General features: G+C 38.5%; 8 protein-coding genes, 2 long non-coding RNA genes and 1 pseudogene across 14 annotated transcripts; 2 read left to right on the forward strand and 9 right to left on the reverse strand.

Annotated features, from left to right (window-relative positions):
• Positions 1-3,625: 3,625 nt before the first annotated feature.
• On the reverse strand, positions 3,626-23,561 carry Fibp (acidic fibroblast growth factor intracellular-binding protein). The gene is made up of 11 exons (XM_073092469.1): positions 23,397-23,561; positions 22,629-22,725; positions 15,067-15,168; positions 14,724-14,805; positions 10,271-10,416; positions 9,415-9,514; positions 8,064-8,191; positions 6,325-6,393; positions 5,521-5,607; positions 5,072-5,170; positions 3,626-4,313 (listed from the first exon to the last, which is right to left on the reverse strand). Exons 1-11 carry the CDS (start codon positions 23,479-23,481, stop codon positions 4,235-4,237), a joined length of 1,074 nt encoding a protein of 357 aa, XP_072948570.1. The 5' UTR covers positions 23,482-23,561; the 3' UTR covers positions 3,626-4,234.
• A 364-nt stretch (positions 23,562-23,925) lies between these two features.
• On the reverse strand, positions 23,926-28,004 carry LOC140756981 (NADH dehydrogenase [ubiquinone] 1 alpha subcomplex assembly factor 3). Its single transcript, XM_073092527.1, has 6 exons — positions 27,829-28,004; positions 27,502-27,607; positions 26,745-26,803; positions 26,128-26,221; positions 25,370-25,506; positions 23,926-24,902 (listed from the first exon to the last, which is right to left on the reverse strand). The coding sequence occupies exons 1-6, from the start codon at positions 27,885-27,887 to the stop codon at positions 24,797-24,799; spliced, it is 561 nt and encodes a 186-aa protein (XP_072948628.1). The 5' UTR covers positions 27,888-28,004; the 3' UTR covers positions 23,926-24,796.
• Positions 28,005-28,453: 449 nt separating this feature from the next.
• On the forward strand, positions 28,454-35,179 carry LOC140757026 (sodium/bile acid cotransporter 7). Its single transcript, XM_073092578.1, has 6 exons — positions 28,454-28,823; positions 30,530-30,734; positions 31,647-31,782; positions 32,944-33,157; positions 34,017-34,136; positions 34,720-35,179. The coding sequence occupies exons 1-6, from the start codon at positions 28,637-28,639 to the stop codon at positions 34,851-34,853; spliced, it is 996 nt and encodes a 331-aa protein (XP_072948679.1). The 5' UTR covers positions 28,454-28,636; the 3' UTR covers positions 34,854-35,179.
• A 7,557-nt stretch (positions 35,180-42,736) lies between these two features.
• Positions 42,737-108,087, reverse strand: LOC140756921 (multidrug resistance protein homolog 49). Its single transcript, XM_073092460.1, has 27 exons — positions 107,888-108,087; positions 66,321-66,514; positions 65,230-65,374; positions 63,212-63,312; positions 62,332-62,503; positions 61,635-61,759; positions 61,029-61,224; positions 59,882-60,106; positions 58,842-59,028; positions 57,639-57,781; positions 57,072-57,221; positions 56,760-56,818; positions 56,062-56,196; positions 55,510-55,637; positions 55,042-55,136; positions 54,120-54,281; positions 53,536-53,718; positions 52,631-52,721; positions 51,597-51,709; positions 50,076-50,205; positions 49,018-49,213; positions 47,980-48,142; positions 46,251-46,445; positions 45,460-45,669; positions 44,638-44,784; positions 43,905-44,013; positions 42,737-43,198 (listed from the first exon to the last, which is right to left on the reverse strand). The coding sequence occupies exons 1-27, from the start codon at positions 107,987-107,989 to the stop codon at positions 43,086-43,088; spliced, it is 3,969 nt and encodes a 1,322-aa protein (XP_072948561.1). The 5' UTR covers positions 107,990-108,087; the 3' UTR covers positions 42,737-43,085.
• A 14,394-nt stretch (positions 108,088-122,481) lies between these two features.
• LOC140757046 (uncharacterized) lies at positions 122,482-123,689 on the reverse strand. Its single transcript, XM_073092599.1, has 2 exons — positions 123,527-123,689; positions 122,482-122,747 (listed from the first exon to the last, which is right to left on the reverse strand). Exons 1-2 carry the CDS (start codon positions 123,600-123,602, stop codon positions 122,506-122,508), a joined length of 318 nt encoding a protein of 105 aa, XP_072948700.1. The 5' UTR covers positions 123,603-123,689; the 3' UTR covers positions 122,482-122,505.
• A 1,361-nt stretch (positions 123,690-125,050) lies between these two features.
• On the reverse strand, positions 125,051-126,454 carry LOC140757024 (uncharacterized). The gene is made up of 2 exons (XR_012103926.1): positions 125,768-126,454; positions 125,051-125,589 (listed from the first exon to the last, which is right to left on the reverse strand). It is a non-coding gene; the product is annotated as an uncharacterized LOC140757024 (long non-coding RNA).
• A 1,835-nt stretch (positions 126,455-128,289) lies between these two features.
• On the reverse strand, positions 128,290-128,900 carry LOC140757051 (uncharacterized). Its single transcript, XR_012103932.1, has 2 exons — positions 128,711-128,900; positions 128,290-128,596 (listed from the first exon to the last, which is right to left on the reverse strand). It is a non-coding gene; the product is annotated as an uncharacterized LOC140757051 (long non-coding RNA).
• Positions 128,901-132,228: 3,328 nt separating this feature from the next.
• On the reverse strand, positions 132,229-213,986 carry ATP7 (copper-transporting ATPase 1). The gene is made up of 30 exons (XM_073092603.1): positions 213,826-213,986; positions 202,443-202,605; positions 175,481-175,598; positions 172,353-172,480; positions 171,586-171,713; positions 170,035-170,175; positions 169,067-169,155; positions 168,607-168,721; positions 167,835-168,001; positions 166,839-166,939; positions 166,054-166,182; positions 164,679-164,865; positions 162,647-162,744; positions 161,190-161,325; positions 159,783-159,923; positions 159,135-159,243; positions 158,374-158,533; positions 156,898-156,997; positions 155,093-155,293; positions 154,584-154,740; positions 153,222-153,375; positions 152,170-152,302; positions 151,354-151,489; positions 144,967-145,109; positions 143,714-143,806; positions 142,963-143,073; positions 138,869-139,018; positions 138,034-138,104; positions 137,241-137,384; positions 132,229-133,235 (listed from the first exon to the last, which is right to left on the reverse strand). The coding sequence occupies exons 2-30, from the start codon at positions 202,490-202,492 to the stop codon at positions 133,118-133,120; spliced, it is 3,708 nt and encodes a 1,235-aa protein (XP_072948704.1). The 5' UTR covers positions 202,493-202,605; positions 213,826-213,986; the 3' UTR covers positions 132,229-133,117.
• Positions 213,987-214,481: 495 nt separating this feature from the next.
• On the reverse strand, positions 214,482-214,556 carry LOC140757054 (uncharacterized; annotated as a pseudogene).
• A 12,399-nt stretch (positions 214,557-226,955) lies between these two features.
• On the forward strand, positions 226,956-232,611 carry GMF (Glia maturation factor). The gene is made up of 4 exons (XM_073092458.1): positions 226,956-227,164; positions 228,127-228,236; positions 228,814-228,901; positions 229,808-232,611. The coding sequence occupies exons 1-4, from the start codon at positions 227,057-227,059 to the stop codon at positions 229,925-229,927; spliced, it is 426 nt and encodes a 141-aa protein (XP_072948559.1). The 5' UTR covers positions 226,956-227,056; the 3' UTR covers positions 229,928-232,611.
• Positions 232,612-233,623: 1,012 nt separating this feature from the next.
• On the reverse strand, positions 233,624-260,968 carry AgmNAT (Agmatine N-acetyltransferase). Of its 5 annotated transcripts, none has more exons than XM_073092457.1 (6): positions 260,867-260,968; positions 237,396-237,511; positions 236,905-237,002; positions 236,215-236,390; positions 235,185-235,351; positions 233,624-234,701 (listed from the first exon to the last, which is right to left on the reverse strand). In XM_073092457.1, exons 2-6 carry the CDS (start codon positions 237,488-237,490, stop codon positions 234,500-234,502), a joined length of 738 nt encoding a protein of 245 aa, XP_072948558.1. In that variant the 5' UTR covers positions 237,491-237,511; positions 260,867-260,968; the 3' UTR covers positions 233,624-234,499. The 5 variants fall into 5 exon arrangements, with proteins under 5 accessions (XP_072948558.1, XP_072948556.1, XP_072948555.1 ...); XM_073092455.1 differs by having other exon boundaries at positions 260,863-260,968; XM_073092454.1 differs by lacking the exon at positions 260,867-260,968 and adding an exon at positions 251,858-252,136.
• Positions 260,969-277,305: the final 16,337 nt, after the last annotated feature.

Consider the following 277,305-nt stretch of genomic DNA (forward strand, 5'->3'; position numbering starts at 1 on the left):
TAATTTTATCATAAAAGCGTGTTTTTTTAGTTTTTTGAACTATATTTATTTTATCTTTAATCTTGCTAACTGTGTTACGAACGTAGCAGTAGCACCAAAACATTTTCATATGATCGATTTTGTTTTTACCTTGCCACAATTTACATGGTGTTTTATTTATTTATTATCAGAGCTTTAGTGGGGAATATGTATATTTTTATAAATATAAGTAGGTATATGACTGTTGTAACAGCTTCACCCCAAAAGCTTTATTTAATTTCGCATTTACAACCATTTCGGTTAATATACGATTCATTTGCTCTGTTTCACCATTTTATTGTGTTTTATAAGGTAAATTTTAATGATACATAATTATCTTGCCAAAAAAAATTCCTTAAGTTCATTATTTCAGAAATATATTCTCGATCATTATCATAATGTAAATGAATAATGTTACTATAGGATACATTTTCACTTTTAGACTTTTAAAATGATACTTATTTCCCATTTAAAATACATGTAACTTATAGACAATTTTTGTCATCAAAGGAAGTCGACGTTATCGAATCGCAAACATCACAGTGAATAATAAAAAAAAAAATGTTTATTTTTTTTTACCATTAGCTGGTCAGTCTTGACTTTCAGAAATTCAAGATCACAGATTACATATAAGTATTCAAGATTGTCACATGACGGTCAATAATAAAATCTTTAAAAATATTCAAATTTCATCAACCCATTTATTGTCCCACTGCTGGGCATGAGTCTCCTATCAGAATGAGAAGGTTTAGGTCATAATTCATCGCGTTAGCCAAGTGAGTATTTGTAGACTCACATACCTTTCAGATTTTTTATTATATAAATCTTTCAGGTGTAGAAGATTTCTTCACGATGTTTTCCTTTACCTTTTAAGCATGTAATAATTAATTTCTAATACACACATAACTTTGAAAAAATTCAGAGGTGATTGCCTGGGATTTGAACCTCGGACCCTTCGTTAGACAGGTCGAGTTTCTTAACCATTAGGCTATCACTGCTATTCAAATTTAATTTCTGTTTATTCAAATGACCGTTTGTGCCATAACTAATACGATTTCTAACTTTGAATTAAGTTTATTTTATACTGTGAACTATCATTTTATGAAAAATAATGATACTATCATCCTTTATACTACATATTAGACATTTACTATTTTTATAAATATGCCCTTCATTTTTTAATAACCGGCACATACCTTTTATTATTCAATTCGATTTACTAAGAAGCTGCATAGGTACAGCTTAAGTTCCATAGAACTAAAGTTCCACAGAACTTTTGGTGAACAGTATAGAATTTTAAATTCTTTGTTTTTGACCTTTACCAAATCTTTAGCTCCTCCAATTTTAAACGTAGTCTGTCATTTGACACATATTAATCCTTTGTATTTTCAAAGTGATCAGAGTTTTCAAATCTAAAAGAAAAACAAGTGTCAGGGTTAGAATATGAACAAAAATCAAATAAATTTCATTTTTAAGACATAAAAGCGAAACTGTCCTTATTTTTATTTGCAGTGTCCAATGCATTTACAGTTATATAGCTACTACTGTCTCCATTTTGTTTCAATTAGGTACTTGATATAATGACAGTTAGCATCAGTAATAGCGACGGGTTCAGATCGCAAAAAATATAATTTTTACACCAACAGTTTCCATGATAAAAATTCATATTAGCTTGTGTATCTGCATGATGTAGTAAGTATTCTTGTAGTAGTTTACACATCTTTCTATATTAAAATTTATATTTTTACAAGCGTGTGATATTTGAAGTTTAGTTGTTTCAGGTCTCAATTTTACTTTGAATATTTTGAATGTATTCATTGAATCTAAAAGATGAGACATTGAATTATATGCATTCCGTCGATTCGTTTCATCCTTTGATCCATAATCCGTCGATCCATTTCATCCATTGATCCATTTAATCAAGTTTAGCACCAAGTTAGTGATCATATTACTCAATCATTAAAATAAGTTGTATCAGCGTTTGATATCTGGTCGCAATTCCAAATTAAGTTGTTTCTTACGCAGTCAAAATAATTGTGTAGCCAAAAAATTCTCCATTCGTAATTTTATTTAAGTCATCCATTATTGTTTTCGCCGTAGACAGTATTGGTTTAGACACTTATATATTATTGTTTGCCATCAAACATTTTTCATGTGTCTTTTTCTTCCGCGACTCCATGTTTAAAATATTACATAAATTTTATACTTAGTAGATGACTATATTTTTCAATATTTTACGATAGCGTAGCCTGGGCCCATAACCTGTTGGGAATAGGCCACAGGAGAACGAGAAAATAAACTATGAAATATAATAAAATAAAATTCACTCCAAAAAGATACTTTTTATTATATCGAATCATTGACAGAATGACAAATTAGAAGAAGTAAAAATATATGTTTTTCAGCTGCCAGCTTTATCATATATAACCTACTTGAATATTATACATTATAAGAGGCTTGAGTTTTGCTATATTCCAACATACTCGTTTATATTTGGTAAATTTTAGGCATAATTCTTCGTTTGAGGTCGCCTAATATACGTAGCGAGTACCGAGTACACCCGAGTTAGCTATTTACTCATGCTCGCGCCTATTCGTGTACTTGTAAAACTGGCATTTATTTTTTTTATAATATGAGAATAGCAGACGAGCATGCAATCCACATGATGGTAAGTGGCTACTGCCGCCCATGGACGTCTGTAATCAACCCTAGATAAGATTAGATTCCGACCGGAGGTAGGCCACAGATGCGCCGTTACCCCTGAGGACTAAGCTGGAACGCCTCGGAAAAGTATGTCTCCCTTACCACTTCAAATCGGAACACAGCAGCGCTTAACACTGCTGTTATAACAGAAATAGGTGTAGCGGTGGTGCCGCCGGAGTCAAACCAGAGGATTCTACCACTTTTAAAAACCACACTCGTTGAGTATTATTATAATTTTAGTTTAGATAACTATCTGTGTTAAGTAACTAAAAATAAAACCACAACAACATTTCACATTCTATATTAATACAATATAAAAAAACAAACTTATTTCTATATTATTATATATTATCTTAATATAAAACTATAGATATATCATAAAAACGAAAACATGATTGCTTAATAATATATAGTCTGATTCATAATTAGGTGTCCAAAATGTAAACAAAGAAATGTCACTGTCAAAATTAACAAGAAACACAAACTTTAACAAACTCAACAAAAAACGAAAATTTTACAAAGATACACAGTTTAACAAACGCATTATGTAAACGAGAAAACATTAGAGTTTCATCACAATCACGAAAATGAATAATATCAGTTACGAAACTTAAAAATGACAGCACAAGAAATGCCTTGGGTTCCGATTGTGTTACCATTATCACATTTTAATTTTCTACCATAAACTTTGTTTTTTATTATTATTACTGTATGGAATTTAATTGAGGTGATATAAATATTAAAAAATGTGAATTAACCTTAATTTATTTAGATTATTATTTTATTATTGTTGTATTACTTAAATATCGACAAAAATAAAAAACTACCATTTCTAACGTATTTTCTTGATAAGTCAACACCTTTGTTTACATTTTGGACATCTAATTATGAATCAGAGTATAGTCTACGTCACTCCCACATTAGACGAATCCAACGACACCTCATATGTTAATCCGTCAAGTCGTTTGTGCTGCAGCGTGACACAGAATGACACATACATACATACGCTCGAACATTACCCTCCGCAATGGGTAAAAATAAAACAAATATTAGACACACGAATACTTTTTTAAAACCAATTAATTTAAAGTTTTTATACATCACACTAGAATGATCAATACATTAGTTAGAAAAACACTAATAAATTATAATATTTATTTACATTATATATATTACTAGCTGACCCGGCAAGCGTTGTGTTGCCATATAAATAAAAAATGTTAAGGGTGAACAACTTATCACTTAGGGGTATGAAAAATAGATAATAGCCGATTCTCAGACCTACTGAATATGCATATAAAATTTGGTGGAAATCGGTAAAGCCGTTTCGGAGGAGTACGGTAACTAACATTGTGACACGAGAATTTTATATATAAGATATGCACAATCAATGATAGTATGTTCCGGATTCGATTCCCGGCCAGACATCTTCGAATTTAGATTTTAGTGGTTTTTGTCTGTGTCCTTGGCACCCATGTCACATGAAATCCTTTGGGGCCATGAGTATATATATCTATAGGTGATACATAGTCAGCAAACACTGACTCACAACACGCATATATCTCTCCCAGACGCTTTTCAAGTCCGCTTCCCTGAAAATACAAATAAATCAAATCAAATCAATACACTTTATTGTACCCAATAAAAGAAAATACATATAAAAATAAATAACTAATTTAACAAACAATACAAAAGGCGGTCTTATCGTTAACATGCGATCTCTCCCAGACAACCTTTGGGTTAGGAGTTATAGAATGGATGAATAGAAAAATAGGTAGTTCAAAATAACAATTTTAGGACTAAGATAGCATAAACATACCTGACCTTAGGTGGGAATATCTAATCCTATCTGGGGTTGATTACAGATGTCCATGGGCGGCAGTAGCTTACCATCAGGTGGACTGCATGCTCATCTGCTACTCCTATATTATAAAAAAAAGAACCGATGACAATACAAGATTTTAATAATTTTGTCCCAATCAGCTGGATCGTCATGATTAACGATTCTCCTTGTGCGATTTTAGCGTGGTTTCTTAGTTCTAAGATAAGATTGTTTTTTTTTGCCAACCAAAGATCGAATTTAGACATCCCTTACAGATAGAAATTTTCAAATGACAGGCATTAGTTCTTTAGGTTAACATTGTTATTAATTCAATTCAATAAAATCGAATATAATTCATAATACCTTCAAAAAGTTGTTTATGTGACCCTACTTTGAAAAAAATATTTCGAGTTTGACTTTGACTTCATCTTAAGCCGGTCAGCTCAGACCCTAATCCTATCTGGGGTTGATTGAAGAAGTGAAAATATTAAAATGATAAATAATCATGATATCAATAGTATAGTTTACCTCAAAACATCCATTTGCAATGCACATTGCTCGTAGGCACACAAAAACTGTGCTAAATCAGTACGGGGCCAGCTTCCCATTCTAAGAGGCTCTATACATCTGAAACAGATAAAATGTAGACTTTTTCATTTCATTTAGTTTTTAACTTTTTTTTCAAGGTAGTAGAACTCTCTGTGGTTCGACTCCGTCATCGCCATACCTATTTCTGTTATAACAGCAGTGTGAGGCTGCTGTGTTCCGGTTTGAGGTGTGGTAAGGGAGACATACTTATCCGAGGCATTCCAGCTTAGTCCTCAGGGGTAGCGACGCATCTGTATCAGACCTCAGGTAGGTATATCTGATTTTTCCTGGGATTGATTACAGATGTCCATAGGCAACAGTAGCTTACGATCAGGTGGACTGCATGCTCGTCTGCTACTCCTATATTATATAAAAAAGTTTGTACCTACCTTTCAAGAAGATCTATGAATAGAGAACGCAGCTCCCTCCCTCTGTGTAAATTACAGGCCACGCCCACCAATGCACGCGTATATAATCTGTGGAAAATACGTAATATGTATTGTAACATTAAAATAACAATAAAATTTATTGTATATATAATACATTTTAATTATCTAGCAAAAACTGGAATTTTTAAATGTCGTCGCACGGGTCTCCTCTCAGAATGAGAAGGATTAGGCCATAGTCTACCGCGCTGGACAAGTGCGTATTGATACTTTTTTAAATCTCTCAGGTGTGTAGATTTTCTCACGATGTTTTCTTTAGCCGTTCAGGCCACTGATGATTAATTTCCAATACATAATGAGGCTGTTCAAGTATTACGTGAGCACTATGGGGGGGCGGGGGGTCTTTGCTTTGTTTATTTTGGATGACATGGGGGGTCTAGATGATGATTACGTCATCGGTAGTTATTTACTTGTTTACACGAATGGCGACCCTCGCATTGTCTTTGCTTGAAAACGAAACGCATTTTCGGGGATTTACGCAAATAATGTTTAGGCATTTATAAAATCATAATTATAATATTAAAAAAAAACAATACATTAATTGAAAAATGTTTACGTAAGCATGGGGGAGGGGGTAAGAGGTTTGCTTACTAATGCTGACAAAGGGGATGGGGGTAAATAATTGTAATAAATCTGCTTACATAATACTTGAACGGCCCCTAAGTAAAACATCTGGGCTGCTAGGGGTTGATTATTAAAATAAACAATTAATTATGCTTTGCAATTACAGAATAAGTATATAGTTACCTGAAATTCAGTTCCAGCTCTTGGTATGACTTCTCCAGCAATTTCGGTTTTAAACGCATACATACCAAACTGAAACAGAAAACAAATATTTTCTAGAGAGTTCACATAATAATTTGTATGTATGTGTTAGTGAGCGCAAAAGTATTCGAATAACATTGCGTATGTATGTCTAGCCGGGAATCGAACGTTCATTTTGAAAAAAATACACCCTCTATATTATTCAACTATCTGATAGTGTCGCTTATAAGGATCAAATTCTGGGAAGTAATGTTATGTGACAAATGAAAGGAAAAGGATTTTTTTAAAGAAAATACATATTATTTCATACATTGGCATACTAATCCTTAAGGATTATACATAACATATGACTTTAAGACTTATGACTTAATATCCTTAAAGACTATACATAAGTCATAACATCGGAGAATTGGTTGGTTAATCAATTAATTCTTCGATGTTATGACCATAACATACGGCTTAGTATGAGAAATTAATAGGTTGAAAACTAAGTTTCCGCCGTTTTCAGGATTGATTTTTTAATAAAAATAGATAACTGATTAATTTGTTTAAAACTTTGTTTTTACGTTAAATATGATTTCTATATCTTTTTGTTTAATAATCAAAACAAAACCGAGTTTGGCTCAAAAACGTCATTCTTGCAAATTGTCAACTTTACATCTGTATTAAACGAAACTTCGCACGTAGCAAGTTGAAAATCTATTATAATGGTCCTAAAAATAACCTTAACTAAGTCGAACATAAACATATATTTTTTTGGAGAACAAAACGTTAGCTTTCGAATGATTTAAAATAATAGGCCCCAAAAAATTTTCATTAAAAATTCTCCCTGTATATGCGTGAAAGAGAGAGAGAGAATAAGATTTGGGTATTTGTGTATTTTTTTATAATCTTTTATTTAACTTGCAATATATGTATGTTACAGGATGAAATTTTCAAATGGGGCTTCAGGGCCAAATCCGACAATAGCTAAAAATTCTGAAAGGAGTTACGATTTTGATAAAAACTAAAACTGCATCATTAGATTTTTAAAAACTTTTTCCGTAGCCTGGAATCGAACGAGTTTGTTTTAAAAATAAATAATAGTTTAAAAACTGAAAACCACGCTAAAATCGCGCAAGGAAAATCGTTAATCCTAATTCCTGACGATTCTGACGAGGTGAATGTGATAAAATCATTAAAATCGTGTATTGTCATCGGTTCTTGATAATTGTTCAAAATTTTAAATTAATCAGACCGTTCAAAGTGGATAAAAATCGAGTTCAAATATTCCGTTACATACATACATACATAGATACATCCCAAGCTAATAAAATAATGGTAAAAAAGAGCTTCCTGTATTATTCCACCACCGGATATTGTCGCTATCACAAAACACTTGAAGGTGGTAGAACCCTCTGTGGTTCGACTCCGGCGGCACCACCGCCACACCTATTTCTACCTAATAACAGCAGTGTTAGGCGCTGCTGTGTTCCGGTTTGAAGGGTGTGGTAAGGGAGACAGACTTTTCCGAGGCGTTCCAGCTTAGTCCTCAGGGGTAGCGGCGCATCTGTGGCAGACCTCAGGTAGGAATATCTAATCCTATCTGGGGTTGATTACAGATGTCCATGGGCGGCAGTAGCCACTTACCATCAGGTGGACTGCATGCTCGTCTGCTACTCTTATATTATAAAATAAAAAAAAAAACACAAACACACATACAAACACGTCAAAACTCTTACTGTTTGTGCTCCTTCTCCTTGTCGAGCAAAATACGCAATTCCCGTAACTCCAGCAGGAACTCCCTATCCATCTCTGTATCGTAGTACTCTGGACCTGTACAGCTGTAGCTCCAACTCGCCATTATCGCCTGGAAAATGTACATATGTACATATATAATCATCATCATCATCATCATCATCATCATCATCAACACATCACTGTCCCACTGCTGGCCACGGGTCTCCTCTCAGAATGAGAAGGATTAGGCCATAGTCCACCGCGCTGGACAAGTGCGTGTTGGTGGACTTCACATACCTTTCTCAGGTATGCAGGTTTCCTCACGATGTTTTCCTTCACCATTTTAAGAACGTGATAATTAATTTCTAATACGCACATAACTTTGATAGATCAGAGGTGCGTGCTTGGGATTTGAACCGCGAATCCTTGACCAAGAGGCAGAGTTTCTTAACTACTAGGCTAACACATACCCAATACCTATAAACAAACGAAAGACCATAGAACCAGTCTGGGGGCGTCCATTAATTGCGTGAGGTATGTAGGGGGGGAAAGGGAGTAGATAGTCAAATTTCATCTAATCTTACTCTAGGAGAGGGGGAAAGAAAGGGAGGAGGAAAGAACGTAAAATTACGAAAAAATAATGTTAAATTAAATAAAGTTTCTTTTTTTAATTAAAATATGAGCAAATTTAAATTCTAGTCTTAACCCTAACGCATTTACACAAGAGGCACGTTTTGAAAAATAAATATAGTTCAAAAAACTAAAAAACACGCTTTTATGATCAAATCAACTAAAAAGTAGAAAAGTATTCTATTTCATTATTTCATACATGCAGGGTAAGATACGGATGTATGTTGATCTCTTTCTACTGAAAAACGGAGTTACTCACTGACAAACATACAAGTGAAGCTAATATAAAGCGTGTAATATTACGTGATATTAGGGGTGGGGGAGGGGGTTTAGCCAAATCTCACGACATCTCACCAAAGGGGGGAAGGGGGTCGAACGCTCCCTTTGGTTTAATGGTGGTTTAAGTTGAAGCACAAAAGCTTTTACTTTTGTGGTTTGACTCTGAGGTACAACCGCCACAACTATTTCTGTAATAACAAGCAGTGTAGCGCTGCTTTGTTCAGGTTTGAAGGGTGTGGTAAGGGAGACATACTTTTCCGAGGCGTTCCAGCTTAGTCCTGAGGGGTAGCGGCGCATCTGTGGCCGACCTCAGGTAGGAATATCTAATCCTATCTGGAGTCGATTACAGATGTCCATGGGCGGCAGTAGCCACTTACCATCAGGTGGACTGCATGCTCGTCTGCTACTCCTATAATATAAAAAAAAAACAAAAAGCTGACATACCTGAGCACAATGGTAGAAGTCATTGAAGGTGAGATATTGAAGTTTCCGTTTCGCAGTTTCAAATCTCATGCAAGCTATGAACACCACTGCACCATACTTTCTGTAACAAATATAACAAATTAATAATCGATATAGGATGGCAATAAATAAGAAAAGTATATAAAAAGAGTAATGAGAGAGTAAGTAACCGTACTTAGGAACACTGTGCCACCGAATTCAAGCCTTCAAGTGTGTGAGTGTGAGAGAGAAATATAGGGAGATTGACTTTCATAAAGTGTTCTATATGAATCAATTTTGAATAAATGAGATTTGAATTTGAAGAGGGAGAGAGAGACGGAATGAGATACAAGGGTAATTAAATCTGATAAGGAAAAAGGAAAAATGAGGGAAAGATAAAGAGGATGGGAGGGAGCTGGGGGAGCGAGAATGAGAGAGAAAAAGAAAAAAGTGAAAAAGAGAAAGAGGATAAAAGAAAGAGTGAGAAAGAGAACCAAAATAATCAAAAAGAAGGATACATAAAAAAAGGAAAAGACAGCTAACCGTTTATAGCGAGCAGCTGGGAGATGTCAGAAAGTTACCCGTATGTGATGAATTGTTTGTTTGTGTTTTTCTGTGTGTACGTATGTGTGTGTGTGTGTGTGTGTGTGTATGTGTGGAAGTGTGTTTGTGTGCGTGGGATTGTATGGAGGGAAAAAGAGCCTCAGTACATAGCCAGTAGTTAGAAGATTTAGAATGTCGCGCGTACGACTTGAACTGTGTGTACGTGGGGCTTGGAGTGTGTGTGACAGAGAGAGAGAGAGAGAGAGAGAGAGAGAGAGAGAGAGAGAGAGGGAGGGAGATAGAGAGCCAGTGGTACTTGGCGAGCGGCTCGGAGATGTGGAAGGTGGCGCGCACGTTGGCGACCACGTTGCCGGGCATCTCCTCCACCGCCTTGAACACGCGCCGCACGTTGTCGAACTGCCGCCGGCAGCAGCGGAGCGGGGCGCCTGAACGCTCCGCTACCTACAACAACATTAAAGCACGAATCATCATCATCATTATCAACAACCCATTACTGTCTCACTGCTGGGCACGGGTCTCCTCTCATAATGAGAAGGATTAGACCATAGTCCACCGCACTGGCCACGTGCGTATTGGTAAACTTCACATATATTTGAGATTTTTTTTTTATAAATCTCTCAGGTACGTAGGTTTCCTCACGATGTCTTCCTTCGCCGTTTAGCAAGTGATAATTAATTTCAAAGAACGAATGAGTGACAGGAATGGGTAAAACTGTATAGTCCGCGTAAAACTGCTAGTCCGCTCTGAATATATAATAAATAAATAAATATAGAAATGAATCGCATCGCCATAGCAAATTGTATGACTACACCTGCTCGCAACAACTTCAGAGCGGACTAGCAGTTTGACGCGAACTATACCTTTGCGTGGGTTCAAAAAGTGACGAACTTTTTCCAGCTAATTGTTTGTCGTAACTTCCCGCTTCTCGTCAAGAGATGGCACCACGTGTTTCTGAATCACGCTATCGAAGTTTTCTCAACATGTTGCATATATACAAGTTCCGAAAAGAGACTATCGGAGCACAGCCGTTCCCCGAGCCATGTTTTTTTTATAATATAGGAGTAGCAGACGAGCATGCAATCCACCTGATGTCAGGTGGCTACTGATGTCCGTAAACATCTGTAATCAACGCTAGATAAGATAAGATTCCTATCTGAGGTCTGCCACAGATGCGTCACTACCCCTGAGAACTAAGCTGAAACGCTTCAGAAAATTATATAACTACTTAATAACAGCAGCGCTTAACACTGCTGTTATTAAGTAGTTTGTATATATGTCAAATATCTCAATTAAATTTAACCTTCTACGACTGAGGTGACTATTTTGGTAATACTTGACTGAGGCGTATTCTGACAGACGTCAAAATAAAATACGCCTATTTTTAATATATATAACTAAAGCCAAAAAATTATATCAAAATAGACATAAACATACTTAATTAATTTACAATATCAAATATGAAGGCTTATATATAAAGCTAAATATTTATTTTGTATTTCTTACTTAAAATATGACGTTTTAACAATTTTTTACACTAGGTATATGTAACAATACGTATTTTATAAATAGCCAAAGTAAGTTAACATTTTCGTTTATTATTTTAGTTATGACATCATTTAAGACTTACAAAAGAAAATGTATTGATATCACACGGTTCATTTAGGCACAATTTATCCTAAGTTTTGCCCTTTTTAAAAAAATAAAATTTATAATCTTCGCAAACTTGCGAGGCACACTCAAGGCAGATTGGCTTTTCACATGCAGAGAAGGAGAATCTTGTTTGTCTTTGAGCCTGCAGTAGTCTGCTGGTCCAGATGCTGCATAATTTTCTTCTTGGTGGCCTCACAAGTTAAGACCGGCTAGGTGATAAATCATTTTCAGATTCCTCTATTACTTCCTGGTTTTCTCGTTTGGTTTGGTTTTCCCTTTCATCTTGAACTATTTCTCACCTTTTAACTATAGCGATTCTTCAATTTCATCGTCTCTAAGAACTTTAATATTAAACTTTCCCCTACAGTCTCATTTAGCATGTCTACAGTGATCCTTTTGGTTGAACATCTCCAAAAGAAAAAAAATTAAATAAATGTTCGACCACTTACACACAGCGCCAACTAGCCCTAAACTTAGCACGTCCAGCACGGATAAACATACTAAGGTTTTTTTTGTAAATAAAGTGTAAATGTATGTATGTTACATACGACACACTCAAAATTATAAACAAACATTGTAATTTTTTCGTATTTGTTCCTGCCATGAATTAATCCCGAATCCCTTGGAATGGTAAACAAATGTCTAAACGTGATGAAAATGACGTTACGTCTAAGATACTTAGAAAATTTTGTTCATCTACTGTGGACACGTATCATAGCCACAAGGGAATAAACATGGTCTTGCTGATATGACGTCTATTACAAGCCAGTATTTATTGCTGTTCTTACGTCTGTGAGACACTAACACCTCGTAACACGAAAAGTAAGCATGGTGTGATCGTTTAGCCGCGACTATCACGTAGCACGAACCATCTTAGGAAGGTACTGAGCGAGACACCACAACATCACGCCGCAAACCAAAATGGCAACGTTTTTTCGGTTAGCGGTGTCTGACAGACTACCACCTCAGTCGCAAAAGGTTAAAACCAGTTACAATATGATTGAGTTGAAACTTGAAATGTATTAACACAGTTTTGGATTACAATGCATGCACCCCACGATTCTGAATCACGCTATCGAAGTTTTCTCAGCAAAAAATAACAATAATAAAAAATACGTGTGGCACTCGGAGACTGCCGCGGTAAAGCTATTGCATAGCATTTTTTATGCTATGAAAACGCTCAGAAGGAATTCCAGAAATACAATATATTCTTCCATAATCATCAACATTTACATTAATACATCTTTATCCACTATTTTATCATATCTCCATTATATAAGACATTGCAAATATCAGCTGACATTTCATAACTCCAAGCAAGACTGAACATTCTAAAATATAAAATAGAAAAGTATTTAATAAGTGACATAAAGTATTAACAACCAGCAATATAAATGGATCAATGCGATGTGCCTGTGACATTTGGCCGAATGTTACAGGTACATCGCATTTTTCATTAATAAATGCACTTTGTTTATTCATATTTAAAACACTTTGTACACAAATTATTTGTACCATAAATCATAATGGCGTTTTGATTTTGTGCTGTCAAGTCTGTCAGTTGTAATTGTACGTTTAAAAATAACAAACACTCTTTTACGTTATTTTATCAATCCAGAATTCAACATAGCTTATGTTGATAAAACATATTATTTGGATAATATGGTAATATAATTTTGAATTTTATAACGGGAATGTAAAATATACTTCACGCAATTTTAAGATTTCTGCACGGATTATAAAAAAAATGTGTATTACTGCCATCTGTGTTCAAGTTGACGAATTAAGGTTATCAAATAAAATAATAAGGAATGTAAAATAATACTTTATTCAATTATATCCATATTTTTCTATTGACAGTCAACAACTCGGTTGCCTGGAGACTTGATATCCAACAGTCCTCCACCGCTATTTTCACTTACACCACCAGGGGCGCCGGCAGCATTTGGTCAAGGTGACGGCGCACCAGTATGCCATTTTCAGTTCTGACTTCATAATGGAGTCTACCTAATCTTCGGATGACGACTCCGAACTCCCATTTAACTCTTGGATTGGTGTAACTGCGGACTTGTACCTTATCACCTTGTCCGAACTCCTGCGTTGGCGGTGCATTGTAATGTAATCTGGATAGTGGGGCGGATTTCTTAAATAAGGCATGCATATAGGTTCTTACCTCTCTGCCGAACATTTACTGATAAGGTGATAACTCTTTTGTATTAGGTGTACGTCTCAAGCGTGCCTTGACAGTTAACAGTTTATCAAATAAACTTCCGCTCTTGCTGATATAAAGAACATTCAGGTATTAGCCGATTATTTTCTTTTTGTACATTCAAAAATTTAAATTTTAGCTTTGTATATATTTCTTCAAATTCGTACCTGTATTTTATTTCCTCTTCTAAATTTTCTTCTTCTGTAAGCCATTCAATTTTTTCTTGAATCGCGTAGAATTTGTTCAAATTTCTTGTAAAGAATTCAGTCGTATATTTATTTCTTCAATGTCAATTTTTTCTATTCCCGAAATGTAATTTTCGGTTCGTTTCATTAACCCACGTAATGTGGCTCGTATTTCCTTATTGTTTTTTAGTTCATTCGACATCTCGTCGCCAATATCAAATAAAATAATAAGGAATGTAAAATAATACTTTATTCAATTATATCCATATTTTTCTATTGACAGTCAACAACTCGGTTGCCTGGAGACTTGATACTTGGATATCAAGTCTCCAGGCAACCGAGTTGTTGAAAGGTGTTACTTATTTTCGTTACGGAATTTCTCGATTCGGTCGCCGCGCTCAAAGCCCGCGATAAAAGCTATGCAATAGCTTAAAAATGTAATTTATTTATTGCAAGAATTAAAGATAGTTACAGCAAGAGAAGTTCGTACATTCTACCATTACAATGGCGTGCAATCATGACAAATTGTATAATTTAGAAAAACATATTTTACATATCTATTAATGCTCCGAATTGAGATTGTATGAGCATGGTTGCTCCCTAAATGTTAGTCTACTAGATCTCCCTTTGCCTAAATAGTAATATTTATGTGACCCTTTGTCGAAAACCCAAATAGCTATGACGTTATGCTCATGAGGGCTTACCTCATCCAAATCCTTTCGGTGTCGTGATGATAATTTGCGACCGAGCAATTCTCTTATAACCGCATCATCCAAGTCATAATATCTGTAAATAAATAAACAATCTATAAAATGACATAAGGGATGCAACCCACTGTTGTAAAAAAATTAAGTGCTGCACCATTTTATGAACAGAGCAGTGTTGATGTTATAACAGAAATATGTGTGTTGTTGGCGACAAAATATTTCATCTGTTTTCGCTGTGGACTATGTCCTTATCCTCTCATTCTGTGAGGAGACTCGTGCCCAGCAGTGGGAGAGTAATGGGTTGATGATGATGATATTGTTATAAGAAGTTGAACATTACTTCTCTATTAGCATCTGCTTAGTAGGCTCATCGATTTGGAAGATCATCTGCTCTGACAGCTTCGAAGGGACTGTCAGGAGTCTTTCCAAAAGGGCAAAGGTCCTGAAAAAAAACATATACAATGTAGGTTGTATTACAAAATGTATCATAAAATTTATTGCTGATGGAAAATGGCTGCCCTGTCTGTAAAACATTAAAACCTGTAGTATTTTTTTTTTATAATATAAGAGTAGCAGACGAGCATGCAGTCCACCTGATGGTAAGTGGCTACTGCCGCCCATGGACATCTGTAATTAACTCCAGATAGGATTAGATATTCCTACCTGAGGTCGGCCACAGATGCGCCGCTACCCCTGAGGACTAAGCTGGAACGCCTCAGAAAAGTCTGTCTCCCTTACCACACCCTTCAAACTGGAACACAGCAGCGCCTAACACTGCTGTTATTAGGTAGAAATAGATGTGGCAGTGGTGCCGCCGGAGTTGAACCACAAAGGGTTCTACCACCTTCAACAAGATTTCAGTATGTAATCTTAGAGGACTTCCCTCACTAGCTAATTCAAATGATATGTTCACATTTGTATGTGATGTACTAGCTGTGCCCTTGGTTTCACCTGCATTGAATGAAATACCATGACATATCAATATGTACCTGAAATTATATACCTTAAACTCATAGTAAATAATGTTCATATGTATATTTTGTTCCTCCCAGAAGAACAGTACATTTTTACAGGATAAAAGGCCTATCACCTAATCCAACTAATGGCCCATCTGTATATAAAATTTCACAAATAGTACATTACGATACGCGTGGCCAAAGTAGCCTATTATTGCACGGCGTGAAGTTAGCGCCCGAGCGCAGCGAGGGTGCTAAACGCCGTGCAGATAATAGGCTACTTTTGTCACAAGTATCGTATACTATTTTATAGCTTGTGTGACATAAACCCGCTTATACTTGTGAAGAAATATGAAAAAATATGATAATTATTTTGAAACTTATAAATGATTGAAACTAAAAATTATGAACTAAAAAAGCAATAAAAATGTGACACAACCAAAACCATTGAAATTTAGAAAATTTAGTAATTATTCTGCTCTTGTGATAAAAACAAATCTAACACCACACGTACGTCGAAATCTATCAAGCCATTTAGGCTACATACAGGCGTCTAGACCAATGACTTATAATGGGAACTCCACCTAAACGTATTAAAGAAACATATGATAAGCAATCACATAATGTACTAATACATAACTAATACTAGTGATACAGTAGAAAATCGATTATCCGGACCTCAGTTATAAATATTCACGATTATTCGGATTGTGAAACGTGAACAAGTAACTTTGTAATAACCCTTACAGATCAGCCATATTTTGTGTGACATGTGCATTTAAATTCCGGAAAGTCGCCAAATCGCAACAAAATAGTTACTATAAAAAACAAAAACCCGATTGCTAAAAATATAACCTATGTTATCGCCACAATTAAGACGAATCCAACGACACATCATGTATCAAAATTAATGAAGTCGTTTGAGTTTGCCAAAGAATGAAAAATACATACGTAACAAACATATAGTCGAAAAACATCACCTTCCTAAATCGGTTAAAATAGCTTTTCTTCATAAACTCAATTATCCAAGTTTCCGATAATCCAAATGCCACAAATACGACAACAAATAGGTCGCTTAGTCGAGATTCTACTGGAGTATTATTATGGCTAATTTTGATAATGATTCCTAATTTAAATATCTCCTACTATGGTGTGTAGCGAAAATACACAGTCAAAACAAACAATAAAATTCGATAAAGCCCAATAGTTAGTTATGGAAACTACAGAACCCTCTGCCTTAGATTAGCTATAATTACATATGTATAAGCCTATGGCGACAGCCTAGATAAGATTAGCCAAGTCAGCGGTCTGGGCCACCGCATGAGACCACCGTGTAACGTTGCAAAGTCAGCGGTCTGGGCCACCGGATGAGCCCACCATGTAATTTTGAACTTAGTCATTAAACCAGCCTCCAAATCGGCAGTACGTCTTTTATTTTAAAGATCCCAGTAAAAATCCTGAGATAGTTATAATTAAATACGGTTTACACGCTCAAACCAAAAGTGGCGCAGCCGGTGAGATTTTCTCGTGGAAATCCTTAATAAACGTATTTTCGGACGTCAAAATTCGTAAGAAAAAGTAAGCGTTAAATGAAGGAATAGTGAGAAAATCCGACGAACCAAATAAATATTCTTTTGTGTCGTGAAGTGTAAAAACCATCGAGTATGGGATTCGGAAGCGGTCGGTGAGTACAACTTTTCGCCAATCCTTTGTTCCAACATTCCTCCTATATTTTTCAGTAATTTAAAATTAAATGTTATATTTGAGATCAAACCTTGCTCATGTAACAGTGTTTTAATAAAATAAGTCTGTATGAAATTATGATATTGTATTATCGAGATTTAATTCTTAGAATAAGACACAGAGTAGAAAATGTCAGAGAGTTTACGTTTTAAAATTTATTATCGCAATTTTTAATTGTTTAAAATAAATAATAAAAATTACTATCATATAAAACTCTATGATAATTGTAGAAGACTAATTTTAAAATATTCTTTACTCTTTTTGCAAATATTTCGTTTTTTTACTTTTATAAAACTTTTACAAAATTTTATTTTATTAATTTAGATTTTATTAATTGTGCTTCAATTGTGTGTTTTATTGTTTTATATATGTGTGTGAAATTCAATTGTTAATCCAATTTCAATTCAAGTGAAGTTGCTACCTCTAAATAGTTTACTACTCTATCATTATGACTACGACTATCGAACAAATACCAGAAGAAATTTTAGATTTAATTCCGCTATATAATGGTGATAAAAGACAGTTAAACCTTTATTTGCGAAAGTGTCAATATGTGATTGATCGGTTTAAAGGAAATGCAGAACAAAATCTTTATGTTTTTAAGCTATTGCATAGCTTTTATCGCGGGCTTTGAGCGCGGCGACCGAATCGAGAAATTCCGTAACGAAAATAAGTAACACCTTTCAACAACTCGGTTGCCTGGAGACTTGATATCCAAGTATCAAGTCTCCAGGCAACCGAGTTGTTGACTGTCAATAGAAAAATATGGATATAATTGAATAAAGTATTATTTTACATTCCTTATTATTTTATTTGATATTGGCGACGAGATGTCGAATGAACTAAAAAACAATAAGGAAATACGAGCCACATTACGTGGGTTAATGAAACGAACCGAAAATTACATTTCGGGAATAGAAAAAATTGACATTGAAGAAATAAATATACGACTGAATTCTTTACAAGAAATTTGAACAAATTCTACGCGATTCAAGAAAAAATTGAATGGCTTACAGAAGAAGAAAATTTAGAAGAGGAAATAAAATACAGGTACGAATTTGAAGAAATATATACAAAGCTAAAATTTAAATTTTTGAATGTACAAAAAGAAAATAATCGGCTAATACCTGAATGTTCTTTTATATCAGCAAGAGCGGAAGTTTATTTGATAAACTGTTAACTGTCAAGGCACGCTTGAGACGTACACCTAATACAAAAGAGTTATCACCTTATCAGTAAATGTTCGGCAGAGAGGTAAGAACCTATATGCATGCCTTATTTAAGAAATCCGCCCCACTATCCAGATTACATTACAATGCACCGCCAACGCAGGAGTTCGGACAAGGTGATAAGGTACAAGTCCGCAGTTACACCAATCCAAGAGTTAAATGGGAGTTCGGAGTCGTCATCCGAAGATTAGGTAGACTCCATTATGAAGTCAGAACTGAAAATGGCATACTGGTGCGCCGTCACCTTGACCAAATGCTGCCGGCGCCCCTGGTGGTGTAAGTGAAAATAGCGGTGGAGGACTGTTGGATATCAAGTCTCCAGGCAACCGAGTTGTTGACTGTCAATAGAAAAATATGGATATAATTGAATAAAGTATTATTTTACATTCCTTATTATTTTATTTGATAACCTTAATTCGTCAACTTGAACACAGATGGCAGTAATACACATTTTTTTTATAATCCGTGCAGAAATCTTAAAATTGCGTGAAGTATATTTTACATTCCCGTTATAAAATTCAAAATTATATTACCATATTATCCAAATAATATGTTTTATCAACATAAGCTATGTTGAATTCTGGATTGATAAAATAACGTAAAAGAGTGTTTGTTATTTTTAAACGTACAATTACAACTGACAGACTTGACAGCACAAAATCAAAACGCCATTATGATTTATGGTACAAATAATTTGTGTACAAAGTGTTTTAAATATGAATAAACAAAGTGCATTTATTAATGAAAAATGCGATGTACCTGTAACATTCGGCCAAATGTCACAGGCACATCGCATTGATCCATTTATATTGCTGGTTGTTAATACTTTATGTCACTTATTAAATACTTTTCTATTTTATATTTTAGAATGTTCAGTCTTGCTTGGAGTTATGAAATGTCAGCTGATATTTGCAATGTCTTATATAATGGAGATATGATAAAATAGTGGATAAAGATGTATTAATGTAAATGTTGATGATTATGGAAGAATATATTGTATTTCTGGAATTCCTTCTGAGCGTTTTCATAGCATAAAAAATGCTATGCAATAGCTTTACCGCGGCAGTCTCCGAGTGCCACACGTATTTTTTTAATGCTATAACGAGTAGACTAAGAGAGGATGCAGCTGCGCTTTTATCAGAACGCGAAGATATTGTTACATGGTCCGCGTTAAAAGAAGTGCTGATTCAACATTTTGGAGACCCGCGTAGTGAAGCGTGTATTAATATCGAATTAGAATCTTTAAAAATTAAATCTGGTGAAAGTTTTTTAGACTTTTCTAACAGAATTCAAGGTGTTCGTTCGTTATTAATGTCAAAAGTGAATACAATTAATGATCAGGAGTTAAAACGCGCTAAATTAGTTATTTACAACAATACGGCTTTGAATGTATTTTTATACAACCTTCCTGAAAATATGGTGCGTATCGTGAGGCTCAAATCGCCCACAACCCTAGAAGCAGCCTTAAGCATTGTCCTTGAAGAAGTTAATTTCTTAGAACAATATAATACACGTAATCGCATTCATGGTAGTAACCAAATTTTGGAATCCGGTTCAAGGTCATCGGTACGCTATCCAAATGGAAAACAACCGTTTTTACCTTTTCAGTATAAATTTAATTTTAGTAATCCCCAAGATGCACAGGTTGGTTATAAGCCACCGCAACAATTAGGGTACAAGCCACTACAACAAGTTCAATCGAATACCCCTGTGGTATTAGAACCCCAAAACCAAGATGTATCTATGAGGACGGCCCCTTCGAAGTCTAAATCACAATCAAATCATTACTGAAAAAAAATTAACAATAGTCTCTAAAATGTTTGACAGCTTTATTAATGTGTCTGAAACAATAAATCAGAATACTGTAAATCTTCATAATCGCCTAGCAAAGATTGAATTGCTTTTGAAAGATTTAAGTACTAAGCAAAACGATTGGGTTTTCTTAACCTACCTTACAGGATTATTTTCAATGTTCACGAGTAGTTTTCATACTATCTTTGCTCGGCTAAGTGAAATTGAAACAGCATTAGCATTAAGTAAAATTTCAGTATTACATCAATCGATTGTTAATTCCACAGAATTATTGTATCATCTAAAGTTAATTTCTGACTATGGGAGTTTGGTATATCCACCAGTAGAGACAAATTTACTAAATATCGAGGAAACCATTTGTGTAAAATCCTTTATTAGAGATAACCAGATTACATTTATAATGGAAATCCCACTTACTGATAAGTCAAGATATAATTATTTTAAGATATATTCCTTACCAATTTTCCATGAATCTAAGAACAAAACCTTAGCTATAATTCCTAAATTTCCTTACCTTCTGGCGAAAGGGATAAAGTACTTACCGCTGATAAAACCTTGTCGTCCATTGTCTGCTGGCGATCACTATCTCTGCACTGCAGACAATCAAGCCTTATACAACGAACTTACCTGCGTCGAGCAGCTGATGAAATATGACAAAGATCATACACCCTGTGAACAGCGTGAAATACAAATTGAGGAAGTTAGAGTCCAGGAAGTCAACGCAGATAGCTGGCTCCTTTATAGTAGATTGAGAACGACCCTTACTAAGCAATGTGGTGAAGAGATCAGTAAACAGCTTGTATTTGGTACTTACCTGGTTACACTGGATGAACCCTGTGACCTACAAGTCCACGGAATTCACCTTCGTCATCGTATTTTTGTGGAAACTCAAGTTATAGAAAGGATTCCTGTTGTAGAGTTGTCTCAGTTGCACGTCAATATGACTCTACCCGAACGAAGTGTAATTAATATGAAAGGAATTAGTCTAGACGAAGTGAAATACATGGCCTTTTCATTAAAGCATAGTGAAGTGATAGAAAGTGTTTTAAATAAAAAGGTGGACATTAGCTTCAGTGACATTTTGGGATACGTAAGTTTAGGTTTAGTTATTTGCATTTTCCTTGTATCTTCGATTTATATAATTTGGCTAAAATCGCCGAAATGTTTAAAATGTAAGAAAAATTATCGGAATGATTCTAAACTCGAAGCCTCCGATAATTTTCCTCTTAAGGTCGGAGGAGTTATGGAAACTACAGAACCCTCTGCCTTAGATTAGCTATAATTACATATGTATAAGCCTATGGCGACAGCCTAGATAAGATTAGCCAAGTCAGCGGTCTGGGCCACCGCATGAGACCACCGTGTAACGTTGCAAAGTCAGCGGTCTGGGCCACCGGATGAGCCCACCATGTAATTTTGAACTTAGTCATTAAACCAGCCTCCAAATCGGCAGTACGTCTTTTATTTTAAAGATCCCAGTAAAAATCCTGAGATAGTTATAATTAAATACGGTTTACACGCTCAAACCAAATGTAGTTAGTCTTATAGTGATGCTATTGCTTAGTATGTACACAATTGCAAAAACATTTATAAATACGTCCAAAATAAAATATTAAAATAATTATAGCTTTAAACAAAATACTCATTACTCACTTTTAATTTTTAAATGGCATTTAAAAGTATGAAACGTTCATAGCTATGTTTATTTTTTACAACTGTGAGGGTAGTGTATTAATATTCGTATGGTGTAAAAATCGGCTACTTTGGACACAGAAATGCGTAGCTAAAATGCGGGTTTAGGTCACAGAGTGCTATAAAAATCCTTTAGTAGTTGCAACGTGATTGACAAACAAGCATTCAAACACACAAACATCCAAACTTTCACATTTATAATATAAGTAGGATGCATATTCAATATGAAACAAAATGAAATATATTTATTTTGTATAGGCCAACAACGGCACTTACAAATTGGCAGGTACAATATTTTTCTTAAACTACTACCGGATCGGAACGCGACCTCTACTGAGAAGATCCAGTAAGAAACTCAGTGGGTTTGTCTTTTTTTTTAAATAATAATAATCTATCTCAGATATGGCCATATGTTTTATCCTGCATTTCTTTCATATATTTCCTACATACATTATTATTATCACACTCACCGATAATGGTCCAACACATCACTAGCAATCAGGTCTACAGTGGCACCGGTGTTTTTAGCGACAGCTCGCTGGTTTAAAGTAGACACTGCTTCACTTGCTGTAATAAATAATAAATAGGAAAGCTTATGGTGAAGGAAAACTGTGAGGAAACCTGCATACCTAAGAAATAAAAAAAACGTATAACAAGTTTTCTAAGGTATGTGAAGTCTACCAATACGCACTTGGCCAGCGCGGTGGAGTATGGCCTAATCCTCATTCTGAGAGGAGACCCATGCCCAGCAGTGGGACAGAAATGGGTTGATGATGATGGAAAGCTTACACAAGTGTGTTAGTGAGTTACTTTCGCCACTTTTCCATAACGATACACCTTGAGAAGTGATTAGGTAAGTATTAGGTACATATTGCGGCGTAAGTAATACCGCAAAACTCAAAAATTACCCATTTTGAGTTACGCATATCGTCGTGTAGCATATATCGACGCGGCCAAATACCCAAGATGTAAGATGTGAGCGGAACTTCCTCCTGAGGAATCGCTATGACACGGGCGCTTAAAAAAAGGTGCAAATAGAGCTCTCCTTCAAAGCCGGCGATGCATTGGCGACTCCTCTGGTGTTGCAAATGTCCATAGGCGACGGTGACTGCTTTCCATCAGGTAGCCCGTCAGCCTTATCGTTAGGTTTAAGTATAAAAAAGAGAGTCGTCTAAAGATTTAAATATCAGCGCTTATCATTCAGAAAAATCAACGAAACTAAATATAAATTTACTTACATGAACACCCTTCAATCCATAGCTGATATATCTCAGGATCTATTAAAGTAAAATTACTAACAAAAACATCCACTTCTGTATACATTTTTGTAATTTATTTTGATTTAAAATTGATTGATATAATATAATTTGATAAAAATAAAAACTTGAATGATTTGACAGCTGTCAGATAGCCGTAGTTTTTTGACTTTGACATTTGTTTTTTTCGTTGTTTTCGTAACGTGACAACTAATTTTTCATTCCATGATAACAGAAACTCCCAGTTATATAAAAATAGTATGCCAGTACAAATAGCATAAACGTAAGCAGATTGGCATACTTCATAATAAAACGACTTTTAAATTATTTGATTATATATCTGTATAGACTGAATTGATTTTGATAGGATTTTCACGGAAAGAAAATTTTATCACAGCAGCGCTCATGTTCATATTTGTATCATAAAGAAAATATGAGAAGATAAAGAGAATTTACTGACATTCAAAAAGTGCTCTGTAAAGAACCTATTTTGAATAAAAAAAACAACAAATATTGCGAGCATTAATTTATTTGTAATGCAACAAACATTTTATTTCTAAACTACTATATAAAAATTGTTCTAATAATATTACCACACATAAATAAAGTACCTAATGGTACATAACTGCAAAATTTGAGCTATTTTCTAGTTATTCTAGCCCTTGAGGGATTCTAGTCCAAAGCTGGACACACGCCTCTTTGCGACCTAATAAAGGCCAGAAATTCCTCCATAATGGTCAAAAGCGGCAGAAATAACAATTGTACCTTTAGATACAATTCTCTAAATGTATTTTCCAAAATCATGTGAGTCAACTTCGACCTTTTGTCCCACTGCTGAGAAAAGTCCCATCTCACTACACTAAAATCACATAATTGTTATTCGCTACAAAGAAACATATTATAAAATTGAGAAATTTCAAAATATTATTAGTGTGAGAAGTTTCTTATATAATTCAGCAGCAGTGTGTTGTGGTATTAATCCTTTCATGAACATCCAAACAAAACAAATTAAAACATGACAGATATCTCACCTGGTCATTGATTGGCGACATAGCCAATTTGGTAGTTGTGAAATATTTCCGTGTTGATTGGTCAGAAAAGGGCCTGAAAGACATATTTAGCGTGTGTCCACGCCTTAATCCTTTTAAAACCCAGCAGTGGAACAGCTAGTAAATAGGCAATATTAACATTTACAGTTAGATTTATATCTACAGACACATCACGTAACAGACACGAGCCGTGTCAGACAAAAATATTCCATACAATACGTATAACCATTCTTATATCTTCCGTAACAGACCGCAGACAGTTTTGTCTTCGTCCGACAAGTTTGTTGCGCAGACTTTTCTGTCTGACACGACACATTGAATGTCTGTTCTAACCTAATGCGTGTTCTCATAAAGATTTTGATGATGCAGTTTAGTCGCGAGCATGTCGTCTTCGTTCATTGCAATGTTCAGCGGGGGTATGAAAGCGCCGGCGACTGATCTGAAATCATAAATATATCATAGGTTTCCTTAAAAATCAACAGAAAGAAGTTCAAAATTTTTTGCATATCTTGAAGTGTCACATTTTTTTTTTTTATAATATAAGAGTAGCAGACGAGCATGCAGTCCACCTAATGGTAAGTGGCTACTGCCGCTCATGGACATCTGTAACCAACCCCAGATAGGATTAGATATACCTGAGGTCGGCCACAGATGCGCCGCTACCCCTCAGGACTAAGCTCGAATGTCTCGGAAAAGTATGTCTCTCTTACCACATTTCAAATCAGAACACAGCAGCGCTACACTGCTGTTATAACAGAAATAGGTGTGGCGGTGTCGCCGCCGGAGTCGAACCACGAAGGGTTCTACCACCTTCAAACCCATAGGACCAGTGTGTGTATAGTAAGTACACATAATCCATTTTTAATTATCAGATTTATTAAAAAATAATAATTTTTTTTCACATACCTGCCTTCAGCGTTAAGAAAGTTGAACGTTGAACAAGCACGTTCCGTCTGCAATAATTCTATGTTCAGTTGAGCTTGCTTCGCTAACCTAAACACTCTGTTTAGGGTCTTCGGTTCGTTTGACTCTAAGCCAATTATCTAGAAAATTAGAAATATATAAAGAATTATTGTTATGTTTTGAAGTTATGAAGAGGCAAAATGAGCTTACGAGACAGGTGATATGCAGATGATAGGCTGGATTTGGAGGTCTGTAGCCACGAGGTATGAAAGGGCGGAGACCTCTAATTATTATAAGGTGGTAGAACCCTCTACGGTTCGACTCTGGAGGAACCACTGCCACACCTATTTCTGCCTAATGCCTAACAGCAGTGTAGCTATGTTCTGTACTGGTTAGAACTGTGATAAGGGAGACATATTTATCCGAGGCGTTGCATTAAAGAAGCAAATGAGCATACAGTCTGCCTGATGGTAAGTAGCTACTGCCGCCCATGGATACTTGTAATCAAATCAAAATCAAAATAAAATTCTTGTGAATGGCAACAAATGCGTTGCTCCCCTGAGGACTAAGCTGGAATGCCTCGGAAAAATATAGCACAGCATAACACTGATGTTATACAGCAAAAACAGGTGTGGCGGTGTGGTGTGGTCTGATGCCGAACCACCTATGTGCTCAGTGAGGTAAACATAACCAGAGGATTCTACCAACTTCAGAAAATTTTACTTATGACATATATTACAACACCTACAAAGTAAACTCACCAATAAATCTATCTTGGGTTCCAAAATTTTGAATAATCTGAGAGCTCCTTCTGTTATGTCGTCAGAGTTGCGTACTTGCCATGATAATACAGCCCTGTAATCAAGACAAAGATTACCATTATTTTTGGAATACCAAAATACTGTATTTCGATGGAATGGAATGGGAAGATGATCATCATCATCATCATCATCATCATAAATAAATAAGAGTATCATCAACCCATTACTGTCACTGCTAGGCACGGGTCTCCTCTCAGAATGAAAAGGATTAGGCCATAGTCCACCGCACTGGCCAAGTGCGTATTCGTAGACTTCACATACCTTTGAGAACTTTTTTTTAAAGATTTCTCAGGTATGCTGGTTTTTCCACGATGTTTTCTTGTACCATTTAAGCAAGTGATAATTAATTTCTAAAATGCTTGAACTTTACCTTGAAAAATTAGAGGTGAGTGCCTGGGATTTGAACCTTGGACCCCTCGATCAAGAGGCTGAGTTTTCTTAACCACTAGGCCATCACTGCTCATTACCCTCCACGATTGGGATAAAAGATAACAATAGCAATATTAAGCAATAGCAATATTAAACAAGGTTATTTTATTTTAAGATGTCAAACTTACCTGGGAAATATTGCCATAGACCCCAAAACTGATATACCATTATTTAATCTGAATCCGTACTAGAAAAGAAAAGAAAAGAAAAGATAAGTCATTTTGAAAAAATCACATTGAACAAAACATTTTTTATTATCAAAAATCTACTTCAAATTGTCAACAATTCAATAGTCATTCATTTTCTTATTATCTCATTCTAAATAGATATATTATGTTTTATTATAGTAGATATCTGGAAATACGGTTTTAAGTCACAAAATGTGAATGATAAATAATAATTTTTAAAAAACTTTTCTTTTGAGAATTTTAGCTTTCTGGCAAAATTTGAGCTTATACATTTTACTGCAGTATTTATTTGAAAAATGCATCAAATCATAGCAAAAACTGCAAGTTATTTTTACACTATAAAACAAGTTTTTTTTATAATATAGTAGTAGCAGACGAGCATGCAGTCCACCTGAGGGTAAGTGGCTACTGCCGCCTATGGACATCTGTAATCAACCCCAGGTAGGATTAGATATTCCTACCTGAGGTCTGCCACAGATGCGCCGCTACCGCTGAGGATTAAGCTGGAACGCCTCGGAAAAGTATGTCCCCTTACCACACCCTAACACAGCAGCACTTAACAATGGTGTTAACACAGCATTGTTATTGTTGTTGTTGTGCTGCTGTGTTAGGGTGTGGTATGTGTGTAACAGAAATAGGTGTCGGTGGTGCTGACGAAGTGGAACCACTAAGGGTTCTACCATCAAGTTATACATACTGTAGCATATGTGTCTATCATCAGCCCCAGATCTGTTTCTTGGTTGATAACACGCACTGTGGTCTTCCCGTCGCCATCGTACGCCGCTCTGGCTTTGTGACGAGCACTGAAAATAACAAAAAAACAAAAAAAATCTCAGATATGTGAAGTAATGTGAGGTCTACCCACATGCATTTGGCCAGCGCGGTGGACTATGGCCTAGTTCATCTCATTTCAGACCCGTGCCCAACAGTGAAACAATAATAGATTGATGATAAATACTAAATCTAAATACTATCTTAATGTAAATACGAAAAAATGCTGAATGGTGTATTAAATATTCCTAACCTTAATATTTGAGGGCTTCTACCAACAAAGCTTATCTGTCTTATTTTATTCGCAATCATCTTCGAAAATTTAAAAATCGTAATCTCAAGATATTGTTCAAGTGTTATTATTTATTTTATATTTCTGTTCTGCGAACTTATTTTCATTTTCCGTGACTTTACACACATGACATTGACATTGACAGTTGACAATTAGACAACTAGACAACTTTACTTTTTGAAATACTTTGATTTCCTAACAGTCGTACAGCCTTATAAATCGAGATAGTAATAAATTTCGTGATTTGAAGTTCGCTTCATTTAATAATGTATTAATTTTATTATTATTTTAATAATAATTTCAAATTATTTCTTTTCCAAAGATATTTCTTAAAATTAAATATTATTGGTTTGTCTCCACTACGATTGTTCCTTTGTCACGAAGAATATTTGACTTTTTAACGTAGAATCCATGTCAATTTGATAATTATTGACTATAAAGTAATTTTATTAGAGCTTATATATCAAAATAGTTATAAATCAGATATCACAATATTCTGAAATAATGCGTAAAACAGAATTTACGTCCATTTGGAATGTCCAAATGACACAATTGACAATGACTGACCTTACCGCCATTACGGCACTGCAGATGCGCGGAATTCAAAAATAGTGTCCGTGTGATTGATTTTCCTTCCGCAACTATTAAATTACAACACGTCTTCCGAATCGCTTCCATCCGTTATTTCTTACAATAGTTCAAAACCAGTTTTTATTACTAACAATCCATTGTAAAACTCACGCTCAATTTTTACGTAATTTAAACAAAAATGTCTGTGAAAGAAAGTGAGATAAGGTCTATAGAGCCAGTTTACAGTCAAATTAGGAGTAGTAGTCGGTATAGAAGTGATTACAACGTGGATATGTGGGGCGAAGTTAAAAAACGGTGGGCTGTGTTTGGGGTGCTCCTGTGCGTCGCCGGTGCTGTTGCGGCGCCGAAGTTGGGCGCTCCCGGAGGCAACTACTCTGCATGCTCACTTGTAGATCATTCTAGAACTCATTGCACACCATCCGGCCATGTAATTGAAGTTTTTGACACTATTTTCATTGTAATTATTGTAGATAAGATCAAACAGCTCTTCTGACTGTTTCGGCTTTGATTACTAATGATGAACACTGTAAAACGCTTTGTGGACTGTGGTGTCTCTACTACACCTATTCCTGGATTATAGCACAAGTATAAAGGTTAATAATATAAGGCAGAGATACTCATTATATATTTAAGCTGGTGGAATCCTTTGAGTTACAGCCGCACCACCATCACACATATTTCTGTCTGATAAGAACGTTAAGCACTGCTGTGTTCTGGTTTGAAGGGTGTGGTACAGGAGATATAATTATGCAAGGGAATCCAGCTTAGTACAGATGTGTCGCTACAGGTAGTAGTGCTTCTGTGGTTGACCTCATGTAGGAATCTAATCTTGTATGGGGTTGATTACAGATGTCCATGGGCGGCGGTACCTACTTACAAAGGCTGCAGGTTCTTCACTATTTCTATTAAACTAAAAAGCAATGTAAATAATTTTTAATATTAGTAGAAGGTCCTTTATTGTTAGGCAGAGTTATTTTATAAAATTCTTGCTGTTGCTACATATATTAAGAAATGATAGTAAGTATAACATTGATTTTAAATAAGTTTTACCCGACTGCTGAGGGTAATGTTCGAGCGTATGTATGTGTCATTCTGTGTCATGCTGCAGCACAAACGGTATGACGGATTAACATATGAGGTGTCGTTGGATTCCTCTAATGTGGGAGTGACATAGACTATATTTTTAAGCAGTTTTATTTTTGTTTTTATAATACTTGCTAGTAAATATGTTAATTATATCACTATTTCATTGCTACTTAACCATTTCAAATTATAGATATGTTAATACTTTTTAAAGCGTAATTTTTGAAAAAACTGCACTGATTATTTATAATCAAAAAGCAGCATGAAAATAACACTAAAACAGCTTGCTTATTTTTCAATACAATTAAATTTGCAATTATAATGCAAAATCAATTTCATTTCAAATTAATTCAAAAATAATACTTATTTCAAATTAAAATAATTCAATTTATATTTATAAAAATATGTATGTATAATTGTATATTATATATTTTATAGTCAGATATTATATATCTATTTTTTAATAATATTTATTAAAAAAAACAGCATGTAACATCTTTAAATATTTTTGTCTACAAAAATTGCAATATTTTGTAAAAAAAAAATACTCAGAATGTTTCCTAAGGCCCCCTAAAGAAGTATAACTTTAAATAATAGATTATTTAAACACATTATATACAAGTAAATTATAAATAAAACATTTAAATATATGTTAACACAGGTAACATGCAATAACGGTAGGTAGGATGCAATATCTGCATTATCTTATTTATATGCGGAAAACTAATTATGTAATTAATTTAAATGTAGTCTATATAATTTAATATTAGCTATAATATCATATGCACAGCTTTTAGGCATCAAAACTTCTTTGATACAAATCTCTAACACAGATGAAATCATTAATATCAAATTAATTTATTGAAAACCAGTATCTTTAACACACAAACCGACAGTCACTCTTAAACCAACACACAGTTATAAAACTAGAATTAGTATAACCAAAGCACTAAATAAGTTAAATTCATTTATTATTTATTTTTTCTAGGACCTCTCCACTCCGAATACCTCCTCTACCTCCCACTATCCTACATATACTACACTATAGGTTGTCACTACGGCCCGTCAGTGCATACAAGATGGCGTCTATATGTGCTGACCATCTTCCACGCTCATGTCGCAGCGCCAGCGCTGTGTTTGGTCACCATATCGGCGTTGAAGGACGCGTCACTCGACTATAGGGTTATTGAAGGGTGAGTGTCGTTAGTCGTTATAATAGGGTGAGAATAGTTGTAGGCGGATGTGAGTCGTTATAAAAGGGTGAGGATGTTCGTAGACGGGTGCGTGTCGTTAACAACAAATGATAATAGTTGTAAGCAGGTGAGTGTTGAGTAAGGACGCGTCACTCGTCTATAGGGTTATTGAAGGGTGAGTGTCGTTATCGAAGGGTGAGGATAGTTGTAGACTGGGGAGCGTCCTTATAATAGGGTGAGGATAGTTGTAGATGGATGTGTGTCTTTATAAAAGGGTGAGGCTAGTTGTAGACGGGTGAGTGTCGTTATAATAGGGTGAGAATGGTTTTAGACGGGTGAGTGTCGTTAAAGAAGGGTGAGGATAGTTGTAGACGGGTGAGTGTCGTTATAATAGGGTGAGGTTGGTTGTTGACGGATGAGGATAGTTGTAAATGGGTGAAAATGGTTGAAGAAGAGGAATGTTGTTAGAGGATTGTTATAATAAATTAAAATAATGAAAGTGAGGTTGTTTACAAAAGGAAAAATTTAGATATAAAAGAGTGAATACGGTCCGTCCGTACAAATAAGATAGTGTCTATATGTGAATGTCGTTATAAAAGGGTGATGATGGTTTTAAACGGGTGAGAATGGTTATAAAAAAGTGAATACGCTTATTGAGTGAGGAAAATGACAATGGATACAAAGGGATAAGAATGGTTGCAACAAAGTGATAGTTGTAATCGATTATAGCATTGTGAAGATGGAAAAGGATGAGTACAGTTATAATGGAGTGGCTTGAGTTATAACACAATGAAAATGTTTATATTTCAAACAATAACTTGGGACTTGGAAGTTTGGCAAATAAGAGGTGATTCTCTTTAGGAAAGATTCTTGAATTCACTTTCACTTAATTAATTTAGTGGTTGATTTCAGCGCAATGCTAGCAAGCGCTGGTACTCCGTGTATCTGGTTGCCATTGTCTTTCCATCGAGAAGGTCATACGCCAGCGTTAGTGGCAGCCAACTATGTGGCGGCGTTGATCATTGTACCCCTGAGTCATTTGATACTGGTGAGTGGTTTCTATCATCATCATCATCATTACCATCATCATCAAAAACAAAGATGGTTGAATTAATTTTCTACCTTTAAACACTTTCTAACACGCTTTTATTAGCTTTTATTTTATTTTTATTCTTTTTTTTTTATTGCATTTTACTGCGGTTCATAACTATTCTCTCCATAGATAAGTATAGATATCTCACCGCCTTGTAATTGAAGGAAGCGATTAATTGGCTTAAATGGCTGACAATGTGTTAGCCATTTAATGGCTGTCATGGTTTAATTTACGCGGACCAATGCGGACATGTGCAGTAAAGTGGTGCAAAAACACGAAATCGACGAAAAAGTGCGAAGAAATATCGTTTCATTCGTAAATGCTTTAAAAACTACATTTTTTTAATATTTATCAACAGTGACAATTTCAATTGGTAAAACTGGTTACATTTTCTTGTTAGGAGTGAGTAATCTTCACTAATCTATGATTCTCTCATAGATAATTGCTTTTTACTCTGAATTGGATTATTATTGTAATAACTTAAATTTTATCTTGAGGCGATTCATTATGATTGATTGATTTATTTCCTAGTGTTTACTTCGATTAGCAATAAAAGCGTTTTTTTAGTTTTTTTTTAAACTATTATTTATTTGGACATAGTGTGGTAGTTTCTCAGTTACCTACCTCAATATTAGGCATCGTGACATCCATAATATTAACCTTAGTTTGTACTAAATCTATTTTTTTTGGTAGGTTAGTGAGTTGATACTAAAACCTTTTATTTCTTTTATAATTGTTTCACTTTTTCGTTTTGTATCTCTTTTTGTTCAAACTTTTTTGAGCCCGATTTAATAGTCATCGGCAATAAGAACGTCCTTCAGTGGACTGATGCTGAAGCCTTTCATTTTAATCATCACTGTATTACTTTTAACATTTTGTAGCTCGTTTTGTTCGGAAGTTTTTGAGCACCCGAACTCCCTTTGTCACCATGTTGATGTAACCTTTTCTTCCAAGTAATTCAGTCTTTTACTCGTATTTTAATGGGTTGACAGTAAAACCTTACTTATTTTAAGAATTATTTGTCGTCTTTTTGAACCTATGATCACCCGAAGGTCCTGCTTTGATCAATGTCTTCATGATATCTTGGTCAATATGTTGATGGTAACCTTTTCCCAGTGTGGTCGCTTCCCCGTCACCCCGATACTAGGCATCGTGACCACAATATTGTCAACCATACCGCCCTTCGCGCTGGGCACCTTGCGGCAACCGCCCCCGGCCGCGCGCAGCAAGGTGTCAGCGCTGCTGCTCCTCTACTCTGAGTGCTGTAAGCTGCTGCGGGATTCTGAAGGAATGTTGGGGGTCTGGGATGTGCTTGCTACATTGTTTTTGGGTGAGTTTAGTTATAGGAGCAAGTTAGTGACCGCGCCAATTTTCTAGTCCGCTCTGAATATAGAAACGAGTCGCGTCGCAACAGCAAATTGTAGATATTAGCGGGTCGAAGACAGCGCGGGTCCCTCTGGCACCCTCCCCTGCCAGCTTTTGCCCACGGGTGCATAGCTGCGTTAGTGTGCCCTTACAGTTGCTACGGAGTATGTGCTTGTAGTTGTGTTCGACCGCATTGGCTCTCCGACTACACCTGCGCGCAATAACTTCAGAGCGAACTAGAAGTTTGTGCGCGGACACCGACTGACTGACTTTTTTGAATGTAGGAATAGCAGACGAGCATGTAGTCCACCTGATAGTAAGTAGCTATGTTCCATGGACATCAAATAAGATTAGATTTCTACCTATGGTCAGTCACAGATGCATCGCTGAAGACAGCTGGAATTCTTCGGACGAGTATGTCTCCCTTACCACACTTCAAACCAGAACACAGCAGCGCTACACTGCTGTTATAACAGAAATAGGTGTGGCGGTGGTACCGCCGTAGTCGAACCACAAAGGGTTCTACCACCTTCAAACTTACATATGAGGGTACCTTTTTACCCCTTATTTGTTTTGCCTAACTACCTAATTTAAAGGCAATAATTAGGAAAATAATATTGAAATTTTAAGAATTTTTTAAGAATTTTTTTTTTCATCTATAGATATTACGTTTCGTAAATATAGCATAACCTTAAAACTCTTCGCACCTGTATAAATTGTTTAAAAAACTTCGATAGCGTGATTCAGAATACTACTAGCGCCATCTCTTGAAGAGTTACAAGTCAAGTTTTCTCTATCAATTTAACAATCTTCCTGGGTTCCAGAAGTGAGTTGGATTTGCACAGTGGTAGCGTCTAGCACTCTGTACCTCCGCTGTGGGTTGCTCAACGCTGCCGAGTCCAAAGCTTTGCTCCTGACGGCGTTGCCGAAGTCGACGCATGCTGGTGAGGTCATTTCTATTTTATTTTTAGGTATAGATATCTACATACATTTAAGCAGTTGAATATTGAAATATTGTAATTAAGCAATTGAAACTATGTAGCTTTAATTAATTGCAAAAACATTCAGAAATGTATAAAAAGTATTCATTTATTCATTTTTCGTTTGTTTTAAACAAATTTTATTCAATTATTCATTTATTCATCTTCGATTTATCGTTATTCATTTTTGCAACACTTGTCAAAATAATTCTTGATTTTATTGTGCTTATGATATTCATTATTTTATTGTTACGATAATTATTTAAATTATTTATTTATTTATCTTTAATTTTATTAATATCTGAATAAATTTTGCCATATTAAAATTTATTATTAATTATTTTATTTTTATGATTATGAATTTAACTGATTTATTAATTTATCGTTATTTTATTAATACCTGAATAAATAACAATTCATTATTATTTATTCGCATACTATTCAAATAATTCAATATAATTATTGAATTGTTCTAATTTATTCTATTATTCATTTATTCATTTCTCCAAAAAAGTTTCATCATCTGAACTGATTTTCAATATCCCAGGGTGGGAGTATTCCACCACCTGCAAGCCAACTGGGCTATCCCAGCTACCAGCGGTATTCCTGGCTCCAGCTCAGGCCCTGATCCTCGCTGCAGTGTACCCTGAGGAGGTCTCTAATGAAAAACTGCCTCGGTAGAACGGAACTTGATGGGTCAATCTGGTGATTCTGGTACAAGTTGCGTACGAAAATGCCAGAACTTAAAGTGCTACAATACAAAGAAGTACTACAATGCCGCGCGCCTATAGGCTTATAGACACTGGTTCAATCTGATGATACAATATGGTACAACCACATAGAAATGGATTTGGGATGAGAAATGTCCAAACGAATAGAGCTACAAAACGAAAAAGTGCTACAATGCTGTATTAAAGGAATACATAGGCATTGCTTCAATCTTCTAATACATTCTGGTACAACGAAATATATGGACCTGTGTTCAAAAACGTCAATTCTAAAAGTGCTACAATCCTGCATTGAAGAAACCAATAGACACTGATATTTTAATTTTTAGATACATTCTGGTACAACCTTTAGGGCTTGTCCTCAAAACGTCCAAACTGAAAGAGCTATAAAAGGAAAAAGACTTACAATTTAAGTTCAAAGAACAAATAGAAACTGGTTTAATCTGGTTAATTCCGGTAAAGCAAAATAAATAGGCTTGTGCTCAAAGATAATGAAACAAAACAAAAATGCTACATGCGTTAAAAACGTCCAATCTAAAAGTGCTACAATACGAAAAATATGCTACAATTACGGACCATTATTTGCCTTAGCTACTGACCAAAAAGAACCCAATCGGTAGGATTGATGTTCAATACTCAATCAATGCCCAATGGATAGATTGTCGGATTAATTGTTATTTACCAAGTTCAATTTAATCTCAGATCATCTTCGCCATTGACCTACGGAAAAGATACTCCTATGCTCAAAAACGTCTCAAACAAAAGTGCTACAAAATGAAAAAAAGTGCTACAAAATGAAAAATCCTACAAAAGTGAATCAGTTTTCATATTTCTGATAATATGGTTAGTAAAATATGGTCTAGTATCATTAACTGTGTTTCTACTCTCAAAAACGTCCCAAGCAAAAGTGCTACAATAATGAATCTGTTTGCATATTTCTGATAATATAGTCTGGTCTGGTACCATTGGCTATATATGTTCCCTCAAAAGCGTCCTTAACCAAAGTGCTATAAAATTAAAAGTGCTACAGTAGTGGATCAGTTCATATTTCTCATCATATGGTCTGGTCTGGTACCATTAAGTATGTTTCTACGCTCAAAAACGTCCCAAACAAAAGTGCTACAAGATGAAAAATGCTACAAAAGTGGATCAGTTTTCATATTTCTGATAATATGGTGTGGTCCAATAGGTACCATTAACTATATATGTTCCCTCAACGTCCCAAACAAAAGTGCTACAAAATGAAAAGTGCTACAATAGTGATCTGTTCATATTTCTGATGATATAGTCTGGTCTAGTAATACCACTAACTATGTATAACTATGTATTTATGCTCAAAAACATCCTGAAAGAAAGTGATACAAATTAGAAAAAGTGCTACAATAAATGTCTAGCTATTATTTGCCTGAGTTCAATCTGGTCTAATCTAGTACAACCATCTTGGGCATTTTAGCTGAAAAACGTCCCAAACAAAAGTGCTACAAAATGAAAAGTGCTACAATAGTAGATCAGTTATATTTATGAGTTCAATAAGGTCTAGTACCATTAACTGTGTCTACGCTCAAAAACGTCCCATCCAAAAGTGCTACAAAATTAAAAGTGCTACAATAAGTATAATAATAATACACAATAGCTACAATAGAATCAATTTTCATATTTATGAGTTCAATATGGTCTAGTATCATTAGCTATGCATCTACGCTCAAAAACGTCCCAACCAAAAGTGCTACAAAATGAAAAAAGTGCTACAATGAGATTTTTAGTCATTTGGCCTTACTGGACAAAATACGAAGACCGACTAATGTTGTGGATATGCTTTTAAGTGGGTATAATTGAAGACTAAGTCGGAACGCCTCATGTTCCATGCAAGTATAGCGTAGTGTGTTAGTCTAGAAGACATATTTTCGTAATAGAGCAGTAGTATAGCGCTTCTTGATCATGACGTTCCAACTTAGTCCTCAGGAGTAGTTTGAGGCCGACTTTCGGTAGAAAACGTAATCTTATGTGGAATACGTAATTTTCCGAGGCGTTTCAGCTTAGTCCTCAAAGGCAATGGCGCATCTGTAGTCGACCTCAAGTAGGAATATCTGATCCCATCTGGGGTTGACAGATATCCATACGACAGTAGCCACTTACCATCAGGTGGACTGCATGGTACTTTACTATCTCTGTATTATTAAACTACTTTAAGTTCCGTTTACGTAGGAATTTCTGGATATAAAGTATATAAAAACAGTCGTATATAGAAATGAAACGTTGTGTTAACATTTCAAGTTAATCCATTGACTACTTTTCGAGTTTTGGGGACACAAACACATAGTCCGCGTAAAACTGCTGGTCCGCTCTGAATATAGAAATGAATCGCGTCCCCATAGCAAATTGTATGACACCTGCTACAACTTCAGAGCGGACTGGCAGATTGGCGCGGACTATACAAAAAAGATTTACAATACCTCGTTCGTTATAACTGGTTGTGATAAAAAACGACGTAATAATTATATCTAAATTAGTAATAGTTCTATTTTTAATGTTCTTCTAAAATTATAAATGCTTGTTTGTTTGTTTCCTTGTTTGTTACACTTTAACGCCTTAACTACATAACCGATTGTCATGAAATTTTGTACACACGTTGTCAGGGGTTCAGAAAAGGACATAGGGTAACTTTTATCCCGAAAAAGTACCGTTCCCGAGGGATAGATGAAAACCTCTGACTGCGAGTGAAGCAACGGGTAAAAGCTAGTATGTAATATTTTTTATGCCGCGTCCGTGTTTGCTAAACCTCGACAAACCGTTTACAAATTCAACTGTGTGGATAGAACGTTTGAATTGATTCGTGTAGGTTTGCAAGCGCTTGTAGCCGATCCAATGGAGTGTCGCTTTTTTAGTAAATCTTAGGGTATTTGTCGCACGTTTGCGTATTTGCCACACATTTGCGTGTTTATAGCGGCTTGGAGTAAGTAACAAGAGTGGATGCGGCAAGATTGTTTAATTTTATTGTAAACTTAGACCAAAAGAATTCGCGAATAAAATATTAAATATCCCAAATTTTACCAATTTGTATACTTTTATATACACGATTTATGCCACATACAAGTATGGACATTGATAGGCGCTGTCTGTTTGTCCGCTTGCAATTTTTATGGTCTAAGGTTATATGCTATATGTATTTTATTTTAGGTTATACGTATTTTTTATAATATTTAAATATGTTTTTGCTTTTTTTATTGATTACAAATCAATAACAGTTATTAAAAATCGAAAGGTCACGTGAACTGCATACTCATTTGCTTCTTATAAATGAAATAAATACTGTTATTAGTTAATAATAATATAATATAGGTAATTAAGTAGTTTTATAAAAATAGACCAATTAATATCCTATTACGAAACAGCGGCCTTAGCGCAGCCTTCATTAGATTTAAGCTCAATCGCATAAGAAAATAGGTCCATTTTTGAATTACAACGAAATTACAACATTTATAATATACGCTTGTATTGTCCATAAAGATTTTAAACTCAATTACATATATACAAAAATACGCCATATTTGAAAGAACGAAAGAACACTTTTACATAACGAAACAGAATTACATAACGAAAGTGCAAATAATTTATTATTTAAAAAACTAAAAACTACGCATTTATAAAAAATCAAACTAAAAAGTAATAATTGTTGCAATCTAGTAACTTTGCCATGAACTTTCTCTAAGGCGCTCGAACACCGCCTCGAAAATCGCTAATCCTGATGATCCTGATAAGGACAATGGGACGAAATTATTAAAAATATATTTTCATCAATAATCATAATCATTATTATTGATTTTGTTAGAAAAAGGTTACTACAAAAGCCCTTTTACAACGCGTCTTATTCAAATTCACTTTTTTTTGAGTGCGTGCTATTTGCTCTTATGTTGTAATTCTAAAGGTGAAATATATGCCTGAGATATTAACAATTTTGCACGAAGAAAAAATATATGTAATATTAAATTGATAATAGTCGTGTAAACATTTTACAGGGAATTACAGAACACAATTGTATACAAAACCTCTTGAATAACCAAGTAATTAAAGGTGGTAGAACCGTGTGGTTCGACTCCGGCGGCACCACCGTCACACCTATTTCTGTTATAACAGCAGTGTATCGCTGCTGTGTTCTGGTTTGAAGGGTGGTAAGGGAGACTTAGGTATATCCGAGGCGTTCCAAACTAACCCTCATGGATAGCAACGCATCTGGCCGACCTTACGTAGGACTCTATCTGGGGTTGTACAGATATCCCATAGATTAGTAAAGATTACTCACTCCTAACAAGAAAATGTAACCAGTTGAAATTAAAATTGTAATTTTCGTGTTTAAACATATTAAATAAATGTAGTTTTTGGAGCAGTCACGAATGAAACGATATTTCTCCGCACTTTTTCTTCGATTTAGTGTTGATTTTGCACCACTTAACTGCACATGTTGGCATTGTTCCGCGTAAATTACACCACGACAGCCATTTTAATTATGTGTCTGACATTTGTGGCTTCCTTCAATTACAAGGCGGTGAGATATCTTTACTAATCTACGATAGCTAGCGGCCACCATACCGGACTGACGCGCAAAGGGTCCCGGGTTTGATCGCCGGCCAGACAGATATCTAAATGATGAATTTAGATTTCTGTTTCTGGGTCTGGGTGTTTGTGTATTTGTCTCTGTGTGTGTCCATGGCACCCATGACACAGGGAATCCTAGTGTGGGGCTGTGAGTGTAGAGAGCGTTTATTTATTTATTTATATCCATACGGCAGACTTACCATCAGGAGGAATGCTCTTCAGTCTCCTTAAAATTATGGTTTGGTTCAGTTTCAAGAGGTTTTGTTTATTTTTTGTCTAAGCTTAATATTATAATGTCAATTCTATGCTATTTCATATAACGCACACTGATAAAGGTACAATTATAAAAGAAAAGTAGGGATGGCGATTATTTCCAATAAATATCGATTTTGAAACGAAGTCTGAATAATCGATGCGAAAAAATGCTATTGAGAACTAGAGGATTGATTTTTCAAAAATCGATTTTTGATTTATTGTTTTACGAAAACAAAAAGTCAGAATACGCAAGCTTTATGTAATGGTAACACCAAAAAATGAATGTTAATTTTCTGGTATCTAAAATCGATTCTTAGTTTACTATCGAGTAAAAATGTTTGGTCAAAAAATCGATTATTCACTTTTTAATCGCCCTCCCAAAAGAATCATTTACACTGCCAATTAGAAAAGATTTTAAAATAACCTCTAATATTACGAATCGTTATGTAAAATAAGACGAAATAAATTAATTTAATTGTTTATTGTGTTTTATTTATATATCACAATTTAAATGAACACTAATGATAAACAACATACTCGTAAATTGGTTAGTGGCAATCTAGCAGCGATTGTGTAGCGTCGTTGCATAAATTGCGCAATGTAGCTTTGTTTTGCTACGAAAGTAGGTGTAATATGGCCGTAATAGATAAATGGGTTAGTGGCAATATATCTGCAATTGTGTAGCCGTTGCCTATATTGCGAAATGTAGCTTTGTTATACTACGATACTTCGCGCAATCTAGTCATAGTAGGTAAATGAGTTAGTGGCAATCTAGCTGTGATTGTGTAGCGTCGTCTCCTATATTGCGCAATCTAGTCATAGTAGGTAAATGAGTTAGTGGCAATCTAGCTGCGATTGTGTAGCCATTGCCTATATTGCGCAATGTAGCTATGTTATCAATGTAGTTATGTAATCTAACCGTAGTACGTAAATGGGTTAGTGGCAATCTATCTACAATTGTGTAGCGTCGTTGCCTATATTGCACAATGTAGGTACGATGCTTGTTGCAATCAAGCCATAGTAAAAGCTTTTGTAAACTTGCTAGTGGAAATCTACTTACAATTATATGTATAGTGCCGTAGCTCTATATTGCGCAATGTAGATAAGTAACGCTACAATCCTTGTTGCAATCGAGCCATAGTAAGTAAATGGGTTAGTGGCAATCTATCTACAATTGTGTAGCGTCGTTTTTTCGATTGCATACTCGTAGAAAGGGGTTCAGTAGCAATATTGGTTATTCTAGTTATATGTAGCTACTACATTTCTACCGGCTAGATAACAAGCAATACCACATTGCAGCAAGAATATCGCTAGCAATATTGCTACTCCCGGCAAGATTGCCCACAAAATGCAATTTATTACTACTTTACGAGTCTTTTACATTTTTCTACTTAAACTATATTAGAATATAGATGAGTGCAATAATCTAATCACTAATCACTTTACAATAATCATGTTTTAATTAATCTGATTAAAATTATAGCAGTAAATGATAATTGAATAATTTTAATAATGATTCAATTAATAATTTTTTTTTCAATTAATTGAATTTATTAATTTAGTTAATTTATAATTGAGTTAAATGAGAATTTTGTCGTTAATTGTGAATACATTATATTTTTTAAAATAATACAAATGCATACATTGAGGGCAAGTGATATTTTAAAAATAACTAACTAACTAACTTATTTAGTAAGTAGCACTTATTTTAACTTAGTTATTACACATAATCACAGTCATAAAATAAGAAAACTCCAGTGAGTTTTTTCCAATTTTTGGTTCTTAATAAATTATTTTTAATTTCTTAAACACAAATTATTTTATACTAGCTTAAGGCACTATAGTCATGTTTTTTAAATTCATATAATTTACCCCCATTATTAATAATCAATCTATCCAATGTTTTGCCTAGTAAAGTATGATATTTAACATTTTTCATAATAGACATTGCTTAATATCGATCCTTGATACGTAAAATTCGGATAGAGCAATTATTAATAACAGACGTTAATCGACACATACAAGCTATTATTACAGTGATTTTCCAAAAATATAGTCACAACGTTCATAATTAATAAGTATAGTAATTTTGATAAGTACTGAATAAAATTTTATTGTTAATATTTATTTTCTTATAATTTAATCATAGATTAGTAAAGATACATCGCCGTCTTGAAATTGAATGAACCCACAAACGGCTTATTAGTAAGTTATTTTTTTGATTTTTTGACAAATAAATTTGATTTCAAAATTTACGAATAAATAGCTAATACCTACTGCGTAATTTACATAATAAATAAATAATTATTTCAAAAATTTTAGGGACATTTTTGCACGGAGACGTGGCAAAACGTTTTTACGCAACTATTTCAGTTTTCAAAACAAATCTTCTTGTTAGGAGTGAGTAATCTTTACTATTCTATGAATTTAATTCAATGTCGTCAAAATCTAAATAAGTAAATACTCAAAAGTGAGGAAGTGTACTAAATAGTGCCTTTTTAACATAGTAATATCACACTTAAGAAATTCTTAAGAATTTAAAAATTTTAAATAACGTTTAAGAATCAAGATTCTCGATAAGGCACATCACTAACACAGGCCGATTCTGAATTAGTCTATTCATAAACAAATTAGTATGACACCGATTTGAAACTTTGTAATGCTGACCTTAAAATACATTAATAACTAAAGTTTTCGAACAAAATTGGCAAGAATACTGATAGTAATATATAACGTCTATTAATCTAGAGATTCTTATGCAGAGATTCGTAAATAGTTATTTCGCCATGAACTAATTTGTCAGTAAAAAATTGTCCAAATTAAAATCGTGTTCAAATAATACATTCTAACTATTAAACTTAACTGTCCTACAATAAATAGGAAACCATTAAACACTTATTCGAGACAAAAGTTTAACTGTCATACATCTGTCAAAACACTTAATAGGTACACCACTACAGAATGTATATCAAATAGAAATTCCCTCCATTTTTAGTCACCTAAATATAATTGGCTTCTTTTTTAGGTTTTAGGCGGTATAAGTAACAAATTGTTTTAAATTAAATTGTTTTTTTTTTGCTGTCTGTTTGTATGTTTCATTATTACGAACTTTGGGACATTTTAACAACATAATGTTAAGTACAAAATAATCATTTGATCTGGATCGAGATCAAAATTTATAGGCATAATATAGGTTTCAATCCAACAAATTCGATCGATTTAAAAAAAAAGAGTCTACTAGCAATTGTCAAATTTCGATCTACTGTAGGCATAAATAGGAATATTTCTCTTTGATATCTTATCTGTGGTTATTTTAAATCCTAATCAAAAATGGCGGTCACGCATCAGCTGACATCCCTTGGTGTTGTGGGCCTTGTTGTTGTAATAACTCCCAGTAGAGACCTCTTTTGCGAACTAATTCTTCATGTGAACCACTTTCTGCTACTACACCTGTAATTATAGATAATGTTTAATCTTTTTTCTTTTTTTCATCGAGTTTCTAGCTACAAAAATGTTTTCTTTTTTTTTATTATTGCCAGATATTAGTGACACATTTTATTATGACGGACAAAATGGGATAAATGTGAATTTTCTTCCTAAATTATAAATAAGACCAAATTAGTAGTTATGGTGGTAGATTCTCTATTTCTATCAAATACAGCAGTGTTAAACGCTGTTGCATTCTGGTTTGAAGGGTGTGGTATGAGAGACATACTTATCCGAGGCATTCCAGCTTAGTCCTCAAAGATAGCGGCGCATCTGTGACCGACCTCAAAAAGGAATCTATTCTTATCTGTAGTTGTTTACAGATGTTCATGAGCGGCAGTAGCCACTTACCATCAGGTGGATTGCATGCTCTTCTGTTACTCCTATATTATATAGAAAATACTCCTCCTCACCTCTTATAGGACATTTTTTTTAATCTACGTTACATCACTGCTTTTATTATCTCTCTTTTTTAGCTACGCTCATGCACTTATGAAAATAATACAAATAGATAATCTAGGTACGATATAGGTACAAATAAATCAAGCGTTGAGGACGGCCACCGGGGGGGTTTTAGTGCGGTAAGAATCCCACATAACCCGGTACCATATACCTTTTGAAGGTTTCCCCCTCGTTAAAAAAAAGGTACGATATACAAATAAACACATACCTCTATCCACAACGCAGATGATGTGAGCATGTCGTACTGTGGCCAGTCTATGCGCTATGATAACAGTCGTTCTGTCCTTGGAGGCTGCTTCTAGCGCTGCTTGCACCGTCTGCAAAAAACATCAAAATTTTAATAAATGAAATAAAAAAATCAACAAAAACATACAATTACAGAATAATTTTTCATACAAAAACTTTCACTAACTTCACACACCAACATTCAGTCCACTTGTAAGTGGCTACTGACGCCTATGGATATATGTAATCAACCCCAGATAAGATTAATTTCATACATAAGGTCGGTCAAAGATGCGCCGCTAACCCTGAGGACTAAGCTGGAATGCCTCAAAAAATATTCTTAACTCTTCCCTTCAAAACAGAACACAGCGCTTAACGCTGCTGTTATTAGGCGTGCCGGTGATGCCTACACAGTCGAGCCACAGAGAGTTCTACTGTATTTAAATACCTAAAGTTTAAAAACTAAAAACCACGCTAACATCGCACAAGAAAAATAGTTAATCCTAATTCCTGACGATCCTGATGAGGCAAATGGAATAAAATTATTAAAATCGTGTATTGTCATCGGTTCTTGATGATTGTTCAAAATGTTAAATTAATCGGACCGTTCAAAGTGGGTAAAAATCGAGTTCAAATATTCCGTTACATACATACATACATAGATACAACCCATTAGATCCAAGCTAATAAAAGCGTGTTAAAAAGCCCAAACCCACCTTCTCACTAGTAGCATCCAACGCGGAGGTAGCCTCATCCAGCAGCAAGACCCTGGGCTTCCGGAGCAACGCACGAGCGATCGCCACTCGTTGCTTCTGACCACCAGAGAGCGCTGCACTGCCCGCTTCGAGCACTGTGTCGTAACCCTGGAAGACAATATGTTTATTAAATTCTCGAAAATTTTCATTAGACCCAACCCGACCATTTTTTTCACTTTTTCCACAAAGCACTGACGGATTCACTATTATCTGAAGTTCAGTTTAGGAGGGCTTTACTCAGTCGAAATCATTACACAATTTTCCTTTTATAGCAAAAATAGAACTGTGAAAAAAGGTTTTCCTATAAAGAGAAATATACCTAAATGTGCAGTTCCCGTAACAAGTGTACCTACTCACAAAAAAATCTATTGCTAAAAATATTCTGCTTTAAAAAGTAAAAGTTACAGCTGGATTTATTATGCAACTACATGATTTGTCTTGATCATGATTATGATGTGATGGTGATTTTTTAAAAGATTAAAATAGCAACTGCAACCAACTCCATATAGAACAATTTCTACTTGAAGCCGAGCACAGACGTGTTGCCATCCCTCAAAACAAAATTGGAATCCATTATATATATGTATGTCTCCTTACCACACCCTTTAAACCAGAACACAGTAGCGCTTAACACTGCTGTTATAATAGAAATGGTGGTTCGTTCCGAGTCAAATTGCGAGGGTTCATCTTCAGAAAATAACAATAATGATGTATTTTATTGAGATGATGAAAATCATGATATCGTCCATGATGATAATACTGACACTCTAACTAAACACTTACCAACGGCAAGCTAGCCACAAAGTTATGAACATTCGCCTGTTTCGCAGCCTCAATGATTTCATCCAAGGGTACTTGTCTCGACGTGTCTCCATACGCGATATTGTCACGAATGGACCTCTCGAACAGGGCCGGCTCTTGCTGGACCAGACCTAGCTGGGAGCGGAGCTGCGGAAGTGTTAGGTCCGCCTTTATGTCCATGCCGTCTAGGAACTAAAAAGAGAAGATAAATTATGTTTAATGCCTTTTTCAGGATACTAGTTTTGTGCTCAAGATTTGTGCTGTTACTTAGTCCTAAAGCTAAAAGTGAGTATTTTTTTAATATATGGGAGTAGTAGACGAGCATGCAGGCCGCCTGATGGTAAGAGGGTACTACTGCCTATGGATATTTATAATCAAACCCAGATAGAATTGGCGTCCTACATGAGGTTGGCCACAGCGTCGCTACCCCTCAGGACTAAGCTGAAATATCTTGGATAAGTATGTCCCCCTTACCATACTTCAAACCAGAACACATCAGCGCTACACAGCTGTTATAAAAGAAACAGCTGTGGTCGTGGTACCGGAGTAGAACCACAGCATCTACCACCTTTATCATGCATGCTACAATCTTGTTCTGCTACATACTTTTCTGAGACGTTCCAGCTTAGTCCTCACGGGTAGCAGCGCATGTTGCCGACCTCAGGTAGGAATCTAATCACATCTGGGGTTGATTACAGATGTCCATACGGCAGAAGCTTACCATCAGGACTGCATGCTCGTCTGCTACTCCTATATTATAAAAAGAAACTCACCACTTTCCCACTCTCAGGGTCATAGCTCCTCAACAACAGATGCATGAGGGTCGACTTCCCACACCCTGATGCTCCTACCAGCGCCAAGGTCTTGCCGGCTGGTAGCTCCAGCTTCAGGCCTCGGAGGACTTCCACTTTTGGCCTGGTTGGATACCGGAAGTGGATGTTGTCGAAGACTAGATTGCCTGTTGCCGACTGAAACAAGATAAACACATATTAGAACCCTTTTTTTCTTTTATCTTTTCGAGGAGGAAACCTTCAAAAGGTACCCGACGATGTGCGAGCGACGCCGGGTTATGTGGGATTTTTACCGCACTAAAACCCCCCCGGTGGCCGTCCTCAGCGCTTGGTGGAGAACTCCGGGATCTCCAACGGAACACAACCGGAATACATATTGTAACCTACTTATGACTACAATCTGCTTATAGCGCTAATCTTATAGGCATGATTACAAATATTACGTGCCGCTAGCTACGACTTATTTACTATTTACTTTTACCAGGATGACTACACTATATCGTCCATTTTCAAATGTTATAACTCCTTATATCTGTCTTTTTGGCCACAACCTGTTTATCTGTACCCAGTCTTTTCGTTTTTACAAAACGGACTGTTTTGTATTTGTTTACGTATTTCCCATACTTTTCCAATCAGTTCCGATACAGTCCGCTAGGGACGCTGATTGAAAATATATGGGCGAATACGTAAACAAATACAAAAACAGTCATTTTAGTAAAAACGTAAAAACTCATACTAAGGCTACTGGTAATTAGAAACTACACTCTGCTTATACCTATGAGCTGCTTTAATTACTGTCTGCTTATAGCTACGGCTTACTTACATTTATAGCCACTATACCATATAATAGGCATGATGACAAATTTTGAAAACCCCGTCTATAACGTAGGTACATGTCTACGATTCCAAAAATCGTATTATTTTGGTAATAAATGCAGTATTAACGAAAATAATTGCATTTTTTATAGCCATTTTGAATTAAGCGCTAAAACGCTCGCGAGTGTCATGTGTCCGTTGGTGACGTCACCTTAGAACATCCCGTACAAAATTTCAACCAATTCAATGATATACCCAAAAATGACATCATTCGCGCCCCGATTAGCGTTTCAGACAAGATGGCCGACTGCAGTATTTTATACTTTTATTTAATTGAAAACATAATAAATCTTAAAGTTTTTTTCAAACAGAGTCATTTTTGAGAATCCTTTCAATATATTGTGTTTTCTTAAATCATTTATTCTCTGATTTTTTATACTGTCATCATTCCAAATTCAAATTCAAATCTCATTTATTCAAAATTGATTCATATAGAATACTTTTTGAAAGTCAACAAACTACCACCGCTTCGGAAGGGGTTTCGCAATGGAGAAGAAGCGGCGCAAGAAACTCCATACGTGTGCATATTTGCATCTTTTAAAGGGTAAATAATATACAATATTACATAGTGGAATTTGCTTATAACTGTAACCTGCCTACAACAATACATCTATAACCCCCCTTATAGTATCGTGATTTCTGCTACTCGTCAAGAGATGGCGCTACACGTTTCTGAATCACGCTATTGAAGTTTTCTCAACATCTAATACATATACAAGCTCCGAACTGAGACTTGGAGCACGGCCGCTGTCCGGTCATCATCACCTAGCCCTAGGAGATCTTTAGCCAAAGCACCATAACAAAATTCAGTCATAATCATCTCCAACCCACTCACCCAGCCAGGATCCTCAATAGCAGTCGGCTCGGTGACCACAGCTGGTTTCCTGTTCAGAGCCTGGATGATGCGGGCTCCAGACCGCCTGGCTGCCGCGAAGCTTGGTGCGAATGACAGAGCCTCAGCCAGCATCCACGCGCCGTAGATCAGGGCTTCTGATACCCTGGAACAAAGATATTATCATCAAGTTATTTCCAGACTTAGTTTTTATACCAAACGGCGGAGTGTAATGATTTTCGTGCACTTATAGCTTGACAAATGGCTTGACGGATTTTAACATATGAGGTGTCGTTTATTTTCAGACTCAGTATTTTTACAGGACGGCAGAGGGTAATGTTTTCGTACACTTATGTCTCATTTTTTTGTCACGCCATATAGCCCAAGCGGCTAGACAGATTTTAACATATGAAGTGTCGCTTATTTTCAGACTTAGTATTTTTACCGGGCGGAGGGTAATGTTTTTCGTATGTGTGTGTGTCATTCTGTGTCACGCTGCAGCACAAACGACTTGACGGATTAACATATGAGGTGTCGTTGGATTCCTCTAATCTAATCTAATTGGGGCATCATGATTTATGGGGCAAAGATCTTTTTTGGGTACGGAACCTAAGGGGTAAAAAGGCTCTATCTTCAGGGCTCTATCAGAGCTCTATCTCGAGAATCGTAGACACTTTAATTTCTTACAGAGTGTGAATAACGACGTTATACATAATATACAATTAATTATATGTATACCGACGTTAACCATATAATTAATTGTATTAATTTATTATAGTATTGTATTGTATTAATTATATGTATAACGACGTTATACATATAATTAATCGTACTTAAGAACAGTTAAAATGTATCCATTGAGCTTATTTTTTTATTAAAAACACACAACTACATTATGTCGGTAGCCCAATAAATAAATATGCAGAAATCCAACTGATAGACTGTCTCTGTTCTCTTTTATTTGCCATTATTTATACTTATAATTTAAAGGTATAAATATTTAAAAACATAAATTATAAAAAAAAACCAAACGATACTCACAATATAGCGTATTCATAATGCAAATTCTCCCTCGCAATCAGATAGCCACCGTACGCGAGCGACACAGCGTATCCGAGCGTGGGTGCACACAGACACAAGCCGTACACCGGACCCCGGACCCAGCGGGCGCCGCTCGCTTGCTTCTCAGCTTGCTGGAGAGCTTCTGAGTAGCGGGATAGCATTGTTCTTTCTATACCTGTATAAGAGAAATATAACTATTATTATTACAAGCTTGCTTGTTGGTCCATATGTTTGTATTTATGCGTATTTGTGTGTATGTTTGTGTACCAGAGCACGAGGAAATTTATTATTTATTTGCTAAAATAAGGTACAATTTTGACATTAAGATGGTTGATCCCTGCGGTTCAACTCGGCAATCACTACAACACCCATTTCTGCCTAGTTACAGTGTTAAGCGCTGCTGGTTTGAAGAGTGTGGTAAGGGAGACACACTTTTCTCAGACATTCCAGCTTAGTCCTCAGGGATAGTGACGCATCTGTGGCCGACCTCAGGTAGGATTATTTAATCCCAACTGGGATTGATTACAGATGTTCATAGGCGGTAATAACTTACCATCAGGTGGTTCTATTATAGAAAAAAAACTAGTTTTTGCCCGCGGCTTCGCCCGTGTTTAAAAGAAAATAATATAACATATCTACTAACATACATAAAACTGAAAATTCGTACCTTCAACTTTGCTAAAGATCATCACTTGATCAAATGCATAGTTTACGATTCAATCCTGACTAATATCGATTAAAATAATCGATGTTTTGGGTCCAAAAGATAGATTCTCTGATTAATCGATCATAGATCGCCATCCCTAGTTCCCGTGAGATATCCGGGATAAAAACTATCCTATGTCCTTTCTCAGGTCTCAGACTATCTTTGTACAAAATTTCATTAAAATCGGTTCAGTGGTTTGGGCGTGAAGAAGAGACAACCAGACAGACAGACAGACAGAATTACTTTCGGATTTATAATATTAGTAAGGAGTGAGGATGTGGGCCTGTTTGCAAAGCACAGATGCTCTTAAAGATTTTAAAGATCAACTTACCCAAACTATGCACAGTTCTGACATTCAACACAGCCTCTGTGGCCATTCGTGATGCTTGCTCTAACGACTTCCTCTCCTGGTTTTCTGAACGTTTTGTCACCCATCCCTCTAGACAGATACCTCCTATTACCTGTGGTAAGAAATGTGAAATAAATTAAATGTTATCTATATTTATGTGGTAAGACAGAGACTTAAAGTATACCTGTGAAGGTTTCAACGGTGTTTTCAAGGGCAGTAACGCATTTGTGGTCGACCTCAGATAGAGTTCTTGTCGAAGATTGATTTTCTAAATATCCATAGGCGGCCATGTTATCAGCTTATGTAATATACGAGTAGGTGTTTTACCAGAGGCCTTTTTTTACCGCACTAAAACCCCCCCGGTGGCCGTCCTCAGCGTTTGGTGGAGAACTCCGGGATCTCCAACGGAACACAACCGGAGTCCTCCTAACGCGATGCCCTTCTATCGGGCTCTGCCCTGTGGAGCAATTTACGCTCTTCACACATCCACTGGTGATTACAGCGATATGCGGCCGCACAAACCGCTGTCCTTCCCGGCTTGAGCCGGTTTGAGCTTTTAACCAGACTTTTTTTACTTTTTTGACGGTTTTACCAGAGGCCTACCAAAGATCGATGATAAAGATCGATTTTCTAAAATGTTAGTAACTTTGCGATATGCTTATGGCTTCGACATTACATATTACTATATATTCTTATTGTTATTTATAAACGATTAGAGATATGGAAGAGTGGAGCCTCCTGCTACAGGCATTTTTAAAATGCTTACTAGGATGACACCAATAAGATATAAAGAAATATACAAAGAAATGTACAGTATTAATTATGTTTTGTATTGTAGTGATTTGTAGTGATAAGCATTTCTTGAGCGATTTTTTTTAAATAAAGGGCAATAGTCCTCAGAAGCAACTCATCTATGGCTGAACTCAGGAATATCTAATCCTATCTCGGGTTAATTACAGATGTCCATTGGCAGCTGTAGCCTACCATCACATGGATCGCATGATCGTCTACTACTATTATATTATACTAGTTTTTGCCCGCGGCTTCGCCCGCGTTTAAAAGAAAATAATATAACTACTAACATACATAGAACTGAAAACCTTCAACTTTGCTAAAGATCATCACTTGATCAAATGCATAGTTTACGATTCAATCCTTACTAATATCGATTAAAATTACTTAAATCGATGTTTTGGGTCCAAAAGATCGAATCTCCGATTAATCGATCTTAGATCGCCATCGCTAGTTTCCGTGGGATTTCCGGGATAAAAACTATCCTATATCCTTTCTCGGGTCTCAGACTATCTTTGTACAAAATTTCATTAAAATCGGTTCAGTGGTTTAGGCGTGAAGGAAAGACAACCAGACAGACAGAGTTACTTTCGGATTTATAATATTAGTAAGGATAAGGATTTGAAAAAAAGGACAAGATGATAAGAAAACTATGATAGCGTGATTCAGAACACAAGTAGCGCCATCTCGTGTAGTGTTGCGGCAACTTACACAGGGCACGCTGAGCAAGCTGACCAGGGTCATCTTCCAGGAGTAGGCCATGGCCACGGAGACGCCGAGGACCATCGTACTGATGCCTTGCAACATCGTGCCCATACGGGTTCCTGTGGGATAAAATATATGTTAGAAAAGATAGAATATGTAGATGGAGAAAACATACCTTTGAAAATTTAATGAGGGAAGGAAATGTTTATGTGAATATTTTAATTTTTAATTGAATTATAGTTATATACATTTTTGAGGGTTTTTGTGACTTTATGCCTATTTTAGAAACTGTATACTGTGTATTTATTTACTGCAAATTAAATATAATTTTGGAGGTGCTAGAACCCTCTGCGGTTCAATTCCAGCAGTACCTCCACTACACCAATTTCTGTCTAATAATAGCATTGTTATGCGGTGCTGTGTTTTGGTTTGAAGTTTGTGGTAAGAGGCATTGTTATCCGAGGCGTTTCTAAGCCCTCTAGGGCAACACTGTGGCCGACCTCAGGTAGGAATCTAATCTTATCTGGGGTTGATTACAGATGTCCATACGGCAGTAGCCACTTACCATCAGGTGGACTGTATGCTCGTTTACTAAAGATCCAAAAGTAACATTTAGAATTCGAACTCGAATTCGAACTGTTCTTGGAAGATGATGACTTGATGACCAATTTTGGACTACAATATTATAATGATGATTTATTAGTCACAAAATTATAATAATCAATTATTAGATATTTTTATAATTGGACTTCATTTCCATCATCGCCAAGTTCCACCTTGACAAGTGGAACTTGGCGAACCTATACTTTAACTGTTATCTTATGTACCCTTGCATGTAAATATATTTGGATATACATCAAATGTAAGAAAGAAAGAAAGAAAGAAACATTTATTCGGATAATTGCAACACAAATGAGATACTATAATAGATTGAGACAAAAAATAAAAATAACATAAAACAAAAGAAAAAAATAAAAAATAAAACAACAACAAAAGGACAATAAATAGTACAATCAATTCTAAATGTGGCAGATACTAACCAGTAGCGCCTTGTACTGCGGCACAGTCAGTGGCCAGCCTGGCGCACAGAGCACCCACTGAGTTAGTGGGTATGTCGAACCAGCCTTGCTCCTGAAAAAAACATGTTTATTTATGAAATTCTGATTTTAACAAAATAAAAAAGGAGTAAATTATTTTAATTACTTATTGATTGGTTTGAAGTACCTTTTTATCACAATGTTAGTTACCGTACTCCTCCGAAACGGCTTAACCGATTTTCACAAAATTTTATATGCATTTACAGTAGGTCTGAGAATCGGCTACTATCAATTTTTCATACCCCTAAGTGATAAGGGTTGTTCACCCTTAACATTTTTTTATTTATATGGCAACACAGTGTTTGCTGGGTCAGCTAGTATTTATTTAAAATATTTTTATATTATATCATTTATCTCTTTCATATTATTTCAATTATTGTAATGTTTTTGTTTTTGTCTTGTTGTAACATAGACTATAAATAAAGAAATAGTTATGTGGCACATGTGGTATTACTCCAAAGTTATTATTTTTTTATATTATAGGAGTAGCAGACAAGCATGCAATCCACCGTTAGTGACTACTGCCGCCTATGGACCTCTGTAATCAACCTCAGACAAAACTAGATTTCCACCTGAGGTCATCCACAGATACGCCACTATACCTGAGGACTAAGCTGGTATGCCTCGGAAAAGTGTGTCTTTCTTACCACACCCAAACCAGAACACAGCAGCGCTACACTGCTGTTATAACAGAAATAGGTGTGACGGTGGTGCCGCCGGAGTCGAACCACATGGTTCTACCACCTTTAAGTAATATTTCATTTATGGATAATTTTCTATTCAGATTTAGTTTTCTTATATGAGATCTCTGAAAATCCCAAAAAATCTCTAAAAACCAATTTACCAACCTGAACAAGATAGTTACTGAAGGTCTTAACCCTGAGCCGTTCAGTCAGCTTCGTGCCAGCTAGTCCAAACAGACAGGCTTGGAGGAAGGTCACCATACCACTGACAGCGGCTACACAGGCGAACAGACCAGCGTAGAGCTGGGACTTCTCCAGGATCTCTTGAGCGTCAGGCCAGGAGAACATCTGGAAAGATTAGGTTAAGTTAGGATAGAAAATAAAAGTTTAGCACAAGTTTGATAATATTTTATTCAAAGTTTTGCCTTTTTTTTAATATAAGAGTAGTAGACAAACATGCAGTCCACCTGATGGTAAGGTTCCCTTTTACCACGCTTTTATTAGCTTGACCTGTATGTATGTATTTAACGGAATCTTTGAACTCGATTTTTACCCACTTTCAACGGTCCGATTAATCTAAAATTTTGAACAATTATCAAGAACCGATGACAATACACGATTTTAATAATTTTATCCCATTCACCTTATCAGGATCGGCAGGAATCAGGATTAACGATTTTCCTTATTCGATTTTAGCGTGGTTTTTAGTTTCTAAACTATAATTATTATTCATACGAAATGATACGTACCCCATAAAGCTTGGAGAAGAGTACAGCAAACACAGGCATAGTGGCACCGATGCACAGAGATGCACAGCCGCCACCGAGCAGCAATGGCCACTCCTCCTTGTTCAGCTTTAACAGCTGCCAACTGGAGACTGATTCCTCCTCCTCTTGTAACTCTTGATCCTCCTAGAAGACCATGAAAATAGCATGCTATTAATAGTGGAAGGCAATAAAACATTACCTTCCGCTAAAGCATCAGGTAAAGTGGAACATTGTTTTTCAATAAAATTATGTTAAAAAAATGTTTAAAAAAATAAAACAATGGTTCGAGTTTTATTTTTACCTGACTACGGAATATAATGTTTATCGAAAATTTAATGTTTAAATAATAATAATAATAATTGTAATCGAGTTTTATTTTTACCTGATTGCGGAAAGATATGTTTTTCAAAAAAATAATGTTTAAAAAATAAAACAATGATCGTTACAGTTTTATATAAAAAAATAACGCCTAACACTAGCGTTATTAGGCAGAAATAGGTGTGGCGGTAGTGCCACCGAAGTCGTACCATAAACAGTTCTACCATCTTAAATACTAGAATCATAGATAACTAATCTATGACTAGAATGTTAATCTTCTATTTTATTATGTGTTGGGAACCATGCCTCACACGGCTATTTTAGATGGTTTGTTTTATTTATAGCGATTATTGTTTTTATTCCCCTTATTTGTACCATATATATGTACATAAATATAGTTATAATATAGGTATTGTAAATATGTTTTTATCTAAATTAAGTTGTTTGTTTAGTTCTTAAAAAGTGAATTTACTTTGTAATAATATCCTGAAAATATTTTAAAAGATAATTGGATAATTAAAGAAGATCTTCTATCGTAGAGATTGTAATTCTTTTGGAAATATGTTAAATATCAAAGATTCCATACCGTTTCTTCAACAATCTCTTGTCCCATCGCTTTTCCGTTGAAACCTGACGCTAAACGCTTACTGACGCGCATAAAACTGTCTCTATTGAAAGGTTCTGAAAAAAAAATTACAATGTTAAAGGTTTATTCATAAAATATTTATGTATGTACTACATTTTGATAAAAAAAATAGGAGTAGCAGACGAGCATGCAGTCCACCCGATGGTAAGCTACTGCCGCCCATGGACTGTAATCAACCTCAGATAGGATTAGATATTTCAACCTGACGTCGTCCACAGATACGCCGCTACCCCTGAGGACTAAGCTGGAACGCCTCGGAAAAGTCTGTCTCCCTTACCACACCCTTTAAACCAGAACACAGCAGCGCTACACTGTTGTTATAACAGAAGCAGGTGTGGCGGTGGTGCTACCGGAGTCAAACCACAAAGGGTTCTACACCTTCTAACACTATCTTCATCTTCTAAATACCTTTAGAAGTGGAAATAACACTGCTGCTCCGGCGGACTGCTTCTCTTTGCTTCTCGATCCTCGCTTCCAACGGCAGGTCTTCTAGAACCACATCATCGTCAGCTTCTGCTTGGCTCTGGGCTATACTCCTGGGTTAGGAATATATTCATAAATTACTTACGAGCCACATTGTGTACAGGCTATATAATGTATGGTGTGTGTGTGTGTGAGTGTGTGTGTGTGTGTGTGTGTGTGTGTGTGTGTGTGTGTGTGTGTGAGTGTGTGTGTGTGTGTGTGTGTGTTGATAATCGGAACACGATCTTAATTGAGCAAGAAATTCAGCGGGTTTATCGATTTATTTTACACATGATACAGTTATCAAATATTTTTTTTTTGCGATGACAAAATGATGTTACTAAAAATATATTTTTAAAAATATTTTTTATACATAATTTATTTATTGTTCATTTTACCATTTTCGTCTACTTTTAACTTTTTTTGCGATTTTATTCTTTGCTACTTCTATATTTAAAAATACAAGTATACCAAAATATTTATTTTAACCATTCTTACCTATGCGTCATGTCAGTTTGCACCAGCCTCCAGTAAGCCCCCTTCTGATCCAACAGCTCCTGATGAGTCCCTTGCTCCAGAACACATCCCTGCTCGATGTAGACAATCCTGGATGCGTTCACTATCGTCGACAATCTGGAATTTAAGCAACTTTTTGTAAAATAACCTTAAATGTACTATGAAAGGTTGTTGAACCACACCCACACACCCACACATATAAACACACACACACACACACACAAACAAACACACAAATACACCACTCTCACATACCCACACACACAAACACACACGCATAAACACATATGCACACTCACACACACACACACACACACACACACACAAACACCTATTTCTGCCTAATACCAGCAGCGTTAGGCGCTGATGTGTTCTGGTTTGAAGGGTGTGGTAAAGAAGACAAACTGATCCGAGGCATTCCATTAGTTTTCAGCAGGCGCGATCGCGACGTAAGATTTGGGAGGGAAGGAGTCACAGGGAAAATTTGGTTAAAACCGACCAAGTGCAAATCGGGCTTGACGGTTTTGGACAAGGCCAATTACCCCTGTGATCTCCCCCCTCCCCCCGGGACCATGCCAAATTTTTAGGAGTAAAACGTATCTGTGACCGACCTCAAGTAAGGTTCTAATCTTATCTGGGGTTAATGCATCCATGTTTATACTGCTTCAATATAATCTTACCTGTGTGACACAACTAAAGTTGTTCGCCCCGCGCTCGCTGCATCTAACGCTGCTTGCACCTGCAAAGTTATATGAATATTAGCTTAGCTTTTCTAAGTCAGTGCAAAATGTGGAATGAACTTCCTCCTGAGGTAATCCTAGCGCTATGACATGGGGCTCTTCAAGAAGGGTGCAAAAATAACTCCTACAAAGCCGGCGATGCATTGGCAACTCCTCTGGTGTTGCAAATGTCCATAGGTGACGGTGACTGCTTTCCACCAGGTAGCCCGTCTGCTTATCGTTACGTATAAGTATAAAAAAATCTAGACGAACCTGTCGCTCTGCAGCTGGGTCTAAAGCTGATGTGGGTTCATCCAGAAGCAATATGACCGGTTTCCGTAGTAAGGCTCTCGCTATAGCCACCCTTTGTTTCTGACCCCCTGACAGCTGCGCCCCTCTCTCACCCAGCATTGTGTCGTAACCCTGGAAAGAAGTAGGTATATTATTTATTGAAATATTTATTTTATTTATAAGTGTTTGTTATACCCATACCTGTTGATCATGTAATCGCATTTTTTTGTGTTTGAAGGTAGTAGAACCCTTTGTGGTCCGATTCTGGCGGCACCACCGCCATACCTATTTCTGCCTCATAACAGCAGTGTTAACCGCTGCTGTGTTCTGGTTTGAAGGGTGTGGTAAGGGAGACATACTTATCCGAGGCGTTCCAGCTTAGTCCTCAGAGGTAGCAGCGCACCTGTAGTCGATCTCAGGTAGGAATATCTAATCCTTCCTGCGGTTAAATACAGATGTGTAGCGGAGGCAGTAGCCACTTACAGGTGGATTGCATGCTCGTCTGCTACTCCTATATTATTAAAATATTAATTCGAAATGTTTACTCACATTAACCAACTTCACGATAAACTGGTGCGCGTGCGCTGTCTTCGCGGCTTGTATGACTTCATCATCAGTCACTCCCTCCATTCCTATTGTGATGTTGTCACGAATGGAGCCGCTAAACAGCACCGGCTCTTGTCCTACTACGCCTGGAAAAAACAGAAATTTATTTTTTTAAAGTTTTGTGGCAACTTTCCGCAAGTTGTCAATAGATGGCGGCATGTGTATTCTAAATCATGCTATGAAAAAAATAATAACTAGAGTATTGGCTTTTCTCGCAAGTTGTCAACAGATGACGTTACAGGCATACTGAGTCGCGCTATGAAAAGAATAATAACTAAAGTATTGTCTCTTTCCGTATCTTGTCGATAGATGGCGCTATGATTATACTGAATCGCGATATTGAAGTTTTCTAAACATCTTGCATATATACAAGCTGTGAACGGAGACTGTCTGAGGATGGTACTCCCCAGATATGAGCAACTGACGGGAGCTCACCCTTGGATAAAGTTCATGTTCAACTGATGGTAAAGTCTTGGTCATACGGATATCTGTTATCAACCCCAGATAGGATTGGAATAAGATTCCAATTTTCCGGTTAGCCTCAGTGTTATTAACCCTCAGGACTAAGTTGGAATGCCTCCTATAACTGCCAAATCGAAATTACCGACCAATAAACATCTAATTCTGTAAATAAGCTGACATAAAATATCGTCATACTTCTTGCTGCCCCTGAGGACTGAGGGACAAATACAGACAAACTATTTAAAGTTCTACTACCCTATGACTTTGTGCCCATTATTTATATTCAATCTATTCATATTTTACCTACCTACCTACCTACCTAATTTGACAAGTTTAGTATGAAAAAAAATACAAATGTCAATTAGTTTTTTTTTGTTATAGTATAGGAGTAGCAGACGAGCATGCAGTTCACCTGATGGTAAGTGGCTACTGCCGCCCATGGACAACTGTAATCAACCCCAGATGGGATTAGATATTCCCATCTGAGGTCGGCCACAGATGCGCCGCTATCCCTGAGGACTAAGCTGGAATGTCTCGGAAAAAATTGTTTTTCTTACCACACCCTTCAAACCAGAACACAGCAGCGGTTAACACTGGTGTTATGAGACAGAATAGATGGTGGTGCCGCCGGAGTCGAACCATAAAGGGTTTTACCACCTTCAAAACCACATAAGGATTCCTTACCAATACTCTTCCTAAAGTGATGTAAATGCAGATCCTCTAAGCGGTGCCCGTCAACAGTCACATTGCCGCTGTCAGGCTCGTACGCTCGTTGCAGTAGCTGCAGCAAGGTAGACTTGCCACACCCAGACCCACCCACCAGCGCCACTGTCTCCCCAGCTTTTATTCTAAGGGTTAGGCCTCTCAGAACCTGAAAGAATATTGTTTTTACAATTCAGAACGAGCATGTAGTCCACAGTGACGCAGACTAAGGGAGGCCTATGTCCAGCAGTTTAAAGGCTGATAGATAGATATGCAGTCCACTTGATGGTAGGCTACTGAGGATAAAATAGATCTATGATCAACTCCAGATAAAATAAGAATACCATCTAAGGTCAGCCTCAGATGCGTTGCTACCGCAGGACTTAGTTTTTTTTTATAATATAGGAGTAGCAGACGAGCATGCAGTCCACCTGATGGTAGGCTACTGCCGCTTATGGACATCTATAATCAACTTCAGATAAAAGTAGAGTCCTATCAGGTCGGACACAGGTGCGTTGCCACTGAGGACTAAGCTGGAAGGACCCGGATAAATATATCTCCCTTACCACACCCTTCAAACAAGAACACAGCAGCACACTGCTGTTATAACAGAAACTGGTGTGGCGGTGGTGCCGCCGGAGTCGAACCACAAACTTGACGGATTAACATATGAGGTTTCGTCGGATTCGTCTAAATTGTATGAGTACCTCTAGTTATATGTAGTATACATCGCGCCAAACTACTAATCCGCTCTGAAGTTGTTGCAACCAGGCGTAGTCATACAATTTGCTATGGCGACGCGATTCATTTCTATATTCAGAGCGGACTAGCAGTTTTACACGGACTATACCGTCTAATTGTATGAGTAAATGGATGAGTAATATAGGCTATAATTTAAGCAGTCATTTTTGTTTCTACAATAGTTTCTTTTTCAGCTAATTATTGTTAACCAATCGAATTTTGGGTTTTTATACTTTGTTTTTTATTTTTATAATACCATTGTTACTGAAAATTGGTCTTACCTTAACATCAGGCCTTGAAGGGTAGTTGAAGTACAGATTCTCAAAAACAATATCTCCCTTGAAACCTTTAGGCTTATTCCCAACTTCTTGAAGCGCATCAATCCTTGACTTTCGTTCTAGAAGACGAAAGAGGGACTTGGCGGCGCCGCGTGCTGTCGAGAAGATCTCCAGATGTGGGTTGCACATCGCTATGTTCTGGGCTGCCATGAAGGTGCAGAATAGGACCTGAAATATAGGGTTTTATGTAAGATTGGAGGAGGATGAAGTCCACCTGATGGTTAGTGGCTACTGTCATCCATAGATATCTGTAATCAAGTCCATATAGAACAGGTGCTACTCGAAGCCGATGACAGATCCGTTGCCACTCCTGAGGACTAAGATAAGCGTCATAGGTGTGGTGGTGGAATCGAATATAGGAGTAGCAGACGAGCATGCAGTCCACCTGATGGTAAGTGGGTACAGTCGGACATCTGTAACCAAGTCCATATAGAGCCTTAGCCTGTGGACTAAGAAGGTAGGTGGAACCTCTTCCGGTAAACCATATAGGTTTTTTTTATAAAACAGGAGTAGCCGACGAGCATGCAGTCCACCTTATGGTAAATGGCTACTGCCACATAAAATTAAATTCCTCTCTGAGGTCGGTTATAGAGGATAGGTTGTAACACGTTCGATAAGTATGTCTCCCTTACCACAACCTGCAAACCAGAACACAGCAGCGGCAGTAGTTTCTGTTATACACCTATATCTCTAATATAGTAACTGTAGTATGGCGGTGGTGCCGCCGGAGTCACACAGAAGATTCTACCTTCAATATCTATGGTACCTCCGGGTATAGTCCGCGCTAGTCCGCTCTGAAGTTGTTGCGAGCAGGTGTAGTCATAAAATTTACTATGGCGACGCGATTCATTTCTATATTCAGAGCGGACTAGCAGTTTTACATGGACTATACCCATGTAATTATCGTTATTCAAATTTAAATTCAAATCTTATTGATTTAAAATTGATTTATCTAGAACACTTCTTCAAAGTCAACAAAGGTGTTTCGCTATGGAGAAGAAGTGTCAAAAGATACATACGTTATTATTATTTTCAGAAAAAAATAAAGCTAACATAGCGTTATTGTTTGGTTACATTTTAGTCTACCCACCGTGACCATGACACCAGGGCGGTACTCCCGTTCCTCAGGGGGTAGCGGCATGTCCCGTACAATTAAGGCTGTACCGTAAGCGAACACGATCGCGTTAAGGCAGTACGTGAGCAGCCAACCACCGCCCACCCCCGCGCCCGCCCACACGCTCCGCTTCCGGGCTGCCGACATGCCTGTTTGTAGGGCGGCTTGGTATCTGAAAAATTTATAATTATTAGTCAATTGTTAAGGTTGCACCCTTTGATAAGACAGTGTAAGCCTAATGATTAAGAAACTCGGCCTCTCGATCGAGGTGTCAGAGGTTCAAATCAGATTTTTTAAAACGATGTGCGTATTAGATATTAATTATCTCTTGCTTAAACGGTGAAGGAAAACATCGTGAGGAAACCTGCATAACTGAGCGATTTAGAAAAGAAAATCTCAAAGGTATGTGAAGTCTACCAATACGCACTTGGACAGCGCGGTGGACTATGGTCTAATCCTTCTCATTCTGAGAGGAGATTCTTGAGGAGGATTCGAACCTCGGAACCCTCGATCAAAAGGCCGCGTTTCTTAACCACTAGGCCATCACTGCTACTATCTATATCTCTCTATCTCTACTATTACCTTTCAACCTCCTGCTTTTCACCAGCGTACGCCCTCACAGTTCGTATCGCAGCCAACGCCTGCTCCACAATCCTCCCCGCTGTCCCATACGCCTCCACTTCCTCCGATGAATATTTTGTTTGGAACTGAAAAACAAAATTCAAATTAGATCAATTGTTTTTATAGTTACTTAAGACTTTTTTAGCGCGTTGCCCCGTCGGGCTCCGCCCAGGTGAGCATAACGTTCGTCACACCGTCTGGTGATTACGACTGTATGCAATCACACATACCGTCGTCCTCCCTGGGATCGCTGGCGGTTCGAGCTCCCACTCTTGCCGCCCGCAACCCCAGAAGTCCCTTTTTGCTTTTAGACGCCTCTTACGTCAGGCAGGAGATACCGTAATTATATTCGGCTCCCGGTGGAATCTTTAGAAGGTGGTACTACACCTATTTCTGTTATAACAGCAGTGTTAAGCGTTGCTGTGTTCTGGTTTGAAGGATGTGGTTAGGGAGACATACTTTTCCGAGACATTCCAGCATAGTCCTCAGCGGTAGCGGCACATGTGGCCGACCTTAGGTTGGAATCTAATCTTATCTGGGATTGATTGTAGACATCCATGAGCGACGGTAGTCACTTACCATCACGTGGACTGCTTCTTTTCTTCAATAGAAAATCTATAAATAAATAAATATGTCAATAGCATAATCCGTTTCTTACTTTAGCAACGGTAGCGGTCACCATCAACGCCAGCGGCACCACCGCCAGCCCAGCGAGTGTCAGTTGCCACCCATTGATCAACGCCACCGTAGACGCGAGCACAACACTACCACCGAGGTATGACGTCATCGCCACGTGCTCGCCCACCCCCTGACGCAGCTTCTCTGTGTCTCTGAAAATAAAAAAAAAGTAAGTTCGATTCCCGGCTAAAAAGATATTTTCAAAAATTAAGATGCAGTTTTAGTTTTTATCAAAATCGGCCTCGTAACTCCTTTCAGCATTTTTCGCTAATCCTTATATTTAAGAATTTGGCCCTGAAGGCCCGTTTGAAAAATTCACCCTGTATACGAGTAAGTAACAGACGACCATGTTGTCCACCGGCCATAGGCATCAGTAATCAATCCCAGATAGGATTGATTACTGAGGTCGGCCACAGATGCGCCGCTACCCCCGCTAAAGTTGGATCAACTTGAACAAAGATGTCTCCCTTACCACACCCTTCAAACCAAAACACAGCAGAACTTAACACTGCTATTATTAGACTGGAATAGGTGTGACGGTGGTGCTGTCGGAGTTGAACCTATATCTTGTATTATGAAAAAAAGGTCCTTTTAACCAAAAAAATATTAACACGGTAAATTAACGATAAATTTGCAAATAGATATGTGGCGACTTCCCGCTACTCGTCAAGAGATGGCGCCACACATTCTGAATCACGCTATCGAAGTTTTCTAAACATCTTGCATATATACAAGCTCCGAACTGAGACTGTCGGAGCACGGCCGTATATCCGGGCACGATCACCTAGCTCGGCGGGAGATTTCCCTTTACCAAGATAGAATATTACTACTATCTATATATTATATAAAAAACAACTTACTCCGTGAGTGTCGACGCAAAATTCATGGTTGTGTTTGTGTCAAAAAATGCGGTTTCCTGACTCAGCACAGACCGTAGCAGCTTCCATCTTAACCTCGCTATCTGAAAGATAAATATAAATTTATATAAATATATTTCTATCTACTAAAAGCTATAAATATACTATTAAGGAAGGCGATCGATAATTCAACTGCTTTTTATAAGCTATGAAGTATAAAAAGAAAATCATTTTTTTTTTATTTCCGTGCTACATTTTATAAAGACATATAGTCCGCGCCAAACTGCTAGTCCGCTCTGGATATAGAAGTTAATCGCGTCGCCATAGCAAATTGTATGACTACACCTGCTCGCAATAATTTCAGAGCGGACTAGCAGTTTGGCGCGGATTTTACCTACTCATACAGCTTGTAGAACTCTTTATGGTTCGACTCCGGCGGCACCACCGCCACATTCTGATTATAACAGCAGTGTAGCGCTGCTGTGTTCTGGTTTGAAGTGTGGTAAGGGAGACATACTTTTATACTTTCACCATACCGTTCTGACGTGCAAACGGTTTCAGATTCAATCCCCGGCCAGACAGACATCTGTTTTAACACACATCTGGGTGTTTGTGTATTCGTCACTGTGTGTCCATCGCACCCACGACACAAAGAATCCTAGTGTGGGGCTGTGAATATAGAAAGCGTATGTCTCTCTTACCACACCTTGAAAGTTCTGCACTTTGAAAGTGGTAGAACCCTTTGTGGTTCGACTCCGGCGGCACCACCGCCACACCTATTTCTACCTAATAACAGCAGTGTTAAGTGCTGCTGTGTTCCGGTTTGAAGGGTGTGGTAACGGAGACAGACTTTTCCGTTCCAGCTTAGTCCTTAGGGGTAGCGGCGCATCTGTGGCCGACCTCAGGTAGGAATATGTAATCCTATCTGGGGTTGATTACAGATGTCCATGGGCGGCAGTAGCCACTTACCATCAGGTGGACTGCATGCTCGTCTGCTCTTAGATTATAAAAAAAAACCCTTCACACCAGAACACAGCAGCGCTTAACACTGCTGTTATCACCTTCAAACAACATAACATGTTATAAAAGCAGTGTAGCTGTTGTGTTCCGATTGGAAGGGTGGTGTTCCAACTTAGTTCTCAAGGGTAGCAACGCATCTGTGTCCGACCTCAGGTAGGAATCTCATATTGTCATCTTATCCGGAGTTAATTACAGACGTCCATGGGCGGCATTAGCCACGACCATTAATCATCACCATTAATCATTTTTTTTAAATTCAAAATAGGTTTCGTTATGGAGAAGAAGCGGCGAAAGAAACTCCATAACACACATCTTTCAAAAAAATGTATTTTACAATGTTAAACTTAACCTAATGGTACATGTGGAGCTGGAACTACTTTAGACCACACCGTTTTGTCAGTCAAATAATCACTTACTTTATAGTACGCTTTTTTACATAGCGTTTGTTTAACGACATGTTTGAACTTTTTTTCTGTGAGATGCAAAATGTGGTCGGGTATTTTATTGTAGTAGCGAATACAGTTACCCATGAAAGATCTAGCCACCTTGCATAATCTATGTTTAGGAATTGCTAATTTATTTCTATTTCTAGTATTAAAGTTATGGTGGTTACTATTTTTTTCAAACATATCAGTGTGTTTTCTTATATACATTATATTTTCATAGATGTATTGACTATGAACCGTCAATATGTTAATAGTGGGAAACAGTTCTCTCAAGACACACGACGACGACGACAGACTCACCACGTCGCAGACTATATATGTCAGCAGCACTACCCCACAGTAGAATGCCATAAGACATAATGCTATGAAAGTAACTGAAATAGACAAGTCTGGCAGGGGGATGTCTGTTGACTGTTTAATTCTTCTGACTGCAAAAGCTGCAGTACTAAGTCTGCTGGACAAAGCAGAGATGTGAGGAACCCACTGGAGTTTAGAATCAATGGTTAGATAGATAGACTGCATGCTACTTCTGTGTAAAAAGTGACCAATACTAACCATTTTAGCTGCTGCCCAGTTAGCCAAGGTCACAGCGGCGGCTGCTGCTACTAACTGGCAGGCCATGATGGCCAGGCTGGCCCACGCAAACGCCAAAGAGTCGTCCACTAATGCGTCCATATGGTCTGTACGATTTCCACTTGATCTAGAAAAAATATTCAAAAATATGTACATTTCATTGAAAAGATTTTAGCTCTATATATTGGTAAGGCTGTTTGTCCACTGCACCGTCACCGAGCCGATACCGAGAACAAGATTATTTCGTGACGGCGATAGTTTGTCCACTGCGACCGATATCGGCGGTTTATTTTGTTCCAGCTGTCACGCGTGTCCCGGCTGTGTACGGACAAGTCCCAATGTGTTTTACATTGCCGGCACATCGGCCCGTCAAAAACTCGGAGCCGATCTAGCGGTCACGCCGATCTACTCGGAATATCGGCGGCCGGGATGACGGTGCTCGGGTGACGGGGCTGCGGTGGACAAGCTTATAGTAAATGTATGTACGCTACTTCGACGCCGTCATTAATTATCGGTATCGGCTCGGTATCGGTGGTTGGTGGACAAACAGCGGTCTATCTATTACGGATCAATAGATAAAGCGAGGAATAGCGGTTTTTTGCATGGCGACCACCATTTATTTTGAAGATTTTTTTTATTTTTAGTATTCGTTGTTATAGCGGCCATGGGTATACATATAATGTAAAAATTTCAACTGTCTATCTATTGTGGTTCGGGAGATATAACATTGAGACAGACGGACAGACGGAATCTTAGTAATATGGAGCACTTCGAAAATGGAGTAAAAAGAGCTCTCCTCCAAAGCCGGCGATGCATTGGTGACTCCTCTGGTGTTGCAAATGTCCATAGGCGATGGTGATTGCTTTCCATCAGGTAGCCCGTCTGTTTTATCCTTTAGGTATACATATTAAAAAAATAGGGTTCCGTTATTACCTTTTACGTACGGCACCTTAAAAAGGTTCTCAAAGGTATATAAAGTCTACCAATACGCACTTGAACGCTGGACTATGGCCTAACCCTTCCCATTCTGAGAGAAAACCCGTTCCTAGTGGGTCAATAATGTCTTGACTTACAAAGTTTTTCCTCCTCCAAACAAACTGAGTATGGTAAAGCGAGCAGGGGGCGGTGTCGCTGTGTGCCGGTCAACGAAGAGGGCTGTGACCTCGCCGTAGATGAGAACAGCGCCAACCAGCCCGCCAGAGCACAGCCAACCCAGCATCGAACCTAGCGCCGTTGCCAGTATTTCTGTCCATGTCGCGTATCGCCACTGTGAAAGAAAGTATTTCATTACTTCACCAAAAAATTTAAGTGTTATGCTTAGGATGCACGAAGCATTTTTATATTTCAAATTAAAAAAAAAATCGCAGTGTCTTGCGGTGACGTAACCGTGATGCTTGCGGAAATATCCGCAAAATCGAATGGAAAATAAATATCCCACTGTTTACCGGAAACCGCATACGCCGCGAAAATAAATCGCCGTGTGAACGGCAATTGTCATTTACCTAAAATTCCATTTTTTTTATAATATAGGAGTAGCAGACGAGCATGCAGTCCACCTGATGGTAAGCTACTGCCGTATGGACATCTGTACAACCCCAGATAAGATTACATTCCTACAAGTCGCACACAATGCGCCTCTACCCTTGAGGACAAAGCTGGAACGCCTCGGGAAAGTATGTCTCCCTTACTACTCATCAAACCAGAACACAGCAGCGCTACACTGTTATAACAGAAATAGGTGTGGTGGTTCCGCCGGAATCAAACCCAATATATAAAAGAAATAACAAACGAGCATGCAGTCCACTTGATGACGAGAATGTTATGTAACACTTAAGTAGATGTTTTCTTTCTTGATAATAACTTGTGTTTAAATTAATAAAATAATAATACATTAGGTTATTGTTCATACAATGACGTTTATTTTCTTCTTTTGGCGTGGCATAACGCACCACAGATAAGTAACACATATAATTCTTGGGTTTAAAGAATCTTTATTTCTCATAAGACCTACTTGGTCATTTAAAATGAGAACACCTAAATATTTTACAAATTCTTGCGACTAATATCTTAAAATTACTGCGTAGGATAAAGTTTCTAAAAAGCTTTGAAAGTCTAGTTAGAAACTCAGCCCCACAATCAAGGTTGAATCCAGGCACTAATCTCTGATTTTTCAAAATTATGTGCGTATTACAAATTAATTATCACTTGCTTAAACGGTGAAGGAAACATCGTGAGGAAACCTGCCTATCTGAGAGTTAAGAAAAGTTCTTAAAGTTGTGTGAAATCTGTTAATTAGCACTGGGCCAGCGTGGTGGACTATGGCCTAAGCCACTTACGCTATGTTCATGTACTTTTTTTTATAAAATAAGAGAAGTAAATGTGCTTGCAGTCCACCTGATGGTATAGTCCGCGTAAAACTGCTAGTCCGCTCTGAATATAGCAATGAATCGCGTCGCCATAGCAAATTGTATGACTACACCTGCTCGCAACAACTTCAGAGGGGACTAGCAGTTTGGCGCTAAGTATAAGGATACTACCGCCCATGTACATCTGTAATCAACCTCAGATAAGATAAGAATCCTATCTGAGGTCGGCTCTGAGGACTAAGTTGGAACGACTCGAAAAGGTATGTCTCTTACCACACTTCAAACCAGAGCACAGCAGCGCTACACTGCTGTTATAACAGAAATAGGTGTGACGGTGGTGCCGGAGTCGAACCACAGAGGTTTCTATCTTCAGATTACTCCGAACAGACATACAAAGTTTATTATTATTATTGATAAATTTATATTCTATAAGAAGGAAATATAAATGATAAATATATCCATTATTAATTTTAACAAGAAATTTATAATCATAAGTAGGTATTAAGCTTATAAATTGATTGGTTTCACATGAGGGGGTAATTTATTATAATAAAACATAGAATTATAAAAACATTACTTTAAATACATCTTTTTATATACCTTATTTGATTTATTTCATGTAATCTAGTAGATAAGATTAGATTCCTAATTGAGGTCAGCCAGAGATGCACCGCTACCCCTGAGGACTAAGCTGGAATGCCTTGGAAAAGTATGTCTCCCTTACCACACTTCAAACCGGAACACAGCAGCGCTTAACACTGCTGTTATAACAGACAGGTGTGGCGGTGATGCCGACGGAGTCTTTAAATAATATTCATCTTTCAATATTCAGAACCTTTGCAAGCTGTAAACCTTCTAAGTATTTCTTATTCTAAGATTAGTCACTTAGCATTGATAAGCTAAACAAATATTAATTAGTATAAAATTATAATTGGCCTGTAGTTAATTATACTTTTGTTATGAAAAATTAGATGCTTTAAATAACTCGAAATCAAAAAACGTATTAATTAGATTTCTTGTCAGAATTTTTGAATGTCAAGGTCGTACTGTTTAAACTAATGATACTTTTTGTTTTTTCATTACAATTTTAGAGCTTTTTACCTCTTTTTATTTCATAGCAGACGAGTATATCGGAGGACTACCTACTACGTTTTAATATTAAATTGCTACCGCCCATGAACATCTATAAATAACCCCAGATAGATTAAAGGAGAATCCCCCGTGGTTCGACTCTGGCGGCACCACCGCCACACCTATTTCTGTTATAACAGCAGTGTTAAGCGCTGCTGTGTTCTGGTTTGAAGTGTGGTAAGGGAGACATACTTTTCCGAGGCGTTCCAGCATAGTCCTCAGAGGTAGCGGCACATCTGTGGCCGACCTCGATAGAAATCTAATCCTATCTGGGGTTGATTACGGATGTCCATGGGCGGTAGTAGCCTACCATCAGGTGGACTGCACGCTTGTCTGCTACTCCTATATTATAAAAAAAAATGTATTATTTTGGTGTTTCTGATACATTTTGCATTTACATCTTTTTCTTTTATCTTTCAAAATCATTGATTTAATACGGAATTTAATACCGAAACCTTTTAGAAGGCTGTGAGAACTTCAACACAATACAATAAGGTTATCTGTGATTTTAACTACCACTTATCAAGTTGAAGGAAAATATAAATTGTGACAAAAAGGCGTATAACTGTAATCTTGTCTTTATTTAACATTTATTTTTAAAAGCCACTCACGACGCCCTAGGGGGTCGATTACACGATAATTGTCCCAGTGCGTCATGAAGTAGGTAACTAAAATATCTATAAATGTTAATTGATTGATGATTGTTTTTCTTATTAAGATATTATTAATAAGAAAAAAAATCAGCAATCAATAAAAAATATATATATTCTGAAACTCATCAATCAATTAAAAGATTAGCATTTGATGACATAATCGATGTAAGAATATATCTATTTTGAATACTTTATTATACTTAAATCATGCTTAATTTAAGAAAATAAATAAGAATCTTAATATATATAACTCAAAGGTGACTGACTGACATAGTGATCTATCAACGCACAGCCCAAACCACTGGACGGATCGGGCTGACATTTGGCATGCAGGTAGATGTTATGACGTAAGCATCCGCTAAGAAATGATTTTGATCAATTCTACCCCGAAGGGGATAAAATAGGGAATGAAAATATTTCTTCATAACGCGAACGAAGCCGCGGGCAAAAGCTCGTGTGTTATAAATTTCATTTGTATTTTTTGTAAAATTATGAAGTACGTTTTTTTAAAATCAGGTTGATTATTGCATCGTAGTACTGTGAAGGGATACCTGAAGGGGCACTGCGACTAAAATCATATCTATAAGTCTATGTAATTTCGCTCATGATTTTGAATATCACGGGACATACAAGAGAAAAAGCAAAATTTTAATATTCCTACTCCATTCGCTTGTGAACAATAAAGAACAAAAGCATGAATATACCGTATTTTATATACCTAGGGGTATATAAAATACGGGTTAGAAACAGCGAACGGTAGGGGGTCAAAGATTGAGAAACACTGATCTACTCTGCAGTCATAACAAGAAAGCCTGTAACACATAAACTACCTCATAAAAGAAACAATTTTTAATTAAATAAGTGCATTAATTAAAATGCAATTTGTAACAACAATGAGTCGTCTCAGATATTGTTTTAATTGGTCTTAATTATTAATTTGTGAGGACGGCGCCATCTTAGATATTATTAATTATTAAGATTGGCAGTCTGTCTGTCCTTTGATTAAACAATTGTTAGTTATTTCGCCGTTGACCCATTACTGTCCCACTGGGCACAGATCTCCTCTCAGAATGAAAGGATTAGACCATAGTCCACCGCGCTGGCCAAGTGCGTACAGACTTCACATACGTTTGAGATTTTTTTGAAAATCGCTCAGATATGCAGGTTTCCTCACAATGTTTATTTATTTTAATGAAATCATGTTATTATTTTAATTATATTATATTATTATTTTTAATTATATTATTTTAATAAATGTATTTCAATTAAATAATTTTTAGACATGAAGGTGGTTTGCATGTAACAATACCACCGCCACAACTGTCCTTCTAACAACAGTGTAGAGATGTCTTCTGATTTGAAGGGTGTGTTAAGGGAGAAACTTTTACACGGCATTCCGACGTAATCCACAGGGGCAGCAACGCATCTATAGCCTAAGACTCTAATCATCTATGGTCGAGTGTTGCTAGCATACCCGTGGTCCCGACAAAGGGCGTCCAGAGGAACACCGTGGGGTTTTAGCCGGTAGGAGTCCGGCATATCCTCTCTGCTGCCCCCGCGGCTGAGAGGAACCTATCCATGGGTTTGCCCACGTAAAGTATCTAACACTATTAGTATGACTTCAATGTCATCTGTGGTTAATAATACTTATATTTATGTCACTTATGTCGCTTTGGTTAACCCATAAAATATTTTTATTGCCATAAATTTTGTAAATAGCTCACATGTCATTGAAGTAGACTAGTCATTAATATCTTAAGTTTTATTACGTGACATTAGGACTATTTTAATATTGGCTAAGTGTGAAACGAACTTACACATGGAGGGTTCCGTACCACCCTAATTTTTGTCATCATCAACAACCCATTATTGTCGCACAGGTCTCCTCTCAGAATGAGAAGGATTAGGCCATAGTCCACCGCGCTGGACAAGTGCGTATTGGTAGACTTCACACTTTGAGATTTTTTTTTAAATCTCTCAGGTATGCAGGTTTCCTCACGATGTTTTCCTTCACCGTTTAGCAAGTAATAAGTAATTTCTAATACGCACACAACTTTGAAAAATCAGAGGTGCCTGGGATTTGAACCTCGTACCCCTCGATCGAGAGGCCGAGTTTCTTAACCACTAGGCTATAACTGCTTCTAATTTTTGAAGTAATTGTTAATTTTGTTATTATTAGATTTTATAGGAAATGAGAAATTTTAAACTGTATTCCTTATAAATTGTCACTCCCACAATTTAGACGAATTCAACGACATCTGTTTTAAAATCCATCAAGCCGTTTGGATTCACAGCCCAACTACAAGCCAAAGAATGAGACAAACATGCGCTCGAAATATGTACATTACCCTCCGCTGTCGGGTAAAAATGCAAATGAAGCCCTTAAATACAAATTAAAATGTTTCCACGAAAATAACACGAGAACCAGTTTGAAAAATGTTTATCAGGGTGGAGGGGTCAATGGAGGGGCCATAACGAAACACCTTGTGTTAGTTGTATTGACATACAAAAAGTGCTCTGTGTATTATGATTAAAAAAATATTAAAAAAAAAGTTGGGCGCTTGGAAGAGACTTTATATTTGAGCACTCAGATTCTTGTAATTGTGATTCTTGTAATTTGAAAATATTAGGAATTGTAAGAAAAATATATAAGAACGCAAATATCGAAAATAGTTTTTTATAACAAATGAGCATGCAGTCCTGCTGGTAAGTGGTCACAGACATCTATAATCAATCCAAGATTATGTTAAAGGATTAGCCCTACCTGAGTCGTCCACTGCTACCCATGAGGACTAAATTGGAATGCCTCGCGAGTGTCCCTTAGACTAAATTATCTATACTTATACATATACTAGCTGACCCGGCAAACGTTGTGTTGCCATATAAATAAATAATGTTAAGGGTGAACAACCTATCACTTAGGGGTATGAAAAATAGATAGTAGCCGATTCTAAGACCTACTTAATATGCATATAAAATTTGGTGAAAATCGGTAAAGCCGTTCGGCGGAGTACGGTAACTAACATTGTGACACAAGAATTTTATATATAAGATGAAAGATCTTTAAAAAAGTTCCCAAAGGTATGTGAAGTCTACCAATCCGTACTTGGCACACGCGGTGGACTATGGCCTTTTTTATAATATAGGAGTAGCAGGCGAGCATGCAGTCCACCTGATGGTAAGTGGCTACTGCCGCCCATGGACATCTGCAATCAACCCCAGATAGGATTAGATATTCCTACCTGAGGTCGGCCACAGATGCGCCGCTACCACTGAGGACTAAGCTGGAACGTCCTCGGAAAAGTCTGTCTCCGTTACCACACCCTTCAAACCGGAACACGGCAGCGCCTAACACTGCTGTTATTAGGTAGAAATAGGTGTGGCGGTGGTGCCGCCGGAGTCGAACCACAAAGAGTTCTACCACCTTGATCCTCATTCTGAGAGGAGACCCGTGCCCAGCAGTGAGACAATAATAAGTTGACAACGATAAAATGAGAATTACTAGTTAAATAAATAGTTAAAACAAAGATCGATTTACCCTTCGTGACTATAATGACAATAAATGTAGCAAAGATTTATTTTTTAAAAAGTAAGACTAAATTAAACCAATTATGGTAAGAAAAATCCATTAAACTTTAGTTTTCATGAATGAATTCTAATTCTAAATACATTAATTATAACTAATTAGTTCGGTTTTAATTATAGGATTGTTTGTTTTATTACTATTTATGGCTTAATTAATGTTGAATCAATGGTATCACCTACTAATCCAATTTGGAAAATAAATTGAACGATTGATACTGAGAAATAATAAAGAATATTAAAGAAATAATGTTTTATTATCTTCAAAAAACCTTTTAACATTTTGTCTATTTTTTTCTACAATTTTGTTGCTACATTGTTTTTTGGTTATTTTTTTATAAAAATACATTATTTTATTTTATAATAATACTTGAAGGTAGAACTCTCTGTGGTTCAACTCCGGCGGCACCACCGCCACACCTATTTCTGTTATAACAGCAGTGTTAAGCGCTGCTGTGTTCTGGTTTGAAGTGTGGTAAGCGAGACATACTTTCCCTAGGCATTCCAGCTTTGTCCTCAGGGGTGGCGCATCTATGGCCGACCTAATCATATCTGGAATGAATTACAGATGTCCATAAGCGGCAGTAGTAACGCTAGCCGATCTCAGGTACATTTCTAATAATATCTGGGGTTGATTTTAGTCCTCAGGGATACCAACACATCTGTTGCCAACCTCAGGTGGGACTTTAATCTTATCTGGGCTTGATTACAGATGTCCATGGGCGGCAGTAGCCACTTACCATCCGGTGGACTGCATACTAATCTGCTACTGCTATATTATATACATATATACTAGCTGACCCGGCAAACTTTGTACCGCTTCAAAATATATTTCATATAAAATATAGCCTATGTTACTCGTAGATAATGTGTGAATCTAATAGTGAAAGAATTTTTATAATCAGTCCAGTAGTTTTTGAGCCTATTCATTACAACCAAACAAACAAACAAAGTTTTCCTCTTTATAATATTAGTGTAGAAAAGTATTTCGGATTTTGATTACTAATACATACAGGTCCTATCATGTTTCTGGGAATACCTTAGAAGGAAGTTTTTAAACTAACCTAAGCAAATATAAAACGGAAAAATACTGTATTTCTTCTTGTGGTCATTATACTCTACCAATTACTTAGTAAACTTTCCGTATTGATTTTCTTATGTTGTGACCGATACCTACATAATGATTCTTAGAAGTATTGGTCATAGGAGTGAAAGATTGCAACTGTAGAAGGTTTTGTGGCAATGTTTAGGTATTTTTGCGTCTAAAATTGCAAGTCATAATCTAGGGCAGTATTTCTCAATCTTTTTTAAAGTATTTCACGACTCTATATTTGACTTATGAATATTTTGTATACCATTCTTGTTTATTTTCGAAATTGGTATCGTTTATACACAAATTTAGTACATACAAATAAATCATCTAATTATTAATGTTTATAGTGTATTTTTCTAGCGACCCCCTACGAATCTTATAATTTTCCGAGCCTCAGAGGGTCACAATCCATACTAAAAACACTGATAGACCAGACTTGGCAATTAATATCTCGAATTATCCAAAAGTAAAAATATATATATTAAGTATAAGTCATCTGACTTATCACACAAATCCAACGGATAATTAAAATAACAGACTTTATATTTGGACGTGTCATTAAAACAATTATCCATACAGAGTATTTAGATGTCAAATGGTTAACTTTTTTATTATAATATTTAATATTAGATTAGCATACGAGCATGCAGACCACCTGATAGTAAGCGTCTTCTGATAACATCCCGAGCGAAACGAATATAATTTTAAAAGAAATTTCGAGCGATAAGTCAAACTTTTCATACAACACTGAACGAATACCCGGTTTCACACAACACAACCTACATCCTGTTACTAACCGTTGAAGCCTTCCAGAAACCCGTTCTAAAACCTGTTCCCATGCTCCCAGCCTATCATTTAGTTTTTGCACACTTCCTTGAAAACGAATCCAAGATTGATTACTGTCATTACGTATAAGTATACATAATCTTTGGCGGCCATTTTGAATATTTTTTGGAGATCTATTTTAATAGGTAATGAATGACGCTGTCATAAAATGTATGGTACTTTTATAATATAGGAGTAGCAGACGAGCATGCAGTTCACCTGATGGTAAGGCTACTGCTGCATGGACATCTGTAATCAACCTCTGATAAGATTAATGTCCCACCTGAGGTTGGCCGCATTGCGTTATTATCTCTGAGGACTAAGTTGAAATGCATCCCATTCCCTTCAAATCAGAACACTGGAGCGCCTAACACTGCAGTTATTAGGCAAAAATAGGTGTGGTGGTGGTGCCGCCGGAGTCGAACCATAGAGGGTTCTACCACCTTCAGAATTCTTTAATCATTATATTCTTTATTCAGTTAATTAGTACGAATCGCTACATATAAATGAATATATTAGAAATTAATTATCACTTGCTTAAACGGTGAAGAAAAACATCGTGAGGAAACCTGCACACCTGAGAGATTTATTAAAAAATCTCAAAGTTATGTGAAGTCTACCAATACGCACTTGTCCAGCGCGGTGGACTACAGCCTAATCCTTCTCATTCTGAGAGGAGACCCGTGCCCAGACGGACAGTAATGGGTTGATGATGATGACATTGAATAACTGTCAAGTGCTAAAAAATACCGTAAAATAATTTTACACAGGCATCGTAAAGCCTTTAAACCTTTTATGCCTAAGTATGAATGAATGATTGATGTACTCAAACTGTTAGTCAAGTTGAAAAGAAAGTTAACATTTTGTACTGCAAAATCCCCGCATAACGGATTGTAAAACAGGTTTGATGCATGTCAAGCATTTACAAGGAAAATATTGATAATAAATTTCATCTTTTGTGTGAAATCGATGGTGAATGAGCTTGCATAAATTGAAAAGGTTAAATTATAAGTAAAATATATATTTTTTTTATAATATAAGAGTAGCAGACGAGCATGTAGTCCACCTGATGGTAAGTGGCTACTGCCGCCCATGGACATCTGTAATCAACCCCTTAGATTAGATATTCCTACCTGAGGTCAGCCACAGATGCGCCGCTACCCCTGAGGACTAAGCTGGAACGCCTCGGAAAAGTCTGTCTCCCTTACCACACCCTTCAAACCGGAACACTGCTGTTATAGGTAGAAATAGGTGTGGCGATGGTGCCGCCGGAGTCGAACCACAAAGGGTTCTACCACCTTCAAATATTATAACAACTTAAGTCCCGAGTGCTTAAAATATAGTCTATGTCACTCCCACATTAGACGAAGCAACGACACCTCATATGTTAATCCGTCAAGCCGTTTGTGCTGCAGCGTGACAAGAATGAGACATACATACATACGCTCGGAAAACATTATTCTTCGCAGTGGGTAAAAATCACAGACCTATATTATAGGTCTGTGATATATATTGTAGTTCTTGATAATTGTTCAAAATTTTGAATTAATCTGATCGTTCAAAGTGGATAACATCGAGTTCAAAGATTCCGTTACATACATACAAGCGAAGCTAATAAAAGCGTGGTAAAAAGGTATGCAGGGTGAATTTTTCAAATGGGCCTTCAGGGCTAAATCTGGTACTGTATATAAGGATTAGAGAAAAATGCTAAAAGAAGTAACGAGGCCCATTTTGATAAAAAATAGAATTGCATCATCATTATATTTTCGAAAAGTGTGCCCTTTGTTATTCATCATTGGATAATGTCGCTTATAAGGATCAAATTATGGGAAGTAATAATGAATGATAAACTAAAGGAAAAAGCTAATTTCGAAGAAAAAGCAATTCCTTTCAGGATTTTTCGCTATTTTTTAATAATATCATAGGAGCAGTCTACCTGATAGTAAGTAGCTACTGTCGCCCATGGACATCTATTATCAACCCCAGATAGGATTAGATATCCCTATAAGTCGGCAGCAGATGCAACGCTGCCCCTGAGGGCTAATCTGGAACGCGTCGGAAAAGTATGTCTCCCTTACCACACTTCAAACCAGAACACAGCAGCGCTAACACTGCTGTTATAACAGAAATAGGTGTGGTGGTGGTGGTGCCGTCGGAGTCGAACCACAAAGGGTTCTACCACCTTCAAATATTTCTTATAGTTTCGGATTTGACACTGAAGGCCTATTTGAAAAATTCACCCTGTATAATACTACTAACTAAGTATGTGTTACAGGTAAAAAGAATAAAGTTGATTCAACCATAGACAGCTATGATGCATGTTTATGTTATTCAATACGATTTTCCTCACTATATGTAACTTATATGACTAGAATCAGTTGCTATTTGAAATTTAAGTAGTATATATGCATGCGGTTCATTTAAAGTCACTGCCGTAACATCTATAAGTAATCCCAGATAGGAGAAAGATAGAACCAGTATTCGATGCACCACCGCTACACCTATTTCTGCCTAATAACAGCGTTAAGCGCTGCTGTGTTCTGGTTTGAAGTGTGGTAAGAGACATACTTTCCCGAGGCGTTCCAACTTCGACGACCCGCGTGGCGGAGCGGTCACCATGCCGGTCTGACACGCAGAGGGTCCCGGGTTCGATCCCCGGCCAGACAGATTTCTAAATGATGAATTTAAATTTTTCTGTTTCTGGGTCTGGGTGTTTGTGTATTTGTCTCTGTGTGTGTCCATAGCACCCACGACACAGGGAATCCTAGTGTGGGGCTGTGAGTGTAGAAAGCGTTTTTAAAAAAAAAAAACTTAGTCCACAGTATCCTATATGTGGCCGACCTCAGACAGGAATCTAATCTTATCTAGGGTTGATTACAGATCTATATGAGCAGTAGCTTCTTACAATCAGGTGGACTGCATGTGTTCTGGTTTGAAGGGCTTAAGAGAGCGAGAGAGGGCGTAAGAGAGACATAATTTTCAGAGGGATTCCAGCTTATTTCACAGTAGCGGGGCATCTGTTGTCTACCTTAGGTATGAATCGAATCTTATCTAGGATTGATTACAGATATCCATGAGCGGTAGTAGCTACTCGTACTTACAATCAGGTGGATTCCATGCTCGTCTGCTACTCTTATATTATAAAAAAGTTTAATAAATAATACAATTTACTTTTTGTCCTGGACCCTGAGTATATAGAGCCTATTTTCCTCCCAAGTCACCGTACACTTAAAGACGTTATAACAGACAACTTACTGTTATTATATATAGTTAGTCATGCGAAACATTCAAGATATTTTCTATGATTTACTTATATGCGTCATCATTGTGTACCATACCTTATACAGTTACAAACAAAGACTTTATAATATAGGAGTAGCAGACAAACATGCAGTCTTGGTAAGCACTACTGTATGGACATCTGTAATTCATCAGCAACCCATTACTGTCCCACTGCTGGGCACGGGTCTCCTCTTATAATGAAAAAGATAAGACCGTAGTCCACCGCGCTGGCTAAGTGCGTATTGGTAGACTTCACATACCTTTGAGAATTTTTTTCTTATAAATCTCAGGTGTGCAGGTTTCCTCACGATGTTTTCCTTCACCGTTTATCAAGTGATAATTCATTTCTAATACGCACATAACTTCACATCAGAGGTGCGTGCCTGGGATTTGTACCTCGGACCCCTCGATCGAGTGGCCGAGTTTCTTAACCACTAGGCTATCATCTGTAATTAATCCCAGATAAGATTAGATTCCTACCTGAGATCGTCGACAAATGCGGCGCTACCCCTGAGGACATAGCTGGAATGCCTTGGGTAAGTATGTCTCCCTTACCACACTTCAAACCAGAACACAGCAGCGCTACACTGCTGTTATAACAGAAATAGGTGTGGTGGTGGTGACGGAGTTGAACCACAAAGGGTTCTGCCATCGAATTTACATATTAGGCGACCATCTTACAGAATCAGTTACAGATGGCCTACATCAGGTGAACTATAGACTACGTCAATCTAATAAAAAAGACCAGACCGGAAACGAACGCGGAACCTTACAGTAAGGATGGCGTATTTTGAAAAAATCGATTCTTGAACGGATTCGAATCGAAGTGCAATAAATCGATTCACAAAAAAATCGAAGCCCAAAGAATCAATTCTCTAAAAATTGATCATCGATCTTTTCAGCTAAAAAGGGCCAAGATAGTGTAAAAAAGATCATCAGGACCAAGCACTGAAATACGCATCCGTCAGCAAAAAATATCTACAACACATTCAACCAACTTCAAAAAGATCGACTTTCGATTTTCTAGGATAAAAGATCGATTTACTGAATCAATCCATTACTGATACTAGATAGATAGCTTAATATAATCGATTTTTTGTTCAAAACATTCTTCGATTAATCGATCTCAGATCACCATCTCTACGAGTTTGACCAGTAAGATATATAACGTATGTATATTTTTCAAAACAGGTTAGCAGATTTATGATTTATTTACTTAAAGTGTGTAACAAATACTTTGTATTAAGCCTTTGCCAGACATAGCACAAACATTTGCACACATGTTTGAACACAGTGAAGTACGCGTATTTGAGTATTTGTTCAAAGATTGCTTCAAATTTGCACTTTGCTATTTTGTGTCGGTTTTTCGAGCGCACATCAAAGCGATCAAACTTCAAGTATGTGCGGAGCTTACACATGCGCAAAGTCCAGTTGCTAGGATACCATGACATGAGTGACAGGTTAAAAAAATTAAACAAATAAGCGTTCAAATGTGTGAGCCAAATATTTGTTCAAATATTTGTTTATGTCTGACACGGGCCTTATAGTTGTAGTATAAACGTTTACTAGAATATTAATTATGTAATTACGTACATACTCTAGTGTAATATTATTATTTTATAACATTTAAGTAACACACTAACATGCGATCCACACAATTGTAAGTGCCGTATGAGCTATAATTCCATTTAGAACATCCTGAAGCCGATGATTTCCTGAGGTTCTCTAGTCGCTACACTACCGCCACATCTATTTCTGTCTCATAACAGCAGTGTTAAGCGCTGCTTTGTTCTGGTTTGAAAATAAGGGAGATGTCCCGGAAAAGAATGTACCTACTTTTTCGAGGCTTTCTTAAGTCCTCAGAGGTTACTCAGGTCTAATCATATCTGGAGTTGATTACAGATGTCCATGGGCGGCAGTAGCCACTTACCATCAGGTGGACAGCATGCTCGTCTGCTACTCCTACGAGTATATTATAAAAAATACTTCCTTTAATGTAATAAACTTAATATTTAATTGTAAGATGAATCATCTTACCTCGAAATGTTAAAACTACTCAGGGAATTAACCGAACCAATTTAATATGCGGGCCGCATGCGTTTACAGCGAAATCAAGTATTTATGAGCATATCTTGCATGTCAATGCATGAAAAAATCCCCGGGGAAGATATAATGGTGAGAGGTTTTGGGTTGGATTCCTGGTTTATAAATATTTCAATGCAAAAAGGTTTAGTACCTTTTTCTCGTTTATGTGTCAAACGATTTAATTTTTGAAGTGATACTGCTAAGGCCATAGTCCACCGCGCTGGACAAGTGCGTATCGGTAGACTTCACATACCTTTGAGCACTACAAATCGTCACTTTTTTTTTTCAAAAAAGAAAATAAATTTCATTTTCTTCGTTAAAAATGAACGGGTCGCACTCCGGGAGTGCCGGCAGAAGTAAAAACTTTCGAAACCTAACCTACATATTAAAATATAATAAATAAAAAATAAACTATCATCCATTGACACATATTTTCTATGCTGACACCGGATGACATGACTTTCGCAGTTTGTTTTGCCATCTTACGAAATTTCGATCAGGTCATGTCCTGACGCGATTTTAACATTTTTTACCTATTATAAAAAGTGCACAACCCCGCTAAAGACGTTTTAATTTCATTTTGAAGACAAAACTCGCCACAAATAAGTCAGCCAGCGGCCATTTGGTCCATTGTCTGTCAATCTTATTTTTAGTACAGGGAAAATACTCAGACTAAAATAGCACGTCTCCCGGGCGATTCCCAGAATGTTTAAAATATGTGGGTTTGTTATTGTAAATATCGGTAAACTGAAAAAAACACAGTAAACTGATTATTACTTGCTATAACGGTGAAGGAAAACATCGTGAAGATTTTTATATATAAAATTCTCTTGTCACAATGTTAGTTACCGTACTCCTCCGAAACGGCTTTACCGATTTTCACCAAATTTTGTACGCATATTCAGTAGGTCTGAGAATCGGCTACTATCTATTTTTCATACCCTTAAGTGATAAGGGTTGTTCATCCTTAACATTTTTTGATTTATATGGCAACACGTTTGCCGGGTCAGCTAGTTTCTTTATAACATTATGGAGTTTCTTGCGCCGCTTCTTCTCTATAGCGAAACATCTTCCAAAGCGGTAATCATTTGTTGACTTTCAAAAAGTGTTCTATATGAATCAATTTTGAATAAATGAGATTTAACTTTGAATTTGAAAAAAATCATATAGGATTAGCAGACGGACATGCAGTGGACCTGATGGTAAGCTACTGCCTATGGACATCTGTAATCAACCTCAGATAAGATAAGATTTCTACCTGAGGTCGGTCACTGATGCGCCGCTACCCCTGAAGACTAAGCTGGAATGCTGCGCAAAAGTATGTCTCCCTTACCACACTTCAAACCAGAACACAGCAGCGCTATATCACAGTACAAATATAGATCCTTATTCAGTGGCTATACTGTTATAACAGAAATAGGTGTGACGGTGGTGCCGCTGGAATCAAACAACTAATTATTCTTATTTTTAATATTATCTTTTTTAATTACAATACTCTTATGATTTATATACTCATAGCCACTAGGATTCCTGTAGGCATAGATATAACAATCTTTATATATATATTTCTTATGTGCGTGTGTATGTCACTGAACTCCTTCTAAACGACTGGACTGATTTTGATGAAATTTGTTGTGTGTGTTCAAGGGGACTTGAGAATGGTTTAGATTCACAATTTAGTCCGTGGGAAAAGGTTTTTTAATTAATTTTTAATTTGTAAGTAGTTATAGAATCAGAAACTATGCATTTGATCAAGTGATGATCTTTAGCAAAGTTGTTGTCCAAGAGCCCACGAGGGTTTGGGAGTTGGTAAGACCAATTTTCGACAGATAGCACCACTGTCATTCCAATGCAGGTACAAATTTTCCGTTTTATGTATGTCATATTATTTCTTTAAAATGCGGGCGAAGCCGCGGGCACCACTAGTATAACAATAAAGTCTAAGTCTACGGTCGTAGCTGCCACACACACAACGACAGAAACACCCCGACCCAAACATAAATATAAATTTAGATATCTGTCCGTCTTTAAAAGCCTGTGATAGCCTAGTGGTTAAGAAACCCGGCCTCTCGATCGAGGGGTCCGAGGTTCAAATCCCAGGCACGCACCTCTGATTGTTCAAAGGCATGTGTTTATTAGAAATTAATTATCACTTGCTAAACGATGAAGGAAAACATTGTGAGAACACCTGCATACCTGAGAGATTTTTAAATAATAAAAATCTCAAAGGTATGTGAAGTCCACCAATACGCACTTGGCCAGCGCGGTGGACTATGACCTAATACTTCTCATTCTGAGAGGAGACCCGTGCCCAGCAGTGGGACAGTAATAGGTTGATGATGATCATGATGATGATGATCTGTCTAACCAGGAATCGAACTCAGAACCTCCACACATAAAAAGCATAACGAAGCTACTTCTATCATTTTTTTGCTAATATTAATCAATGATAATTAATACGGACATTTTAAAGTTGTATTATATACGTCACACACACAACCGGTTTGGTCAGGTATGTCCATCTGACCGTGTGGGAACGAGTTTTTCATATGTTATAATATTGATCTTATATATAAAATTCTCGTGTCACAATGTTAGTTACCGTACTCCTCCGAAACGGCTTTACCAATTTTCACCAAATATTATATGCGTATTTAATAGGTCTGAGAATCGGCTACTATCTATTTTTTATACCCCTAAGTGATAAGGGTTGTTCACCCTCAACATGTTTTTTATTTATATGGCAACACAACGTTTGCCGGGTCAGCTAGTTTTATTATATTTTCATTTCACCCCCCAAAAATCTTCCTATGGATTTGTATGTTTTCTTACGAGAATTATTATCTGACCATCAGATGAACAGGCTACTCTAGAAAGAGACAAATATAGTTTTTACTATCGGATCAATGAAACGAAACTCATTGAGTAGCAATGAATGTAATCACTTGTGTAATCAGGCCAGCGGTTGTAAACCTTGAACTTGCCTGAGTACAATGCCAGGAATTGTAAACTTGTTTTTATAAATTACCTCTGAAGGTATACAGAGGATTTAGTGACGTCACAATTTTTATTTAGTTTTTATTTTTATTATTTGTTATCATAGCATCCATAGAAGTAAGTGCATTGTGAAAATATGAACTGTGTACGTATTACAGTTTAATAGATAATGCAAAAGACGTTGATAAATACCGGTTTTTGGCGACGCCTATTTATTTTTATAGCGGTCACCAATATACATACTCTTTAAAAATATGAAGTGTCTATCTAGGTTCTAGAGATTTTTACCCTTTGTGTACCTAAAAGATACTAAGTTTAGTTACTATTCTATCAATGAAATGAAACTCTTTGAGTAGCAATGAATGCAATCACTTGTGTAATCAGGCCAGCGGTTGTAAACCTTGAACTTGCCCGAGTGCAATGTCAGGAATTGTAAACTCGTTTTACCAAGTATCTCTGGAGGTACACAGAGGGTTCAGTGACGTCATATTATTATGTAGTTTTTATTTTTAGTATTTGTTATCGTAGCAGCCATAGAAGTGATTGCATAGTGAAAATATTAACTGTCTACCCATTACAGTTGAATATATGAAGCGAAAAACGCCCAAAACATAACAGTTTCTGTTTTTACCTTCTGAATACCTACAGAACCCTCAAGAGGGACTTAATGTAGTCACTAATGAAGGCTTAATAATAGGGTTCCGTTCTTACCCCTTGTGTACGGCACCCTTAAAAGAGACTAAGTTTAGTTACTATTCTATCAATGAAATGAAACTCATTGAGTAGCAATGAATGCAATCGCTTGTGTAATCAGGCCAGCGGTTGTAAACCTTGAACTTGCCCGAGCGCAATGTCAGGAATTGTAAACTCGTTTTACAAAGTACCTCTGGAGGTACACAGAGGGTTTAGTGACGTCACATTTTTATTTTTTTGGGTTTAAAGAATTTATTTCTCATAAAGACTACAGTCACTTACATGAGAACAATTATTAGCTAAATATATTAGTCGTTCGTTTAATCGGCTGCTGCTACCCTCATTTAATGCATTTTATTGCTAACTTGTTATGCTTAGGTAATTATTTGTAATATATTCATTTAGTTTTACTTTGAATGCATTAAATGAGTCAGTTTTCTTTATAGTTTTTGGAAGTTTATTGTAAAACTGTGCTCCTTCAAAGGTTATATTTCTTATTCCATAATTAGTTCGAATCTTAAGTATTGCTAAAAAACGCGCTCGACGCGTCGATCTCTTGGTCGTTTCTTTCAACTTCGTAAATGATAAGTTAGTATGGAGAATGCCCTTTAATATTTTTCGAATAAGAATACATGTGTTGAAAATAAATAATTGTTTTATATTCATAAGCTTAGTTTATGTATATATTTTAAAAGTAGGTGTTAGAAAGTGGTATTGAAAAAATACTTTTATTATTTTATTTTGAATTCTTTGTAAATCAGCTATTTTTGACTTAACTTAGTATTTGTCATCATAGTAGCAATAGAAGTAAATGCATTGTAAAAATATGAACTGTCTATCTATTACGGTTTAATAGATAAACCGAAGAACGCTGCAAAGTAGTGCATTAAGTTTTTACCTATAAAATACCTACGGAACCCAAAAGAGGAACTTAATATAGTAGTCGCTAATGAAGCGTTTAAAAAGAGACTAAGTTTAGTTACTATCAGATCAATGAAACGAAACTCGTAGAGTACCAGTGAATGTAATCATTTGTGTAATCAGGCCAGCAGTTGTAAACCGGGCCGCCTTGAACTTGCCCGAGTGCAATGTCAGGGAGTGTAAACTTGTTTTACAAAGTACCTCTGGAGGCACACAGAGGGTTTCGTAATGTCACATTTTTATTTAGTTTTTAATTTTATTATTTGTTATCGCGGCAGCCATAGATGTAAGTGCGATGTACATTACTGTTTAAAAGGTAAAGCGGAAAACGGCGGAAAATAACGAATCTCTTTTTCACCTTTTAACTACCTACTGAACCCTAAAGAGGAACAAAATATAGTAGTCACTAGCGAAGCGTTCTGTTTTTACCTCTTGCGTACAGAACCCTAAAAAGTGACTAAGTAAAATATACCCTGTCAATGAAACGAACTCATAGAGTATCAGTGAATGTAATCACTATTATAGTTGTGTAATCAGGCCAGCGGTTGTAAACCGGGCCGCCTTGAACTTGCCCGAGTGCAATGTCAGGGATTGTAAACTTGTTTTACAAAATTGCAGGTTATTTATTGTGGGTCCGAAAAATATTTTTTGCTGTTTTTACCCTATTGTAAGGAAAGGTTTTCGTACTTAGTTTGTATTTTCTGCTATTTCTATATTATAAAAATATACATTCATAGAAGTAGCAGACGAGCATGCAGTCCATCTGATGGTAAGTGGCTACTGCCGTATGGACATCTGTAATCAGCCCCAGATAGGATTAGATATTCCTGAGGACGGCCACAGATGCGCCGCTACCCCTGAGTACTAAGCTGGAACGCCTCGTCAAAGTATTGCTTGTTGCTTGTGCACAATAAAAACACAGTTTACTCTCAAGAGTGGTTTAGCTCAATAAAGTTATGCGACGTCTTACATGATTCATTTTGACGTATTTTAATTCTTAGTAACCATCTTTCGAGGGATTACCTCCATATTACGGAAATATACTGTAATACCACAAATATTAGCATAATGTCATAAAATTGTTTATATAAAAGTATTTTGACCGCTTCCAAATGTTTCGGGGAAATCATTTATTTTTATTGCGGTAAATGCGTTTTGGAAAACCACAAGTTTGATAAAATGTGAATGGTAATTGGTTGGATTTAATTTCTAATTATATTAGGGTCCTGCTTCCAGTTCTTTGCTCAATGACTGTGACAGTTTCAATTGTCGAAACTGGTTGTTTTGAAACTGTCACTGTCATCTATTTTAGTGTTTGAAAAATATTAAAAAAATGTAGTATTTAGAGCATTTACGTAGTAAACGATATTTATCGGTACTTTTTCTTCGATTTCGTGTTGTTTGTGCATCACTTACCTGCACATGTCGGCACTGTTCCGCGTAATGACAGTCGGAGACGTAGTGGGAAAACAGTCAGCCATTTTACGTATGTGTCAGCCGTTTGTGTCTGCCTTTAATTACAAGGCAATTTAAGGGTTCTACCATCTTCAATTTGAAGGTGGTAGAACCCTTTGTGGTTCGACTCAGGCGGCACCACCGCCACACCTATTTCTGCCATAACAGCAGTGTTAGGTGCTGCTGTTCCGTTTTGAAGGGTGTGGTAAGGGAGACATACTCTTCCAGATATTCCAATTTAGTCCTCAAAGGTAGTGGACCTATTACTACTACTAAAACTACTTTTTTCGGGATAAAATGTACCCTTTGGCCTTTTCTGGACCCCTGACAACGTGTGTACATTTCATGACAATAAGTTATGTAGCTAAGGCGTAAAAGTGTAGCAAAGTAACAATTATTCACATTTTTATATTAGTTAAGATGCAACGTGCAAACCTGATTTTTATGTATAAAAATCTGTGGCGACCTCCCGCTACTCGACAAGAGATGGCGCCACGAGTATTCTGAATCACGCTATGGAAGTTTTCTAAATATCTGGCATATATACAAGTTCTGAACTGAAACTGTTGGAGCACGGCCGCTCCCCGGGCATGATCACCTAGCCCGGCGGGAGATCTCCCTTTGCCAAAAATCAATACTTACATCCGTTATTAAAAACCAATCTACGTATCCAATATTTAGCTCATCAAAGATGAACATATGAAAATTTCTTTCATACTTAACATTATGAGCATTCGATCTTTAGTATGTAACAATTAACAGATTGATAATTAACAGATTGATATAACGGGCCTTAGCCGAAACAATCTAATTTGCAATATGATCTTTCACCTTTTATTTTTAAAAATTATGTGATTAGAAAAATAATCATCACTATTAACAATATTTCAAGTTAATTTTCCATCATATTTAGTTATATAGTAGCGTAATTTCCCTAAAATGGCTAATTAATAAAGGCTGAGTCTATTAATACGGTTACCGTACGAATAATTTATAATTATTAATACGGGTACTGGACAAACAATTTATTATTATCCAATTCGAACCGGTAGATTTTGAGAAATCTCAAAGAAACTACAAAAAAAAAATGTTTTGAAATGTTTTTTTTTTAATAACTTTTAAACGGCTCTACTTTTTAGAAACTAAGGACTACGGATTTTAGAAACTAAGCTCTTAACATCAAAAAATGACGTCGATCGTCATCAGCCCGTTCGAAATCAATTTAAAAAAAAAATTAAACAAAACCTAACCTAACCTAACCAATTGAATAAATGTACGAATAAATATATGTATTTAAAAAAAAATGAATTTGTCACATTCTTTAAAGAAAAAAAAATTGAATAAATGTACGAATAAATATATTAAAAAATAATAATAATAAATGTACGAATAAATATATTAAAAAAAAAAAAATAATAAATGTACGAATAAATATAATTTGTTAGTCCAGTACCTGTACAAATAGTCACAATAATTAATAAAACTACGTCAGTTTTTCTGACGCTAAAAATAAATAAGTGAGTTGATTGCGTAAAAACATTCCTATATTTCATGGGGAAGTTCACTACAATAAAATGGCCGATCTTATCTTCGAATCTGAGAAAAAGTTTAAAACATCGTTACACAATCGTAAAAAGCGTATTATAAATAATGATTTCTTGCTAAAACATAGTCTGAAATAGCTTTATTTTTCACTAGTTTTTGCCCGCGGCTTCGCCCGCGTTTAAAAGAAAATAATATGACATACTAACATACATAAAACTGAAAATTCGTATCTTCATGGGAATGACAGTGGCGCCATCTGGCGAAAATCAGTCGTACCAACTCTGAAACCTTCGTGGGCTCATGGACAACAAAGCTAAAGATCATCACTTTATCAAATGCATAGTTTACGATTCAATTCTTACTAATATCGATTAAAATAATCGACTTTTTTGGTCCTTTGGAGGCATTCCTCCTGAGGACTATGACATGGGGCTCTTCAAGAGGAGTGTAAAAAGGGCTCTCCTTCAAAGCCGGCGATGCATTGGCGACTCTGGTGTTGCAAATGTCCATAGGCGACGGTGACTGTTTTCCATCAGGTAGCCCGTTTCCCTTATCGTTAGGTTAAATATAAAAAAAATACACAATGTCTATTTTCAAGAAATTGTCAAATGTCGGATCGATTATTAATTATGGGCGTTAACGTACACGAAGGTCGGAAGCCGCCACTGACGGTCACCCATCCCCTGTATTATTCAGTGTCTTAACTATAGGAAATAGAACAATAGATCTAAGTTATGTTAAGTTTTATGTCGGTAAGATAATTATTTAAGTTAAAACGTTTGATTTCCGATCAATTGTTTATGCAAACAATGATCATTATCAAATCATTATTAAATAAAAATCATTAGGACAATCATTTATTTTGAAACATGACAAAATGATCATTATTCCTAATCTTTTACTATTGTGTATATAAGATTATTTTTTCTCGAGGGGGAACCTTCAAAAGGTACCCGACGACGTGGGAGCGACGCCGGGTTATGTGGGATTTTTACCGCACTAAAACCCCCCCGGTGGCCGTCCTCAACGCTTGTTGGAGAACTCCGGGATCTCCGACGGAACACAACCGGAGCCCTCCAAGCGCGATGCCCCTACCGGGCTCTACCCTGGGGGAGCACTTTTCGCTCCTCCCACACCATGTAGTGTTTACGGCGGTATGACCACACATACCGCCGTCCTTCCCGGGGTCGCTTGCTGGATGGTTCGAGCTCCCACTCTTGCCGCCCGCAACCCCGGAAACCCCCTTCTAGTCGCCTCCTGCGACAGTCAGGGGATACCGTAGTCCTATTCTAGTCCCGGAACTACATGGACAAAGATGACTAAGAGGCGATCTTGTCGCTAAAAGTGACAGCGCATCAGTAATTCTTATTAGGATTTAAAAGTGAACCACAGAGGGTTCTACCACCTTCCATTAGTTGGCCACTCTAGACAGTCATGCTCGTTGACTCATTTAAATCCAGAAACCAGAAATACCAAGTAAATAATATTTGACAGTAGAATGACCCGACGCGAAACTGGTTTGAAACCGGTTATAAAATAAAGCCGTATAGGATTTGACGAAAAACGTACCCTGCCTTACATGGCGGTGACAAACTTATCTGCATTGTTACATAAAACTTTTTCTTGATTCAATTTAAGTACAACTATTATTTACTCTTTAAAAGATGCAAAAAGCAGTGATAGCCTAATGTTTAAGAAACTCGGCCTCTCGATCGAGGTGCCGAGGTTCAAGTCCCAGGCACGCACCTCTGATTTTTCAAAATTATGTGCGTATTAGAAATTAATTATCACTTGCTAAACGGTGAAGGAAAACATCGTGAGGAAACCTGCATACCTGAGAGATTTATAAAAAAATATATCTCAAATGTATGTGAAGTCTACCAATACGCGCTTGGCCAGCACGGTGGACTATGGCCTAATCCTTCTCATTATGAGAGGAGACCCGTGCCCAGCAGTGAGACAGTAATGGGTTGATGATGATGATGAAAAGATGCAAAACACACGTATGGAGTTTCTTAAGCCGCTTCTTCGAATAGCGAAACACCTTCCGAAGCGGTGGTAGTACCTATGTTGACTTTCAAAAAGTATTCTATACGAATTAACTCTGAATAAATGAGATTTGAGTTTGAAAACTTTTATTAGTCCCGCGCAAAATACAACTCAAACATCCAGAGCGTTCTTTTTCTATTTAGGGTTCCGTACCCAAGGGGTAAAAACGGATTACTGAGACTTCGCTGTCTGTGCGTCTGTCCGTCTAACACAGGGCTCTATCTCTGAAATTTTTACAGAGGATGCATAACGGTGGCCGCTATAATAACAAATAATAAAAATAAAATAAAGTTGAATATTAAAGGGGGTCTCCATACAACAAACCGGATTTTTTTCCGCATATTTCGATCTAACTGTTAAACCGTACTAGGAAGACGATTGAATTTTTTACAATTCGTTTACTACTATAACTGGTATTATTTATAAATACAAATAAGAACCATAAAACATATTTTAATATACTTACTTCAATTTTATTATACGTTGTTTAGGTATCATTCATCATCACCCCAACGCCATCTATTGTTGTTTCATATAACTAAGTATTGTTGAAAATAATAAAATGACTAAAAACAAGTAAAAAATAATGAATATTTGGCGGTAGGTACAGAACCCTCCATGTGCTAGTTCGACTCGTACTTGGCGATTTTTTATCAAGCAACAAAATAAACAAAGTTAAACGAGTTAACATAATTTGTTTGTAATTATCATAACCATATAAGGAATTACTAATGGATATCAGTATCTTGTAAACAAATGAACTATTTACATGGTTTATTACCATACTTACTTTGAAACTAGTTATTATATTAATTATATCAATTAAAAGTGTTATTAAAACATTGTGATTCGATTCTGGCGGCACCAACGCCACAACTACATATTTCAATCTTTTTTATAATGTAGGAGTAGCAAAAAGCATGCAGTCCACCTGATCGTAAGTGGCTACTGCCGCCCATTGACATCTGTAATCAGCCAGATAGGATTAGATATTCCTACCTGAAGTCGGCCACAGATGCGCCGCTACTACGGACTAAGCTGGAACGCCTCGGAAGTATGTCTCGCTTACCACACCCTTCAAAGATGAACACAGCAGCGCTTAACACTGCTGTCATTAGGCAGAAATAGGTGTGACAATAGTGCCAATTAGGGTAGGCCTATTACCAGCAATGGGCCTTAAAAGGCTTATGGATAATTTTTATTCCTACCTGAGGTCGGCCACAGATGCGCCGCTACCCCTGAGGAAAAAGCTGAAACGCCTCGGAAAAGCATCCCTTACCAAACCAATAGATCATAATTGAGGCCTTAAAATATAAAATAAGACCAATACGTAGAGACCATACATGCTTTATATCAAGTTACGTATCATTAGATATAATAAATATATTTATTGCATTTATAACATTTTCCTTACGTATAACATTGTTGGGGAAACCGGTATTTTTACGATTCATATTATTTACACAGTAAATTATCTATTTAATTAAATCGACCGCGTCACCGCCCGCGGTTTTATATATTACAAGGAAGCTAGCATGCAGTCCACCTGATGGTTAGTCACTGCTTTTGAAATATGTTATCAACCCCAGATAAAGTTAAATTGCTATCTAAGGTTGGTACCTCTTTGGAAGTTGAAACGAAACGACCATGCACTCCATCTGATGGTTAGTCACTGCTACACATCTGTAAACAACCCCAGATAAGATTAGATTCCTATCTAAAGTTGGCAATAGATACGTTGCTACTTCTTTTGATTAAGTTGAAACGAATCGACCATGCAGTCCATCTGATGGCTAGTCACCGCTGTAGACATATGTAAACGACCCCCGATAAGATTAGATTCCTATCTAAAGTTGGCAATAGATTATGCTACATTGACTAAGTTGAACGCCCCGGATAAATATTTCTCCTATGAAAACGCTCAGAAGGGCTTCCAGATATACAATATATTCTTCTATAATCATCAACATCTACAATAATACATCTTTATCCACTAATTTATCACACCTCAATTATAAAAGGTGGTAGAACCCTTTGTGGTTAGATTCTGGCGGCACCACCGCCACACCTATTTCTGTTATAACAGCTGTGTTAAGCGCTGCTCTGTTCCGTTTTGAAGGGTGTGGTAAGGGAGACATACTTTTCCAAGGCGTTCCGGCTTAGTCCTCAGGGGTAGCGGCGCATCTGTGGCCGACCTCAGGTAGGAAATTCTAATCCGATCTGGGGTGGATTACAGATATCCATGGGCGACAGAAGCCACTTACCATCAGGTGGACTGCATGCTCGGCGGCTACCCCTATATTATAAAAAAACCTAATGCTCGTAAAACATTACCTTCCGTAGTCCAGTCAAACAGAATGACAACTCTATTAAAATATCCTACGACAATATTAAAACAAGTCATTTGTCTTCCAAAATTCACAAGTCACATAATAATAAACGTAATTGGCCACAAGTAACGTCACAACACTTAAAAAATAAATGACCTAAACAATATCATAGTTGAACCATAGAGCGACTGGGCAATAGAAATGTCTTACAATATAGGAGTAGTAGACGAGCATGCAGTCCACCTGATGGTAAGTGGCTACTGCCGCCCATGGACATCTGTAATCAACCCCAGGTAAGATTAGAATATCTATCTGAGGTCGCACACAAATGCGCCACTACCTCCGAGGATTAGGCTGGAATGCCTCGGATAAGTATGTCTCCTTTACCACATCCTTCAAACTAGATCACAGCAGCGCCTAACACTGCTGTTATTAGGCAGAAATAGGTGTGGCGGTGGTGCCACCAAAGTTGAACCCCAAATAAAGTTTTGTGTTTCTACCTTTTACAGGTTCTATCACCTTGAAGTATGTTATTAAATATGGATTGGAATAAAATTTTGTAGGTGGAACTGTGCTTTGCTTATGTGAAAATGAGTTTGTAAATTCAAAATAACGCGGAATTATGCGGTAAGTACTTATTACAAAAAAATATATATATTATTTTTTTGTCCCACTAACAGTAGCTTATCTCCGAAACAGCTGGATCGATTTTGACGACAGTTTCACTCTCAGTTAGCTCATATTATAAGGAATAACTTACGTTTTTTTATTTAAAAATAAATAATGTAGGTCAGTACCAGTTTTGGCTCAGAATTACGCCAGCTACGATGTGCTTTACATACTTTGTAAAATTTTAAGTTTCTATTTATTATGGTTCAGGAGGTAGAGCCCTGTGACAGACAGACGGGCGGCCAGAGAGCGGAGGCTTAGTAATAGGGTTTCGTTCTCACTCTTTGGTTTTTTTTTTTTTTTTTTTTTTTTTTTTTTCCTTTATTGGTTCACTAAACTGGACATAACACATTACAACAAACATAAGTATATGCTACTTTACAAAAACTGACTTTTTAGTGGTAAGTCCTTCTAGAAGTGAACACTACATGCATTAGAAAGTTTTTGATTACACTTCAGAAATACAAAATAAATTCTTTAATTTTTTTTTTTTTACAAAGGTTAAAAGCAATATACTTAAAAACAATATTAATAAAGACAAAAATAACTTAATATATCTTACTTAATATATCTACTTAACAGCTATTATTTGATTTTAGTGAAATAAAGTAATTTTTAATTGACATTATTGATGCACCAAAAATATCGAGGTCGCTGCAAATTTTGTTATATCCTGAGCACATTCGATAAAAGGCAGAGTGTTGTCCATAATTTGTGCGACAGATTGGTAGTTTGAATGTTGTTCTATTATGAAGACGGCTATTAGGGCGTGGGACAGCTAGGTTAATTTTATTAAGCAGATCAGGACTATCGATTTTACCAGTGATTAACTTGTGCAAATACACGATATCAGCAATTTTACGCCTTTCTTCTAGTGACGTCATTTTAAAGTGAGCAAGTCTAGAGTCGTAGGATTTTAAATTACGACAGAGATTATTTGAGTAAGAGAGGTGATAGAGAAATTGTTTTTGAAGTCTTTCTAATCGATGGATATGCACGGCATATGTCGGACTCCAGACCGGACTGCAATATTCTAACAAAGATCTTACATAACTATTAAAAAGTAGAATGGGAATTTCAAAATCTTTAAAAAATCTAGTTTGACGTAAAACAAAACCAGCCAAACGAGCTCCTTTTTTGGTAATTGAGTCGATGTGCTCCCGAAAGTTAAGCTTGGAGTCAACAACAACACCAAGGTCGGTTGCGGAACACTAAAAATTAAATTAAGATACATCAATAAAAAATCGAAAACAATCAGTTGCACTAAAAGGTGTAAATTTAAACATCATTTCTATTTATTAGATAGTCTATGGCCAAAACAAATTATGGTATTTTATTGAGTCATAATAATAATACTGGTTTTTATGTATATATGCGATCTGCTTGAAGAATATAAATATGTAATTTGTAACATGTTATATTGTTGGTAGGTCGGGCAATATTTTTTATTGCGTATTTTAACAATGAAGTAACAACCACTCATAGACGTCTGCCAACCCCAGATCATATTAGGCTCCTATCTAAGGTAGGCAACAGATACCTCGCTACTCCTGACGAGTAAGTTGGATTGCCAAGGATAAGTATGTTTTTTTTATATTATAGGAGTAGCAGACGAGCATGCAGTCCACCTGATGGTAAGTGGCTACTGCCGCCCATGGACATCTGTAATCAACCCCAGATAGGATTAGATATTCCTACCTAAGGTCGGCCACAGATGCGCCGCTACCCCTGAGGACTAAGCTGGAACACCTCGGAAAAGTCTGTCTCCCTTACCACATCCTTCAAAACGGAACACAGCAGCGCCTAACACTACTGTTATGAGGTAGAAATAGGTGTGGTGGTGGTGCCGCCGGAGTGGAACCACAAAGGATTCTACCACCTTCATGTCTTAGCATAATATCCAGAACACAGCAGAGCTATATTGCGTATAACAGAAATAGTTGTGACGGTGGTGCCTGGACACACACAAAGGCGAAAACACCCATAAAAATATCCTATATATAAAATTCTCGTGTCACAATGTTAGTTATCGTACTCCTCCGAAACGGTTTTACCGATTTTCACCAAATTTTATATGCATATTCAGTAGGTTGAAAATCGGCTACCATCTATTTTTCATACTCCTAAGTGATAAGGGTTGTTCAGCCTTAATATTTTTTTATTTATATCGCAACACAACGTTTGCCGAGTCAGCTAGTTATATATAAATTCATCATTTCAATTGTTGTCTGTAAATACATACAAATAATAAATTTATTCTACATAGGTACTAACAAATCAGACTAAATTTTAGTCACACTCAGTCTACGTATAATAGTCACGTTTGGGTCAGTTTTTCTGGTCTACAAAAAATATTTTCAGCTCCGACACCGACACATAAATCTATTTTTGTTAGCCTTTCACTTTAAACGGATCTGTCTAAGCGTTCGCTATGGATTTTATTATAATTTATAAACTTATTAAATTTAAAAGTAACCTTATTTACAGAAAAGTGGTGGAACCTTTTGTGGTTCGACTCCGGCAGCACCACCGCCACACCTATTTCTGTTATAATATCAGTGTTAAGCATAGCTGTGTTCTGGATGAAGGGATAGTAAGGTAATTGTATTTAACCGAAGCGTTCTAACTTAGTCCTCATTTGTAGCAATTGTTGCGACGTCAGATAGGAATCTTATTTGGGATTGCTTAAAGATGTCAGTTTTTATAAGACAGAAGCAGGAAATAATAATGCAATCAATCTGGTAAGTGGCTACTGCCGCCCACGTACATCTATAATCAAGCCCAGATAAGAGAGTCCTACCTGAGATCAGCCACAGATGCGTAGCCAGCCATGCGGACTAAGTTAAAACGCCTCAGAAAAGTGTCTCTCTCCAAACATCTAACTAGAATTAGCTTTACACTTTTAGATTAATCCTACCAGAGATGTGCCACACATGCCTTACTGCCCTTAAAGACTAAATTTTAACGCCTCGGACATAGATTAGTAAAGATACTTCGCCGCAGTAAAGATACTTGAATGAAGCCACAAACGGCTTATTAGTAAGTTATTTTTTTGAATTCTTGACAAATAAAAACATTTTTAGAGAAAATTTACGAATAAATAACTAATACTGCGTAATTTACATAATAAATAAATAATTATTTCAAATATTTTAAGGACATTTTAGCACGGAGAGGTGGCAAAACTTTTTACGCAACTATTTCAATTCTCAAAACTGGGTACATTTTCTTGTTAGGAGTGAGTTATCTTTACTAATCTATGGCCTCGGATAGCTACCCTTACCACACTTCAAACACAGCGACACTGCTGTTATTAAGCAGAAATACCGCATACGGTTGCCACTTAGGTGGACTGCATGCTTATCTGCTACTTTTTTACTATAACTAGCTGACCCGGCAAACGTTGTGTTGCCATATAAATAAAAAAAAATGTTAAGGGTGAACAACCCTTATCACTTAGAGGTATGAAAAACAGATAGTAGCCGATTCTCAGACGTACTGAATGTGCATTTAAAATTTGGTGAAAATCGGTAAAGCCGTTTCGGAGGAGTACGGTAACTAACATTGTGACACGATAATTTTATATATAAGATAATTATAGTTTAAAAACGAAATACCTTAAATCATTGTCTTGATGAGGAGAATAAGACAAAATTATTAAAATCATATATTGTCATCGGTTCTTGATAATTTTTCAAAATTTTAAATTAATCGAACCGTTCAAAATGGGTAAAAATCTAGTTCAAAGATTCCGTTACATACATACAGGTCAAGCTAATAAAAGCGTGGTAAAATCGAGTTATAAGTAAGTAGTTACTAGTTATATAAACATCTGACACGTGTCATTGAATTATAATTGCAATAAACTATTTTCCGTATTGTACAAACTTCCATTGTGTTGAAAAACTTATTATATTGTAGTGATTGTTGTAATTGTAATGCACGGTGATAGCCTAGTGGTTAACAAACTCTGTCTCGATCGAGGGGTCCGAGGTTCAAATCCCAGGCACCTCTGACTTTTCAAAGTTATGTGCGTATTAGAAATTAATTATCACTTGCTAAACGGTGAAGGTAAACACCGTGAAGAAACCTGCATACCTGAGAGATTTATAAAAAAAAAATCTCAAAGGTATGTGAAGTCTACCAATACGCACTTGGACAGCGCGGTGGACTATGGCCTAATCCTTCTCATTGTGAGAGGAGACCCGTGCCCAGCAGTGGGACAGTAATGTGTTGATGATGATGATGATGAAGTAATTGTTGCAAATAGTATTGTATTAAAGTGTAACTGTGTTCCGGTTTAAGGGTGATAAGAGACATACTTTGAGGCGTTTCAACTTAGTTATTAGGGGCATCGCATCTGTGGCTGACCTCAGATAGGAATCTAATTATCAGGGGTGGATTAAAAACTGCTCGTGGATTAAATCATGCTCGTTTTCTACTTAAATATTTAAAAAAATCGGTCCTTTGAGCTGTATATTTTTTTTTAATTTTTTAGTCTTTGAACCCCTAAGGAGCTAAAACAGTATAAATATCAATATTTTCTGTTCTTTTTTAGAGACTGTCAACCCATAAGGGTAGTTAATTGTATCAGGAGTTACTTTGCGGAAATCCGTGCTATAAAGTTAGAATAAAACTACTTCGCAACAATCCGTTATTTTTATGTAGCGGAGTGCCGAGTGATTTTTAATCTGTGGTAAGGTGCGGTGCTAGAGAGGTGCGGTGTGGAGTGGCAGGAGAGATCGACTTTTGGCGGGAAGCCAACTGTCATAATTGTCATTGTTATAAAATATGAAAATACTAGCTGACCCGGCAAACGTTGTGTTGCCATATAAATAAAAATAATGTTAAGGGTGAACAACCCTTGTCGCTTAGGGGTATGAAAAATAGATAGTAGCCGATTCTCAGACCTACTGAATATGCATATAAAATTTGGTGAAAAGCAGTAAAGTCGTTTCGGAGGAGTACGGTAACTAACATTGTGACACGAGAATTTTATATATAATATTTATTTTGTATAGGCCAACGGCGGCACTTACAAATTGTCAGTTACAATATTTTCTTAAACTACTACCGGATCGGAACGCGACCTCTACTGAGACGATCCGGTAAGAAACTCAGTGGGTTTGTCTTTTTTAATTTTAAAAATAATTATTCTCTTTTTAATTTTTTTTTAAATGCCATTATTTTTACATATAATTAATAAAGCATTAGCTCCAGTATCTTGCTTTACATTTATCTAAAAAAAAAGAAGTTTGTAAGATATCATCTTCCTCTAACTGTTTCTTTTATTGTGATACACTCAAGAAATATAGCGTAATAATTATGTATAATGGATTGTTGCGAAGCATTTTTAATTCTAATTTAATAACCTATAAGGGGCTAACAGTAAAACATAGTACATAACAAAATTCCTTGTAAATCTGTTATCTGATCTATCAATAAAATTACGCAAATTAAACCTTCGTTTTTACATTTATGCAATTTCAATAACGTGGGATCCATTGATAGTTAAATTAAACCTTTTATTCTCCTTCAAGTTAAACAATGTTAATTTAACAGGAAGTAGGTACCTTCCTCTTCCACTTCTACGGTAGGTAGGTAGGTATTGATAGAAACGAACCAATGTAAATGACAGGATTGCTTAAGTTTCATTGTTAAGTATCTTTAATTGATTTCGAAAATTGAGTCACTAAAATCTATTTTAAAGTAGTAGAATTCTGAGCTGACTCCGATAACATCGCAACACCTATTTCTGTTATAACAGCAGTGTAGCGCTGCTGTGTTCTGGTTTGCAGTGTGGGAAGACATACTTTTAGAGACATTCTAGCTTAGTCCTCAGGGATAGCGGCACATTTGTGCCCGACTTCAGGTAGGAATCTTATCCTATCTGGGGTTAATTACAGATATGCATGTGCAGTAGTACACAGGTGGACTGCATGCTCGTCTGTTATTCTTATATTATAAAAAAGTAGGCTGAGTAAACGTAACAATAAGTAAGTGCTCAAGTCTTTTGTCTGCATCACATGTTCGCAAGAAAGAGAGACAAAACATGAAGCGCCATTTTGTCAATTTAGACATTTAATGTTACGTTATTGACACTATAGTTCTGATACAATCCACTAGGGGCGGTGATTGGAAATTGTATGGGCAAATAAGTAAACAAACACCAAAACAGTCATATTTGTCAAAACGTAAAAACTCATGGTAAAGGTACTGAGCACTGGTTTCCTCTCAAAGTGAGAAGGTTAAGGTTTACACTGACTAAGTGTAAATTGGTAAACTTAACACACATTTGAGAACTTTTTTCATAAACTCTCAGGTATGCAGGTTTCCCTACGATGTTTTCCTTCACCGTTCAAGCAAGTGATAATTAATTTCTAATACGCACATAACTTTCAAAAAATTATATTAGTATGCGGATTTGAACCTCGGACCGATTTTCGTAAATAAAAAGGTTTTACCTCTATATATCGCCTGGTATTAATCTATAGAAATTGATCACTTTCTAGTATGCAGAAAATCACATTTCGATCTTTACCAGACAAAATATTGGATAGATTAAAAGTTAATAACGAATTCACTCACTGTTAGAAATCTACCCAAATTATTGTATTCTGGTACTTATTATTTTCATTAATTATTTGATGTCATTTTCATGATGTGTTATTTCTATAATAAGTAATAAGTTCTCGTTTAGTATAGTCCGAGCCAAACTGTTAGTCCGCTCTGAAGTTGTTGCGAGCAGGTGTAGTCATACATTTGCTATGGCGACGCGATTCATTTCTATATTCAGAGCGGACTAGCAGTTTTACGCGGACTATTACGATAATGTAGTGCATAGTTTACGATTTTATAAACCACATACAGACAAACATTCATTTTTATATATATAGAAGATTAAAAAAGAAAAATATAATTTGTTATTGTGTTAGACAACTCAGCATTAATTTCAAATTTAAACGAATTAAATTTTAATAATTATTTTTTTGTGTCTTGACGAATTTTTAATAATTTATATTTCTTAACGATGTTTTTTTCTTCTCTTTCATATTGTTCTGTTGATACATAGTGTTGATATAAATGATTAATTATATTTTAATTCGTGATCATAGATTAGTAAAGATTACTCACGCCTAACAAGAAAATGTACCTAGTTTTGAGAATTGAAATAGTTGCGTAAAAACGTTTTGCCACGTCTCCGTGCTAAAATGTCCCTAAAATATTTGAAATAATTATTTATTTATTACGTAAATTACGTAATTATTACGTAAATTAGTTATTTATTCGTAAATTTTCTCTAAAAACGATTTTATTTGTCAAGGATTCAAAAAAAGAACTTACTAAAATAAGCCATTTGTGGCTTCATTCAATTTCAAGGCGGCGAAGTATCTTTACTAATCTATGTTCGTGATATTACATTTTTAATACTGTGTAATTATAATAATACTGATCCTACTAGCTATGTTACTCGCTTTCTGTATTTACATGCCGTCTTCACCTATAATTGTAATAACACTTACCTCTTTTCTCTGTATTTATGATTATTGCTTTTATTTGGTGTACATTATGTTGGTGATCTATACTAATATTATAAAAAGGAAAACTTTGTTTGTTTGATTGTAATGAATAGGCTCAAAAACTACTGGACCGATTTTAAAAATTCTTTCACCATTCGAAAGCTACATTATCCACGAGTAACATAGGCTATATTTTATATGAAATATATTTGATAAATAGATTTTGAGGCGGTACAAAGTTTGTCGGGTCAGCTAGTCATGAATAAATAAGTAAAATCGAGATCACATGGTTTACAAGTATCAAGATATAAAGAGAAATTCCTTATTAACGACTTATGAATCATGTGTTGACTAAGTTTCTATGCGTGGAAAGTTGCAATTTTACAGGAAAATTAGCTGTAAAATTACTGTGAAATATAATTCGATATACCTATAAAAATGCGTTTAATTTGTAAATATTGTATTAAAGAAGTAAATTACTATTGTTATTAAGTATATCAACAATTACGCATTGTGCCTGGCCGGGGATCGACACCGGAACCCTTTGCGCGTAGTATGGTAACCGCACCGCCGTGCTAGTCGTCAAAATAATGAGATATACGCTTTAATAACATATAGCAGTGATAGCCTAGTGGTTAAGAAACTCGGCCTCTCGATCGAGGGGTCCGTGGTTCAAATCCCAGGCACCTCTGATTTTTCAAAGTTATGTGCGTATTAGAAATTAATTATCACTTGCTAAACGGTGAAGGAAAAGATCGTGAGGAAACCAGCATACATGAGAGATTTATAAAAAAATCTCAAATGTACGTGAAGTCTACCAATACGCACTGATTGGACACTACTCATTCTGAGAGGAGACCCGTGCCCAGCAGTGGGACAGTAATGGGTGGATGATGACGCTTTAATAACATTACCCTCCGCAATATTAGCAAACAACAACACTTATTGTTATTATAATACAGATAGAGTTAGGTTTTTATATATAACTAGCTGACCTGGAAAACGTTGTGTTGCCATATAAATAAAAAAATGTTAAGAGTGAACAACCCTTATCACTTAGGGGTATGAAAAATAGATAGTAGCCGATTCTCAGACCTACTGAATATGCATATAAAATTTGGTGAAAATCGGTAAAGCCGTTTCGGAGGAATACGGTAAATAACATTGTGACACGAGAATTTTATATGTAAGATATAGGAGTAGCAGACGAGCATGCTGTCCACCTGATGGTAAGTGGCTACTGCCGCTCATGGACATCTGTAATCAACCCCATATAGAATAAGATTCCTATCTGAGGTAAGCGACAGATGCACCGCTGAGGACTAAGCTGGAACGCCTCAAAAAGTATGTCTCCCTTACTGTTCAAACCAGAACACAGCAGCGCTACACTGCTGTTATAACAGAAAAAGGTGTGACGGTGGTGCCGCCGGAGTCGAACTACAAAGGGATCGGCCAGCTTGAAAATAATTTTCTTAACATACATAATATAATTTAGTTTATAATTTATAATGTGTTTTTTACACTGCGTTTATCTTATGACCTATTTACCCTTTACCAAGTAATTAATGATATATTTTATTCAAATAATTCGGTTACATTAGATAACCTTAATTAATTTGGCAAAGCTCATATACTGATAAGAAAGTTACGATTACAAGTGTTTTAACCACAGAATGTATGATTTTGACGTACATTTCACAAATTTCTATCACAGATTGAAATGTGTCAATTTGTGGTAAGAAAAAATTAACTTTCAGCAAAAATGAAATAGATTGGTTATTAATAACGAGCGTATATCAATCGCAGATAGCCTTGTGGTTGAAACACCGCCTCTCGATCGATAGTCCGATGTTGAAATCCCAGGGACGCACCTATTTTTTACCACGCGTTTTATTAGCTTGACCTGTATGTATGTAACGGAATCTTTGAACTCGATTTTTACCCACTTTGAACGGTGCGATTAATTTAAAATTTTGAACAATTATCAAGAACTAATGACTATACACGATTTTTATAATTTTATCCCATTCTCTTAATCAGTATCGTCAGGAATCAGTATTAACGATTTTCCTTGTGCGATTTTAGCGTGGTTTTTAGTTTTTAAACTATAATTATTAAAAGTGCATATTAGAAATTGATTATAACTTGCTTGCTAAAGTGATTCACCTCTTTTGTGGTTGAAGGGAAATATCCTAAACAAAACCTTGTGGTGTTACCTGATAATTTCCCTAATGACGATTCTCTAGCTTCATTAAAAATCAATCAATCATTTATTTCCTGTCATAAGACTATTATTCATTGTAAATGTGTAAAATATAATATTATCCTCTTATTTTGCTATGATAAAATGCCAAACTGTAGGAAACTTCGACAAGTTATTACCAATTGGTAATTAGTTATTCTGAAATATATGTTAAATGTCAATCGTTTTTTTTAAGAAAATCTTTTCGTTTGAAACCCATATCATACTAAATAATGAATCAGCCATATTGATTTTAGAATGACGTCACAATCTAATCATGCATAATCCAACGTGTTTGTAAAATTTCAGCTCAATCGATTGTTTAAAAATTCAGTTGCAATATTTGACCCGCGGTTAAATTTGTAATAAATGTATGTATAAACAAACGTTTAAAAATGTTGAACTAAAATGTAAATAATAATTTTATTGCAATGAATAATTAATACATACTTGTAACTAAAAAAAACGTGACATATATATAACTGAAAATTTTTACTTTCATTGGAGTGACAGGGGTGCACCAACTCAAAAACCTACGTGGGCTCATCCACAACAAATTTGCTAAAGATCATCACATGATCGAACGCATATCTTACGATTCTATAAAGGACATACAGGAAAGCATTCATTTTTATTTATATAGATTACTAGCTGACCCGGCAATCTTTGTACCGCCTCAAAATCTATTTATCAAATATTTTTCATATAAAATATAGCCTATGTTACACGTGGATAATGTAGGTTTCGAATGGTGAAAGAATTATTAAAATCGGTCCAGTAGTTTTTGATTCAATCAAACAAAGTTTTCCTCTTTATAACATTATTACTATTATTAGTATTAGTATGGATAATATTCTAGTACCTACAATAAATGATTTATGATACAAACATACATTGTAAGTTTACTATAATTTTAATAAAAAAATATAATGAAAAAGAGATCGGATGTCAACCAAAGCGGAAAAAGTTACAAAACAATGTTTTAATCGCTTATTCATAAACCAAACATTATGGGCGTAACCAGTAAGTTGATACCGTGTTTATATTGCGTATTTTCCTGTGGGAATTCCAACCAACAAATGGGAGTATGCCGAGTGATAAGTCTTTATGCTTTTAATTAACAGTTTATCTTAATTATACACTGTTATGACGCGCTTCCAAGATGTGGACGATAGATCATTTATGAACGCGTGTAATAACATGTCATGTTATAACAAAATTCAAACATAAACTAAGATTGTGGCTAATTGACAAATGTTTTTACAATGTGCAAGAATTTCTTGACATAAAATGATTAAATTATTCAGTATGTAATATTAAGTTTTATTAAATTGAAATTTTATTTTTGTATAAGTGGCTAAAAGTCTTGACATTGTAATTATAATGTATTCTAATTTATTAATTATGATATTTGTGTGTATAATTTTATATTTAAATAATAATAATTGATCCTGTAATTTTATTAATAATTTTGTACGTCAGTGATGACAAAATGTATATGAAGCATTTTACAAAATAAATTTGATTTGATTTGATTTGAAATATGTCAGTATGGGTACAGTCCGTGTAAAACTGCTAGCTCGCTCTGAATATAGAAATGAATAGCACCACCATAGAAAATTGTATGACTACACCAGCTCGCAACAACTTCAGAGCGGACGACCTATATGAAAAAATCTCCGTTAAAACTCAAAAACACAATATATTTATATGTTACCGGTAATGGAAATTATAAAAAAAAAATTGGGTTTATTTAGTTTTTATTACATTATAAGTATTATACTATGTATAATAAATAATAATTTGTGAAAAACAGAATAAGGTTAAATAATAATAAAAGTATTAAATAATAATAAAATAATAAAAGTTTTCATTTCCCATTTAACCCCTTAGGGGTAGAATTACCTAAACTGAAAATACTTTTTTTGTTGTTAGTAAAATCAAACCTTACGTGATATAAATAATAGAAAATTAAATAAAAAATATATTTTTTAACTTCATGTTATCTGCGGTGATGTAATTCATTTATCTTAAAATATGTGCTTATATTTTCGTTATTATGTAGATGTCTTGAAGCCTTTGAACTCAGTAAGATAAAACCAACTATAAATACTTGATTAATTAACGCAAAAAATACTAATATTACATCGTATGTTTTTATTGATATAGAGCAGAGTTTTTCAACCTGTTTCACTACATGACCCCTTTAATATGTAGTTTTACGACCTTTTTTAACCCCTAGCCTTCGCGGTTTCTAACCTGCATTTTATTATGTTACAAATAACACATATGTATTAATTTTCACAGGTATCTGTTAAATACATCCTGTATATGTATTTATTTACTTTAGGTGCACAATTCCAAAAAAAAAAACTTCAAAAGGTCGTAAAACCCAAAAAAAAAGTTTTTTATTATTTTTTTTATTTTTTTTGTCGACAAAATGCGGTTTAATTTTACCTGTTTCAATATGTGCACTTTATGGAGATTCACCCTGTATAAAGCATTTAAAAATGTGTCGATTTTTTTTTTCATTTATTTAGTTGCAAAACAATTTCTTAGTAAAGAAAATATTTTGAGCTCCCCATGCTTCCTCTTATAAATGCTTTAGCTCGCGATCCCCTGGGGGGTTCGCGAGCCACACTTTGAGAAACACTGATGTAGAGTTGTTGATCTAGTCTACTGTCCACATCTGTCCTAATTATGCCGAATTAGAAGCTTTTTTAGAAGATACGTGCGTTTTTTTGGCGTCCTTCAGACACCTAACGTATTTTTAACCGACTTCCCAAAGAAAAGAGATCATCTACTTATCGTGTATATATTTTTTACTGAATCAATGTGCTAAGTTAAAAATAAATCTCAAAAGATTCTGACGCTGATTTCACGTGGAGTTTGAATGGCAATGTTATAGTTTAAAAAAGAAAAAGTAAAAATAAAAAAAAAGAAAAAGTAAAAGTTTAAAAAAGAAAAATCGAAAAATATCACTGCTTAAGTGCTGTAGTTTCAGGAGTAGAAAGCATTCGTCATAGACAAGAGTTTTAGATCAAAAATAACTGAAAAGTTACATCATGCAGATGGTGGATAAAAATAGACAGAAATGTAGACAGACATTTTTACACTATCTAGCTCAACAAACATTTTTCGCTGTGGGTTAGATTTTTTAAATTGAAGTAACAGACAAGCATGCAGTCCACCTGATGGTAAGTGACTACTGTCCACATGGACATCTGTTACCAAACCCAGATAGGATTAGAGTTCCTACCTGTAGTCGTCTATAGTGCTGCTACTCCTGAGGAATAAGGAATTCCTAAGTCTCTCCTTGTTACACTTCAAACCAGAACACAGCAACGCTACACTGCTGTTATAACAGAAATGGAGGCTGGAAGAACCCTTTGTGGTTCCACTCCGACGGCACCACCGTCCACACCTATTTCTGCCTCATAACAGCAGCGTTAAGTGCTATGTTCAGGTTTGAAGGGTGTGGTAAGGGAGACATACATTTCCGAGGCGTTCCAACTTAGTACGGGATACAGTCAGGGGTAGAGGCACCTCCCGACTTCAGGTAGGAATATTTAAACCTATCTGGGGTTGATTACACATGTCCATTGGCGGCAAGAGCCACTTACCATCAGGTGGACTGTATGATCGTCTGTTACACCTATATTATAAAAAAAAAATACTAAGATGATAAATCTTATATAACGTAACTAATTGATTTGATATTAGCCAAAGCCACGTGAAGCAAAATTCACATAAGCCTCATATAATAATAAAAGCAGACTCTACCAAACAGGTATTGTCGAAAATGTATGCGAAAACTGTTTTTAAAGTTGTCAATCCTCTAGTTTTTTAGAACGTTTTATTTTAATACAGAAGTGACAAATAGGCATCTGATGGTAAGTTTTTGAAGGTGATAGAACTCCTTGTTCGACTCCGGCGGCACCACCGCCACCTATTTCAGCCTAATAACAGTAGTGTTAAGCGCTGCTGTGTTCGAATTTGAAGGGTGTGGTAGGGGAGACATACTTTTCCGAGGCGTTCCAACTTAGTCCTCAGGGGTAGCGGCGCATATGTGGCCGACCTCAGGTAATCCTATCTGGGGTTGATTACACATGTCCATGGGGGGCAGTAGCCACTAGGTGGACTGCATGCTCGTCCACTACACCCATATTATAAAAAAACTATTTCACGCTTGAACATGCACTAATGTTTGTTATAAACTAATAGGTTGTAGAAAAAGAAAGGTCGTTCCAATTTAGGCATTAGACAAAGTAGTATCTGTTTTTAAAAGCGACTTTCTAATAACAGTACAGCGCTGTGTTCCGGTTTGAAGGGTGTAAGGGACATACTTATCTGAAGCGTTTCAACTTAGTCCTCAGGAATAACAACGCATGGCCGACCTCAGAAAGGAATATATCTCTATGTCTTATCTGGGATTGATTACAGATGTCCATGAGCGGCAGTAGCCTATCATCAGGTGGACTACATGCTACTTGCTACTTCTAAAAAACTTTTACGCTATATCAACGAATTAAAGTCAAACCATATTCATTCTATATGATATCTAACAAATAAATAATAATATGGAGTCTACGACTTTGCGGTTTTACGATATCAGTACACAGCTAATAATAATTCTGTCTCATAACAAAGTAAGACGTTTTCTGTTTGAAATTTATGCAAAGACACGACGCGTTATATTTTAGTCCTTCTTTAACAAAGCGAAATTGACTCTACTGTTTTATTTGGGGTTGATAACAGATAATAAAATTAACAATAAGTAAATCAGAGGTTTTCAAACTTAATATTTATCACCCATTTTGAACGTCGAATATTTTATAACGCTTCCTAATATTTTAAATATTAGACATATAAATCAGACAGGAAAGGAGGAGCATAAATATTGATGACGTATAGTTTTTATTTAATTGTAACTCAAAATATTTGGAAAAGAAACAAATTAGCTATCACCTTAATTTTAACGCCTAATTTTCTTTGAGTTCTAAGCGCCCTGTGGTCCTCAACGCACAAGGGGGCGTTACCCCTTTGAGAAAGACTGCACTATAAATACATAACATTAATTATCTTCTTTTAATAAAAAATCACTCTTGACCATAACATACGAATATTTATTGACCAATCGTGGAATCGATTCCCGAACCTTCGAAATTCGAACCGTTAAAAAAACAAAAATCAAAAACTCACCAATCCAAAAAAACCGATATTCTCATCACATTCTTCAGCCTGCACGCTTAGGTCGTAGGCTTTGCCTTTGTGGTTCACGAACCTTTTGCCCTGTCCCTTCATCACTTATAATTAAAATTTAAATATAATTAAAATAACCGTTATAATAGCGCAGGACACACGTGTGTCTCTCTCGCGGCGCGGCGCGACACTGTTTTAATTCAGGTTTGAAGTTTATTAAATGCTTTCAAGACTCGATACAGGGAAACCCCTAGGCTGAGTGGTTGATGGGAAAGTCAGGGTTATTGTGAAGTGCCTGAGCGTAAAAGTTTAGTTAGGGTTGCTGACGTTAGGTCAAATTAAGATTTTTTAGTAGTTTTAAGTGAGGTATAGTCCGCGTAAAACTAGTACTCTGAATATAGGAATAAATCGCGTCGCCATAGCCAATTGTATGAGTAAACCTGCTCGCAACAACTTCAGTGCGGACTAGCAGTTTGGCGCGGACTATATGATAGCGTAGTGGTTAAAACTCGACCTCTCAATCGGGAAGTTGAGGTGCAAACCTCAGGCACACGTCTGTAATTTTTCAAAGGTATATGTGTATTAGAAATTAATGATCATCTGCTTTAACGGTGAAGACTAAATAAGAACGCCTTACACGCGTATTCTAAAACGGAATATAAATAATTTTCAGGAAATTCATTTATTGTAATTAGCAACCAGGATCCCAAAAGTGGTAAAATCAGTACGTTTTGAGGTACCATCACCACTCCCGTTTGTAAGTACTTGCGTTTCGATGCAAGATTGTTGATGCCAGCTGATTTACATCTGAGTCGACCATCTTAGACTTCTGGAGTGGCAACGCATCCATGATCAGCTGTTGAAGGTGCTAGAACCCTTTGTGGTTCGGCTCCGGCGGCACCACCGCCTCACCTATTTCTGCCCAATAACTAAAAATTGCAGCAGCAAATTAGCAGCGTTAAGCGTTGCTGTTTGGTTTCAAGGGTGTGGTAAGGGAGACGTATTTTTCTGAGGCGTTCCAACTTCGTCGTGCGGAGTAGCGGCGCATCTGTCGCCGGCCTCAGGTAGGAATCTAATGTTATCTGGGGTTCATTACAGATATCCCTGGGTGGCAGTAGCATTCTCGTTTGCTATTTCAATTATAAAATAATTGGCCAAGTATGAGTCGAACTCGCACAAAGAGGGTTCCGTACCACCCACATTATATTATTTTTTATTTTTAGTCTTTGTTATTATAGCAGCCACTGAAGTAAATACATTGCGAAAATTTGAACTGTCTACCTATTACGGTTCACTAGATAAAGCGAAAAACTTCGAAAATTGCGGTTTCTTATACGGCGACTCCCATTTATTCTCTATTTTTTTTTTATTTTTAATTTGTTGTTATAGCGGCCGTCATTAGGCATCCTCTGTAAAAATTTCAAGTGTCTACCTATAATAGTTCCAGAGATAGAGCCCTGTGACAGCCGGACAGACAGCGAAGTCTTAGTAATAGAGTTCTGGTTTTACCCTTTGGGTACGGAACCCTAAAAATACCACCCTTTACGCCGGGTAATTCCTGAAATCCCTTATTCTACACGCTACACACAACACCCCATCCAAAACAGTTAAGCTCGTCTCACACTATGTAAATTGTTTTTTAGTTTTACGTCACACATAACCGTGATACCGACTTGTTTAATGTGCAAATAGATCAATTCGCGAAATTCTAATGAATTAGAAATGAATTTATTTTGTTTTATGGTAGAAACGTACGATAGGTCGATTTGAGTGTGTCCCTGTAATTCCGGGACTAGAATAGGGCTACGGTATCCCTTGCCTGTTGTAAGAGGCGACTAAAAGGCTTCCGGGGTTGCGGACGGCAAAAGTGTGAGCTCGAACCGTCCAGTAAGCTACCCCGGGAAGGACGGCGGCATGTGTGGTCGCATACCATCGTAGGGCAGAGCTCGATCGGAGTTCTCCAACAAGCGCTGAGGACGGCCACCGGGGGGTTTTAATGCGGTAAAAATCCCACATAACCCGGCGTCGCTCCCACGTCGTCGGGTACCTTTTGAAGGTTTCCCTGTCGAAAAGAAAAAAAAAGAAGGTCGAGGGAAACGTAATCGCACTTTTTTAGTTACTTTTTATTTTGCCTACAGTAGTTTTTGTTATAATTTAAGAGTAGGATCATCAATCCATCTGATGGTAGTTCACCCATGGACATCTGTACAACCCCAGATAGGATTAGATATTCCTACCTGAGATCGGCCACAGATGCGCCGCTACTACGGACTAAGCTGGAACGCCTCGGAAAAGCATGTCTCCTTAACACATCGCTGTACTGTAGCGTCAAACATCGTGAAGTTTTAGCTGGTAGGACTTTAGCATAAATCTCTGTCGCCACCAAGTCTGAAGGTTATGCCGGAACAGATGCTATCCATAATGGATTTTCCCACGTAAAAAATGAACTGTCAGTTACAGGACTTATACTGAATCTGTACCTATATATCTGTAGCCCTTTATATCATATGTGTATAGGGATCAGAGCATGAAGGTCAGGCGAGTTCAGTGCTTCTTCCTCATCTCAAAAGTACCTACTGTAAGGGTATATTTTCATAACAATACTTTTTAATTATTTTATGTTAATAAGAGTCTGTTTCATTGCTGGTGAGAAGCAATCTATTTACAACTATTATTTCCGCTCTAAATGAAACTCAAAACTCAAAACTGCTTCCGGTGACCAAAAAGCTGGCGGCTATTTTGCACAAAGATTAAGTCTTGCCGTGCAGCAAGGAAACGCCGCCAGCGTTTTGGGAACCATGCCTCACACGGCAATTTTAGATGGCTTATTTTATTTATAATTTTCTTGTATATATTTTGTAAATAAGTCCATTTTTAATTTATATTTAACATTTAATGTATGTTAATAATTAAAAATGTATCAATAAAGAGTAAAACGTGAAGACCGTTCTTTTTCTTGTTAGCTAATTCATACAATCGTGCGCCAGTGACAATATAAATGAGAAATTACTATTATAAAAATGACACATCACAAAAATAACGCGAAATATTTTAATTAAAATATAATAATGAATAAAAATAAGCAGTGATAGCCTAATGGTCAAGGAACTCGGCCTCTCGATCGAGGGGTCCGAGGTTCAAATCCCAGGCACCTCTGATTTTTCAAAGATATGTTCGTATTAAAAATTAATTATCACTTGATATACGGTGAAGGAAAATGTGAGGAAACCTGCACACCTGAGAGAGTTTATAAAAAAAAAACTCAACGGTATGTGAAGTCTGCCAATACGCACTTGTCCAGCGCGGTGGACTATGGCCTAATCCTTCTCATTCTGACAGGAGATCCATGCCCAGCAGTGGGACAGTAATGGGTTGGTGATGAATGAATAATAAAATAATTTGAAAAGATTTCTACCACAAGTTATAATTAATTTCTAATACGTATCAAACAGAAAAATCAGACGTTTAGTAAGGCAATTAATTTGTAATACGCACATGACATCCAAAAATCGTCATGCCTGATTCGAACCTTGACCCTCCGGCATGTGGTTCAAACCACAATATGACTGTTTATTGTAAATAAGGAAAACTGAACACTACAGTGCGAGCACAGCCTTAACCGATCCACATACCAACAGGGCTTAGCACATTTAATGAGGTAAATGTACGGATTTCACCTAGAAACAAGATAACTATGGTTTAAGTGTAACTTTAACTGATTTGACGTAGGGTTTTACCCTTTTTATCATCATCAACCCATCACTGTCCCACCGCTGGGCACGGGTCTCCTCTCAGAATGATTAGGCCATAGTCCACCGCGCTGGACAAGTGCGTATTGGTAGACTTCACACACCTTTGAGATTTCTTTATAAAATCTCTCAAGTATGCAGGTTTCCTCACGATGTTTTCCTTCACCGTATATCAAGTGATAGTAATTTCTAATACGAACATATCTTTGAAAAATCAGAGGTGCGTGCCTGGGATTTGAATCTCAGACCCCTCGATCGAGAGGCCGAGTTTCTTGACCATTAGGCTATCATTTTATACCATTTTTGTAACAGTATCAAACGAGCATACAGTCTACCTGATGATAAGTGGCTACTGCCGTCCATGGACATGTGTTAGCAACCACAGATAGGATTAGATGCCGACTGGAAGTTAACCACAGATACATTGCGACCCCTGAGGACTAAATAAGAACGCCCCAGCTAATAAGGGTTCGACCTTGAGGGTAACAAGGCAATGACCGATCTCTTAGTAAATTAATACTTATATACTACGGTATTTACGCAACAACAAAAGTATATAATCGAATAGTGTTCGAGATGTAAACAAAGAAGATGTTGTAAGATCTCTTTATAATATTATGGTAATTTATTTCCGCGTTGCTTGCAGAATCCCTTTTAGCTACATTATCAATTAATTGATATTTATTTTAATGCATTGTTGATGCATCAGTTATAATAAGATTTATGGCGTTGATTTTATTGTGAGTTGCGCGATATGCGTCATCATTTGTAATAAAAGGTAGTCCTGTGTGGTTCGACTCCAGCGGTACCACCGCCACACAAAATTCTGCCTAATAACAGCAGTGTTAAGTGCTGCTGTGTTCTGGTTTGAAGCGTCTGGTTAGAGAGACGTACCTACTCATCCGGAGCGTTTCATACGATAGTGACCATTTAGGATAAAGAAGACTGCAAATTACGTTCCTTATTGATAACCAATCTATCCAATGTTTTGTCTACCACAGATTGATATTTTACATTTCTTTATACTAAACAATGTCTTATTTCGATCATAGTTAAACGAGTGATAGATCGATAGAACGATAGATCGTTTATTAATGAGGCTTAGTGTATTCACATTTATTATTTATTATTACTTTTATAAAAAAATCAGAAATTCCATTTCGAAGTCTAAAGTTTTTATCATTTTTCTTTCGTTTGCTAAGTAAACTGTCTATACATTTTATTATTAGAGGATCGATTTTATAATTGCGTTCTAATGAACAATTATAACACGATAATGAAGTTCATTACTGTGATTAATTGCACAAATATAGATTTTTTATTGTCATTTGAGATGTAATTATCTACCAAAGAACTACTAACCTACTAATGGATTTATTAAGAAACCAGTAACGGTTTAAGATTCATATATAACAGGAAAAGACTGAGGCATTCTGTCTTATAAATAACGTTTTGAATACTAATTTAGTCCACAGATAAGTCTCACAGTAGCTTTTATATAATCATCAATTTAATCCTGTCCCACTGCTGGGCACGTATCTCTTTTTAGAATGATTGAGGTGTGGTCAACCTTTTTCAAAGTTGAAAGCTAAAAATTCGCCAAGTACGAGTCGAACTCGCACATGGAGGTTTCCGTACCATCAAATGTGCATTATTTTTGATTTATTTTTATACATTTTATTATTTTCAACAATACTTACTTTTATGTCACAAAAAAGATGGCACTGGGGTGATGATATTATACGTAAACAAAGTATAATAAAATGAAAATAACTTTATTGAAATATGTTTTATGGTTCCTATTTGTATTTATTATAGTATCAGTTATAGTAATAAACGGATTGTAAAAATTTCAACCGTCTTGCTCGTACGGTTTAACAATTAGATCTAAAAATGACTGAAATGAAATGAATGAGATGAATGATGAATGAAATGAATGAAATGAATGAAATGAATGAATGAAATGTATGGAGACCCTGTCTAATATTCAACTTCATTTTATTTTAAGTATTTGTTATTATAGCGACTATCGTTATGCATCCTCTGTAAAAAAAATCATGTGTCTATCTATAACGGTTCCGGAGATATAGCCCTGTGACACACGGACATACGGACAGACAGCGAAGTCTTAGTAATAGGCATAGATTAGTAAAGATTACTCCTAACAAGAAAATATACCCAGTTTTGAGAATTGAAATAGTTGCGTAAAAAAGTTTTGCCACGTCTCCGTGCTAAAATGTCCCTAAAATTTTTGAAATAATTATTTATTTATTACGTAAATTACGCAGTATTAGTTATTTATTCGTAAATTTTCTCTAAAAATGTTTTTATTTGTCAAGAATTCAAAAAAAGAACTTACTAAAATAAGCCGTTTGTGGCTTCATTCAATTTGAAGGCGGCGAAGTATCTTTACTAATCTATGGTAATAGGGTTCCGTTTTTACCCGTTGGGTACGGAACCCTAAAAAGGATGTCAAAGCAAGTCACGGGATGTAGTGCAAAGTTTGATGGTGGTAAAACCCTCTGTGGTTCGACTCTGTAGGCACCACGCTATACCTACTTCTGCCTAATAACTGTGTTAAGCGCTGCTGTGTTCTGGTTTGAACGGTGTGGTAAGGGAGACATATTTTTCCGAGGCGTCCCAGCTTAGTTCTCAGAAGTAGCAGCAGTTCTGTGGCGAACTTTATGTAGGAATCTAATGTTATCTGGGGTTGATCACCGATGTCCATGGGTGGCAGTAGCCACATACCATCAGTACGCTTACCATGAGTTTTTAATTTTATACATACAAATTCCAATCAGCGCCCCTAGCGGATTGTTTCAAAACTATAGTGACAGTAACGTAACATTAAATGTCCAAAGGGCAAAATGGCGCTTTATGTTTTGTCTCTCTCTTTTTTGCGAACATGTGAGGCAGACAAAAAGACTTGAGCACTTACTTATTGTTACGTTTACTCAGTCTACTGAAGCAAACGGAACAGAATAATGGATTGAGTAAACGTAACGTAAAATTATGGGTTTGTTTTAAGACTCATGGTAAGGGTTCAGGTAGACTGTATAACTTTGACTACTTTTAGCGAATTCTCAAAACATTTCAGTTTCCTCTCAAAAGTTTCCCTTTACCGGTAAAACATTTCTCATGTTTTAAGACTCATGGTAAGGGTACAGGTAGACTGTATAACTTTGACTACTTTTAGCGAATTCTCAAAACATTTCAGTTTCATCGAAAAAGTTTCCCTCTACCGGTAAAACATGAGAATACATAAGTTTTATCTTATTCAAAAAATCAGTAAAAAATAAAGCTTCACTTTGTAAAATGCTTAAGCGTGGAGCAACGTTTCACATATACATTACAGACTTTTTGTTAAAAATTAATCATTTAAGTGTGAGAGGTCTCGCCCTCGAAGGGTTCCGTAACACCTATAGACAATAATTGGCCAAGTGCAAGTTTAACCTGCACCTGGAGGGTTCGCACAACCAACCTTTTCTTTTTTTTTTAATTTCTAGTATTTATTATTAGAGCCGCCATTAAAGTACGCACATTGTCAAAATTTTAACTGTCTACCTATAACGGTTCAAAAGTTTATTGGAAAAATATCGAATAGCAGCTTGTTGTATGGGGACCCCTTTTCGTATTCAACATTTCTATTATTTGTTATTTTTAGTATTTGTTCTTTTAGCAGCCACCGTTATGCATATTCAGTAAAAAAATCAAGCGTCTATCTATTATGGTTCCAGAGATAAAGCCATGTGACAAACGGAGAGACGGACAGACAGCGCTCTTAGTAATAGGGTTCCGTTTTTACCTTTGGGTACGGAACCGTAAAAATGGTGTAAAAAGGACGAAAAACTCCGAAAAGTATGTTTCTTATAAGTCTGTTTCATTTTTATATTTTCCTTATAGCTTCCTTTCTTTGTTATTATGGAAGCTACAGCAAATGATACCTACGCACTATGTAAGAATTATGTCTACTACGTATCACAGTTCAAGAGATAGCTTGTGACAGACGGACATTTTTATATGTATATCAAACGATAAGACAGAAGGTCTTTCTGATAAAAAGCAGTCACCGTCGCCTATGGACATTTGCAACACCAGAGGAGTCGCCAATGCATCGCCGGCTTTGGAGGAGAGCTCTTTTTGCACCCTATATGAAGAACCCCATGTCAAAGCGCTCATGGAATACTTCGGAAGGAAGCTCATTCCACATTTTCGACTTATAACGGCGCAGTAAAAAGGGTAAAACCCTTTGGTTAGACTTTGAAAATATTAGGTATTCAAGTTTATTTTCGTAATTTAAAATACTTTTTGACGTTAGGTAATACGCACAACAAACGGTTTTACCAAAATGTCTTATGATATAAATATTTAAGGAAATAAAACGAATGAACTCTGAATTAATTTTCATAATAAAATGAGTTTTTATATATGACGCTGGTGCATAATCTTAACCAATTACAAAACATTATTATGAATCATTTTAGTTTGTTTTACGTCATGTTACTGTTAAAAAATTACAGGAAAACCATTTGCTGTGGTTTTTTATCTGTAGTTAATAAAAGTACCTACCTACATACACCTGTTACTATTGATTTCTCATTATTAAACGTTTGACAATTTCTGCCTACTAAAAATGACAAATTTTGATTTTGAATAAGCAAAAATTTGATAGATCGATTATTAATAACAGATGTCTAAATGTATATAACTCAAAGGTGACTGACTGACATAGTGATCTATTAACGCACAGCCCAAATCACTGGACGGATCGGGCTGATGCATTTCGCATGCAGGTAGATGTTATGACGTAGGCATCCGCTAAGAAAGGATTTTGATCAATTCTACCCCCAAGGGGGTAAAATAGGGGATGAAAATATTACTTCGTAACGCGAGCGAAGCCGCGGGCAAAAGCTCGTTTTATAATAAAAATCAAAAGTTAGTATAACGTCAATGGTACAACGCCATCTATCAAGCTCAGAGCACGTTGTAAACTGAAACTCCGCTCCGCACACGTCATGCAATATAGAAAAATTACTTCGGACTTTAAATTGTAATAACTTCTGATAGAGTAGATTGATTTTAATGAAGTAAAGACTAAATGTTAAGTCAAGATACGGGTTAAAAATATACTGTTAAATCCAGTTAATTCAATTTAGTACTTTTCGTGTGATGTTATTTCAAACATACAGACAAACAGAGAGACAAAATTGTAAAATTACTATTATGATGTATTCTAACTTTTTCTGTAAATTCACATATACCCGATGATTAAGTATAGCTTTTTTTTTTGACGGAATGCGATCGCACGTACCGCCGTCCTTCCCGGGGTCGCTAGCCGGGCGGTTCGAGCTCCTACTCTTGCCGCCCGCAACCCCGGAAACCCCTTTTAGTCGCCTCTTACGTCAGGCAGGGGATACCGTAGCCCTATTCTGGTCCCGGTGCTACAGAGACATACCCGATACAGGGACCATACAGGGACATACCGAACTACAGGGATATACCTAATCTTATGATAATTATAGATATGAGTTAGCGAGCAATAAATACTAGTGTGAACAATCAAGACTAATAAAATAGAACTCGTGCTAGTATTTTACAGAGCACTAGATCGTATGACACTAACCACGATCTATTATGTGGTGAGATTGGTTTAACCTACACTTAGACCCGACACTGGAGACTGAGACCGCAAAGTATTGTAACCGCACCTCTTCACAGGTGATTTTCTAAGTGCCTGACCTAGACTACACGGGTCTTATTGATTGGTGTATTATTTTTAACACGCTTTTTTTATAACATACTAGCTGACCCGGCAAACGTTGTGTTGCCATATAAATAAAAAAAATGTTAAGGGTGAACAACCCTTATCACTTACGGGTTTGCAAAATAGATAGAATATTTCAAACTGCGATGGTAGCGAAGTCTGTCGAATCCAATGTGAAACATTCCAAAATCAACAACTACTTACGAAAATTATTAAAAATTATTTAAAAAAAAACCTTTTCCCACGGACAAAATTGTGAATCTAAATCATTCTCAGTCTCAGTCTCAGTCCCCTTGAACACACACAACAAATTTCATCAAAATCAGTCCAGTCGTTTAGGAGGAGTTCATTGACATACCTACACACGCACGTAAGAAATATATATAAAGGTGAGTAGCAGACGAACATGCAATCCACCTGATGGTAAGTGGCTACTGCCGCTCATGGTCATCATTAATAAATCCAAAATAGGATTAGATATTCTTACCTGAGCTTGGCCGCAGATGCGCCGCTACCCCTTAGGACTAAGCTGGAACGCATCGGAAAAGTATGTCTCCCTTACCACACTTCAAACCAGAACACAGCAGCGCGTGACACTGCTATTATAAGGCCACAGACCTATACCTAAATTATTCAAAACTAGATGACCCGGTGAACTTTGCATCACCTAAAATGATTAGATTGTAACTTTGCATATGAATATCTGTCACACGTGTTTATAAATAACTACAAAATGTCACATATAATCCAATTTTATCTCTGTTACCATTTCCACAGCGTTCGCCAAAATATTTAGGTACGTGATAAACGGCGTCCATTTGTTTGACCTTCATGTTTCAAAATTTTAATAGCTTTTCTGAGAGTCCAAGAGAACGAATCCAAAAACACAAAAATCTGGAAAATTGGTGCAGCCGTTCTTAAGTTATAAATGCTGCAACTTACATGATTTTGGAATTTCTCTATATTTTACTAGTGGTGCCCGCGGCTTCGCCCGCATTTTAAAGAAATAATATGACATACATAAAACGGAAAATTTGTACCTGCATTGGTATGACAGTGGTGCCATCTGTCGAAAATTGGTCTTACCAACTCCCAAACCCTCGTTCTCGGCTCTTGGACAACAACTTTGCTAAAGATCATCACTTGATCAAATGCATAGTTTCCGATTCTATAACTACTTACGAATTAAAAATAAATTAAAAAAACCTTTTCCCACGGACTAAACTGTGAATCTAAACCATTCTCAAGTCCCCTTGAACACACAACAAATTTCATCAAAATCAGTCCAGTCGTTTAGGAGTTCAGTGACATACACACGCGCATAAGAAATATATATATAAAGATTTATTCATTTAATTGTTGTGCCGACGAAGTAAACACTAATACATTTTATTAGGCGTAGCTATATATATGAATCAATTTTGAATAAATGAGATTTGAATTTGAATTTGAATATACAATACAATTTTGGTGAGTGTCACCTTAATCTTAATTATGGGCGCAAACTACAATTCACAACACTATAACGAATAACAATACATTTTAATATGTAATATATATTGTACCTGACAATTTGTAAGTGCCGTCGTTGGCCTATACAAATAAATAAATATATTTCATTTAATTTCATTTCATAGATTGATTCATATATAACATATAACTCATTTTGAACGTCAACAAACTACCACCGCTTCGGAAGGTTTAGCTATGGAGAATAAGCGGCAAAAGAAACTCCATACGTGTAAACCTCAATGTGGTTCGACTCCGGCGGCACCACCATCACACCTATTTCTGTTATAACAGCAGTGTAACGCTGCTGTGTTCTATTTAGAGGATACGTTAAGGGAGACATACTTATCCGAGGCGTTCCAACTTAGCCCTCAGGGGTAGCGCATCTGTAGCCGACCTCAGATAGGAAACTAATCTTATCTGGGGTTGATTACATAAGGTGGACTGCATGCTTGTCTGCTACTCATATGTTGTAAAAAAAATCTATTTAACGTAATATTTACCTCGAGGATAACTACAAAACATGCAAACTAGGAAACTATTAAAACAAGTTTTCAATTTTAGGAATTCGGGTCAAAAACTGCGTTCATCCTGGCAGTTTATCGTCTCTGGTAAAGTTTTCCTTATCGGGTTTAACTTGAGGACAAATATCAAGAAAATTTAACTTTCCTGCACCATACTCGTAAATCATGTTATTTCTGCAGGGGTTTTATTGCAGAATGGGTGCTAATTATTGACCCAGAATCAAGACGTCATTAGTATAATGACCTACCTACCTGCTCGGAATGAAATCGAACTCGCGAAATATCATCGATTGTTTCCTCAATAATTTTTTATCGCACCACTCGCCGAAGGATGAAGTTCCATCCACACCACCTGGAGTCGTGGCGGTCCTTCACGGTTCGGTTAGCACGGACGTTCTTGCCATGAACGTGTAAGATGAGGAATGAGTTTCTCCTGAGGTATTCAGATTTTCTGTCGGGGTCCTTGTCCCTGTAGTTCCGGGACTAGAATAGGGCTACGGTATCCCCTGCCTGTCGTAGGAGGCGACTAAAAGGGGGCTTCCGGGGTTGCGGACGGCAAGAGTGGGAGCTCGAACCGTCCAGCAAGTGACCCCGGGAAGGACGGCGGTATGTGTGGTCGCATACCGTCGTAAACATACATGGTGTGGGAGGAGCGAAAACTGCTCCCCCAGGGTAGAGCCCGTTGGGCATCGCGCTTGGAGGGCTCCGGTTGTGTTCCGTTGGAGATCCCGGAGTTCTCCAACAAGCGTTGAGGACGGCCACCGGGGGGGTTTTAGTGCGGTAAAAATCCCACATAACCCGGCGTCGCTCCCACGTCGTCGGGTACCTTTTGAAGGTTTCCCCCTCGAGAAAAAAAAAAAAAAAAAAAAAAAAAGGTTATGTGGGCTACTCACTCACCGTAAGGGCAATCTAGAGTATAAGAGTTGGGATGACCCTTAATTGCCACCTTAATTGTGATGTGTGACAAACGTGAGGGAACAGGAACAAACCTGAGGAAACCAACATGCCGGCATAGATTAGTAAAGATTGCTTACTCCTAACAAGAAAACGTAACCAGTTTTGACAATTGAAATAGTTGCGTAAAAAAGTTTTGCCACGTCTCCGTGCTAAAATGTCCCTAAAATATTTGAAATAATTATTTATTTATTATATAAATTACGCAGTATTAGTTACTTATTCGTAAATTTTCGCTAAAAATGTTTTTATTTGTCAAGAATTCAAAAAAAGAACTTACTAATAAGCCGTTTGTGGCTTCATTCAATTTCAAGGCGGCGAAGTATCTTACCTAATCTATGCATGCCGGTAAGACTTAAAAAATAAATAATTAGCCAAGTGAAAGTCGAACCCGCATCCGGAGTGTTCCGTAACACGATTTTTTTAATTTCTAGTATTTGTAAATAAATAATATTACTTATGATGTGACCATCCACATCATAAGTAATATTATTTTTTATTCCAAATAAGTTCGCCTGATGTTAAGTAGCTATTGTCATCATTGTACATCTGCAATCACCCCAGACAAGACCAGATTCCGGCCGACCTGAAGTCGGCCACAGATGCGCCGCTAACCCTCAAGGCTAAGCTGGAATGCCTCGGAAAAGTATGCCTTACCACACCCTTCAACCAGAACACAGCCCCCTTAACACTACTGTTATTAAGTAGGAATAGGTTTAATATGCGAGTCATTTAATATATAAATAATAAAATCTTATATATAAAATTGTCGTGTCAGAATGTTAGTTACCGTACTCCTCCGAAACGGCTTTACCGATTTTCGCCAAATTTTATATGCGTATTCTGTAGGTCTGAGAATCGCCTACTATCTATTTTTCATACCCCTAAGTGATAAGGGTTGTTCACACTGAACATTTTTTTTTATATTTTGAACATTTTTTTTGTTTTTTTATTCTCTAATGTGGCATAAAAATTACATACAACCCTACATTTTTACCCTTTTATCACCAACCCCTATTTTTTAATAGCAATTTCAGTAATTTCATATTTTTTCATACCGCTCGATGTTAGATTTTTAATTTTTTTTTATATGGCAACACAATGTTTGCCGAATCAGCTAGTAAGTATATAAGATGTCCTTTAATATGTAAATAAACCGGCATCTATACTCTTCCACGAAAATGCCATATCTACGTCACGCTAGAAATAAATTTAACTGTGGTAGTGGTTATTTCCTGAACGAATCATACCGGTTCTACCACTATCATTAACTAATGTCGGTCCTAGATAAGTTGCTACCTCTAAAGCTTAGAATATCTCATGTAGATAAGTGTATTTTTTTATATAATAACCTAACGATAAGGCAGACGGGCTACCTGATGGAAAGCAGTCATCGTCGCCTATGGACATTTGCAACACCAGAGTCGCCAATGCATCGCCGGCTTTGAAGGAGAGCTCTTTTTACACCCCTCTTGGAGAGCCCCATGTCATAGTCCTGAGGGGAGGAAGTTCATTCCACATTTTGCACGTACGCGGCAAAAATGGTAATTCCTTTACCATTCTTGAAATGAGAACACAGCAGCGTTACAACAACGCTTCAACGCTTTCTACACTCACAGCTCCACACTAGGATTTCCTGTGTCGTGGGTGTCATGGACACACACAGAGACAAATACACAAACACCCAGACCCAGAAATCTATTAAATCTACTAAATTCATAAGTTAGATATCTGTCTGGCCGGGGATCGAACCCGGGACCCTTTGCGCGTCAGACCGGTATGGTGACCGCTCCGCCACGCGAGTTACACTGCTGTTATAAAATAGAAATTGGTTCAATTTAGGATAATGGGTCTTCAAAGACAATCAAATGTCATAGGACCCACCAGGGAGTCTTAAGAGACAAGTCAGTCTTCACTCTTCATAGACCCACTGGTAGGTCTGCTTGGTGGGTCCTGGGAGATGAAGGGTAAATTATTATAGAGATGGTGCCGTCTTCAAACTAAATAGTTATGGCAAAAGTACCACTGTCGAACCATGAAGGCTTCTATCACCCAAGACCTTTTAAGGAAGCGAATACAAAATAATACAAGATGTAAAAGTAAATATTTATTATCAAATCACTTTTTTCCTTTCAAAGCTTCCTTAAAAGCGCTCGCGCCAGCAGCGAAAGCATTTAACAGCTTCGGAGCTTCCGCTGCCAAGGTTTTAGCCAGTTCCTCTACGTTTTTATGCTGTTCTTGAGCCAGCTTCGCCAAAGCTTCCTTGAACTTTGAAAGCTCGACGTTGCTTGCATCGGCCACGTCGGCGAAGAGTTTTCTAACTCTCTCCTCTGTTTCTTTTGTGCCGTCGCATATTTTTGCTACAAAAATAAATGGTAATTAGACTCTTGCAGTTTCTGTAAGCCTATGTGATGACCTAGAGGATAAAACGGTCGAAAGGTCTGAGGTTCGAGTCACAGGCGCTCACATCAGATTTTTTGAAGTTAGATGGGTTTTAAAAATTTATTATGTCTTGCTCTGTGAAGGAAAATTTCGAGAGGAAACCTGCGTACCTAAGCGATCTGCAAAAAAGTATTCAAACGACGCACGACTTTGAAAACACTATGCGAACGAGCGTCTGCCGCGCATTCGTTTTTATAATATAGGAGTAGCAGATGAGCTTGCAGTCCACCTGATGGTAAGTGGCTACTACCGCCCATGGACATATATAATCAACCCCCGATTAGATTAGATTTCTACCTAACGTCCGCCACAGACGCGCTACCGCTGAGGACTAAACCGAAATTCCTCAGAAAAGTATATCTATCTTTCCCTACCCTTCAAATCATATCACAGCAGCGTGTAACACTGCTATTATTAGGTAGAAATAAGTGTGGCGGTGATACCATTGGATTTGAACAACAATTCTATCATATAGTTGTCTTCACTAATATTATAAAGAGGAAAACTTTGTTTGTTTGGTTGTAATGAATAGGCTCAAAAACTACTGGAACGATTTTAAAAATTATTTCACCATTCGAAAGCTACATTATCCACGAGTAACATAGGCTATATTTCATATGAAATATATTTGATAAATAGATTTTGAGGCGGTACAAAGTTTGTCGGGTCAAGTAGTTAGTAATATGATAAAACTTACAGTCTTTCAACCACTGCACTAAGCCGTCGACGGTGTTCTTGCCTTGCTTTTTGAGTTTCTCAAATTCATCATCCATTGTTTTTTGTTTTAAATGTAAAATTGTATTAGAAATTATAATATATTGTCAATTAACGGCAAGCATGACAGTGTATACTGTCAAAATAAAATAAGGAAAAGTAATTATTAAACAAAAGATATTTTAAGGAATTTTTAATCTAGTAAGGCTAGATCTCGGAACAATAACCTTATTGTTCTAAGTGCTACATTCAAGGTTTTCTGTCGTTTTTTATTATATAGGAGTAGTAGACGAGCATGCAGTCCACCTGATGGTAAGCTACTGCCGCCCAAGGACATCTGTAATCAACACCAGATAGGATTAGATACTCGTACCTGAGTTAAGCGCTGTTGTGTTATGGTTTGAAGAGTGTGTAAGGGAGATATACTTTTCCGAGGCATTCTAACTTAGTCCTCAGGGGTAGCAACGTACCTGTGGCGGACCGCAGGTAGGATTCTTATCTTATCTGGGGTTGATTACAGATGTCCATGGGCGGCAGTACCCACGCAGCATCGGATAAACTGCATGCTTATAATAAAAAAATAAGATCGATTCGAATCATTTTATATATGTACATACATATATTTTTATTTTTTTAATATATATACATATATACCTTATTATTGTCATTTATGGAAAACATATTTATTAATTATTGTTTGTATTTGATAGATTTATTTATTTTTATATAACTTCGTAGTTATGTCTTGAAGTTACTTTTTTTGTCTACCCACATGAAAACAATTGGCTACTTGACACTTTTTGGGAAAGTGTTTTAATGAATTAGTATACGTATTATATATGCCTTTCATTGATCACTTTTTCGAAAAAAGGGCTATTCATTAATAAAAAACGAACTTTCTTTACGGTGAACGGAACGTCGCGTTAAATCAGGCGGTCAAGTGTCATTTTGTGGCGGAACGTCATTACACTGTAAACAAACAACGCTTAGAAGAAAATTGAGAGTTATTTAGCTATTATAACTAAAATTTAAATAAATGACAAGTTATAAGACGTGTGCAGTGACGATGTGTACAAGTACGATCGTAACAAATTTGCTTATACAAGTTCCGAAACCCAAATCTCATAAACGTTAAAGAACTTGCAGATTCTTATATGTTTAAATCCTCTGTTTGCAAGCAATGACATTTTATACTATCTATGTAAGAGAAGTATTATTGAAAAAAAGGAATAAATTTAGTAACTCTCGAGTGATTCGTCAATTCCAAATCATTAGCACGGGACGTAATCAAAACAAAACAAAACAGCAAGTGGAAGTATTCATATATTTAATATATTATATAGATGTCTATGATAAGAATAGAATTATAAAACGTCTATGAGAATTCTATTTTAAGGGCCCATTCTGTAATTAATAGGACACAATTAAAATATTTCATGACTGTGTTATTATTGATGGTGCATGTGCACTGATTAAGTTACAGGACTGTATAATTAAAAATACATGATTTGCTAATATTAGTATTATATTAACCGATTTCTTTATTTATTTGGTTTATATGGTTCTATTAGTGAGTACACACAGTAGAACTTTTGTATATATTTATCATATGTTACAGTTACAATAATTACTACAGATCACCTAAGCTAAATTTTTGTGCTGCTTGCGTGTCTGCTTTTCTTCATTACTAAAATTATTTTCCGTAACAAATGGATATATATTTTTATCACTGTCATTTTCAGAATTAAATTGCAATGCAATAATAGGAACTGTATGGTCACTTTTCTTCCTTCATCTTGTTGGGTAGGTTACGCAAGTAAAGAAGTACTATTTCCCGTGTACTTTACTTTATGTATTTCAGACTGGTGCCCACTTTCGAAACTTTTGGCTCCTCACTTCTTCTAGGCAGGACAGTCATCACATTTTCATTTTCATTAATGTACCTTGTGTTCAGGACAACTTTTACTTTTCATGAAACACAAACTTGCCTTCCTCTTAAACTGCACATACTCTATAACGTCGTCACTATACGATTGTCGGGAAGATCTGTAAATATAAATATAACCAATTAATAACCTTAAAACAGTTCACATAAGAATATAAGTATATTTAAAAAAATCTTAATAATTACTTGAAGACAACCTTTCTTCTGTCTGAAGTCAGTTAAGAAATGTTTTAATTGTCCGAAATGATTAAATGTAAATATAAAGAATGTTTTACTTACGTTGTTTATTTGATATTTCCATAGGTTATCTCACAAGATTTTTTGCATCCATTTTGATTTATTGCACTGCATATATGGATCTTCTTTAAGCAGGTTCACGCTATCAGCTTTAATATAGTATGGCTCCATTTCGGTTCACAACATAAATTCAACCAACTCTAACAGCAAACGATTTAATTATTATTTGTCTTGTTTGGTTTCGCTTTCGATGTAGTGACGTCACATGACATTTGAGGCAGCATTGTCGCCGTTTTGGGATTTAAAATCCACAGATAAAAAATCGAAAATTTCTTTTTAAAAATTAAAATACTTAGAACGTATTAAAAAATAAACGAAATACTGCATAATTTATGTTTACTTATAAGCTATCATATCCAACATATTTCATATTTTATTGTTATAACTGTCAAGTACCCAATTGGCTACTTGACACTTTTTGGGAAACTGTTTTAATGAATTCATATACGTATTATATATGCCTTTCATTGATCATTTTTTCGAAAAAGGGCTATTTATTAATAAAAAACATATTTTTATTACGGTAAACGGAACGTTACGCCAAAACAGGCGGTCAAGTGTCATTTCGTAGCGTGACGTCAACACATTGAAAATATAGAAATAAACTTCGACGTTACACATACTTCAGGTTTCGATGTGATCGACAGGTTTCGATGTAGTGACGTCACATGACATTTGAGGCAGCACTGTCGCCGTTTTGGGATTTAAAATCCACAGATAAAAAATCGAAAATTTCTTTTTAAAAATTAAAATACTTAGAACATATTAAAAAATAAACGAAATACTGCATAATTTATGTTTACTTATAAGCTATCATATCCAACATATTTCATATTTTATTGTTATAACTGTCAAGTACCCAATTGTATGTAGGTAATAGTCATCTAATATTAGTCTATTTTACTACATGTACATATGTTAATGTGTGGATAACTGTAATTGGCGTACGCTATTGTTATCCCTAAGAAATAAATAAATAAAATAAAAGCGAAACATACATTTCTAATATTTGAAAACATACCATGAATAAATAACAAACCCAAACTTAATTATACTTTTATTTACATACACAAAAACCTAAAAACATAAATCTTACTATTTTTCTATTATAAGTTGATCGCAGCCCTAATTTCATCTGTTATCTATGCCTTGACAGTTTCGAACGCAATTAAAAAGTTTTTGACGTCTTGCCTCGTTTCCCGCGCCAAAATACCTAATAACTGCACAAATTGGACTAACGTAAGTTCTTCTTTATTTGGACACAGTCGTAAATACGATTTTGTATATAAATCAATACTTATTATTCGGCCATCGATAATACCACATTTTTGCAACCATTTTAGAACTATTTCAAATTTAGCGCCATTTTGACCGCTAGCGGCGCGTAAAACCGTGTACATTTCTTCGAAATTCATTAGTTTTGTACAAAATTATTTAATAATACTGATGTATGACGAATAAAATACAAAAATAAGTAGAATCCATGTGGTATTGATATGTTTGTCATTATGTCGATCTAGTAGGTGATGATTTTCTGAGAGGTCTCAAAAAGTATGTCTCCCTTACTCCATTCAAACCAGCGGGTCTACCGCCTAACGTAATTGCTTTCACTATAGCTTTAGTTTATGACGTCATTTTGTGATTTCGTACCGTCTATGAAAACAGTGCTTAACACTGTCGTTATTATGTAGAAAAAGATTTAGCGGTGATGCCGCCGGAGTCGAACCACATAGGGTTGTACTACCTTCACTACAAATGTGTAGTGTGCATTACTACTATGATTTTTAGACGCCCCAAAGATCTTACTAATTAAATTATAAACTTTGAACCATAGATTAGTAAAGATTACTCACTCCTAACAAGACAATGTACCCAGTTTTGAGAATTGAAATAGTTGCGTAAAAAAGTTTTGCCACGTCTCCGTGCTAAAATGTCCCTAAAATATTTGAAATAATTATTTATTTATTATGTAAATTGTACATTGTAATTGTAAATTACGCAGTATTAGTTATTTATTCGTAATTTTTCTCTAAAAATGTTTTTTATTTGTCAAGAATTCAAAAAAAGAACTTACTATAATAAGCCGTTTGTGGCTTCATTCAATTTCAAGGCGCCGAAGTGTCTTTAGTAATCTATGCTTTGAACTTTAAAAAATATATATAAAAACAAAAACACGACTATTTAAAAATATAGTCTATGTCACTCCCACAATTTAGACGAATCCAACGACACCTCATATGTTAATCCATCAAGCCATTTGTGCTGTAGCTATAGATTGTAGCGTGACTAAGAATGAGACATACATACTTAGTTATAGTTCGCACCAAACTGCTAGTCCGCTCTGAAGTTGTTGCTCGCAGGTGTAGTCATACAATTAGCTATGGCGACGCGATTCATTTCTATATTCAGAGCGGACTAGAAGTTTTATGCGGACTGTATATATGCTCGAAAAACATTACCCTCCCCAGGTAAAAAGGTAGATTATTAGTAAAAAAAACACAATATACAAATTAATATATTTATTTTGATTATATTCAGTAAAAAAATATAATACTTGCAAAGCTTATACAAAATAAATTTATTTACAGACGATAAAAATAAATACACTAGGAACTAAGTTTAATAAAAAAGCATTCGTTAATTACCTTTGTAGCATCCCCTAGAGGGCGCTACTTGTCTTTTTGAGTAAATACAAAGTAGTGACCGACTTAAGATACGGTATCGGCCAAGTTTCGGCCAAAAAGAGGTTTGTTTCGACCAGAAATGGCCTATTTTTGGCCGAAACTTATCTTTTATCTAAACTCTGAGTAACTACAATGTAGTGACCGACTATACGGTATCGGCCAAGTATCGGCCAAAAAGAGGTTTGTTTCGACCAGAAATGGCCTATTTTTGGCGAAAACTTTTTTTCTAAATTCAGAGTACCAACAAAGGAGTGACCGATTGAAGATTCTATTTCGGTCAAGTTTCAGCCAAAAAGAGGTTTGTTTCGACCAGAAATGGCCTATTTTTGGCCAAAACTTATCATTTTTTCTAAACTCACAGTAACCTTAATGTGGTGACCGACTGAAAGTTCGGTTTCGGCCAAGTTTCGGCCAATAAGAGGTTTCGATTTACTTAACTCAGAGTAATAATAAACTGACCGATCGAAGATTTGATTTGGCCATGTTTTGGCCGAAAGAGACGTTTCGGTCATTCATCGGCCAAACCTTTCGTAACATACGATCGTGAATCTTCTGATTGCGTTCGGCTGTACTCGTGTTTCTTATGTGTGTCAGCTCTTTGGCTTTCTTTATATCTACAGACACTGAACGTGTCATGTCAGACAAAATTACTTTGTATACAATATTTTAACAGGCAGCCCGTGTCACGGTCGCGCTACGGACGATATAAATACATTCATACACATTATATTGCGTGATATTGTTTTGTCTGGCACGGTGCGTGTCTGATACGTTACATGCCTGTAGACATAAATCAGTACGTTGTTCTTAGTTAAGTCCTGTCTCATTCAAATAGCATCAAAAATACAATTGTGTACCTTTATAATAATTTTGTATTTTCGAAAATATAAAACTAAAATAGCTATTATATCCTAAATAATAATGACTTAATTAACATTAATAAAATTTACAATAATAAAATAAAACTATCATTTTTCAAAATTATTTGTACATTTAACATAATCAATGCAATATTAAATATAATGATAATTATTATTGTTTTTTTTCCAATCATGAAGGATTTATTGCCGTTATTAATATTCAATCTATCGAATGTTTTTCTACCAAAGATCGAAAGACAATGTCTAGTCATAGATTAGTAAAGATTACTCACTCCTAACAAGAAAATGTACCCAGTTTTGAGAATTGAAATAGTTGCGTAAAAAAGTTTTGCCACGTCTCCGTGCTAAAATGTACCTAAAATATTTGAAATAACTATTTATTTATTATGTAAATTACGCAGTATTAGTTATTTATTCGTAAAATTTCTCTAAAAATGTTTTTATTTCAAAAAAAGAACTCACTAATAAGCAGTTTGTGGCTTCATTCAATTTCAAGGCGGCGAAGTATCTTTACTAATCTATGTGTCCAGTATGAAGAAATTGACCAATGTCTATCTTTGGTAGACACACATGGATTGATTAATTATTAATAATTACCGGGCAAAAATGATTATAGAGAACTAAATAAGAAGACCTGATCTTTAAAGGGTGACCAAAATCAATATAAATGTAAGAGCGATAGGGGGGGATAGACTCATTGACCATTCACGAGGCGGAGCGGTCACCATACCAGTCTGACGCCCAGAGGGTCCCGGGTTCGATCCCCATCAGACATCTACACAATAAAGTTAGATATCTGGGTCTGGGTATTGTCTACATCTGTATGTGTCCACGAAACCCACACAGCGAATTCTAGTGTGGGGCTGTGTGTGGAAAGCATTACTTTTTTTTTAAATTAAAATAACGCTTCTACCGCCCATGTATATAACCTTGGCACAAGCGATACAGACGCCATCTACAATAAAACTTATTTATTTACAATTATGTACATTATTTGTGTAATATTACAATTTTCCAACATTACATAGTTAGTCTTAGACCAAAGGAAAACAGCTTATGTTCTAAGCTGGAACGCCTTGTAATATAGGAGTAGCAGACGAGCATGCAGTCCACCTGACGGTAGGCTACTGTCGTCCATGGACATCATCAACCTCAGATAAGATTAGATTTCTACCTAACATCGACCACAGATGTTGCTACCCCTGAGGACTAAGCTGGAACGCCTCGGAAAAGTATGTCTCCCTTACCACACCCTTCAAACCAGAACACAGCAGCGCTACACTGCTGTTATAACAGAAACAGGTGTGACGGTGGTGCCACCTATTTGTATTATGAATATTAAAGTTAAAGTATTATAGTCCACGCCAAACTGCTAGTCCGCTCTGAAGTTGTTGCGAGCAGGTGTGGTCATACAATTTGCTATGACGCGATTCATTTCTATGTTCAGAGCGGACTAGCAGTTTTACGCGGACCTTACCACCATTATACTAGAATACTGGTAACTTATTTGAGCATAGCTCGGTAAATATTTTTCGAAATATTTTCAAAATGCTCTTCAGTCGTAGATTTAGTAACAATAGAGGTTTAATTTAGTAGTTTACGAACAAAAAAACGAAAAAACATGATGTCAAAAATCAATTTTATCAATAAAAAATGTTATCTATTCGAGGATAATAACTTTTTTAATAATTGTAATAAATGAGTATACAGTCAAATGACTTTGAGTATGCAGTTCAAAACGCCTTATCTGACGCCATTTGAAATTTAGAAGACAATAACTCTATCCCGCTCATATGTATACGTGCGAGGGAGATAGACAGTGCTGTGACGTCATGTGTCGTCCACGTATCCACAGACACAGAACAAACACCTGTACTATAGAAGATAATAACTCTGTCCCGCTCACACGTACACGTGCGAGCGAGATAGTCAGTATTATGACGTCACGTGACGTCACACGTATCCACAGACACAGCACAAACACCTGTACTATATAGAAGATAATAACTCTGTCCCGCTCACACGTACGCGTGCGAGCGAGATAGACAGTATTATGACGTCCCGTGACCTCACACGTATGCACAAAGACAACACAAACACGTGTACATGTGTTGTATGTGCCGTCTTTATATAAACAACATACATATATTTTGTATAAATTTATTTAAAAGCTAAATAGTTTAATTTTTACATTTTACATTTTACACATACAAAAGTTTACAAATACTATATATTTGAGCCTCGTATGATTATGTAGTTACATTTGCACATAGCGTAATTATTATGTGCACATTTCAATGATAAACATTACATCCGTGCGTATCTTACACGTTACAACGCGTGTAATATTACAAAAAATACTTAAAAAAGCACGTGTGTACTTATGTGACGGTAGAAGTTACACTTCTTTGGGAAATTAAGAAAAAAATATTATGTGTTACATCGGCGCGCAATTCCGTGCCATGTTAACTAGCAATTATTACAAAAACCCGACAGCTTAATAATATAGTCTATGTCACTCCCACATTAGACGAATCCAACGACACCTCATATGTTAATCCGTCAAGTCGTTTGTGCTGCAGCGTGACACAGAATGACACATACATACATACGCTCGAACATTACCCTCCGCTGTCGAGTAAAAATACAATAATATCTCTCCAAAACGCCAAAAGAAGTATAACGTCGAAAAATAAAATTTGTATCCAAATCTCATTCATTTATATTATTGTATTAATTTGTATAGTCCGTGCCAAACTACTAGTCCACTCTGAAGTTGTTGCGCACAACTACAAGCATATATTCCGTAGCAACATACGGGCATACTAACGCAACTATGTACCCGCGGGCGAGAGCAGCGGGGGGTGGGGGGGAGTGTCGCTGTCTTCGTTCCGCTGATATCTACAATTTGCTATTCGACGCGACTCGTTTCTAATTTCAGAGCGGACTAGCAGTTTGACGCAGACTATAATAAGCTAACCATTTTTTTTTATTCATCATCATCATCGATTTTTTGTGCCGCCATTTTTAAATTTCGTAGCTGATATTATTCATTTTCGTGATCGTGATCGAACTCGAATGTTTTCTCGTTTACAAAGCGCGTTTGTTAAATTGTATGTAGTTGTTAAAGGTTTTATTTCTTACAATACCTGTAACCGTGTTTTTACAATGACATTTGTTTGTTTACATTTTGGACACCTAATTATAAATCAGACTGTAGGCTATTCGGTATAAAAAAACAATAGATAGATCGGTTATTAACCACCGCAGGCCGCACTTAACTCCACGTAGAGTGAATGGTACATTAGCTCCTTCATTCACTTCACTATCACTCAGTCTATGAATGGTGGTTACTCATTCAGTCTGGGCTCGTCGCGGGACAGCCGCTTCGGCATTAAAAACAATAGATAGATCGATTATTAACCACCATCAGTCCCCAGTAACAAAACACTCCACGTACAAGTGAACGGTACTGAGCTCGTTCATTCACTTCACTATCACTCAGTCTATTTCGGTTTAAAAAATAATAGATAGATCGATTATTAACCACCATCAATCCCCACTAACAAAACACTCCCACTTACAAGTGAATGGTACTGATCTGGTTCATTCACTTCACTATCACTCAGTCTATTTCGGTATAAAAAAGAATAGATAGATCGATTTTTAACCACCATCAGTCCCCAGTAACAAAACACTCCACTTATAAGTGAATGGTAGATTATCATCACCTTCATTCACTTCACTATCACTCAGTCTATGAATGGTTACCCGTTGAGGCTGGGTTCATCGCGGGAGGGCCGCTTCGGTATGAAAGAGACGGTTAGCATGTCGTCCTCCTCTTGCAACAGGCAGCCGTTATTCGGCTTGTTTCGGTTGAATAATCTGTTGAAAAAAATATTAAATTAAAAAAATGATGTGGCAAATGTAGGTAATCATAGTTGGTGAGTAAATGAAAAGATATTCAGTGCTTTCACTGCAAGAAGAAACTGGCAATAGTAACCGGGACCGGACAGAAAATCAGTGTCGTGTACCAATGTTTTCGCGACTTACGCTGAGTTCCGGTAACCTTATATATGCAAAACATTATCCGCAAAATAGCAGGTATATTTATAAGACGAAATTAATTTTGTTTTTCTTTTGTTATAATTGATTTTGTGTTTTGTTATAATGATTGCTGTAGTCCTTGTTTTCGTTAATAAACGTTATTATTATTATTATAATTAAAAAACCCAACGTCATACAAAATTGTTCATGAGTGAATGAAAAGATATTCAGTTCATTCGCTGCAAATACTAGAAATTGTTGTAAAAAATATTTGAATGCTTAATAATATAGTCTATGTCACTCCCGCATTAGACGAATCCAACGACAACTCATATGTTAATCCGTCAAGCCGTTTGTGCTGCAGCGTGACACAGAATGACACATACATACATACATACGCTCGGAAAACATAACCCTCCGCGTCGAGTCAAAAATTGAAAATTTAAAAAAAGTAGTTTGAGAAATAAAATCATCACACCAAAGCAAAACACACACACCAAATACCAATCATATTAAAAAAATACTTCGTTTTCTTCCTTTAACCTTAAAAAGCAAAACAAAACCAAAAAAAAACTCAAAAGAAAAACACACATAATAAAACAACATACCTTTTCAATACATAACCTCCAAATGCAAAAGTAGAAGTAATCATGACCACATTTCAGCAAATATTTCTAAACATTTACTTTAACTTGTACATACACAAAATTCGAAAAAAAACCCGAAAATTAAGTCACTGATTCAATATTTAATCATCATTTCTAATATTTTATTATGGTATTTCAAATTTAAAAATATGAAGGTCGATTCCGTTGCTAAAATACATAAAAAAGACAGTAAATTTTATCACGACGCTAAAATATAAAGAAGCATATGTGTACTTATGAAAAACGTAAGAAGTTACACTTCTTTAGTGTATTTAATAAAAGAGTGCATGTATATTTTAAAGGTGGTAGAACCCTTTGTGGTTCGACTCCGGTGGCTCCACCGCCACACCTATTTCTACCTAATAACAGCAGTGTTAGGCGCTGCTGTGTTCCGGTTTGAAGGGTGTGGTAAGGGAGACAGACTTTTCCGATGCGTTCCAGCTTAGTCCTCAGGGGTAGCAGCGCATCTGTGACTGACCTCAGATAGGAATATCTAATCCTATCTGAGGTTGATTACAGATGTCCATGGGCGGCAGTAGCCACTTACCATCAGGTGGACTGCATGCTCGTCTGCTACTCCTATAATATTAAAAAAAAAAACAATATGCACATAATATACACCAAGTGAAACGAATAACTATTTTCACCACGCTTTTATTAGCTTGACCTGTATGTATGTATGTAACGGAATCTTTGAATTCGATTTTTACCCACTTTGAACGGTCCTATTAATTTATAATTTTGAACAATTATCAAGAACCGATGACAATACACGATTTTAATAATTTTATCCCATTCTCTTCATCAGGACTGTCAGGAATTAGGATTAACGATATTCCTTGTTTGATTTTAGCGTGGTTTTTAGTTTTTAAACTATTTATTTATGTTAGTAATCTCAAAAAAATGTTACAAAGAGCTGCCATACAAAAGATAATGTAACGTATGGCATGGTATCATACACTCAAAATTTGCTTTTCTATGAAACTCGCAATAATTATTATGCTAATTTTTGTGTCGATTTTATGTCATTTTGAAAAATTCACTTTAATAATTGCCCAAACGTCCCAACAGAAGCATTACTTCCCAAAACTAATCCGTATAAATGCTGAAATGTGTTCAAAAAACTCCTTTTTTTAACCCAAAAACGTCCACAGAAGGCGAAAATAAAAATCAAAACTACACACCATACAAACTAGACCTTAATCAGTGCGGATTTCAACGAGTCCCGCTTTCGGCTAGAAACATTAAACGACACGTGAGTAAAAGATAAGAAAAGATAAATTAAGATATAAAAAGATATAATATAATTTAGATAGAAAATAGTGTGTTGCTTTTGGCTAGAAACATTAAAGGACATGTGAGTTACAAGTAAAAGATAAATTAAGATAATAAAAATTAGATAAATATAATAATAAATAGAAAATAACGTGTCGCTTTTGGCTACGAAAATCAAACGACACGTGTGTGACAGGTAAAAGATAAGAAAACATAGAAAAAAATGACATACAAAAATTGTGCTTTATTTAATTTCTTATAAATTGAATTCTCTTAAATCTTAATTATTACACACATCAAACAACACGTGAGTGAAAAGATATAAACAATAGATAAACATAACAAAAGATAGATAAAGATGTGCATAGAAAAAAACGTGCTTAGTTTGATTGCTTCTAAATTAAATTCGTTCACCCGATTCTTACCAAAAATAATTAGTTACTCGTACGTAGAAAAATAATTAGGAAATATATTTTTCCAATATTTTGGCATCATGTATAATGTATATACAGGGTGTAAATTAAAAAAATATATTTTTTAAGAAGTTTTCCAAAAATGAAACCTACTTATTAATTTATTGCCCCCCAAAATATATATTTTACATTATATATATATACAATAAAAGTTTCCTTAAAGGTGTGACGAACACCCCCCTACTCGTTAAGAGATGGCGCCCCGTGTTTCTGAATCACGCTATCGAAGTTTTCTCAACATGTTGCATATATACAAGCTCCGAGCTGAGATAGTCGGAGCACGGCCGCTGTCCGGGTATCATCCTAGTACACAGGGATACCTTTCACGCCAAAAACGTATTAAATTCCTATATTCAAGCCATTACGAACGTGCGGCCCGAGTCATAAAAGATGACGTCAAAGGATTTTTTTTTTTATATAATATAGAAGTAGCAGACGAGCATGCAGTCCACCTGATGATAAGTGGCTACTGCCGCCCATGGACATCTGTAATCAACCCCAGGTAGGATTAGATATACCTACCTGAGGTCGGCCACAGATGCGCCGCTACCCCTGAGGACTAAGCTGGAACGCCTCGGAAAAGTATGTCTCCCTTACCACACCCTTCAAAACGGAACACAGCAGCGCTTAACACTGCTGTTATTAGGCAGAAATAGGTGTGGCGGTGGTGCCGCCGGAGTCGACCCACAAAGGGTTCTACCACCTTCAAATATGACAATCCGCACAACTCGATATCGATAAAGATGCCGCTCGGACGCACGTAGCTATAATTAAAGGACGCTTTCTTTGACGACTAATATATTTATGCAAAATCTAAATATGGGTGTTGTTATAAGATCCGTTATTTGATAACTAATGTAATAATGTAAAAATATAAATATGGATGTTATTAAAGGACGTTTTAAAATACATCCTAAAAATATTTTGCAATATTTCCTTAACCTTTCCTTGATTACATGCTATTGACTATCGACAAATCCGTTTGTTGTTACGCACAACACTAGAAGTGCGAGCGAGAGTTCCGATATACCCATAAGTGTGAACGAGAGATCTGATATATATTTTTTTTTATAGTATATACGAGTAGCAGACGAGCATGCAGTCTACCTGATGGTAAGTGGCTACTGCCGCCCATGGACATCTGCAATCAACCCCAGATAGGATTAGATATTCCTACCTGAGGTCGGCCACAGATGCGCCGCTACCCCTGAGGACTAGTTGGAACGCCTCGGAAAAATCTGTCTCCCTTACCACACTTCAAACCGGAACACAGCAGCGCCTAACACTGCTGTTATTAGGCAGAAATAGGTGTGGCGGTGGTGCCGCCGGTGTCGAACCACAAAGGGTTCTTCAAAAATGATTTATGACTCACTTCGCACGTTCGCAATGGTCCGGCTATAGCGGTAGGTTTTCCTAAACAAACATATATTGTAAAGTACACTACATACTTGGCGAGGGGCGAAGCGCCCCGCTCGGGCTCCAGCTTGTCGTCGAGGCCGCGGTGCACCGACACCGTGTCCAGCTCGTCGTCTGCCAGCAGCGACTGCTCGTACTCCGGTGTCCGGAGTTGCTCTGGCGTGCGCTTCTTGAAGCTGGGAGGGGGGGGGGGAGGGGGAATTTTAGTAATAATAAGTGTGATTGTAATTGTAAATAGCAGTGACAGTCTAGTGGTTAAGAATCTCGGCCTCTTGATAGAGGGGTCCGAGGTTCAAATCCCAGGCACACACCACAGGATTTTCAAATTTATGTGCGTATTAGAAATTAATTATCACTTGCTTAAACGGTGACGGAAAACATCGTGAGGAAACCTGCATACCTGAGAAATCTTACAAAAAAAGTTTTCAAAGGTATGTGAAGTCTACCAAAACGCACTTGTTCAGCGCAGTGGACTATGGCCTAATCCTTCTCACTCTGAGAGGAGACCCGTGCCCAGCAGTGGGACGGTGATGGGTTGATGATGACTGTGTTTCGGTCTGACTGGTTTAGACATCAGAATAAATATTTGTAAGGGTGTGATGAAATAATACGAAAATTATTTTACAAGAGTGAATCTTAACTAACATTATAAATGCGAATGTCAGTTTGTTTGTTACACTTTTTTATATTTGATTTTAATCAGAGGTGCCTGGGATTTGAACCTGGGACCTCTCGATCGAGAAACTGAGTTTCTTAACCACTAGGCTATCACTATCTGAAACAAAGTAACACACTAAATTTAGCTCATAAATGTTGCATACTAACGTTTTCAATAATAAACTAGAACAGACAACGGAGACGGAACTCATTGCCATTGCCGCTGACGCCATCCAAGGCTGAAAAAAAAACGTTTTGAAAATTAGTACAGAAACTAAAAAAAAACTCCGGGGGGCCGGCAGAAATGAAAACTTTCGAAACCTAACCTGAATAATAAAATATAATAAACTAGTTTTTGCCCGCGGCTTCGGCCGCCTTTAAAAGAAAATAATATGACATACTAACATACATAAAACTGAAAATTCGTACCTTCATTGGAATAATGAAGGCGCCATCTGGCAAAAAGTGGTCGTACGAACTCTGAAACCTTCGTCTCATGTCTTCGGCTCATGGACATCAACTTTGTTAAAGATCATCACTTGATCAAATGCAAAGTTTACAATTCAATCCTTATTAATTTCGATTAAAGTAATCGATTTAATTGGTCCAAAAGATCGATTCTCCGATTCATCGATCTTAGATCGCCATCCCTAGTTCCCGTGGGATTTCCGCGATAAAAACTATCCTATGTCCTTCCTCGGATCTCAGACTATCTTTGTACAATATTTTATTAAAATCGGTTCAGTGGTTTAGGCGTGAAGAAGAGACAACCAGACAGACAGGCAGACAGAGTTATTTTCGGATTTATAAAATTAGTAAGGATAAAAAATGAAACTGACACCCATTAACATATTTCTTCTATGCTGACACCGGATAACCTCTTGATTTTTGCAGTTTACTTTGCCATCTTACGAATTTTCGATCAGGTCACGTGTCCTGACGCGAAATTAACATTTTTTAGCCATCACAGAAAGTTTTTCTTTTTCTATCTTAAATATCTCACCTGCAACTGAACCCCGTATATCGCGAAGGCTCCACTGGCCAGCGGTATCCCCAGCAGGTTGTATACAGATGCGAACAGGAAGTTCAGGCGTATCCGTCTCACTGTTGTACGGGAGAGCTCTAAACACGCCACCACGTCTAGGAGATCGTTCTGTAATATACATTATTAGGTTTAGAAAGAAACAGAAGATGAATAAAGAATACTTCTAATATACACATCACAAAAAGCAAACAAAGAATAAAAAAATAATAAATATAAAAAAATACAGAGGATTATCAATGTGACTATAAATTATAAAAGAGGATTAATAATTACCTTAAAAAAGGATAATTGAAGTTACATTTATTAATATATTATTTTCTGAGTTATTTCTTTATTATTTAGTGATATTATTTATTTAGTTACTAATATTAGTATTTTTATAAAGCAAAAATATGAATATTTCTCTATAATCTTTTGTAATGAAATAATGGTTAAAGAAAAATTAAAAGTATAATATCCCCAGTACATTCACTCCTCAGTACCCCCCCTTACCATCCTCCTTACCCTCATAAGCACTAGGTCAGCGTCCTCCAGTAATGACACTCCCTACCACTCACATATCCCCCCCTTTACATTCACTCACACCCCAGTACCCCTTACCACCCCCCTTACCCTCATAAGCACAAGGTCAGCGATCTCCAGTAACGACACCCCCTACCACTCACATACCCCCCCCCCCAGTACACTCACACCCCAGCATCTCCCTTACCACCCCCCTTACACCCCCTCCCACTCCCATATCTCCCTATAACCTTTACTCATATCCCAGCATCCCCCTTATCACGTTCTCCCCTTACCCTCATAAGCACAAGGTCAGTGACCTCTAGTAACGACATTCTCTATTACTACCATGTTCCCCCCCACAATACTCTCAGTTACACCCCAGTACCCCTTACCACCCCCCTTACAACCCAGTACCCCTCTCCACCTTCCCACCTGTCCCCCCTTACCCTCATCAGCACAAGGTCAGTGACCTCTAGTAACGACATTCTCTATTACTACCATGTCCCCCCCCACACAAAACTCTCAGTTACACCCCAGTACCCCTTACCACCCCCCTTACAACCCAGTACCCCTCTCCACCTTGCCACCTATCCCCCCCTTACCCTCATCAGCACAAGGTCAGTGACCTCTAGTAACGACATTCTCTATTACTACCATGTCCCCCCCACACAAAACTCTCAGTTACACCCCAGTACCCCTTACCACCCCCCTTACAACCCAGTACCCCTCTCCACCTTGCCACCTATCCCCCCCTTACCCTCATCAGCACAAGGTCAGTGACCTCTAGTAACGACATTCTCTATTACTACCATGTCCCCCCCCACACAAAACTCTCAGTTACACCCCAGTACCCCTTACCACCCCCCTTACAACCCAGTACCCCTCTCCACCTTGCCACCTATCCCCCCCTTACCCTCATCAGCACAAGGTCAGTGACCTCTAGTAACGACATTCTCTATTACTACCATGTCCCCCCCCACACAAAACTCTCAGTTACACCCCAGTACCCCTTACCACCCCCCTTACAACCCAGTACCCCTCTCCACCTTGCCACCTATCCCCCCCTTACCCTCATCAGCACAAGGTCAGTGACCTCTAGTAACGACATTCTCTATTACTACCATGTCCCCCCCCACACAAAACTCTCAGTTACACCCCAGTACCCCTTACCACCCCCCTTAAAACCCAGTACCCCTCTCCACCTTGCCACCTATCCCCCCTTACCCTCATCAGCACAAGGTCAGTGACCTCTAGTAACGACATTCTCTATTACTACCATGTCCCCCCCCACAATACTCTCAGTTACACCCCAGTACCCCTTACCACCCCCCTTACAACCCAGTACCCCTCTCCACCTTGCCACCTATCCCCCCCTTACCCTCATCAGCACAAGGTCAGTGACCTCTAGTAACGACATTCTCTATTACTACCATGTCCCCCCCCCACACAAAACTCTCAGTTACACCCCAGTACCCCTTACCACCCCCCTTACAACCCAGTACCCCTCTCCACCTTGCCACCTATCCCCCCCTTACCCTCATCAGCACAAGGTCAGTGACCTCTAGTAACGACATTCTCTATTACTACCATGTCCCCCCCACACAAAACTCTCAGTTACACCCCAGTACCCCTTACCACCCCCCTTACAACCCAGTACCCCTCTCCACCTTGCCACCTATCCCCCCCTTACCCTCATCAGCACAAGGTCAGTGACCTCTAGTAACGACATTCTCTATTACTACCATGTCCCCCCCCACACAAAACTCTCAGTTACACCCCAGTACCCCTTACCACCCCCCTTAAAACCCAGTACCCCTCTCCACCTTGCCACCTATCCCCCCTTACCCTCATCAGCACAAGGTCAGTGACCTCTAGTAACGACATTCTCTATTACTACCACGTCCCCCCCACAATACTCTCAGTTACACCCCAGTACCCCTTACCACCCCCCTTACAACCCAGTACCCCTCTCCACCTTGCCACCTATCCCCCCCTTACCCTCATCAGCACAAGGTCAGTGACCTCTAGTAACGACATTCTCTATTACTACCATGTCCCCCCCCACAATACTCTCAGTTACACCCCAGTACCCCTTACCACCCCCCTTACAACCCAGTACCCCTCTCCACCTTGCCACCTATCCCCCCCTTACCCTCATCAGCACAAGGTCAGTGACCTCTAGTAACGACATTCTCTATTACTACCATGTCCCCCCCCCACACAAAACTCTCAGTTACACCCCAGTACCCCTTACCACCCCCCTTACAACCCAGTACCCCTCTCCACCTTGCCACCTATCCCCCCCTTACCCTCATCAGCACAAGGTCAGTGACCTCTAGTAACGACATTCTCTATTACTACCATGTCCCCCCCACACAAAACTCTCAGTTACACCCCAGTACCCCTTACCACCCCCCTTACAACCCAGTACCCCTCTCCACCTTGCCACCTATCCCCCCCTTACCCTCATCAGCACAAGGTCAGTGACCTCTAGTAACGACATTCTCTATTACTACCATGTCCCCCCCCACACAAAACTCTCAGTTACACCCCAGTACCCCTTACCACCCCCCTTAAAACCCAGTACCCCTCTCCACCTTGCCACCTATCCCCCCTTACCCTCATCAGCACAAGGTCAGTGACCTCTAGTAACGACATTCTCTATTACTACCACGTCCCCCCCCACAATACTCTCAGTTACACCCCAGTACCCCTTACCACCCCCCTTACAACCCAGTACCCCTCTCCACCTTGCCACCTATCCCCCCCTTACCCTCATCAGCACAAGGTCAGTGACCTCTAGTAACGACATTCTCTATTACTACCATGTCCCCCCCCACACAAAACTCTCAGTTACACCCCAGTACCCCTTACCACCCCCCTTACAACCCAGTACCCCTCTCCACCTTGCCACCTATCCCCCCCTTACCCTCATCAGCACAAGGTCAGTGACCTCTAGTAACGACATTCTCTATTACTACCATGTCCCCCCCCACACAAAACTCTCAGTTACACCCCAGTACCCCTTACCACCCCCCTTAAAACCCAGTACCCCTCTCCACCTTGCCACCTATCCCCCCTTACCCTCATCAGCACAAGGTCAGTGACCTCTAGTAACGACATTCTCTATTACTACCATGTCCCCCCCCACAATACTCTCAGTTACACCCCAGTACCCCTTACCACCCCCCTTACAACCCAGTACCCCTCTCCACCTTGCCACCTATCCCCCCCTTACCCTCATCAGCACAAGGTCAGTGACCTCTAGTAACGACATTCTCTATTACTACCATGTCCCCCCCCACACAAAACTCTCAGTTACACCCCAGTACCCCTTACCACCCCCCTTACAACCCAGTACCCCTCTCCACCTTGCCACCTATCCCCCCTTACCCTCATCAGCACAAGGTCAGTGACCTCTAGTAACGACATTCTCTATTACTACCATGTCCCCCCCCACACAAAACTCTCAGTTACACCCCAGTACCCCTTACCACCCCCCTTACAACCCAGTACCCCTCTCCACCTTCCCACCTGTCCCCCCTTACCCTCATCAGCACGAGGTCAGCAGCTTCAACAGCGACATCGGTGCCACTGGCGATGGCCACACCGACATCCGCCTGGGCCAGCGCCGGGGAATCGTTCACACCGTCGCCCACCTGTGGGAGACCATTCAAATATCATCCTTACTAATTATAAATCCGAAAGTAAGTCTGTCTGTCTGTCTTTTGGACCAAAAAAATCGATTATTTTAATCGATATTAGTAAGGATTGAATCGTAAACTATGCATTTGATCATCATCTTTAGCAAAGTTGCTATCCATGAGCCCACGAAGGTTCCAGAGTTGGTACGACCAATTTTCGCCAGATGGCGCCACTGTCGTTCCAATGAAGGTACTAATTTTCAGTTTTATGTATGTTAGTATGTCATATTATTTTCTTTTAAACGCGGGCGAAGCCGCGGGCAAAAACTATATTTTCATAAATTGAATTAACCATATGAAGAATCAAATGAAGAAAGAATGCTGCAGTCCATCATGTAAATGGCTACCGGTCATTGACATCTGTAATCAATCCTAGATAAGATTAGATTCTTACATGAGGTCGGCCACAGATGCACCACTAAACTTGAGAACTAAGTTGCAACGCCTCGGACCACACTTCAAACCAGAACACAGCAGCGCTACACTTCTGTTATAACAGAAATAGGTGTGACAGTGGTGCCGCCGGAATCACAGAGAGGGTTCTACCACCTCCATATAACATTTTTTTTTTTTCAAAAAGTAATAATAAACTCACCATAGCTACTTTCTGTCCTTTCTCCTGCAACTTCTGTATTTTGGCCACCTTGTGAGATGGCAGCACTTCTGCGTACACCTTGTTGATGCCGACCTGAAAAAAATCATCACAAAATTGATGTAATAGTAGAAGATCCGAAGCTAAATCGAACTGGACCGAGCTGATAATAGAATGAAACTCATTTTATAACGAAATTAGTACATTGGGTAATACATTAAAAATGGGTTTGCTAAAAAAATCCTGGACAGGATAATTTTAATTATTTTTTGAAAAATTAATTTTCATTTTGCAGACAACCCTATATCAACGTGTTCACAATGAAACAGCGCTTCTACTGAAATAAAATTTTATCTATTATCATCATGAGTGCAAGTAGTTGCCAGCGAAATACCTGTTTATACCTGACAACCCAGTAGTTCGTCCACGTAAATAATAGGCAACCCAAAGCCTGCACATTCTGTATGTTTTTACATTCACTCAGAATAGAATTTTCTTATTATCTTGATGTTGCAAAATTTAATTTTCAATTAAATTTTAATTTTTCAAAAAATAATTAAAATTATCCTGTCCAGGATTTTTTTAGCAAACTCATTTTTAATGTATTACCCAATGTACTAATTTCATTATAAAATGAGTTTCATTCTATTATCAGCTCGGTCCAGTTCGATTTAGCTTCGGATCTTAGACCATAAATAATTCAAAAATATCACATCGAGAAAAGAGTCGAGATATGGAAGTGAGGAAGTATGGAGACAGTGTCGAGACTTCACACAACTCGTCAAGTGGTGCTTCTGAATCACGCTATCGAAGTTTTCTCAACACGTTGCATATATACAAGCTGGGAACTGAGACTGTCGGAGCACGGCCGCTGTCCGGATATCACCTAGCGTACAGGGAGATCTCCCTTTACGAAAGGGGTTAAAAGGGTCATCAAGTGAATTAGAAGTGACACAGTATACTCCCAATCACCACTAACAAATTTAGGTCCTTTTCTAGAATCTTAATCGTAACCCTCGTCTCCCTCTGCCACCACAACAATCGATAACATACAACCATAGGTTCACCTGTCTAGCGATCGCAGCTTTGGCCTCCCTCCCCCCTTAAATATCTGCCAATGGTCTGCGTTATACTACCACTTCTTCACCGGCATCTTTTAGCTGACTGGGGACCACTGTAGTAGTCTCCCTGTTGGTCTCTCTTCAGGGGAGCCTAGCTAGGGGGCCTCGGGCTCCCCCTGACCCCCCGCCACTCACCTGTCTCGCGATCGCCACGGCGGTCTTGCGGTTGTCCCCGGTGAGCAGGCACACCTCGAGCCCCATCCGCTTCAGGCAGTACACGGCGAGGTGCGCTTCGGGCTTCACCTCGTCCGCTACTCCTATGGTGCACACGAGCTGATCTGAAAATATAATTAGTGTGGTTGATGTATGGTTTTATACTTATAACACATAGAAACTCATATGTTGAGTTCTGTGCCCTGATATTGGTCCCCACAAACAAATACCCCAAGTTACAGCTTACAGCTACAGTTGTCTTAATATATAGTAAATCATAAGGTCAAAAGTACACTAAGCACCCCTCTTCGAGAAGACCCGCTTCAAAATTCCCTACCCATCACATGTGTTGTCATCAAGAATGTGACCTTTCCATTCTAACCCCATGTAGTGTACTGGGAGATTTGACCCCCTGATCTACTACGTCTCTGTCATGACCTCTCTGTTATTCAAGTGTGTGCTAGCGTCCTGCCCCCCCCTGTGCTCCCCCCGACCCCCTACTGACTACTACCGTCGATGGCGGCGAGCACGGCGGTGCGGCCGAGGCGCTCGTCGCGGCGCAGCGCGTCCTGCCCCCCCCTGTGCTCCCCCCGACCCCCTACTGACTACTACCGTCGATGGCGGCGAGCACGGCGGTGCGGCCGAGGCGCTCGTCGCGGCGCAGCGCGTCCTGCCCCCCCCTGTGCTCCCCCCGACCCCCTACTGACTACTACCGTCGATGGCGGCGAGCACGGCGGTGCGGCCGAGGCGCTCGTCGCGGCGCAGCGCGTCCTGCCCCCCCCTGTGCTCCCCCCGACCCCCTACTGACTACTACCGTCGATGGCGGCGAGCACGGCGGTGCGGCCGAGGCGCTCGTCGCGGCGCAGCGCGTCCTGCCCCCCCCTGTGCTCCCCCCGACCCCCTACTGACTACTACCGTCGATGGCGGCGAGCACGGCGGTGCGGCCGAGGCGCTCGTCGCGGCGCAGCGCGTCCTGCCCCCCCCTGTGCTCCCCCCGACCCCCTACTGACTACTACCGTCGATGGCGGCGAGCACGGCGGTGCGGCCGAGGCGCTCGTCGCGGCGCAGCGCGTCCTGCCCCCCCCTGTGCTCCCCCCGACCCCCTACTGACTACTACCGTCGATGGCGGCGAGCACGGCGGTGCGGCCGAGGCGCTCGTCGCGGCGCAGCGCGTCCTGCCCCCCCCTGTGCTCCCCCCGACCCCCTACTGACTACTACCGTCGATGGCGGCGAGCACGGCGGTGCGGCCGAGGCGCTCGTCGCGGCGCAGCGCGTCCTGCCCCCCCCTGTGCTCCCCCCGACCCCCTACTGACTACTACCGTCGATGGCGGCGAGCACGGCGGTGCGGCCGAGGCGCTCGTCGCGGCGCAGCGCGTCCTGCCCCCCCCTGTGCTCCCCCCGACCCCCTACTGACTACTACCGTCGATGGCGGCGAGCACGGCGGTGCGGCCGAGGCGCTCGTCGCGGCGCAGCGCGTCCTGCCCCCCCCTGTGCTCCCCCCGACCCCCTACTGACTACTACCGTCGATGGCGGCGAGCACGGCGGTGCGGCCGAGGCGCTCGTCGCGGCGCAGCGCGTCCTGCCCCCCCCTGTGCTCCCCCCGACCCCCTACTGACTACTACCGTCGATGGCGGCGAGCACGGCGGTGCGGCCGAGGCGCTCGTCGCGGCGCAGCGCGTCCTGCCCCCCCCTGTGCTCCCCCCGACCCCCTACTGACTACTACCGTCGATGGCGGCGAGCACGGCGGTGCGGCCGAGGCGCTCGTCGCGGCGCAGCGCGTCCTGCCCCCCCCTGTGCTCCCCCCGACCCCCTACTGACTACTACCGTCGATGGCGGCGAGCACGGCGGTGCGGCCGAGGCGCTCGTCGCGGCGCAGCGCGTCCTGCCCCCCCCTGTGCTCCCCCCGACCCCCTACTGACTACTACCGTCGATGGCGGCGAGCACGGCGGTGCGGCCGAGGCGCTCGTCGCGGCGCAGCGCGTCCTGCCCCCCCCTGTGCTCCCCCCGACCCCCTACTGACTACTACCGTCGATGGCGGCGAGCACGGCGGTGCGGCCGAGGCGCTCGTCGCGGCGCAGCGCGTCCTGCCCCCCCCTGTGCTCCCCCCGACCCCCTACTGACTACTACCGTCGATGGCGGCGAGCACGGCGGTGCGGCCGAGGCGCTCGTCGCGGCGCAGCGCGTCCTGCCCCCCCCTGTGCTCCCCCCGACCCCCTACTGACTACTACCGTCGATGGCGGCGAGCACGGCGGTGCGGCCGAGGCGCTCGTCGCGGCGCAGCGCGTCCTGCCCCCCCCTGTGCTCCCCCCGACCCCCTACTGACTACTACCGTCGATGGCGGCGAGCACGGCGGTGCGGCCGAGGCGCTCGTCGCGGCGCAGCGCGTCCTGCCCCCCCCTGTGCTCCCCCCGACCCCCTACTGACTACTACCGTCGATGGCGGCGAGCACGGCGGTGCGGCCGAGGCGCTCGTCGCGGCGCAGCGCGTCCTGCCCCCCCCTGTGCTCCCCCCGACCCCCTACTGACTACTACCGTCGATGGCGGCGAGCACGGCGGTGCGGCCGAGGCGCTCGTCGCGGCGCAGCGCGTCCTGCCCCCCCCTGTGCTCCCCCCGACCCCCTACTGACTACTACCGTCGATGGCGGCGAGCACGGCGGTGCGGCCGAGGCGCTCGTCGCGGCGCAGCGCGTCCTGCCCCCCCCTGTGCTCCCCCCGACCCCCTACTGACTACTACCGTCGATGGCGGCGAGCACGGCGGTGCGGCCGAGGCGCTCGTCGCGGCGCAGCGCGTCCTGCCCCCCCCTGTGCTCCCCCCGACCCCCTACTGACTACTACCGTCGATGGCGGCGAGCACGGCGGTGCGGCCGAGGCGCTCGTCGCGGCGCAGCGCGTCCTGCCCCCCCCTGTGCTCCCCCCGACCCCCTACTGACTACTACCGTCGATGGCGGCGAGCACGGCGGTGCGGCCGAGGCGCTCGTCGCGGCGCAGCGCGTCCTGCCCCCCCCTGTGCTCCCCCCGACCCCCTACTGACTACTACCGTCGATGGCGGCGAGCACGGCGGTGCGGCCGAGGCGCTCGTCGCGGCGCAGCGCGTCCTGCCCCCCCCTGTGCTCCCCCCGACCCCCTACTGACTACTACCGTCGATGGCGGCGAGCACGGCGGTGCGGCCGAGGCGCTCGTCGCGGCGCAGCGCGTCCTGCCCCCCCCTGTGCTCCCCCCGACCCCCTACTGACTACTACCGTCGATGGCGGCGAGCACGGCGGTGCGGCCGAGGCGCTCGTCGCGGCGCAGCGCGTCCTGCCCCCCCCTGTGCTCCCCCCGACCCCCTACTGACTACTACCGTCGATGGCGGCGAGCACGGCGGTGCGGCCGAGGCGCTCGTCGCGGCGCAGCGCGTCCTGCCCCCCCCTGTGCTCCCCCCGACCCCCTACTGACTACTACCGTCGATGGCGGCGAGCACGGCGGTGCGGCCGAGGCGCTCGTCGCGGCGCAGCGCGTCCTGCCCCCCCCTGTGCTCCCCCCGACCCCCTACTGACTACTACCGTCGATGGCGGCGAGCACGGCGGTGCGGCCGAGGCGCTCGTCGCGGCGCAGCGCGTCCTGCCCCCCCCTGTGCTCCCCCCGACCCCCTACTGACTACTACCGTCGATGGCGGCGAGCACGGCGGTGCGGCCGAGGCGCTCGTCGCGGCGCAGCGCGTCCTGCCCCCCCCTGTGCTCCCCCCGACCCCCTACTGACTACTACCGTCGATGGCGGCGAGCACGGCGGTGCGGCCGAGGCGCTCGTCGCGGCGCAGCGCGTCCTGCCCCCCCCTGTGCTCCCCCCGACCCCCTACTGACTACTACCGTCGATGGCGGCGAGCACGGCGGTGCGGCCGAGGCGCTCGTCGCGGCGCAGCGCGTCCTGCCCCCCCCTGTGCTCCCCCCGACCCCCTACTGACTACTACCGTCGATGGCGGCGAGCACGGCGGTGCGGCCGAGGCGCTCGTCGCGGCGCAGCGCGTCCTGCCCCCCCCTGTGCTCCCCCCGACCCCCTACTGACTACTACCGTCGATGGCGGCGAGCACGGCGGTGCGGCCGAGGCGCTCGTCGCGGCGCAGCGCGTCCTGCCCCCCCCTGTGCTCCCCCCGACCCCCTACTGACTACTACCGTCGATGGCGGCGAGCACGGCGGTGCGGCCGAGGCGCTCGTCGCGGCGCAGCGCGTCCTGCCCCCCCCTGTGCTCCCCCCGACCCCCTACTGACTACTACCGTCGATGGCGGCGAGCACGGCGGTGCGGCCGAGGCGCTCGTCGCGGCGCAGCGCGTCCTGCCCCCCCCTGTGCTCCCCCCGACCCCCTACTGACTACTACCGTCGATGGCGGCGAGCACGGCGGTGCGGCCGAGGCGCTCGTCGCGGCGCAGCGCGTCCTGCCCCCCCCTGTGCTCCCCCCGACCCCCTACTGACTACTACCGTCGATGGCGGCGAGCACGGCGGTGCGGCCGAGGCGCTCGTCGCGGCGCAGCGCGTCCTGCCCCCCCCTGTGCTCCCCCCGACCCCCTACTGACTACTACCGTCGATGGCGGCGAGCACGGCGGTGCGGCCGAGGCGCTCGTCGCGGCGCAGCGCGTCCTGCCCCCCCCTGTGCTCCCCCCGACCCCCTACTGACTACTACCGTCGATGGCGGCGAGCACGGCGGTGCGGCCGAGGCGCTCGTCGCGGCGCAGCGCGTCCTGCCCCCCCCTGTGCTCCCCCCGACCCCCTACTGACTACTACCGTCGATGGCGGCGAGCACGGCGGTGCGGCCGAGGCGCTCGTCGCGGCGCAGCGCGTCCTGCCCCCCCCTGTGCTCCCCCCGACCCCCTACTGACTACTACCGTCGATGGCGGCGAGCACGGCGGTGCGGCCGAGGCGCTCGTCGCGGCGCAGCGCGTCCTGCCCCCCCCTGTGCTCCCCCCGACCCCCTACTGACTACTACCGTCGATGGCGGCGAGCACGGCGGTGCGGCCGAGGCGCTCGTCGCGGCGCAGCGCGTCCTGCCCCCCCCTGTGCTCCCCCCGACCCCCTACTGACTACTACCGTCGATGGCGGCGAGCACGGCGGTGCGGCCGAGGCGCTCGTCGCGGCGCAGCGCGTCCTGCCCCCCCCTGTGCTCCCCCCGACCCCCTACTGACTACTACCGTCGATGGCGGCGAGCACGGCGGTGCGGCCGAGGCGCTCGTCGCGGCGCAGCGCGTCCTGCCCCCCCCTGTGCTCCCCCCGACCCCCTACTGACTACTACCGTCGATGGCGGCGAGCACGGCGGTGCGGCCGAGGCGCTCGTCGCGGCGCAGCGCGTCCTGCCCCCCCCTGTGCTCCCCCCGACCCCCTACTGACTACTACCGTCGATGGCGGCGAGCACGGCGGTGCGGCCGAGGCGCTCGTCGCGGCGCAGCGCGTCCTGCCCCCCCCTGTGCTCCCCCCGACCCCCTACTGACTACTACCGTCGATGGCGGCGAGCACGGCGGTGCGGCCGAGGCGCTCGTCGCGGCGCAGCGCGTCCTGCCCCCCCCTGTGCTCCCCCCGACCCCCTACTGACTACTACCGTCGATGGCGGCGAGCACGGCGGTGCGGCCGAGGCGCTCGTCGCGGCGCAGCGCGTCCTGCCCCCCCCTGTGCTCCCCCCGACCCCCTACTGACTACTACCGTCGATGGCGGCGAGCACGGCGGTGCGGCCGAGGCGCTCGTCGCGGCGCAGCGCGTCCTGCCCCCCCCTGTGCTCCCCCCGACCCCCTACTGACTACTACCGTCGATGGCGGCGAGCACGGCGGTGCGGCCGAGGCGCTCGTCGCGGCGCAGCGCGTCCTGCCCCCCCCTGTGCTCCCCCCGACCCCCTACTGACTACTACCGTCGATGGCGGCGAGCACGGCGGTGCGGCCGAGGCGCTCGTCGCGGCGCAGCGCGTCCTGCCCCCCCCTGTGCTCCCCCCGACCCCCTACTGACTACTACCGTCGATGGCGGCGAGCACGGCGGTGCGGCCGAGGCGCTCGTCGCGGCGCAGCGCGTCCTGCCCCCCCCTGTGCTCCCCCCGACCCCCTACTGACTACTACCGTCGATGGCGGCGAGCACGGCGGTGCGGCCGAGGCGCTCGTCGCGGCGCAGCGCGTCCTGCCCCCCCCTGTGCTCCCCCCGACCCCCTACTGACTACTACCGTCGATGGCGGCGAGCACGGCGGTGCGGCCGAGGCGCTCGTCGCGGCGCAGCGCGTCCTGCCCCCCCCTGTGCTCCCCCCGACCCCCTACTGACTACTACCGTCGATGGCGGCGAGCACGGCGGTGCGGCCGAGGCGCTCGTCGCGGCGCAGCGCGTCCTGCCCCCCCCTGTGCTCCCCCCGACCCCCTACTGACTACTACCGTCGATGGCGGCGAGCACGGCGGTGCGGCCGAGGCGCTCGTCGCGGCGCAGCGCGTCCTGCACGCGGCGCGGGACGGCGACGCCGTTGCGGTGCATCCACTCGCGGTTGCCTATCAGCACCACGTGTTCTGTGTCCTGGGGAAAGGAAAATACACAAATGTGTTCAAATATAATGCCCTGATACAGGGACAAAGAAAAAGAAATGGGGGAATTTCATATCGATAAATAAAGGGACGGTAAGCCGTTCCGAGACCAGAATAGGGCGTTTGAGCTTCTAGCTCAATCTGCCCGGCCAACTGCCGGCCAACAAAAGAATGGCGGTATGTGTGGTCGCATACCGTCGTACTGTAGTGTACGACGTAACCTAACTTATAAGTATGAGTCTTACGCACACTACAGTACGCACCAAACGTTGTGACGAGCATCAAGTTCACCTGGACGGAGCCCGGCAGGGGAACGGGGTAAGAGGTCTTCGGCTGCGTTCTTTTGCAGATCCCAGAATCCTCTACGCAACGCCAAAGACGGTAACCAGAGGCGATTTAGTGCTTTAAAAATCCCACGTAACCCTACGGCACCCCCACGGCACCGGGTAATTTTTGAAGGTTTCCCCTCGTAACTAACAAAAACTAAGCCGCGAGAAGAAGGTGAGGGAGAGTTGTTGTCGATATGGGGTACCGGGGGTAGTATGTGTGTGTGTCTCACCGCATCCGCGTGATCCGGCGGGCGCATATTTCCCTTTTTTCTTACGGGTGCCAGGGTGTGGTATGTGTGTGTGTGTGTATGTCTGCGCGTGTGTGTGTGTGTGCGTGTCTCACCTCGTCCGCATGGTCTGGTGGTCGTATCACGCTCTGCAGACGGTCCGCGGCCTGCGCGGAGCTGAGCGCCGCGTCTCCCAGCGGCGCCACCAGCTCCACGGGAACGCCGTGTAGAGTTATCGTTGAGCCCTCCCTGTGGGATGAACGGGGGGTCGTTATTCGAGAACAAGTTACAAATATTATAAACTTTACCTTTTAGTTTTGCCACTTTTTTTAAGTGGACGCCTTAAATATAGAAATATTTATATATGCGATGCGACGAAATATATATTTTTTATCTTCACATAATTCAATGTTCATTAAATTGAAACCATAAATGTGTCGTCGCTTAATATTTAAAAAAATAAAAGGCACGAAATCAGACATCCGCTATAAAAACAAAAAAAAATTACATTTTATACCATCATCAACCCATTACTGTCCCACTGCTGGGCACGGGTCTCCTCTCAGAATGAGAAGCATTAGGCCATAGTCCACCGCGCTGGACAAGTGCGTATTGGTAGACTTCACATACCTTTAAGATTTTTTTTTTTTTTTTTATAAATCTCTCAGGTATGCAGGTTTCCTCACGATGTTTTCCTTCACCGTTTAAGCAAGTGATAATTAATTTTTAATACGCACATAAATTTGAAAATCAGAGGTGCGTGCCTGGGATTTGAACCTCGGACCCCTCGATCGAGAGAGAGGCCGCGTTTCTTAACCACTAGGCTATCAATGCTTTTTTTACATTTTATAACAAAACAAAGAAACCAAATATTGTAAAATAACTCACTTAGTTTTGGCTAACACGGCCGCCACCACTGCTGTGCACCTTTTAGGTACTAAAATCCAAATTCACCACCACCAGCTCACCTAGGATTAGCCAACGGGTTAGCTACCACTGTCGTGTATAATTTTAGGTGCTAAAATCCAAATTTACACCACCAGCTCACCTAACATTAACCAACACAGTCCCGACCAAAGCACACACTTCATTGGGCGCTCTTACCCGTAATCTACCACTGCCGTGTATCATTTTCAGTGCAAACATACATATTTACACCACCACTCACCTAGCATTGGCCAGTACACTCGTCAAGGAAGCGGACACATCGTTGGCCGCTCGCATCCTCATCTTGGCTCGGAGGCCGCAGCCCGGCGCCGCAGTGAAGCCGCTGCAGTGCGCCCGGGACGGACCCACCACTGCCGTGCACCATTTTACTATTGCTGGTGGTGTAAAAAAAATAAACAAATTAATGAATGAATTTATTTATTTGTGATAACATGCATTTAAAGAAATGTTAATACATAATTTAATTCGGCATAATCGTCCACGTGGACGAATGCGTTGGTGTGCAATACAAGTAGTATGTATGCAAGGATATATCATCAAATATTTTTTATTTGTACTGAAGGTTTTTGTTAAATTACTTGTTCGTCCTATTAATGACTCGTAGATAGATTGATAGAGTAATCAATTTTAACCAGTTTATGCTTATCAAAGTCCAAATAAGACTGATTGCTTAGACAAATTGATAAATTGCAATCTTTGGTTAAGAAAAAATGTTGATATTTCAACATAGTAGGAACACATGTGTGGTAAACCTCAAATAGAAATCTAATCCTATCTAAGGTTTATTACAGCTTTTCTCAAGCAGCAGTAATCATTTCACATGCGGACTTTATGCTCTTTAACTACTTCTATATAATAAAAAACCTATGGAATATCTTGTCATTGATGTCATATGCACCATGTGCCACGGTACTGACCGGGTGACGTATAAAAACTTTCCACATATTACAGTACTAATCGATCGGTACTGACCGTGCGATATATTTAGGTTAGACCGGTCAGTACCACCTTGCATGGTACCGACCGGTCGACATTTAAAAGTCTACTACTTTACAAATTATTGATCAGACAACTTATTCAGGCCTACCACCTAACAGGGTACTGACCGATCAAAACACCCACGTTCTACCACAAAACTACAGAGTACTGATCGAACCACAAAGACATCTATGTGATACAACACTTTCTACCACTAAACTATCTGTCATACACCATTTCTATCACAGGTCTACCACCATCATCATCATCATCATCATCAACCCTTTACTGTCCCACTGTTGGGCACGGGTCTTCTCTCAGAGTGAGAAGGATAAGGTCATAGTCCACCGTGCTGGACAAGTGCGTATTGGTAGACTTCACATACCTTCGAGATTTTTTTTTTTAAATATCTCATGTCTGCAGGTTTCCTCACGATGTTTTCCTTCACCGCTTAAGCAAGTGATAATTAATTTCTAACACGCACATAACTTTGAAAAATCAGTGCCTGGGATTTGAACCTCGGACCCCTCGATCAAGAGGCCGACTTTCTTAACCACTAGGCTATCACTGTCTTTGTCTACCACCATACACCACCACAACTCACCAGAAGCGACAGGATGTTCGGAGTTGAGCTCCGCGCACAGCACGCAGGCGAGCACGGCGGGCAGCGCCGCCGCGGAGCCCGTCAGCAACGAAACCCGCGCAACGCGGGTGCTGCCACACGTTATCGTGCCGGTTTTGTCGAATATCACCGTCTTTACCTAAGAAAGTTTGTCATCTGTTAGTAATAATCAATCTCGATCAAGCTTTTATCCGATTGCAAAAGATAAAAATTGATTAAGGTCGATTATTAAAAGTTTTCGAGCGCGCGCGTGTGTGCGTGTAAGTGTGAGAGAATGCGTAGGTGTGTGTCAGTGTTTGTGTGTAAGTGTGCATGTATATGTGATCGTGCGTGAGTGCGCGTGTAAAAGAAGTGTTTGAGAGTGTGAAGTATGCATGTATGTGCGATCGTGCGTGAATGCGTGTACGTGTGTGTATGTTTGTGTGAACATGTGCATGTGTGTGCGTAAGTGCGTCCTTGCGTGTGACTGCGCGTGTACTTGTATATCTCACCTTATGCGCGTTCTCCAGGGGCTCAGCGCCCTTGATGAGCAGCCCCAGGTTCGCACCGACCCCGGTGGCCACCATGACCGCGGTGGGCGTGGCCAGCCCCAGTGCGCACGGGCACGCGATCGCGAGCACGGAGAGCGCGAAGTGGAACGCGCTCTGCACTATCACCTGCCACTTGGAGAACGAGGGGTCGCGGTACATCTCCTGGGGGTAGGAGTAGATTTTTTAGGAAAAATAGTGAGAAATAAATAATGAAAAAAATAGTGAAAAAAATAATAATAATGATCCGTGTGTATTTTGGTGATGAGAGCACATGATTTTACACGAATTTAGAAAAAAAGGTAAATAGTTGATTCGAAATTTAAAAATGATCAGAGATATCGCGCGAATTACTAAGGATTAGATGTTTGCGAATGAGAACAACATTAAACTTTTCGAATAAATTTAAAAATGAGAGAAAAAAATTCGAATTCGAAATTTGAAAACGACCAGAGATTTGCAACGACTCACTAAGGATCAGATCTCCGCGAATGAGAACTATAGACAACATAAGACATTATGAGTAAATTAAAAAAAAAATAAAGAAAAACATGACGAATTTGAAATTTGAATATCGATCGTCGAATAACGTAGTGTAACGTGGAATGGATTTTCGCGTCTGAGAAATATAAACAACATTAATGAGCAGGGACAGCGCGAAGTGGAACGCACTCTGCACTATCATCTGCCACTTGGAGAATGAGGGGTCGCGGTAGATCTCCTGGGGGTAGGAGGTAGAGGTGCCAAATAGCGTTGATAAATAGGTAGGTTGGAAAAGGAAATGTCGAAATACAAATTTGAAAATAGATAACAAATCAACTTTTGACGACGAGTCGCGGTAGATCTCCTGTGTATGGATAGACATTTTTTAAGGAAAACTAGTGAGAAAATTGCTCAGTGTGTTTTTTGGTGATGAGAGTAGAAGAATTCCAGACAATCGTGGCCAATTGAATTTTCATTTATGAAAAAAAAAAAAATTCGCCAAGTACGAGTCGAACTCGCACATGGAGGCTTCCGTACTACCAAATGTTCAGTATTTTAATTCATTTTATGATTTTCAACAATACTTAGTCATATGAAACAACAATAGATGGCGTTGGGGTGATGATGAATGATACGTAAATTTTCAACAATACTTAGTTATATAACACACAAATAGATGGCGTTGGGGTGACGATGGGACGATGATTATAAGTAATCAACGTATAATAAAATTAAAACAAGTATATTAAAATATGTTTTATGGTTCTTATTTGTATTTATTATAATACCAGTTATAGTAGTAAACGTATTGTAAAAATTTCAACCGTCTTCCTAGTACAGTTTAACAGTCAGATCGAACAGTCAAATCCGGTTTGTTGTATGGAGACCCCCTTTAATATTCCACTTTATTTTATTTTTAGTATTTGTTGTTATAGCTGCCACCGTTATGCCTCCTCTGTCAAAATTTCATGTGTCTATCTATTACGGTTTAAGCGGTAGAGCCCTGTGACAGACGGACAGACGGACAGACAGCGAAGTCTTAGTAATAGGGTTCCGTTTTTACCCTTTGGGTACGGAATCCTAAAAAGAGAAATTCGAACTATTAAAATAGATGACCAAAGATTAAATTTGCTTATATGCAACCATAAAGTACGAACAACAACCATAAGTTACCAACGACATTCTACATTTTGAATTAAAAAAAAAAACAAGTTCTGAAAACAGTTTTTGATATTTCACTACTAGTACTAGTACGACAAATTACTACTACTACTACTACTACTTACCGGTGTGATAGCCTTGATCTTCTCAAAGTCCACAGCACCCGTGATGATCCAACTGATCAAAGTCAGTAGCGAGAGGAACACTACTAGAGGCACGAAATATCTGAAAAAGAATAGAAACATTTATATTTATTTATTTATTTTAATATATTAAAAGACTTTGACATAGGCTGAATATATCGTCCAGTAATACCACAGTCTACAATATAAAATAATATAATAGTTAAAATAAAATAGTTTTAAAACTAAAAACCATGCTAAAATCGAACTAGGAAAATCGTTAATCCTGATTCCTGACGATTCTGATGAAGCGAATGGGATAAAATTATTTAAATCGTATATTGTCATCGGTTCTTGATAATTCTCAAAATTTTAAATTAATCGGAGCGTTCATAGTGGGTAAAAGTCGAGTTCAAAGATTCCGTTGCATACAGTTCTAGCTAATAAAAGCGTGGTAAAAGGCAGTGATAGCCTAGTGGTTAAGAAACTCGGCCTCTCGCTCGATGAGTCCGAGGTTCAAATCCCACGCACGCACCTCTAATTTATTAAAATTATGTGCGCATTACAAATTAACTATCACTTGCTTAAACGGTGAATGAAAACCTGCATACCTGAGAGACCATACTTTCTTTTTCAAAGGTATGTGTAATCTACAAATACGCACATGTCCAGGTGGAATATGGCCTAATCCTCCTCATTCTGAGAAGGTACACGTTCCCAACGGTGGAACAGTAATGGGTTGACGATAATGATGAATATTAGTTAAGATGTCAGACTGTCCTCAACTCACCCTGCTGCAGTATCTAGTGTGGGGCTGAGTTTGGAAACGTGTTTTTAAATGTCCGTCTATCCCCAACTCACCTGCCTTAGTATCTACTGTGGGATCTGAGTGTAAAGAACGTGGTTTTTATATTTTTTTATTTAATGTCCGACTGTCCCCAACTCATCCTGGTGCTTTATTAATGTCCGACTATCCCCAACTCATCCTGACGTTTTATTACTGTCCGACTATCCACAACTCATCCTGATGTTTTATTACTGTCCGACTATCCACAACTCATCCTGATGTTTTATTACTGTCCGACTATCCACAACTCATCCTGATGTTTTATTACTGTCCGACTGTCCCCAACTCACCCTGATGTTTTATTACTGTCCGACTATCCACAACTCACCCTGATGTTTTATTAATGTCCGACTGTCCACAACTCACCCTGATGTTTTATTACTGTCCGACTGTCCCCAACTCACCCTGACGTTTTATTACTGTCTGACTATCCACAACTCATCCTGATGTTTTATTACTGTCCGACTATCTACAACTCATCCTGATGTTTTATTACTGTCCGACTATCTACAACTCATCCTGATGTTTTATTACTGTCCGACTATCCCCAACTCATCCTGACGTTTTATTACTGTCCGACTATCCACAACTCATCCTGACGTTTTATTTAAGTCCGACTGTTCCCAACTCACCCCGCTATGGTGTCGGCCAGGCGCTGCACGGGCGCCTTGCTGCTCTGCGCGTCCTCGACCAGGCGCACGATCTGCGCCAGCGTGCTCGCCTCGCCGGTGTGTGTCGCTCGCATTAGCAGAGCGCCGTGCTGGTTGATGCTGCCGCCTATCACTAGGGATCCTGGGGAGGTGGGGGTGAAATGGATAATTGAAAAAAAATATTCGCTTAGAAAATGGTGTGACAATATCATCAGTAATTACATATTCGAATGACAATTTAAAGAATATTAAATTTCACTTATAAAATGGTTTAAAAGTGACAGTTATTATCTATTTCAATCTTAGTAAATGGGGCAATGACATAATTGTACTTATGTACGTAATCTAACATTTGAAACTTATGAACATATTAAATTCGTTATTCTAAAAAAAACTCACAAGTGTGTAATCTACCAATGCGCACTTAGCAAGCGCGGTGGACTATGACGTAATCCTTCTCATTCTGAGAAATATTTCAGCGTCATAACAGCAGTGTAGCGCTGCTGTGTTCTGGTTTGAAGTGTACGGTAAGGGAGACATACTTATACGAGGCGTTCCAGCTTAGTACTCAAGGGTAGCGACACATCTGTAAGAATCTAATCTTATCTAGAGTTGCTTACAGATGTCCAAGGGCAGCAATAGCCTACCATCAGGTAGACCGCATGCTTGTCTGCTACTCCTATATTATAAAAAGGCAAAATTAAGACGGATCGTTTATTAACAACTTCTGTCAGTATACATACCTATGCTCTTAGTGACGGGCATAGACTCTCCCGTGATAAGGGACTCGTCGCAAGTGCTGTGTCCCAATATAACCTTCCCATCCACAGGGATCTTTGCTCCAGGAACCACCTGAAGGAATTAAAGCTTTTTTTTTAATACTCGATATTTATATTGATTATCCAAATCAACATTTTACATAAATATTACCGCTCATTAATATTGAGTCAACTTTTTCCCGAAAATCGAAAGTAGACAATTTAATAGGATTTAAAAATTGGATAGATTGATTATTAATAACGGTTGAAAGACAACAATTTTAGGTGCTTTGTTTGTCCACCGATTTCATATACACTTTGGCATAGAAACGCACACATGCACACACTCAATCACTCACTCTCTCTCTCTCTCTCTCATTTACTCAGATACTAACGCACACTCACTCATTCACTCACACTCCCTCGCACACACACTTACACTAACTCATTCAACCCACACACTCTTATCCACCCACCCCTTTCCTCTCCTACTCACGCACACAGACACTTATTTACTCACCCACTCACACTCACTCACATACTTACAGTTTCTCTCACACCCACACTTACTTACTCCCATACACCCACACACACAAACACCGCCCAAGCCCCAACCTCCCCCCACGAACTGACCTTAAGCACGTCCCCCCTTTCCACCAGGTCCACCGGGATGCTTTTCTCTCCAACCTCGTGGCCCTCAGCGTCCAGGGTCACCAGCACCGCCTCAGTGGCCTTCAGAGACAGCAGCTTCGATAGGGCTTCCGAGGTCTTGCCCTGTATAAACGAAAACTTCGAGAAAGGTGGTAGTATTATGATGATGATTGCTCTGTTGTTTTTGATGATAATGATGACAACTATAGCGATTATTTTTTTTGTTGAAATTCATTGAAATCCGAAAAGTAACACCTTTCAGGTTAAAAGAATATAATAGTTGTTTTAACGGATGACGATTACGAATTTGTTGTTGGAGTAATTAAAATTGCTCGACTTGGGGGGGCACTGCCGTGCCAACTGTGCAAACTATATTTCTGAACAAAATAAAACCTTTATTGATATGGACAAAGATGATTAATAAATTATTGTGTTACCTCAGTGACGATATATCAAAATTGACGATGTATGATAACGATGTTGCTCAACGATTCCGTTTTTAGGGTTGATGATGCAGTTTTTGTAGATGACGATGCTGTTTTTGTAGAGGAAGACAATGCCATTGTTGTTGTTGTTGATGATGATGTTGTGATTATACAACGTTTGATTTTGAATTACTTACATAAACGCTTTCTACACTCACAGCCCCACACTAGGAGTCCCTGTGTCGTGGATGCCATGGACACACATAGACAAATACACAAACACCCAGACCCAGAAATAGAAATCTAAATTCATAATTTAGATATCAGTCTGGCCGGGAATCGAACCCGGGACCCTTTGCGCGTCAGACCGGTATGGTGACCGCTCCGCCACGCGGGTCGTCATATTTATTATAGATTATAGTGACGTTGTTGTCGTCGACGCCCACCTTAGCGATGTGTTCGAGCCACCTGCCCAGCGACACGAACACGAGCAGCATGGGCGACGTGTCGAAGAAGGTTAAAGGGCTGCTCTCCTTGCGCTTGTGAGAACCTGATGTTATTGGCGTTTGTCGTGGTCGATGGTGATAATGATTATGTTGTTTTGTCATTGATGATTATGATTTTATGAAGATTTTGTGTTAATATTGATGATAATAACCATGTTGCTCATGATGATGTTGTTTTTAAGGTTGATGATGACGTACCGGGTATCCATCGTTGTTGATAATAACGATGCCATTATTATTGAAGATAATTACAGTGCTGTGTCCTCAATGATGATGATAGTGACGATATTGTTGTTGTTGTTGTTGTCGACATTTTTAAGGCTGATGATAACGATATTGTTGTTGTCAATGATGATGAAAGAGACAATGTTGTTGTTGATGATGATGATGGAGATGATGTTGCCGTTGTTGATGACGGTGTGGTTATTGTAGTTAATTATGATGATGATGACACCTACCTTAGCGATGTGTTCAAGCCATCTACCCAGCGACACGAACACGAGCAGCATGGGCGGTGTGTCGAAGAAGGTTAAAGGACTGGTCTCCTTCCGCTGCGCCATCGCCGCTGCTACCACCGCTAGGGAGTACGCGTAACTGGGGGGTAAAGGGGGGATATAAGTATAGCACCGTATAAAATGAAGGAGGACGGCACCTGGGGGGTAAAGGGGGGATATAAGTATAGCACCGTATAAAATGAAGGAGGACGGCACCTGGGGGGTAAAGGGGGATATAAGTATAGCACCGTATAAAATGAAGGAGGACGGCACCTGGGGGGTAAAGGGGGGATATAAGTATAGCACCGTATAAAATGAAGGAGGACGGCACCTGGGGGGTAAAGGGGGGATATAAGTATAGCACCGTATAAAATGAAGGAGGACGGCACCTGGGGGGTAAAGGGGGGATATAAGTATAGCACCGTATAAAATGAAGGAGGACGGCACCTGGGGGGTAAAGGGGGGATATAAGTATAGCACCGTATAAAATGAAGGAGGACGGCACCTGGGGGGTAAAGGGGGGATATAAGTATAGCACCGTATAAAATGAAGGAGGACGGCACTTGATTTATTAAAAAAAGTGGTTGTGTACTGATGTACCTAAAAAAAAATTCGGCATTTTAATTAAACTACTCGTCTTTATAAAAACTAAATTAAAATATAACTTTAGTTATTTCCATAATTATATGATATGACACGACATGCTATCATATCCTATTATCCATATAAAAGAAAAAAATACTGAATAGCATCTAGCCTTCAGGATGTACAATTTTATATTTCTAATATAAGAGTAGCAGACGGGCATGCAGTCCACATGATCGTAAGTAGCTACTGCCCATGGGTATCTGCAATCAACCACAAATTAGAGTTCTACTAGAGGACTAAATTGGAACGCCTCGGGAAAGTATGTCTCCCTTACCACAACCTTCAAACTGCTGTTATAACAGAAATATGTGTGATGCCGCCGGAGATAAACCACAGAAGGTTCGAAGGTGGTAGAACCCTTTGTAGTTCGACTCCGGCGGCACCACCGCCACACCTATTTCTACCTAATAACAGCAGTGTTAGGCGCTGCTGTGTTCCGGTTTGAAGGGTGTGGTAAGGGAGACAGACTTTTCCGAGACGTTCCAGCTTAGTCCTCAGGGGTAGCGGCGCATCTGTGGCCGACCTCAGGTAGTAATATCTAATCCTATCTGGGGTTGATTACAGATGTCCATGGGCGGCAGTAGCCACTTACCATCAGGTGGACTGCATGCTCGTCTGCTACTCTTATATTATAAAAAATATATATATATATAACCTCCATATATTATATTGTATATAATATGGAATAATTGTATGTGTCGCTGTCGGATTACGTAATTGATACGTGTAAATAAATACAATTTTAATTATTGTTGAGATGAACGTAACAATACCTGATGGTGGTGGTCATAGATATAAGAACGTCCATGTTGGAGGTGCCGTGTCGGAGCGCCTTGAACGCTTGCTTGTAGAAGTGCCAGCCGCCTATGAACTGTTGACAAGAGATTTTATTAAAATTTACATTAAAAACATTTTTTGGTCTGTTTGGTCTACTGTAGTAGACCGTTGGTATACTGAGGTTTGTGTTAAAACTATGTTGGATCTTGAAAATAAATATTCTACTAGTCTTCGGTATTTTTGGTTTACTATAATAGACTTTTAGTCTACTGAGACACGTTGTCTGTTCTTGGGTCAACTCAACTGCCAATGTTTGAGTTTTGGGTCTATCATCTTTTCTGTTCTATGTATGTTCTATTACTGGTCTATTTTTAGGGTTCCCTACCCAAAGAGTAAAAACGGAACCCCATTACTAAGACTTCGCTGTCTGTCCGTCTGTCACAGGGCTCTATCTCCGGAACCGTAATAGATAGACACATGAAATTTATACAGAGGATATAACAACAAATGTTTGACTCTTACTTGGTGAATTATGTTTCTTGGTCAGTATACATGTGCTCTGGGCAGATCCAGAACGAATTCTGCATTTAAATATCCTATGCGTCTATTATCATTTTATGTTTACTAGGTTTGTTCTGAGTCAATTATTAATCTATGTATATTCTGGGATTGAGATTTTAAGGCTCTGTTTGAGATGTGGGTAGCTTATAAGTGTGGTTTTGGGTCCAGTGCGTGCCTATGTGTGCTCTGGTATGCTTTGGATATGTTTTTTTTTCATCTAAGTATGTTTTTTGTGTGTGTATGTGTGTACTCTAGGTCCATTCTGGATCTGTGTGCTCTGGGTCCGTTCTGTGCCTATGTGTATTCTGGGTCTGTTCTAGGTCTAAGTGTGTTCTGTGTCTATGCGTGCTCTGGGTCCGTTCTGTGCCTATGTGTATTCTGGGTCTGTTCTAGGTCTAAGTGTGTTCTGTGTCTATGCGTGCTCTGGGTCCGTTCTGTGCCTATGTGTATTCTGGGTCTGTTCTAGGTCTAAGTGTGTTCTGTGTCTATGCGTGCTCTGGGTCCGTTCTGTGCCTATGTGTGTTCTGGGTCTGTTCTAGGTCTAAGTGTGTTCAGTGTCTATGCGTGCTCTGGGTCCGTTCTGTGCCTATGTGTGTTCTGGGTCTGTTCTAGGTCTAAGTGTGTTCTGTGTCTATGCGTGCTCTGGGTCCGTTCTGTGCCTATGTGTGTTCTGGGTCTGTTCTAGGTCTAAGTGTGTTCTCTGTCTATGCGTGCTCTGGGTCCGTTCTGTGCCTATGTGTGTTCTGGGTCTGTTCTAGGTCTAAGTGTGTTCTCTGTCTATGCGTGCTCTGGGTCCGTTCTGTGCCTATGTGTGTTCTGGGTCTGTTCTAGGTCTAAGTGTGTTCTGGGTCCGTTCTGTGCCTGTGTGCTCTGGGTTTTTTCTGGGTCTAAGTGTGTTCTGGGTCTACTGTGTGTCAATGTGTGTTCTGGGTCTGTTCTGAGTATAAGAGTGCTCTGGGTCTGTTGTGGGTCTGTGGTTCTGTGTCAATGCGTGCTCTGGGTCTGTTCTGTGTCTGTGTTCTCTGGGTCTACTATGTGTCTAAGTGTGCTCTGTGGTGTGTTCCGTGTCCGTGTTCCCTGTGTCTGCCGCGTGTTCCCCGTGTTCCCTGTGCGCCCCGTCACCTGCACGGGCGTGGCGAGCAGCAGCATGACGAGGTTTTCGGCGCGCGTGTTGAGCTGGGTGGCTTGTGAGTCTGTTGTGGGTCTAAGTGTGCTCTGGGTGTGTTCCGTGTCCGTGTTCTCTGTCCGAGGGATGCTGGGAGTGTGCCGGGATTGGTGGCTTGTGGGTCCTAGTGTGCTCTGGGTCTGAGCGTGCTAAGGGTCTACTGTGTATCTGTGTGTGTGCGTTCTGGGTCTACTGTGTGTCAATGTGTGTTCTGGGTTTGTTCTGAGTATAAGTGTGCTCTGGGTCTGTTGTGGGTCTGTGGTTCTGTATCTATGTGTGGTCTGGGTCTCCTCTGTGTCCACCTGCACGGGCGTGGCGAGCAGCAGCATGACGAGGTTCTCGGCGCTGAGGCCGGGCAGCACGCAGCACATGTCGCGCGCGGAGTGGCCGCCGCCCATGCGCGCCATGAAGTACGCCATGGCCGCCATGCACGGACCGCCGAACACGAGAGATATGAGGAAAGCGTTACGCCACTTTCTTATTTCTTCTCTGGAAGCAAAGATATAGTTTTTTTTTTTTATATAATAGAAGAGTAGCAGACGAGCATGCAGTCCACCTGATGGTAAGTGGCTACTGCCGCCCATGGACATCTGTAATCAACCCCAGATAGGATTAGATATTCCGACCTGAGGTCGGCCACAGATGCGCCGCTACCCCTGAGGACTAAGCTGAAACGCCTCGGAAAAGTCTGTCTCCCTTACCACACCCTTCAAACCGGAATACAGCAGCGCCTAACACTGCTGTTATTAGGTAGAAATAGGTGTGGCAGTGGTGCCGCCGGAGTCGAACCACAAAGGGTTCTACCACCTTCTTAGTATAAATCTTTTGGCTAAAGCATGTACAAATGATACGACGTCACGTACTTATACATGGTGACGTTCAACGACGTCCTGTCGTGCAACGGCGTCATGTCGTGTCGTGTTTTTTAATGAGACTCGTCGTAAAATAAAACTCATTTTAAAACCCTGTTTTTTTTTCAAAAAGTAGAACTTATTATACGATGGAAACCCTAGGGTTGAATACAAACATGGGCATTAATTAGATCAGTTATAACCATGCTGCTTACACATGCGATTTTTTTTGTAACATGGCAGAGACCTTCAAAAGGTACCTGGTGCCATGGAAGTAATACAGAGTTACGTGGGACGCTTACCGCACTAAAACCCTTTTGTTTAAATCTAATGACGCTGTTTAAGTTTTTATCAAAATCAACCACATAAATCCTTTCCGCATTTTTCGTTAATTTTCACAATTTATAGTTTTGGATTTGGCCCTATAGGCTCATTTGAAAAATTCACCCTGTATAGGTTATGTTTTTTTTTTTTTTTTTATAATATAGGAGTAGCAGACGAGCATGCAGTCCACCTGATGGTAAGTGGCTACTGCCGCCCATGGACATCTGTAATCAACCCCAGATAGGATTAGATATACCTACCTGAGGTCGGCCACCAGATGCGCCGCTACCCTTGAGGACTAAGCTGGAATGCCTCGGAAAAGTATGTCTCCCTTACCACACCCTTCAAAACGGAACACAGCAGCGCTTAACACTGCTGTTATTAGGTACAAATAGGTGTGGCGGTGGTGCCGCCGGAGTCGAACCACAAGGGGTTCTACCACCTTTCGTTAGGTAACTTAGGTGAGGTTATGTACCCTAGACGGGTGAGGTTAGTCACTCACTTGTGCTCGAGGTAGTTGGTGGTGCCCCTGGTCTGCGAGCCCTGCACCGTGGCCTCGAAGCCCAGATCGGCGATGACGTCACAGATCTTCCGCGGACCCAGCAGCTCAGCGTCGTACTTGATTTTAGCTCTGTAATTATAAATGAAAATGTTGTTTTCTTTTATTCATTTATTCGTTCTATGTTTTTGATGTAAAAGTTCTTTAAGTGGACTTTGTTTTGTAACGGTTACGGAAACAGTTACGCTAGGGCGTTACTTTTAAATAACAATAATATTTTATTAATTACAAATTATAGAAATGATATAATGTATCAGGTCGACGAATAACATACCTGTGAGAATTTCAATATTACCGTTATATCGGTATTTTAGACCTTCGATATAAATATTGACATTTACAGAAATAATTTCACCAACTTGAATTCTTAATGCATTGATGTTTACTTGCGTTAGCGCGGATGTGTGTGCGTTATCGTATATACACGTAAGTGTGTATATGGACGTTTGTAAGCGTTTTTGTGTGCAAACTTTCATGTAAGTGTATATTTCTCACTGTGTCTTTATGTCTGTGTTTGTGAGCGAGTGTTTGTGCGCGCGTGCGCGTGTGTGTGTCTGTGTGTGAGCGTGCGTGCGTTTGTGCATCTTTGTGTGTGTGTGTGTGTGTGTGTGTGTGTGTTTGTATCAGCGCGTGCGCGTGTGTGTGCGTGCGTGCGTTTGTGCGTCTTTGTATGTTTATGTATGTCTGTGCGTCTTTGTCTGTATGTATGAACATCTGTGCATACTAACTTGGATGTGGTGAGCGCGACGGCGCAGGAGGCGACGCCGGGCAGCTTCAGCACACTCTTTTCTATCTTATTCACACAGGACGCGCACGTCATGCCCTTGATCTGAAACAACATAACATAACATTTATTTATTTATTGTTAATTAGAACGACACATGAATCACTTACACTAATTAACACGTCAAATTCAATGTCATAATTCAGAGGAATTCATTATTAAATAGGATGAAATATTTATACAACATGTACACATACACTCATTTCATTATTAATCAAACTATCCAATGTTTTGTCTTTCAAAGGTAGAAATTTGACAATTTATCCATACTAGATATTGAATGAAATTACCTCAAAAACATCTTGCACGGATATTTTGCGCGGCTTGTAAGGGTCCTCCTTCCGTGTGACTCGACGGGCTAATCAATGACGGGATTAGAACTACGAGAATGTATAAAAAGGACCGAACATATGGTTAGAGTGAGAAAAAAAGGGAAAGGGGAGGAAAAAGAGCCAAAGGGAAAATAGAGGGCGGGAGGGAGAGAAGCGTGGGGGAAAGAGGGAGAGGGAATTGAAGGGGAGGGGGGAAAAGAGGAGGAGGAAGGTGGGTGGAAGCGAGTGTGTAGAGACGGTAGTAAGCTAGTACAAGTAGGGCGGGGGAACGAGGAAGTAGAGCATATAGAATGTCCATTCTAAGGAACATAGACAGTCGGTCAGCAGCCAGCCCACTCACCAGCAGCTGCAGGTCGCGCCACCCGCTGCCGTCGCAGTGGAAAGGGAAAGGGGAGGGAGCTAGGGAAGGGAAATAGGAGGGAGCTAGGGAAGGGCAAGGGGAGAGAGCTAGGGAAGGGAAAGAGGAGGGAGCTAGGGACGGGAAAGGGGAGGGAGTTAGGGAAGGGCAAGGGGAGGGAACTAGGGAAGGGAAAGGGGAGTAAGCTAGACAGTCGGGGGGGAGAAGAAGCATGTCCAGCCTAGGGGGTCACCTAAGCCAGTCCACTCACCAGCAGCATGAGGTCCCGCTGCCCGGAGCCGTCGCAGTCGCTGAGCACGTCGGCCGGGAAGCCCAGCTCGCTGACCGACGCCGCCACCGCCCGCGCCGATATCTTGCTGGGCTCGTAGCGGACCTCCGCCTTGGCGGCTAACAGCGCTATTAGTATTGATTGGACACCTGGAATACAGAAATAGAGTAACGTTAAGTGATAGAACCCTTTGTGGTTCGACTCCGGCGGCACCACCGCCATACCTATTTCTGCCTAATAACAGCATTGTTAGGCGTTGCTGTGGTAGGAATATCTAATCCTATCTGGGGTTGATTACAGATGTCCATGGGCGGCAGTAGCCACTTACCATCAGGTGGACTGCATGCTCGTCTGCTACTCTTATATTATAAAAAAAAACGTAAAACAGTTATACAACCAAATTATCATAGTTTTACACTCCTCCCCCTTTCATTCTAAAATTCCTCAACAAAAAACTGACTTTTAAGGTCATAGCATAAACTAAGGGCCCTCCTCCCCCTTACCCCCTATCGCTACGCGCTTTACGTGATCAGGCCATGTCAAATATTTGTGACTTTTCAAAAAAAACTTTAACAAAAACTCTACACACAAAGTCTCCAACCCTTCCCAAATCTCCCCGCACTCACCATACAAACTGAACCAGGTTTTCTCTCCCTACCCCTCCCCAAATCTCCCCCCGAAGCTAGGAACAACAATGGACCACTCCCCACTCCTCCTCAATTACCCCCAAGCTATGGTCAACCACCCCACTCACCGTACAGCTTGGAGCAGTGTTTCTCTATGGCGGCGACACACGAGGCGCAGGTCATACCGCGCACTTCCAGCGTACATCGCGCCACCTCGCCCTCGGGCGGCGGTGAGGCTGAACCCTAAGATAAAGTCAAAGAAAATAATATAAAATATTATTAAATAAAATATATGATAAAATACAGGATGAAATTTTCGAATTAGTCTATCACCCCTCCCCCTCTTTTAAGCTTACCAATACGTATTAACTCGAGTCGTTAATATCATTTTTTTTTAAACAAGTTATAAATAAACACGCTTTTTATTGTATTGTCATCAGTTCTTGATAATTGTTCAAAATTTTGAATAAATCTAACCGTTCAAAGTGGGTAATATAGAGTTCAAAGATTCCATTACATACATACAGGACAAGCTAATAAAATAATGAAAGAAAGAAAGAAAAAATATAACAAACAAGCTTAACTCACATTCATTTGTACTCTACTCTTCGCCGGTGAGGTTTCTCTTAAAGCATCCCCGGATGCCTCGTGGTTGCTTTTACTAGACGTTGTTGTACCTGCAATCAATCCATGTATATCTATATGTATATACAAAAATAAATGATTGTCTGTATGCCCTTTATAGAATCGTAAACTATGCATCGATCATATGATACGACTAACTTTCCAGAGATGGCGCCACTGTCATGCAAATTTTCAGTTATAAGCATGTCATGTTATTTTTTTAAAACGCGGGCGAAGTCGCGGGCACTTTATAGTATCTATATACATATAATAATGATGTAAGCTTTGCTTGTCTGTACGTCGTATATATTTGCAAAGAAGTAGTTAGGCGAACTAAAAATAAGTAACTTAACAAAAATCATCTGAAAAGGGCAGTCATGTTAGTCTCTCCAATGACACATCATCATCATCAACCCATTACCGTACCACTGCTGGGCACGGGTCTCCTCTCAGAATGAGAAGGAACTAGCCATAGTCCACCGCGCTGGACAAGTGCGTATTGGTAGACTTCACATATCTTTGAAAACTTTTTTTTAGGTTTCCCAGTTACACAGGTTTCCTCACATTTTTTTCCTTGGCCGTTTAAGCTAGTAATAATTAATTTCTAATACGCACATAATTTTGATAAATCAGAGGCGCGTGCCTGGGATTTGAACCTCGGACCCTTCGATCAAGAGGCAGAGTTTCTTAGCCACTAGGCTTCATATATGACACCTTATATGTACAGGGTGAATTTTTCAAATGGGCCTTCAGGGCCAAATCCATTTTTCGCTAATCCTTATAGTTTCGGAATTGGCCCTGAAGGCCCATTTGATATATTCACCCTGTATATGTTAAAATTCGCCGTTTGTGCTGCAGCGTGACAAAGAACGACACATACATACATACACCCTAAAACATTACCCTCCCCAACAACCTACAAAAACACTTACCTATATCAACATCAAAGCCCAAAGCATAAATTGCGTCGGCGATCTGTTGTGGTGTTGTTGAGCTGTTGTACTTGACTGTTGCGTTGTTGTTCGCCAACGACACCGATGACGTCACGACGCCGGGCACGTCGCGGAGTGCCGCTGCAATATTACAGTTACTGTTAGTAATATATTATGTGATACGAGCATTTGCCCGCGGCTTTGCTCGCGTTACGAAGTAATATTTTCATCCCCTATTTTATCCCCTTGGGGGTAGAAATTATCAAAAACCTTTCTTAGCGGATGCCTGCGTCATAACATCTACCTGCATGCCAAATTTCAGCCCGATCCGTCCAGTGGTTTGGGCTGTGCGTTGATAGATCACTATGTCAGTCAGTCACCTTTGAGTTATATATATTTAGATTGTTATGGCAGATGACCATGCAGTTCACCTGATGGTAAGGGGTTATTACACGTGGACAGCTGTAACCAACTCCATATAGAACAGGTTCCACCTGAAGCCGATCACAGTTGCCAGTCCTGAGGACTAAGATAGTCACCTCATATATTAGTCGGCACGCTTCCACCTACTGAATTACTTTTTTTGATAATATAGCAGACGAGCATGCAGTCTGATGGAAATTGGCTACTGCCGCCCATAAACATTACCCAATGTGAACCACAGGTAAGATTAGATTCCTACCCGAGGTCCCCAGAAATACCGCTGAGCACTTAGCTGGAACGCTTCGGATATGTATGTCTCCCTTACCACCCTTCAAACCAGAATACAGCAGCGCTTAACACTGCTGTTATACAAAAAATAGCCACTGTAGTTCCGGGACCAGAATAGGACTACGGTATCCCCTGCGTAAGAGGAATAACCGCGTGTCGCTTTCACGGTACCGGGTACCTTTTGAAGGTTTCCAACTCGTTTACAAAAAAAAAGGTGTGGGGGTGGTACCGCCGGAGTCGAACCACAGAAGGTCCTACCACCTTCAAAAACTAAGTGATACTAATTAATAGTGTTGACACAGGACTGGCAGGTCATGCCGGTGACCGCTATGACCTCACTCTCCGCGCTGGGCACCCCCGACATGTCTATTAGCAGGTCTGTTGGTATTTTGCGGGGTATGAGGCTTCTAACCTAACCTAACCCCATCTCATGTAGAAGTAACTTGCCCAGTGGCAGAATACTAACATTCAATAGTGTTGACACAGGACTGACAGGTCATGCCGGTGACCGCGATGACCACCTCGCTCTCCTCACTGGGTACCCCGGACATGTCTACCAGCAGATCTGTTGGTATCTCGCGGGGTATGAGGCTTCTAACCTAACCTAACCCCATATCATGTAGAAGTAACTTGTCCAGTGGCAGAATACTAACATTCAATAGTGTTGACACAGGACTGACAGGTCATGCCGGTGACCGCGATGACCACCTCGCTCTCCTCACTGGGTACCCCGGACATGTCTACCAGCAGATCTGTTGGTATCTCGCGGGGTATGAGGCTTCTAACCTAACCTAACCCCATATCATGTAGAAGTAACTTGTCCAGTGGCAGAATACTAACATTCAATAGTGTTGACACAGGACTGACAGGTCATGCCGGTGACCGCGATGACCACCTCGCTCTCCGCGCTAGGCACCCCCGACATGTCTATTAGGAGGTCTGTTGGTATCTCGCGGGGTATGAGGCTTCTGGAACAAATACGAGGTTTTATTGAGCCCCTGTTGCTTATGTTTATGATAGTAGAATTTAAGATATTTACACCTGTTCAAGTACAACCTAGTAACAATTTTCATTTCATTTCATATACAATATTGAAATGATACTATTTTTATACACACATTGATACATTTTAGTGCGTTCATAAGTGCACACGTATTTTTGTCTGACTGGTATATAAGATGGGCCTTGCAGTGGGTCATTTAAAAGGCAGTCAATTGAAAAAACGTACGAAAGACACGACTTTTACTTTCAATTATTTCAGGCGGCAATGAAAATCATTATGATTTAATTATGGGAAATAGCATAGAATATTTATATAATCCTAGGCATTACTTTGTGAAAGATAATGCCATAAAATAAGAATATATTGATTTGAAAGACATCGACAACAACACATATAATGACCATTACACAAGACGCCGGATTGACGGCACGCGTTAAAAATATACAGTATACACCATCACAGATTTTGGTCATGAATTGTTACTAAATACTTTTATACTGTGTTGGTATCAAATTAAAATTAAAATACACCAAAAACCGTAATGGTCTACTCAGTAGACCGCGAGTAGACGAGTAGACTACGAGTAGATCGTGAGTAGATCGACCTGTTTTCGTCCTCGCTGTGTTCTGAGGGCACCTCAAACCCCATATCTTCTATGTGAGACCGTATGGCCTCCACGGAACACACGGTAGGGTCATATCTGAAGTAACCTGCGTGTTCTGATAGCTCCACCTGGAAATAAAAAATATTTTATAATATGTGAGTAGATGAGCATGGAGTCCACCTGATGGTAAATGGCTTCTACCGCCCATGGATATCAAATCAACTCAAAATATATTTTTTTAATTCAAAATAGGTTCTTTACAGAGCACTTTTTGAATGTCACTACTTCTACCACCACTTGACAAGGTGTTTCGTTATGGAGAAGTTAACATCTGTAAACAACCCCAAATAAAATTAGATTCACTATCTAAGGTGTGCCACAGATGCGCTGCTACCAGAGGAGTAAGCTGGAACGCCTCGGAAAAGTATGTCTCCCTTACCACACCCTTCAAACCAGAACACAGCAGCGCTCAACACTGCTTTTTTAGGCTAGATGTGAAATGCGTCTATAAATGTGTTCGTATGTTCGTTTGTTTGTTTGTTTCCTGCAAGTTTACGCCTTAACTACATAACCGATTGTCATGAAATTTTATAGGGTACTTTTTATCTCGAAAATAGGAACCGTACCCGAGGGATAGAAAAAAATCTCCAACCACAAGCGAAGCCGTAGGTCAAAGCTATTCAGTAACAAAGTAATTCTATATTTAGGACACATTCCAAGTTCTGATTAAAATACTCAAACTTTAATTCTAGGAAAACGAACCAATAAATTTATTTCAATCTTTATTAGTCAAAATTCGCAATAAAATGTCCATAATCCAGCTATTAAAATGGATTATAAAGATAAATTTACTTCATATTGCTATATTAATTTATTATCTAAATAAGGCGGCATTTCATACACATCTTTTGAAGTCATTTATCAAAATGTACGAGGGTGCGTTTTTAAGTCCGCGGAATGACAGGGTTGGAGGGGGGATAGCGGGCTCGTTAAGGGCGGTACGTGTTAAGTGACTCATAAATAGTATAAATATAAAGTTTTATCACAATTGCATCATTAGTTTTAAAACTATCGACAATTAAACAACTCAATCCGGAAGAAAATTGGAAGTATGGAGAAAATCGAGCATCGCGCCGTTATAAAGTTCCTTACCAAGCAAGGAAAGTCTGTGCAAATCATAATGGAAGAGATGTCATCGGTTTACGGGGACTCTTGCCCTGGAAAAACGATGGTTTACAAGTGGAACAACCTTTTTAAGCAAGGCAGGGATTCACTTGAAGACGACCCACGACCAGGACGGTCTGTTGAGGTGACCATTCCGGAAACGATAGCGAAGTCGAAAAATTTGTACTGGAAGATGCTCGGCTAAAGAAGAAACAGCTTGCAGAAATGGTTGGAGTATTGGATACAACCATTTTTAAAATTCTGCATGACCATCTTGGCATGACTAAGGTCAGCGCGCGGTGGGTGCCGAGAATGCTCACGCCGCCTCAGAAACAACAGCGCGTTGAATGTTCCCGTGCGTTTTTGAACCTCTGTGGAGAAGATAAGGATATTGTACTGAATCGAATTGTTACTGGAGATGAAACTTGGGTTCACCATTATGAACCTGAGTCTAAACAAGACTCCATGCAGTGGCATAAAAAGGGTACAGCACCTCCTAAAAAGTTTAAGGTGTCACAATCGGCCGGCAAACTCATGGCGACAGTCTTTTGGGATGCAGAAGGAATTTTGTTAATAGATTACAAAGATAAAGGTGTCTCTATAACCGGAGAATATTACGCAACAATCTTGGAGCGGTTAAAAGAAGCCATCAAAGAAAAAAGACGAGGAAAATTATCCAGAGGTGTCCTGCTGTTGCACGACAATGCGCCCGTACACAAGAGCCGTATTGCACTGGCTGCCCTGCATAAGGTGGGCTTTGATATTTTAAATCACCCACCCTATAGTCCAGACCTGGCTCCCAGCGATTATTATCTCTTTCCAAAAATGAAAAAAGAGCTTCGTGGAAAGAAATTTTCTACAGACGAAGAAGTAAAGGACGCAATTTCCTCGTATTTTTCCGACAAGGACAAAACATTTTTTTATGAGGGTTTAAATAAGTTAATACAAAGATCTGAAAAATGCATTCGTCTTGCAGGAGAATATGTAGAAAAAGAAAAATAATTTTGACATTTTATTTTCGCTCCTTGTCCCTCATTCCGCGAACTTAAAAACGTACCCTCGTATGAAGTTACTATCAGTCACACTACTATCAATCTATTAAACTACGAGTATGTCATATTTGCAATATTTTGTCATCTTTAAGAGGCTTGATAGGTGGTAGACATAATATGGGTTGTCTAAGGTACTGTTACGCCCGGCCTATGTAAGCCTATCTAATATATAAAAGGGCAGGTGGGCTCTCACTCGGGGAGTCAGATCTAATCATTCATTTCGGCCACACGTCTTTTAATTTCCGTTTTTCACTTCATTGTTATATTTCAATAAATCCAATAAACCAGTTATCTTTGTGGTACGAAATTTCCTTTTTTTTAAAAACCCTCGTGAAGGGACTCGCGTAACAGTACCACCTCCATATTTCTAGTGTGAAGCAGTTCTGCGTTTTGGTGGAAGGTTGTCGATGACTGACTTACATATTATGATATTTGAAGGTGGTAGAACCCTCTGTGGGTTGACTACGGAGACACCCCCGCCACACCTAATTCTGTTACATCAGTGTTAAGCGTTGCTGTGTTCTGGTTTGAAGGGTATGGTAGGGGTATATGTATACGACGCCAAGCAACATAGTCTTCAGAGGTCAAGGCATCTGTGGCCAACAACAAGCAAGGCTGAGCCCTGAGGGCTCTAATGCTATCTGGGATTTAATCGGTGATTGATTACAGATATCAATGGGCGGCAGTTGCCACTTACAATCAAATAACATGCAGTCCTTTCGTTTGCAACTCCTGTATTATTATTAAAAAAAAACACATAAACAAGAGTTCTCAACTACTTAAAAATATAGTCTATGTCACTTCCACAATTTATACGAATCCAACGACACCTCATATGTTAATCCGTCAAGCCGTTTGTGCTGCAGCGTGACAAAGAATGACACATACATATTACACACAGTCGAACCTCACCTTAATGTGATGGATGCCGGGCAGGTCCTTCACGGAGCCCTCGATGCTGCGCACGCAGGACTGGCAGGTCATGCCATTGATTGGCACCCGGACCGCCACCAGGTCCTGACTGGACTCGCTGTGGACAAAAATAAAGGGATTTTAGAAAAATGAAAACTTTTTTGCGTAATGGGTAAATTTGGTAATAAAAATGTGGCAACTTAAAAAAAATCAACGGGTTGCACTCCGGGAGTGTCGACAGAAGTAAAAACCTAACTTGAATAATAAAATATACTAATAAAAATATGAATTTTCTTCAAAAATAGCCTTTTCTTGTAGTTTGTCATATATAATTACTTTCCAGAATTTGATCCTTATAAGCACGTATCCGATAATGGAATAAAACAGGCTGTTTTTTTTTTCAAAATGAACTCATTCGATTCCCGGCTAGGGTAAAAGATACTTTAAAATATTAATGACGCAATTTTAGTTTTTGTCAAAATCGGCCTCGTAACTCCTTTCAGCATTTTTCGCTAATCCTTATAAATACGGATTTGGCCCTGAAGGCCCATTTGAAAAATTCACCCTGTATATGTTTTTTTTTTGACGTTTGTCGTTTTATGATAACTCGGCTCAATACATTTCGTTGGATAACGACGTAAATAGCGGGTCCTATATGAGCGCCGAACTCAGAACTATGTACAAAACCAACATTTATTTGAATTATTTTTAACTTTGTAGTGACATAGAAGTCGGTTGTATTTTTTTGTTAATTTTAGTAACCGAACGCCAAAACGCAAATCGCTGTTGTTAAAAGTAGCATGGGTATTAGAAATGTAGTCCTTACTAATATTATAATGCGAAAGTAACTGTCTGTCTGTCTGTCTGTATGTCTCTTCTTCACGCCTAAGCCACTGATCCCATTTTAATGAAATTCTGTACAAAGATAGTCTGAGACTCGAGAAAGGACATAGGATAGTTTTTTCCTGGAAATCCCACGGGAACTAGGGATGGCGATCTAAGATCGATTAATCGGAGAATCGATGTTTTGGACCAAAAAAATCGATTATTTTTATAGATATTAGTAAGGATTGAATCATAATCTATGCATTTGATGAAGTGATAATCTTTAGCAAAGTTGTTGTCCAAGAGCCCACGAAGGTTTCAGAGTTGGTAAGACCAATTTTCGTCAGATGGCGCCACTGTAATTCCAATGAACGTACAAAGTTTCTGTTTTATGTATGTCATATTATTTCTTTAAAACGCGGGCCAAGCCGCGGGCACGACAAGTATGTTTATAAATGCAAAAACGTTATCAAATAAGGACATTCGTAAATAACCTATTAACGTCCCAATGATTCATCTCGAACGATCATACGTGCTCATATGCTTACATGCCACACGTGTGCAATTTTATGGCATCGTTAAAACATGAGAGCTATACTGAGTATAGCTTTATTTCAAGAACCGATTATTGTCCCACTGCTGGGCATGAAATGAAATGAAATATATTTATTTTGTATAGGCCAACGGCGGCACTTACAAATTGTCAGTTACAATATTTTCTTAAACTACTACCGAATCGGAACGCGATCGGCATGGATCTCCTCTCAGAGTGAGAGTTAGAAGATGGCATCATGTCAATCAACAACCCATTACTGTCCCACTGCTGGGCACGGGTCTCCTCTCAGAATGAGAAGGATTAGGCCATAGTCCACCGCGCTGGCCGATTGCGAATTGGTAGACTTCACATACCTTTAAGATGTTTTTTTATAAATCTCTCAGGTATCAACCCATTACTGTCCCACTGCTGGGTACGGGTCTCCTCTCAGAATGAGAAGGATTAGGCCATAGTCCACCGCGCTGGACAAGTGCGTATTGGTAGACTTCACATACCTTTAAGATTTTTTTTTTATAAATCTCTCAGGTATGCAGGTTTCCTCACTATGTTTTCCTTCGGTTGAATTTGTAGCCATCATAAACCTTCGAGATTTTTTTATAGAACTTTCAGGCACGTAAGATTTCTCACGGTGTTTACTTAATTGTCGTAGTAAGTGATGATAAATTAATAATTTATAATACGCAAAACTTTGAAAAATCTGATACGTGCCTGGGATTCGATCCTCGGACCCCCGATTGAAAGACAGAATTTCAACCAGCAAGATACTGGAGCTAATGCTTTATTAATTATATGTAAAAATAATGGCATTTAAAAAAAAATTAAAAAGAGAATAATTATTTATATCACGGCGTGCGTAAATGGACGTTTTACGCACGCTTCGCGTGCGCAAAACCCCCATTTCCGACCCCGTAATATAAAATTTTATACAACACGCGGACGAAAAATGTTTTTCTGACTCGTGTGATTGCAGTCCTCGCCTGCGGCTCGGCCTGCAAACTCACACTTGTCAGAAAAAAATTTTTCGTCCTCGTATTGTAATGTACTATTTTAAAATTAAAAAAGACAAACCCACTGAGTTTCTTACCGGATCTTCTCAGTAGAGGTCGCGTTCCGATCCGGTAGTAGTTTAAGAAAATATTGTAACTGACAATTTGTAAGTGCCGCCGTTGGCCTATACAAAATAAATATATTTCATTTCATTTCATTTCACTAAGTTACCGTTGCTTCACGCTAACGTAGTTAACATTCATTTAGAAAACCTACGAGGGTGCGTTTTTAAGTCCGCGGAATGGCAGGGTTGGAGGGGGGATAGCGGGCTCGTTAAGGGCGGTACGTGTTAAGTGACTCATAAATAGTATAAATATAAAGTTTTATCACAATTGCATCATTAGTTTTAAAACTATCGACAATTAAACAACTCAATCCGGAAGAAAATTGGAAGTATGGAGAAAATCGAGCATCGCGCCGTTATAAAGTTCCTTACCAAGCAAGGAAAGTCTGCGCAAATCATAATGGAAGAGATGTCATCGGTTTACGGGGACTCTTGCCCTGGAAAAACGATGGTTTACAAGTGGAACAACCTTTTTAAGCAAGGCAGGGATTCACTTGAAGACGACCCACGACCAGGACGGTCTGTTGAGGTGACCATTCCGGAAACGATAGCGGAAGTCAAAAAATTAGTACTGGAAGAAGCTCGGCTAAAGAAGAAACAGCTTGCAGAAATGGTTGGAGTATCGGATACAACCATTTTTAAAATTCTGCATGACCATCTTGGCATGACTAAGGTCAGCGCGCGGTGGGTGCCGAGAACGCTCACGCCGCCTCAGAAACAACAGCGCGTTGAATGTTCCCGTGCGTTTTTGAACCTCTGTGGAGAAGATAAGGATATTGTACTGAATCGAATTGTTACTGGAGATGAAACTTGGGTTCACCATTATGAACCTGAGTCTAAACAAGACTCCATGCAGTGGCATAAAAAGGGCACAGCACCTCCTAAAAAGTTTAAGGTGTCACAATCGGCCGGCAAACTCATGGCGACAGTCTTTTGGGATGCAGAAGGAATTTTGTTAATAGATTACAAAGATAAAGGTGTCTCTATAACCGGAGAATATTACGCAACAATCTTGGAGCGGTTAAAAGAAGCCATCAAAGAAAAAAGACGAGGAAAATTATCCAGAGGTGTCCTGCTGTTGCACGACAATGCGCCCGTACACAAGAGCCGTATTGCACTGGCTGCCCTGCATAAGGTGGGCTTTGATATTTTAAATCACCCACCCTATAGTCCAGACCTGGCTCCCAGCGATTATTATCTCTTTCCAAAAATGAAAAAAGAGCTTCGTGGAAAGATATTTTCTACAGACGAAGAAGTAAAGGACGCAATTTCCTCGTATTTTTCCGACAAGGACAAAACATTTTTTTATGAGGGTTTAAATAAGTTAATACAAAGATCTGAAAAATGCATTCGTCTTGCAGGAGAATATGTAGAAAAAGAAAAATAATTTTGACATTTTATTTTCGCTCCTTGTCCCTCATTCCGCGAACTTAAAAACGTACCCTCGTATATAATGAAGTGATAGCAAAGTGTTTTGAAATACGGCCCTTCGATTGAGGGTTCCGAGGTTCGAATGCCAGTCGAATACCTCTATGTTTTTAAATGTATATTTTAAAATATTCAGTAACTTTAACTGTAACAGTAATTGTAGTAAGTGTTGGTAACAGAACCACTGGCAAGTACTAACATTAGAAATGTGAAACCTAACAAGATTTCTAATCACTACACATTATAGATTTCACATTTCTTCGAAAACATTAACGAGAGAGTATTTTATGTTTAATGACTTTATTTATTTAAAATATAGAATAGAAGTATCGAACAAATATTTAGCCCACCTGACAGTAAGTGGCTAATGGTGCCCATGGACATCTGTAACCAACCTCAGATAAGATTAGATTCCTACCTGAGGTCAGCCACAAGAGCTTTGCCTCGGACTAAGAACGCCTCGGCAAAATATATCTCCCTTACTAGACTTACTATACTCCCTTACTATACTCCCTTACTAGACTCCCTTACTAGACAAACCAGAACACAGCAGCTACACTGCTGTTATAACAGAAATAGGTGTGGCGGTGGTGCCGGAGTCGAAGAGGGTTCTGCCACCTTACAAAAACATTGAAAAGAAATCAATTTGTGTTCGAAGAATTACTATTTTACTATTTAATCTACATTTAATTATAAAAACATTAAAAAGAAATCCCATCAATTTGTATTCGAAGAATTACTTTAATCTACATTTAATTATAATACGGCCACAAAAAATCTAGTTATCTTTATAATAAACTTGCAGTTTAATTTTCACGGTTATCAGACAAATCGAGGCTATAAATTAGGTTCAAAGTCAATGTAACAGACACCATTCAAAAAAAATCTTGTAAAAAGTGGTAGAACGAGTATGGTTCGACCGGGGAGTTACCTTTTTTGTTTACGAAGGAGTAACCTTCAAAAGGTACTCGGTGCCGTGGGAGCGACACAGTGTTTATGTGGAATGCTCAACCGCTAACCTCCCTTTCTTTTTTTTTTTTTTTTGTTTACGAGGGGGAAACCGTCAAAAGGTACCCTATGCCGTGGGAGCGACACGGGGTTATGTGGGATTCTTACCGCACTATAAACCCCCTGGTGGCCATCCTCGGCGCTGCGCTGAAGACTCCGGGATCTACAGGGAACGCAACCGGAGTCCTCTAAGTGCGATTGCCCCATCGGGCTCCTCCCAGGTGAGCATAAACCGCTAACCTCCCTAACTAAAACTCCCCCAGTGGCCATCCTCAGCGCTGAGTAGAAGACTCCGGGATCTCCAACGGAACGCAACCGGAATCCTCTTGGCGCGCTGCCCCGTCGGCCTCCACCCAGATGATCCTGACGCTCGCAATACATTCTGATGTGTGGGACTACACATAACGGCATCCTTCCCGGGGTCGCTGGCCGGGCGGTTTGAGCTCCCACTTTTGAAAGACCCCGGAAGTCCCCTTTTCGCCTTTTACCACAGGCAGGATCATCATCAACGCATTACTGTCCCACTGCTGGGTACGGGTCTCCTCCCAGAATGAGAAGGATTAGGCCATAGTCCAACGCGCTGGACAAGTGCGTATTGGTAGACTTCGCATACCTTTGAGATTTTTTTTATAAATCTCTCTTATAATGCAGATTTCCTCACGATGTTTTCCTTCACCGTTTTAGCAAGTGATAATTTTTTTTTATACGCACATAATTTAGAAAAATCAGAGGTTCGTGCCTGGGATTTGAACCTCGGACCCCTCGATCGAGATGCCGAGTTTCTTAACGACTAGGCTATCACTATCTCACAGGCAGGCAGGAGATACCGTAGCTCTAATCTTCCGGAACTACAAGGACAGACCAGGGCGGTACCACTGTCACACCTTGCGTAAAGTAGTTCAGCGTTTCGGTGGAAGGGTGTGGAGTGACTTATACATGAGACGTTAGTCCTCAGGAGTGGCAACTGTGATCGGCTTCAGGTAGAACCACTTCTATATGGAGTTGGTTACAGATGTACATACAGTGACTTACCATCAGGTGGACTACAAATCTTTCGTTCCATCCATCCATCCATCAGCCTTTTGAGGTCCACTGCTGAACATAGGCCTCCCCTAATTGGCGCCACTCCAACCGGTCCCGTGCCCTTTGAAGCCAGCGGTTTCCCGCGGTCTTCTTCAGGTTGTCGGTCCACCTGGTCGGGGGGCGGCCTGAACTCCTTTTACCTACGCGGGGTCGCCACTCGAGGACCTTCCTTCCCCACCGGTTATCGGTCCTCCGAGCGATGTGGCCGGCCCATTGCCACTTCAGCCTGCTAATTTTGAGAGCTATGTCGGTTTCTTTACAACTTTGAAGGTGGTAGAACCCTGTGTAGTTCGACTCCGGCAGCACCACCGCCACACCTATTTCTACCTAATAACAGCAGTGTTAGACAGACATACTTTTCCGAGGCGTTCCAGCTTAGTCCTCAGGGGTAGCGGCGCATCTGTGGCCGACCTCAGGTAGGAATATCTAATCCTATCTGGGGTTGATTACAGATGTCCATGGGCGGCAGTGGCCGCTTACCATCGGGTGGACTGCATGCTCGTCTGCTACTCTTATATTATAAAAAAAAAAAAAAAAAAAACTACTAAAACTTTCGTTATAACTACTAAAACAGTTTTCTACGTACCTAGCTACAGTGAAGTTCAAACTTGTACCCACTTAGTTTAAACTGTGGTTTAACTGCAGTTAAAATGTGATTGCAATAATATGAATCGCCGCGGGCCGAGTGCAAAGCCTTCACATTGTAGCGATTACAGCGCTTAAAATAGCGCTGGAATACATCAGTATTCAAACCGTACTGTGCTAATATAATCACTCAAGTTATTATATTAGCACGTTATTTTATTTTTTTACGTTTTCTCAAATAAATGTTTGAATGGACTTACCGATTGTATTAAATTTAAATAGTTTTTTCAATTTTGTTTTTTTATTATGTCCAGAATATAATTTACACTTTCATGAAACCTTAACAATATATGACCACCGTACTTTCATTTAATATTTTGGGAAACATCGTTGTTATTTTTTTTAATTTGAAAATGTTTAAAAAAATCACAGTTACCTATGTATATAAAGCCTTAAAAAGAACAACTTTATTTAATTATTTCATCACATTTACATTACATTAGAATCAATAAAAAAATTAAAGGCAACATTTTAACATGAAATAATTCTTGTTCTTAAAAATTACACCTCATATCTAAGTCCTATTATAAATCAACAATTATCAAAAGATGGCGTTAAACACACTATCTACTCAAATACGTCTACACTAGCATCTAATTCTCGTGATTTTTAAAAGATGGCGGTAATAATTTAAATCAAAAACACAAGTTACGTCACGGTAAACGGTACAAACATAATAAATTTTGCGCTGAACAACTTCAATCACACATTCCTATGAACCGCGTGCAAACCTTATCACTTACAGCGGTTTCAGCGCTTATGTGGTATTGGTGACTGAAATTGATTTAAATGTATTTTGTATGTATAACTGCATTTTAATGACTTTTGACCTATCTGTATTTTCGTAATTTAAAAATGTTGCACACTTACTTTTCTGCATATTGTAAATCATGTGTTTAGTAGTTAGATTAAAAAGACAATTATGTATTAATTAAAATTTTGCATACCTCTACGAGGTGTAATATAGAGGACAATTTTATGATATAACAACTGTATACCTATATTAAGCAAAGTAAATGATTTGATTTGATTTGATTTAGTCTACTCTGGTTCTAACAGCCTCAGAGGCTGCCTCAGAGCCTCAGAGGCTGCCTCAGAGCCTCAAGAGGCCTCTTTTAAATTACGAAAATAAAATAGGTCAAAATACAGATACAGTCAAAAGTCATTAGCAGCCTCAATTATTGTCTTTAGACATTACTAGCTGACCCGGCAAACTTTGTACCGCCTCAAAATCTATTTATCCGATATATTTCATATTAAATATAGCCTATGTTACTCGTGGATAATGTAGCTTTCGAACGGTGAAATAATTTTTAAAATCGGTCCAGTAGTTTTTGAGCCTATTCATTACAACCAAACAAACAAACAAAGTTTTCCTCTTTATAATATTAGTGTAGATTAAAAGGTACATTTTCCAACATACGATGTATTTACGTACGTGCATATTTTCTTTAATTATGTATGTATATTATTATATATTAATAATTGATTGTGGTTGGTAATCCGGATAAACGCGAATCCGGCCTAACCGACGCCCAGATAATCTACTTTCTACTGTATGAATACTTTACGCCCGTTATTAGTAATCAATCTATCCAATGTTAGCCAAAGATTGAAATTTGACAATTAGATTGATGACGAAATTTGATCTTTGTTAGGAAAAACATATTTTTTTATTGTAATCGCTTATCATAATTATATGATCTACAATTCAATGTTCATCTTAGCCAATTAATTTTTATATTAATTATGCACATCATCATCATCAACCCATTACTGTCCCACTGCTGGGCACGGGTCTCCTCTCAGAATGAGAAGGATTAGGCCATAGTCCACCGCGCTGGACAAGTGCGTATTGGAAGACTTCACATACCTTTGGAAACTTTTTGCATTATTCAATCATACACACAACAAGGGGTGTAATTTATAATGAAAAGTAAAGGTGTGAATTTAACGATTAATTTTTTAATGTAAAATATCAATGCACATTGTATTTCTTGTTTATCTTAAGACGGCTTAAGCATCAGACCGCGCGCAAACCACAAAAAGTGACGTCATGTCACAAAATAGATTAAATAAACAGTTTAGTAAGCAACAACATTTAAGCGCTTTAAGCCCTTAAAGGGTGAAACAGTGCCGTGTGTATTACCTACTATCAAACACAGTCACCTTATTATGCAGTTTTCTTATACACTCCTTTGCAAAAAAAACGGGCGGGTTTGATTTTTTAACATTATTGGTAATAATTTAGTTCTTCAGAGGTTTTAATAGCCAAACTATGTTACTGGCACTTAATAAAGAGTCTGGGTATGAAAAAAAGTTCATTCCAAATTCAAAACTTTTGTTTTTTAAATTATTAATCCCTTTTTCATTTTGTGACACTTTTCGCGGGTTTGCGGTTAAAAGGTTATCAAGCAACTAAAAGTAACTTTTCGTTATTTTTAGTACAACAATTTATGTTTATCGCATAATTCTGCCTTATTGTGACTTAAAACAGATATCTTTGTGTCTATCGTAATGGCAGAAAAAGCAATGAGAGCTAGTAAAATTATAGCGCTGCTGGAAGAGGGGTGTAGCCAATGTTACGTCTCACAGCGGTTAAACGTGAGTCGTTCAACCGTACAAAGAACCTGGACTCGATACCAAGAGACAGGTTCCGTTCAGAGAAGGCAAGGTTCTGGGAGAAAACGTTGCACACAGCCGCGAGACGATCGCTTTTTAGTGACTCAGGCGCTGAGGAACCGCAAATGCAGTTACATAGACCTCAAAAGAAACCTTGAAGAGGTACGAGGAGCACAAGTTAGCCTATGGACTGTGAGGAGAAGACTTTTAGCTGCTGATATACGTAGTCGACGACCAGCGCGGGCCCCCAAGTTACTCCGTGAGCACCGGATTGCGCGGTTGAGGTTCGCTAGAAATTGCCTATCTTGGACACCAGGTAACTGGAGTAGCGTACTCTTCTCCGATGAGGCTCGAATTTGTCTGCATGGTGAGGACCGACGTCGGCGAGTGTTACGAAGACCAGGGGAACGCTATGCCGATGTGTGTTTTGAAGAAATCACCCCTTATGGTGGAGGGTCCGTTATGTTTTGGGCGGGCGTAACTTCCAACTATCGTACCGAGATAGTATTCATAGAAAATGGCTCACTAAATGCGCATAGGTACATAACAGAAATCCTTTCTCAAAATGCACAACCCGCACTGACTGTAATTGGTGAAGATGCCATTTACATGGACGATAATGCTCGGGCCCACCGTTCTGGCGACGTAGATGCTTATATGCAAGAGGTCGGTATTCGTCGTTTGGATTGGCCAGCGCGGAGCCCCGACCTTAACCCCATTGAGCATGTTTGGGACCTCCTAAAAAGGCGAGTACGATCTGTCCAACCACCTCCACAAAACATCAGAGAGCTTAAACGTGTAATCTCGACTGAGTGGGAACACATTCCACAGGACACCATCAAAAGCCTGGTGGGAAGCATGCCAAGACGATTACATGCCGTAATCGCTGCAAGAGGAGGTCATACTCGTTATTAATTTTTATTTTTTAATGTCTCTTTTATTAAAATACCATAAAAATACTCGTAGTCTTAATTTCATTATACCCATAAAAATGTCCATTTTAACACGGCTCTCTGTTTACATTGACTAAAACACCGATACCAGGATAAAAGTGTTAAAAAACTAGATTCTCATTGATAATAAGAAATTTCTAGTCATCCAAGCTAATGACATACTAAAAATATAATAATATTTACCCATAGAAAAGCTAAGGTAAAGTGTGTGTGTAAGGTGCCCGTTTTTTTTGCAAAGGAGTTTACTAGCTCTCAACCTAACTTTACTTTAAATTCTTATAAAGTAAATGATAATTTATTTTTTATTATTTAGCCTGTGATTGTAGTTGTGGAAAGTGTGGGGCGCTTTTCGAAAACATATAAATGGAGCACCCCATGCTTTTTCCACAATTATACTTTTTTACTGTTCCTTAATTGATTCCTAGATTGAAAATTATCTTCTACTTTTTAGTTGATTTTATTATAAAAGCGTGTTTTTTAGTTTTTTTGAACTATTTAAATATAAATTTATATTCATTTGCCTCTCACTCTTTTGCGAGCGAGTACATATATCTACGTCACCATTTTGCAATGCACTCTTTATTGAAATACTATACATATTTAGTAGGCGTCATTTCATTTTTATTGCTTTTAAAACATAAAATAAACGTTTTAATTACGCTATTGTAGTGAAAATAATTGCATGTAATTATTTTTATTGTTTCCTTCTAATTTCCTTATCAATGAAACGACAGGATTTCCTCTTTGTGTAGAAGAAACTACACAATATTAATTAAATTATTTGTAATTAAGAAAACACATTTTAATCAAATTAAATGGAATTCAACTTCATACAGATTTATTTTTGTGTAGCTTTCTATATCTTAACTTTTAAAGGCTTTGTGGTTCGAATCCGGCGTCACCACCGCCACACATATTTCTGTTATAACAGCAGTGTAACGCTGCTGTGTTCTGGTTTGAAGGGTGCGGTAAGAGAGACATACTTTTCCGATGCGTTCCAACTTAGTCTAGGGTAGCAACATCTGTTGCCAACCTCAAGTTGGAATCTAATCTTATCTGGACTTGATTACAGAAACGCATAGGCGACGGTAGCCACTTACGATCAGGTTGAGAGCATGCTCGTATGCTATATTCCGCGCCTAACTGCTAGTCCGCTCTGAATATAGAAATGAGTCGCGTCACGATAGCAAATTGGATGACTACACTTGCTTGCAACAACTTCAGAGCGGACTAATTTGGCGCGGATTATACTTCAATACAAAAAATTTAGAATCTAACAATACTTACCTTACCAACAAAACTGTTTTTAATCTGTTTCTTAAACTTTTCTAAATGTCTAAACGCACTTTCATTTTTAATCTGTCCCCTATGACAGCTAATCAACCAATGACACGACAGAAGCGCGAACTACGCGGCGCCATGTTTGAAAACTTTAGCACAGATTAAATAAAATACAGATGTTTATTATACAGATAATAGATGTTTATAGTAACAGAGGGACATGTGTGAATTTTATTATTACACATAATCCTAGATACGTCATCGTTTACTCTTAGTGTAGAGATGTTTTAATAATACAGCGGTCAGATTATGTAAATCATTGTCTAGAATGTAGATTAAATAAAATAAGACTTGGACACTCGAATAAAATATTAGAGTATGAGTGTGGTAGATACTTTGTGGTTCGACTCCGGCGGCACCACCGCCACACCTATTTCTGTTATAACAGCGGTGTTAAACGCTACTGTGTTCTGGTTTGAAGGGATTATTTTTCCGATGCATTCCAGCTTAGTCCTCAAGGGTAGCGGCGCATCTGTGGCCGACCTCAGGTAGGAATATCTAATCCTAACTGGTGTCGATTACAGATGTTCATGTGCGGCGGTAGCCACTTACAATCAAGTGGACTGCATACATTATAAAAAACATTTTTCTCTGATTTCTAGAATATAATAACAGCAATATGAAACGCTGCTGTGTTCTAGTTTGAAGAGTGGTAAGAAAGAGATGCTTATACGAAGCGTTAAAATTTACTCCTCCGAGATAGGGCTCTGATCCTATCTGGGGTTGATTACAGATGTCTAAAAACAGTAGTGAGGTTTTTATACTACAGGTTTAGCTAATTGTGGTTAGGTAACTGTAACCAACCACAGATAAGATCAGTAGTACATAAGGTTGACCACAGAGAAGTAGAACTAACTCCCATAATTATAATGACGTCATTATAAGGAAAAATGCGTAACGTCATTGTTACAGAATAACTTACTTGAGGATAAATTAAGTCTTCGTTAGTAGTTAAGCAGTGGTTAAGAAACTCGGCTTCTTGATCGAGGGGTCCGAGGTTCAAATCCCAGACACGCAACTCTGATTTTTCAAAATTATATACGTATTATAAATTAATTTTCATTTGCTTTAACGATGAAGGAAACATCGTGAGGAAACCTGCATACCTGAGAAAGCTTAAAAAAAAAAGTTTCCGAAGGTATGCATGGATTGGTAAAGGTTACTCACTCCAAATAAGCAAATGTAACCATTTTTAATAATTGAGTCTCTGTCATATTAAAAAAATAGCATTTACGAATGAAACGGTATTTCTCAGCACCTTTTCTTCGATTTCGTGTTGTTGCACCACTTAACTGCACATGTCGGCATTGTTCCGCGTAAATAACACCATGATAGTCGAAGACGTAATGGGAAAACAGTCAGCCATTTAATGGCTTCCTTCAATTACAAGGCCGTGAGATATCTATACTTATCTATTAAGGTACGTGAAGTCTGCCAATATGCATTTGTCCACCTCAGTGGACTATGGCCTAATCCTTCTCATTCTGAGAGGAGACCCGTGACCAGCAGTGGAACAGTAATTTGTTAATGATGATTATCAAATCACACGACGCCTTTTAATTTGATCACATATTTATTACGACAATTTGCGTAAGCCCCGCCTCAATTTGTACATAAAGGCTCAAAGAGAAAGCTCAAAACCGGTCCAAAATTGGATCAGCTCATTTTGATCACGTGCGAAAAAGTACCGAATATTTTGCTGTATTTCCGCATTATTATTTTTGGAGGCAAAATAACGGTTTAAAAAGGCTCTTTTAAAAAATCTGGCACGTGACAGTTATACGAGGCGTTCCCGTTTCTGCTTTGGGTATTTATAGAAATTACTAGTGGTGCCCGCGGCTTCGCCCGCATTTCAAAGAAATAATATGACATACACAAAACAGAAAATTTGTACCTTTATTCGAATGACAGTGGTGTCATCTGTCCAAATCGAGTTGGTCTCACCAACTCCCAAACCTCGTGGGCTCTTGGACAACAACTTTGCTAAAGATCATCACTTGATCAAATGGTACTAAAAGGTACAAAAGGGTAAAAACGGAACTTATATACCTACTATGACAAGAAATTTTAAAAATAAATGAACATTTGGTGCGGAACCCTCTATGTGCGAGTTCGATTCTCACTTGGCTAATAATATCTGACTTATAAGGCGCCATATACCCATGTTTTGATTTGAATTATTGTAACAGACACACTTTTACTAGACGTTCCAAGTTAGTTTTCAGGAGTGTAAACCTAACGTACCTATATTTTTAACATTTGAAGGTGGTAGAACCCTTTGTGGTTCGACTCCGGCGGCACCACCGCTACACCTATTTCTACCTAATAACTGCAGTGTTAGGTGCTGCTGTGTTCCGGTTTGAAGGGTGTGGTAAGGGAGAAAGACTTTTCCGAGGCATTCCAGCTTAGTCCTCAGGGGTAGCGGCGCATCTGTGGCCGACCTCAGGTAGGAATATCTAATCCTATCTGGGGTTGATTACAGATGTCCATGGGCGGCAGTAGCCACTTACCATCAGGTGGACTGCATGCTCGTCTGCTACTCTTATATTATAAAAAAAAAAAACGCTTTTATAATAACATCAACTAAAAAGTAGAATATAATTTTCAATCTAGGAATCAATTAAGGTACAGTAAATAGTTTAATTGTGGAAAAAGTACGGGGCGCTTTTCGAATACTGATAAATGGAGCATCCATGCCATTCCTACATTGAACATTATTTGCTACTTTTTAGTTGATTTTATTATAAAAGCGTGTTTTTTAGTTTTTTGAACTATATTTATTTTATTTGGAGTTGATTACATACAACAGTTTTGCCTAACGCTAACGCTGTTATTAATAAACTATCCAATGTTTCTAGTTTGCAGAAAGGATAAATTTCGATCTGTGGTAAAATAGTACATTACAATACGAGGACGAAAAATTTTTTTCTGACAAGTGTGAGTTTGCAGGCCGAGCCGCAGGCGAGGACTGCAATCACACGAGTCAGAAAAACATTTTTCGTCCGCGTGTTGTATAAAATTTTATATTACGGGGTCGGAAATGGGGGTTTTGCGCACGCGAAGCGTGCGTAAAACGTCAATTTACGCACGCCGTGATATAAATAATATTTTAACTACCAGTCGTTCGAGCGATCATGGCCAATGGGTGGCCACCAATGGAATGCTATAAACGGACCTAGTAACGTTAGCCACGATTACTTCAACCTTGCAATAATTACGCTATCTTATCTGCAGAACGATTTGTCTTGTGCCGTCGAGTTTTATTGTTTTCATTGAAATGTTGCTATTATCTGCAGTTACTAAGGATCGGTTATTGGCGTATCTATTAGAGTTAGTAATAATAATAATAAAAGTTTGGAAAATCCAAAAGTGCACGACTCATAATGCTCATTTAATTATGAAATACAAAAAAAAAAAAAAAAAACTTAAGTCGTTCAAAATTAATTGCCGAAAAACAGCTGTAGTAGGAAGAAGGTACTGCACAAGCGCCCCTGGTGGAATAAATGTACATAATATCTATAGATATACAGTCTTGTAGTTTTCGTTTTTTATTAATTGCAATTAAACGACACTGAATTAATTAATCATTCGCATTCAGTGACCTACAATCGTCGATTAGAATTTAAAAAAAAAAATAACTCAAATGATGGATTTTTTCACAAGTTACAGTGTTTTCAGGTTTCACACATGACGGACAGGAAAATTTTTTGACCTATTTTGGTGTTTTTTTCCAATTCTATTGCAGTAAATCAATTTTTAAAAAGTATGTAATTAATCTCCATTAAATTATCTCGACAATAGTATGCAAAATATCTTGATTCCGTGAACTGTCAAGGCTATAATAATAAAAATAGCCGCCAAAATGAAGCGAAAAAAATTTTTCGATCGTAAAGCACTCTCTGATGCTTCGCATCATGAGTCGTGCAAAATAAAGTGATTGTCAATGATTGGACAAACGCGAATCGAAAATGGTGGATTCGATACCACCAAATTTTCATTTATTTTTTATTTTTTAATATTTTTATCATAGCAGTTATAAAAGAAAATGTATTAAAATGTAGTGAACATTTGAACTGTCTACTTATTACGGTTCAATAGATGCTCGTAAAACGAAAAACGCCGAAAAGTACCGGTTTCTTGAATGGAGAATCTATGTTTATTTTTTTTATTTTTAGTATCTATTGTTATAGCAGCTACTGTTATACATACCCTGGAAAAAAAATATATTTATTAAGGTTCAGGAGATAAGAGCCCTGTAATAGACGGATAGACAGCGCAGGCTTAGTAATGGGGTTCCGGTTTTACCTTTTTGGTACTGAACCCTAAAAACTATCGCCCAAACTTTAAACATTTCTTTAGTTTTTTTATAACATAGTAACAGACGAGCTTGCAGTCGACCTGATGGTAAGTGGCTACTGCCGTATGGACATCTGTAAACAACCCCAGATAGCATTGGACATTCCCACCTGATCGGCCACAGCGTCGCTACCTCTGAGGACTAAGCTGTTACACTGAAAAAAGTATATCTCCCTTACCAGGCCAAAATTAAATTTAAAGTTAGACCTTTCAACAAAATTAAGTTAATTTAGAGTTTGTAATTAACAAACCTTTTACTTTTACTCCAATTCCGTTAGTTGACCACGTGACGCTTGATTATGTACCCACTGCCGTGGTACCGACATCACTTCATTCAAGGTGGCACCTTTCACTTACACCGGATTGTTTTATATCAAAATACGTTGAATGCTTTGGTAATTTTGCAGTTTGGCTACTTTTCCGAAAATCAATGCAATATTTTTTTTTTAGCATGGGTTAGCATTTTTTTTTTACCCATTGTGGTTTGACTCCGGCGGCACCACCGCCACACCTATTTCTGCCTAATAACATCAATAAAGGTGGTAGAACCCTTTGTGGTTCGACTCCGGTGGCACCACCGCCACACCTATTTCTGCCTAATAACATCAGTGTTAAGCGCTGCTGTGTTCCGTTTTGAAGGGTGTGGTAAGGGAGACATACTTTTCCGAGGCATTCCAGCTTAATCCTCAGGGGTAGCAGCGCATCTGTGGCCGACCTCAGGTAGGAATATCTAATCCTATCTGGGGTTGATTACAGATGTCCATGGGCGTCAGTAGCCACTTACCATCAGGTGGACTGCATGCTTGTCTGCTACTCCAATATTATAAAAAAAAAATGGGTGGCTTCAATTAGTCACCATTAATTAACATTGGATAATTACCTTTTTTTCACCCTTTTTAGTGATGACATACTAAAGTCTATACTACCATAATATAAAATTGTATAAACGTGATCATGAATAAAGGTACGGTCTGGATTGAACCCACCCGATCGCAGGGCGCTCCTCCGACCTGCTCGCTTAGTTTTATATAGCCTTATATGTCTAACCTAACCTAACCAATTCAATAGGAAATGTTAGCCTCCCCCGACGGAATATCATCAATGGTGACTAATCGAAGCCACCCATGCTAAAAAAAAATATTGCATTGATTTTCGGAAAAGTAGCCAAACTGCATAATTACCAATACTCTAGTAATTTTGATCTAAAGACAAATCTAGTACTGTAGTAGAGATAGCCCAATGATTGAAGCTCGGCTTCTTGATTCAGGGGTCGGAGGTTCAAATCCCAGGCACCTCTGATTTTTCAAATTTATGTGCGTATTAGAAATTAATTATCACTTGCTTCACTGTAAGCAAGCAAGGAAAATATCATGAGAAAACTGCATACCTGAGCAATCTTAAAAAAAAGTTTTCAAAGGTATGTGAAGTCTACCAATACGCACTTGGCCAGCGCGGTGGACTATGGCCTAATCCTTCTCATTCTGAGAGGAGACCCGTGCCCAGCAGTGGGACAGTAATGCGTAGACGACGATGTAAAAACAATAAAAGCATAGCGCTTGAAACTTCGCTTCTCAATCGAGGAGTCCGAAGTTTACGCACGTTAAATATCAAGTGGTTCGATCAGGAAGGTACCACCGTCACACCTATTTCTAGCACGAAACAAATCTGCGACTGGGGCTACTGTCCTCCATGGACTTCTATAATCAGCCCCAGATAGCATTAATGCTACACCTGAGGACTTAGCTGGAATGCCTCGAAAAAGTACGTCTTTCTTATCACACACTTCAAACCAGAACACAGCAGCGCTACACTGTTGTTATAACAGAAATAGGTGTGGCGGTGCCTCCGGAGTCAAACCACACGGGCTTCTACCACCTTCAACATTAAATTCCTTTATACATATTTGTTAATAACAATCTACACTAATATTATAAAGAGGAGAACTTTGTTTGTTTGTTTGGTTGTAATGAATAGGCTCAAAAACTACTGGACCGATTTTAAAAATTCTTTCACCATTCGAAAGCAACATTAACTACGAGTGACATAGACTATATTTTATGAATATATTTGATATATAGATTCTGAGGCGGTACAAAGTTTGCCGGGTCAGCTAGTTTAGTATAATTTCTTCATATTCATCATAGATTAGTAAAGATTACTCACTCCTAACAAGAAAATGTACCCAGTTTTGACAATTGAAATAATTGCGTAAAAAAGTTTGGCCGCGTCTCCGTGCTAAAATGTCCCTAAAATATTTGATATAATTATTTATTTATTACGTAAATTACGTAATTATTACGTAAATAAGTTATTTATTCGTAAATTTTCTCTAAAAATGTTTTTATTTGTCGAGGATTCAAAAAAAGAACTTACTAAAATAAGCCGTTTGTGGCTTCATTCAATTTCAAGGCGGCGAAGTATCTTTACTAATCTATGATATTCATTAATAACAATGTATAATACAGTTACTATCAACGCTAACCACACTGGTAACAATATCCCACGCAACTATCGCCTACACATAGTATCTGCCTGGGAACTCCGGCGTGACGTCATCGGGCACTGACGTCTACCACTCAAGTATTGTTATACCATTTACATTTGTTTTTACCCGACTGCCAAGGAAGGGTTATGTTTTTCGCGAGTATCTTGTATTTTTTTTTTTTATAATATAAGAGTAGCAGACGAGCATGCAGTCCACCTGATGGTAAGTGGCTACTGCCGCCCATGGACATCTGTAATCAACCCCAGATAGGATTAGATATTCCTACCTGAGGTCGGCCACAGATGCGCCGCTACCCCTGAGGACTAAGCTGGAACGCCTCGGAAAAGTCTGTCTCCCTTACCACACCCTTCAAACCGGAACACAGCAGCGCTTAACACTGCTATTATTAGGTAGAAATAAGTGTGGCGGTGGTGCCGCCGGAGTCGAACCACAAAGGGTTCTACCACCTTTAAAAATTTTGATCGGTTCTAACAAACGGCTGGATGAATTTCGACAGTTAAGGTGTCATTATATACGTCTCAATGACCCGAGTGTCCTTGGATAGGTGTTAGAAAAAAATAAATAAAATGGCGGACTTTTGGCGCGAAATAGTAACACATTAAAAAAAGCTAACCGAACCTATGGAGTAGGGTATCAAATGAAAGGGAATTAAACGGAGATTATGAGAACAAGCTTTTAGGATTCCATAGTCCGCATCCAAAGGGTAAAAAAACACGGAATATTACTAATCCTCCGCTGTCTGTCCGTCTGTAAGCGGCCTCTATCTCTTGAACAGTGATAGCTTTAAATGTATTTCGTATATTTAGAAACTAAATGTTGATAGTAATAAAAGCTTGATTAAAAGTTATCAAAATCATCAACCTTTTAACGTCCCTTTGCTGGGCACCTTCCAAAATGAGGCAGAATGGTAAAGTTCACACACTATACAACTTTCAAAGAACTCATGTTTTTCTTTCGTTAACTCAAATGTTTATAATTAATACACATAACTTTGCAAAACATAATATTTCCCAGGATTCAAACTCGGAACCCCTATTATAAAATATCAAAATTTAACCACCACTCAATTATTACTTATAATTCTCCAATCAACCCCTATTTTTGCAACCAACGCATTCCAGTAGACAATTCTATATAGAACCAATAAAGTCTGGATAAAATGAAAAATACCACCCATTCCCTACATATTTGTGTGTAGGCGTCGTTTCATCCCACGCCACCCCCGCTTCATCCCTGAGAATTAAATTCCCGACCACCCTAAGTAGGTCCTATATTTAGACTTAAGCTGTTAGTCTTGTGTACTTTAGAAATATGTTTATTAAAGTTTGTTTGTCAGTTTGTTTGTTCAAAGGTGGGGGTTCTACCACCTTTGTGGTTCGACTCCGGCGGCACCACCGCCACACCTATTTCTACCTAATAACAGCAGTGTTAAGCGCTGCTGTGTTCCGGTTTGAAGGGTGTGGTAAGGGAGACAGACTTTTCCGAGGCGTTCCAGCTTAGTCCTCAGGGGTAGCGGCGCATCTGTAGCCGACCTCAGGTAGGGATATCTAATCCTATCTGTGGTTGATTACAGATGTCCATGGGCGGCAGTAGTCACTTACCATCAGGTGGACTGCATGCTCGTCTGCTACTCTTATATTATAAAAACAAAAAAAAAAGTGAGTTAGCGTGGTACACTGTAATGCAAAACCCTTTTCTAAAAACCTATTCCAGTAGGTTTAGTGATTATTTGGGTTCCGTACCTAAAAGGAAAAAAATCCGTTTATAACTATTTTTTCCTTATACTATTCTCTTATACTATTTTTCCTATTACTAAGCTTACGCTTTATTTATTTATTTATTTACTTTACGAGTATTATACCTTAACTAACACTGGTATAAAACGCGGACTTAATGCTAGAAGCATTCTCTGCCAGTCTACCTTTAGGCTAATCAGAAAACGTGCAAGGCGGTATTCAAATGTCTAGGAAGAGTATACGTAATAAATTATATATGTAAGTATATACAATAACGCTTTCAGGTCATCTGTCCGTCTGCCACAGGGTTATACAACAGATAGACACTTGAAACTATTACGGGTATGTATAAAGCAGGCTGCTATAATAAATACTAATTATGGAAATATTAGTGGTACGGAATCCTTCGTGTGCGAGTTCGAATTTCACTTGGCCAATAAATTGGCCAAGCCGTGATAGCCTAGTGGTTAAGAAACTCGGCCTCTCGATCGAGGGGTCCGAGGTTCAAATCTCAGGCACACACCTCTGATTTTTCAAAATTATGTGTTAGAAATTAATTATCACTTGCTTAAAAGGTAAAGTAAATTATCGCGAGGAAACCTGCACACCTGAGAGATTTATAAAAAAAATAATCTCATGGGTATGTGAAGTCTACCAAGTCTACCAAAAGTCTTGAAGGTGGTAGAACCCTTTGTGGTTCGACTCCGGCGGCACCACCGCCACACCTATTTCTACCTAATAACAGCAGTGTGAGGCGCTGCTGTGTTCCGGTTTGAAGGGTGTGGTAAGGGAGACAGACTTTTCCGAGGCGTTCCAGCTTAGTCCTCAGGGGTAGCGGCGCATCTGTGGCCGACCTCAGGTAGGAATATCTAATCCTATCTGGGGTTGATTACAGATGTCCATGGGCGGCAGTAGCCACTTACCATCAGGTAGACTGCATGCTCGTCTGCTACTCTTTCTTATATTATAAAAAAAAAAAAAAAAAAAACACACTTGGCCAGCACGGTGGACTATTGGCTAATCCTTCTCATTCTGAGAGGACAGAGGAGTGGGGCGATAATGGGTTGATGATGATGACCATGAATTAATACATTACGATGTTTTTATTTAAAAAGGAACCCTAGATTTATTTGGATCAAAAATTAGCTTATGTATTTACACATTTGAATTTCCTTATACATTCAAAATCAACATAATAAAGGAGTATGTATGTATGTAAGTACAGTAAATAAGCACCGTTCATATCGAGGTTACCCCTCGAAGGTTGATGTCCATGCATATGCAACGCCGCATGTGACCCTTAACGCATGCATTATGCATATTATATTGAACAGAATAAACTTGAATGTCATGCAGCACATTCATATGATGCATATGAGATGAAAATATGAAAAGGATGTTAATTATTCATTCATACTTCTTTCAATATCTAAGTGTTTGTAAGATGTAAATCTTTATATATATACATATATATATATATATATACATATATATATATATATATTTCTTATGTGCCTGTGTATGTCACTGAACTCCTCCTACTGGACTGTTTTTGATGAAATTTGTTGTGTGTTCAAGGGGACTTGAGAATGTTTTAGATTCACAATTTAGTCCGTGAGAAAAGGTTTTTTTAAATTAATTTTTAATTCGTAAGTAGTTGTTGATTTTGGAATGTTTCACATTGGATTCGAAACACTTCGCTACCATCGCAGTTTCAAATATTCTATATTTTTTTCAAACCCATAAGTGATACGAGTTGTTTACCCTTACCATTTTTTTTTATATGGCAACACAACGTTTGCCGGGTCAGCTAGTATATTATAATTGTTTCCGTACATTTACGACAATTACTAAATAATGATATAATTTCGGCTCATAATTTACTGAACGAGAACAAGTTCGTCCGAACACCGCGAACCCTAAGGTCGCACTGATATTAGCCGGTTACAATTTATTAGTTTAAGACTACTTTATATTATACACATATATATAAATATATATTTTTGTAGTGCCGCTTTCAAATAAATGTTTCTTTCTTTCTTTCTATTCCATAAAAGTGCAAATATTCGAGAAACAAATCAAATGTTTTTCTAAAATAAATGTAGCCTAAGTTAGTTGTTATAACATTAGCTAAATGGCAGTGAAAGTCCCGTCAACATAGGTCTAGCCGTTTCCGAGATTAGTCAGAACAGACAGACAGACAAAAAAATCAATAATGGTATTATTGTTATGAGTACCACATGTACTTTCATGTACGTTTAGTAAAAAGCTGTTATTCTGGAATTACACGCAGACACTTCAGTTTTACACGTTTATCATAAACGAGCTTTTGCCCGCGGCTTCGCTCACGTTACGAAGTAATATTTTCATCCCCTATTTTATCCCCTTGGGGGTAGAATTGAGCAAAATTATTTCTTAGCGGAGACCTACGTCATAACATCTACCTGCATGCCAAATGTCAGCCCGATCCGTCCAGTGGTTTGGGCTGTGCGTTGATAGATCACTATGTTAGTCAGTCACCTTTGAGTTATATATATTTAGAAGATTATTACTATCCCAAATTGACATTTAAATTTTATTTATTTGTACATTTTTTTACTGGTGGGCAAAGATTTCCTCCGAATGAGAAGGGCCAATTACTTTTTCTTATCACGCGGGTTTGAGCCCGCGAGCGGATCTGGTCTGCATGTCACACCTATACTATCGTCATAAATACTTTTTCCTGTCAAATAAGCTACGGGCACGCATGACACGAAATACTCCAGTGTATAATTCTCGCATACGGTTGTGACAAGATAGGCTTATTGCAACTTTCAGCAACTCGTCAAGAAATTACGTCACAAGATTGAATCACGCTATCGATGTTTTCTCAACACGTTGCATATATACAAGCTCCGAACTGAGACTATCGAAGCACGCCCTCTATCCTGGCATGATCACCTAGCCTGGCGGTAAATCTCTGTGCCAACGACTTTCACGGTGCATTTTTAACAGAAATGTGCGAGTTATCTAAGCCTGCGTAACGCTGTTTGGCCACCGACCACCGATACCGAGCCGATACCGATAATTAATGACGGCGCCGAAGTAGCGTACATACATTTACTATAGCAGCTTGTCCACCGAACGTCCGTCATCCGAGCACCATCATCCCAGCCGCATATTCCGAGTAGATCGGCGTGATCGCTAGATCGGCACCGAGTTTTTGACGGGCCGATGTGCCGGCAATGTAAAACACATTGGAACTTGTCCATACACTGCCGTCACACGAGTGACAGCTGGAACAAAATAAACCGCCGATATCGGTCGCATAGGACAAACTATCGCCGTCACGACATAATTAAAATCGGCCCGAAATAATCTCGTTGTCGGTATCGGCTCGGTGACCGTGCAGTGAACAAACAGCCTTATACTTTGTCTCAAGTATTTCTGGTTTGATAACATAAAACACAGGTTTATAATTGTAGACAAATCTATGTATATATAGATTTATAATAATTGTAAACAAATCCATTGATAAAGAATATTATCAACTTTTGTTTGTTACTTTATTTTATCAGAACACGTGTTCTGCGAATGTTGACACGAAATGTCAATGAACAGCAGCGCTGGTGGTGTCTCCGGAGTCGAACCATAAAGGGTTTACCGTTTAAGCAAATGATAATGTATAAGTAGTCCGCGCCCAACTTCTAGTCCGCTCTGAAGTTGTTGCGAGCAGGTGTAGTCCGAGAGTCAATGCGGTCGAATACAACTACACGCACTTACTCCGTAGTAACAATAAGGGCACACTAACACAGCTCTGTGGACGCGGGAAAAGAACGGGTGCCGGGGGGGTCCCAAGCTGTCTCCGTCCCGCTAATATCTACAATTTGCTGTTGCGACGCGGCTCGTTTCGATATTCAAAGCGGACTAGAAGTTTGGCGCGGACCCTACGTATTGCAACCAATCTGTACTAAACGTTATAAAAAATGTCGGCATCTTTCATGTCGCCTATATTGTAAAATTTCTAAATAATGAATTTAGTTTATTGCCTGATTATTACAATAAGTCTATCTTTACTACACCGATAATAATAATCATTGGCCATTATTACTGATTATCTATGCTTATAAAAAAATAACTATCTCTTTTTTTTCTTTATTTTTTTTTTCAATTTTTCGTTACACTGTCTATCCCTTAATATTTTTGCCGAGGTTATTTATTAGATAACGCCCGATTTTAATAATCAATCTATGTTCGATAGATTAGTTTTATCTACCAAAAATGCTAATTTCAATGTATGAAGAAATCAAATATTCACTCTATTCGGCAAAACAGTGGATAGATTGATTGTTGATAACGGACATAAATAAATATTTTATTACCGACGCCCTAAATATAATGCAACAGAGGTTCTCAAAGTTATTTTATCTGTAATGCAATTTGTAATCGATTACTTCCTAATAACTTGCCCCTCAAGGGTTAACGTAAAAAATCCTACGAATAAACTGTTTTTTAAAGATGTCGACGAAAAAAGACCCTTAAGGGTCTCGCAAAGCAAATATCGACATCCACATTGGTTCTATTTCGAAAGCCACAAATCAATTTTCGTCCCTTAAATTGATCCAACGTCCCCTAATTTTCGTTGAGCCCTGCAACCGGCTTCCAGGACCGACGGGGGTTATTATCACCCACTTTGAGAACCACCGGCCTACACTAATATAACAATAATAACGTAGATATTACTATATTTATCTGTGTATTATCTTATCGTAGATAATTCACAGCTCAAGTTGTGTACGGCGAATAACTAATATTTTCCAAGTGTTTTATAATAAATACTTCTACTTCTAAAGATATATCGCGTGCTTAAAGGTAAAAGGGCCTATAGCTAAGGGTTAATAGGGATTTATGCTGAAAGGGCACATAAAAAAATTTTTTTTTGCCATTCGGTTTGAAATTATCTGAAACGTAAAAAAATTTTAGTTCGGTTTGAAATTATCTGAATTTTACGTTTTTAATTTTTACGTTTCAGATAATTTCAAACCGAATGGCAAAAAAAAAAAAATATGTGCCCTTTCAGCATAAATCCCTATTAACCCTTAGCTATAGGCCCTTTTACCTTTAAGCACGCGATATAATTGCACATGACTTTGAGCAGAATGTATGGAGGTGACCATGAAGGGTTCCTTGTTGTGATGGCACCATTGTGACACCTATATGTACCTTACAACAAATTATACAGCAGCACTTTATTGTTATTATACGATAGAAATAAAATTATTGTTTAATATAGGAGTAGAAAATGCACATGTAGTCCATCTAGAGGTAAACTACTGCCGTACGAACCCCATATAGGATTGGAGACCAATTCCAGAAAAAAAATCCATTGATTTACCTACCAAATTGATTACCTACCAAAGATTGAATTATTTAACAATGTCTTGTGTTTGTCAAATGTAGATCTTTGATAAGCAAAGCATTGGATAAGATTGTTTATTAAAAATGGGCGAATCTCTTCTTTATGACACCCTTCATACCAGAACACAGCAGCGCTGCACTGCTGTTATAACAGAAACAGGGGTGGCGGTGGTGCCTCCGAAATCACAAAGAGCTCTACCATATTAATAGCCTTCTACTTAACTGTTGTATGTATGATTGTATGTAAGTATATATGTCGTATCCTTATCATCAACCCATTACTGTCCCACGTTTAACCAGTGATAATTAATTTCTAATACGCACATAATTTTGAAAAATCAGAGGTGCCTGATGCGTGCTTGGTATTTGAACCTCGGACCGCTCGACCGAGAGGCCGAGTTTCTTAACCACTAAGCTATGAGTGCTTTTTAGTTTAGTTTATATGTTGTATAACACCATTAATTATCAGCAAAGATACGAAACGTGCAAAATAAATCTAAAATTGATTACTATAAGCGTCAAATTGTTTTTAAAAGTCGGTCAAGGTATTCTTATCTGAGTTTATTTCATTGAGCTATTACATTATATAGAAAAGGTGTGGTAAGAGATACACAAACTAATCCATCTTAATCTTTAGACTGACCACCCATTGGGTATCGTTTGAGTAACTAGTAGCTTTAGCGATTATTCACATTATTCATATTTAATCTAAGTAATAACGAGCGATACTGGAAATTGACAAATTTCAATCCTTTGTGTCAATTTTCTAAAAATGTACAGATTGATTATCAATAACGGGTACTAATCGCTAAAGCTATCGATACTTATCAAACTATTCCATAATGCCTAAGACACAGTGCAAATTAGATCCTTATACTGTGCCGATTATAAGACCTGCTTATTAACAGTAGTGTTAAGCGCAGCCCTGTTCTGGTTCGAAGGGTGTTGTAAAGGAGACATACTTTTTAGAGGCGTTCCAGCTTAGTCCTCAGGGGTAGCGGTGCATCTGTGGCCGACCTCAGCTAGGAATATCTAATCCTATCTGGGTTTGTTTACAGATGTCCATACGGCAGTAGTTTACCATCAGGTGGACTGCATGCTCGTCTGCTACTCTTATATTATAAAAAAAAGCTTAGTCCTCAGGGGTAGCGGCGCATCTGTGGCCGACCTCAGCTAGGAATATCTAATCCTATCTGGAGTTGATTACAGATGTCCATACGGCAGTAGCTTACCATCAGGTGGCCTGCTCGTCTGCTACTCTTATATTGAATAAAAAATAATCTAATTTTGACAATAGTATGAAGAAATTATCAAATTTTAATCTTTGGTAGGCGATTGATCTATCAATTGATCAATTATTAATAACGGTCTTTAGTCATTTAAACTTGAACTTACCCGAACTCCACATCGTCCAGCCGTTGGTACTTGCAATTCCTCGACAACATTTTCACTTCACACTTTTGCTACTACACTTGTGTCATTGTACAACACTTTTACACTTTACGCACACACTTTTGTTATATTATGCACACTTTTGTAAAATGTAGAGTGACTGGATCTAATACAAATTGATTTTGTGTGTCGAAAGTTTTGTATCGGTCTATGTTGTTCATAGGTGATTTAGATTTATGTACAAATCATTTCTGTTATAGTCCGCGTAAAACTGCTAGTCCGCTCTGAATATACAAATGAATCGCGTCGCCATAGCATATTGTATGACTACAGCTGCGCGCAACAACTTCAGAGCGGATTAGCAGTTTGGCGGGGACTATACTAACCCTGATCTACTTAACCGTCCGTCTGTCCTATGTTTGAAGCATTGTATACTAGTATAATTATAAACTAGCAAATTATAATATTTAATTTATGACAAATTTTACTAACATAGGATTTTAAGTACAATGTTAATACTAATAAAATATGAACTACGAGCTTTTGCCCGCGGCTTCGCTCGCGTTACGAAGTAATATTTTCATCCCCTATTTTATCCCCTTGGGGGTAGAATTGATCAAAATCGTTTCTTAGCGAATGTCTACGTCATAACATCTACCTGCATGCCAAATTTCAGCTCGATCCGTCCAGTGGTTTGGGCTGTGCGTTGATAGATCACTATGTCAGTCAGTCACCTTTGAGTTATATATATTTAGATGCCTGAATTAAACGGAAATAAAAAACAATAGTAATAACTATAAAAATATAGGCAATGTCACCCCCACAATTTAGAGGAATCCAACGACACCTCATATGTTAATCCGTCAAGTCGTTTGTGCTGCAGCGTGACACAGAATGACACATACATACATACGCCCAAACAACATTACCCTCCGCATTGGAGTAAAATATATTACATATAAATATCAACAGATTTGCTTGAAACACAATAGGACGGAAAAACCAACTGCTTAAAACACGTCATGATATCACATTTTGATAACAATTTTTTTAAGATTTCACCGAGCACAAAAATAACGACTATTTTTGTTTGTTTGCGAATTTTGATATCGTATACATTTTTATAACTCAGAAAGTTATGTTTTAATTATTGAAGACTTCTTTGTGGTTGATTAATGTGATTTTGATAGTGATTTTTCGCAGACATAAAAATAAAATAGTCAATAAGACTAGTTAATATTGCAAGTTTGCAGATCTTTTGGGATATAATACGATACGATACGACGTTGTGATAATTTCGTAATATTTTCTCATGTATAATATGTTTACTCTTACCGCGTGGACACGTCGATACATGTACTATTTTTTATTTTTTCAAATATGCTTAAGAAGTGTAACTTCTTTTAAATAATTTTAAATAATTATGTAAACACTTTTTTCTCTATTTAAACTCTACATTATAAATTTACTCTCAACACTTACTTCTCGACATGACATAGGCCAAAACATCACTTATTCAGGTGAAATTTTTACATCTTTAGGGGCGAAAATTTAAAAAAAAAAAAAAAAGAAAGAATAAAGAATAACATTTGCATTGCAAAGTATGCTCAGGATGGGACACAAACAACGTTATTAATGAAGTATAAGATTTTAAAACACATATAAATTATGTGTATTATACGTGTATATCGTAATAATTTATAATCAAATAATTCTTACTTGCTTTATTCATACAGTTTTTACTACATTATGTATGTAAGTAGGTACTACGTTTACCACGTGATCGGCTCGAGTAAGAGTGAAAGTTGTTACGATCTCGAGAAATGGTTAGTAACTACCTTGATAGTTAAAAGTTAGTTGGTTTCACTTCATTCAACATTTTAAAGCAGTACCCTTAGTATGAGTTTTTACGTTTATACAAAAAATGACTGTTTTTGTATTTTTTTACGTATTAGCCAATTAATTTCCAATCAGCGCCCCTAGTGGACTGTATCAGAACTGATTGGAAATATATGGGACATACGTAAAGAAATACAAAAACAGTCATCTTGATAAAAACGTAAAACCTCTTACTAAGGGTACAGGCCAGAACAGCATATCCTAATAATTCGCTCAGTTTTTCAATTTCTGGGTTGCGGACCCCTAGGGAGTTGGGAGGTCTCAGTAAAAATTTGCAATCGTTTAAATTGACACCAACACTAGTAAATATTGCAATTGCAATAACTGTGTGGATACTAGAAAAAGGTAATAAGTTTCACATTATGCAACAGTTAATACCAGAGCATGGTAGGAAGCTTCTCGATCAGCGTTTTTTCAATATGTGGGTTACGAGCCCCTAAGGGGTGATTTCAGTAAAAAAATTAAATATAATAAAAAGTTTAGGACATATTAAATATAAATGAAATTTGTAGATACTTTACTACTTCGGGTCGTACACCCCCGGGGTTTCCCCCAAGCCTCAGTAAAAAATAAATAAGTTAACGATAATATTTACTATGGATTTCTAGGTACTAGATTATACATTTAATTAATGCCTAATTCTGAAAACAAATAAAAATATTTTACGGATTTAGAAACTATAATGATGGGGGTCGCAAAATCTTTATACACATATTTCTTATGTGTGTGTGTATGTCACTGAACTCCTCCTAAACCACTGGACTGATTTTGATGACATTTTGTGTGTGTTCAAGGGGACTTGAGAATGGTTTAGATTCACAATTTAGTCCGTGGGAAAAGGTTCTTTTAATTAATTTTTAATTCATAAGTAGTTATAGAATCGGAAACTATGCATTTGATCAAGTGATGATCTTTAGGAAAGTTGTTGTCCAAGAGCCGAGAACGAGGGTTTGGGAGTTGATCAGACCAATTTTCGACAGATGGCACTACTGTCATTCCAATGCATGTACAAATTTTGCGTTTTATGTATGTCTTTAAAATGCGGGCGAAGCCGCGGGCACTACTAGTTTTTTTTTATATATCAAGGTTGTCGTACTAAAAAGGTTGAAAATCACTGCTCTACATTAGTCTGTTGTGACATCGTGCCCGTAGTGAGGCTTACGTAAATTCGGATTCCTTTGTTTTTGTGCAAGCTTTTAACTTACCTTGTTAGTCTGTATGTATGTGAGGGGAGTAAATAATTTTAAAGCAGTTACCCTCAACCGATTGAGCCGAAACTTTTATACATGTTTGATTTGGATGACACTTCGTAATGTCATTTTAAATCCAATATGGCGATCGCCCCAGGATTCAGTAAAATAATTTCCAAATGAAGGGGTTTTTTGACATGAATACACGAAAAACAAATAACGTTACTAAAATACTTGTTTTTAAAACTTGTTCTAATGTATTGTATTCTTTTTAAAAAAAGTATACATGTAGTTTGTAGCTATATTGTAAGATATTTTTGATTAAAGTTGAGTTACTCATTTATATATAAAATTCTCGTGTCACAATGTTAGTTACCGTACTCTACCGTACCGGCTTCACCGATTTTCACCAAATTCTATATGCCTACTTTAAGTAGGTCTGAGAATCGGCTATTATCTATTTTTCATACCCCTGTGATAAGGGTTGTTCACGCTTAACATTTTTTTACTTATATGGCAACACACCGTTTGCCGGGTCAGCTATAAAATATATAAATAAATAAAGTAGAAATACGAAATAGACAGCTCCTAAATATATTTGTACAAATTACATATCTACATTAGGGTTGAGATATCGGCTTATCATTATTTGTAGAGGCGATATCGAATATCGTGTTCCCAAATATTTACTTTGTTACACCGATACCACCCGAATTGCCCTTCACTGTAACGGTTCGCGATTGGCTGGCGTTTTTTGTATTTTACGTCTGTACCCTAAGTATTTTTGGATAAAATTGGTCCAAATTATCTTTGCTTAAGATCTGGTGCTGAAGGTGGTAGAGTCAGTATGTTTTTTCCTGATAATATGGGAGAAGCAAACGAGCATGCAGTCCACCTGATGGTAAATGGCTTCTGCCGCCCATGGACATCTGTAATCAACTACGTAAGATCCAATTCTTACCTGAAATCTAATTGGATCTAAGAGGACTAATTGGAATGCCTGGGATAAGTATGTCTCCCTTACTACACGCTTCACACCACGGAGGGTACTACCACCTTTAAAAGAGGAGAGGATTAATGGTTCGACTCCGGCGACACCACAGCCACACCTATATCTGTCTAATAGCAGTGTTGAGCGCTGCTGTGTTCTGGTTTAAGGGGTGTGGTAAGGAAGACATAATTTTCAGAGGCATTCCAGCTTAGTCCTCAGGAGTAGCAGCGCATCTGTGGCCGACCTCAGGTAGGAATCCAATATTATCTGGGTTAATTGCAGATGTTCACTGGCTGCATAGCCTACCATCAGGTGGACTGCATGCTCGTCTGCTACTCCTATATTATAAGAATCAGTTTTAAAAGCCGGCAAAGCCGACATAACGTAACCCAACGCATTTAGAATGTAACAATAACATGATTGTTGCAATATTTACATTGCTAACTAAACTGTATTTGTTCAGCTATTGTTCAATACTTCAGACAATAGACATACTATTGGTTTTATTCTTATATACAATAAACATAATCGTTGAGACAACACTGTCTGCTTAATCGAGTGCCTAATTGACTTTTAATAAATTGACTAGCAGTGATAGCCTAGTGGTTAAGAAATGCGGCCTCTCGATCGAGGGGTCCGAGGTACAAATCCCAGGAACGCACCTCTGATTTTCAAATTTATTTGCGTATTAGAAATTAATTAACATTCATTATGTGCGTATTAGAAATTAATTATCACTTGCTTAAACGGTGAAGGAGAAGATCGTGAGGAAACCTGCATACCTGAGAGATTTATAAAAAAAATCTTAAAGGTATGTGAAGTCTACCAATACGCACTTGTCCAGCGCGGTGGACTATGGCCTAATCCTTCTCATTCTGAGAGGAGACCCGTGCCCAGCAGTGGGACAGTAATGGGTTGATGATGATGATGAAATTGACTAGGCGACGTGTTTAATAGGAATAACAGGAAAAAATAGACCACAGATGTTGTCCCAGCACAAAAAAGCCCCGTGTGGTTCGACACAATTAAGAAGTTATCTGGAGGCACGGCAGTGCCTCCTCCAAGTCGAGCCAAAAAAAAAGTGGCACGGCCGTACCATTCTTTTCTCGAAGCAATTCAGCCCATTTTTGACCCCTGTAACTTGGTTGTATATGAAGCTAGAAGCCTAAATTTTCAGGAGCTACTTCTTTAGTGTATTTAATTTAAAAGAATGCATGTATCAATTTGTACACGCCTAAGAAGTGAAACTATAGTATGATATTGTATATTGTATATTAAAAAAAATTCAAAATGTTTGGTATGTATCATATCGGATCGTATCGTGTCATGTCACGTCATGTCATCATATCGTGACACATCATTATGATATGATCAAATTAAAACATTTTTTTTCTATACAAAATAGGTTCTTTACGGAGCACTTTTTGAATGTGTTTCGTTATGGAGAAGAAGCGGCGAAAGAAACTCCATAACACACATCTTTAAAAAAAATGTTTTTTTACAATGTATTAACCGAATGGTACATGTGGAGCTGGAACTACTTAAGACCACACCGTCAAATAATCACTTAGTTTATTAATCGCTTTTTTACATAGCGTTTGTTTAACGACATGTTTGAACTTTTTTTCTGTGATATTCAAAATGTGGTCGGGTATTTTATTGTAGTAGCGAATACAGTTACCCATGAAAGATCTAGCCACCTTGCATAATCTATGTTTAAGAATTGCTAATTTATTTCTATTTCTAGTATTAAAGTTATGGTGGTTACTATTTTTTTCAAGCGTATCAGTGTGTTTTCTTATATGCATAATATTTTCATAAAAAGTAAATATTTAAAGTTACTAATTTTGTCATAAATATTGGGTTGTTCACGCTTAACATTTTTTTTATTTATATGGCAACACAACGTTTGCCGAGTCAGCTATAAAATATATAAATAGATAAAGTAGAAATACGAAATAGACAGCTCCTAAATATATTTGTACAAATTAGATATCTACATTAGGGTTGAGATATCGGCTTATCATTATTTGTAGAGGCGATATCGAATATCGTGTTCCCAAATATTTACTTTGTTACACCGATAACAACCCGAATTGCCCTTCACTGTAACGGTTCGTGATTGGCTGGCGTTTTTTGTGTTTTACGTCTGTACCCTAAGTATTTTTGGAGTAAAATTTGCCCAAATTATCTTTGCTTAAGATCTGGTGCTGAAGGTGGTAGAGTCAGTATGTTTTTTCCTGATAATATAGGAGAAGCAAACGAGCATGCAGTCCACCTGATGGTAAGTGGCTTCTGCCGCCTATGGACATCTGTAATCAACCACATAAGATCCGATTCTTACCTGAGATCTAATTGGATCTGAGAGGACTAATTGGAATGCCTGGGATAAGTATGTCTCCCTTACTACACGCTTCACACCACGGAGGGTACTACCACCTTTAAAAGAGGAGAGGATCCCTTAATGGTTCGACTCCGGCGACACCACCGCCACACCTATATCTGTCTAATAACAGCAGTGTTGAGCGCTGCTGTGTTCTGGTTTAAGGGGTGTGGTAAGGAAGACATAATTTTCAGAGGCATTCCAGCTTAGTCCTCAGGAGTAGCAGCGCATCTGTGGCCGACCTCAGGTAGGAATCTAATATTATCTGGGTTAATTGCAGATGTTCACGGGCTGCATAGCCTTTTTTTTTCTCGAGGGGGAAACCTTCAAAAGGTACCCGACGACGTGGGAGCGACGCCGGGTAATGTGGGATTTTTACCGCACTAAAACCCCCCCGGTGGCCGTCCTCAACGCTTGTTGGAGAACTCCGGGATCTCCAACGGAACACAACCGGAGCCCTCCAAGCGCGATGCCCAACGGGCTCTACCCTGGGGGAGCAGTTTTCGCTCCTCCCACACCATGTAGTGTGTACGACGGTATGCGACCACACATACCGCCGTCCTTCCCGGGGTCATTTGCTGGACGGTTCGCGCTCCCACTCTTGCCGTCCGCAACCCCGGAAGCCCCCCTTTTAGTCGCCTCCTACGACAGGCAGGGGATACCGAATATAGCCTACCATCAATTGGCTTGCATGCTCGTCTGCTATATTATAAGAATCAGTTTCAAAAGCCGGCAAAGCCGACATAACGTAACCCAACGCATTTAGAATGTTACAATAACATCATTGTTGCAATATTTACATTGCTAACTAAACTGCATTTGTTCAGCTATTGTTCAATACTTCAGACAATAGACATACTATTGGTTTTATTCTTATATACAATAAACAGAATCGTTGAGACAACACTGCCTGGCTAATCGAGTGCCTAATTGACTTTTAATAAATTGACTAGCAGTGATAAGGGCCTTCTTTATTTTATTTTTTTGTTAACGAGGGGGAAACCTTCGAAAGGTACCCGGTGCCGTGGGAGCGACACAGAGTTATGTGGGATTCTTACCGTAAAGGTATTCTTGCGTAAAGGACTCCGGGATCTCCGGAGGAACGCAACCGGAGTCCTCTTAGCGCGTTGCCCCGTCGGGCTCCGTCCAGGTGAGCATGCCACTCGCCACGACGTCTGTTATTCACGACGGTATGCGACCACACATACCGCCGTCCTTCCCGGGGTCGCTGCCGGGCGGTTCGAGCTCCCACTCTTGCCGCCCGCAACCCCGGAAGCCCCTTTTAGTCGCCTCTTACGACAGGCAGGGGATACCGTAGCCCTATTCTGGTCCCGGAACTACAGGGACAAGTGATAAGGGCCTAGTGGTTAAGAAACGCGGCCTCTCGATCGAGGGGTCCGAGGTTCAAATCCCAGGCGCGCACCTCTGATTTTCAAATTTATGTGCGTGTTAAAATTAATTAACATTTGCTTAAACGGTGAATGAAAACATTGAGAGGAAACCTGCATACCTGAGAGATTTATAAAAAAAAATCGTAAAGGTATGTGAAGTCTACCAAAACGCACTTGGTCAGCGCGGTGGACTATGGCCTAATCCTTCTCATTCTGAGAGGAGACCCGTGCCCAGCAGTGGGACAGTAATAGGTTGATGATGATGATGAAATTGACTAGGCGACGCGTTTAATAGGAATAACAGGAAAAAATATCCGCAGGAGACATAGTATGTCAGACCACAGATGTTGTCCCAGCACAAAAAAGCCCCGTGTGGTTCGACACAATTAAGAAGTTATCTGGAGGCACGGCAGTGCCTCCTCCAAGTCGAGCCAAAAAATAGTGGCACGGCCGTACCATTCTTTTCTCGAAGCAATTCAGCCCATTTTTGACCCCCTGTAACTTGGTTGTATATGAAGCTAGAAGCCTGAATTTTCAGGAGCTACTTCTTTAGTGTATTTAATTTAAAAGAATGCATGTATCAATTTGTACACGCCTAAGAAGTGAAACTATAGTATATTAAAAAAAATGCAAAATGTTTGGTATGTATCATATCGGATCGTATCGTGTCATGTCACGTCATGTCATCATATCGTGACACATCATATCATACATAAATCAAATTAAAACATTTTTTTTCTATACAAAAATAGGTTCTTTACGGAGCACTTTTTGAATGTGTTTCGTTATGGAGAAGAAGCGGCGAAAGAAACTCCATAACACACATCTTTAAAAAAAATGTTTTTTACAATGTATTAACCGAATGGTACATGTGGAGCTGGAACTACTTAAGACCACACCGTCAAATAATCACTTAGTTTATTAATCGCTTTTTTACATAGCGTTTGTTTAACGACATGTTTGAACTTTTTTTCTGTATTCAAAATGTGGTCGGGTATTTTATTGTAGTAGCGAATACAATCCATGAAAGATCTAGCCACCTTATATAATCTATGTTTAAGAATTGCTAATTTATTTCTATTTCTAGTATTAAAGTTATGGTGGTTACTATTTTTTTCAAGCGTATCAGTGTGTTTTCTTATATACATAATATTTTCATAAAAAGTAAATATTTAAAGTTACTAATTTTGTCATAAATATTTTTTCCATACGCCCCAAAAGAAGTAAAACTTCATAAATCGATCACAACGCCACCTATTAGGTTCAAAATTTCATTAAAATCGGTTAGCGGTTTCGGTGATTAGCGTGATTTAAATTGTTTGGAGGTACATGTCATCTGATGATGATGATGATGTCATGTGATCTGTTGACAGAACTTGCAACAAGCCACATCACATTTGACCGATCTTTAATTTCGTATTTTATTTTAAGATTTCTGACGTAAATACACCAAGTTCTCTTTTTTAACCGACTTTCCAAAGAAGAGAGGTTATCTATTCGACGCATATTTATATGTTATCGTTCTTACTTTTAAAAATAAGTTCAAACTATTTATAAACATCTAGCTGACCCGGTAAACGTTGTGTTGCCATATAAATAAAAAATGTTATGGGTGAACAACCCTTACCACTTACGGGTATGAAAAATAGATAGTAGCCGATTCTCAGACCTACTGAATATGCATATAAAATTTGGTGAAAATCAGTAAAGCAGTTTCGGAGGAGTACGGTAACTAACATTGTGACACGAGAATTTTATATATAAGATAGCAGTTTAAGTTCACACATATTAACTTAAGATAAACATACCGTATGAGTAATTACTGGGAAATAACATCAATTACAAACGGATATACAATATCACACAATTTTTTACTTTGTTAAGAGGAAAATCCTCTTCGAAATAATTACGTATCTGTTAAGTAAGGTTTGTTTTATTTTATCGTAACGAATAATTAGTTTCGAGCGGCGTCTTAGTCATAATCATCAAGACATTCTACCCTTGTACACGGGTCCCTAACCAAACAGTTTGGGAAGCACTTGTAACTGAAGCCTCTTGTCACAATGTTTGAGAAGCACTGTCCCAAATGCGAAATCAAGACACGTAGTCAATTTGAGCAACCACTAAGGGGCCCAACGAAAAGCTTTGAAGGTGGTGGAACCTTTTGTGACTGGAATCCGGCGGGACCAACGCCACACCTATTTCTGTTATAACAGCACTGTTGTGTTCTGGTTTGAAGTGTGTCAAGCGCTGTTGTGTTCTGGTTTGAAGTGTGGTAAGAAAGACATACTTGTCCGACACTTTCCAGCTTAGGTAGCAACGCATCTGTGGTTGCACTCAGGAAGGACTTTAATCTTATCTGGGGTTGATTACAGATGTCCATGGGGGGCAGTAGCCACTTACTATCAGGTTGACTGTATAGTGGATTTGTTTGCTTCTTCTATTTTATGAAATAAAGTTTGGGAACCACTGGTCATAGACAAACGTAAATAATATAAACGCTTTGACATTCAAACTACTTTTTGGATTGCGTTCTTGACTTTTATTGTAACTTTTCTTATTCTATTTATATCAAAACCAGTTTTCCTATTATTAATGTAGGTATGTACGTACAGACAACACGAATATGTCAAAGATACTATGTACATAATGCGATGTTAGTAATGACTTCTGTTTTTTAAAATATAGAAGTAGAAAATTGGCAAATTTTTATCTTTCGTAGGCAAAATTAGGTTATTATTAATAAAGCAATTAATCTATTGTATTAATTATCCTTTGACTATTTTAATCTATTTCGTAAAATAAACGTTTATTAATTTATCTAAGACGTAAAATCTATCTTTTTTACAAACTGAATAAAATTTATTATTTTCTTGATCTTGATCGATCTTGACGATTTTATTTATAAACGAAAAATTCCTTTACATTTTTTTTTCAAAATAAAATAGCATATATCAATATCTGTTATATACAGTTAAAGAGATAGAGCTCTTTGACAGACGAACAGACGGACAGGCAGACAGCAGAGGCTTAGGTTAGGGTTCCGTTTTTACCCTTTTCGTAGGGAACCCTAAAAACCTTTAGACCCTTTAGACATCAATTTATAAGAAAAATACATATATTAAATAAATTCGATTTTTTAAACCTATCAATCTCAATTTACCGCCGTAGTATCAGAAATATTTAAACGCTTTCTACACTATGATTTCTAGTGGTGGTAGTAGGTGCTATGGACACACACATAGACACATACACAAACACCCAGACCCAGAATCAGAAATCTAAATTCATCATTTAGAAATCTGTCTGGCCGGGGATCGAACCCGGGACCCTTTGCGCGTCAGACCGGCATGGTGAACGCTCCGCCACGCGGGTCGTCAAATCAATTTTAAATAAATAAAAAAAAAACGCGGATTTAAATCAATTGAATGCACAATCGTTAAGCAAAAACAACTTAAGACTAAAAAAGGAAGACAAGAAACAAAACTTTCGATACACAACACATCACAAACACTAATTACTATATACCTACTAATTACTTTAACTAAACCACAGATAAAACACAAAACCACTATTTCCCGCGTAAATGATTTTACTTTTTAATTCGGAATTGTCACAAGTTTCGCGCGCTCGTTACACGTCTTTATTTCGTAAACGCTGTTGAGTACTGGCTCACAAGCCACTGGCTTGTGAATGGAGAGCGGTGTGCACTCCGTGTAATAAGGCATAGGGATGGGTTGTGTCGATACGGAACTATCGATATTTGTTATCGATAAATGTTCACGTCATTGTTATGTGCGCTAGTTGAAGGGCGACGGCATAGATTAGTAAAGATACTTTGCCGCCTTGAAATTGAATGAAGCCACAAAAGGCTTATTAGTAAGTTATTTTTTTTAATTCTTGACAAATAAAAACATTCTTAGAGAAAATTTACGAATAAATAACTAATACTGCGTAATTTACATAACAAATAAATAATTATTTCAAATATTTTAGGGGCATTTTGGCACGGAGATGTGGCAAAACGTTTTTTACGCAACTATTTCAATTCTCAAACCTGGGTACATTTTCTTGTTAGGAGTGAGTAATCTTTACTAACCTATGGGCGACGGTTGTACTTTGTCGACCCACGGCGCAGTGGTCACCATACTGGAGTGACGTGCAGGGGGGTTCCGGCTTCGACTTTCGGTCATCCTTGCGCAGGGGCCATGCTAATCTTCTCTGTATCGTTCCAATTTTAGTATATGTACTGCCGAAGCAGTGTGGTAGTGATAGTCTAGTGGTTAAGACGATCATCAAAAACTATTTAAAATTTGCAAAATTGTCCCGGTAGATAAGAAAGTAAAATCCATAATTATATTAGAGCAATTTAGAAAACTAGCACATAAAAAAATAAAACAATACAGCCGGCCTAAACGTCAACATACCCAAAAAACAAAGTTTGTAGTTCCTAAAGTTAATAATTATTTTGGTCGACGTACAAGACAATGGGTAACTCCAACATTTTGTAATGAAGTGGCAGACATACTTGACGAAACCATGTCTAAAGCGCAACTGAAAAGCATCCTCCGCAAACACTACCTGTCTATGTGTCCTTGAAATTGTCCAGTGGTACAGGTGTGTGTGATTACAATATTAATTCTCAGACCTATTGAATATGTATATAAAATTTGATGAAAATCGGTGGAGCCGTTTCGGAGAGGTACGGTAACTAACATTGCGGCACGCGAATTTTATATAAGATTATTAAAGCCATACCTACTATATTTAAAAAGCACATCTGTATCACTGATAATTATGATATTATTATATGTAACGCGAGTAAATGTAAGTAATAAGAGTATTTATATATTTTATAACTTTATGTAAGATCTGTGTGGAGTGAGACAATTGTAATCGTGTGTGTAACTTGTTATATGAGGACCACGAGAGCTGGATGTGTACTGCCGACAAACTGGCCTACAGTTTGGCAGATTTCAAATTATGTTTATTTTGTAAGTCTTCTTTATTAAATAAATGAAAAAAAAAAAAAAAAAAAAGAAACTGCCTCTCGATCGAGGTTCAAATCCCAGGCCAGACCAGACAGACCTCTGACTTTTCAAAGTTATGTGCGTATTAGAAATTAATTATCACTTGCTGAACGGTGAAGGAAAACATCTTGAGGAAACCTGCATACCTGAGAGATATAAAAAAAATAATCTCAAAGGTATGTGAAGTCTACCAATACGCACTTGGCCAGCGCGTTTGACTATGGCCTAATCTTTCTATTCTGAGAGGAGACCCGTGCCCAGCAGTGGGACAGTAATAGGTTGATGATGATGATGATGATGACTGCCGAAGCAAGTACGAGTTATCCGCATAAGTACCGAACCACCCACTTAACAGTGGGATGATATATTTTTTTATTATGTTATAATGTTTTAAATAACATTTTATTATTATGAATAAATATCAAGAATCCGGGGGGTATTCACCAACTGAGAATCTGCCCGGGCTAAGAGGTGACCCTCGAGACCCGAAATTCCATGCCCACCGCCCTTATGTTGACATTGCCTTAGCGTATGTGAGACCCGGGGGGTATGACATCCCACTTCGTCGTCCTTCGACTTCCGGTCGGACAGATATCAAAAGAATTAATTTAGATCACTTTTCTGGGTCTGGGTATTTGTGCATTTGTCTCTATGTGTGTTCATTGCATCCACGACAGATAGAATTCTTGTGAGGTTGTGCCTGTGACTTGCTCATACTATTTTTCAATACAAACACGCGAACGAGTAGCCGCGGCAGTTTTAGCAGACGACCTAAGTAGCTAAAAACGCCTATTTACACGATACGTAGGCAATAAGCGGCAATTTGAAGGTGGTAGAACCCTTTGTAGTTCGACTCCAGCGGCACCACCGCCACACCTATTTGTACCTAATAACAGCAGTGTTAGGCGCTGCTATGTTCCGTTTTGAAGGGTGTGGTAAGGGAGACAGATTTTTCCGAGGCGTTCCAGCTTAGTCCTCAGGGGTAGCGGCGCATCTGTGACCGACCTCAGGTAGGAATATCTAATCCTATCTGGGGTTGATTACAGATGTCCATGGGCGGTAGTAGCCACTTACCATCAGATGGACTGCATGCTGCATATTATAAAAAAAAAAGCGTAAGGAAATTTAGGAAGGCGAAATCTGTACATTTTCAATTTTTGATAGACAAAAAATTATTGCAGTTAGCAAACGATCTATAATGAACCCTAAAGAAAATTTAAGTTCTTCTAAACGTGAGGCAGACAAAGATAACAAAACAGACAAATTACGAGAGGACTAAGGTAGAATGTTTGGTATAAGTGTTTAATCCTTACCACACATCAAACCAAAACACAGCAGCATAACACATGTGTTATTTATTTATTTATTTACTCTTTATTGACCATGTTAAAAACAGTGTGGTGCAAAAGGCGGACTTAATGCTAAATAGCATTTTCTCCCAGTCAACCTTAGGGACAAATACCTTATCTAGGAACCTTAGGGTCTTTAGGTTATAAGGCAGAAACAGGTGTGGTGGTGGTGCCTTCAGAGTCAAACCACGAAAGGCCCCACCAATTCCTTCATCATAGAACGAAAATATAACCAAGCCCACTTTTATCGACATCTCCAAAATTTATCGACAAAATAAAATCGATACACGTACAACACTAGACCGATTGCTAAGCAATAAGACCACTTACCAGATAGCTACACTCCATACCTCGTACACAAAACAATATAAACCTTACGACTGTTGTACAGGATCACAAATTATTTGCACGTTCAAACATTATCGGAGATTGCGTAAAATCCGACAAGTAGGGTTACCACGTTAAGAACTTAATTTAAGGACTAGATTAGATAGAGACAGGAAAAAGAAGAAAAAATTGGTCAAGTGCAAGTCGAAATAGCCTCCGGAGGGTTCCGTACTACCAAATTTTCATTAGTTTTTTTTAGTATTTGTTATCATAGCAGAAATAGAAGTAAATGCATTGAGCAAATTTGATCCGCCTACGTATTACATTTTAAAAAGATAAAGCGAAAAATACCGTAAAATAACGTTTTGTTTTACTGCGACCTCTGTTCATTTTCAAGATTGTTTTAATTTTAATATTAGTTGATATAGCAACCATTATACACATTCCGTAAAAAAAATCAAGTATCTATCTACTACGATTCAGGAGATTGAGCCTTGTGACAGACGGACAGACAGCGGAGGCTTAGTAATAGGGTTCCATTTTTACCTTTTAGGTACGGAACCCTAATAAACCCTACCACTTTTGTACAGAATCAAGGACAAGGTAAGGGAAGGTAAGGGAGACATACTTTTACAAGACAATCCAATTTGTTGCCTCAGGTAGCAATGCATCTGTGGCCATAGTATAAGAATCTAATCTTATCTGGGGTTGGTTACAGATATCCAGAAGCGGCAATAGTGACTTACCATCAGGTGAACTGCATGCCCATTTCCTACTTCTATATTATAAAAAACTAGTTAATATGGTCATTAACTCTAAGGTCATACCACTCTATATACCGGAAAACATATTGGGACAAATCCGGGAAATACTTGACGTATAGTTACCACAAAACAACTTTTCAGGATACATAATCCAACACTATAGTCCGATTCATAATTAGGTGTCCAAAATGTAAACAAAGGTATTGAACTATCAAAAAAATATGTTTCAAATGGTAGTTTCCTATTTTTGACGATATTAAAGTAATACAACGATAATAAAATAATAATCTAAATAAATTAAGATCAATTCATATTTTCCAATATTTATATAAACTCAATTTCGTTCTATACAGTTATAATAATAAAAAACAAGGTTTATGGTAGAAAATTAAAATGGTAAATGGTAACACAATCGGGATCTAAAACATTTTTTGTGCCGCCATTTTTAAGTTTCGTAGTTGATGTTATTCATTTTCGTGATCGTGGTCGAACTCTAATGTTTTGTCGTTTTCATAGCGCGTTTGTTTAATTGTGTGTAGATTTATTTTTATTGAGTTTGTTAAAGTTTTTGTTTCTTGTTCATTTATTAAGGTTTACAAACATGTAATCGTATTTTGACAATGACATTGCTTTGTTTACATTTGGACACCTAATTCTGAATCAGACTATAGTATTTTTTGGCAGAAATTAAATAACCGTCTGACTAAGAAACATTGCTAAATTGTGCGAGAGAGCAACAGAAGAACACTTTGAAGGTGGTAGAACCCTTTGTGGTTCGACTCCGGCACCACCGCCACACCTATTTCTGTTATAGCAGCAGTGTTAAGCGCTGCTGTGTTCTGGTTTGAAGAGTTATAAGGGAGACATACTTTTCCGAGGCATTCCAGCTTAATCCTTTGGGGTAGCGGCGCATCTGAAGCCGAGTTCACAAAGGGATATCTAATTCTATCTAGGGTTGATTACAGATGTCTATGTCCGGCAATAGCCACTTACCACCTCTGACTCTTACCATCTCTGGACTGCAAGCTCGTCTGCTACTCCCATATTATAAAAAAAACATATAAAAGTAGTTATTTTCATTTACAATAATCTTTTATGAAACAAATATCAGTAATATAGCAGTGATAGCTTAGTGGTTAAAACTCAGCCTGTCAATCGAGGGGTCCGAGATTCAAATCCAAGATTCAATCCAAAGCGCAGACCTCTGATTTAAAAAAAATATGTACGTATTAAAAATTAATCATCACACGGTGAAACAGTTAAGAAAAAACATCTCGAGGAAATCTTATGCAGACTTCCTGAAAGATCTAAAGAAAGTTCTGAAAGATATGTGAAGTCTACCAATGCGCACTTGTCCAGCGCGGTGGACTATGACCTAATCCTTCTCATTCTGAGAGGACACCCGTGCCCAGCAGTGGGACAGTAATGGGTTGATGAATCAAGTTATACGAATAATATTTAAAATAGTATAAAAATACTCACGTTGGCGATCTTTCCAGCATCTCCGTTGTTTCATCTGTAACAAAAAACTTAATAAATCTTATGTTTATATTGTCGCGAGTTTCCGCTACTCGTCAATAGATGGCGCCACTTGTATTCTGAATCACGCTGTTAAAATTTTCCCATTATCTTGCATATATATGAGGCTGCTAGAACCAGAGTGGCCTAACTGCATTTTAATGATTTTTGACCTATCTGTATTTTCGTAATTTAAAAATGTTGTATAATACGCGTAAAACTGCTAGTCCGCTCTGAATATAGAAATGAATCGCGTCGCCATAGCAAATTGTATGACACCTGCTCGCAACAACTTCAGAGCGGACTATACACTTTTACTTTTCTCCATATTGTAAATTCCTTTTTGTAGTTAGGCTACTCTGGTTCTAACAGCCTCACATAAGCTATAAGTTTCCTTGTAGACTTGTAAAAGCTTGAAAAATAAGATCAACTTCGTATACTGGGGGCTTCAATCAGCTTTCCACCTTGCTATGTCAGCAAAACTTTAGGTGATGTGGGGGCTTCTGGGGTAGTGGGTGGCAAAAGTGGGAGCTCGTACCGCCCGGCCAGCGACCCCGGGAAGGCGGGACGGCGCATGCCGTTATACACACCAGAGGGTATAGCGAGCTTACGCTCACCTGGGTGGAGCCCGGCAACGCGCTTAGAGGACTCCGGTTGCGTTCCTTCGATCCCAGAGTCCGTAACGCAGCGCCGAGGATGGCCACCGGGGGGGTTTTAGTGCGATAAAAATCCCACATAACCCCGTGTCGTTTCTATGGCCTTTTGAAATTTCCCCCTCGCAAAAAAAATAAACAATAGAGATACCTGGGGAAATGGCCGTTTATTAAATTTCAAAAATCATATATGTCTAAAATAAACAAACATACACGATCTTGGATACACACAAATCTTGAGCGGTTTCTTATCTTTTATCGACTTTATCGACATAAAGATAGAAATTTTTGGTGCTTTTTTGACTATGTGTACATCCTATATATTGTAACCCAAAAATTTACTAAATAAAGATTATGAATTATGAATCATACGACAACCGGCAATTGACAACCGATTATCAAGATAAACGCAAATAGAACGATTAGAATCCTTTTTCTTGTCACGCGGGCTTATGCCCTGTGACAAGAAAGACGCTCGAGCAAATTAGCACGCATGTCTTACCCATATGCGTGCAGTTTCTCTGCATATGCGTGAGTGTGGCTTACATACTATTTTACAATATAAAAGTACCAAATGAACATGCAGTCCACCTGATGGTAAGTGGCTCCTGCCGCCAATGGATATCTGTAATGAACCCCAGATAGGATTAGATATTCCTACCTGAGGTCGGCCACAGATGCGCCGCTACCCCTGAGGACTAAGCTGGAACGCCTCGGAAAAGTATGTCTCCCTTACCACACCCTTCAAACCGGAACACAGCAGCGCTTAACACTGCTGTTATTAGGCAGAAATAGGTGTGGCGGTGGTGCCACCGGAGTCGAACCACAAAGGGTCCTACCACCTTCTGTCATCAACCCCATTTTTTCTTTTTAGTATATGTTGTTAAAATGGTTATACATAAACTGAAAATTTGTAGTGTCAATCTATTACGGTTCACGAGATAGAGCCCTGTGACAGATCGACAGACGGACAGTTACCGCAGTCTTAGATAATAGGGTTCCGTTTTTACCCTTTGGGTACGGAACCCTAAAAAACTGCTATCCAATAACCTTCCCCAGCTTACCACGTCCTATGTACTTCATAAACCACTAGAGGTCTTTTTTTTTGTTTACGAGGGGGAAACATTTAAAAGGTACCAGGTGCCGTGGGAGCGACGCAAGGTTATGTGGGATTCTTACCGCACTAAAACCCCCCCGGTGGCCGTCCTCGGCGCTGCGTAGAGGACTCCGGGATCTCCAACGGAACGCAACCGGAGATCTCTGAACGTGTTACCGCATCAGGCTCCGCCCAGGTGAGCAAAGGCGCTCCTCACACCGTCTGGTGTTTACAACGGTATGCGACCACACATACTGTCGTCCTTCCCGGGGTTGCTTGCTAGACGGTTCGAGCTCCCACTCTTGCCGCCCGCAACCCCGGAAGCCCCTTTTAATCGCCTCATACGACAGGCAGGGGATACTGTGACGACCCACGTGGCGGAACGGCCACCATACCGGTCTGACGCGCAAAGGGTCCCGGGTTCGATCCCCGGCCAGACAGATATCTAAATGATGAATTTAGATTTCTGTTTCTGGGTCTGGGTGTTTGTGTATTTGTCTATGTGTGTGTCCATGGCAACCACGACACAGGGAATCCTAGTGTGGGGCTGTGAGTGTAGAAAGCGTTTATTATTATTATTATTATTGTAGCCCTATTCTGATCTCGGTACTACAGGGACAACTAGTGGTCTAACAAAGCACAAAGCGCGACGTTGCTTCACACTACAGATCGATTACAATCTATACATGGATTGGTTGCCGCGGGTTTCATATTACTAATACTTACATATACATAACCACATAAATATACATACAATATTAGTCATTACAAGTTGCGACATATTTGTAACCGTATTTAGATTCTAAGATGCCGGACGATTTACATATAAGGCGTGGGCATATAACCCTAGTCCGTGGCGGCCCCAGAAAAAAAATTAGGTGGTGCGATATCTCATGTTGGAGCACCTTAAAATACTACATATGGACTTGCAAAGTCCTTGTTTGGTCCTAGCGACGTTGTTTTTTCTTAGCTCAGATACAGTGTTTTAGGCGCCCTCGTATGACGGCGCCCGGTGCGTTCTATATGGAGTTGGTTATAGTCCATAGTGACTTACCATCAGGTGGACTGCATGTTCGTTGGCTACGTAATCAACTCAAAGTATACTACATCACAGATTAGGTATATCACGGATCACAAATGCGTTACTACCCCTGACGACAAAAATTTAACGTCGGCAGCGTATCGTGTGCCGCCCCTATGATAATATAAGCGGCAAAAAAGGTCGTCCTATTTAAAATATTGCCGCCCTTTATTTAAAACGTGCTGCCCGGGGGCACAATTTGAGATTCTAAACTTTTTCTATATAAAACATAATCCTTATCCTTACTAATATTATAAATCCGAAAGTAACTCCGTCTGTCTGTCTGTCTGTCTGGTTGTCTCTTCTTCACGCCCAAGCCACTGAACCGATTTTAATGAAATTTTGTACAAAGATAGTCTGAGACCCGAGAAGAGACAAAGGATAGTTTTTATCCCGGAAATCCCACGGGAACTAGGGATGGCGATCTAAGATCGATTAATCGGAGAATCGATCTTTTGGACCCAAAACATCGATTATTTTAATCGATATTAGTAAGGATTGAATCGTAAACTATGCATTTCATCTAGTGATGATTTTTAGCAAAGTTGAAGGTACGAATTTTCACTTTTATGTATATTAGTATGTTATATTTTTTTCTTTTAAACACGGGCGAAGCCGCGGGCACCACTAGTGTTATATAAAAAACTATTTTTCCGAACTCCCGTCCGAGGTCGATGTCCCTCCCCCTTTCCACGTCATACTACACTTGTTTGATATGGCCTGTCTCCTCTTATCTTACTATTTCATAAAATAATCCATTCATTATGGTTATAGGGGCGTCATACCTTCCGCGTCTCTCAAATCCTGAGGCTATGTACCACAGCTATGTACCAAAAGGGGAGTGGACATCCCCTTTTTGCCCGCTCTTTATAGACAGACGAGCTTTTGCCCGCGGCTTCGCTCGCGTTACGAAGTAATATTTTCATCCCCTATTTTGTCCCCTTGGGGGTAGAATTGATCAAAATCCTTTCTTAGCGGATGCCTACGTCATAACATCTACCTGCATGCCAAATTTCAGCCCGATCCGTCCAGTGGTTTGACTGTGCGTTGATAGATAACTACGTCAGTCAGTCACCTTTGAGTTATATATATTTAGATTCTCAGGTGGTAAATAGGTACTCCCCGAATTCGTAATATTAAAATTTTAATTAAAACATTACATTATAACGAAAATGCTTTACAAATATACTAAACCCCAGTAACACTGCTTCTATAAATATAAAAATAGTAACAACTTACGTGTGTCGGCCATCTTGATTGTCGCTATCAGCTTGCTATCACCATTGTGTACGTACGTTGAACCTGCAAGATAAGAATTGCCATCAAAATCGTAAGCAGGTCAACCACAATACTATCGGCGCTTTGTAGTGGTCAAGATTTGATGATTTCGTACCCAAACTGTATAAACGGAACCCTATTATAGTCCGCGCCAAACTGCTAGTCCGCTCTGAAGTTGTTGCGAGCCGGTGTAGTCATACAATTTGCTATGGCGACGCGATTTATTTCTATATTCAGAGCGGACTAGCAGTTTTACGCGGACTGTACCAAGACTCCGCTGTCTGTCCATCTGTCCGTCAGTCACAGGGCTCTATCTCCTGAACCGTAATAGATATACACTTCAAATTTTTACAGTGTCTTTATAACAGTGGCTACAAACAACAAATACTAAAAGTATTAAATAAATCTATTTGATCGTTTGGTACCCTCAATGTGCAACTTGCACTTGGCTAATAATTTTTTATCATTACAAATAATATAGTAGGAGACCAGCATGCAGTCCACCTGATGGTAAGTGGCTACTGCCATAGGGACATCTGCAATCAATCCTAGATAAAATTAGGTTCCTACCTGAGGTCCGTCATAGATACCCCTGAGGAGTAAGGAATGCTTCAGATAAATTTCTCTCCCTTACCCTTCAAACCAGAACACTACAGTGCTTAACACTGCTGTTGACACAGAAATAGGTACCGCCAGAGTCAAACCACAGAGGGTTCTACCACCTTTATCTTTCACAAATTTATATAAAATTTTAATTTTAATTATTTCTCCATTAAATTTTCGACCACTCCCGAGTACTTCCCAACTCGAATACAGTAGTTAATCCATAATAAAATTTACAACCAAATTTTAGAGATAATAATAAATTATTATATCATATCTTTTAACTTTTATAGTTTTACATCTTAATTATCCGTAATAAGCATCAATTAGGGATTTAGCCAGATAACAGCTGATAGATACAAAATTGCACAATAATTGTACAAAAAATTATTAATCGAATTGTATTTTCCTCATTTTTTCAAAGGAAAATGTATTATATTATTACTTAGTAGACGACCCGCGTGGCGGAGCGGTCACCATGCCGGTCTGACGCGCAGAGGGTCCCGGGTTCGATCCCCGGCCAGACAGATTTCTAAATGATGAATTTATATTTCTGTTTCTGGGTCTGGGTGTTCGTGTATTTGTCTCTGTGTGTGTCCATAGCACCCACGATACAGGGAATCCTAGTGTGGGGCTGTGAGTGTAGAAAGCGTTTTTTTTTTTTTTTTTTTTAGTTTTATCACAAATGGTGTTGACTAATATTATAAATGCAAATATGGGTTTGTTTGTCACACTGTCACGTCTTAACTACGTAACCGATTGTCATGAAATGTACACACGTTGTCAGGGGTTCAGAAAAGGACATAGGGTTTTTTTTTTTTAATTTAATATAAGGGTATCAGACGAGCATGCAGTCCACCTGATGGTAAGTGGCTACTGCCGCCCATGGACATCTGTAATCAACCCCAGATAGGATTAGATATTCCTACCTGAGGTTGGCCACAGATGCGCCGCTACCCCTGAGGACTAAGCTGGAATGCCTCGGAAAAGTCTGTCTCCCTTACCACACCCTTCAAACAGGAACACAGCAGCGGCTAACACTGCTGTTATTAGGTAGAAATAGGTGTGGCGGTGGTCCCGCCAGAGTCGAACCACAAAGGGTTCTACCACCTTCTGAAGGGTACTTTAATACTGTTTTCTAGGGATACTTATAACAACATTTAAGGCGCCATTTACTAACCGACCACAAGCAAAGGTGTGGTTAAAAGCTAGTCTATAATTTTTAGACTTATAAGGCACCATTTATATAAATATTGAATGTATTGTGACAGAAAAAATGATGTTTTTTGTATGATGCTTTGTCAGAAATAGTTTGTATGTGTGGTCGAGTCATAGAAGATATAAATAGATTGAGACGCAGTGTATAGAATGATTTTGTTTTGTCATGGACCATATATGACACATATGATGTAAATATAATGTGTTAACAGAGTGTGAACCCACAACAATTAGGGCATCTGTATGTCTTTGTCATTCAGTTTTTTTAGGGTTCTGTTCCCCTAAGGTTAGGAACCCCAATTGTTAAATTGTGCATCTGTCCCAGGACTTTATATCATGAACTGTAATAAACACTTCTTACTGAATATGTATTAGTATAGCCTAGTGACTAATACATAACAAATACACGTTAAAATTTTAAATATAAACTGTTGATTTTTGGGTTAACTATTGAACCATAATAGTAGTAAATGGTATAAATGTTCACTTTATAATTTTTTGTAATAAAAGAAAATGAATATTTGGCAATAAAAGCCATTATAGAAATATAGATACCATGGACAAACATAAATAAAAAATTGATTAGACAAAGAATAGAAATATTATTATTAAGATACAATTCAATATCTTAAAAACTTGTACCTTGAGATACAATTCAATATCTTAAAAACTTGTCTAATGTATTTTTAATACACAAATTGTTGGCACTCAAAGTCTAGAATAACATATATTAAGTTAGCTTAAGATGTTGTAATGTAATACATGACTGTCTGTGTCCAAAATACAATAAAATAAAAAAAAAATAAAAAAAAAATATTTATTTACATTTCCAACTGTCTAACAATTTTAGATTTGGTGACTTTGTGACAAAAAAAATGCTGACATTTGTGACAAATAAGCGAATAATTGATTTCAAACAAATAAAGAATAACAAAAAATATTTAAACTAACTTTTTCTGTTACTTTTCTAGCAACAAGTGTCTGCCTAAGAATTCAGTGTATAAATGATTGAATAGACTAAAAAATAAGTTAACTTTTTAATACTTTTCTACTTATCTAAATAGTCAAATTAAAACCAAAACTTTGTTTTAAACCCGTCTTGTGAAAGGAACGACCTAGGAATTCTAATCGTAATTTAATACTCTCATTTGCAGTAATTACAATCCTTAACGACAATTATAAGTTATACTCACTTATAGTCGAGTAGTTGACCTTTATATAGGCCACACAAACACTTAAACTGCCGATAAATCACAAAATTACAACTAAAACCACTGAATTGACACTTTCTAAAATTATTCAAACAATAGTTAACCTAAATCTATAAAAACGCCCACAAACAAACCGACGGGCAGAGTTAGCTTGTTGCGAGGTTTGCATGCTCTATCCAGTAAGCATTACAAGGATTTTATGCTACAAAATGATAATTTTATAAAAATCATCGATATACAATAGACATCTGAGCGATGACAGTGACAATGACACTTCTAACAAAAACCTTTGACAATTTTGCGCGGTTGCGCGTTTTGTTTTTCAATTCTAGCCAACTTGGTACAAAAATAAATAAATATTTTATAATTTATTCCGTACATATTTCAATATTTTTAAAACTTGTTTCATTGGAATAATTTGACACATTACTATATTGAAACATTAAAAAATAATACAAGTTTTAATGTTCAAATGAAAATTGATATTTAAGTATTTAGCATGGTGCAGATCTGCAGAATCCAAACGCGACTGTCACGTCATGGAGTCATTCGACCTTGATTGATTATAATAGTTTCCGCTCAAGTAATCTATGTGTTAATTGTTTGTGAATTTCGATATTTTTACTAAAATTAAGATGTCCGCACCAAACGTAAACGTCTGTGATATACCTGAGGATGTGATGAAAGCTCTGAATGTGTTCCGTTTTCAAAGGATACAGCATAACTCAGCTCTTATAATAAAGGTATCTATATTGTTGTGTTGTTTCCGTGGCAAATGTATTGATAGATAACAAATGGGAATATTTATGTAAAATAAGGAATAAATATCCGTGTGTTCGAGTGATCCTAAATAGTTTTTGTTGTCTTTCATACCGGAACACTCTAGTGTTTACCACTTCTGTTATTAGGTAGAATTTAATAGGTGTGGCGGTGGTGCCTCCGGAGTTGTAACACGAAGGATTCTTCCACCTATTGGTGAAGTGCGGATTGGTAGACACACACTTGAATTTTTTTAGAGAACTCGAAAATATAATTTGAAAATTTTTAAACAAATGTTTTCTCTTGGTCTTCAATCTCAGAGAAACCTGTAAGTTAAATCAGTGAACATAATAACTACTAGGTAAAACATATATACACTATAATGTCTTATGACAATCATGAGAAAATATTACATTAATCTTATATATAAAATTCTCGTGTCACAGTGTTAGTTACCGTACTCCTCCGAAACGGCTTTACTGATTTTCACCGAATTTTATATGCATATTCAGTAAGTCTGAGAATCAGCTACGATCTATTTTTCATACCTCTTAGTGATGAGGATTGTTCACCCTTAACTTTTTTTATTTATATAGCAACACAATGTTTGCCGGGTCAGCTAGTGTGTTACATAATGAAAATTGCCCAATAGCATGCAGTCCACTTGGTAATGGCAACTGCTTGTACCTACCCCTAAGGACTAAATTACAATGTCTCTTTTAGTATCTCTCAGACACATTCTTAAAACAAGAACACAGCAGTGTTACACTATTAGGTATAGAAGGTAGAAATAGGTGTGGTACATTTAGAGTTAAACCACAAAGGCGTGGCGTCTTCTAACTCTGCATTATTTAATTTAGCTAATCTCCCAATTAAGAACATTACTGTACGTTTTCTCTGCTAAATAAATTATTTCCAAAAACAATTGACATTCCTGAAATTCCAGGTTAATCGAGAGAAACAGTCCCTGCAAATCGATGAGGAACTCTCCGACTTGGAGATTGAGGATCTACAGGAAGTCCTACCATCACACCAACCTAGATTCATCATATACACGTAAGTAGACCCATACGTAGACAAATATAAGCCAGATACAGGAAAAGTTGTCATGGGTACCCAAAAGGTAAATCTGGATTTCTGAAATGATTATGGCAATTATAACTATATATATTGTACATCGCAGACACATACTGTAGCAAAACATATTATAAGAAATCATATTGGTCTAAATAATTTGAAGGTGGTAGATGCTGTGGTTCGAGTCCCGTGGCACCACTGCCATACCTATTTCTGTCTAATAATAGCTGTGTTAAGCGCTGTTGTGTTCTAGTGTGAAGGGTGTAAGGGAGACATACTTTTCCGAGGTGTTCCAAATTAGTCAAGGGTAGTGGCGCATCTGTGGCTGAGCCTAGGTAGGAATATCTAGTTCTATCTGTGGTTAATTACAGATGTCCATGAGCAGTAGCTTCTTACCATCAGATGGATTGTATGCTCGTCTGCTCCACCCATATATTGTAAAAAAAAAAAATGTGTGTAATGTGATGTGACCGTGCAGAAAATTAGGGGTTTTATTTTATCTGTTGAGTCATACAATGAAAAAGAGTTAATTATATCTGCAAAAAATATATTTCAGTTTCCGAATGACACACGATGATGGCAGAGTGTCATATCCTCTCTGCTTCATATTCTACACACCGAGAGATGCACAAATGGAATTACAGGTAAAGAACATATTATAATGATATTGTTGTGTATGTTTAATAGGGAATAACACTTCTTAAGTTGTTGTCAACCTATTACGGCCCCATTTATGGGCACGGGTCTCCTCTCAGAATAAGAAGGATTAGGCCATAGTCCACCGCGCTGGACAAGTGCGTAGTGCTTCACCTTTGAATTTTTTTTTATTATAAATCTCTCAAGCGTTCAGGTTTACTCACAATGTTTAACTTCACCAAAGTGCATAATATTGAAAAATCAGAGATGCCTGTGATTTTAACCTCGGACCCCTCAAGAGAGAGTTCGAGTTTCACTCACTGCATGCTCGTCTGCTACTCGTATATTATAAAACAATCAACGGGTAGCACTCTGGGAGTGGCAGCAGAACTGACAACTTGAATATTAACGGTGTGCATTTTTTTATATTTTGGAATGATTGGGGAATAATTTTGCATGAATTGCTTTACTTATCAGTATAAAAGTACAGATATGTGGTAAAATACAACATTCATTGATTGTGCTAGCGTACACAAACATGACAGTCTTACGAATTTTCGATCAGATCACGTGTCTTGACGGGAGTTTAATCAAATCAAATCATATTCAAAATAGGTTCTTTACAGAGCACTTTTTGAATGTCAATACAACTACCACCACTTCACAAGGTGTTTCGTTATGTAGAAGAAGCGGCGAAAGAAACTCCATAACACACATCTTTTAAAAATTTTTTTTTACAATGTCAACTTAACGTAATGGTACATGTGGAGCTGGAGCTAATACATTCTAATTCTTCAGTTTAACATTTTTACCCATTACAAAAAATGCACAACGCCGCTAAAGGTTTCACTCCAAAAAAGGTTTGAAACACAGTTGTCACATAGATTATTATAAGTTTTCTTACAATTTTTCAGGTAATGTACGCAGGCACTCAGCGAGCCCTGGCAGCGGCTGTCGGTGCACCACGAATGTTGGAAGTTAGGGAGTTAGAAGAACTCAACACTGAGTGGCTTAACGAGAAGATGAAGAAGTAACTCATATGTGAGTCAGGTTTAAATGGGCGTATATAGGTATAAACCTCGCCAAACTGCTAGTCCGCTCTGAAGTTGTTGCGAGCAGGTGTAGTCATACAATTTGCTATGGCGACGCGACTCTTCTATATTCGGAGCGGATTAGCAGTTTGGCGTGGACTATACAGTTTTATAGAGTTGAAGGTGGCTAATATTTACAATAATAATCTATGGGGGGCAGATGTTTTCTTCACAGTTTTTAATGGTGAAAACATCGTGAGGAAACATACCTAGTAAATCTTAAAAAAATAGTTTCAAAGGTATGTGAACCACCTTTCTTTTATAATATAGTAGTAGCAGACGAGGATGCAGTCCACCTGATGGTAAGTGGCTACTGCCGCCCATGGACATCTGTAATCAACACCAGATAGGATTATATTCCTATCTGACGCCGGCCACAGATGCGCCCCTACCCCTGAGGACTAAACTGGAACGCCTCAGAAAAGTATGTCTCCCTTACCACACTTCAAAGCAGAACACAGCAGCGCTACACTGCTGTTATAACAGAAACAGGTGTGGCGGTGGTGCCGCCGGAGTTGAACCACAGAATTTTCTACCACCTTCAAAATGCCTACTACATAAAATTATATATAACATATACGCCCATTTATTTAAACCCGAAATAAGTGAACGACCCGCTTTTCGAAAAGGTACGAATATTTTATGAATCCGAATGAATGATTTCTATTCTTATGACACAAGCAATATTTTTATGCAAAAGTATTATTGTAATATCGAAATGGAGTTTATCTTAACATAAAACGAATTTTTAGTAGTTTTCTTACCTCCAATAGACATGATAACAGTATTTAAAATCAAATAATAAATGATTTTAGTAAAAAAAATATGTTGAATAGATTCAAATTATATTTTCTATGCAATGTAGAGATGTGACGTCACTCGCCAGCATTTTCGCGATTATTTCATTATTCAATAAATTATTACTTAAAAGTGCCAGGAACCACTTTTATAGTTAATATAATTTAAAAGACAATTAAGAATAAGATCTAATTAAAAATATATGTTTTAATCTATCGTGCAGTAACTTTGCCATGAACTTTCTTTAAGGCGCTCGAACACCGCTTCGACAAAGTTATTAGAATCGGTAATGTCATCGGTTCTTGATAATTGTTCGAGATTTTGAATTAAACTGACCCTTCAAAGTGGGTAAATGTTGAGTTCAAAGTTTCCGTTACATACATACATACAGATAAAGTTAATAAAAACGTGGTAAAAAGCCAATATTTGTGTTGTAACTTAATTTATAAGCGAAATAGTATAATTTTTGAAAACAATACACATATAACTATATTATAAAAAGATATTTTTAAATTTGTCATCATGTCTATTGTATAGCTGTCGTTATATATTGCACAACTTAGCAATATTGCCGCAATCTGTATAGAAGAGATTGTGTTTAGTTTGCTATTTAACTCTGATTTAAAGTAATTCTGAACATTGGCGGTATTTGTATTTATACGTTGTTTCAAGCGTTGCGGCAATATTTCAAACAATAACATTGTAAGAAGAACATCGCGGGCAATATTGCCGTACTTGTCAGTAATATTGCCAGTAATGTATTCTACCTTAAATGTAGCCTGTTTTGCAATTGTATGAAAGCAATATATTTTATTATATTTAATAAAAAAGCTTCTGAAAATATTACTGAAAATATTAAAGTATATGTTATTATTTAAGTTTTTTTTTTAAATTATTTAATGCCGCATCCGTACTATTGGTACTTACCGCAAACCTCTACAAATAATTGGCTTAATTTGTTTGGTACACAAACCAAGTCAAACATCTCTATCCACACATTTGAATTTGTGACGGTTTGTCGAGGTTTGGCAAGCGTGTTGATGTGGCATTTTATTTGGCTTGATTTGCTTTTGATGTAGACTTGATTTCATTTTGAAATTTGAAAATTTTCATTTCGTTCGTGTTCTTGCCTTGAAAAATGATGTATATTTTTCTATTTTTAGCTTTTTTCTTGAATTAATTTTAAAACGAACCAAAGGTTAACTTTTTATATTTTTTAATATTGCAAATGTAGGTCCCATTTATATTTCCAGACATTGAACGTGCCAGGCACGTATCGTGTCAGACATAATAATTCTATACAGTATATTGCCAGGCACAGACCGTGCCTGCGCTGTGTTACGGTAGATATAAATACGTCAAAACACATTGTATAGGAGAATGCATTGTCTGACACGACACGTGACTGACATGCTCTGTGTCTGTATATATAAATGAACCTTTATATATAGAATTTATAGCACATAATCTTAATATTGTGTAACCAGTAGTATATCCATTAGAGTAGGTTGCCCACGCCCAAATGTGGGGTTGTAGTGGGCTTATAGGCTGATTTTATTAAAAACATTCCTTCTAAATGTATAATTAATGAATTTTATTTTTTTAAAATTTAAAAATTGGGTCATCGAACCTGAGACTTATCTTTTTATAATTTGGGAATTAAAAAAGATAAATATTATGTAAACAAAAAATACCTGACTGCTTAAAAATATAGTCAATGTCACTCCCACATTAGACGAATCCAACGACACCTCATATGTTAATCCGTCAAGTCGTTTGTGCTGCAGCGTGACACAGAATGACACATACATACATACGCCCGAAAAACATTACTCTGCGGTCGGGTAAAAAGACTCTCTAATTTAGTATATTTGTATAATTTTTCATATACTCTTTTACTTTTAATATGACAGTATAAATCAAAAGTTTACTTATAAGTCGTCAGTAATTTTATTTAACACAAAATATAAGTTATAAGTCGCTGATAACTATAGCACATTTACGAGTAAATAATATCGATTTAGTTACCTTTCTTTTAATTATTTTTAATATTTTTTGATGTGTAATTTGCAGCGGGAATGCAGTTCATCTGATGAAGCATCACTGCATAAATCTTCAAAAGAGTCCGTCTTAATTTTTTGTAGTTTGTCTGTCGTGTTACACATATTTTTGTCTTATAGTTCATTATATGTACAGACATTGTACGTGTCAGGCACGGCCCGTAGCAAAGCAAAATCATATCGTTCCATAAAATGTATTAACGTATGTGCGGGCCTGTTAATATTCTATTAAATATAGAATATATGTATCCTCGATATTTTAAATGAGCACGACGAGGAAATCAACCTGACTCATATATATAAAAATCTGACGCTCTCGAAAACCTTCAAAAGCGAGTTTTCGGCACTATCATAAAATCGCCGTGAGCTTGCGTGACATTCGAATCGTCAGTCTTTTGAATGGAAACTTCGTTTGGTGTCATTTAATATCTGACGCTCTCTAATTTTTTTCTTGCTCAGCCAGCAGTGGGACGAAACGGTTTTTTTAGAGTTAATTAATATAAAGACGCTCTCTAATAACCTTTTTTGTAACTTTTAAGCCTCCTAAATCGTATGGAGTGTCCAGGAATGTTAATATCAGGTGGACTGCATTATCGTTTGCTTCAAAAACATGAAATATACTCAAAATCATTGACAGGTAAGCCTAACGTATCCCAACAGTGGGAAGTGGGTCGCAGAAAGGGTTTTTGATTGACTTTTAGAGACTTTTACTGCATTTATATAATATATGATATAGTAATATATGAAGTATTCAGTAGATGTAAGGAATAAAATGTCTGTGTGATTTTTAATAAATTTATTTGTATCAAAATATACATAGTTTTATTTTATAATTTTATTATAAAATATTTTCACAACAGTATTTATAATAATTTTTAATAAAAAATATTTGTGACATTTTTTTTACTAAGTTACAACAAGCTTACAACAACGTTTAGTAATAAAACTTTGTGACATTTTTTGACAAATGTATAATTACAACAATGTTTGTGACATTTTTGGAAGACTAGTTAGTAACGTGGATCTTTGCTAAGAACTTACATACACCTTCAAACACAACCCTTAATTTTTATTAAATTAATTAATTAATTTCAAATTAAAACTTCAAAAACCTTATCTATTATTTATCTTATGTTATTCATTGTTAAATTTGTCATTTTAAATTTTCACATATTAATTATCTATGTAATGTGTTAGAAATTGGTAAAATTGTTAAAAACTTCTGCTTCTTGGGGTTGGGTTGGGTAGTTTTGACAACCAACATTAAGATCACAAGTGGCGCCCCTGACGCACTCAAATGCGATCTGTAAGTACAGTTATAGGGCAGAAATTACCTTCGGAGTCTTGAAAGCTTCTAACACAAAATATAAACAATTACAGTCAGTTTATGTTAGTATACTCCGCGCCAAACTTCGAGTCCGCTCTGAAGTTAATGCGCGCAGGTGTCAATCAGAGAGCCAATGCAGTCGAACACAACTACAAGCATATACTCCGTAGCAACGTAAGTGCACACTAACGCAGCTATGTACCCGTGAGCGAGAGCGGGCAGCGGACGGGTGCCTTCGTCCCGCCAATATCTACAATTTTCTATTGCGACGCGATTTATTTTTATTTAGAGCGGACTAGAAGTTTGGCGCGGACTCTAACCGCATCATTATCAACTAAACTCATACTTAATCCCCATAACAAAAGCCGAGGGTGTCGTCGACCCCTCCAGATCAACACCATGTTTCAACATGTCTTTATAATCCAACTCCGCGAGGACCTCATACCCACACTTAGCTGCTAGCACCTGGGAGGTTATCGCAGTGAACACAGTACAGGCGGCGTGGATGTTGAAGGCTTTGCAGATGGGTTTCCTGTGGAAAAAGTTATTTGTGAAGGTAAACGAGTGACGAGTTACTGCAACTCGTCAACAGATGGCGCTTTCTGAATCACGCTATCGAAGTTTTCTCAACATGATGCATATATACAAGTTCGGAACTGAGACTTTTGAAGGTGATAAAACTCTTTGAAATTCGATTCTAATAGCATTTGTTAATAACAGCAGTGTAGTGCTGCTGTGTTCTGGTTTGAAGGGTAAGGGTAAAGGAGACATATTTTTCCGAACATTACAATTTAGTCCTCAGGAGTAACGGCGCATCTGTTGCTAACCAGGCAGGAATCTAATCTTATCTGGGGTTCATTACAGAGGCCCAAGAGTGGCAGTAGCCACTTATCAAGCATATATTAAAAAAAAAATCATTGCTCTGAAATTTAAACCCGAGATTTCCGTTGTAGACTCCAACTCCAGATTTCCCAAATTGCTAATTTTCAAACCTAGACTATAAAACAGTCATTACCTAGCCTCAATCAACCGAGCACCGATATTCTGTCCCCTATGTTCAGGCAGGACGGTCAGACCACTCGAGGTCAGGTACGTATCCACGTCATAGTGCTCGAACACATTCACCAAGTTCTCAGCTGCTGTTAGGGTCTTCAGCAGCTTCTTCCAGGGCTCGCCTTTCACCTGGAAATACTAGATCTATTAACCAGCTGGATAGATTAGAGATATTGAAGGTAGTAGAGCTCTGTGGTTCGACTGCGGCACCACCGCCATACCTATATGTTATAACAGCTGTGTAGCGCTACTGTGTTCTGGTTTAAAGTGTAGTAAGAGACATACTTATCCGAGCATTCCAGTTTAGTCCTCAGGGTGGGGATGGCAATCTGACATCCATTAATCGAAGAATCGATTTTTGGGCCTAAAGAATTAGGCCAGTAATGGATCTTCGATTTTCGAAGTTGACTGAATGTGTTACAGACATCTTTGGCTGACGTCTACGTATTTTAGTGCTTGTTTTGGTCCTGATGATCTTTTTTTCGCTATCTTCGCCCTTTCCAGCTGAAAAGATTGAAGATCGATTTTTGGAGAAGCGATTCTTTGAGCCCATTTTTTGTAAATCGATATTACACTTCGATTCGAATTAATTCAAGAATCGATCTTTTTCGGAAAACATCCCTACCTTAGGGTAACGGCGCATCTGTGGCTTATCAGGAATCTATCTTGTCTGGGGTTGATTACAGATGTCCATGGGCGGCAATAGCCTTACCATCAGGTGGACTGCATGCTCGTCTGCTACTCCTATAAAAAAACCTTACGTGCTGATGGTCAGTAGCTACTATTAGATAAGACTCCTATCTAAGATGGGCCACAGATACGTTACCCCTGAGGACTAAGCTGGAACGCCTCGGATAAGTATGTCCTTACCCCACTTCAAACAAGAACACAGCAGCGCTGCACTGCCGTTATTAGACAGAAATATATGTGGCGGTGGTACCTCCAAGTCCTAGCTGGTGGAAGTTATAACTCCAATTACAAAATAAGCCCACCTTCTCCAGATCCTCTTCCTCATCATCCTTAGTCTTCACGAGGAGTATGTTGAAGCCCACCAGGTCTCTGGGCTCTCCATCCACCTCGGTGTAGCACGCGATACAGATGCCCTGGTCTGCGAAGGCCTCCCAGTTCGACCTGATGGTTGCTATTGAGGGCGGGTCGGAAGGTATGTCTGGAAAAATGATATTTTCATTTTAGGTTTGAAAGTAAAACCTTTTGTGATTCAGCTCAGGAGACACTGTCTCATACATATCTGTTATAACAGGGGTATGTTTATAACAGGTGTATATTCTGGTTCTGGTTTGCAGGGTAAGGGAGAAATACTTAAGGATAAAAAATTTTTCACAACAATCCGCTATCAATATACGAGGCGTTCCAACTTAGTCTTCTGGAATCCGAGGTTCGTATCCCTTACAAGCATCTCTCACTTATTAAATTATGCGTGCATAAGAAATTATTTGTCAATCAGCGAAGGAAATAATAGTGAGGAAACCTGCACAACTGAAACTGTAATAAAGTTGTCAAAGAAGTGAACCAATTCGCACCACAAAATAATAAGTGTAGGTACCTTTTTATTTTGTGATTTGATTCTGTGAAAAGAAACCCGGGCCCAGTGGGATTGAAATTTTTGATGACAGATTGCAATTACACATCTAATTTATTACAATTTTTTATGTTATTCTTACTTAAAATATCGCATAAGGGCTCATCTCGTAAAAACGTCTCCTGTATCATATCCAGACACTGTTTCCGATCTGTCTCCTCCATATCTCGTATTTGATACCTGAAAATATAAACCCACAATTTTGAAAATCTTCATATTTTAATAAATCGAAATATGGCGTCCTTTCTTAAATGCTTTTAGAAGATAAAGCAAAATATAGCGCCCTTTCTGTTTATGTGGCGTCTTTCCGCCACTCGCCAAGAGATGGCGCTTTCTGAATCACGCTATTGAAGTTTTCTCAATGTTAATAAAATTTACAGGAAATAAACAGCTAGACACTTATTATAAAAACCAAAAGGCTGTCTATGTCACTCCCACATTAGACGAATCCAACAACACCTCATATATTAATCCGTCAAGTCGTTTGTGCTGCAGCGTGACACAGAATGACACATACATACATACGCTCGAACAACATTACCCTCCGCTGTTGGGTAAAAAAAAATAACTTACATGTTAGGTGCTTTCCCGTTCAGTTCCCTGCCCTTAAATCTACTCCAGACTTGTCCCCGGGGAACATTTGCTGGTCTTTCCCATCTTAAAGCCATCTTGTATCATGAAGACAAGATCTGTAATTAAATAAAAGAAAAAATACATAAAATCGCATAATATATCACCATCATACCTATTACTGTCCCACTGCTGGGTACGGGTCTCCTCTCAGAATGAGAAGGATTAGGCCATAGTCCACCGCGCTGGACAAGAGCGAATTGGTAGACTTCACATGCCTTTGAATTTATTTTTAAGATATCACAGGTATGCAGATTTCCTCACGATGTTTTCCTTCACCGTTTAAGCAAGTAATAATTAACTTCTAATACGCACATAACTTTGAAAAATCAGAGGTGCTTGCCTGGGATTTGAACCTCGTACCCCTCGATCAAGAGGCCTAGTTTCTTAACCACTAGTTTCTCACTGTTCTCTGCTCGTATAATATATAAATATAAAATAAAAATCTACGTCGACTTTCCTCCATCACACCATTCGCCGAAGGATAAAGTTCCATCCACACCAACAGGACTCGTGGCGGTTCCTCCACGGTTCGTTTTGCACGGACGTTCTTGCTACGAGCAAGATGTGGAATGAACTTCCTCCTGAGGTATTCCCGGAGCGCTATGCCGCAGCTCTTCAAATGTGCAAAAAGAGCTCTCCCTCACAGCCGAAGCATTGACGATTCCTTGCAAATGTCCATAGGTGACGGTGACTGCTTTCCATTCGTCTGCCTTATCGCTAGGTTTAAGTATTAAAAATAATTTCAAAAAATTCCTCACTCAATAGTTCATCTAATAACCGCTCTGAAGAATGTGGTGCCACTGTCACAGTATTGGATTTGATGGTTAAGGGAATTCAAGATGATAAAACGACCTTACAGAACATATACATAACATATATAACAGAATATAGCTGTAACTACCTGTTTGTGACAAGTGAAACGCATTCCTTTCTAAAGTAGTTTGACTGCTTTTCTTAACACTACGAATGTTGTGTGGTAGAAATAAGACCACAAAGTGATTCCACTTATACCTACTTTTGCATACAGAACATGCGCTCAACCATAGGCGTCTAAACTTAGTCCTCAGTAGACAGTAAGTCAAAAGTGGGATAAATAAAGTAATGAACTCATTTTTTCCCACTGTTGGGTATATCTACGTCTTCCCTGCATGTCATCAACCCGTTTCCGTCCCACTGCTGGGCACGGGTCTCCTCTCTGGAAGAGAAGGATTACCCCACAGTCCACCGCGCTAGCCAAGTGCGTATTGGTGGACTTCAAATACTTTTAAGAACATTTTTTAAAAGATCTTACAAGCTTACAGGTTTTTTTTACGATGTTTTTTCTCGTTAAAACAAGTGACAATTAAATTATAATACGAACATAACTTCTGTGCCTGTATAGACCCCGGACCCCTCGATTGAGATGCGACACACCACAGCTAGGTTCTTCCCATCATATAAAAGTTTTAAGACAAATAGTACGTCGCTTTAATAGGTTTGTAACTCTTTGAAATGAAATGAAATGTATTTATTTTGTATAGGCCAACGGCGACACTTACAAATTGTCAGTTACAATATTTTTCTTAAACTACTACCGGATCGGAACGCGACCTCTACTGAGAAGATCCGGTAAGAAACTCAGTGGTTTCTCTTTTTTTTGGATTTTGGTTTCGGAGGAGTACGGTAACTTACATTGTGACACGAGAATTTTATATATAAGACTACTTATAATGCAACAAGATGTCCACCACATAATTATATTCCACCTACGCCAGTTATTGTTCATCTTAATATTTACCTGCAACTCCTATATTTAAATCACAATACCAAAAACACAACCACTCTTGCGCATTGAAAACCAATGAATACTACGTATAAACCTCATCTTATCATCAATTCATTCAATTATTTAATAATAGCTCTTATCATCATAGTGATAGGACACAAATACGCAAAAACTGATGATGAGTATATTTACAATTGTTTCCATGACAAAATGAGATAAGATAATGTGTAATCAAACATGTTATGTATAAAAATAAATAAAATTAAAGTGTCTGTTTGTAACCAAAATAAAAACTCTTTACAAATTGCTTATTTTTGAAGGTGTTAGAACCCTTTGTGGTTCAACTCCGGCGGCACCACCGCCACACCTATTTCTGTTATAACAGCAGTGTTAACTTGTTAAGCACTGCTGTGTTCTGGTTTGAAGGGTGTGGTAAGAGAAATACTTTTCCAAGTCATGTCAAGTTTGTCTTCAGAGGTAGCGGCGAATCTCGCCGACCTCAGTAGGTTAATCTTATCTGGGGTTGATTACAGATGTCCATGGGCAGCAGTAGCCACTTACCATCAGGTGGACTGCATGCTTTGTCTACTACTCTTCTATTATAATAAAAATACATATGAAAATATACGAATATATATTTTTTTGTCTGTCTGTCTGTCCGTTTGTTCTGGCTAATCTCCGAAACGACTGAACCGATTTTGACGGTGCTTTCACTAGTAGTTAGATGATGTTATAAGGAGTAAATTAGGCTTGGTTTTTGAAGAAAAATAATTAGGGTTCCGCAAAATAAACCTATAAAATTTTCAAACTACATACACTTTTAAACTCGGGTGTAACCGCAGGGCACAGAACGTCTATTAAATAAAATTGTTTTATATTTATTTGAGACTAGCTGACCCGGCAAACTTTGTACCGCCTCAAAATTTATTTATTAAATATATTTCATATAAAATATAGCCTATGTTACTCATGGATAACGTAGCTTTCGAGTGGTGACAGAATTTTTAAAATCGGTCCAGAACTTTTTGAACCTACTCATTACAATCACACAAACAAACAAAGTTTTCCTCTTTATAATATTAGTATAGATAAACTTCGACGCCATTTAACAGATCAGTAACAGATTTTTTTGTTGTTTCAAGTCGTCGCTAGATGGCGTTGCAAAACAACTTCTATACCTTGCTCTGTCTATACTAAACTATCTTTCTTCATTAGAGTCATTTTACACACATAACTATCAAAAACAGACATGTCTGGGATTCGAACCTTGGACTCCAGCATGGGAATCACCTTCAATCACGAACCAATCACCGCTATTTAATCTGCTATATGCCGTGATAAGCTTAATAGTGGAAACAGTGCAAACACTCAATCAAAATCGATATTCATTAAATCAATCATATCTTGATTGAGCTTTATTGGCCTTCATAAGAATTATCTTTAGATATCTCATACAACAGCTCCAATATTAATCATGGGTTCATTTGATTACATATTGGTCTATATAATAACAGTGTTTCTATAGGTGGTAGAACCCTCTGTGGTTCAAGTCCGGCACCACCGCCACACCTTTTTTATAATATAGGAGTAGCAAACGAGCTTGCAGTCCACCTGATGGTAAGTGACTACTGCAGCCCATGGACATCTGCAATCAACTCCAGATAAGATTACATATTCCTACCTGAGGTCGGCTACAGATGCGCCGCTACCTCTGAGGACCACCCTACAATGCTTTGAATGGTCTATTTATTATTAACAGTAGTTCGTGATGGGACACTCTGTGGACTCTAACGGCAGCACCGCCACACTTATTTCTGTTATAACAGCAGGGGTAAGCGCTGATGTGTTCTAGCTTGAAGTGTGGTAAGAGACATACTTATCCAAGACATACCTGATTAGTTCTCCGGGGTAACGACGCATTTCTGGCCGACTTCGGGTGGGAATCTAATCTTATCTGGGGTTGATTACAGATGTCCATGAGCGTCAGGTGAACATGCTTTTTTGTTACTTTAAGCTTTTAAAACACTCGCCATTCGATAAAATTTACTCCTCAATATTTTCAAAATGTCTACATCTGTCTTTTTTGGTCTGAGTCAACCACAAATCCTAATAAAAAACCAAAAACACATCTTCCCTGAATTTATACGACAAAGGGTTCAAAGATTTTTACAAAAATATCAGCGAATTAAGAAGTAACAGTTTATTTTCAGGAAACTCTTAGCCTCAGAGCAATAAATAAACTGAAAATTTTAGGTCAGGACGTCCATTATTTTTGAAAATGCGACAAGGAAGTGTAATTTTCATTTGTGTCTCTACAAACGAAAGAAAATAAAATCTTTTCTTACAAACTGAAGGGGCATATGAGCATGCAATCCATCTGATGGTAAGTCACTGTGTGGACTTCTGTAACCAACTCCATATAGAACAGACACGATCGACCACCTACGGGGCGCCCGCTTCCGCGGGAGCTCCCAGGGCTGGCGACCCCCGACCATCAGGGGGCCGACCGTCCGCTCGGTATAACGACGCGATAAGTACCGAACCACCCACTTAACAGTGGGGTTGGTCCATTTTTGATACTTGTTCATTATATTATAATGTTTTAAATAACCTTATATTATTATAAATAAATATTATAAATCCAGGGGGCACCTGAGAATCTGCCCGGGCAAAGATCCTCGGGACCCGAATCCTGCCCACCGCCCTTATGTTGACATTGCCGCAATATATGTGCGCCCGGGGGGTAAGACGTCCCTGTGAAGCATATAGAACAGGTTCTACCTGAAGCCGATCACAGTTGCCACTCCTGAGGACTCCTCATATGTAAGTCAGTCCCTTCCACCGGTACGCAGAACTGCTTCACGCTAACAGGTTTTATTTCTACCTAATAACAGCAGTGTTAGGCGTTCCTGTGTTCCGGTTTGAAGGGTGTGGTAAGTGAGACAGACTTTTCCGAGGCGTTCCAGCTTAGTCCTCAGGGGTAGCGGCGCATCTGTGGCCGACCTCAGGTAGGAATATCTAATCCTATCTGGGGTTGATTACAGATGTCCATGGACGACAGTAGCCACTTACTATCAGGTGGACTGCATGCTCGACTGCTACTCCTATATTCAGGTTCTACCTGAAGCTGATCACAGTTGCCACTCCTGAGGACTAACGCCTCATATGTAAGTCAGTCCACACCCTTCCACCGAAACGCAAAACTGATGCACGGGAACAGGTGTGGCGGTGGTACCTCCTCGGTTGAACCATACTGGTTCTATGGCGACCTCCCGCTACTCGGCAAGAGATGGCGCCACGAGTATTCTGAATCACGCTATCGAAGTTTTCTAAATATCTCGCATATACACAAGCTCCGAAACGAGACAGTTGGAGCACAGCCGCTCCTTTTTTGTTCACGAGGGGAAACCTTCAAAAGGTATGTGGTATGTGGTTATGTTGGATTCTTACCGCACTAAAACCTCCCCGGTGGCTGTCCTCAACGCTTGTTGGAGAACTCCGGGATCTCTGACGGAACACAACCGGAGTCCTCCAAGCGCGATGCCCCGATCGAGCTCTGCCCTGGGGGGGGAGCACTTTTTGCTCCTCCCACACTATTTACTATTCCTACACTTTTTTTCCCCACGTCACGACGGGATGCGACCACACATACCGCCGCCCTTCCCGGGATTGCTTGCTGGACGGTTCGAGTTCCCACTCTTACCGTCTGCAACCCCGGAAGTCCCCTTTTAGTCGCCCCTTACGCCAGGCAGGGGATACCAAAGCCCTATTCTATTCTCGGGACTACAGGGACACGGGCATGATCTTGTAGCTCACAAGGAGATCTCCCTTTGACAAAGTTCTAATTGTGAGGGGATATGCCCAGCACTGAGATTTGGGACATAAAAAGGATAACAGGTAAAAATAACATACAAATTCCTACCGATTAAGTATTTTGTACACCCAAATTTTGTGTGACGTCGGTGCCTTATGTTCTTCAAGTGTAAGTACTCCATTTGGCTCCGTGGGTTATTTTCGGCTCTCGATAAGGTTTAACGACTTGTATCGTGATTTTTTATCGCGTGCGCTCAAGATGGGGAATGAACTTCCTCCCAAGGTATTTCCAGAACATTGGGACTCTTCAAAATGCCTAGAACGATCTCTTTGGTGGTGCAAATATTAAAATTTAGGTGACTATTTCCTATCAGTTAGCCCTTCTACCTTATTACTGATTAAATATTATATACATATACTAGTTAAGACGTAAAACTCCAAAGAATAAACAGGGGAAGAATCTTCTTGGTTCAACCTCAGCACCATCTTCTGTTAGTGTGATAAAAGACAATGAGGAGTCTCAATTTACTTAATCTTTAGGAAAAATATCTAAGTCTACGGGAAGGAGAGTAGTTATGACTAACCTTAGGCAATATTGCTACTGCCGCTTACCGTCAGATGTAAATGAAGGAACACAGGATCATACAATCCATCTGATGATAAGTGGCTACTGCCGCTCAAGGACATCTGGAACCAATGTCAGATAAAATAAGAGAAATAACAGATCAGCCACAGATGCGTTAGGACTACCCATTAGGACTAAGCTGGAACGCCTCGGAAAAGTATATCTCACTACACCATTCAAACCAGAACACAGTAGCGCTTAACACAGCTGTTAATAGGCAGAAATAGGTGTGGCGGTAATGTCGACGGAGTCAAACCACGAAGGGCTCTACCTTCAAACCAAGACAGGTTTGGGACCTTCTGTTACTATTATGATGTACACAATACACTTCAATCCACTACATAACAGTGATTCACTGTACGAACTAAATCTGTACGAAAAACATGCGCAGAGAGCGCGCACGAAAATAAATAAACGTTTAGTTTCCGCGAATTTGATCAGGTGTACTTATGGTTGGTAGTGAGGAGTCTATAGGTACTGTGGAATTGTTGACGATAGTTTTGGAAACATGCTAAGTAATAGATTTTTTTATATGTCCCAGTAGCAGGAACAACAGGGCTACAGTATCCAGTATCCACTGCCTGTAGTCAGATGCGAACGTCATGCTCACCAGGGCGGAGCCCGACGGGGCAACGCGCTAAGAGGACTCCGATTGTTTTCCTCTGGAGATCCCGGATTTACAATACAATACACAGGGCCGAGGACGGCCACTTGGGAGGTTTTAGTGCGGTAAGAATCCCACATAAATCTATGTCGCTCCCATGACACCGGGTACCGTTTGTAGTTTCCCCCTCGATAACAGAAAAAAAGGTTTTTTTTATAATATAGAAGAAGTTAACGAGCATGCATTCCACGTGATGGTAAGTGGTTACAGTAAGCGAAAACTTGTATTCTGTAATCAATCTCAGATTGGATTAGCATAAGCTAAGGGCGGCTACGGATGCATTGCTAGCCTGAACACAAAGTTAAATGCTTCGTGTTAACTTAAATATTTCTCTTACTACACACTTCAAACTAGTGTAACCACACTAGTTATAACCATAACGCAGAATAAGTAGTGGTACATCCGGAGTAGAACCTATGGTTTTACCAAAAATATGGCAATGAGATCTCCTTGATGATTATCTGGGAGATGTTTTAAAATAGCCGCATCCCAGTGGTATATCCGAGATTAACATATTCTTAACAGTCAACCCCAATTAAAAGTGAATGAAGTCAGTATGAAGGTGGTAGAACCATTTGTGGTTCGACTCCGGCTGCACCACCGCCACACCTATTTCTACCTAATAACAGCAGGGTTAGGCGCTGCTGTTCCGTTTTGAAGGGTGTGGTAAGGGAGACAGACTTTTCCGACGCTTTCCAGCTTAGTCCTGTGGCCGACCTCAGGTAGGAATATCTAATCCTGTCTGGAGTTGATTACAGATGTCCATGGGCGGCAGGAGGCACTTACCATCAAGTGGACTGCATGCACGTCTGCTACTCCTATATTATAAGAAAAAAGTCTTACCTGGAGTCGGATATTTGTCTTGCAACTTGCAACGCCTTTTTTCACCACACACTTCAAACCAGAACACAACAGCGTTGCACAGCTGTAACGCACAAACAGTTTATTCTCAGATCAGAAACAAAATCTCTGAAAATACACAAGTAAACCCACCAAAAATCGAGAAAGCACGTAAACGTAAAAAGGCTCAATTTTCAGTCAAATATACCTACATACATCATTTGGGACGACCGTTTGTTCACCCCAAACAAACGAGGACCCAGTCACTGTCCCATTTCGCGTTTCCCAAAACCAAATTCTCTGTCACGGGAACACTCTCAGTTCAAATGCGAAACGAAGCCGGCGCGCATCGGTCGCTCGCGCGATTTTAAAAATAGCGCGCGTTCCCGCTCTAATATTACAGTGTTTTATTGTTTTTTTTTCACGTTCAGAAATAGTTTCACTGTGACCAATGTGATTACAATGATTTTGAACGGGTAAGTAAGTATTTTTAATACTTTTACGATTAATGTAAATAATTCAATCGTTAGTTTTAGCCTTCAAATCTTACGTATCTATGCTGTTTTACGAAAACGCATTGGAAATAGACTGTCCGATGCAAAAATACATTGCCCTCTATTAAGTAGTTAACGTAATAAAAATACTCCAGAAGTCTACGGTTACTTTAGAAGTCTTCATTTATATTTGAACTATAATAATGAAAGTACAATAAAGTTAGTCTGAAAGACAAAAAGCCAAGGCCGTAAAACACCATTTAAAATATATATATATTATATATATATGAACTGAAAACTTTATAGGTCCACAAATACATACTTATACTTTTAATTTCTAAATTTTATACGTGTATTAAATTGGTGTGTTGCTTTAAATATTAATATTGTAAGACTGTTGTTGGTCTGTTTGTCTGTCACGTAAAAAGTACTTGTAAAATTTTAATTATATTTATTATACTTTAAAAGTTATAGTTACATTTGAAAACTATAGGTAGTTTTATATTTGATTTCGCTGCAATAAGAAGATGTGGCGATATAAAAAATCTCCTAGTAAAAGTTAATTAGTTTATTTAGGTACATTTTCACAGATTTCTTGCACTTCGATCGTGATGTTATAGACACGAGAAAGATGAAAATTATTTTGATGATTTTAAATTTCTTTAATAGTTAAGTAATGTTTTTCATTAGCAAAAAGACTTTACGGTCTTCCTGATCATTGCAACAAAGCGCTCGACACCTGAAAATAAGCTTTAAATAAGTATTAATAAAAACAGAATGCTGTATGCTGTATGCACTTAAATAGTTATTAATAAAAGTCTTATACTTATTTCATACTTTTCCATTCGTGATAAATTACATCTTAACTAAATATATTTTTAACAAAATTATTACAAGTTTTATAAACTTATGAGTTTATTTCGTTTGAAGTTATCATCGTATTTTTAAATATACCTATTTGATTGAGATATAAAAACTACGTCAAGAACCTGTCTGTCCTTAAACTAAATTTGAAATTGACTATTTAATCCAATCTTATACGTATTTACCAGACACATTTTTAATATTTATCATAGATTAGTAGGTAAAGATACTTCGCCGCCTAGAAATTTAATGAAGCCATAAACGGCTTATTTTAGTAATTTCTTTTTTTTAATTCTTGACAAATAAAAACATTTTTAGAGAAAATTTACGAATAAATAACTAATACTGCGTAATTTACGTAATAAATAAATAATTATTTCAAATATTTTAAGGATATTTTAGCACGGAGACGTGGCAAAACTTTTTTTACGCAACTATTTCAATTCTCAAAACTGGGTACATTTTCTTGTTAGGAGTGAGTAATCTTTACTAATCTATGATATTTATCTACACATTGTCTAATGCCAATGATTCCATGGATAGTAAGGAGATTGGAGGTAGATACATTGTCCCTAAAATGTACCTCATTTAAATGAACAGTCTGAATACTGCATTAAAAACGGTTCAGTTGTTTTTAAGATTACCTCAAGAAGGTATAAATAAAAAGAAATAGGTATAATATATTATAACAATATTTATTTATACTTACTTATTTAAGTTTTCATATACTATAGCTATGATGCATTATGAAATTAATTCAATTTACTTACATTTAACAATTACAATTGTTCCAAAGTTTTAGTCTCATCATCCACCCTTTACTGTCCCACTGCTGGGCACGGGTCTATTCTCATAATGAGAAGGATTAGGCCATAGTCTACCGCGCTGGTCAAGTGCGTATTGGTAAGTTTTAGTCTATTTCTAACATAATAGGATCTGTGTATAGAGAGAATTTGCTAGATGACGTTAGTGTTCAATTTTAAAAGGATCTAGAACACTAAGGGAACCTTAAACACTGAGTAGGGCCGTAATGTTTTTGGATTATTATGACAACAATCAGAAATGACCGTGTTGCACACGGCTCACGTGTTTTGCTAGAACGTAATTTCCGATGATTTCGTGTGTCAACAAAGTCAGTAGACGGTGATTTTGTGAAAGATTAACTTTACTTTTACTGTCCTGATCCCCTCGACCAATTATGCATGGATTAATAGGTATGTTTTCTAATTCTGATAATAGTCATAGTCAAAAATCATCATCGTCAATCGGTTACAATCGCTGCTGCTACAGTTGCATTACATTTACACTGCTGGGCTCGGGTCTCACAGTATGAGACTGATTAGGCCATAGTCTACCGTGTGAAGACCTTACCTAATCATGTGAGCTTGGATTTAAACCATGTAAAATAATCATGTTATGAAGATATTTAGCGACTTGATAAAAGATCTCCTTTGTTTTGATTCGTCGGACATCGCTATGGAGATACCATGTTCTGTGTTATTTTTAGATTTGATTTATCATCTGATTTTGATCACGCAGATAATTCAAATCTGTATCGTCGTCTAGTAGAATGCCCGAAGTGCAACGAAGTGTAATGTACTTTAATACTATTTGTGCTTTTACCTGAGAAGATATTCTTCTGACGTGCTAGCCCAAAACACCTTTAGCAATACTCACAGTTTAGCTATGCTTAAAAGTTGGATAACGAAAACGAGATATTTTTTTTAGTTTAATCGAAGTTACAATAGGTTTATAATCGACTAAGGTTTATTCTTAATAAGGCCGTAACACTTGAAGGTGGGCAGGCAAATGACTTGATGGTAAGTGGTGATTTCCTGCAAGGTTATATTCTATATACCTAAGGTTGAAGTAGAAAACGAGCGTTTAGTCCTCCTGATGGCATGTAGGCATTCCCTTCCATGGACTTCCATAACCAACTCCATATAGAGAGAGTTCTACCTTTTTTTTTGACGAGGGGGAAACATTTAAACGGTAACCGACGCCATGGGAGTGACGCCGGGTTATGTGGGATTATTACCGCACTAAAACCTCCCCCGGTGGCCGTCCTCAGCGTTTAGTGGAGAACTTCGGGATCTCCAACGGAACACAACCGGAGTCCTAATAACGCGATGCCCTTCTATCGGGCTCTGCCCTGGGGGGAGCAATTTACGCTCCTCTCAGATCCTCTGGTGATTACAGCGATATGCGACCACACAAACCGCTGTCCGTCCCGGGGTCGCTTGCTGGACGGTTTGAGCTCCCACGCTTGCCGCCCGCAACCCCGAAAGCCCCTTTTAGTCGCCTCTTACGACAGGTAGAGGATACCCTAGCCCTATTCTGGTCCCGGTACTACAGGGACAAGAGCGAGTTCTACCTGAAACCGATCACAGATACGTTGCCACTCTTGAGAACTAAGATCACCTCATATGTAATTCAGTCATCCACACATACATTAATAAAGCGTTTGTTTGTAAATACGAAGATGTGATAGAATTAAAATGATCTTGTGTTGGCAACGGTAATACATTTAGAGATTTACCCAAATGGTTTCTTTGTCCCAAGCAACGAGGTTATACAGTTAATTGTACCACTGGGGTATTGTACCAAGGTTGAGGTCAATCGCCGATTGAATCTTGTACAATTTTATATTGGAAAAATTCTAGCATTTTTGTTTTGTTTTATTATAAGTGCGGCTATCGAAGCAGCTGTATTCTTGTATTATGGTTTTAAAAATATTACGTGTCCAAAAACAAAATACTTCAATGAAAATTCTATGGTCGTAGACATGTATAAAGATATAATGAATATGAAATAAAAAATAAAAATGTTCCATTGATTCTAACAGAGTCGCAAGAACCATGTACTTGGTTCTAGACCTGTGCTACAGGTACCCCGCTCATCCACCGAGACTTCATACAGTGTCTTATTTAACAAACAGACTTGATATTTAAAAAAAATACATAATTTTAAACCTTAACTAAATGTGAAGAAATAAGTGTGTATGCGTTTGTGTGCTGTTATTGTATATTTTATTTTATAAATATTCTTATATATAATTTACACTATTATAGTTACAAATATCTGTGTATCCCATCCAGTTATTAGTGTTACTGATTTTAAATTTCCGCCAGAGAGTACCTTTTTATAGCAGATTTTCTTGCCAGACAAGTAAAAAATGGTTCACGTCAAAACCAAAACCAAACAAATTACTTTTTAACACCCAGACCGCTTGCCGCACATTTTTGGAAACCAAAATGAGAGCCAAGTCTTTATATAATAAATCGTAAACGAAATTAAACGTCACGGAAATTTATGTTATAGTGATGGGTGGCAGAAATGGTACATTATACCATCACGAGGTTATGGAGCAGCATGGTAGAACCTGGGTGGTACCACTGTCACATCGATTTGTAGCGTTACTCATTTCTGAGGTTCGGTGAATGAGTGTGGATGGTGCCTGAATTACACATGAGTTCGATCTTAGACCTTATGAGCGATAAGCAACGACTTGGTGATCGTTTTTAGGAGACCTCTATTATTTATGGAGTTCATTACAGATGTCCATGGTCAGCACTGACCAATTGCGATCAGGTGAACTTCATGCTCAATTGCTTCTTCAATGTTATGTTAAAAAAGTAAATATTCGAACATTTTATACAATCCCAATTGTAAAGAGGTTTACCATTTTTTTTTTCAGTCACTACAGGCAATAAAAATGGTACAATAAGTGGGGAAAATCAGTCCTTACGAAAATCGGACCGATATTTTTTTCAATAAATAACACTCAGTAGTGCCGAATTAATACCATTATTCCTTCAGATTTCAGGCCGCAAAATAACGCGCGAAAATGACGTAGTTTGACATGTGTTTGACAGGTGCGCTGTCTACGTGACTAGAACGTATGAGCGAGAGGTGATGTGTAAAAGGCGGAAAAGCCGACACCAATGAGTTAACTGCATTTTTCATTGTTCTAAAATTTGCCCTAACAACTTTTTGTTAAAATCTGAGTTATTTTGTTTAAAAGCTTGTATTAAATTGGCTTTGTTAGTTTATATGTATGTGAGGGTCAATCTTGCAAGTGACCCACTTCCCGGTTTCCGATTAATTTGAAATTTAGTATACATTTCGTATATACAATTGGATGATAATGCATTATACAATTTTTGCATACATGTGTAATTTGGATGACAATGCACGATTAAATTAGTGATGTGACTTGAAATTCAATATGGCGACGCCCTTATGACGAACCAATTATGCTATATGCACTTCCTTGAGGATGTATTAAAAAAACTTTTTAGTATTAAAAAAACGCCTGTAAATTGCATATAAGTATAAATTCAAATTAAAATTCAAGTTTTTTATTTTAAATGACAAGTATAGTTTCTATCTCTTTTCTTTTAAAGTGTCTTTATATTTGTGACCAATAATATGTAATTGTAAGAATAACTAAACCGTTTTAAACAACTTGCATGTTGTGATAAATTACCTTAGACAAAGTCTTTAAAATACATTATTGTATTTTATCTTTAATTAATTTTAAACATAGTGGGTTTCATGTTAATGCCTAAGCATTGGAAAGTTGTAAAACCTTGGAGAGAAAAAGTTAAATCTCTCTTTTGTCTCGTTCTAACGATGGGTGTGTTCCATTCTATTCTTGCATCCGATAAGATCTGGAGATGTTTTGCCAAGCCCTGCCATCCGTCCGCCATTAATATTACTCCTGCTTGGCTCACAGTTTCGCATGATATATTGCTTGTAATCATCTTTATGACGAGGGAGAGTGTCTTATGATCCATTTTTCAATTATTTACGCGGGATTTCAAAGTATTCTTGAAATTAAAAATAGTTTTGTCGGTGGTATATCTTTTATGTTTGATTGGAAGTCTCGTTAAACATGGTTTAGAAGGTTCCAATTTCCATGGTTAAGTTTTGGAAAAATAAATGTTTAAATCTGTTTTGTAAGAAATAAGCAGTTTAATACATTTATCTGTATTTTGTAATAACAAATTGTCAATTTCTTTTTACTCATCAAAAAAGTATAAGAATGGAACTGGAAATAAATCAACAATCCTTTATGACCACAGCATGCATACATACATGCATGATTCAATAATCATACAATTATGATAATAAACAAAATAACTGTGAAACAAATGAAAAAGAACAAAGTCGTTACACCTAAATTTACACAGGAAGTGTTCCTATTTAGTCACCAGGTAGTTAATACTCATTAATGACATCAAACGTGTTAGTTAAAAATTGTTAGTTAAAACGAAATGTTAAGTATCAATATTAGTAAGAAGTTAAAACGTAAACATAAAACAAAAATAGTACCTATTTACTTTTCCGTAACAATTCATTCAATCCGTTTATTATGATCAAACATCAAATGTTTGCATCTCACTCATTTACACTGCCGAGTACAAAATTAATCAACATTTTCAATCAAATAACATAACATTAGTATTACGTATTTATTACACATCATAAATAGTTACAACGGATCACTGTACGATAAATAACTTTATAGCGTATCTTAGTAATAATAACAGGTATTTTGTACCAATAATAGGTATTCGGTACAATGCGGTCACGCCTACGCGCGATCGCTAACTGCCGCCTAATAAGCGCGGGAAATGTGTAAATAAAGATGGACGGCGTGTTTTGCAATTTGAGGAAAAGTCGACGAGTGACGCTCTGCGCGGTTAGTTTTAAACATTGTTATTGTTGGGTTGTTATCTCTGGCACGAGTGTAATATACAGTCGCCATATTTATTATAATGTACTTGTATTATGTCTGTACATTTAAATTCTTTACACGATAAAATAAACACGAATTGTCTATGATTTAAACAGCTGGCATTTTAACACGTTCACTGCGGTTCACCCACAATCGGCCCGACGCGGTGCCAAACTAATATGCGCACAGGAAAAATAGGTCTTTCTCGCTAGTGCGAAACCTGTTTCTTGGGTATTTTTACGGCAGGCCTTTTTCGACCTCCGCCGCATAGAACGTAAAAAAAGTTATCTCAGTGCGGGGGCAGGCCTGTTTTGGTGGATGACCGCTCGCGACCTGTTGCCGCACTGTGCAGATGCGTACGCGTTGAGCCGCCAGTAGTGTTGTGCTAGCTTCGAGAGGAGGACGCGCTCGAGCTACTCGGTTTCCTGCAAGCTTCGTTACAATGGCGCATCGTAAAAACAAAATAGTACTAGAAAACGATAGTGATAAAGAAGAAGAATACGGTGGTTCATATTTCGAAATCCCTAAGAAAAATCTTTGTAATTATATAAAATTTTGGTCTACCTTTATAATTACTATTTTTGACTTATGTGTAACACATTAAAAAGGCTCGGCTTGTGTTTATTAAAATTTAATAAAATTAATGACTCGACATTTTCTTTTCTTTTACTATCCCATCACTACAAAAATTACACTCTAGTGCGGTATCGGGCCTTATCGACCAGACATTTTCGATTGCTAATTTCTCATTTTCTATTTGGAGGAGCCAGGGGCGGGACTAATGTATAGACAAGTGATTCATGAGGATTTTAAAAGTATAAAAATTTATAATGTAAAATGCGCCTTGACTAAGATAATAGGGCTTCAATACCACCCAGAGGTGTCGGGTCGAAAAGGCCTGCCACGCACAATAAGAAAGTCAAGTGGATGCATTTTTGGACTGCCGTCGCACTAGCTGAAAGTTACTGTTTTTTTTTACGCAGCGAACGTGTTAAAACTAAATTATAAAATCTAAGTCTGACTATAGTTTTTAAACGCCTTACTTTTCTCTTTATTTTTCGTACATAAACTTTGCATATATTACTTCTTATAAAGATCTGACGATACCTACCTACGGTCTGGGATTAGTACGTAGAATAAAACAGATAAAAAATGCAACAGCACTGTTAAACTCTGCTGTGTTCTTGTTTGAAGAGCAAGGTAGGGGAACGAGATTTTTTCTAGGCATTCTAACTTAGCCCTTAAAGGGTGGAAGCTAGCAAGTAGCGACGCATCTGTGGTCTACCAGTCTTCAATCCTATCTTTGATTACAGATGTCCGAGAGTGTCAATAGCGACTTATCATCAAGTTAACTCTATGCTTGTTTGCTATTTCTATATTATAGAATGAGAATACAAGAAAATATAACATAGAAAAATCTTCATTTATAGAATACTAGTTTTTACCCGCGGCTTCGCCCGCGTTTAAAAGAAAATAATATGACATACTACGAATCATAAAACTGAAAATTCATACCTTCATTGGAACGGCAGGCGCCATCTGGCGAAAATTGGTCGTACCAACTCTGGAACCTTCGTGGGCTCACGGACAACAACTTTGCTAAAGATCATCACTTGATCAAATGCATAGTTTACGATTTAATCCTTACTAATATCTATTAAAATAATCTATTTTTTTGGTCCAAAAGATCTATTCTCCGATTAATCAATCTTAGATTGCCATCCCTAGTTCCCGTGGGATTTCCGGGATAAAAACTATTGTATATCCTTTCTCGGGTTTCAGACTATCTTTGTACAAAATTTCATTAAAATCGGTTCAGTGGTTTAGGCGTGAAGAAGAGACAACCAGACAGACGGACAGACAGACAGAGTTACTTTCGGATTTATAATATTAGTAAGGATTGTACAATGGTGATAATTTTAGGAAGTTTCGCTTTTGCCACAAATACAAACACACCGTACCTACTACAATATACTCGTATGCCACGCATACTAAAGAAGATAAAAGTGTGAAATATAATTATAACACCAAACGTCTCTTTTGAATCTATTTTAGCCTTGTTTTAGACCTGACACTTAAACTTTATCGGATATAAACAAATCAACAAGTCGCAACAACAAAGAACGCCATATTTACGATAACATACGGTTTTTGGCATCTACATATCTGCTTACACGCCAAGACTGCATTCACGTGCCGTCGAAACGCACTCAAAATTAATAGTAAGGAGATAAATTATAATAATTTGACGTTGTTACGTATAAGTAGCTAAGTACTTGTTTATGCGTTTGACGTTTTGGTGTGACGCTAGTCATTAAATGGATATATCATCAAAGCATTTCTGTTCGAAAGCTAGGCAGAGATCTCTTAAGTGAGTAGGCCTTAGGCCACTGTCTCTGTAGTCTCGGGACTAAAATAGGGCTACGGTATCCCCTGTCTGTCGTAAGAAGCGACTACGAGAAGACTTCGGGGTTGCGGGCGGCAAGAGTGGGAGCTCGAACCGTCCAGCAAGTAACCTCGGGAAGGACGACGATGTGTGTGGGAGGAGCGTAAAGTACCCGCCATAGTTTGTAGTTCTATTCCTGAGGGACTACATCCACACCTATTTCGGCCTGATAACAGCAGTGTTAGGCGCTGCTGTGTTTTGGTTTGAGGGTGAGGTTAGGAAGAGTATCCGAGGCTTAAGTCCTCAAAGGTAGCGAGCGGTGCATCTGTGGCCAACCTCAAGTAGGAATCTAATATTTTCTGGGGTTGATTACAAATTTATATGGGCAGCAGTAGTTACTTACCATCAGGTGAACTGCATACCACTTTATGCCATCTCCTTTCGTAGTAAAAGGCCATAGTCCACCGCGCTAGCCAAGTGCGAATTGGTATACTTCACATACCTTTGGAAAACATAATTTTTAAAGATTTCTCAGGTATGCAGGTTTCCTCACGATATTTTCCTTTGCCGTTTAAGCAAGGCTTGGCCGTTTAAGCAAGTGATAATTAATATGTAATTTTTCTAAATTTTTGTATTGTTACAATAACACACTTTATTTAGTCACCAGTACAATTATGGTACATTGCCACAGATACCAAATAATCCCACTTCCCTACAAGAAGCGGCCTACTTCTAATTGGCAGTGTAATATATCTGGCCATTGCCCCATTGAGCTTCGATGACTAAATGACGGCGCTATGGTTTGACGTGTATTGTGACAATACGATTGATTAAATCGGGACATTCCTATAAATAAAAGCTTTTATTTAATTTTCATTGTCAGTTCGTATGTATGTATGTATGGGGGCCTCCGAACCTGGGGGGCCTCCAAGCACATTTGATAGAAAAAGAACCAGAACCAAACAATCCATGAAATGTGTATCAGACGGAGAAAAAAAACGTCGAATTAGTCCGCCACTGATGTGAGAGTGAACTTGCAACTGAATTCCAAATCATTTAACAAAAAACAATAGAGCTGAAATTTTGCTTACACGATTGGTTTGGATGACTGAATTATAGATGGCTTAGTGACGTCACTCTAAATCCAATATGGTATCCGCCTCAAGATGGCGGTTCAATTAGTTTTTATTCACTCCAACATTAAGGGTATGAAATGAAAGATGTTTCTGGGAGACTAGGAAAAACAAAATTACATGACTTAAAACTTTTGAATATTTAATTCAATTTGATATTATTTGACTTCGTACGGCAAAAGATATTCGCGTATAGCAAATATTAATCTAATCTTGAAGAAGCCTTCTTGGTTCAACTCCAGAGGCACCACCGCCACTCTTATTTCTACATAAAACAGCAGTGTATCGCTGCTGTGTTCTAGTTTTAAGTGTGGTAAGAGAGATACACTTATTCAAGGGATTTCAACTTAGTCCTCAGGTGTAACAACGCTGTCCGTATTTTCTATAATACCCAGCTTATTCATAAAAAAACGAGTTCATCTTAGAACCAAAAAAAAAAGAAAAAAATCAAACAATTCAATAAAGAAATGATTTAATTACTGACAACCGTTAAAATGGCAAGTCTCACTTTTACCCCAAACGCTGGCAACACTACCCACGTCAATAATGATAAGCACCGTTGTGTTGCCAGCCATCTGTTACCAATTACGCAATTTGGCACTTTATCGTTTCCAACAGAATGCGAAGGCGATTAGTTTTGAGCTGAGATATAGGGCTAGACATTGTCGAGATTTTCATACTAATCTCTCATCCCTTACGCCTTTAGATATTAAGTGACGTTAGACATTATAGAAAAACTTTTTTTTATAATATTAAAATAGCAAACAATCTTTTTTTTTATAATATAAGAGTAGCAGGTGAGCATGCAGTCCACTTGATGGTAAATGGCTACTACCTCCCATGAACATCTGTAATCAACTCCAAATAATATTACATTCCTAATTGAGGACGGCCACAGATGCGCCGCTACCCCTGAGGACTAAGTATGCCTCGGAGAAGTATGTCTCCCTTAGCGCTACACTGCTTTTATTAGGTAGAAATAGGTGTGACGGTGGCGCCGGAGTCGTACCACTAAAGATTAACATATAGATTTAAGAATATACATATTAGTTTTAGCGTGAAATAAAAAAAAACGTGTGCAATTTTTATATAGTGTCTCGTACATGAAAGGAATTTTTCAAAATAACAATTCTTGGTATCAACCAAAATGTAACATGGGTAGAACTTTTTATTACATTAGATGTTTTTGCCAAGTCGATAAGGAAAGTCAATTCGAATTCGAAGAAAATGATAATTTATTTTATGGCTTTCTTATAGTTACTTCGAAACGAAGGTATAAAATTTATTATGAGCTTTTAACACAACAATGTTTGGTCATTAAAATAAAATAACAGAAGTAAAAAAACATGCTGTCCATCTGATGGTAAGTAGCTACTGTCGCTTATGGACACGTGTAATCAACCCCAGATAAGATTAGAGTTCCTATCTGAGAGAATGCCTCGCATAAGCATGGCTCTTATCACACCCTTCAAACCAAAACACAGCAGTGCTTAACACTGTTGTTAGGCAGAAGTAGGTCAACCCCTGGTCCATCCGGAGTCGAACCACAGAGGATCCTACCACCTTGAAACCTACTTACTTTAACGGTGAAGGAAAACATCGTTAGGAACAAATTTGAGAGTTTCCTAAAAAAAAATAAGGTATGTGAAGTCTAGCAATCTGCACTTAGCCAAGGGTGGAATATGACCTAAACCGTGTGACACATACCCAGCTGTGTGATAAAGATTAAACAATGATGATAAAACAATAAAATTGCGAACGAACAGATGTTCTTCATTTTATTACCCCGTTAAATCAGACCAAAATAGAATTCGAAAAATTATTTTGAAGATTGTAGATTTTTTTATAATAGGCGTAGCAGACGAGCATGCAGTTGACCGGATGGTAAGTGGCTACTGCCGCCCGTAGACATCGGTAATCAATCCAGATAAAATTAGATTCCTACCTAGGGTCGATCACATATGTGCCGCTACCGCTGAGGACTAGTTTGACTCGCATTTGACCAATTATTTCATCTGAATTCAGTAACAAAGGAAGAGAAACAATGACTCGTGTTTGTAAATAAATTAAATTTTGAGCCGGAATCTTTGGGAAACATTGAAATGGTTCCAAAAGTCAACGTTTCTGAATGTGGGTTGGGCGTTCATTTCCTTTGTGACCCATTCGGACTTCGGAGTCACAATTACCTTGGACAAGCCGGTAGTACTTGGCATAAATAACAGTAGCGCTGCTGTGTTCTGGTTTAAAGATTTTTTTATAATATAGGAGTAGCAGCCGAGCATACAGTCCACCAGATAGTAAGAGGCTACTGCCGCCCATGGACATCAGTAATCAACCCCAGGTAAGATTAGTTTCCTACCTGAGGTCGACAGTATATGCGGCGTAACCCTTGAGGCCTAAGCTGGAATGCCTAAAAAAATACATATAAACATAGGCACTTTTCTGAAGTTTGACTTTTTTTTATAATATTGGAGTAGCAGACGGACATCCAATCCACCTGATGGTAAGTGGCTACTGCTGCTTATGGACATCTGTAATCAACCCCAGATAGGATTATATATTCCTACCTGAGGTCGGCCATAGATGCGCCGCTACCCCTGAGGACTAAGCTGGACCGCCTCGGAAAAGTATGTCTCCCTTACCACACCCTTCAAACCGGAACACAGCAGCGCCTAACACTGCTATTATTAGGCAGAAATAGGTGTGACGGTGGTGCCGCCGGAGTCGAACCACAAAGGGTTCTACCACCTTCAGAACTTGACTCCGCTGTGGTTCAATTCTGGTGGCACCACTACACCTATTTCTGTTATAACAGCAGTGTTAAGCGCATGTGGTAAGGGAAACATAATTTTCCGAGGCATTTCTTTTAGATATCAACGCATTTGCAGCCAACCTCTAGTGGGAATCTTATCTTGGGTTGATTACAGATGTCCATGCAGCAGTAGCCACTTACCATCAGATGGACTGGATCACTTGCTACCCCAATATTATAGAAAATATGACGTAAATGATACTCCAATGAGTTATTTGGTCATCCTCAATTCTGATTGAAATTTCATTTTTACCTGTAAGTCAATGACCTACTCTCGGTTTCTCGGTCTCAGTTTATTTCTATCTCGGTCTATTTGTCAGTCATAAATCATTGTTGTATTTCAGGAAATGATCTAGATTGTTTTACGTGTCTATTAATAATTACTGATTGTTTGTCTGGGTAATGGTGTCAAGAAATCTTTAAAGACACTCTCTACTCACTTGTCGTGGGTGCCATGGACATACAAAGACGAGACACAGATCTGGACTCAGAACTGATATCTAAATTCATCATTCAGATTCTCTGGATTAAACCCGGATCAAACCCGGATCAAACCCGTGACCACTCTGCCATGCAGGTCTTCAAAAATATGACAAATTTGGGACTTGAAGTTGTGGATGATTGAGTTACATATGAGGCGACTTTAGTTAAGAGTTGTTTCAGGTAGAACCTGTTCTATATGAAGTTGGTTACAGATGTCCATACGGCAGTGACCTAAAATCAGGTGTACTGCTTTTTTTACTATGGTAAGTATCCTCAGGTGGACTACATTTATCTTTGCTACTTCTATTCCTACTATGGTGGGTACTGCCGCTCATGATACTGTAATCAACCACTAACATTAAGTTCCTATTTGAGGTCGGTCACAGTTGCGTTACTACTTCTAAGAACTAAGCTGGAATACCTCGTCTCTTACCACATCCCTCAAACCAGAATACAGCAGCGTTTAACACTGCTGCTATTAAATAGGTGTGGCGATGCTACCTACCGAACTTCAAAGGGTTCTACCATCTTCTGCAAACACGTATACTTCAATCTCAACATGTGTGCTAATTTTATTATTTTCCAGCCAGTGCTGACGTCACATGTTATTTATTTTCCCAATGTTTTCCAACACCGCAGTCTGCTCTCTATCGTGACTCACGGAACGTCTATTTCTAGAAATAGTGCACTTAATTCACTATAATTACGATCATTTAACAAGATACGAAATAGTTATTTCATATATTCAAATTCGAATATCATTTATTTAAAATTGATTCATATAGAACTCTTTTTCACCGACTTCAAAAAGGAGGTGGTTCTCAATTTGGCCGGTATTTTTTCGCTGTTTACGCCGCTATCAATCGAAATGTATTGAGCGCGGACTTCAAAACTATGTACTATTTTTTTTTTTTTTTTTTTTTTTATAATATAAGAGTAGCAGACGAGCATGCAGTCCACCTGATGGTAAGTGGCTACTGCCGCCCATGGACATCTGTAATCAACCCCAGATAGGATTAGATATTCCTACCTGAGGTCGGCCACAGATGCGCTGCTACCCCTGAGGACTAAGCTGGAACGCCTCGGAAAAGTCTGTCTCCCTTACCACACCCTTCAAACCGGAACACAGCAGCGCTTAACACTGCTGTTATTAGGTTGAAATAGGTGTGGCGGTGGTGCCGCCGGAGTCGAACCACAAAGGGTTCTACCACCTTCAAACTAAACCAACATTTATTTTAATTATTTTTTACTTTGTAGTGACATAGAGGTCTGTTATATTTTTTGTTAATATTTTTTTGAACTTCAACAAACTACCATCGCTTCGAAAAGTATGGAGAAAAATGGCGCAAGAAACTCCATAAATTTTCACAAAATGTAATTTTAAAAGAACAGGTAATAACATCATAATTATTATAAGAACAAAAACTGCCAAAAATATAGCATATATTATTACTCCCACAATTTAGACAATTCAAACGACACCACATCTGTTAAAAATATGAAAAAAAAATGCATTTGAATCAAACTTATAGCCTTAAATCTCCGCTCACTCCGACATTGACACTACTGACATCTCGCGGAATTTACGGTAATTACACGATAGTCAATATTGCCTTGAATAGTTTGGCACTTTTTAAAGTGTTTTTACATTAGTCCGTTTAAAAAAATTCCACTTATGTCTAAGGCACACTTATTAGTCAGTTAGTACAATTTTCCATCACCTTATGGCCTATGCTTATGGTAAATATGGTAGTTTTAACTTATACTTAAATAAGATAAACTTACATACTTAAACCGGTTTTTTATCTAGTCGACCTTGTAGTTCAAGCACTATTTTAACCCACAACACTAATATTTATAAATGCACTACTAACTTTAACCAAAATATTACTTCTGTGGTATTGAATCAAAGTATGTAGAACCAATTATGTTGACATATGGAAATCTGTTCTATTCATGGCCACATAATTGTGTATCTGTATTCACAATGACGACATAACAGACCTCATACTTATGCATTTGTGGTGACCTCGGATTTACCAGTAGTGTAATTATCTATTATTTAGTAAACAAGTTTTACCTGCGACTTGGTCAGCGTGAATTTAGATTTCAGAATATAATATAAATTGTACAGCGCCATCTATAAAGTTCAGAGCTCACCGGTAAACTGAAACTCCGCTCCGCATACGTCATGCAATATAGAAAAGTTACTTCTGACTTTAATTTGTAATAAGTTCTGATAGAGTAGATCAATTTCAATGAAATAAAGACTAAATGTTAAGTCAAGACACGAACTATTAATATATTGTTGATACATTGAATTAAATTTAGTACTTTTCGCGTGATTTGATTTCAAACATACAGACAGACAAATATTCAAAATAATGGTAGAAATTGCTATTATTACTTATTCTCAGTTCTGACTACTGTTTTTGTAAATAAATTATATGTACAGACATACGAAGCTTACATTCTTATTATATGTATAATGATTAATGATGATCCGCGTGGGGGAGCGATCATATACCAGTCCAACACGCAAAGGGTACCGGGTTCGATCCCCAGCCAGAGAGATATCTGAATGATGAATTTGGAATCCTGAAAATCGAGTTCAAAGATCCAGCTACGTACCCAGTCAAGCTAATAAAAGCGTGATAAAATAAATAGCAATAAATTCGACACCTATTTAGCCAATTATTACACCTTAAACGAAATCACAAGTGTTGAATACAGATAACTAATTTAATACACGTAATAGAGTTACTAGCCAAATATTATTAGATTGGATTACTCATATATAATATAATCATAATGTTAGGACCTCCATAAATACGCCGTACGTTTCTGTTGATTCTGTTACTTCGGCCGAAATAATAAAGGCAGGGAAACGCTTGAGAGACCAGTCTTCTACAGGACCAGACGGTATTCCTCCATTCGTAGTAAAGGATTGTATACAAGTATTTATGTATCCCTTGTTGCATATATTTAATCTATCCCTATTAACATCAACCTATCCTGCATATTGGAAAACTTCTAGGGTAACACCAGTTCACAAAAATGGTGATAGTGCTGAAATATTTAATTATAGGCCGATTGCAGTTCTATCAGCTTTCGGCAAATTGTTTGAATCTATTCTCAATGCTCGTATAATGCAACAAATTAGTATCCATCTTCATGATAGCCAACACGGTTTCAGGCCTAGCCGCTCAACAGTTACCAATCACATTAATTTTGTCAGTGACGTCATAGACACCATGGACGCGGGTCGCCAAATTGACGCGGCTTATTTTGATTTTAAAAAGGCATTCGATCGAGTAGATAATGATATACTTTTGATGAAGCTCAGTCTATTTGGTTTTACTCCCAAATTGCTTGCATTTTTAGCTTCTTACTTAGACAATCGAACTCAGTATGTCCACCTACTTTCACATAAATCTTATCTCTATTATACACGATCAGGAGTCAATCAAGGAAGTACACTTGGCCCTAGTCTATTTTTAATAATGATCAACGATTTGCCGAGGGTTGTTGGATCTGCAAAATGTCTTATGTTCGCTGACGATCTGAAATTATATTACCCTATAGTTGATAGTCAGGATTGTGAAGCTCTGCAAAATGACATAAATCGTATTTTGCAATGGAGTTCTGACAATCGATTGTCGTTAAACAGCGAAAAATGTAAAATTATAACTTTTTCCAGATCGCGTTTACCGTATATACACTCCTACCACCTTGAAAACAAACCTCTCGAACGCGTAAACGTTATACGTGATCTTGGTTTAACACTCGATTCGCAACTAAATTTCAGGCAACATATAAAAGACTTATGTCTTAAGGCACACAAAACATTAGGTTTTGTTTTGAGAACGGCTTCAAACTTCACTGATGCAAATGTAGCGCTCTTTCTATACAATACCTTCGTTCGTTCCAGACTCGAATATAACGCAGTCGTTTTCGATCCTTGTGAGAAGAAATATTCTCTCATGATGGAAAGAGTCCAAAGGAAACTTGCCAGATTTATCTACAGTCGTAAATTTGGGTTCTACCCTTATCTATACCCATCCCTTTTTGTAACAGGTATGATACGGCTCGATACATTAGAGTTACGGCGAAAGCTATTTTTAATGGTGCATTTCTATCTGTTACTTAATAATAAAATTGATAATCCCCTTGCACTTGCCAAATGTGGTATAGAGGTTCCGATGCAGTATATGCGTGGAGGGTATGGAGGCAGAAGGCCTGGCCGTCTGTTGACAGAACGTTTGTTGCGCACGCGCCGCACAGCGGCTGCACCACACTGCGCTGCGCCTGCTTTAATCAATCGCCTGCTTTTACAGATGCCTGATGTTGACATATTTCATGACAACCTTACAAGATTTATGAATGTATGTAAAGTATTCTTGAGCACATGTAATGTTTTAGGTTAAGCCTGTAAATTACATGTTATGTTATGTTATAAATAAATAAATAAATAAATAAATAAATAAATAAATAAATAAATAAATAAATAAATAAATAAATAAATAAATAAATAAATAAATAAATAAATAAATAATATTAATAATATAAACAATCCGTCGTATAAACAATCGGTAAATAATAAATAGAGTTACCCGAAATACCGGTGTTATTCATACGCTAGCAACACTGATCTTGACCTTGTGTTTCCGCCATTTTGATTATTTTTTTAATTTTAAACTCCTGAGAGGGGAAGAAGAATATTCGACTGGAACGCGAAGTTTTATCGGCGGAAATCCTTAGGAAAGTCGTGGAAAATCAAGCGCAAATTTGTGTCAACGATGGTGTACGACACCTGACTGATATCATATTTTCTAATTGGCAAAAAAAAAGTTATAGGTCCTGGTAAAGATTTCTATTACTCAAAATCACTTTTTTTATTCCGTACAAAAGTTATTCAAAAACAAAATAGGGTGATTAATTTTACGCCACCCTATACTTGTCTGAGGCGTTCCAACTTAGTGTTTAGGGATAAAAACATATCTAACCAACTCCTAACAACTACCTCTGGCCATCTAATCTTATCTGGGATCGTTACAGAGGTCTATAGGGGACAGTAGTCGTTTCCCATCAAGCGAACAGCAATCGTGTTTATTATAAAAATAGTTTGTAAAATTTTTGCAAAATTAAATTAAAGTAACCTTTTTGTCTAAGGGCGGTCATAGACCTTTGTTTTGAGGACTTCATAATTAGCTTTAATCTACATCCAAACTGATCTTTTCATTTCTGTTCCAAAAACAACGTATTTCTGTACAATTTGTTGATGTGGCGTGAAATTTATTTGCTTTATTAGGTACCTATGTTCTGCCAGCTACTAAAATGAGCAAATTTTATGTTGTTATATTTGCAGATTTCATATAAAATATGTCGTCTTCGTCTTCAACCTAATTTAACTGGCGTTAACAAAACATTGTAAGTTACTAAGTTCAAAATTAATTAAATTAAATTAAATTTGAACCCACGCTTCAGCATATTTAAAAGGTGGTAGACCCCTTTGTAGTTCGACTCCGGCGGCACCACCGCTGCATATATCTGGCTAATAACAGCAAGCACTGTGTTCTGGGTTAAATGGTGTGGTAAGGGAGACATAGTTTTCCGAGGCATTCCAGCTTATTCCTTATCCGAGCCGACCTCTAATGGCCGAAATCTAATCTTACCTGGTTTTGATTGCAGATGTGTATGGGCGGCAGTAGCCACTTACCAGGTGGACTGCATGTTCGTCTTCTACTGTTATATTCAAAAAAGGCACGCACCTCTTATTTTTCGAAGTAATTTGTGTATTACGAATGGATTATGACTTGCTTTAACGGTGAAGGAAAACATCGTAAGGAAACCTGCATACCTGAGATCTGTTGTTCTCCTAAAAATTAGTAGACTTCGCATACCTTGGAGAACTTTTATTTTACACAACTCTTAGTGCCTTTCCATCAGACATGTGAGAGGTAGCTAAGGTGTGGATATGTCAGTTACATTTTTTGATTTTATATTACTAAAATTTCTATGAAAATCAAGCAATCGTGGATTGCACACATATCCTCAGCCCAACTATTTCGCACATTTTCGGTGGAAAGGTGCCCATATGATTGCTTCGTGATCTCTTCCTTTACTATTAAAACATATGATGAATATTTTTTACCCACAGCGGAGGGTAATGTTGTTCCAGCAGTTATGGGAGCTGGGCGTCGAGGAATTAATTTTTATTTTATACAACTCAAATTTTACACAACTTGTAACAAAATAAAATAAAAAAAATATATGATGTGATAGGTAGAGTCACTTTCCGCGATGGAGGTGAACTGTTCCCATGGTGGACGGCCACCTGCACGTGGGACGCGCCTCGTCAGCGTTGACTGTTCCGCGAAGACACGATGCAGCGTGAGCACGGTGTAGGGCTGGCGCGATGCATCCTTAACGTGTAGGACTGTCCCTTACACGTAACTCAGCATGTTGTAGGTCTCATTCTTTGTCACGCTGCAGCACAAATGGCTTGACGGGTTAACATATGAGGTGTCGTTGGATTCATCTGAATAGTGGGAGTGACATAGGATATATTTTTTAACAAGTCGGAATTTTTGTTTTTATAATTCCCTACTTTAAATAAATATTGGAATAATCAAAGTAACTGTTTCATCAAGTTTGTGAATAACCGTTAACTAGTCTAATGATAGATACATTAGTTTTAACTGTCTTCACTGTTATTTCGAGTGAACCAAAATATTTTCTATCGAGGCGTTTCCTTCAACGTAAGTAGGGTGTGAACGAACGGAAATCTGGGACAAGGCCACTTACCTGGTCAGTTCATCTCATTCGGCATCTGGACTTCAAGATTCTATTACTGGCTAATAACAGCAGTGTAGCGCTGCTGTGTTCTGGTTTGAAGTGTGGTAAGGAAGACGTACTTTTCCGAGCTTCCAGCTAAGTCCTCAGGTAGCGGCGCGTCTGTGGCCGGTGTGAGGTAGCAATCTATCTGGGGTTGATTACAGATGTCCATAGGCAGTAGCCACTAACCATTATCGAACTGCATAGTCGTCTGCTACTTCTAAATTGTAAAACAAACCTGATGATAAGTCACTATTGTATGAATATGTTTAATCAATTTCAAATAGGCTACAGAGTCCCTCCTAACTCAAATGTGGGCATATTTATTTGCTCAAATCAATCAATAAATAAACATATTATTTCTAGAACTGCAAAACAAAAATAAACACCACGACAAAGAGAACCTAATTACAGACCTACCATTCGTAAGCCTGAAACAACCAAAAAAATACTCCACCATTTTGAAACAAAATTTTAAGTGAGTAAAATGTTGAAAGACAGCTCCCAATTCGATTCTCGACAGTTTTATTGAGAGTTACAACGTAAATATCGAAGTGTGAAGTTCATACACCAGCTGGAAGGTAATGTTACAGCTGTAATGGCGCCACTAGTCATCAATACCTTCAATATTTTTACACGATTGCGTGCGTAAGGTAATGTTGTTCGAGCGTATGTATGTATGTGTCATTCTGTTACGCTGCAGCACAAACGGCTTGACGGATTAACATATGAGGTGTCGTTGGATTCCTCTAAATTGTGGTTCATTAGGTTTATTCTCAAACATTCGGGCCTTTGTTTTGAAACCTGTCCTGTGCTCTTTGAACCCAGCGGTTTCCCACCGTTTTCTTCGCGCCTACCTGGTGAATACCATTAATTTTTACTAAATACTGCGCTCAGAATATTCGCAAATATTTTAAATATTATAATACGAATCTAAACTAACAATTGTCTTAATTTTATCGAGAGTATTGTAGATTATCTGAGGGAAAGAATGCTTTAAAGTCTGATTTTACAATCCAGAAATAGATGTTGATAAATTGCACAGTTTGGGTACGCATAGGATTATAGTGTTCAAGGTAAAAAAGATATTTAAGAATGTATTTTTTTTTAAATGATTTTCTTTGTTTCTTTATTTGTTTGTTGTAAGTTATTTAAAAATGTTTTATATTTTTACATTGTAAGTACGTATATGGTACATACTTACTTGTACATAATTACTTGCCTACAACTTATTTACAGAACAACTGTTTTGTTTTTTAAACATCATCGTGTCAATTTAAAATCTATTTTGCAATTTTTTAAAAATGATTTTGTTAATTTAAGTTAATTTTCTTTCAACAAAATAGTTACTTATGGTCTTTTAAGTCAGATGCAATGTCCGAAACAAAAAATAAGTATATTTTTTTTAGGAATACAATTAAAATTCATAAATTAATTATTCACGAGTATAAATCTGCAGAATTAACGCAAGTACTTGTAATTGGGGGTTTGTTAATTCCATTCTTCCATTATCATTTTCGAGTTATATTCATGAAAGAGGTGAAACTGACACAAAATGGATTTTGGCAGAATTGTTTTGGTAACCTTTGCTCGTGACTTTACGCGGGAATAATATTTTTGACATTCATATAGAAATATTATTTTTTTGTGATTATTTATTTTATACTTACACACCTTTTGTATAAAAAAAATGAATGTTTTAAACGACATAACGACAACATCAAAATACATAAGGTATTTTTAAAAATCTCCAAAAAAAAAACTTCATAATAATGTTTTTCTTATTAGTAACATTATAAGAGCACACAAGCACTGCGTTATATTTGCCTTATATGATCTGTATGAGCATATTACAATAATAATGAAAAAATGAAATGAAAACCCATGCTCCATAATTGTGCAAAATTAATTTAAAATTTAAACAAATTTATGAAAGACCACATTGAAATACCAAAAAGAAAAACGCATGTCGTGTTGCCAACATCAAAATACATGAAATAGACAGCCAGACTGCCAAATTTCTAACAACTATATTTTTGGCTACGCCGTGAGAACAAAAATAGGATTTCAAAAATATCTCGAACGTGAAGCTGACGCCCTCTGTATTACATTTACAATATTTATTATTATTACGGGAAAACGTTACAGCATTGAACCATTACATCTATGTGTTACCGTGTGCAAAAATCTAATTTCCATTTTTTATTTTTCTTTTGCAAAAAAACTAAATTATAACTCGATTGACGTAATTCCAATTATTACATTATCAATATGCTATTATTTTTTTATAAACCTGTTATAACAATAATTTTTGAAATAAATAGTATTATTGAGTTAAAATAAATATAGTTTAAAAAACTAAAAAACACGCTTTTATGTTAAAATCAACTAAAAAGCAAAAAATAATCTTCAATCTAGGAAACAATTAAGGAACAGTAAATAGTATCATTTTGATTTTAACATAAAAGCGTGTTTTTTAGTTTTTTAAACTATATTTATTTTGTTATTTTTAGTATTTGTTGTTATAGCGACCACCATCATGCATCGTTTGTAAAAAAATCAAGTGTCTCTATCTATTACGGTTTAAGAGATAAAGCCCTGTGACTCACGAACAGACAGCGGAGGGTTTCGTTTTATCCTTTGAGTACGGAATCCTAAAAATCATTCTACAAGATGGCATTATAGATATGTTTCAGTACATTTGAGTTATAGGGAAATAATATTATTATTTTCCAAAGCTAAAAATCAATCTAGTAACTTTGCCTGAACGCTCCATAAGGCGCTTTCTCTCGCCTCGAAAATCGTTAATCCTGAGGATATTGATAAGGACAATGGTACAAAATTATTAAAATCGTGTATTGTCATCGGTCCTCAATAAATCTGCAAAGTTTGAACGAAATCTGGCCGTTTAAAGTGGGTCAAAATCGCGCCCAAAGAAGTCGGTTACAAACAAACATACAAACATACAGGTGAAGCTAATAAAAAGCGTGTAAAAAAGAAGAAAATTAATGGAATATATTTTAAAGCCTAAAAGAGCTGCTCAAAATTATTATATAGGACACAAAATCGCTCAAAAAAAGCCCTAACCCCAAAATTCTAAAAAAAAAAATATATAAAGCAAACTATAATTCTTTAGTGAACTTTTTCTTTATCATATTTTAATAGCAGAGTTGCAAATTTTACAATCTATATTTTGATTATTACTTATCAAAATGCTAGACACCTTCCCTCCGTGCCTACCACCCTTCAAACCAGAACAGTATCGCTACACTGTTGTTATAAGGCATAAATATTATATAATTGTGAGACTCTCTCATCACCTCATCAGTCCACTACACACGTCCAACTAGAATAGCATTGAACGTATTCCATTTATATTTTAGCTGTTTTGTTTCAAAATAACAAATAAGTTTAAGGTTTGTGCAATATTAACGTGCTAATATTTTTAATTTACCGAACACTACATAAATTAATTTAACTTTATTCATAATATAAATTAATTTAACTTTTTTGATATAGGAGTAGCCGACGAGCATGCAGTTCACCTAACGGTAAGTGGCTACTACCGCCCATGGACATTTGTAATTAACCCCAGATAGGACTAGATTCCTACCTGAGATAGGCCACAGATGCGAAGCTGGAACGCCTCGGAAAAGTATGTCTCCCTTACCACACCCTTCAAACCGGAGCAGCGCTTAACACTGCTGTTATTAGGTAGAAATAGATGTGGCGGGTATTAGTATATGACGAAAGAAATACGATTAAAATTACAAAATGTTTTCAAATTTTGTTGTAGTATCAAAGTTTATTGCAAGTATTGCAGAAATTTTATTTTTTGAAAACTTCTATAACAACGTTGAACACATTTTGTGATGGGTAAAAAATGTTTAACTCGCGTTAGGACATGCAGCCTCGTGTTTGGAGGGCTCCGGTTGTGTTCCGTCGGAGATCCCGGAGTTCTCCAACAAGCGCTGAGGACGGCCACCGGGGAGATTTTAGAGCGGTTAAAAATCCCACATAACCCAGCGTCACTCCCACGTCGTCGGGTACCTTTTGAAAGTTTCCCCTTCGAAAAAAAGGACATGTAGCCTGATCGAAAATTCGTAAGACGGCAAAGCAAACTGCAAAAGTCAAGATGACATCCGGTGATAGCATAGACAAATATGTCAATGGGTCAGTTTCATTTTTTATTCATCATATTTTATTATTCAGGTTAGGTTTCGAAAGTTTTCACTTCTGTCGGCACTCCCGGAGCAACCCGTGGATTTTTTTTAAAGTATGTGATATCTACTATACTTTACGATATATCGTATCATATCATATTGTACTTATTTAGAATAGACATGATAGGTATGTAAGTACCTTTATCTATACCGTTCAATGTTACGAAAACAAATATAAGTTTCAAAGAGCTTATTCCTGTATGCTTTCGACTTTTGGCGGGAAGCCAGAATGGCCGACGATGCCACTGTAACTAAAGTGGTTTAATCTTAGTTTTAATCTATTTAATTGCGAATTTAATTAGGTAATTTAAAGGATCCACGTGGTTTGGGAGTTATGGCACCACCGTCACACCTATTCCTGCCATATATCAGCAGTATAGCGCTGTTGTGATCTGCATTGAAGAGTGTGGTAAGAGAGACATACTTAACCGAGGCGTTGCAATTTAGTCCTCAGCGGTAGTTGATGAACGTTGAGACCAATCTCAGACCGAACTATAATTCTATCTAGTTAACAGATGTCAATACGGCTTACCATCTTACCATACTTACTATCAGGTGGACTGCATGCTCGTCTGCTACTCATAAACAAGTAGTAAAAACTACAAATATACACAGAAGTAAGAAAACATTGTAATCAAATATTAGTTGCGTCAGTAATAAAATACAGATAATATATGTGACATGCCATTTCGTTTCATCTCAAAAATATAGATGAAGATCTTTAAAAAACATGTCGACATATATTAGGGAAAACGACACGTAATGTTAGTACGATCATTACATGCCACAGAAGTTGGGATCGGCTAGATGTTACATTGATTATTGCAGAGACTGCAGCCAACTGACACGGAGCAGCGAAGCTTACAAAAAAAATATGACTGAGGTCTTTTACTTTTGTACATGCATTTGAAGGTAGAACCCTCTGTGGTTCGACTCCGGCGGCACCACCGCCACAACTATTTCTGTTAACAGCAGTGTTGAGCGCTGCTGTGTTCTGGTTTGAAGTGTGGTAAGACATATTTATCCGAAGTATTTCAGTTTAGTCCTCAGGGGGAGCGGCGCATCTGTGGCCAATTTCAGGTAGGAATCTAATCTTACCAGGGATTGATTACAGATGTCCATGAGTGACAGCTGCCTACCATCCGATGGATTCTCAGCTCATTTACTACTTCAGTTTTATAAAAAAAAATATTGGCTACTTTAGAACGCCAAGCATTCCATTTCACAATATTTCGTACCAGCTTACACATAAATTTACAAAAATAGTATTTACCTTTTCCCATTCAAAAGGGTGTTTCGACATATGGCAACATTTACGACTGCAATGTTATAAAAATCGTGACAACCTGAAATATGTGCGATATAAAAAATAAGGAAGAATAGCTAATGGTGACCCTCTTTACTAAATTTTGGAATGTACACCAGGAAACACAGAAATAGACTCAATGCAGTACATAAACGAAACATACTCAGATACATTTGTATGACTTTCGTACAGGTACACTTAGTAGGTTTGTAGAGCTTTTGTTTTTTACCTTTTGTTTTTTACGCAGACGACTCAAAATATAATTACAATTTCTATTGACAGTTGATATAGATATAAGAATAAATAAGTAAAATAACACAGCTTATAAAAAATATGCTTTCTACTCTCACAGCCACTCACTATAGGATTCCCTGGGTCGTGGATGCATACATAGACGAACGTACAAATACTAAGATCTAGAACAGAAATCTAAATTAATTATTTAAATACATATTATGTCTGACCGGGAATCGAACTCAGAACCCTATGCGTGTCAGATCGGTATAGTGACCGCATCACCACGCGTGTCGTCTGTAAACATAAAAACAGGATTGTCTAAAGTATTATATTTTAATGTTGCACATAAAAACCGTCACTATAAAAAATCTTTGCTTCGAAATAAAAAAATATTAATAATGTTTCCGTTTATGTCAAAATTTGACAGCATAATTACGCGCGAAACCTTAAAATGTTGCTATATAAAAAACGAAATCTCCCACGCCCTTAACAAAGTAATAAGATATATTGGTAGCATAAAAATAAATCGATCTATTAATACATACCTAGCAGCTCTTTGTAAAGAATGTGACTAGGAATTATGTTTATTTGTTTTGTGGAGTCATTGGCGTAATGGTCTCTAAAACTGTTTTATTTATCCGTTGAAAGATTTTAGAATTTTTTTAGATGTACTCGACATTGGCATTTGAAATACGAAGTTGATGTTATGATTTTTTCAAGGTATTGCAAATTTATGTAGTTCGTAATCACATCTGGAGAAAGAATGTATAAAAATTGAGCTTCCGTATATTTTAGTGTATTTTTGACGACACGCATGATTCCCGGTCAGTCAGATATGTATCATGTATTTTTTAACACTGAAGAAGCAAATGAGCATGCCATCTGATGGCAAGTGGCTACTGCCGTCCATGGACATTTGCAATTTATAAAGATTACTCACTCCTAACAAGAAAACAAGTTTGGACAATGGAATTTGTGACTGTTATCTATTTTCGTGTTTGAAAAATATTAAAAAAAAATAGTTTTTAGATCATTGACGAATGAAACGATATTCCTCCGCACTTCTTCGATTTCGTGTTTTTGCACCACTTACCTGCACATGTCGGCATTGTTCTGCGTAAATTACGCCATGACAGCCATTAAATGGCTGACAGATTTGTCAGCCGTTTAAATCATTAAATGGCTTCCTTCAATTACAAGGCGGTGTGATATCTATACTTATCTATGACTCCAGGTAAGATTTTGAACACTACCTGGGGTCGGCTGCAGATGCGTTGCTCGTTGCTACCCATGAGGACTAAGTTGTAACGCTTCGAATAAGTCTCCCTTACCAAACCCTTCAAACCAGAACACAGCAGCGCTTAACACTGCTGTCGTACGCAGAAATAGGTGCGGATTCCTGCGTTGACAAACAATAGAGAGTTCTACCACCTAAAATTATTTATTTATTTAGTTTATTTATGGTAATGGCGGCCAAATTGAAAATTATGCACGGAAATTGTTTTATTTGCGCACAACCTTTAACTGTCATGTGGAATGCCTAGTCACACCGAGATGGATAAGGTCATTCCCGTTGGCTACTCTTCATAAACATTGAAAAAATCTTTTAACTAAGCTTCCTTTCTATATTTTCTTTTTAGCTTGCATTTTATATGCACCCAAATTATTATATATAGGGAACATACAACAGTCAATATTCAATATAGTTTAACACAAATTTTTCATTCTCAATTATCATAATTCTATCATTTTCCGTATTTTCGTTTGCGAAGAGATACAGATTCAAACTTCAAAGTTAATAATCAATACTTTGACTGAATTAGCACAAAGTTTTTATATATATTTTAGCACAACGTTTCCACGAAGATATCAGCTTCAACCACAGCGATGTAGTCAATAATAAAAGCTTTTTGGGAAATAAATAACAGAAGTATTAAGCGCTGCTGTGTTCCACTTTGAAGCGTGTGGTAAGGGAGACCTACTTTTCTGAGGTGTTCCAGCTTAATCCTCAAGAGTCCCAACGCATCTGTTGTCTCAGCTCAGCTCTCCTTCAAAGCCGGCGATGCATTGGCGACTCCACTGGTGTTGCAAATGTCCATAGGCGACGGTGACTGCTTTCCATCAGTAGGCCGTCTGCCTTATCGTTAGGTTACATATATAAAAAATATATGTCCATGAGCGCCAGTAGCCCCTTACCATCTGCATGCTCGTCTGCTACTCCTATATAATATAAAGAGAAAGAGTTAAGGATATTTGGCCTACAATCCATAACAAAAACAAAGGTAAATGAACGATGTTATTCTAAATTTTAGCACAAACAGACTCACAATAAACAGACGCTTGTCATTTGTCTTACATTACCTTTTATCTGCGAATGTTTAGATCAAAGAGTTTGTCTTAAAATACTTATAAATAATCGCGCTCATAGCTAATTGGAAGCCATTATTCAGAACTAGAATTAGTTCATAATTCGATAAAAAGTTCAGTTTGTGTTCAGAATGAAGCGTCATTCGATCATCGTCAACACATTACTATCCCACTGCTGGGCAAGGGTCCCCACGTAAAATGAAAAGGATTTAGCATTTTGCCAAGGTGTATGAGGTCTAGGAAGAGCTCATACACCTGAAACCGTTCATACACTTGAAAACTTTTTATTTACAAAACTTTCAGCGCTTGTAAATAGATTTCCTTAAGGTGTTTTCTTTTACTCGTAAAGCAAGTGATAATTGATTTCTAATACGTACAAAACTTCTTTCTTAATATAAGTGGTTCTGTAGCGCTTGGATATTTATAGTGAATTTCAAAAAAAGATTGTACGAGTAGTTTAACGAATTTAACCAGTGCTACCCCTAAGAATTTTGTAAATAGTTCGTATATAAATGTTTCTTTCTTACCACACCTTCAAACTACTACACAATTATTCTTAACACAGCTGTCATAAGTCGAAAAGAATTCGTGGCATTTCCGGAGGTCTACGCTTTACACAATATTAAATAAAAATATACTTAAATAGCGATTTTCTAAAAATAAAACGAAATTACTAAGATCCGTGTAACAACCGAAGTTCGAATACCTATTTAACCATCACGAGGTTGCTTTACAGCCGCTAAATCAACTGATATTTATGGCAACACTGTTAAATGTATTTATGTCATATAACATCCCACGGTGATTCCACGACTCACGAGTTCGTTGGAATTGCTCGTGTTAACTGTGGACTGTGGTTAGTATCGTCTCAAAATGACTTTAGGTCATCGTACGCCACCCTGACCAAAGGCAGACTAGACTTATAAAGAGTCCTTTGAACCCTTTCAAGAAATCTCAGAGACGAAGATTTCCATTAGTATAGTTAATTTGTCAAATTTGATAGAAACCTTAGTGGTTCGACTCCGGTGGTACCACCGCTGTACCTATTTCTGTCTAATAACAGTAGTGTTAAGCGCTGCTGTATTCTGATTTAAATGGTGTGGCAAGGGAGACATACTTTTCTGAGACGTTCCAGCTTAGTCCTCAGGGGTAGCGGCGCATCTGTGGCCAACCTCAGGTAGGAACATCTATTCCTATCTGCGGTTGGTTACAGAAGTCCATAGGCAGGAGTAGCCTTTTAGCTCCCATATTGTATAAAAAAACACCTATTTCTACTTAATAACGGCTGCTGATGCGGTTTCAAAACTACGTAGTTGTCAAAAATAACTCATATTATGTATACAAATTTTAAATTGTATGATACGTAGGTTAGTTCTTTATAATGATGCCAGTGGCAATGTTTACGAGTTGCGAGTAAAACAGTTCTCGGAACAGACAGTTTACGCCGATTTTTAAATACCTAATTCTATTTAAGACGCTGAGGAAAATTTACGATAGCTATCAGAAACGTCAGAAAGAGCGCGGCAATTATGACAGGTGATTGTGTTGCCAGGTATGAATTAATGCTTTGTTTTGGGTAATTTGTTGCATTTGCAATAAAATTAATCCTACTAGCTAGAGTAAAAAATTTGTCATTATTACTGAGTTTATGCTTTTATCTTTACATTGCAGACAACAACATGTTTCATTTAATAAAACTGAAATGAATAATATGACTTTCTTCTTAACTGTAGAGATAAAGATTATACTTTGGAATTAAGTAGACTAAATTAATATTACTCATAACGACCATGTACCTACCTACATGATTAATTTTATGACTAATTGTGTTTTATTTTACAAATAAAGTTATGAAGCTTAACTTTTGTTTATTTTTACGCAAAAAAACTCACACCTATTTCTACCTAATAACAGCAGTGTTAGGCGCTGCTGTGTTCCGGTTTGAAGGGTGTGGTAAGGGAGACAGACTTTTCCGAGGCGTTCCAGCTTAGTCCTCAGGGGTAGCGGCGCATCTGTGGCCGTCCTCAGGTAGTAATATCTTATCTTATCTGGGGTTGATTACAGATGTCCATGGGCGGCAGTAGCCACTTACTATCAGGTGGACTGCATTCTCGTCTGCTTCTCTTACATTATATAAAAAAAAGAACAAAAGGGTTTAGGTACTTACTTCGACTTATTATTCCATTCTGATTTAGCAAAGTAAATGTGATTTATGAATCAATGAATTCACTCTCATAAGCAGTGATTAAGTGTTAAAAACCCCAGCCTCTCGATTGAGAGGTCCGAGGTTCGAAACCCAGGCACGCACCTATTCATTCATTTTTAAAAATTTTGTGCTTATGAGAAATAAATTATCACTTGCTTAAACGGTAAAGGAAAACATCGTCAGGAAACCTGCATACCTAACAGGAAAAAGAAACCTCAAAGGTATGTGAAGTCTACCAATACGCACTTGGCCAGCGCGGTGGACTATGGCCTAATCCTTCTCATTCTGAGAGGAGACCCGTGCCCAGCTGTGGGACAGTAATGGGTTGATGATGATGATGAATTCACTCTGATGTGCTTTAAAGTTGTTTATCAATTAATGCATGAGACACAGTGGAACATATTCTCTGTGCCTAAGTAGCTAATTTTACAATATTACAAACACCTGATACAATTTCCGCCAGCCTACAAGCAAAGTCTCAAGTGCAGTGACCCTTTTGACTCATACATATTTTCCAACTAATTTATGTGCTTCCGTAATTGAATGATTCAATTTAAGGAGTAATTTCAAACCAAGATTAATTTAAATGAAAAGTCATAAGTTCCCAAGCAGTCATATTAATAATCATTTGCTTTCACTGAGAAGGGAAACATCGTAAGGAAACCTAAGAGATCTTTTAAAATACGTTTTTAAAGGTATTTAAATTCTACTAATACGCATTTGACCAGCGCGGTGGACTATGGCCTAATCCTTCTCAATCTAAGTGCGTAATGCCCAGCAGTGGGAGAGTAATGATTTGACGAAATTCCCAAATTATACACTATTTACTAGTATACATAACATCATGAATAGATATTTCACAATATGATCCCGTTGTGAGACAATCACGTAGATCTAAACTACCGGGTCCTAGACTTTCAACCCTAGACCCTAGGTTCTTTTATTTATTTATGTCACAAAGAAAATATTATATTAGCGTCCGTGATAGATATTCAGTCTGTCTACCAAACGCTAATGTTTCAAGTGTTAAAATTGGAACCATCAACACAGAA

The sequence above is a fragment of the Epargyreus clarus genome, unplaced genomic scaffold, assembly GCF_041222505.1.
Source record: "Epargyreus clarus isolate Ecla_fem2 unplaced genomic scaffold, WU_Ecla_fem_2.2 ptg000036l, whole genome shotgun sequence".
Lineage (NCBI taxonomy): Eukaryota > Metazoa > Arthropoda > Insecta > Lepidoptera > Hesperiidae > Epargyreus > Epargyreus clarus.

Coding starts and splice junctions, on each gene's coding strand:
- LOC140757046 (XM_073092599.1), bottom strand. CDS start 123,602: ATGGATGATGAATTTGAGAAACTCAAAAAGCAAGGCAAGAACACCGTC. Junction 122,748..123,526: donor AGTGCAGTGGTTGAAAGACT/GTAAGTTTTATC, acceptor TTATTTTTGTAG/CAAAAATATGCGACGGCACA.
- LOC140757026 (XM_073092578.1), top strand. CDS start 28,637: ATGTCTGTGAAAGAAAGTGAGATAAGGTCTATAGAGCCAGTTTACAGT. Junction 31,783..32,943: donor CCCTGAGTCATTTGATACTG/GTGAGTGGTTTC, acceptor ACCTTTTCCCAG/TGTGGTCGCTTCCCCGTCAC. Junction 33,158..34,016: donor GCTTGCTACATTGTTTTTGG/GTGAGTTTAGTT, acceptor CCTGGGTTCCAG/AAGTGAGTTGGATTTGCACA.
- AgmNAT (XM_073092457.1), bottom strand. CDS start 237,490: ATGGCTTTAAGATGGGAAAGACCAGCAAATGTTCCCCGGGGACAAGTC. Junction 236,391..236,904: donor GCCCTTATGCGATATTTTAA/GTAAGAATAACA, acceptor TCATTTTTCCAG/ACATACCTTCCGACCCGCCC. Junction 234,702..235,184: donor GCTCGGTTGATTGAGGCTAG/GTAATGACTGTT, acceptor CTTTTTCCACAG/GAAACCCATCTGCAAAGCCT.
- LOC140756921 (XM_073092460.1), bottom strand. CDS start 107,989: ATGAAGGGACAGGGCAAAAGGTTCGTGAACCACAAAGGCAAAGCCTAC. Junction 62,504..63,211: donor TTTGCGTCGACACTCACGGA/GTAAGTTGTTTT, acceptor TTTTATTTTCAG/AGACACAGAGAAGCTGCGTC. Junction 46,446..47,979: donor CTATTGAGGATCCTGGCTGG/GTGAGTGGGTTG, acceptor ATCTTGTTTCAG/TCGGCAACAGGCAATCTAGT.
- Fibp (XM_073092469.1), bottom strand. CDS start 23,481: ATGTATACAGAAGTGGATGTTTTTGTTAGTAATTTTACTTTAATAGAT. Junction 10,417..14,723: donor ACCGAAAGGATTTGGATGAG/GTAAGCCCTCAT, acceptor ATGTTGTTGTAG/GTAGCGGAGCGTTCAGGCGC. Junction 5,171..5,520: donor TTCATAGATCTTCTTGAAAG/GTAGGTACAAAC, acceptor TATCTGTTTCAG/ATGTATAGAGCCTCTTAGAA.
- LOC140756981 (XM_073092527.1), bottom strand. CDS start 27,887: ATGATTGCGAATAAAATAAGACAGATAAGCTTTGTTGGTAGAAGCCCT. Junction 25,507..26,127: donor AACCCAAGATAGATTTATTG/GTGAGTTTACTT, acceptor CTAATTTTCTAG/ATAATTGGCTTAGAGTCAAA. Junction 24,903..25,369: donor TTTCTTAACGCTGAAGGCAG/GTATGTGAAAAA, acceptor TTATGATTTCAG/ATCAGTCGCCGGCGCTTTCA.
- GMF (XM_073092458.1), top strand. CDS start 227,057: ATGTCCGCACCAAACGTAAACGTCTGTGATATACCTGAGGATGTGATG. Junction 227,165..228,126: donor ACTCAGCTCTTATAATAAAG/GTATCTATATTG, acceptor CTGAAATTCCAG/GTTAATCGAGAGAAACAGTC. Junction 228,237..228,813: donor CCTAGATTCATCATATACAC/GTAAGTAGACCC, acceptor AATATATTTCAG/TTTCCGAATGACACACGATG.
- ATP7 (XM_073092603.1), bottom strand. CDS start 202,492: ATGTTGTCGAGGAATTGCAAGTACCAACGGCTGGACGATGTGGAGTTC. Junction 162,745..164,678: donor TGCTCGCCACGCCCGTGCAG/GTGGACACAGAG, acceptor TCTTGTCAACAG/TTCATAGGCGGCTGGCACTT. Junction 143,807..144,966: donor CCGTGGCGATCGCGAGACAG/GTGAGTGGCGGG, acceptor GATTTTTTTCAG/GTCGGCATCAACAAGGTGTA.